The sequence below is a fragment of the Strigops habroptila genome, chromosome 2 (genome assembly GCF_004027225.2).
Source record: "Strigops habroptila isolate Jane chromosome 2, bStrHab1.2.pri, whole genome shotgun sequence".
In the NCBI taxonomy this organism is placed as follows: domain Eukaryota; kingdom Metazoa; phylum Chordata; class Aves; order Psittaciformes; family Psittacidae; genus Strigops; species Strigops habroptila.
In genome coordinates this window covers 25934985-26223342 of record NC_044278.2, presented here as the reverse complement: position 1 = coordinate 26223342, position 288358 = coordinate 25934985, and the positions used below count along the sequence as shown (strand labels likewise).

At 41.2% G+C, this 288358-nt stretch overlaps 1 protein-coding gene across 2 annotated transcripts; it reads left to right on the top strand.

Moving 5' to 3' along the window:
• Positions 1-61161: 61161 nt before the first annotated feature.
• APP (amyloid beta precursor protein) lies at positions 61162-277524 on the top strand. Of its 2 annotated transcripts, XM_030477302.1 has the most exons (17): positions 61162-61648; positions 97470-97637; positions 130333-130462; positions 166136-166248; positions 167723-167916; positions 184739-184944; positions 194818-194985; positions 209002-209135; positions 216475-216549; positions 217521-217679; positions 228102-228230; positions 230293-230392; positions 247840-248061; positions 254717-254770; positions 266015-266115; positions 269174-269320; positions 276555-277524. In XM_030477302.1, the coding sequence occupies exons 1-17, from the start codon at positions 61304-61306 to the stop codon at positions 276654-276656; spliced, it is 2547 nt and encodes an 848-aa protein (XP_030333162.1). In that variant the 5' UTR covers positions 61162-61303; the 3' UTR covers positions 276657-277524. The 2 variants fall into 2 exon arrangements, with proteins under 2 accessions (XP_030333162.1, XP_030333163.1); XM_030477303.1 differs by lacking the exon at positions 194818-194985.
• Positions 277525-288358: the final 10834 nt, after the last annotated feature.

Here is a 288358-nt window from a genome sequence, read left to right as displayed (position 1 = left end):
TACCTTATTGCAAAATCAACTGGAAATAAAAGTCAGGATTGTTTGTTTTAATATTGACAGCAACTTTCCTCAACCACACGCTGCAAACAACAGGAGTCACTGCCACCCCCCCCCATTTTTCATTGAGATAATCAGGTATCTCACAGCTTAAAAAAACTAGGCAAATATCCATCTTTCACATGGGGAAGATACAGTCATTTAAAAACCTCAACTGAGCTGAAGAAGGCAAGAGCTCCCTTCCCATTTAAACCTGAACTGAAGCTGTAAGCTCAATTTTTATGCACCAAATGGGATGGATCCTGATGGCTGCCCTGTTGCCACAAGGCACAGCACCACAGTGCCTCGCTCTCTGCGATGGTGCCATTGGCATATGCATGTGGTGGGGGCTCTGGGGCAGGGGGAGGTGGTGGAGCTGGTCTGCACTGCTGCTGCTCAGCTGTGGGGTGGGCTGGATGCACCTGCCAGCCCCTCTTCTTGGGCTGCCTCCATCCCTGGTTGCTGGCACCTCGTATCCAGCTGGGATATGCCAGCTTCTTCACAAAACCTTGCTGGAAATGTGAGTTTAATGAGACTGAAGTCAGCAGGTAGTTTGGCAAATTATCTTTTTATGTTCCTAGGTGATTTTCACATGTCAGTTCCCTCTCCCTTTCCTCTGAAAGCTGCCTGTTGAGCAACAGTATATGAGTAAAAGTCCCTTGGCCCTGGCCCTTCTGATCTGAACGCAATTCCTCCTCTCAGCAGGGTGAGCCCTTGTTTCTTTTTTTTGAGATACTTTTCATTACTATCCAAGGCACAGCACTTTTCCCTTTTGGGGGCCAATGGCACTAAGCCGTCTGGTGCAGTTGACATGTTGGAGGGAAGGGATGCCATCCAGAGGGACCTGGAGAGGCTCGAGAGGTGGGCCAGTGCAAACCTCGTGAAGTTCAACAAGGCCAAGTGCAAGGTTCTGCAACTGGGTTGGGGCAATCCCAAGCACAACTACAGGCTGGGTGGAGAAGTGGTTCAGAGCAGCGCTGGGGCTGCCTGCCTTCTCATGCCTGCCCCTGTTCTCCATGCAGCACCCCACCCTTTGAGAGAGGCCTGTCCTTCATCTCTCCCCAATACCAGCGGTCCTTCAGGACCTCCAGCTTATGTAGGATGTGTCTCAGCAACATGGACCCCTCTGGACCCCTCTGAGGATCCCTGATCTGTTCCTTGCTCTCCTCAGCAGGCTGGAGAAGAGTATTAAGTCAAGGTTGAGACATTCAAAGGCATGAAGCTGGGATAACTGCTGGGTTGCTGGTGACTTCATGAGGGGCTTGGAAAGACATGTACAGAGTGGCAGGCTCCAGCACCATGGACATTATTAGTTTTCTTGCCACCTTGGCAGAAAGCAGAGCTTTCTTTAGAGGCAGCTGGCAACAAATTCCTCCAGAGACCAGGGCCTTCACAAGCCTTGTTTCCAAAGAGGATGAAATGTGTATACATTAAGTAAAGAACCAGCTCCTAAAAGGCAGTGTTAGCCAAAGGGCAGGAGAATGGCTCAGCCTGGGTAACATCGTGTTGTGGAGCTCTCGGGGGCTGTGCTGTGGAGGGCTCTATCCTGGTCTGCACAGGACAATGGCTGAGTCCACCAAAATCAGTGGGAATATTCTCACTGCAACATGTAAAGCACGTACCTTGGTCTTTTATATATAAGAACCTGTGGTTATTACATTGCTGTCTTGATGGCAATCTTATTTTAGTGCAATTATTTGAAATGCATTATTCCTACAGCAGTAAATGCACAAAGTCCTTTCTCTTCTGTGTGCCATTTCTCATAGTTTCAGATCAAAAAGCTTTTGCAATAAGCAATTATTTGTTACTTGTACATTACATGCTGATGTGAAGCCTAATTTCTCTGCAGCGCAGAGAAGAGGTGGAATAGTTAATATCCCCTCGCTCTGAGAAAGGCTGCAGAATAATAACATGGGAAGCTGAAATAATCATTCTGCCATCAGTTGTTCTCCCCTGGGCCTGCCCACAAGAAGTCATATGGAGAACTGTTAGAGGCAGGCATCGCTGAAGATTGCCTGCTAATTTTACTCTCTGCAATATAATCTGTTTATTCAAAAGATGCAGTCTATCTTCTCTGCTGTTATTCAGAAGAATCTTAATCTGACATGATTTCTTTCATTCTCTCTCCTTAGTAATTAATATTGCTGCATGAAACCTGAGGCTTAGTCTTTATTGCGAGCAATATATTATGGAGTGATTCTTCTTTTTTCTCAAGAAAACATAATCTATACTTTATTATTAATTCTCTAAATCTGCTTTTATAATAATGATGTCTTGGGAGATGGTAGCTAAATGTCTAGATTTTTAGTTTTATTGCAAAAAAAACCTCCCTTGATTAAAATGGGAGCAGGAATAGTCTAGAAAAGTTTAGTTTATGTAATTACTTAAATACAGTCTTTGTCTGAGTTTCAAACTGCTTCCCAAAGGTAAGTATCTGTTCATAACTCTATTTATGAGCTACCCAAGGGACAGTGGCTGCAGCTCACTTTGCAGAATGGCTGGTTTTCTTTTTCTTATTTTCCTTTTCTTTCTTTTTATGCTCAAATCGAGTTTGGCCTCAGTTTTTGAAACGAGTGCCTGAAGCTCTGTGCCATTTCCTCAGAAAAATCTGACTCTAAGTGCCTCAGTTTTAATAAGCAGTACCCGGAGCTGCATATGCTTGCAGTGTTTAGAAGCGGCTGGCCAGTGCTCAGTGTTTAACCTATTTACAGAACACATTCTCTAACCACTAACCAGAGATATTCTTCTCACTGTCCTGCTTTTCTAGTTTCCGCTTTCCCAGGAGTCCTGGGTCAAAGCAGATATTGCTCCCTCATCCAGTGGCCCTTGTCATTCCCATACATCCCACACTGGCAGCAACAGTAACTGAAATATGAAATCTTGCCCCAAATGCCATTTTAGTTATGTGACAGGGGACACTCTCAAACAGTCAAAATGAAGAGCAATTGCCCAATGATGCAGTAAAATCAGTTGATGATAAATCTTTCTTTCCCGTGGTTCCTTTCTTTCTATTAATATCTCTTTCCCTCATTATTTTACCCTCATTTTCTTCTCCAAATATGTAACTGTTAATAGGATAGTTGAATGAATAGGACACTCACCTAGGAAGTACTTTGCTTTTGCTCATAACTCTGCTGCAGCTGTGATTTTCAACATCTAATCTTTGCTGTGCTTCAGTTCCCTTTCTGTAAGGTAGGGATGGCATTTCTCTGTAATACAGGGGCATTGTAACACAGAACCACTTAAAGTTGGGAAGTGGTTCAGGTATGGTTCTGGTGAGGCCCTTAAAAAACTTGAATAGATTAATGGAGTGGTGTGCCCTGTCTGCTAGCCAAAAAGCTTCTAGGAAACTGCCACTCACATCGTCTGTACTACCTGTAATAACCAGGAAAAAGGGCCAGTGGAGGGGTGTGTGTGTATTCATGAAAGACAGACAATACAGAGGTCTTTGCAAAATAGAAAAGACCTGTGTCTTTAACCATAACAGTGGATAGATCCCTGTAGAAATCTGCCTGTGGGTACAGATGAAAACAGAATGATCCTGGCAGTTTTTAAAAATTACTTTTGACAAAAAAATAATCATTAATTTCCTGGTCTTAGCTTATGGATGGTGGAAAGGGTTTTCAGAGGAAATAATGTTCCCTGTCAAAAACTGACTGACACTCTACAAGCTCCCTAAAGTTCCCTCAAAGCCCTGTCTTGCCTCAAGTCACTCCCTCAGGATGGATATTTCTCGCTCAAAGGAGTGTTAGCAGGCCAGGGTGGCCTGGGTCTAAAAAGGGTTGCCTAGGCTGCCCACATGGGGAGTAAAATGAAAGACTTGCCTGTCAGTGTTGGAAGAAAAAACTCAAGACTCCCACATTGAAAAACTGAGTTGAGCTTATAGCCCAGGAAACCCATCACCAGCAAGGCTGATTTGTGGGTCAGTTCCTTGGGTGAATTAAGTCCCTGTCCCAGTGAGCTGTACCCTGCTTCACTAGAGATCAATAGAGTCTTGTGCCTCCTCAAAAAACCCTTCTCTCCTTCTCAGCACCTCTGACCCATATAACTGCACACACAAGCAGTTGTTCTACATCTGCAGTGTGTTCTGCCTAAGCATCGTGGCAACACCAGGGACTTAATATTTCAGCCAATCCAGGAATAAATTACCATTCAGGACTATAAAAAGGTCAAAGAGGTTTAACAAAAGATGGGGCCTTTTGGGAGAATCACTTGGAGGGTAACCAGAGATATCCTTGTTTAGCTTGACCTTTAGAGTCCTACTGGCACAATTTTTTTTCCTGTTTTCTTTAGGTCTATGTCATTATTTTAATTTTCTTATTGTCCTTAATTTCCTTTTTCCTTATTTTCCTTCTGAACCAAAGCATTCTGCATAAATGATGGCAGTGAAAATAATAATAAAAATGTATTTTGTGAGACATGCATACTCGCGAGCTGGGGATTGCTCTGTAACTCTGTATTAGCACTGTAAAATGGTTTGCCACATGACTGTGTTGGCTCAAATCACCCACAGAGTCTGAGGAAACAGGCAGTGGGGAAAAAGGCCTCTAGACTCTGGTTTGGTCTCCCTTTGGACCTGCAGGAACTCATTCCTTAAAGGTCCAGAGAACAGAAACAGGGAAGAATATGAGGGCTTTGACAGATGCTAAAAATTATCTTCCCTCAAGGAAGGTGATGAGCTAAGGGATCAGACTGATGCATCACCTGATGATGAGCTTCTAAATGTAAGAGAGTGATTCATGTGGATGGTTCGTTCTCAAGTCCTTTCTCCATATATCAAAATGGGTTGATCCTGCTTTTCCAAACAATTCTTCTTGTTATACCACACCATGCAGGGATTATTTAAAGAAAGACCAGGGCATGCCTGAACTTGTGCAGGTCCATTGGATCAGCACAGTGGATATGCACCACACTCGCATCAAGAGCATGGCCAAAGTGGTAGCAAGCGTGAGGTTGCTCCAGGAGCAAATCTCAGTTTGGTGCAGACATCAGAGTGAGATAACTCTGTGGAGATGGAGTTACACCCGCAGCCATGCCACATGGGTCACTTGGCTATGCAGCTTGGCATAACTCCTACGGCATCTCACTTCCAAGATGAATGTTCTCAACAAGAACTCTGTAATTTGAGGAAGGCAGGCAGAACTGGTGTAACCAGCTGAAGTCCTAGAAAATATGAATGAACATTCATGAGAAGATGTTTTCATTGTTCAACTTGGCCAAAACCCGGCTCTGACTTTGTTGTTCTCCTTGTTGAGGAAAATGGGTTGCAGTAAGCACAGCTTTTCAGACTGCAGTTTCCTACATTTGTGTCATTCTTTGGACTTTAAATTAAATATTGAAGAGACAAAGGAGACTTGGCAGGCAGTCACACTCACAGCAGTCTAATGTCATACAGTTTCTCTGAAAGAAAAATGTTCTGAAACAGATGAGATAATGTGCTTAACTTTGAAAAAAAAAGCCACTAAGCACTCTCTGGACAAAGACTCTCAACATTTTATCATCGGTACAAGAAAATCAATACTTCTAAAACATCTGACTGTGGCAATGGCAGCTGAAGGTCCATGTTGACATTAAAGCAGATTTTTGCAGTGCAGTTTTGAGTTTTCAAGGGACACACTTTTTCTGTTTCTCTCCAACCAAATCAAGTTCAAAGAGGTGGGAGGTCAGCTTGCAGATGTCTCTAGAGCAGTGTATTCCTTTAATGCAGTGATAAATAAGTTTTTCATGTTTCCCTAGCTTTCAGTGAAAGGCCATCTTTTCTTCTTCTCCTATTACAATTTTCAAAAGAATCTCCAATAAAACTGTGCAAACAGAACTGCAATAATCATATCTGTCTTGGTAAAAATACAGTGTTGACATCTCTCTTTCCCAGAAGAAGGGATACACTCGGTGCTTTCCTAGAAGCTTTTCATTATTACATATCCATGTATCCCTGATACCCTGTTTGCCTACAACTGAAGATGAGACTGAAAGAATTAATAAATAAATACAAATTTTTAAAAAGTTTGCAACTACTTGAAATGCTCCTGCCACGAGCAGCCCCCAGATAAAACACTGCAACAGGAAAGTTCTCTCTTACAGTCTATTCCATTTAATTGGTGTAATTCTCCATACAGCCTAATCAGGGAGTGATTAACTCCAGAAGCTTAATTCTGAGTAAAATGTGACTCATAGTTGCATAAAACTTGCTTCCCTGGGATTCAACAAGTTTGTGTTCCTGCCTTTTCTCAGGAATGTTTTCACTCCAAAAAAAAAGTGTTTCATCAGATTCTGACCTGCACAACCACACACAGCCCAGCTGACATCCCCATAGCTAAATGCCTTTCCAGTAAAGATCTGCCCCATCCTGTCCATGCTAAAGGCTACCTTCCAGGTAACACTAGGGAAGAAGCCAATTTCTTCCTCCTCTTTTAGATCCTCACTAACCTGAACATCGCTTAATGACTTATTTGTATGTTTATGCTGCATGAAAGTTAAACCACTAAAAGCCCAGCTGAATAGGACATTCTTTACACTGAAGCTACTTTTTAATGCAACTTTTTAATGACTATAAGATCAATTTCTTGTTTTCGCAGCATTAATTAATACCACTGCTGCTGGAAGGGGCTATAGTTAATAATGTTCCTCCTGGGTTTTTTCTCATTATCAACCTTAACGTCTTTTGGTTTTCTTTACGTTACAGAAATTTCATGTCTGGACTCTGAAATTACATCAGGCTGAACCCTGCACTATAACTTGTCAGGAAGAACAGGTTCCTTCTTTGGGGAATCAGGGATAGCCATGGCTTTTGATCTCTCTACAGAAAGGCAGGCAAACAAGATGCTAGTTCATACTGAACAAGAGACAAAAGCCAGGTCTCAAATTTATCTCTGTGGATCCAGAGGACATGGAACTCATTAGCACAACTCAGCAGCCTTAACTCTAACTCTTCAATCTCTGTACAATGCCTCTGGTAGAGCTGATGTGCTGTGTGAACTATTTTCTCATAAACCAAATTTAAATTTGATCTTCTTATACCCTATCATTTAAACTGCTGCCTGAAGAGAAGACAGTGTTTGTGTGACATCTGTCCTGTGCAGTAAATTAAAACAAGACAAAACTCAATTCATGCAGCCAAAACGACACTCAGTATTTGTAGTACTCAGCAGTAAAGAAAACTTTATTTCCTTGTTTTCTCCCCTCTCCACTGATTCAGTAAAATCCATTTCAGAAGCTAATCATATTTAAGTAGCTTAACTTATTATAGCCATGATGGCGGGAAAGCGCACTTGAGTCTAATATCCAAATTATTCTCAGGGAGACAATCCATTGTGTCAGCTATGATCAAAGTGTCCGTTTATATTCACAATGCTACATACAAAATGATTTAGTTTCAGCATCTAATTTTTTTTTAGCCGTAAATGATTATGTGATACACAAATCATTTTGAACATAAGAGAGTGGTATCATGGTAAGTATTTCTCTGCATCTCAACTTACTTAATAAGGGATGTAAAAAATCTGAGAAACTTTGATCCAAAGTGGTTCCCTCGGCTGCTCAAGAAAGAGAGAATACAAGATATCTTTACTACATTTTCAAAGGCACATATAAAGAGGGAATACTATTAGAAGTGATCCTGCTGTTCTCTGTTCTGCCTAAAGTTGTACTCCAAACATAGGTATTTTTACATTCTTGCTTTATACTGTAATCTTTGTTTTAAATAAGCAGCCCGAGAAACGAAGAGCTTTTATGGTGAGCCGTTGCTTTGTATTGTCTCGGAGAAGGACCTGGGGGTGTTGGTCAGTGAGAAACTGAACATGAGCCAGCAGTGTGCACTTGCAGCCCAGAAAGCCAACCGTATCCTGGGCTGCATCAAAAGAAGCGTGACCAGCAGGTCGAAGGAGGTGATCCTGCCCCTCTACTCTGCTCTTGTGAGACCTCACTTGGAGTATTGCGTACAGTTCTGGTGTCCTCAACATAAAAAGGACATGGAGCTGTTGGAGCGAGTCCAGAGGAGGGCCATGAGGATGATAAGAGGGCTGGAGCACCTCCAGTATGAAGACAGGCTGAGAAAGTTGGGGCTGTTCAGCCTGGAGAAGAGAAGGCTGCGTGGTGACCTCATAGCAGCCTTCCAGTATCTGAAGGGGGCCTATAAGGATGCTGGAGAGGGACTCTTCATCAGGGACTGTAGTGGTAGTACAAGGGGTAATGGGTCCAAACTTAAACAGGGGAAGTTTAGATTAGATACAAGGAAGAAGTTCTTTACAGTGAGGGTGGTGAGGCACTGGAGTGGGTTGCCCAAAGAAGTTGTGAATGCTCCATCCCTGGCGGTGTTCAAGCCCAGGTTGGACAGAGCCTTAGGCAACATGGTTTAGTGCGAGGTGTCCCTGCCCATGGCAGGGGGGTTGGAACTAGATGATCTTAAGGTCTTTTCCAACCCTAACTATTCTATGATTCTATGATTCTATGATTCTATGAAATAAGTGGGCCTCTTTTCTGAATAAAATTTCACATTTATAGCAGAAGAATGCGTCCTCTTCAGGGGAAACTGCAGAATTGATTGATGTTTTGGAAGTAAAGAAGACAAAGTTTCTGTGAGTTCTTGGATAAAGTATTGTAAAATAACACTGGCTCTTTCTTAGCCGTTTCTTGGTTAAATAAAAAGTCGTCTGTGCTAAATACTTACAGCACTTCTTTAATCTAATAGTCAGCATTTATCCCTAAATTCCAGTCTCAGCCAGAAAAAGATCAGTCAGTACTGCTCACACATATGAAAACCTTTTGTGGGCTTAAGTTACTATCCTTGTATTCAGATCAGCAAGAGTTGAACATCCATAGGATTATTAATATTAAACTGGAAAAGCAGCTATAGAAAGACTCATGAAAAGGGTTTAAACAACCCAAGGTGTTCTTGAGATCCTAAGACTTCTAGAAAACATTGAAGAGAAAAGTGGGTCTTTCTTCAACCCAGTTGACAGATTTCATGCAAAACTTCCATCTGCTCATTTGTCATCTCTGAATAGCGGCCGTATCTGTGGTCTTTTTTAGCTGGCTGCCCTTTAGTTGTAGCCAAAGCTGAGTGTCTGAATATTGGTGCAGATTTTGGATAGCACCCAGCTGAGCCTCAGGGTGTGGAGAACCTCCTGTTTCCCCAGCATACAGCTCTCTACCGTTTGCATAACTGAATCTTCATCTTCCTCAGGAAAATCTTGCCGCTCTGTTTCCAGATGCTCCTGCAACAGCTCCCTTGTACCTGTTGTGGATGCCTGGCCCTTTTGGGGATCAGCCCTGCCAGCACCAAGGCTCAGTGCTGGAGCTTTGGATCGTCTTCACCTCCTCAGCCTCTCCTTCAACATGGTGGCCAGAGGGGCACTGAGCCCTGCACCAGCCCCAGTGAACAGTTCCTGGGTACAACAATCAGATGTAGCATGGACCAGGGAGCCCATGGCCTGCAGCCAGGCTACGTGAGGGAGCTGGGCTCAGGGTGCTCCATGGCTCCTGGCCCCAGAGCCAGCAGATAGTCATGGCTACATCTGATTTACTAGTACACCACCAACCTATGCGTATTGGCTTTGATTTCAAAAATTGCCGTAGAATTTGGGTCTGTGGCAGGTCCTTTCTCTGGAATGTTAATATATATATATATTATGTGTTGAGCAAAGAAGTATTTTTGTTTCTTTTCTGTGTTTGAAATTCTCAAAAAAATTTGAGGTTTATATACCCAGGGATGCATACTAACAAAAATAAAATTTGATATTTGGTAGCAGAGTAATTGGTTCCTGCCTTTTGTTCAGGCCACTGTCAATTTACAACCCTGCTGTTTTTAAGGGCCAATGAAACTGCCTTCATCCAGGCAGCAAGTCACCCTGATGCCATTAAAGTAAACAAGAAAACAAATAAAAGCTACGTCTGTCATGTTGCCTAAACTATATTGATGAGAAGGGAAACCAGACCATAGAAGTGATTATGTGTATCAGAAATCTGACAGCCTACTCCATCATTGTTCTCTGGCTTAAATACTTTGCTAGAGAGAGGGCAATACTGCCTATAAAAAAAAGATTGCCTGAAAAGGAAGTATACCCTGTTTTTTGAGGGTCTGGACTTTTTTTACTTAGGCTTTTTTTTCGTCCTTTCTCCCCCTCTCTTGCTTTAAGGTAGATAAATATGAAATTTACTGACTCTCATAGCAACAGCAAGTGTTGGCACATCTCTTTTAAAATATGCCTTGTCTAGGCTATCTGAGACTCTGAGCTCCTGAAGACAAATCTACCTATTAAAGAGTAGCTGTTAGATAGCTGTTATGCTAGATGAACCACCCACTAAAAACACCTTATTCTCTTCATTGCCTGCAGGTGGATCCTCAATCAAATGTGTAGTCTAAACACCTGGGGTGGGCTTCAGTTGGTTAAATATCAGTCCTCAGGTTGTTTTAGCTTCTTCAGATTCCTTGGAAGGGCAGCATAGGGCTGGCAGAGATGACCTAAGAGCAGTAGAGCCATACATGTTCTGAAGTAGCAGGTAGGTTAGGCTGAGGGTACCCAAATGGTATTGCATGTTTGTGGCTTTGTTATTGATTTATACCTAAAATGCTATGGTTAACGGAGGGGAGTATTCCCCTGGTTTACTCCTGTATGTTATTGGGGAATATGCTGTCATGAAAGAGCTGCAGCTCTGGAAATTTCAAGTGAAAGACAAGAAAAGCAATGTAAATCTCTTGGCTGTTTCAATTCAGAGAAAATCAGCTTTAAGCCCTAAGGAATTATGGTGAATTCAGGAATTGTTCTTAGCATGCCCTGTAGCTCTGGGTAACATCCATTGAGCTCTACTATTGCGACAGCAATGAAATCAGTTGGGGGTGGGGGGTATGCATGTAGCTATAAATTGTGGTCATTCTCTGGTACTACTGTAACTGCAAGAGCTCCAGACTGGTGAAGTTCTTGAGTGCCCAATTCCTGTTTCAAGAAAGCAAGAAATGTTTTTTAAATCTGACCCTTTACTAGGGCAGTGACACAAGTAACATCCTGATGATCAACACTTTCGTTCCTGGGGTTCCTCAGCCATACACACTTTGTGGTATCCGTTAAGACTTCTCATTTACACAGTGGTATAGCAAGTCAGTCATTTCATTTCAGTACAATAATTGCTTGCCAGCTTTTGTTTTCTGAGGCATAACAGAATTGTTTGCTTTAGTGACACAGAAACAAGACCTGCTTTGTGCATAAGCATGTATTTACACATAGAATCATAGAATAGTTAGGGTTGGAACGGATAGGTATGTGCATGTGAGCAAGTGTGTACCTTTGTGTATGAGTGTGTAAAAATCCTGGAAGGGGGAAGGGAAGGCACATAAATAAATTATTTCCCATCACAGCAGCACAGTAATTCCAATAGACAGGAAAATCCCCACTGAGGTGAATCACTTGCCAGCACACTTCTCAGCCTGTAAGACCCAGAAGGTAATATGAAGTCTGCTCCCTCCCCAGTATGTATGGGGAAGACATCATTCAAGGAATAGGAAAACTGAAGGGGTTTATTGTCAGTACCATTTTCTATAACTTCATTTTCATGCTTCTGTATTTCTGACATAAACAATGCTAGTGATAAGAACAAGAGCAAAAAAAATCAGAGGGAGGGATAAGTGTGGAACAAATCCAGTAGTATCTCTCAAAACATGTGGCAGGAAGATTTCTTAATACTTCAGCTGCCCAGCATTGCCCCTAAATAGCCTTAATAAAGTCACAGCTCATTTTTTGCAAGTAAATACCTACTGCGTGGCACAACTCTTGACAGCCTCTGCAGAGCATCAAATGCTATACCCTGTTGCAAACAGCTTCATGGGATGCAGCAGGGAGCTGCACCCCTAAACAGGGATGAGTCCTCAGCCATTGCCAGCTTCTGCTTTATGGATTTCTGAAGTGCTGGGTAGTTTGGTTCCTTGTCTGATAATGATATAACTTCTTAATTATACCATGAATGTGTGAGGAAACTGCTTATCTCTGAAGAGCAAGGATATTAAAATTAACACTGTCTCAGTTTTCTCTGTTACTGTGTGGGTGTCAGTTCAACAAACTAATATGGAGCAGACAACTATCAACTGAGACGTCAAAAAAGGCAGTCATTAGAGCAGCTGGGAAGGCTGCTATTGCCTTCATTGCTGAAGGAAATGTTTGCTTAGTCTGTGTCTGCAGGTAACAATGAATCTACTAAAATAAACTCTGGATTCATTTCCTGGTGCTTCATTTCTTGAATGCCTGATCTCTCCATAATAAAAGGAATTGTTGTTTGGGTTTAAAGGATGAAACATGAACAGGTCTCTGAAGTTACATATTTTTAAATATTGTATTTATTAATAGCAGCAGTGAGGGAACCCTTGCCTCTTCCATTTATTATTCTTCTGATCAGCCAGGAGCTGGTGTAAAGATTTCAAATCTGACATGTTTCAGGAAGCCAGTTATTGCATCATGACTCCTCTTTTGTGCTCTTGCTGGTACGTATTAGTCTAAGAGGAGCAACCAATTCTTAGGTTTAATCCTCAACCTTATAATTCTGGAGGCAATAGCATGTTAATTCAAGTAGAAAAGGTATTGATAATAATTTTATTCGCCTGCTCTCTGGAGGAACAGCTGCTGTTTTGTAGTGAGGTTTACCCATGAATAAGAAAAGGCAATACAAGAAAAGTTTGTATTTTGGGGCATTGCCTGGAAGGCAAAAAGGACACATTCTTGTGTCAACTGGCATTCAGCAGGATGGATTTCATTTATCCTTACTGGTTAGTGGTTTGAACTTTATTTCATGTAAGAATGAGATCTAATTATAAGATCAGTTAGGAGAAATACCAAGTATTTCATTAAAGACACCGGATGTTCTCAGTATAAATTGTTTTATAAATAGCCAAACATCTTATTGCTAAAATACCTCAAAAGTACCAGACTGTGCTTGCTACAGTGTACTTTAAGACTGTATCTTTCCTTTCATTCTTGTGAAACAGCTTTTGGTCCAGAGAGTTCTCTAAATGATTACTGGAATATATGAGTTTGCGATGTAGCTTGTATTAACAGAAGGTAAATCTTCCAGACTTCTAGAGTTTTCTGTACTGGTTGGGAAGGAGCGGCTGTTCGAGAAAATGTGTAAGCAGCCAACAGAATTCATCTTACTGCTATCAAAGTGCTGCCAGCACATGGAAGTGTAGAGGTGCAGGAGAAAGACAAGGCAGTGGCAGTGCCTGTGGAGGCACCCTGACTCACTAGAGCCCTGTTACGAGTGATGCCTGCTGCCTGCTGGAGAAGCAGCAAGAAATGTGACTTAGGTCCTGCAGAGCTTTTCCTTTGGCTGCCTCTTCTGCCTTTCTGCCAGCCCCAGCTGCCTGCTGCTCCCCAGCATGTAGGGTGTGCAGGTGATGGGCAAAATGAATCATCACTTACCTGGCTGTCTCAAACTGCTGGATGCAACCTCTGCACCTTCTGAGGTGCCTCTGCTGCTTTCTGGTTCAAGGTGGCCTTTTACTTCCGCGCAACTGTGTTGAGCATTTCACTTTCAGCCCTTGCTAATGACATTTCTTGGGTACTAAAGTGGCAGAGAAAGACTGGCTTAATTCAAATGTTTATTTCTAATCAGAAATCATCTTGAAGAGGGATGGGGTACACAGACCATTAACCACCTTTAATCATGAGGCCCAGTCCAGCCTCTTACTTTCTGTGGGGTGTCTTGAGATTTAACCCCAACTGGCAACTAAACCCCGCACAGCTGCTCACTCACTGCCTCCCCCCGCTGCCCCCAGCAGGAATAGGGAGAGAATTGAAAGGATAAAAGTGAGAAAATGTGTGAAACAAAGACAGTTCAACAGGTAAACTAAAAGCTGTGCATGCAAGCAAAGCAAAACAAGGAATTCGTTCACCACTCCCCATCAGCAGGTGCTCAGCCATCTCCAGGACAGCAGGGCTCCATCATTTGTAATGGTTACTTGGGAAGACAAATGCCATCACTCCAAATGTTTCCCCCTTCTTCTTCCCCCAGCTTTATATGCTAAGCATGATGCCATATGGTATGGAATATCCCTTGGGTCAGTTGGGAGAGGACACAGTCCCAGCTGTGTCCCCTCCCCGCTTCTTGTGCACCCCCAGTCTCCTCGCTGGTGGGGTGAGGTGAGAAGCAGAAAAGGCCTTGGCTCTGTGTAAGCACTGCTCAGCAGTAACTAAAACATCCCTGTGTTAGCAACACTGTTCCCAGCACAAATCCAAAACACAGCCCCATACTGGCTACTATGAAGAAAATTAACTCTATCCCAGCCAAAACCAACACAGTACATAAGCATAAAATACATTAATGTAGATATTTCACTTCTAACAATTGTCAATCAGAGTAGTGTGTGACTCAATGAAAAAGGCAAAGAAATTACTGCAATGCAAATAACCATTGGAGTACTTAAATAAATGGGGATAAACAGTGCTGATAATTATAGATAGATCTAAAAATATGTGTATTGTGAGTCTCGATTCTATCCTAGAATAAAACTAAGGGATTCTTCTCTATAGCTGGAGGAAAAAATCTGTTCTTTAAAAAGACATTTCCAACTTTACATCTTTGTGCTGATTAAGTGTATAGCATCACAATTTGGGGGTGGAGGGTGGGAGTGTGTGGGTTGCTGTTTTCCCAGACACTGGTTAAAGAAGTCTTGTCACATGGCTTTGTCTCTCACAGTGCATGCAAAGGATGGTTTCAAGAAGACTTTCTAAATGCAAAGCTTGTATGATGTATTCATTGAATGTACTTCCTGACATGTTGTCTTGGAACAGGAAGAGAAGCAGCCAGTGTGCTGGCTTGAGGGACTTGACTAGGAAAGGTTCTGAGCTATTATCTACAGAGAAACAGACTTTAATGAGACTTGGGCATCTACTCAAAGTATGTGCTTGGATGTTGACCTGGCACTGTGGAAGTCTTTCCTAATTTTTTTCACCTCCAACCATAAGACTTTGAATCTGAACTTGAAGTTTATCCTTCCAGTGCAAATGAAGCTTTTGAAAAAGAAAAAATATTGGATTAAGCTGAAAGGACCATTAAATATTGAAGAATACTTGGAATTGCAAGTGTCTAAGACCAACCTTTTAGTAGGACAGTCATTAAGGAAATGACACATTACATGCAAGATAAGAAATTACTCAAAATAATCTTAGAGACTGGATCTTCTAGAAGCAGATTAAAAGCAAGAGTTTAATTTAGACAGTCTGAGTCCATCTTGGAGGACAGATATATTTCTGGAGATAAAAGTCTGCCTTTGAATACTTCCAAGATCAAGTTTGGCAACATTGTGATTATATCACTTCACCTTGGTATGACTTTTCACTCAGGAATGAATGCTACAATTATTTGCTGCCAAACTTCCAGTAGCTGGTAAGGAGATGGTGAGGTTTCCTACTGTAACATCTTGATTCTGAGTTGAAGTAATTCAGCAAACAGGGCAGAAATTGAGTGTGGCATATGTGACACTCATTTTGATATACTATTGAGCTGTTACCCAGGCTTTGACTGATGCTAGATGCTGTCTTCAGGAATGATAAAAGATGGCTTGTTAATGGCTGATCTGCATTCTCTTTCATTGTGTGTACCACAGTGTTACATTAAATGTACTTCTATTTCATGTTAATCCACTTGGGATATTCTTGTTGTATGCAGAAACTTGCTTCTGTCTCTCTAGCACAAGACCTTTTCCTATTTTATTTTGGTAAACATATTTTGTGGGAGGTGATAGGAGGAGGAGATTCAGTGACTTTGATGTGTTATTTTATTTTTAACTAGAGGCAGATTAAGACTATATTGATATGGTGGTATAGCTGTGCTCTGCAGCTCACCATCAAGCCTCACTTCCCAAGAAAAATAGGGGGTTGGGGAGAGGTGAGGGAGCACTGAGGGGTTGTTCTCCTTGTCGTCATGAACACACAAAACTCTTCTCAGTGATCTATGCTGAAGTCTAACACACATGATGAACATGGGATGCAAGTGGGGTGTGCACTACAGCTCAGCAGATGCTCCTGGTCCCTCCAACTTGGATGTAGTTCCAGCTGGCAGGACTTGTAGATTGATGGGTTCAACAGGGTCCACATGCATTTAAGTGTATTTAATACTGTTTTGAGACATTCTTCTCTTAATATGCAGTACTATCTCCTCCCCACTGTTGGGTCACTGTTATATGGTGTCCCACATGGACTCTGTGTGTGATATTAAAAGGCACAAAATACAGATAATGCACTTGGATAATTTTTAGCTAGAATAACTTGTTCATAATTGTCAGTTTGACTTTATAAAGTGAATTGGTGAATCCTTGCTTCTTACCTTAGGTGGTTTTTGGCCTCTCTACAAGCTCAGAGGAATCATTACATCTGTTTATAGTATTCCTTAACTTCATACCATATAGACCATAAATGTAACTTAAAGACAGCTTTTATACTAGAGTGTATTCCTTTGGCAAGAAGCAAAATAGATTTTGTGGTAAGTTTTACGAGCACCAAGTCTCATGATAACAGGAACTGAATATAGTGTCACCCCAGACCTGGCAAGAGCAGTGTCTTATTGGAGAATACAAAGGATATAATATATATACTTTGAAGATAAAATCAGTTTTAGCTATAGAGGTTTAATTCACAGGCAGAGGAAGAAGCAGAGCTGCTGGGTTTAATCCATCTCTAAAAGATAAAATGAAGTAAACGTAAAATGGGGGTGACTAGACAACTGTAAGGAGAATAATGTGTAAGTGTTGAAATATAGTAAGTACTGGGGCAAAACAGACTGAATCTTAGGAATAAATCCAGGACACCACTGTATTTTTATGATCTTCCAGGGAATCCTAAGTCAGTCCAGCTCTTAGTGATTTTTGCCCTGCATCCAAATGAATTCCTCTGTGTGTGTCCAAGTCCTGCCAAGTGGAAATGCAGGATTGCTAGTAACAGCCTGTAAAGCTCCCCATCGCCTCCCTTTCATGGGTCACTTGAAATGTTGTGCTACATGTTTGCTGCTGTCCCCTTGGCTAATACGATGAGGAGCAGCTCTAGTGAAATAGTCATAAACAACTACAAATTGACTTTCAAGTGGCTGTCAGGCACCTAGAAACCCACAGCTTCTGTTTAATGGAAGCACAAAGCCAACTCTGCGAAACCCTAAAGGCAGCCAGAGTTACAAATGTGACTGATGTAGCTATTCCATTGAGATACAAAACCACTGTATTCAGAGCCAGGCTTGCCATCAAACTCACAGCAGAGCTCAGTGTTTCCACATTGTAATTCAGAGGATTTAATCTTTATGAAGGAATATCTGTATGATTGCAGAGAAGGGAACTTCTTACCCTTATTATAAGATGTTATAAATAGCTTCCCAGAAAAACAAATCTCTGCTACATCTGTGAAATCTAATAAATGTATTACTTTAGTCTTTTTGGCACAGTATGACTTCAGCCACTGATTAGATCTGTCCTGCATATGCATGCAAAGAGCACAGTGATAGAGATGGATGTGCTTTCTCAGTTGAAATACTATCAATTTCTCTTAATACTTTAAGCATACGGTGCAATAAGCTTTTATTTGGTTTATCTTAGTTGTTAAACCAAATATACAAAATATGTGCTGGTATCTTGCCTTATTCCTCTTTAAGAAAAAAAGGTCTCTCAGAACATTAATCTTCCCAGTGACCATGTCTACAACTTTCCTCCTGAGCTCAGCAGGAAAGTGAGATGCCTGCCGAAGGCTTTCTAGGATCCAAAACTGCATGTTTTGAAAATGTTAGCTTTACTGAGGGCTTTCTCTCATGAATTCTCATTGCAGATAAAATGATTCTTGGGGAAAGGGGAGACACTGAGGGACTGGAAAAGAATAAAATCTTAATCCAGCTTTTCTCATAACCCAGCAGTGCTCATAAAACCAAAGAGAGGAGGAAGCCTATGAAAAAACACCTCAAAGAAGTATTTGATTTCTGTATTAACCCTTCTTATTTTTTAATCTACTGGATTTTTCCCAAATACGATAATGTAAATAAAGGCTCAGAATGCTAAACAGTCTTGCACAAGCTGATGTGTTTTTACATACCACTTTACACCTAATGTGTTGCAGAGAAAACCTACTTTACAAATTCAAGGAACTGTTTTGCATTTGGCATTTCTGATTTGTCAATACCTCCTTGCTAAGGAGCAAAGACTTTTCAACCAAAAAAAAAAAATCCACTTCAGAATGAGGGTGAATATATGGCCTTTTCACTAATCTAGCTGGACTGTTTTCAAATCCTACTTTAGTTTGATCCATAGCAATTTGCTTTCATAGCCTGAGATATCAGCTATTTCTAGAAGTGATCAGGCAAGAATGTTTTCTTTGGGAAGACATTGTACTTAATGGTCTGAAAATTATTCCTTCAAATATGTACACTCAGTCTCCTAAAGAGTGTGTTAAAGGATGTAATGTAGCCATAATAGTGTTGTTCTTTCCTAGTGTTTGTCTCTCTTGGCTTAACTATTAACAAGCTGCAACAAATTAAATTCTGATCTGCATGGAATTAGGGTTGACAGTTGCTGGGTACTTTTGAGGGAGCAAAAAGTCATGCTACCCATTTTCATCTTGCATGATCTAACTCGCCAACATGCGTAGTGGAATGCCTGTTCCATGGAACCAGTGTGATTCTGTGACCAGCACATGCTTGAAGAAAATCAGTTTTAGTTTTTGAGTGTGCTTGTGAGGTGGGGATTCTTGACGGCTGTAATGAGGAAAGCTGAAGAACCAAGGGGACATTTGTGACTTAACATTCCTGGAAATCTGTACTAGTCAGCCATTAAATGGAAGATCTCCAGACTTGTAATCCTGTACCTTAAGAGAAACCTGACTGAGCTTCTGTGAGTGCCGCTTCAGGGATCTTGTGGCACTTCTGTGCAATATTTTCCTTTCTAGCCAGTTCTGTAGGATTTTCCTATTTGTGTGATGCTTGCATAGGACAGCCCTGTATTAATATATGACTATGGAGTTAGTCTGGCTTTAATGCTATCCTAGTCTATACTAATGGGTATACAAAGTGGGGTGAAACCTTGGCTGTCCAAAGAGCTACTCCATTCTAAAACTTTCATTGACTTTGCTGGAGTCAGATGTTTCACACACAAATACTCCAGTTCCTTGCCCAATATACTGTTAATCTAGCTGTAGGAGGGTATAAGGCTTCCAAAATCCGTAGGTGTTCTAAGTAGTAATAATGATTAAATAATCTCAATTTACTGTATTGTAAATAAGTATGGAATCCAGAATATTCCTTGATATGTAAATGCTCAGCCTAGTTTTACTGCCAATGAGCCAAGGAAACATTGCTCACATCTTTAATTCTGTAATTTCTCCCATGCCTAAGAAATAGTAGTCATTAGAAAATTTAACTACAAATCATGCTATAATTTTGCAAGAAAACTTTGTAGTAGCAGACCTCACCCACATTTTGAGAGACAGACCTGACTCTTGCACGAGTGAGCTGTTGGAAGATCTACCTAAATGAAATCCCAAGTAAAATGGATTATTGAGGAACGTTACTTTCTGCCAATAAGCAAAGCTGATTCAACATGTGGCCAGATAGAACAAAGAAATGAGGAGAGAATCGTGAAAGATTCGCAGAAGGAATCTTAATTTGGGCTTTGGGGTGGGGGCTGGGGAGGATAGCCTAAAGCACATGATAAAGCTGACCTAGAACAGAAGTGTTTTATAGCAGTGTGTAATCTCTACTCTGCCATATACTGTTCTTTTACTTTTAAATTTTGTCACTTGCCTTGAAAGATGAGGATGTGAACAGTGTCCCTGATGAAGTGCCATCAGGGACAGTAAGAAGAAGCTCCAGCCTTTCCCCTTATCCCGCAGAGCCTTGGCTTCCTCTGACACTGAGGTCTGCAGATTCAAGGGAATAACTTTGGTCAGTCTCCAGCTAGAACACCAGGATCCTTCACAGGTCTCACCTGCTGCTCAGATGGACCTGCTGCATGGCCTGTCAGTGTGTTCATAAAAGATTTTATGGCATTTTATGCACCATCTATTTCCTGACTAGATGTGGTTGGAGCTTCACTGGAACTCCCAAGGATGCTGCCACACTGCCAAATATAATACGAGGCCAGAAGAATGCTGATAGCTTGTCAGAAACAAGGGAAGATGGACTCTGTGAATTGCTGGAGGGAAAGTTCCTGGCTGCTGACATGTACCTTGCCAAGAGGAACTTTGTCACAGGCTTCATCTGTTGTTTCTGAGAACACTCAGGTTGTGCTTGCCCTGGGATACTGGTCTGTGACGTTGCAGGCTGTTGGTGCCTGGTCTGCCACCGCACTGCAGCAACCATGGTTAAGCCATTGCTTGAAGCTGGGAATGAAAACTCAGTGGAGCCCACGGATACAGAGAACCTGCATGATCAGCCCCTCTATACTGGCTTTGGGAACCTGTTTTTTTGATCTGCTGATAGCGCAGCTGATCTTTGACAGATATATACTGGAAATAGATGTACGATTAAGGAGACAGGATGTAGCCAGAGATGATAAAGGGCTTTATTTACTTTTCATCAGGCTTTATTTAATGAAGATTTTAATCTCTTAAAATAGATATAAAAAAAAAATGACAAAACCAGCCTACCTACAGCCTACTAATTTAAAAGTGCTATAAGGAGTAATATTACATTAAGATAACTATAAGGACTACCAGGGCTATGATCTTATTGGCATCACGGAGATGTGGTGGGACACATCCTGTGGCTGGAGTGTTGTGATGGAAGGATACAGGCTCTTTAGGAAGGACAGGCAGGGGGTGAGAAGGGGGTGTCACCCTCTGTCAATAGCTGACTGCAGCACATGGAGCTCTGCCTGAGGATGGGTGAGGAGCTGACTGTGAGCTTATGGGTCAGGATTAAAGGGAAAGCGGGGACAGGGAACATTATAGTGGAGTCTCCCACTCACTGGAAGAGGGGAAATATAACCCCCATTTTTAAAAAGGATAAAAAAGAAGACCCAGGGATCCACAGGCCAGTCAGTCTCACCTTGGTGCCTGGCAAGATCATGGAGCAGATCCTCCTGGAGATGACTCAGCCATGTGCACTTGCAGCCCAGAAAGCCACCATATGCTGGGTTGCATCAAAAGAAGTGTGACCAGCAGATCCAGGGAAGTGATTCTTCCCCTCTACTCTGGTCTCATGAGACCCCACCTGCAGTACTGCGTTCAGCTCTGGAGCCCCCAGCATAAGAAGGATGTGGACCTGCTTGAGCAAGTCCAGAAGAGGGCCACGAAGATGCTCAGAAGGCTGGAGCACCTCTCCTGTGAAGGCAGGCTGAGAGAGTTGGGCTTGTTCAGCCTGGAGAAGAGAAGGCTCTGGGGAGACCTTAGAGCAGCTTCCAGTACCCAAAGGGGCTTACAAGAAATCTGGAGAGGGACTTTTTACAAGGGCAGGTAGGGATAGAACAAGGGGGAATGACTTTAAACTGACAGAGAGGAGATTGAGAATAGATATTAGGAAGAAATTCTTCACTATGAGGGTGCTGAGGCACTGGCACAGGTTGCCCGGAGAAGTAGTGGCTGCCCCATCCCCGGCAGTGTTCAAGACCAGGCTGAATGGGGCTTTGAGCAACCTGCTTTAGTGGAAGGTGTCCCTGCCCACGGCAGGGGGTTGGAATTAGGTGATCTTTATGGTCCCTTCCAACCCAAACCATTCTGTGATTCCATGATGTTGGTTTGTTTTAGCAGTGCTTTTCCCTTGCTACCCTTCAGCTCCTGGTGCACTGCCCACTCCTCATGCTGAAATCTGGAGGAGATTTCTAGCCAAAGGTTGTGATCATATTTCCTTAAGTGCCCTTTGCTAATCAAAGGTAATTGCAAAGTCAGGAGGGTTTCACTTATAATCAGTTAAATGCTTTTGCAGTCAGTTGGTGTTCTGCAGGCTCATTCTCACAAGCTTGAAGAAAGCGCACTAAAAATGGAAATACCAGACTTTTTGCAAAGTTTGTTTGTCCTTTTTTTTTTTCCTAAAACCAATTTATCCTAATCCCAGAGCAGAAAGCCTAACTCTTATGCAGAAGAAAGGTAATTTACGTTGAACCTCTGATGCTCGGTAATCATATTGTTGATGTTTGATGATGGGCTTATGTACCAAGGCTATTTCCAAGTTAGAGCAAGAAAATTTCAAGTGATGAATTTCCTTTTCTCCCTTCAGCTAACGATTTTGTCATAGAAATGACTTCTAGTATATTTGACTGCACAAAGGAACTAGGACTCTTCCACAACTATTTTAGCTGATTTAAACTGTGTAAGAAGCTTTAATCAGAGTTTACTGAAATAAACAGAGAAATTGCAAGGTTATGATGTTTGTACATATTCTTGGCTTAACATACACAGTTTTGAGAGATTTGTTTGTGATTTCTTAATTTTTGTTGAAACCACTGCTTTAATCATTCTAACATTTAAAAAATGGTAGCACAAGGAAGAAATTGGAAGATTAGGAGTGTGTGTTTTCTTACTGCATAAAGACCTGGCATATGTTTTTAACTTTTGGAAAATAATTAGGGAAAAAAAGCAAAATCCCCTTGAAATTTGCCTTTAAAACACCAAGCTGCTGTAAGGTTTTTACTGGGATGAATGTTTCTGGGAGAGCAGAACAGTGACACTGGCCTAAGGGAATATTTGACATCAGAGGCCACCTATGAAGATACAGTACACTTGGCTTCATGATGTGAAAATCACAATTACTTCTTAAGTGAAGCTCATTAAATTGTGGCTTTCCCTTTTTTTTTTCATGAAACATCAGCATTACATATTTTTTCAAAGAAACTGCTTGCTTGAGTGAATTCAAGTGAACTATTTTTCATCTTTTAATTTTACCCAGTGCTTGCAGACCTTAGGCTCCAGGGGATTGTTATTCAGGGCTTTAAACTTGAGCTCAGGAGGTTAGCTACCATTCATCTCAAAACCCTCCCTTTGTTTCCTGACTGACCAGACAGTGCCGTTTTGTTTCTCTTGCCAGCTGCTTGAGTAGTGATTCCTGTAATCGCAATGAGGGTGCTGCCACTGTGTTTCTGTCAGGGAGAGTATCAGATGATTGGGAGTTCTTTTCAAATTGAAAATCCCTTCCTTTGGACTCCCACAGTTCTTGCTTCTGTGCAGGATGGGCTGCTTTAAGACTTCTTGATTCTGGTGCAAGCTTAACATATAAGCAGATAAAGATCTTGGTATGTGTTCATGGGTGCCTGGGAGAAACCCCCAGCTGCTTCAGGGAGCTGCTGTGGGGTTCTGGCAGAAGGCCTGGGCTGAGTGGCCCTCCACAGCCACAGTCCTCCCCTGCTGCTCGAGTCTGGCTTTTGCAAGCATAACAGGCAATTGATTCCTAACCGAACTAACCACTTTGCACTGTTCAGAGGAGGGGAATCAGGAGGAGAGAAACAGCAAAAAGTCACCTACATGCAGATTCTCAGACTTACATAATTTTTCGGGAGTGAAAGTCTACCAGGAATAGCCGGCAAACCTTTTCTCACATACCTGAACAAAAATACGCTTCAGCAGAGATAAGTGCCCAAAACTATACATGATTTTGGGATTACATCAACTAGATTAAGTGCATTTGATCATCTATTCGCACATGATGCAGTGAGGGGAAGACAGAGTATTGAGCACAGGGATTTACTCTTACAGCACAGTCATGAGTCTGTAACTCCAGAAACTCCCAGGCATGAATGTGATCCTCCACCTCAGGAACAGAGGATACCAAGTACTGAAGTCACAATAGTGTAACAAGGACTACGAAAGCACAACTTTCGGTGCCAGGTTTGTGCTCTGAAACCTAGTAACTGGTTTCTGTCTTCTCAAAACAGGCTTTTGTCCTGCAAAAATTTTGATTTAAATGGTGGAAAATAGACACTATGCTCTTCTAAAGCACAAAGCATAATATATCCTATCAGTCAGCAAGCTTTGAATATTTCTGTTTTACCACAGAAAACTGTTGTCTCAACTTCAGTTGATCTTGGTGATCTTTGCTAGTATTTCTGCAAGTTTATAGGTTTGGGAAACCATTTTGTAAGGCATGTTATACCTTAATGCTAGCAATTTTTTCTGCAAGTATATTTAAAACCGACATGGTTTTTAAGTCCTTATTGTGAAGTTGTTACCAGATTTTGTTTTGGGCTGCTTTGATAGCCCTGTGTTCTTTTAGAATGAGCACTCAATAGAATTGAAGAACAGATAAAAATAAGTATCGCACATCAAGCATTCTCATAAAATCACCCCAAACTTATTCTGCCTACTAACCAAACAAACTAAGGAGTGTCTCGATTACTTCCTCTTAATGCATTAGATTTTTGCTGTGGGCTTTGCCCATCTTATTCTACCCTCACACAGACATGGATTATTGAGATTTATTCCAACCTGTATTGATTTGCAAAGCAGAGCTATGGCCTGTCCACATCTGAGCTGCCACCCCTTGAAAAATTGCTGTATCTCATAGAATGGTAGCAGTGTTTCGCAGTCAGTGGTAAGAAATTTAAAGAGGAAGGAAACAGCCATGTGAACAACACCTTACAAACTTGTTATATATAGTTACAGCTTCCAGTTTCATTACTATTGTTAGACACTGCTGACCTTGTCTATAGTCACCAACTATTCAGCTGAGGAAGCTGGGTGTGCACAACAGCACAGCTGAGGTCAGGCTGTAGTCTTACATTGACGCAACCTCACTGATTTAACTAGATATGACTGAGAACAGCATGTGGCCAGCTAGATGACTTAGAAGATAGGCCAGGCCCATTTTTTCAGTGCATAATTGTAGACCTCTCCCTTTAGAAGCTGCTTGTAACATCAGCGTGTTATAACACAAGAGAGGGAGAAATCTCTCTCTACTCACAATTGAGCAATGTGAAATACAGAGGGGGACAGGACTTGGACACACAAAGGTTTTCTGTTCTGACCTTTAGACCACATTTGAAGGCTCTGAAAAGCTAATAGGGCATCTTGTATTGGGCCAGAAGAAGATGCATTTACCCTCACATCATGGAGGCTGTGCTGCCCCAAAGCAACTCCTGTAAAGGTTTTGTCTGAAGACATCATGTTGCCAGCTGCAGTACAGAAAGCTCAAAGGCTTCATGAGTAACTTGTCCTTTGCTGTGGGAATAAAAAGTGGAAAGCTATAAGGGAAGGGTGTTGTGGGCAGTCGTGGCACACAGGTCACCCTCCACTGCAACATGAGATAATCCCTACTTGCAAGGCAGGGCTGCCTTCTAGCATTGGTAGATTTGGTGCTTAGCTCTGGATCCTATTCTGGATAGTAAGTCCCCAAAATATGTGGATATGGACATAGATGCTGAGTTTAATCAGTGATAGATGATTTTAAAAAAGGCAATATAGCCCAATAGACTGTTAGAGATTTCTGCCCCTATAGCTGAGATAATGGAATGGCTTGTGAAAGAATATAGAGTTACTACCTGAGTATTACAGAGCAGGGAAGATGGTGTTGGGTTAGAGTAAAAACCCATCGGTGTTGAAAAGCAGATATTTTCATATATATATATAAGTGTACTGGTACAGAATGGAATATACAAAGGCTGTATGTGAAAATTTGTTTGCAGCACTGTGCTATTCATACACCTGCTTGGGTTCTCAGTTTAAGACTTGCAAGTTAAAGATGCCACAGTGATTGTAAAAGACATGCTGTTTTGTATCGTCATTTATGGTTGTGGATTTTCTTCCATCTCTAAACTGCAATTAAATGTTCCCACCATCCTGTAAATTAGCCTTTCTCTTTTTCTCTCTCACATTTGCAACTCTATGTTCATATAATCCTGTAATTATGTAACTATTTTCATTTCAGCACTGATTCAGCAATGTACTTCAGCATATGAATTATCTCTTTGAACCCAATGGGACTCCTCACATGCTTAAAATTAGGCATGGTTTAATTACTTTGCTAAATCAGCAGTTATACTGGTATACAGAAATGGGTATAAAGGGAGGTGGCTTGCATCTACTGTAAACACAGTTACTGAACTGGACATTTTACCTTCTCTAATTTTACCTTCCTACTCTAAATGTTTTCAGCTGAATCATAGCATTGGAGACACAATATGTGAGGTATTAAGATTGAATCACATCTTCTAAAACTACATTTTCTCTAGGGGCAAAGCAGTTTTAAGAGGCTTAAGCCCTCACTTGCCCTGTGTGCTCTCTTTAAGCTGACTGCCCTTTCAGGCATGCCGTTGCAACTGGTTGCAGACCAGCACCAGAGGGGGCGCTTTATTTCATGTAAAAAGTGAATTGCTGTGCTTATCAGGATTACAACATAATCTCATACTTCATAGATATATCTCAGATGGTGATAAATCACGATGTATGAGCAGCAGCTGACAGTGGAGATGGGAAGACTTGGGGCCACCCCAATCCACTACAGTACTGAAAAAGATATATGTTTTTATCTACATCCTGAATCTCTACTGTGGACTTTTATCCTAAAATTGAGTATTGTCTAGGACCTGTAACTTTAACAGTTTTAAGCAAAGCATATTCACTAAGTCTCTAACTTTACCTTAATGCCGTATGAACTAAGAAACTTGAAGCATAGCCACTTAGTTGGAATTACAGCTTTTCTATATTCAGATGAAACGGGACAACAAGAAGTACTCTTGAAGAAAGTGGGAACAGAAAAAAATAAAATGAAACATTGCAGACTGCATTTTGTAACAGAATATTAAAGTCTGTACGAAGTATCTCCAATTTTCACATTAGGAAACAGAAGCAAACAGGCTGAGTTCTTCAAGTTAAGTACAAATGAATGGTTTCTGAGGCCCAGTGTTGTGATAATTTTAAAGAATTTTTCTTATTGTCATAATGTCTCATCCTAGCATAGAAGAGCTTTCAGAGAGCAAGGGTCTTACCCTGAATCAAACAGGACTGTGAGGTTTGATATCTTTAGTACTTACAGAGTGATATTAAGACACAATCAAAATTCTCTGCAAGGGCAGACAAGGACAGAATTCTGTCCCAAAGTCAGAATTTAATCTTAACACACAAAGAGCACCAAAAAAAGTCAAATTATGCATAAAGACTATTAAAGGCTATTTTAGAGGCACAAAACCCGTATGACAGTTTAGTTTAAGTTCCTGTTTGTGGCTTAATATCCACTAATGGAGATGGACTTACTCGAAGCTGTGAATAATGAGAGGCTGCCCAGACAAACGTTTATGGAACAAGGTGGCAGTCTGCAGGGAGCCTGGATCTCAATTAAAAAGCCAGCACACAGCCCCAGAAAAAAAAAAAAAAAAAAGACGACGACAGAATAGAGGAGGGATATTTTTACTCCTTGGCTAGGAGATCTATTTGGAGATGTTCATGGAGTGAATGGGACCCCTTATTAGGAAAACAGGCTTTAAAAAAGGATCAAACAAGAGGGAATTTGATCTATTTTTTTCACAAATTAGGTTCAAAAAACCAAATCAGTCTGTGAAGAAAAGGCCTGATTATTGGTTTCTATTGAAGTTCTATTTCATGTGGGTTTTGGTGGTAATGGCCCAGTGGTGGTAGCGCTGCTGTTAGCAAAATGACTAATGCCCTGGAAGGCATTACTGGAATAATTTGCCACCTTGCAGAGCTCTGTCCATAACTTCATGAAATGTTTTTTTGCATCAAACCCTTACTTTCTGCCTGAACATATCTTCTAAACATTTAATGTTGATTTACAGATTTATTGGATAGAGAATAAATACCCTTCATCTAGCAAGATGTGCTTTTTTGCCTGAATTTCTCTAGCTTTATCTATTAGACATCATATGAGTCAGTTAAATAGGTCTTTTTATATCTCATTCCACCAAAAAGATCACTGAGGTACTATATATTGTATAAAAAAAATGCTTTACCTTCTGATGTTCTAACTGCAGTCACCTCTGACTCCAGAGCTAGGCTATTGTAGTGCAGGGCATCCAATTAAACAGCCATTCTAGAAGAAAAACATAGTAATGTTTAGCACTTCAGAATGTAATTTAACTACCTAAAAGCTATTTTATGCAACCTAAAATTAGGATTATAAACCTTCTGTTCCTATTTACCTATGCCATTTTGCATAAAATCCTCACTTTTGCAAGTGAGAGGAAGGTACACAGCTTTTTTTTTTTTTTTTTTTTTATCTTTGTTTTGTTGTCAAGCACTGAGACTGCAGTGTTCCCACAATTTGGGTACTGCCACAGTGAATTCCTAGGCGCTTGGCCTCAGTGGAGTAGTGGTATGTGCTGGCTTCTCATAAGCTGCAGTGGGAAAGCTGAGTACCACAGAAGGGATCAAAAAACTATACAGCTTGTCAGTCCATATTCTGTCTAAATGTAATCGTAAAGAAAATGAGGATAAGGGCATATCATAAATTCTGCCTCTTTAGGGCTCCGGAGTTTACCTGTGGCTCCATGTCTTCCTCCAGCTAGGATCCAAAGCCAGTATCTGTGCTTAATAGTTTTCTTTGTTTCCTTGCAAGAATAGATCAAGGATTGTGTTCTCTTCTAAAGCATCACTCAAGAAAAGTTTTTGTGTCTTCTGTTGCAAGCATTAACTGCTGAGTGTGGAAAGTCTGGTAATGTACACTGGAACATGGCAGGGGGGTATCCTCATTTTCTGTGCAATGACTATTTTGGACATGTAGGTACTCATAATATTTGCCTTCTCAGATCTTTTACAGTTCCAGCAATAGGGATAGGGATTATGGCTCCTTGTTCCTGTGCTTCGTTTTTCGTGGAATCCCTTGAGTGGGAAGGGCGCTCAGGAAGTCTCTGGCTCAAGCTCCTGCTCAAAGCAGGACAAGCTTTGGGATTAGGCCAGGTTGCTCAGGGCTTTCTGCAGTTGGGTCTTGAAAATCACCATGGGTAGAGGTTTCTTTTCTTCTCCCATGGATGACAGCCATTATCCTAGTAATAAGACCATTCTCTTGGAATAAACAGGCTGAACAGGCCCCAGCAGAATAGGAGTTTTGATGTTGTATATAATGAAGGATAGCAGCAGCATCCTTCTACCAAGGGTGCAGCCACTACTACAGTCTCTTTAACACGTGGTTGTCAGGTGCTTTCTGAGTGTCTATTGGAGTACGGGTTTCAGGAGGTGCTAGTAAGGATTGACTTTATGGTTGATTTAATGGCAGTAGTTAAAATGGAATTTAACTGTATGATTTCTTTATAAACATAGGGACACATCTTATCTAATGTACTCTTCCCTCGTCAATGGTCTTTTCCTGTTTCAGCTCCTTGATATTCTCCAAACATCCTTCAAAAATTGTACTCAAGTTATATTGTGGGCAAACTCTATCAAAATTAAAGGACAAAAGGTTCATTAATATTGATGAATAATGAATCATAGGATGTTGCCCTTAGATAAACCAGCTATAAACATTAATACAAGTGACCATTTAATGTAAACACAAGTATGATGTTCTAATTTATTTTCTGTTTCCTTCTGTTTGCTAATTCATTGATGTATTAAATTGCTCAACTGGAAAAAGGACTTTGCAAATAACAATTTCATTTGATACTTATAAATTATTAATATTAATAGTTTAGGATTTGAAGAGTGGAGGTCTGTTGGAATGATGCTACCACCTGTGCCACATGGTTTTCCCAGCTTGGCCTTATCTTCCCGTTGCTCAGGATTTGGACCAGCAGAGGTCTCCTCATAATCTCTGATTTGTGTGTACTCTATCTGTGCAGGACAAGGATGAAACAGCTCAGAAGAGCCTCCTACCTACCATGTGTCCTACAGTCTACGTGAGTAACCAGTGTACTGAAGGACGAAGGAAAACACCTCTGCCCCCATGTATGCTCTCTTGCACTAGTAATGGGTTGAGACATAATAGCTTTAAGGACTGCATACACCAGAATTTGTTTGTTCTGCTGAATTGTATGCCATGCAAGGTACAGAAATTTTATGGTTGGTGCAGCTGTTGGATTCTTACTAATATTGCTCTGGTTTCTCACTGCTTATTAAGAAATTATTCACACTTGTGATGAGCATTATACAATGATGAGTCATACAATAGCTTTTTTATGCTACATCTTTCCAACATTCATGAAGTTGTTTGGTTTTGCTATGAGAAAGGAAAGTGAGTCTGAGTAGCTGCTCAGCTCCTGCCTCTCTAACTTTTATTTTCTCATGACCTAAGTTTTCACATGTTGGGCATAGAATTATTATGATGTAACTCATGATCAGTAACTCATGATCACATTACTGAAATGATTCATTATGGATCATAAAGTTTTACATTAGGAGGGTGGTTTCTAGCTGAGTACCTTCAGTGCAGTTAGACTGCAAGCAAACACCTCTGTTTAGCTTTGATCATGGATTACACTGGAGTGGAGAAGCTGCATAACAAGAGCTTATCAAGGATCCTTTGGACAAAGGGTCTGTGAAGCATAAACAAGCAGTTTGTATCGTGACCAGCTCCCAGAATTAATCTGTTTCCTATTCATTCGATAAAAAAGGAATTAGCTTTTCTCACTCTTAAACTGTTCATTCTTTACTTTGGACAGCCAGCACTTCCCTTTCGTTAAAAAAAAAAAAAAGAAAAAAAAAAAAAGGATGCACCTAATTTTTCCTCATAATTTCTGTTAAACTGCTCCATTCATGATATGACTCAGTTGATCTTAATAAAGTTATATCAGTAATGCATTTGATCCAGTGAGTTTTAAAGTAGTAGACTCTTTTCTTTTCTCCTACATGTGTTTAATTGCTTTTCCTTACAACTTACCAGGTGGTAACATTCCTGTTTGTATTATACATGGGTATTGTCTTCATGGGCTTGAGGCTGGTTTGTTTACCACATCCTAATAAACACCATGATTACAATGGGGCCCTGATTATAACCCATAAGCAGTACATTATCTTCAATCTTCTGAGTAAGAATCTTCTTAAATTTCACAATACTGTTTAAAAAAAAAAAAAAGGTAAATGTTATTTCGCTTTGTATTTTGTCTTGTTAGTGGTCATTGTCCCTGCTCTGTGGTCAGTACAGTTTACTACAAGGAATTTACAACATGGTTAAATCTGGTTTAACCATTAGAGCCCAGAACGGCCTTAAAATCTTTTGGGAAAATACCTTCCAGGGGCCCAAATAAGCTTTTGTATTTGAATAGTCCCCATGTTGATACTCTCAGTGAAAGCTGATGAGTGCTTACAGCAGGAGCAGCTGTGTGCCAAGACGCACCAAGTATTTGTCATGTATACTATAAAAATATTGGTATTTTCCTACAGGTAGTGTGGTAAAGATTTAATATCCTCAGTTTTGTTTTTATAAAGCTTAGAAATCTACTTAAAAAGGCACAATGGAGGATTCTAGAAGAAGCTTGCAAGCAAAAGAAAAACAGCCCTGAAACTGCTCTTGTTATTTTGTTGTGGACACTTGTTCAGCATCATGTGAGATGATAAAGGGAAAAGTATGTTTCTGGGATGTTGGCACATCCTAGTTATGACTAGGAGGAACTGAAAAAATCTGCATCAAAAGAAGCAGGTCGAGGGAGGTGATCCTGCCCCTCTACTCTCCTTTTGTGAGACCCCACCTGCAGTGCTGTATTCAGCTCTGGGGCCCCAAACACAAGAGGGATATTGACCTGTTTGAGTGAGTCCGGAGGAAAGTCACAAAGATGCTTACAGGGCTGGCGCACCTCTCTTATGGAGACAGGCTGAGAAAGGTGGGATTCTTCAGCCTAGAGAAGAGAAGACTCCAGGGAAATGTTACAGTAGCCTTCCAGTACCTAAATGGGGCCTGTAAGAAATCTCGAGAGGGACTTTTTACCAGGTCCTGTAGTGACAGGTTAAGGGGGTAACGGTTTTAAACGCGAAGAGGGTGGTGAGACACTGGCACAGGTTGCCCACAGAAGCTGTGGCTGCGCCATCCCTGGCAGTGTTCAAGGCCAGGTTGGATGGGCTTTGAACAACCTGCTCTAGTGGAACGTGTCCCTGCCCATGGCAGAGGGTTGGAACTAGATGAGCTTTAAGGTCCCTTCCAACTGAAATCATTCTATGGAAAGAGTACAAGAATTAATTTCATACTGCTTACATGAGAAAGGAATGTTTCAGTCATTTATATAAATGCACTCATATATAAAATTAAGAAAATTGATACTGTTGACTTTTGTTCTTATGTGCTTTTTAATTAACCAAAGAAAAACTTCTGGAAAATTCAGTGCTTGTTAGCAGCTGCAAAAATTTACTTTCCTACTCAAAATTCTGTTTTAATGAGTTGAAACTTGCCTTTACAATATTATAGCTGCTGCTTAGCCCTTGTAGGTAACTTTCTATTTATTGCCAGCACTCCAGTTCAAAACTGCTGCCTTGTAGCACAGCCACAGGACTTTAAGTTTTCAGACTAGGTCTGCCATACATTTTCCATGAAAAATAATGGAAGATCAGTGTTTCTCATCTATTTCATAGATTTACTCAGCAAAGCATTCTAGGCATGTAATCATTTGAGATGTCTCTCAGACAAGAGATAAGTGCTGTTACATGGAAGTGTGTTGCTAATATTGATGGGCAGAAAGTAATTCCTTTGTGGTTACTGGTAGCATGATGTATACTTGGATACACACCCAAAGAGCGGAAAGCAGGGAATGATGGATTTAGAAAGATAGCTTTGATAACATCTTTGCTGTTCTGTGAAATTATTAAGGGCTACCTTGGCTTGAGTGCCTCCAAGCAGAGACGTGGGTTCTGAGGTCCTTGCTCCTGCATTTGCCCAGACTGTGGTCCCCAAGTGCTGGCTCACAGCCATTTACAGCCTCGTATCCCACCAGGATGGGTGCCAGAAAGGATGTCAGGAAAGAACAGGAAAGCCTCTCCTGAGGCTACCCCTGTGGTGACTGTGGTTCCCCCTCCAGCACAGCACAGCCCTGGGGTTGTTGGACCATGCCGCCACTGTGTGTTGAGGACCCACATCTTTATCAGTGTGACACCTCTGCTAGTGCCACACTGTGGGGTGGAGAGGAGACCCAGGCTGCCAGGGGGAAGCCTGGAGCTACTACATCTGTTTTCTGTTCAGCGCAGATGACAAACAGGAATGAGGTAGTGCAGGCAGGAGTACCCTGGAGAGGGATGTTCGGAAACATTGAAGGTGGAGCTGCCCAACAGCCCCGCAGGCAGCATTTGCCCTTCCTGTGCAGGCTGTTTCCAGAAAGACTGTGCTGAGCTCCTGGGGCAAACTCGTGTCTAAACTGGAGTCAGCAAAACTGCCGTGAACCTCGTTGAAAGTGCTCATGCCCTCCTTGGGCATGGGATTGCAGTTCTTCCCATGTGCATAAATTTGTGCTGTTTCTTTCTCCTGATGAGAGCCTCAGCTGGATAAATCAGCCCCTTTGTACTGGCTGCCGCACAGCCACCATGCTTGCTATTTTTATTTTGTTTTAGCCAGTATTGAGAACACAAACTGAGGCGTATGTTGCATTTGCTATCTCCTAGTATTTAAGCTGATCTGTAGCCATAAAATCAGGGCATTTCGTGTTTTTACTTCTGCATCTGAGCATTCCATGCTGAGTCTGACAAGGAGGCCCCTCTTGGCACACTGCTCTCCAGGAGGTGCTGAATGTTTTCCAGTAAGGAATAAATCTGGTGAAATACCTGGGTTTTGTTATCCCAAATGAGCTGTGTGTTATGGCCAAATCAGAATAGTTTGCTTGGGGCAGGAGGAGGGAGGGGTAGAAATGGAAAACTGAGGAGCTAAACTTACAAACCTGAAAGGAATAGTAGTGTTGCCTTTCCCTCCAGGGCCTTTAATTTCTCTCTGAATGCTCTAACCCTGTGCTTCTGGGTAATATAGAGTCAGGGGGACGACCCCGGCAGTCTAGGAATTCAAATGGAGTCAAGTTGCATGTTTTGAATGAGATGAAATGTACTGCGGAAGATTCTAATTCCTGTAAAGCAAAGATCTAAAGATCTTGAAATTCATCTGAACTATATGTGCATGCAGCTTTCTGCTTCTCTCACTGTCCAGTGAAAATAAACCGAGTTTTTGCACATCTCTGTTATGGACCAAATAGAAGAAATGTTGCTAGAAAGGCTTTAGATCCTCAGACACTTCCATTAAATGATTTTACAATACCAGACTCACAGTCTGCCTCTTCATGCAAATGTTTATGAAGTGCCTAACGTATATCTCAAAGGGATAGGTCCTCTATACCTGTTTGAGGAAATCTTGCTGAAAGTGTTTGCCTTCAAGCAGTATCCCGGTTGCCCTTCTGCGTGTAAGAGAATTGAGCAAGAAGATAATAGGAGAAAAAAACCCCAGAAAATTCTAGTACAAACACAGAGCTGTTGAGATCAGGATGAAAGCACCAAGAAGGCATTTTTATGCTGAATTTTGTGAGCTTTGTGCTAGAGCTTTCATATAATATAGTCCCTTTCTTGCTGATTAGGATTTATTCTGTTGTTTGTAAAATAAACTAAAAACATTTGTCAGATGTCCCATCAGTAAGGATGGGCATAAACTGTGTACACTGGGCACCACACAGATGAGAGCAAATTTGCCCCTATTCTAAAAGCATGAAGATTTGGAGAAGTCTTCAGTGTTAGCCTTCTCTGCTCCCATGAAAACAAGTCTGTGTCTTTAATTTTCAAACCACAGTTATAGAAATAAACCACCAAATTGTGGTAAAACTGAATAACTTTAGAATAATATTGACATTCAAACAAAAGCCTAAGCCAAATTTAAGAGTAAAAATTCTGCCATCCCATTTAAACACAGCATAAAATGTTCCCTTTCCCTTAAATAAATGGTTATGATCACTGAAGGAGCTATCTGTTCCTAAATGTTGTGCCTTACTACCTGTCTAACCTAAACCTGAAGCTCTGGAGAGCAGGCGGCAGCAGGAGACCAAATGTTGTGTCTGTTTCTAAATATACACATGCAAATGTGCTAGGACTGAATTGGCTGAGAATGTTGTTTCTCCATGTGGAACATTGAAGGAGAAGAGATTGCTTTTCACATGGATTTCTTTTCTCCTTTGGGATCATTGTAACAAATTGTTTTCTGTTTGGGTGGAAAAATCTATCTGCCCTTCATTCCAGTTGATTTTAATTCCCCCATCACCTGCGCCGCTAGGAAAGCAGCAGATAGAGAGGGCCAGGTGAGGAAAAGGAAACAGAGGGAAGGAAAACACTGATTTTATCCAATACTACAATTGTTTCCCTAACCCTGTGCTTGTGTGTGGATGGTTGGTTTGGAAAGCACACCATAGGGAAGATAAATCAATAAAAGCTGTTCTCACAAGTTTGGAATTAAACATTTATAAAGCACTGATAGAAAGCAGGTTTTGTGTTCGCATTTTTTTCCACTAACTGAAATAAAGTGGAAATTTTTATGAGACTTTTTTCAGTTTACAATAAAAGTTTGGGGATTTTTAATGTCTTCATGGTTCTAGATGTGACTTTTGAAATTGGCCAATGATTTTGATTGGGGAAAGATTCTGATGTGCCTTCTGGGTAACCTTTAAGGAATGATGAATTCCCATATTGTAAAGATCCAGATTTTCATTGCTGTCACAAGGCAGATAATTTGACAACTGGTCTTACTAAAGAATAGAAAAAATAATGTAGTCAATATAGGCTTGGAATGTGTTTTCCTTAACCCTATCAAATGCCAATTAAAAACTTTTAATGAATGCAGTAATCTCTCTCATCATGTAAACTGTATTAAGTCTACTCCTGATTGACTTAAATAAATATGTTCATTAACTAGAAATTTGAGGGGCTGCAGAAAAGTGTTATTTCATGAGCTGTCCTTTGAGTCAACCCATATTATTCCATTGGCAAAAAATGTTGTAAACCAGCAAGAAACGAATGCCTAAAAGCCAAAGGAATGAATGATGTTGTAATTATACTTATTAAATCTGCACAAAGGGCCAGTTCCACAACTGCCTTAGGTCTTTACTGTGGCTCACCTCTGCATGACATAAAGGGAGAGGCATAACTTTGGGCAACCTTGCCACATGTCAGAATAACTTCCCTAAACCAAAACAAATTAAGAAGTCAGGGGTGTGAGGATGACACCAACTCTCAGGGTGTGAGCTCCAAGCGGGGCAGGAGAGGATTCATACCATGCATTTGGACAGCAGTAACTCTTCTGAGGGGAATGTAAAGACCCAGCACTGAGCTTTGCTCTGGGCGCTAATGCCCCTGGTGTTACGCTGGTGCTCCATAGTGACGTGCAGGGTGGAGTTCCCTGACTTGGTCTGAGCAAGAAAGCTGTGGGAGGGGGAGAACCTCAGACCCCAGAGAGGCAGGACACCATGTTCTCCAACTTGCCCTTGCTCTCCTCTCCCAAAGCCTCGTATTTCTGTGCTGTGCTACCTAAGCTTTCTGTTTCTGTTACTCTTAGCACTTGTAGCTCTTAGCTGATCGTCTGCGTGCTGAGGGTTTCTGCAAATCAGCCAGGCGTGAGGGGGGAAGCACTGATAAGAGAAGTGGAGGAAGAAAGGTGTGCTTTAGAGATGCTGCCTACTGAATACACAAAGGAAGCATCCAGAATCAGACAAAAGGCTGTACAGCATAAATTGCTCTTGTCATCCAACGTACTACTCACTGCCTCAAGGAGGGGAGTTGCTTTTCTTTTGCTCCTGTTTTACAGAAACCATGGTATTCAGTATGCCCAACTGAACTTGGGAGAATTTGGGCTAACTTGTTTTCTCAAAAAAGTCCCTCCAATATTATTTATTGAAGTTGAAATATCACTCTTCTGGGGAGAAACAGCTGAAGAATAAGCCTCTGAAAAGGGGATATTCTAAGGCTGCCTTAGAAATGAAAAGCAATGTCTTGGGGAAAGAAATGCTTCTTGTTTTCAGGAAAGGTACTTTGAATGTATGATACGTGTATAATAGTAGAGGTACCTAGTGTAAGACCTTGGATGGCTCATCTGTTCATTTTAATGCAAAACAAGTGTAACATTTTCATTTTATTCTCTTTATCTCAGCTGAAGAACAGATCTCTTGACCTTGCTAAGTGGATACGAATATATATTTGCACAGCAGCAATGCTTTAGATTTCATTTTGACAACAGAAGTTAAAAGTCACGTCAGCATCAGGATGAAAAGCACCCTACTCAGGCTTGTTGATATAAAAAAAAAAATCACTGGATACTAAAGTAAAAGATGAGTTCTTGAGGCATCTGGTTACACATAAGAAAATAATATCCTGTGACTCAATTCCTTTGACTTTCAAATATGCACTCAGGTAAAAAGCATACCCAAATTTACTTTCATTGTCTCTGCTGCTCTTGATGTTCTGACTGTAACAGAATACTGTGTCTTTTAAATAGTGTGTCTCTCCTATTTAAAATTCAGCCCTGGATTTGGATGCATACAGGTTGAAATTCTCTTTATGATACAGAAAACAGCTGTGGTAATGGATCTATTGCATTGTCTAAGGATAAGCTGTATAGACAAGTGAGGAAAAGAAGATCAAGGGTTAAGTGATGACGTGAGCAGAAACTGAGCTCAAAATTGGAGCTGTTCTAAATTGAGAAAACAACATAGCTCCAAGGTGTTTTATGACTTGAAAAGCTATTCATTCTTTACATAACATTACCGTTAGTTACCTATGTAGGTTGTATTATAATAAAGCCGAGAGTTAACTGAACCTTACATTTTATAGGTGCACGTTTAATTAAATTGTATGTTTTATCTGTAGTAATAAAATATGAGACTCATCTGAGTTAACACACAGTTTTACAGTTTTAAGGTCTGAAACATCTCCAGCATCTCCATTCAGGGCTCTTTGGTATATGAGCCATAACATCCATCGGGGGAAAGTGCTAATCTGTGAACCTTTCCATTTACAGCTAGAAAGCTATCCTGCTCATTATGCTGATGCTGTATTAAGCAAGTAAGTAAACCAGCTTCCTGTTCTAGAATGAAGTGAACCTACAAACTCAAAGGAAAATTCTCCTAATCATCATAGAGCACTCAGCTTTGCATATGATTTAAATCTAAAAGCACCAACACAGGATAGTATAATGAAAATGTATTTTCAAGCCATGCTGAAGGACACGCAACTGTTTCCTGTTGATGCTGGAGGACAGAAGAGGACACTTTTACATAAGACCGCATTACATGAGAAAATCTTATTTAACCATCTGCACTGTGCTTGCAGTGTTTTGTTTCTAGTCTTTGTTGACAGTGAATAATCTTTCATATTTCTCCCTATTACAACAGGCTTATAAGCACTTTATTTCAGGTATAACCCAGGAAAAGGCCTGATTCAGTATGTTCTGCTATTCAGTTTTGTCTCCAGAAAATCTGAATTTGTTTGATGTGTATTTCTAGACTTTGATTTTGCAAACTGAATTTCCAAAACTTTTCCAAGGAAAACCAGTGATCTGATCTGTCACTGCTCCCTTATTGTAGCACAGTCACTTGTCATAGAATCACAGAATGGTTTGGGTTGGAAGGGACCTTAAAGCTCATCTAGTTCTAACGCCCCTGCCATGGGCAGGGACACCTTCTATGAGACCAAGTAGCTCAAAACCCCATCGAGCCTGGCCTTGAACACTGCCGGGGATGGGGCAGCCACAACTTTACTCTTTGTCCTTCACTCTTTTTGAATACTAAAAAGTCTTCAACCCAGTTCCCCCTCCAGGGGCTTTGCTAATGAGGTTGTCTCCATTTGGCAAAGCTCTGCATTCAGCTCTGCAAGCAGTCCAGTTGCATCACCGTGTTCAGAAGGAGGAGGCTAGGAAGTTGCGTGCCATCTTCCAGCACGTTGGAGGAGCCTGAGCTGGGCAGGAACCTGCCAGGCCCTGTCTACTGTTCCCGTGGCTGCAGCTCAGACACAGCGCCTGCTCCCAGCTCCAGGAAAGGTTTTAAACTAGGACATCCACTGGTAGACAGTTATATTATGTTGAGGCCTCGGCTGTCCAGGCTGCATGACAGAGAGCTGGGGTGAACCAAGTATACTGAATGTCTCAGTTTTCAGAACATGCTTGAGTCTGGCCTATTTCTGTTTGTGTATAAATGAGCCAGGACTTATGAATGGATTCAGATTGCTTTCAGTCCATCCTGGCAGATGACTGTATGTGATGCATCTCCTGAGCTCTAGCAACAGAAACTGTATGAAACTTCTAAGGTGGAATCAGACATGGTTAAAAGTCATTGACCTTCAACTTAGCCAAACCTGTGTGAATAAGGAGTGATCTGGACAAAACGGACCAAGAAACATTTTTACTGAAATTGGGTACAAAATTTCTTTGCAGTACTTCAGTGTCCATGAAAATTCAAAGATTTTCATGTCCACTTCTGTTGTTGGTCCAAGATAATTTATAGAGGTAAGTAATCTGATACCAATTTATTTCATTTTCTCTATAGGGTTTGGTGTATTTTGGGTGTTCTCTGACTGAGCTGGAAGAGAAAGAAGGAAATAACCTTTTGTTGTTTTTTTGTTGCTATCTTACAATTAATTTTCCAACTATGATTCATTTGTAGTGGATTCTCAGCACTCGCGTAGCTGCTAATTTCTCTATAAGCCAATGGAGCCAATGAAAGCATCTACAAAAAGAAATCACTACATGTACCCTGAAGATCATCCTTGATTAGTAATGGTAATCATTTGTATTCATCAGAGGGCAGAACACATCTATCGTACAGACTAACAATCTGTTTCTTTCTAAAACACTGCTAGTAGGTGTGAAAGAGATTGTTGAAGAGTCTGTGTTTTGAAAGCTTGGGCAAGCATCTCTAGCTGAAGCTGAAGCCTTAGTCCCCCAAATACAAGTTTCTGTTGTCTAACAATGTTTACAATATAGATATGCAAAAATGTGTAACACTATACCCTTGATTGTAATATACAGTGGAAATGTAGCTTTTGATAATTCTTTCTGAGGTTTTTAGCTTTGTGAATTCTTCAATAAACAACACCATAAACTGACTCTTAAACAACTACCTTTTATTAGAAACCAATGCTTTATACAATCATTCCCAAGAGAAATAGTGTTACACTAGTAACAGGAAATCACTAGTCATTTATGTGAAGGTTTGGTCTTTGACTGTAAATTCTCTTTGAGCAAAGATAGTATTCTTTCATCTCGCTGTAACAGCACCCAGCGTTTGAATTTGAGACATTGGGTGTTGCAGTAATGTATGCATAATAATGCATTCCATGCACATTTACTGGGCAGATTTGCATGTTATTCTTTTCAGTTTGCACCCCAGAAGAAGAGAGGAAGCAAAGATTATTTGAAGAAGAAATATTTTGTTGTCATGCCTGACCAGCCTTCCTGCTCTCTGTGACGAGATCACTGGCTGTGTGATGAAAGGGAGAGCAATGGGTGAGCTGGTGTTCTATACCTTGACTTTAGTGATGCCTTGACACCATTTCCTGCAGCATTCTTGCTGCCAAATTGGTGAGATCTGGGTTGAATAAGTGGACAATAAAGTGGGTGGAAATTTGGCTGGACTGCTGGGCTTGAAGGGTGGTAATCAGCAGTAAAAAGTCCAGCTGGCAGCTGATTACTAGTGGCATGCCTCAGGGGTCAACGCCACGGCCAAGACTGTTAATGGCTTTATTTACAATGTGGACAATTCAACCGAGTGTGTGCTCAACACGTCCCTTCCAGCTTAAATTATTCTATGGTTATTTTCATTTGGGGACTCACCAAATAGGTAGGGTTGAACACAAGCAGATATGAATGAATTCACACAGTGAATGTGCTCGCTCTCCTTGCTTGTAAGGAGCATTTATTTCAGAATAGTGCTTGACAAAGTGTGGATGCAATAACACACTGACTTCATCTATAGCGTAGCACAAAGGAAGTGGCATAGGACCAGGATGGAAAAATCTGTCCTGAACTGGTATGCCCCAGTTGGCTGATTGCTACTCCCGGGACTGCCTCTTCTGTGTAAAAACAATAAGTAAATAATGGTATTTTCTCTTTAATCTGTAGTGGTAAGAGCAAACAGGGTGGGTAGCCTTAGTGTTGCTTCAGATGCTGTTTTCCTGTGGTTCAGCATCACCCTCAGAGATCTGCCTACTCTTTCACTGGCCAATACATGTTTCTTTATGACCTGCCTCAAAACCTAGATCTGCCATTTTTACTCAGGACAAAAGTGGTATAAATACCACTGTTGTGGGCATTTGTATGAGAAAGAAATATTGCCCTGTAGAAGACAAGAAATTTAGTATTTGCCTGGAGAAGAAAAACTTCAATGTCCAGGAGAGAGGTAGCAGCCAGTTTGTTTTTAATGGTTTGAGGTTTGGAACTTTTTATTGGTGGGTTTTGTGGACCTCTGTACCAAAATAGTTGTATTTTATCCTTGAAGCAATATATGATTTGAGAAAACAAAACAAAACAAAAATGTCCCTTGGCATTATATCCATTGGCTAGTTATTTCTAGACACCTATTCCCACCTGCTGTTTTATAAACTACAGATTTAAAGCACTTCAAATAGACCACAAGACACTCATTTTTCTGTTCCCATCTTCTGTTTTCAGTGTGCCTGATGTACATGATATGAGTCATCCCTGTTACTTTTACACTTCCTGACTACCAGCAGTTTGGGATGAAGCTTTTTTTTTTCTCCCCTCTCAGCTGACATTTTCTTTGGGAGCAAAGGGCAGGGAAATATTTTAAAGTAAATTTAGTGTTTAAGAATGTTGCTAAAATAGCGTGGGAACTTCTTTTCTCAGTGAAATCTGAAAAGGCACAAATTTCATCCAGTTTTTGCTGGTGTTCTTCTAACCTGAAAGGAAAGCCTTAAGTAAAAAGAGGTCATTTAATTTTCCATACCATCTGGATTTCTTCACCCCACGTTTTCCTTGTCTTTGCTCTTTCAGTTTTTATTCCTGCTGTTTCTATTTTTTTTATTTCTTCTCATTTCTTCCTCCCACCTATTCTGGCTGCCTTATGTACCTTTCCCCCATCTGTATTTCATGTTCCATCTCAATTTCTCTACTTCTTTCTGATTTCAACCTTCTACTTGCTCCTAATTCTTTTCTATCTTTTTTGGGTACCAAGGTTCTAAATTATATGCCAAGAGAAGGCAAATATCTCATATTATAAAACCATATTGTCCTTAATGGCTACTGCCAAAAATAACCCCCAAAACCCACAATACTCAAATGCTCTTCTCATTCAGTTGGAATATTTTTTCCCTGAGATATTTTCCGTATTTTTGGTTACACTTTTGGATGGAGGCAAGAAAAAGTGAAAAAATATAATCTGTCATATTAAAAAATAAATGTTTCCACTAATGTAAAATGCTCCTGCCTCAAACATACAAATCTGCAGAGCCAAAACCTTGACTTGTTCATTTTTTCTTGCTCATTTTCAAGTATAGCTGCTACTGAGATGAGACTGGAACACAACGCCCATAGCAAAGAACAGACACAGTTCATCTTAAAACACTGTGAAGCTGCCATACATGTAAGTCCTTATGACAGACTGTAAGATATATATTTTATCACTCCATACTTATTCAGCCATTTTGCTTCATTTCCAAAGTCTCAGTCCACAGCAAAGATGATTATCACTTGTGTGATGTCAGAGAGAGAAGGAGCGTGTTAAGCACAAACTCTTAGCATCTATCTAAAGCAAATGATATCATGAGTAGCTTTGGCTTGCCACATCTGATAATGTCCAAGTCTTCCACAAGCTAGTTAAGTAATGCACAGTGTTATTTCAGAGCCGTTATTTCAGAGCAACACTTCTTTCTGTAAAAAACATTTGCACCATTATTTCCTTCCCCATTCCCATTTTAACATATACCCATTTTTAAAAAGAGCAAGATTGGGGGTTTCTTTTTTCAAAAAGCCATGATTTGTATTCTCAGGTTGGGAGGGTGTTTTTGAGTAATTTCTTCTTGTGGAGGCAGAAAATCAATAATCACATTCAAAAGGAATGCATATCAGAACCTGACAGAGTAAAATGTATTCCTACCATCATGCATATGCCTCCAGTAATCTCCACAATTCTACTACTGTCCCTTGTAACCTTAAAAAAACCCTCTTAATATTGGACTTCCGATGTACTTTGAAGTCAGCAATTCATTAAGTGTGCCATTCTGGTACTGAATCAACCTATAAAACATTTACATTCTTTAGAAGGATTTATCATGTACTGACAGGAACAGTGAAATAGGACCATTTTTAGAATGCCCTAAAAGATCAGTTTCCGCTTCAACACTCAACCACAGCAAAGTTTTCCGTATAGATGGTGCTTCCTCAAATAAGGACTTGCCAAATAGACAAAGATCTATGACCAGTCTGGATGAACACCATCCAACAACAACTTCCATTTGCCAGGACAGCAACTTCAGGTTTTCAGCTGGACTTTGCAATTGATGCTAAAGACTCTGCAGGATCATTTCAGTCATGCTGCTGGTGTAAATAAATCCAGTAACTTGATCAGCTATGCAACTGAAACATTTTTATCAGGAGAGAGTTCCTTTTGAAATAAAAATTTCAAAAATATTACATCTGGTTTATAAACTGCAGGAGCTTAGGGGGACTTTTACTAAAACAGTTGTATTTTTACAAGCTCTGGGAGGGGGAGAGGGATTTAATTGCCTCTCCTCCAACATAGTGTCTTACTGAGCCCAGAAGAGCTCATTGTTTCATTGCTCACAGATAGACACCTACTTGTGAACAGATGCTGTTCTTTTCAGTGGGTTTATTCAAGTGCTTGGAGTTGCGCACTTCCTTAATTGCTTTCCTGAATCGAAACTCTGAGATGACATTCTTTAGGTTGACTCAGTCATTTCCTATTTGGCTGCACTTCTCCTCACAAAAATGATTGGGTTTGCTCTCCAGTGTTTCAACAAGCAGAAATGTCTCCACAAATCTTTGGATGCCAATACCAATGGCAAAACAAAGGTACTCCATAGCACTTTAGATTTGGCATTTTCACTTTTATTGACAAACCCCCATTTTTTTCGCCAACTGCATTTGTCCTTTTTAATTTATTTTTATATGCAGAACTTTTGGCATCACAGCAAAATATGATTTACAGAGTTATATCCAACTGACTGTAAGTGGGAATATCTAGAAAGCAGGAGCACTGTTCAAAAGCACTGATTTTAAAAGATTCATTAGTTGTGAAATATATTTATGCTTCTTGGCTTGTTTCTGTTTTTCTGTTCACTTCTGTTATTTAGCTCAACGCAGCACTTGCTTTATTGTGAACTCAGTCTGCCCCAAAGGAAAAAAAAAAAAATCAGATCAGTCTAAATAATATCTCAGTAACAGTAAGAGATAATATCTTCAGTTTGTTATGCCTGCAAAAAAATGTCTGGGCCAACAGGACTGCCAAGGCTTATAAAACTCTTGCATCACTATCAATTTATTGGCATTACTCTATCATACCTTCCTTTGATGTTTACTGGCTCATGCCAGTGTTAACTTCCTTTGATTTTAACTCTCTGTGTGTGCTTAGACATCTTTTTTGTAGTGGATATTTCTGGTTTGTTACATTTATGTCTGTTTTTTTCAAAGGAAATTGATGTACAAGATTGTCTTCAAATATGGTGTTCTGAAAAAGGGAGGGTCTGCTCAGTTTGATAAGCTCTTTTCTTTTTGAATATTGAGATTAATGTGGACTTGAGCCTAAAAAGATATGCTCCAATATTTTCTTACTTGACAAATAATGTTTAAAAGTCATTACTTCAGACAGTCTTTTTTTTTTTTTCCTTAAAAGGCGTTGAATCTCCTGCTACGATGAGACCCAGCTCTTTATAGTAGGAAATGTAATCAGCCACTTTCCATTATTATATTGTATGATAGTATGACTTCATTCCTAACACAATTTACTTGAATATTTTGGCAGATGTGTGCATGACACTAGAGGAGCAGAACTTCTATTAAACCATATCCTGAAACAACAACAGATTGTGTTGTAGATCTAGCTATGCAGAAGTTTCCAGCTCTGCTCGTAACTTACTGCACATTAAAGGAGACATTAGGAAAGTACACCCTTCAAAAGACTGAAAATCGCTCCATGATATGACCAGAAATGACATGCATAGATAAACGATTTGTGATGAAGAGGTATATATAGCACTGCTACCTAGCCAACAGAGGTCAGTAAATGCATCCACTTGTGATTCCAGTGACATCAATTAGAAGAAACAAAAACTTCTTTAGTGAAAGACACCTTTTTCTTCTACTTTGATGTGCCGATATCTGCTTTCTTTAGGATAAGTGACAAAACCAAAATGTGATTTTTTTCTGCAGGCTGCAAACTGTGCAGGCACTGTGGGGTTTTAGGAATGATTTGTGTGTGCAAATGTGTTACTGGTTGGTATACGGTAATGAGGACAGGTCAGAGAAATTCTCCTAGCACTTGGAATAAAGTCTGATGAGTGTCTGAAGAATCTCAATTAGCAAATTCAGAGCAGCCTCTGAGGTCTGTGTTTCCTGCCTAAACACAGGAGTACTCACATGGCAGAACGCTGCTGAGGATGAAGCAGGATTGTCAACCACAGGCTTCAACTCCAACTCGAAGGAGCGCAGGGGTAACTTTTAAGATATGTTGGGTTGAGGGACAAGTTCTAGAACTTGACTAAATGTTCTGCGGAAAATCAGAGTGACTGAAATCTGTATAAATATTTGTATTTCATCCTTGTACTTTCTTTTGCGTCTTTTCATTGATGTTATCTGTTCTAGATCGAACATCTTTGACTAGGATAGTTTCAACTTGAATTAAGTCAACTTTAGACTGATCACAGGGCAGAAATATTATATGTGAAGCATTAGATGTAAAGCTTTCTGTACTTTGATCGTAGAGAGCAATTATTAGCACAAACCTGAAAGCATTATTCGTTCTCTACGGCATCTAAAAAAGAAAGGAAAAATAATGACAAAAGTAATTCCATTCTGCAGACCTTGATTTTTGAATGAGCTTCTCTAATATGCTGAGATAAAAAATACAAGCCAATATGCTCAAAATGTGGGATCATCAAGCTCTGAGTGCCATGGGAAGATAAGCTTATCTCGTCTTTAGTACTGTTTCCTCTTTTCTTGACTTCCTGACTTTTTTTAAAGATCTATTTAAAGAAAAGAAGAAAACCAAACCAAAACATAATACTGGAGGTGCCACCTGGGTTGGCAAATCAGTAAAGGACGTACTTAAATCTGAATTGGGTAATATAACAAAGTACAGCAATGATTTCAAACCTCTGACCAGAAAAAACTCTTAAAACATGCCAGACTTTAATGCCATTGAATAATCTTGTGTTTAAATGCATGTTTGAATAGTCACAAAGTCAGAGATTACACAGGGCAAAAACCAACCCCAAGTAAAATCAGAAAATGTCTTACCAAAATTTTAACAGGAATATGCATCCCAAATATAAAGAGAGACAATATTACTTTTCTAAGTAGATAATTGTTGATCTGCAACACATTAAAAAATAGCTGCAAAAGCAGTAGACAATAGCAATTGCTATCCTGCTTTGGGTGAAATAGAGACCCAGTTTGACCTCCCATCCCTCAAATGTCACTGAGTCGCTTTGACTTTTTCTTCCACCATCAAGATCCAATGAAAACTTAAGGATAGACTCTTAGTCTCTGGACTTCTCTCTTATTTGAAAAAGATGAACTTCAACAGGCACTTCCCACTGAAGAAAAAAACAACCAAAAAATAAGTAAAACCAACAAAAAAAAAAAACCCCAAAGCGATACTTAAATGTAAAGCTATGATTGAAAAAACTAAAGGATAAAGAAAACAAAAAGAAAAGGGGTTATTTCCTCTATTGCCTGGTGTATTTTAAGCTTAAGAATCAGAAATCATGAGGCTGTGACTGTACTTGGCTTTTGTTACTTAGGTGTTACTGAGATTTCCTGGGTCTATATCTGGCACTGACTTTGGGTCTTTGGTTTGGAGCTAACTGCTTTGCCTACTTGGAACTTGAAAGCAAGAAACACTAGTGTTGGTTGCAGAGCTTCTTCAAGCTGTCTCGCTCCCTAGACAAGAGGGAGATAAACAACCAACTCCCTTAGACACAGCTGCTTCTTACTACTTCCTGAGGGCAGTGTCACACAGGTACTCTTTCCTGCACTGCACCACTGTTCAAAACTGAGCCTTCAAGACTTCCAAGAGCCTTGCCGCAGTCACTAGGATTATTCATATGTTAAATATTGACTACAGTAAATGTTGTGATGGCTCAGTGCCAACAGCTATTTGTCACAAAGTGATATTCCTTTACCGAAAGCAACCATATTCAGCAGCAAAAGAGAAGGGCCACTTTGAGAAAATGGGAAGTAGAAATCTACCTGAACATAGAAAAGAGTGAGGTTGAGTACCTTGGCTGATAAAATAATTTCTTTTAGGGAGGGGCTGACTACCCAGGACTAACTTCTAGATGGCTGTGTTAGAGTCCTCGTCTGCCCACTGGAAGCATGAAATGCCATTAGTAAAGAGTCAGTGGTGTCTAATGAGCTCAGAAATCCTGGGGCTGTGTCACTGGGGCAATGGAGCTGTTTGACACCCATTCCTTCAATTCCTTCCATTAATGAGAGCAAAAAGTGTTAAAGTTTGACTTGTGTTTCTTGTGTTTTATTTTCTAGTGTAGTAACCTATATTTAACTTTTAAAATTAAAAGCCTGATCTTTTCAGTTCCTATTTCTACTATTCATTTAAATAAATATACAGATGGAAAGCTATTTTCAGAAGCGCTCAACGTTGGCTTCTCTTCTGTGGAAGTCAGCAATAAAACTCCTACTGATTTTTACTTGGGAGTAGAACTATGTCAACTCTGAACAGTTTTGAAAAGCACAACTTAAGCATCATTTTGACGAAGTGCTGCCCATGTATAATCCTGAAGAAATTAAGTCAAAACATTTAATTAAATATGTCACCATATTTTCAGTCCACATTTTATCCTTAACATGGGTGCCTTGTCTGCACAGGCAGAGACATACCACAGAGTAAGTCAAATACTTCCTACGGATGTTGCTGCTTAATTCAAGCTGCTGTTACGACATGTTACATAGCTCACAAAGTTTACTTGAAATGTGTTGGAAATACACCAGCCATTTGTATCCTTGCTGCTACACATAAGTCCTTTTTTCATTTTTTAATGCAGATATCTGAAGGAATTTAGGTAATTTATATTTGAGCTTGAGCAACATACCATTAACATCTGGCTAAAGACAATAGCTGATGCACTTCTGCAAGAACAGAAAAAAGCATCCTTAATCATAGTAATTCCTACTTATGCCTATATATCTATATTCATATATATGTACATGTACATGGACGTACACATTTTGGTAATTTAAGCACACTGATTTTTAGTGTGTCTTTCACGCTAGATTCAGAATGTTTCCTAAAGAATGGAGCTGTGATTCCATGATAGTTTAACCCTACGTAGGCTGAGATGACCACACAAACAAATCTCACCAAAAAAATTAAGTGTGTGTTTCAGCCAAATCAGTTCTGAATGGACTCATTACCTACATACTGGTGCTGGAGTAAGACAGAAGGTGGAAAAGCCAGGCTGAAAGCAGGGATGGGTCACCCTCACACAGGTTGGTTTAAATGGCTGTGGAATTGCACCAGAGTATCTTCAGTATTTTTTTGACATGAACTGAAGACTGTAGGATTGTTCCTTCCAAATTCTATCTGGTATCTGCTAGTTAATAAAAAGGCTTTTGTGGATCATGATGAGGCCTGGGTCAGCCTGCAAGCATGTAGTAAGTACAACAAATGTCCTGCTTTCTTAAACATTTTTCATCAGATTAAGTGATCAGTGACAATTCAGTCAGTTTTGAATGTTGCCAACGCTGCTGCAATGCTAATGTGTTGCTGTCACCAGCCCACATGATTATTGGGGGTCAGGGCCGTTTTTCTCATCTAGGCGTACAGATCTAGATCAATAACTACCTTAACAGATCTGTAGCTAAAAAACACACCAAAGTGAGTGTATCATGTTATAAATATTTATATGTGTATATGATATATATATTTAATATAATCATGTATAGAAATAATTTATGGGCATAGATATAATGTTTAAGCCGGGAGGAGGGTGAAGGAATAGTTACTTTCATAGTGTGACAGTAAGAGCTCTACTACATTTGGTGTAAAAAACATAATAAGCCAAATGGAACAAATTAACTATTGGACCCAATAATGTTTGATTTATCAGCTTAATTACCTGCAAATCTTTTTTTTTTTTTAATTTGAGACTTCAGAGGCTGAACATCAGTATTTATACCTGTTTATTATTTTCAATATATTTAGGTTTATAGCCATGGTTTAGTAGATATACTGTACAGCTATTATGATAAAAATATTTTCGCACTATGTTTTGCTAATCTGCTAGTTCTAGTAGAACTTTTCATTAATTTACTCTGCCGTAAGAATTTCTCCTTCTGTCTCTGGAAATTGAATTTGTATGAGGTTTCCTGAACGTATTATGTTCAAAATTGAGAGTAAATGACAGCTATATTTGCCACCTCAGCTGTGCTGTACAACTGCCTGCCACTTTTTAAAAAATGCAGTTTTGTTTTTTAATTGGAAAAACAATTGAGGCTCCACTTGGGGCAATGAATGTGTAAGTAAAATAGGTCAGGTGATTTATTTGAAATAACCTCAGTGATTTTAGAGTCGTTTCTCACATTTTCAAATGTGGCTTTAAATTAAATTAAGTCAACTTCGACTAAGTGCTTTTGAAAATAGAACTTAGCGAGCTTTAGCTGGATTTTAGCTTTTAGAGCTTAATCTGATTCCCTCTATGATTACATAGTGCAGTAGCTCACAATAAAGTGAACCCAGAGTTAGTTTGCAGGGAGGTCTTTTGTGTACAAAGATAGGCTTTCATAAGTAGGTGTCAGAATCTGTTCTCTCTGCTGCACTGTGTTGCTATAATGAAAAAAATAGATGGTTCTTGAAATGTCTAACATGACACTGATCCTCTTTAACTCCGTGTATTTCCATGCTAATATAAAAGCAGCCACATCACTTTCAACGCTTCACTAGTAGCTCATTAAAAAAATGCAAAGAATAATGTCAGCATCTCTGTTACAATGAATATTTTGACGTTCACACCTCTGCCGATGGGTCCCTGAACAAACACGCTGTGTGAGCTGCGCAGGTGCTGGGTGCCTAGGCCCCAGCCCAAAGGCAGGGAAGGGGCAGCCCTGCAGCCCTCCGGCCCCGCTGGCTGCTGAGGCAGAAGGCACAGCGTGTCCAACCCCTCCGCACCCAGTGTGAGCAGGTTGGGATACTGAATTAACATTATGTGTTAACAGATGATGAGAAGAGTCTTGCTTTAGGTTGCCAGTACACAAAGTCTAGTTTTATAGCCTTTTTCAATGGAACCAGTGAGCACCTCTCACAGATTCTGCTCTGGGGAAGGAAACTTCATATACTGTCCTACTCTCAGTATGTTTTTGTGTCTGGGCTGTAAGTCAAGGAAAGATACGTCCTTTTTTTTATTATTATTTGCGTGCGTGTGTATAAAGGAGTAAGGCAGATGTATGCCAAATCAACTTGCAGAAATATTTAAAAATCCTTTTACTGAGAGAAATTGCGGGGTGATTACAAAACACAGAATATGAAAGGATGGCATTACTCCTGTACACAGAACAGTCTGCAGTTCTTCATTGCAATTGCCCCCCGCCTCTTTCTTTGGCACAAAACCATCCATTACAAAGCTCCTGCACTCACTGATTTATGGGCTGGTGATCAAACTTTCATGCTTCTAATACTGTGAGTATTTTATAAAAGATGGTTGCAATTCCTAGATGGACTGAGCATGTCTGTTCCTGTGCTGTTGTGCAGCTGCTTTATTATGCTCCTGGCCTCTCATCTGTGATTTCAGTCTTACTATGAGACTCTACAGAAACTAATCTCTTGGAAGAGTTCATTTATATTTTGATGATCACCTAATCTGCATAGCTGCACTGTGCAATATGCTTTGTAATAACAGTCCATGATACCAAAGTGCTGATAGCCACGCTACAGCCAATTTTCAAGACCATGTGAGATGATACCTGCCCTTGTCCCAGAACAATATCAACTGTCTCACCAAGTAATCTGATCTGCACTTTCTCATGTGTGCATATTAGCCTAGCCAAATTATTTCGAGCACCAGCTAATATATGAGAAAATGCCTCAGTGCAAATTTCTGAGGACACTGAGTCAGCTCGCCTGGCAAATGTGAATTACAGCTGCAGGGAGGGTCCGTAACAGGACTCAGCAAAGGATGCAATATTTTGAAGCTTCCTCCTCTTCCCCCTTCGTACATTTTATTCTGCAAAATAAATTTACCTCTGGATGATAACCATAGGAGGCATTAGCAATCTCTGCAGCATGTAAAAATGTAGGAAGCCAACAATCATAGAATCATAGAATCGTAAGGGTTGGAAAGGACCTTAAGATCATCTAGTTCCAACCCCCCTGCCATGGGCAGGGACACCTTGCCCTAAACCACGTGGTTCAAGGCTCTGTCCAACCTGGCCTTGAACACCGCCAGGGATGGAGCATCCACAACCTCCCTGGGCAACCCATTCCAGTGCTTCACCACCCTCACTGTAAAGAACTTCTTCCTTATATCTAGTCTAAACTTCCCCTGTTTAAGTTTGAACCCATTGCCCCTTGTCCTACCACTACAGTCCCTAAGGAAGAGTCCCTCCCCAGCATCCTTGTAGACCCCCTTCAGATACTGGAAGGCTGCTATGAGGTCACCACGCAGCCTTCTCTTCTCCAGGCTGAACAGCCCCAACTCTCTCAGCCTGTCTTCATACTGGAGGTGCTCCAGCCCTCTTATCATCCTCGTGGCCCTCCTCTGGACTCGCTCCAACAGCTCCATGTCCTTTTTATGTTGAGGACACCAGAACTGTACACAGTACTCCAAGTGAGGTCTCACGAGAGCAGAGTAGAGGGGCAGGATCACCTCCTTCGACCTGCTGGTCACGCTTCTTTTGATGCAGCCCAGGATACGGTTGGCTTTCTGGGCTGCAAGCACACACTGCTGGCTCATGTTAAGCTTCTCGTCAACCAACACCCCCAAGTCCTTTTCTGCAGGGCTGCTCTGAATCTCTTCTCTGCCCAGCCTGTAGCAGTGCCTGGGATTGCCCCGACCCAGGTGTAGGACCTCACACTTGGCTTGGTTAAACTTCATAAGGTTGGCATCGGCCCACCTCACAAGCGTGTCAAGGTCCCTCTGGATGGCATCCCTTCCCTCCAGCGTATCAACCGAACCACACAGCTTGGTGTCGTCGGCAAACTTGCTGAGCGCGCACTCAATCCCACTGTCCATGTCGCCGACAAAGATGTTGAACAGGACCGGTCCCAACACCGATCCCTGAGGGACACCACTCGTTACAGGTTTCCAACTGGACATCGAGCCATTTACCACAACTCTTTGCGTGTGGCCATCGAGCCAGTTTTTTATCCACCAAGTGGTCCATCTATCAAATTGATGTCTCTCCAATTTAGAGACAAGGATGTCATGCGGGACAGTGTCGAACACTTTGCACAAGTCCAGGTAGATGACGTCAACTGCTCTGCCCCTGTCCATCAGTTCCGTGGCTCCATCATAGAAGGCCACCAGATTGGTCAGGCAGGATTTCCCCTTAGTGAAGCCATGTTGGCTGTCACCAACCACCTCGTTGTTTTTCATGTGCCTTAGCATGTTTTCCAGGAGAAACTGTTCCAAGATTTTGCCAGGCACAGAGGTGAGACTGACTGGTCTGTAGTTCCCCGGGTCTTCCACCTTCCCCTTCTTGAAAATGGGGGTTATATTACCCATCTTCCAGTCATTGGGAACTTCACCTGACTGCCAGGATTTTTCGAATATGATGGACAGTGGTTTAGCAACTTCATTCGCCAGCTCCTTCAGGACCCGTGGATGGATTTCATCAGGTCCCATGGACTTGTGCACGTTCAGGTTCTTAAGATGGTCTCGAACCTGATCCTCTCCTACAGTGGGCCTAAGGTCTTCATTCTCACAGTCCTTGCATTTGCTTTCCAAGACTTTCGTGGTGTGGTCAGAGCATTTGGTGGTGAAGACTGAGGCAAAGAAGTCATTAAGAACCTCAGCCTTCTCCAAATCCATGGTAGCCAGTTCTCCTGATAGCTTCTGGAGAGGGCCCACATTGTCCCTAGTCTGTCTTTTATTTGCTACGTATCTATAGAATCCTTTCCTGTTATCTTTTACATCCCTTGCCAAACTTAATTCTAGCTGGGCCTTAGCTTTCCTAACCTGGTCCCTAGCTTCTCGGGCAATGCTCCTATATTCTTCCCAGGCTGCCTGTCCTTGCTTCCACCTTCTATAAGCTTCTTTTTTCCCTCTAAGTTTCCTCAGCAGCTCCTTGTCCATCCATGGAGGTCTCCTGGCCCTCCTGCTGCACTTTCTTCTAGTCGGGATGCAACACTCTTGAGCACGTAGCAGGTGATCCTTGAATACCGACCAGCAGTCTTGGGCCCCCCTGCCCTCTAGGACTGTATCCTATGAAACCTTACTAAGGAGGTTCCTGAAGAGGCCAAAGTCTGCTCTCTTGAAGTCCATGGCAGTGAGCTTGCTGCACTCTCTTCTCACTGTCCTGAGGATCTCAAACTCAACCATCTCGTGATCACTAGAGCCAAAGCTGCCCTGGAGCGTCACATTTCCAACCAGTCCCTCCCTGTTGGTGAGCACGAGGTCAAGCATGGCACCTCTCCTCGTCGGCTCCTCTATTGCTTGAAAGAGGAAGTTGTCTTCCACACAATCGAGGAACCTCCTGGATTGCTTGTGCCGGGCCGTACCGTCCCTCCAACAGATGTCAGGATAGTTGAAGTCCCCCATGAGGACCAGGGCCTGCGAGCGTGAGGCTGCTCCTATCTGTCTGTAGAGCGCTTCATCCACAGAGTCCTCTTGATCAGGCAGCCTGTAACAGATCCCCACCGTAATGTCCCCTGTTGCTGTTTTCCCTTTGATCCTGACCCACAAACACTCTGTTACCTCATCACCCGTCCCCAGACAGAGTTCCATACTCTCTAGCCTATCACTGACATAGATAGCAACACCCCCTCCCTGTCTGCCTGGCCTGTCTTTTCTAAACAGCCTGTAACCTTCCATTCTGACACTCCAGTCATAGGAGCCATCCCACCATGTTTCTGTGATACCAATGACATCATATTCCCGTAGCCTTGCACACATCTCTAATTCCTCTTGCTTGCTCCCCATACTACGGGCGTTTGTATAGAGGCACCTTAGCCGAGCTCCAAATGCAGCCGACTCAATGGCTGGGGCAGCTGGAACATCTCTACATCGCTCCAAGCACTTATTACAGGTGCTGGCAACTGACCAGGAATGTTGGGATGGATCAATGCTCCCCTCCCCCAACACATCTAGTTTAAAGCTTTCCTGACCAGCCTGGCAAGCCTCCTACCAAAACAGCTCTTCCCCTTCTTTGTCAGACCAGCTCCACCAGCCTCCAGGAGATCTGGGCTCCCAAATGGAGCCCCATGTTCTAAATAGCCAAACCCCTGACTATGGCACCAGCATTCTAACCATTTATTAACCTGCCAAACACACGCCTAGCTTTTTTAAGGTCCTAGAAGCATTACTTTTAATTTAAAGCAAATGTTTCCTTTATTTTCAGGTCTACAACTTGGCTTGAACTGCAGATCTTGAGGAAAAAACTACCAGATTTTGGTAACAGGAATGAAGTTGTCTTTGTTCTGCACAGGCTACTCCGTGACACTCTTTCACAGTCTCCTAATAGGAATTTACAAACGGCAAGTTACAGATGCACACTTTAGCCTCTGCCTCCCACTCCTCCAACCACACATGCTGCTGCAGCATGGCACTGGGAATGCAAATGTACCGGCACTGTGGAGGGTGATGCCATTTGTCAGAGAGAAAGCACCAGTTGTTTACCGAGAGAGCATCTGGGGCTACAGCAGTGTCACCGTTGTTTATAGCTCCCATTTCCATCCCTCCAGCTGGAGCCACAGTCTTTCAGGTAATGCTTTTAGTTTCTCAAATGGCTGTATAGGGAATGAAATGGCAGAAACCTGTGGCACATACACACCCAGCTGCTGCTGGAATCATACCCATGTAACAGTTTCTTGGATTGGGTGCTTTTTGTCCACGTTTGAAGTGCAGGCTTATGGCTGCATGGACTTCCTTATCACCTGCTGAATATCGGTGGAGTTGTGTTCCAGCTGAATTTGTCATTTTGTAATGTAAAGGCCTCAGACTTCACTTCCTCTGAACAGTTTCTCTTGACTGCTTCAGGTTTCCGCAGCCTTCAGAAAACCTAGTGTGGTTTTTTTTTTCTTCAGGGATGGTTGAGGAAAGGCTAATTTATGTGGTGAGTTAAGCCTCCTGTAAGTAAGTTGAGGAATGGGGATGCTTTTGTTAAAGTTTCTTGACAAACAGATGCTCTGTATTAAGTTGGGTCCACTACTGTTCTTAAATTTATTGGTTTTAATTTCACCATTGCAAACTAGCTGACACCTTCAGCTAAATGGAGTAAAGCATTGTCTTTGGGTCTTTGAGCATCTCAACCTGCTGTGTTAGCAATTAGCAGGTATTTTAGGATCTGGGGTGCTATGCTGAAAGAATCAAAATAACAATGTATTTTCTCATTCTGTACAAATGTCTTCAGTTAACTGAACTTAGAATCGAAGATATATTTTATGTATATATATAAACGCATACACCATCTGCTAAATTTCCTGTTTCTGTTTTTTATTTCAGTTCCAAGAGAGTGTTGAAACAAAGCACCATGTCTAACCGCTTCTTTTGCCCAGCTAGCCACCTCTTTTTTGTCTTGGGGTCCATTCAACCAACCATGGAAGGCTTGTGTGGCCTGGAAAATGTGGAAACCAATTAAAAAATACTAAGACTTTTGTTTAATAACTTCACTACCATGCAGTTGGTTGATGTATCAGCCACACCCTTCTCTCATGTACAAAGTCTGTAAGGGAAATAAGGTGTGTATTAATATGCTCAATCTCATACTATGGAAGAGGAGGTAACAAGAACCCAAAAGTTCAGGGGTTCCTGGTCTTTGGGGAGGGCTGGACAGATGCCAGAGAGCAGGACAGCTCTGGGCAAAGCTGCAGAAGAACTAGATCCCATGAAGAGGAACCTGATGTGGACAAAGCTCTAGAGCTATGTCTGTGGAGAGATGCACAAAGCACCAGGGAAGCATAGGAGGGGATAAACAACCTAAGTAAATCTTTAACAGAAAAAAGAAAAAAAGAAAAGAAAGATTTAATCACTTCTGAATAGTGCTTAAAAAGCTTAGTAGTGCACTCAGATATTGAGAGAAATCAAATACATCCTGTTAGTTGCCTCTATTTTTGTGAAATATTAATGATTTGGGATATTCACACCACAAACTGCAATGCTGTTTTATCTGGGAGTACAAATCACAGTAGAACAAGCTGCTGAAAAGAGGCTGAGAGGACCATAACCAGCTCATCTGGTGGCCTTCATAACATGCAAAAAGCACATTATAACTTTCAGTTACAGGGGTGCAAATAGCTAAGTATCATTTGCATAGTTGCTCTGGAGTTCCTGCAGAGTTAGATGCTCTCAAGGGCCTGCTTTAATCTTTCAGAAATGCCGATTGTCCTCTGAGCAATGCTAAACACAACTTGCCTGAAAAGAAATTGGCCTGTTGTACTGTAGGGTGGTTTTTTTATTTGTTGGGAGAAGCATGTTAGTATTGAGTTGTTTGCATTTCAGACAGTGCGGAAAAACACCACCAGAAAGCCTGCACCTGCAATACTTTACTAGTAAATTGACCACATGAGGCATGAGGCCAAAAATATCTAGGAAGATTCAGTGCATGCAGTGGGAGAAAAAAAAGGAACATTAAATGTTTAGCCCTGATTCTGCTAGGAATATTTGCATTATGTAGTAATTGGGTAAACAACATCAGGGATACAGAATCAGATGAAGAAGCAGCCATCCTGAAGATCTCTTCTTTACCGACACCATCAGGAAGCAACGGTAGCTTCTGTCAACGGAGGGAGAAGCTGTAATAACACTGTATCTGTTTGGTAAGGAGTGATGTCGATGTATGCTCACATCCTAATCACTGGAGCAATTACTGTTGTTTGCATCTCCATTTCATTTCCTTGGCTGAGCACTCCTGGGATTCTGGACTGTGATTTCATTAGTCACTCGGCTCTACCATTTGTATTGTGTACCTGCTCCAGTAGATACCATCTACTCTTAATACTTCTGTGCTATGCAGAACAAATCATTTGCATTTGAGTAGGTCGCTATGGCTACTGCCTACCTAACTGTGTACTGCATCGGTAAAAGCCAAAAACTGAAGGTGCTTTGCAGAATTCAGACAAGGATCAACTGTTCACTATTTGAAATCATATCCACATCTATTGTCATTGCTAACAGCATGTACTTGTGTAGGGTTGACTAGGTAGAATCTCTCTCTTCCTATTTTGAATTAATCTTTATAGAGCCTCTTTCTCAGGGCTGCAGACTGACTCCAAAGGAAAAAAAATGTCTCTAGAGGACACTTGCATGACAGTCAGCAGATTAATTATACCTGCAGTGGTTCAAGGTGTAGCATAATACCTAAAGGTTTTCCATTAAAATTAATTCTGTACTATTTGAAAATACAGATTCCTGCTGGAGTTGTCTGAAATAAATCTGGCAATTTCTGCTGTAGTAGTTTTCAGAGTACAGAAAAACTTCTTAACTGGGACTACACAGAAGGTGCCACCTCAGTAGGGTCCAAGTCTTTAAGCTGCAGAGGTTCACTCAGAATCACTAACCCTAGCGCTTTGTTCTGCTCTCTCTATGAATCACAAAAGCAGAGAAAATGTGTTATCCCCAGCGAGGAAAATGGTGAGCACTGAAGCAAAGCAACTCCAGAAGGAGACAGTGAGTCAGCATCAAAGTCTGAACCAAAACCCAAGTTTGCCAACTTGGAGCCCTCTCCTCAGAGTTGAGAGCAAATGGAGAAATCTTCTCCATGAAACTACTGGCTGTAGCATTGTATCTGTCCCTAATAAAATCTGTCCCTAATAAAAAAAAATACAGCTGACAATTGGACTAATAACACTAATTTTATTGACATAAGCATCCACCATCAGAAATTCAGTGAACATTGGTAAATTGCATGTATTCTACAAAACCACTTTCACTTACTTGCAGATATCTGGCAATGCTGTCATTGTGTCCATGCCACAGGCTGCCTGTCCCCCTTCAGAACCACACATGAATTCTTCGATTACAGTTCTCTGCTGGGAGATCTGTGGAAGCATTAAGGGCAGGTTTATTGCTTAAAAGTAACTGAAGAATGTTCCAAGGGTTGTGATACTGCTTTTGTTTCCCCAAATAAACACCTTCAATGAGATATTATTTTGGGAGGGGGGCTGGAGAATATAAAAATTTCCCTCTCTCCACCAAAAGAAAGGACTCTTCAGGACAAAATATACATGTGATCCGACAACGTGCTGCTTTGGTAAGTGTGGCAACAAAACATAGGTGGAGTGAAATGCCTCTTCACTTATTTACCACTGAAATTTATTAGGTTATGAAGCAGGCTGAGGTGTTTTATTGCCTATTGTAGAGTAATACCAGCATTTGTGGATAAGGTCCACTTGCTTCATGAGTGTTCAATGAGAAAACTGTATGGCTGAACAACATTTCCATACAGGTAATATATTAAAATGGAAAGGCTGTAAAATAATATTAAACATCATTTGCACATGCACAGGCAGAGCACAGAAGTGGCCAAAAAATGAAACTTGATGTGCATGCTTGCTCATCACTTTGAAAGTTATCAGATTAAGATTGAATAACAAAGATCAGCAATTAAAGGGAAAATCACATCTGATCGAAGTTTGGGATTACATGCCGAAAGCATTTTATTAGATTCTAAAGTAATCCCCATCATGTTGTGATCCAACCTGTGCTGCTCTCATCCTCGGGAAGACCATTTCCATTGTTCACCCTGTTATGAGGTGGTAGTGGGCTTCGTTGGATGCCAGGTGGGACGGCTTCCAAGGTCTGGTAAGACTGAATTTCTATACTGAGATGACAAGTAGGAAAAGCAAGGAAAAAAGTGTATTGGCCCTTATGTAGAGATCCTGAAAAGAGAAAGTGGAAAATGCGACACAATCTCTGTTTTGTTTCCTATCAGCAAGTCATCTCCAAATTTTGTAGACCTTACAAACAGCTTTCAGAAGAGTCTTTAGTTATGACCTTTCAGTGTGGTTAACTTCATGACATCTTGGCAAATATTGTCACTGGATTTTGGATACTGTCATTGGTTTTTACTGGCTGTAAACACCTATCTTACAGATGTCTTCAGGTATCTTTTCCTTTCCCTACCTTTTCATTTGAACCTTCCCTGCTCTGCCCCAAGGTGTGCAATCCCAGTTGTCTGCCCCACTCCCAGCCACCAGGGAGAAGGGACCTCCAGCCTGCCCATTGTGAGGAAGGAATCAGGCTTGGCTCATCCACAGAAGCAGCGGTGGAAATAATGTTTGATTTTAGCACTAGGAGGAAGTGACTACAAAGACCTACCAAGCCAATTTAGAACAAAAGGGCTATATGAATTCTATTTTGGTCTTCCCTCTATCCCATCTGAAAGCCTAATTTTTCATTTTCATATCTTCCTCCCCCTCCCCCCCCGAATTTGCAGAAAGCTTCCTTCTGATTGCCTCCATTGTTTCTGGAAAGAATTGGTTTCGAATGACCTCCATCAGCTTTAGCAGGATGTTGCTTATTTGCAACCATGGCACTGCCTTTCCAATGGCTGAGTTTAGAAGCCAACCAGTTAGACACATGTGCACAGCAAATCCTTCCCTAACCCCTCAAAGCCATGTGATCATTATCCTAAGAAGCAGATAACAGTATTATATTATTACAGGTAAGCCTGCCACTTTTGCTGTTTAACTTATTTTAATTTATAGGTTGTGTTGTGTCACTGGTGTGTGTTTCTTAAAAGCACCTACCAATTGCACTTGTTGGATATATTTCAGATCTGTATGTCTGGGGGGGGAGGGAGGAGCCTCATCTGTTATCTGTCTGCCAGAGATCTCTCAAATTCAGTAAGCATGACGCAAGCAGTTCCCCAAAGTCTTCATACATCGCTGGAGTGTTTGCTTGCATGAGAAGATTGATACTGGTGTAAGGACAGCCTTCTAACTATGTAGGGCCTGGCTGTGGAGGTAAAAGGTAGTGCGCTAGGGTCTCCCACAGCATGTTGCAGCCTGCCTGCACACAGCAACTCAGGTTGCTCTCCCCTGGTATGTGAGCACCCATCTGCACCCGGATGCAGCTTTGGCCAGGAGCCTCGGTGGAGCCTCAGTTCAGTTCTGACTGCAAGAGAAGATGGGTGTGAGAGTGGCAGTGAGGACAACACAGCCCAGGCTTCTGGTCTGAGCCATATGCTGGGGAGATGCCCACCTCTTGCCCCTTACGTGGCCTGGGTGCAGGTCCCTATTACAGGGTGGGTCCATTAGCTGCCACCTTGGGAGCCTTGGTGGGAGCAGAGATGCTGCCATGGAGTCCACCAGTCAGAGGCAGAATGGGTCAGGTGGTGTCACGCTGAATTTTGGATACAATAGCAGCTGTTTCAACACGAAACTCTCCTAATACTCATTTTTAGCTCTCCTTACAGGTTTACTATACCAATTATTGAGGAGCCAAGAAAGTAGTTTGCTTTGGCCTCCTGATTACAAGCTGTCTGACAAAGCCCTACATTTTAGTTTTATTTCTTTCTCCTTCAACTGCCATAAACCTCTGCTCTGCCAATGCTCCCGTGTACCTTTGTTACTGATAGCACTCCCACAAATTTCACATTGATCTTGCAATTAGCAGTGGGCAAAGGAATACCATGAGGACCACAGCTGCCTCCCTACACTGATGAGCAGGAGGCTTAGGCTTCCGGCATACCAGGTAGAGCCCTCCTGTGCTTGCTCATCATCTCCACCTGGATAGCGACTGAAGATCCCGGGCTGGGGCGCGACCTTGCCAGAAAAGACAGAACTTGTTAAATAGCTTCTAAATCACCTAGGTGTTTGGATTTGGGGGGTTTCTGTGGACACCTTGCAACGATGGGGGTTGCATTTCTGTACACAACCCCGCAGAGGGGTGATGGCGCACGGAAGCCTCGGAGCTCCTGCGGGGGCCCTCCTGCAGCGGCGGCGGGCAGGGCGACGCGGTGGCTTTAAACGGTTACCGGTGGTGCCCAAGCGGCCAAGGAGAAGGGTTCTGCAGCTGCGAACCACCGCTACGAGGGCAACCGCTTTAAGGCTGACCTGGGAGCCGATCCGAGGCCGCATCGGGCCCGCGCCTGAAGAGACGCCTCACCGCTTAGGCGTCTCCCCGCGGTGGCAGGGCCCGGGGGCCGCGGCGCGATGGGGCCGTGGGGAAAGGTGGGGCCGCGCCCGGCCCGCCGGCGCTGCTCCGCCCGGGCGCCGCCGCTAGGGGTCTCCGCGGGGAGGGGAGGGCCGGGCCGGGCCGCACCGCCCGCTCGGGGGCGGGCCGGGCCATCAGCTGACCGGCCCCGCCGCGGCGTTCGGCTGGTGCCGCCGCAGTTCAGTCGCTCTCCCCGGCAGCGGCGCGGCCCCGCGGATTTACAGCCGGACCCTGCCGTCTCTCGCCGGCCGGCCTCCCTCCTTCCCTCCCCCCTCCCGGCCGCCGCGATGCTGCCCCACTTAGCCCTCCTTCTGCTGGCCTCCGGCGCCGCTCGGGCTCTCGAGGTAAGCGGGGCAGGGGGCGGCCCGGCGGGGACTTCCCTGCCGTCCTCCTCCGCTTCTCCGACGCTTTGTCTGCCCGCAGCCGCCCCTGCGCCGGGGGCTCGGCCGCGGCGGGGCGGGCGGGGTTCGCCGGCACCCTCAGGCAGCCGGGCGGCGGGGAGCTCCTTTCCCGGCTGCCGTCTCCGTCCCGCCGCCGAACAATGGGGCCGCTCTCGCCGAGCGGGGCGGTGAGGAGGAAGCGGGCTGGGAGCGCCGGGGGCTGGCACCACCCGCCCCCGCCACGCGTGTCCGCGGCAGGCTGCGAGCGGCCGGCTCCGTCCCTGCCGCCGGGGCCGGCTCCCTTCGCTGTCCGGCTGCCTGCCGCTTCCCCCTTAACTTCGGCCGCCGCCCGCGGAGCCGCCTGGCGCGGCGGGCGGGGGTCGGGGCATCGGCGCCAGCCGACGGGCAGGGCAGTGCGGTGGAAGGGCCGAGCGCGTCCCGCGGGGACGCCGGCTCCGCCGCGGGGTTCCTCCGCCGGGGGCTGGGAAGGGAAACTTTCCCTGCGTGCGGGCGCGCTGCGGGCGGGGGGCCCGGCGGCAGCTCCTCGCGGGGCGGGGGCCGCGGAGCCAGGCTGGGGGGGTGCTGCTGGGGTTGGGCAGGGCAGCGCCTCCCCCATGGCGCACCCGCAGGCAGGTGTGCGGGGCGGCGGTGGGGAGCTCCCCGCGGGCTGGCGCAGGGGCCCTGCCGGGGCGGCCCCGGGGCTGCGTGAGGAGGGGTCGGCGGCCGGGGCCGAGCCGTGCCGTGTCCCACTCCTTCCCTTCTCCTTTTCTTCCTCCCACCGCGGGCCGGTGCCGAGCGGCGCGGAGCCGCGAGAAGATGGCGCCTCTGCAGTGCAGCAGAGAGGCGCCGCCGTGCGCGCTGCGGCCGCCAGCAGCCCGCGCCCCTCCGCGGCCGCCCCTGCCCGCCCCGGCCTTCCGCCACCCTCCGCGGGGGCCCCTCCGTGTGGGGCTGCGGGTGGGAGGGGTCTGCAGTACCGCCTCTCCGGCCGGGGGTGCCAGCGCGCCGCGGCTCCTGCCGCGGAAGGGGGAGCCGGGAGCATCCTGGTGAGGTGCGCAAGTCCCGACCTCAAAGGGAGAGCCGACATGGGTGGTGTTGGTGCTCCCCCACACTAAAAGATGTGGGAGGGGAGAGTTATCTCCTAGTCTCTTTTGGTCCCCGGTTGCTAGACCTTGGCCTTGAGACCTCAGTTTCTGCCCTTCTCTAGTATTAAGCCCTACTTCTGCAACTAGGGGCTCGGGGGGTGTGTGGGGTGAGGTGAATGCCAACATTTAGACGGGAAGCGAAGTGTGAAGCTTGTGCTGCCTCCCGCGGAGGGGGATGCAGGCCTGCGGCTCAGGTGCCCTTCCCAGGAGGGACCCTGGTACCCGACACACAAGAGGAGATAGTTCTTCATCCTGGCTCTCCATCCCCGGTGCCAAGGCTGCCAGGCACAGGCTTTCGCTTCGATGAGTGTTCTTGCCAATGTTGAGCAGCGTTTGTCAAGCTGAGCAGTTGTAAAGATGCTCGGAGGTTTAAAGCTTCCAGTTCCAAAACTCATTTGGGTTTTATAAGCTTGATGCAACCATTTGTTGTCTGAGTGCAACAGAAGGGTTGCCTTGGGTGCACAGTTGAAGTAAAAAAAATGAGGTTTTATGATTGAGACTGTGCATCAGGATAGATCAGAGAGGGATGGGCATTTCTGTTGGGTCCCTGTCACCCTGGCCTTATAGATAAGCATGTAGGTATTGCCACTGTAAAGGTGCTCACAAGAAAGGGGCTTGGATTTTGCACCAAAACCATTCGAAGGAGAGTCTGTACTCTGAGACCTCCGCAGTGGTGTCAGCCTAGTGATAATCCAGAATATTCAGAGGCATCTTTTGCCTGGAAACATTTGCTTCAGTGGGCACTGACGTTTCTGCAGCAGCTTTTGATCTTGTTCTGTCATTCCACGTGAAACATCTGAAGCTTTGCATTTATCCTGTTTTTTTTTAAATGTTTTATAGCGGGATAAGTTTTAACATCTGGTTGTCTTGTGACCAGCATTTGTCAGTTTCGATGCTCTAAGGTTGATGTGTTGGAAAGTGTTTTTATAATAAAGTATTTCATAATAGGAATTGTGTACATACATTTACTGCACTTGAATTGTGTTCATATACTAAAGCATGAGGCTGATGTTTGAATTAGATTCTCTTCAGATCTATCTTCTGAAATGAAACATTTTTCCCTGCCATTTTAACAAATGCTTTGCGGAAAGCAGGAAAGAACCTGGACTTTGCTTTCATAGGGAATGGTATAAGGAAGAGGGAAAACGGGAACAAAACAAATTCTTTCTATATTACACGTGAAGAATTCCTTTCTAAAATTGCAGGTAGATTAATATTTATTTATGCAGCTTTAAAGGAAATACTCCTTAGTGATGCTGTGGTGATGTCGTGGTTGCTTAGCATGCTGCTTCTGCCACTCTTGTGAATCATACTTACTGGGGTTAGGAAATCCATTAGCGAAGAGCTCTCATAATTTTCAAAACTGTCGGATTTTTCAGTAGCTGTTTTTCTGTTTAGTCTCTTTCCATCAATTGCCTGATTTCAATAGATAAGTGTAACTATCCGTTTGAATTTGCATGAATGATCTTGGTTTATAAATCAAGATTTCTTCTAATCGGCACACTGAGGTTATCGGGATTTCTGCCATGCCCGTTCTGCTCACTGCTCTAGCTCCATGTTTATAAATGAGACTCTTACCAGCTGACTGAAATCAAGTTAATGCATTGATATCATACAGGCTGGCTCTCAGAAGATTAGTTGACAAAAGTTACATTGCCTGACAGTTGTTTTTTGGTTTTGTTTTGTTTTGTTTTGTTTTTTAAATGGGTAATGTAGTACTTTATAGGTTCTTATTTTTTTAAGTTTTTTTCTTTTTTAAGTGGAAGACCCCAAGTATTTCTTTCTTCGTTGTTTAGTTTTCAAGCAGAGCTTTAGAAATGACTTTGTAACGTGGGAAGGGGAACGAAGCCTTGCCTTGGCTTCCATTACAGGCTTTTGGTTTCTCTTCCCATTGATTCTGTTCCCGAATTCCCCTGGCAAAGGCTTTGCATTTGTTGGAGGGTCCCTTTTGCACTGCCTGTTTAAAATGCTGCCGTGCTGGGGTGGGTGGCTGCGTGCGTCAGTGGGGCAGGGCAGGCACTGTGCATTCTGATGCACCATCAGGACCCTCGCAGTCAGGTGAATAAATGAGATGAATAAAAAAAATGCACCTTCTCCCTTGCTCCCTCATTTGCCTTTTGTTTGATTAATAAGCAACAGACAATTTCGAGACTCGCGTTCTCTTCAAGTGTCTTTTCTGGGTGGGGGAAGGGAAGTGATCAGCTGTTGTGCTGCTTCACAAAACAGGTATGAAAACATGAGGGAGCTGACAGATTTTTATTTCCATTTCTTCCCATGAGCCATTTATGTGACAGATGCAAGTGATCTTTCTTAATCAGTTGTAATTGATCAGAGTTGCATTGTGTGGCAAACCTACAAGAAGTATAGATCATCTTTGATGGCTTTTCATGACTTCCCTTTGCATGTATTTAATAAACTGTAAAGAATAATAAACAGTTTGGTTTGTAAGTTGTATGAAGAAAAGGGATGACAATTTCTTTTAATTGGCAGTCCTTTTCCAATACAAAGCTTAGCAAAATAGCTCAAGAACATTGTAACTTCATGTAACTGCTTGATGAATTGGCAGCTGTTTTTCTGAGCAGAATAATTTATTTTTTTTAGTGACTCAGTAAAAGAATTGACACAAACTGTTGGGTGTGGAGATTTGGTTAAGAAATTACTAGATAAGATCACAGGATCCTTCAGGAGGTCTCTGGTCCAACCCCCCTGCCCAAAGCAGAGCCAGCTCTGGGATCGCACCAGGCTGCTCAGGCTGCAGTTGCGTCTTGAAAATGGAGCTCCAAGAACAGAGCCTGTGCAAGCTTGGTGGGCACCCTGCCTCATCCACATTTGATTTGGTTGGTTCACCTCTGCATTTAAACATGTCTCCAAGATGTTACTTGTTTATTTTTAACACAGTGTGTCTAGGCTTAATTTACATCCTTAATCCTGAATTCTTTGAGCAAGTGTTGTTTTGACATGTCACATCTTCCAAAAAATGTATGTAATATCTAGGAGTCAAAAAAATTGTATTTGGGTTTAATAAAAAAGTATTTGTATTTGTCAAATGTCTGTGTGTACATATACCTGTGTATGCATACACATAATGCATTAAAATCACCTGTGTATATAATGTATGAAAATGTGAATTGAAATCCTTAGTATATTTGCATATTTAATGTATGACATTAAGGTCACCATATGCGTACATCTGTGTATATACATTATATTAGTGTATAGGGTGTATTCAACCAGCAGTTACTTACGTATCTCCTCATATCCAGATAATGAAGAGATGAAGTTCTAGACTGCTCCTGATAAAAATATAATTGGATCTGTATATGGTAGTAGGTTCATTGAAGTTGTTAGGTGAGCTGTCTGGTGTGGTTTTAACGTGTAAGTCTAGAGCTGTGTGTTACTGGATTTAAATTCTGGGGATTTTAAAAAAAATCCTGTGGTGTAAGAAGATTAGAAGTAAAGCAAATTGAAAAAAAAAACAAAAAACCTGAATGACTTTCTGTAGGCTTGGTTAACTGTTAGAGCATGCTCTTACAATGAGAGTTTACAACAGTTGCTGCCAGGCTGAGGATTGCCAAGAGCAATGTTGATAACAAGCTTGAGCCTGGAATAGTTTGGAGACAAAGGACTCCTCTTAATAGAAGTCAAACTTCCACACTGACCTGCTTTTTGGTTTTGTTTATGACTGAATGAAGTCTTTTGAGGCCTTGTTCTCACAACTTGATCTAGAATCTGCCCTCCTTCCCTGACTCTCCTTTGGAAAGACCTACAGTTGACGTTTTAAAAACAAATTTTCCATCCCTTTTGGTGATACCAAACCAGCTGAGATATCAGCCAGTAATGGCTGATGTGGTTTCGAGTCCTCAGCTCTAAATAAGTCACTTTTCTGCCCTTGATTGTAGTTTGACATTGGTTCTGAAACAGATATTTGTCATCTTTTTTTGTTAATTTTCATTAAAAATAACCTTTAGAGAGCAACCTGATTATTAAATCTTGGTGTGCTTTGCTGTAGATTCCAAAAGCTCCGGAGATGCCTCCAGTATACCAAAAATAGCTTCCTTTCCTTGCGAGAATTTAGTCATATAGCAAAAGAGAAATGAAATAAATGGAGATAATAGCCTCTGTTCAGGGGGATCAATTGTAATGACAGTTAATTAGTGTGTCTATATATATATATATGAGTGTTTAGTAAAAAAATTATGCCATACCTCAAGCTCCTTGCTATGTGGAGGATATAGGATTGTTTTGACACAGCATGTTGTGAACATGTAGTTGACAATGATTCAAAGTACAAATCCAAATTTCACCTGGTGGAAATACGGGTAAGGGGCAGTACGTTCCGCAGTATGTAATTAATGCCGTTATCTTGCAGTGGCTCAGAAAACGTGCTTTCCAGATAATAAGCATGAATGCAAAGATACTAGAATAAGCGATGCTTTTTAGAAAGGGGGAAAACCTTAAACCAGCTACTGGCGATAAGGACACTGCTGTTCTACAGTTGTATGTTGCAGGCTTCTTGCTCTGCTTTGGTTAATAGAAACAGGAGAGCGATAGATACGGGTATTGCTGGTTTCTTTACTGTAGCTCCCAGTGTAACCGCTTTATAAGTGCTGTGATTTCTTTGGCTGAGAAGCAGGACTTCTGGCTTTTGTTTTCTTGATGGTCCTCCCAGCAAGTTCAGGAGAACTTGATCTTGAGGACTTAAAGGGTAAGTGTAGATTGCAGTGATTTACAAGGCTGTCCAAAAGAATCAAACCTGCTAGTGAACTGATGGCATTCCATGGACTGTGGGACAGCTGAGCTTTAAACAGAGGAGCATATGAGCCAGCATGCTTCGTGTGTTTGTTATATGGCTGCTCCTTTCAGGTGGTAGTTAAACACTCCTGTTCAGTTGGCAACCTGCCTAGCTCTGGAGGTGGCTGCTGAAAGCTGCTCTTCCTGCTTCCACCAATGGCCACCACTATGTAGCTCAGCTTTTTCAGCGCTCTTTGATCCATCTCTAGGCTGGTTTTATCTTCTGTCATCTTATGCCACGTTGAAAGAAATAAGCTGTACCTTCTTCGGTAGATGTCGTCTTCTGGCAGATGCTTCAGAGACCCAAGCTGGAAAATGGGCACAAGCAGTCTAGCTAGCCCAGCTGAAAGAGCAAGCAGCTGCTTCGAGGAAGAGCATGAACCTCTGAAACTGTGCTTGCTAAAGTCTGTGTAATAGCATTTAATTAAGGTGTTAGTCCCTTAGTCCTCCCTCTTGTAACCTGCAGCAGGGTATGAGCAGTCTTCTCACAGCTAACCCTTCTTTAGTTCCAGATTGCTGAAAGTTAGCATCAAGTCATTGCAAAAGGTGAAAATCCCTAAGGAGCTTCATTCAGGGATGGATAACTATTCAGTTCCCAGTGACCCATTTTGAGCTAATCCAAATAGGAATTCCCTATTCATCCTTTTCTGGTCTGTCTTCCCCTAGAGCTGAGCTTATCTATTCAACCACAGTAGATAACATATGACAGGAATGGGGCAAAACTGGTTGTACCTGTTAGTAAAGGCATTTAAAAATTGTTCCTTTTCAGAGCAGCTGCCAGTATGACAGTTTGTGTGATTTACGCAATTTCTGTTTGGAATTGCAATCAGTAGAACAAAGTGCATGTTTAATAGGAGTTCAAGATGGGGCCAGGGGGCAGGGTGAGCAAAACCCTGTGTTGTTTGGGAACTGTGTTAATACTGAACTTTAAGGTTTTTCAAATTATGAAAGAGGAGTTTACAGATACACAGCTCAAATTTAGGCAGTATGGTTATCTGGTGCTAATAGACTTGAAATGCACTATGTGGGGTTTTTTGCTAGTGAAGGTGAAAGTTGTCTCCTCATCCATCTCCAAAGTTAGTAGTAGTATCCAATGGACACACATAGAAAAACAAAACAAAAAAATAGAGACAGGGCAGGATTTTGGAGTTATTCCCAATCTCCTGGTTATGCTATCACATCATCTTTGTTCCTGCAGCAAACCTCCTCCTACCTAATCAGCACATTTTTAAAGTAGAGATTGCTCATTCTGAAGCTCTGACCCTTATAACATTGATTTTTTTTTTTTCTCTAAATTATGATCTCTGCAAAGGGCTGATATCCTCCTCCCCACCCCTTCTTTGTCAGATACCATAATTCAGTTTTGAGACAAACACCTAACTTGTTCTTCTTTCTATGCTTAGTTGAGTAAATTTGTTTGTAGTTTTAGCTTTGGATCTCGAATAGAGAGTACTGAGCTGATACAGTAGTTTTACTGCATTCTGTTTTCTCATTGTTTGAAAGGTAGCTTGGAAAACTACATTTGTTCCCTATGTCTTACCTGAAAACATGGGAGGAGAGATTTTTTTGGATGTATTATTACTAAAGGTTTGATTCTGTTGTAGTTAATTTTCAAAGCTCCTCATAAATGAAGTCATGACTTCTAGTTGTTTGTATTTCCTTGGAAAAAAACCCCATCTTTTTAATACACATCCCATAAAATGCCTGTATATTTGTTTACGTAAACAGTGAAAGATACAGTCTTATCTAGGGGAAGATAAACTGAGGAAAAGAAGAAAACTGTTAATGCAACAAAAAGGTAGTGGCTTTAAAATGGCATTTGTTAGTTTGGGTATTTTCCTTTTTTTTTTTTTTGGTGGTTTTGTTTATAGATGTAAATTTAAATATACTAAATGTTGATTGGTCATAGTTTAATTGTTAAGTACGGAAATAAGGAGGTTTTGTGCATGCATAGCATTGGTAAGCATCTAGACCTGTAGCATGCGTTAAGCTGTTGGGTTGTATCAAAGCTTGTTTGGTAATCTTCTGCAGCTCTGGAGTTGTAAAACCTAAAAAGTCGAAGACCAAATAAGGGACCCAGAGTACCTGTGAGTGTTTGAGGGAGTTTTAAAGACTTCTGAAGGTCCCCAAGGGGACCTGGATAGGGGCAGTCTCCTTTGCTATTGTTTAGATTCGTTTCTACTTTGGTATTGTGTTCCTTCGTTTCTCACAGCAGTGATTTAAGTTGTGGGGATTTTGTTTTCCTTTTCCTGCTAGTGTTAATGCCTGAAAAGCCAGTCGCCATGTGCAGAGTGTTCTTCATAGCCGTGACCACCTCTCTGAGCTGTTGAGGTGAAGTGTTTAACCTGCTGCTGCTCTGGTCTGTCATGCCTGTTTGAATCCAGGCTGAAGTGACATCTCTGATAAAAATTGGCACTTGCCTGCTTGAGTCACAAGCTGTTTTATTTTGGTGAAGGGCCAAGACAAAATGGGTCAGCATGAGAGGGGTAGGAGCCCATTATGGGCAGTTCCTGCTGTGTGGTCAGGGAGCGAAGGTTATGGTACCTGTGTGTGTTGGCCTTATGTAATGAGCTCCTGGCTCTCCATAGCTGACAGGCTTTGTTAAGTCCTTGCTCTGATTAAAGGGGGGCTTTCCTTTGGGCAGAAGAGCTAATGCCTTTCTGAAGGTGTTTGCAGGAAAATCCCATAAACAGCTGAGCTTGGAGAGAAAATGTAATCTCTGATGAACAGTAGGGTTAAATCAAAGCATTTTTACTTTGAAATTGCAATCTAAACTGAAAATATTATATTATTAAACATATTTCTGAAAATATGTTTAAATGAGACTTAGGATTTGTCAAACAGCTTTAGATTAATACATAGTTACAATACAAATTCTAAATTGCTAACTTCCTATTTAAATCTAACAGAACTTCTGTGGGTGATGGGCAAAAATACTGAAGGTCAAGGCCCAGCTCTGCAGATTGAGGCTGACGTACGTTGCTTGGCTTGCTGAACCATCCTCTTTGAGTGGGGCTGTGCATGCTTGAATATAAATGCATGCATAAATGTTTGTAATGTGTTTTAAGGAAATTGTATCTCTTAACTGATAAGAGGAAGAAAGCTTTAATTAAATCTGTCACTTAAAAGAAAACTTCTGAGTAACGAAAGGCTGTTATGTACTTCTTTTATAAGCAGAAAGGCGAAACGTGACTTAAACGGTGCTGTTGACTTGTGAGACTCGACAGCAGTGGGTAGGAGTCTTCTGTTGTTGCTGTAAAACCGGTGTTTGACATCAAGGCTGGTATTTCAGTGGCCATCTCATTTTAAAGAGGGCTGTTGAGGCCTGGAGCCTGTATGGAAAATGGGCTGTGGGAAGAATTAGTGTTGGGTGAAGCCAGCAGTGCCCACCCTCTGCTCTGCAGAGCTTCCCCCCCTGCCCTGGGCTCCTCCTCTGTCTGCATCTCCTGCCCCCTCGCCACGCTGTGACTGAGCAGCAGGGCTTTGCTGTGGGGCAAGTTTAGATAAACTCGGTGTGGATTTGATGATACCTTGCTGTGTGCTAGATGTGGGTTTGGGGAGCTGAGCCTGTCCTCTCCAAGAAGGGCTCAAGGGAGAGAAGGCTGGGACAGGAATTAGTGGCTCTCATGGATAGAGGTGATAATTGGGGGAGTGTTTTTAAATTCCATCTCTGGAGGTAAAACCAGATGAGAAAAACACTCTGTAATTTGTCAGAAGGAAGGCTGAGCAGCGCCTTACTTGACTTCACAAAAAGAAGATGCTGGGCAAGGAAAGGCATGCCATGTACTTCTGTCTCGAAGGCCCTCAGATAGGAAACTGAGGACCTATTTTTGACAGTATGGGCTTGGGGCAAGCTGAGAAGGGAAACACATGTTTTTGGCTCCAGATGTGAAGACCGTGCAACTAATTTTTACCAAAGAGGTAAATACAAGATGTTGGGCTTAATCATGGCGAACAAGAGAAATGTAATAGCCTGGGATGTGCAGGAGGTCAGATGAGGTGGTCTCTGTTCAACTTGTGAAATTTGTTCTCTGTTCAATTGTGGAAGTACGCACGGGGAGCTTCCAGTGCCTTTAAACACGCACCCCAAGGGGAATACAGCAGTGTCCAGTCTAACAAGATTTTGTAGACAGTAACACTGTTTGCAAGTACAGCATAAATTATTTGCTTGTTGATTTTAGGATAGGAGTTCTGGTGTTATCAAAACCTAATTATAAGCATTAAACTTGATTTAGTTATTCTATTTAAACCTGTTGTGAGCTAGCATTTTCTGTGATGAACTGCTTAGTATGGTTTGGGATTTCACAGATAAGCGCATTACTATTTGCAGAACTATTCAAGGAAACAATTGGAAAGTGTCTGTTCTTAGTGTTGTGATAAAAGGTGAGTGATAAGCTTTCTGAACCCTCTGAAAGGTTTAAGGATTTTATCAGTCCTGCTGAAACAAAAGATGTTGGAGCTGGACACCGGCAGGCTGCGCTGGTTGGGACTATTTCTCATGCTGCTGGGTAGTGCCAAGCAAGTTTGGATTATATCTGCTTATGTCTTTGCTCCATGCAGTAAAGCCCAGCTCTCCAAACCAGAAATTTTAAAAGAAACAGTTTTTAGGGAGTTGGTTTGAGTTGTAAATGGCCTTAGCAGATAAGGAATACTTTAATGCGTTTTCAAGTCTTCTCATTTTTTAAATGGCTGAGCCTGCAAAAGACAAAAACCTTTGGAGGATGATCACTAAGTAATATATCTTAAGAGCGGTAGCTCCCCGGTGTTTCTGTGACAGCTGAGGCTGATGTAAAATGCCACGTGAGCCCTCGAGGAATGCTGCATTTAAGCTGGGGTGCAAACTTTGGTTTTGTCCATTACTTACTGCTTTTTAATTACAGAGAATAATTTGGGTAAGGAATTAGGCACATCAGAAATCTACAGGTTAAATTTCAGTATAGTACCCTTGCCAAGATTGCCAGCAGCTCTCACTGGAATTAGGCTTCTGGCAAGGTATGAGGTTGTCCAAGGAGATGAAAGAAAACTGAAGTAATTGTGGGTATCTCTGCTTATCTCGCCACTCCATCAGAGTACCATTTGTTTTGTTCAGTCTGTGCTTGTCTGAAGTCTTAAGATTTGCTTTGAATTCTTGCCTTTACTTTGCCCATTCCCGAAGAGTGTATAGAGACACCTCTTAGGTTCTCCCTCCCCTTGCCCAGCGCTGCAGTTCTGGGGCTGTTCCTCTGCAGCTCTCCTGCCCATCTTGGCTGGTGGATGGGTGTTGTCAGGAGCTGTCCCTCCAGGGCTTGAGGGGCTTTTGGGTGTCTTCCACACACATGAAAATTCCTGTTCTTATTTATTGTGCCATCAATAAATGCTTTCCTAATTCATGTTAGATTTATCTTCGGGTCAGTGCTGTGTCTCGCAGGTCTTTTTTGGTGTTCAGCTGCTTTTGTCTTGCTCTAACAGTTTTAATTCTTGTTTCAGGAGAAACAGTGCAGTATAAGGTTTATCTAGGAAGAAAAAAAAATTAACAAAACCCAGCAAAAAACACCCCTAAGAAATGCCACCCCCATTTCTCACTCTAGGTATCTTACTTCAAGAACCATAATGGTGTCAGTGGCTTCCTAATTCAAAGGCTGCTTTTAATCGTGTCGGCAACCAAATTGCTGGCCTGCCTGAAGGTGATCTGCAAAGGAGGAAAACCAGGAAAATCTTATATGCTGCACTGTGGTTTGCGACTTAATGGTTTTCCTGAGTTAATGGGAAGAGGCAATAAACAACTTGAGTGTTTTTTGAGAGCTAGTGAATCTCTTACAAGAATCAAATGGAAAAGGAGGGAGAAAGCTTTACAATTAAAAATTAATCTTCAGGTGGTTCAGCACTTAATTAAAATGCCTATAGATTTTGGTAACATATACCTTGCAGATTCAATCTTCTACTGCTTTGTTTGAATTAACAGTGTATGTTGTAGGATACCAGGTTCCTTTGCTAAACCAGGTGGTACAAAAATCCAGAACTAATGGGGATTTTTTTTGAATCAAAAGTTCAGAAAAGGAAGGGACTGTATTTTTCAGCCAGCCATTCCCATGACTCCAATTACATGTTATAAAAAAGCACATAAAAATTCCTCTGGGAATTGTCTCTGCATTTTCAGCCCTATGTGGTTGAATCACTTACAGCATCTAAATTGGTACAGCGTCAAGAATGTTGAAGGTTTTGAATTGTGTGTGCCACATTCCCTTTGTTGTTCTGCTTGTGCTTTGAAAGGAGAAAATGCATCTGGGGCCAGAAGGGTGCACAGGTTTTGGGTAGCCTGCCTGCCCTGTTGGGATGTGGCTCTTCAGATCCATAAAAGATGCTTTGCTATGTGTGATTTTTACGTTTCCCTTAAAACACTGGGGAGGGCACAGCTTTCTGAAGAACTTCCTTTAAAATTACTGGTTGTGTTGGTGGAAATGTTACTTTGGAAACTTTGTTTAAATTGGAGGTTGGGTAATGGGTGGGTTTCACTAGTTGCAAGTCTGGTATTCTGGCTATACCCTCATGTCTTTCAGAGAGGGTTTATCTCTGCAGTCAGTAATGTTGAGTATCAAGAACAGAAGATGAAGAGAGTGTAGAAATGAAATAGGGGTTGAACACGTATGGAGTTAAACTGAAACTTCAAATGTCTTTTTTTAGGTGTATTTGTACAAGTCTGTGCTTCTGGTTTGTTTTAGTCTGCTTAGAAACTTACCCTCCCCTCTGTCTTTTCCTCTCAGACCTGAAATGATACTTAAAAAATCTCTTAGTTTAAAAAAAAAAAAAAAAAAATCAACCGGAGCAAACAATGATTTTTTTGGTTTCGTGGTGGTCTTTTAGGGTGCTTTTTTGTGTGTGTTTTTTGCCAGAGGGGTAGCTCCCCCTCTGACATACGTCAAAAGATACTCTTGAAACTTCCCAGACTGATTCTCCCATCTTTTGTCAGCTCACAGATATTATATTAAAATGTTTCTGGTGCCCACAATGGTAAATGTTGGTCTTTTTGGTTTTGGTCTTAGCCAGGTTTGTGTACAGTATGTGGTGTTAGTTATGTGCAATGCCTAGATTTAGTTTAAGCATGCAAGCTATATTCTCTTACAAGTAACAATAATGGGCAGGTGGCTTGTAAACCAACACTTGACAAGTTAAATGCATGAGTTTCAATACACCTTTTAAAAAAACCCCAAGAAATGGAAAGGATAGAATGGCTTTGTTTTCAAAGGCAGCACACTGGTTATGAATTTGTGTTTGCAGAACAGAATAAATAATGCAGTTCTACAGCTTGCATTGTTTTGATTAGGTGTTCAGAAATGCTTATCGTAATTGCTGGATTGTTGGTACTTGCAACAGGCAGCTGGGAATTTTTGAGAAATTGCTAACTTATGGAAAAATGAAGTTTTGTTTAAATATAGCTAAAAATGCAGTATTGATGAAAGAGAGCTTGTTGTTTGGAAGAAAAGTGCCTCATCTCAGCGAGGCTTTACTGTCCCCTCAATATTCAGTAAATGTTTAATTTTGTAGTTGGTTTCCATGCTAATGCAAGGGATGTAATGACTTGTGTGAAGAGATACGTGGTTTGGTTGCCTGAAACTGTAATACACAGCCCAGTTGTACTTGAAGGTACACATAGAGCAAATACTTTGTTAAGGCTGGTTTAGTGGACACACCCGTATCTCAGGATGGATTTCTGTCACTTCCCAGTTCATAATGATGGGAGGAGATGGGAAAGGTGCATTAATTATTGCAAGCAAAGCATGTGATTTTATCGCTAGGAAAGGTGATGCTCAGTACATGCCTGTGTTGGCTTTGGTGCTGGAAAGTTTTGCTAACTTGTGTTTGGTCTACTTGGCATGTCCACACCCTCTCTGCTGTGCCTGCCTCTGCTCCCTGTTCTCTGCCTCCCTTCTTCAACCCTCATCCCCAGAGCTGTGGTGCGAGCCACAGGTTTCTGCTTCATGCCATGGCAGAAGCACCTCTCTTCAGCCCTCTGCAGGGATGGAGTTTCTGCCATTCTGCTGTAATTTTTGGTTTGCGGTAGCGAGTGGGTGTGCTTGACTCGGGTTGTTGTTTTCCCTTGTCTGCATGCGAGCACATACAGTTCCCACACAGATAATTTTTCTGAGGTGTCAGAAGGAAACAATTTTCTCTCAATGAAAATTAGCTCTTAAAATGATGTTCTTTAGACGTGGGGGTGGGCGAGTATCTACTGATTCCCTTCTCCTGGGGAATTGATGCAGGACCAAAAAGTAGGCTCTGGCAGGTACTACAGCTCCCCTACTAGCTGCATCTTTTTGTCAGCTTTGCCCATACCTTTAGGAGTTGAGGCACTCCTGATACAGTTGAAGAATTGTTATGGCTTTGAGGGAGGCTGCCCCCCTGCGCCTACCAGTTCTGAATGAGTTTATACTGCGTGGCACTGGTGGTCAGTTTACCAGCAGGTCTGATAGGTGTCTCAACTATTTCTAATAACTTTGTAAAAGTAAGTGAAGAAAAAAGACCAGCATCCATAAGCCTAGCTATTTTGGACTAGGATGTGTATTTTGTGCACCTATGATAGAGCCTCTTGGGAGGTGGAAGCAATCATGATGAGCCTTGTTCGCCTGTTTGGCATGCGCTGCTATCGTTTGAGAAACTCCATTGAAAAGGCGTGTTAAGCCTTGAAGGGGGAAATACCACAGTGAGCATAGAGAATGGACTAGGTTTGTGTTATGGTATAGGGTGGGTTGGTGCAGCACTTTGGCTTCAAGAAACTTGGTGAGTCCGATTTTGGTGTTCCCTTTTGATTAAAGTTGGTGGCTTTATGCTATGCGTATGTTAGCATTTATATTCAAATCACAACCATGAGCAAGAAGGGGCTGATAGGTTGACTTGCTGGGCTTAAGTGCTGTGCTGCAGGGTGGCCTTGGAGCATGCTGGCTTCTTCATGGTGGAACCCGAACAGAAGATGTTCTTCAGGAACATGCCTGAAATGTGCTGGCCCCTCATGGATGCCCATGCCACATGGCTGGACAAGGAGTGGTTAGAAAGGAGATGCACTGAGGACTGGTAGAAGCACAGCCGTTCTACTCTACAGGTCCTCTCTCTGTCTAATGTAGTCTCAGTTGCAGCGGTGGTGGGAGGGACAATGTCTTCCAGCTATGGCAGCTTGTAGGGACACTCAGTTTGTCTTAAGGTCGTGTAGTCACTGAACCATAGTCAGAAATGCAACAGCACATGCTAAAAAGAAAACGTATCAAACTACTTTGGAAATTTCCTTGTGACTGGTTGTTGTAGTGCAAGAAGTTGATGCTTCTTGTGTCACCCATAAAGACACTGGGGTTTCCATGTCTGTTGGCCAGAAGTTGTGAGTACACATCACTGTCCTTCTGCTAAGGCTCCAAATGAAGGGGATGAGGGATATGGTCTTAAAATAGTGTTTGCAAACAGAAAAGTTCATCTTGCAGATAATGTGTGGGGTTTTTTTTTGGGTTTTTTTTTTTTTTGCACCTCTCCCGTTTTTATAAGGGAAAATAAATGTGCCCATTTGGGAAAGACTGGTGAAAACAATCCGTATCTCTTCCAAAGCACTTCAGTGACTCCTTCATGTAATCTACAAGCACATTCCTCTGAGGGCAGCAAGGGCACCGTCACATCCGCTGTTGCAATGCATTGGCACTGAGAAAATGTGCTGAGCCGGCGCGTGGCTGGGACCCAGGGTCCCCAGGCATCCCTTCCTAACCTCAAGGGGTTTTTTGTGTTCATCATTTAAAGAAGCAGTGCAAGAGACAGTTTCCTGCCTCCTTTGCGGTAGCTGGTGCTTTCTTTCTGGCTGTGAAGTGGATGTTTTAAGAACATTTTGATGTGGTTTGTATGTTATGTTTATATCTAGGCTAAAGCTGGCAAAACTGGATGCCCAACCTGTAGGGGGTGTGTGGTTTTGGTTGGTTTTTTTTCTAAGTGCAGGCTATTTGGAATCTCTAATAAAATTCAGAGAAATTATTGCTCACTTAAAATACAGAGGCTAGCTCAGGTTTTCTCGTTTTGTTTTTTTTGTTTGTAAATCCTTGGCAAGTCGTCTCCTGTGTTGTTACCTATTTGGTGTGAAGATGTTAGTAGCTTTAGAGATGTGAAAATAAGACAACCCTTACTAAATGGGGTGATGACCATAGGGTGGAAATAAAAAGCCTGTGGTAGGTGAAATTCAAACAGTCTGAGGTGGCACTGCAGGCTGTTTGTGCTTGTGTGTTGACGTGTATGCATACTAAAGATAACTAATGCTAATTATGGCCAGCTGTAGAGCACCTCTGAGGAGAGAGTCAAATGCACAGGGCTCATTAGTATTTCTGAATTTGTATTTGCTCACTTGAGCAGAAAATGTAAGCTTGGGGTTATCTAACACACACCCCCTTAATAAACAGTACATTAAATTCAGCCTGCTAATACTATCCTAAAGTTGACCTTTGCAGTAATAAAATCAAAGGTGAAGTGTAGCAGCTCAGATGGTACTGAGATTACTTACAGGAACTGAATGTGTACAGCATGAATGCATCTCTAGCCACTGTAACACTGATTTGCAGTGTCTTCCTCAGTTACTGTTATTGCTGGGAGAGATGTTCTGTCTTACCTGTAATTGTAAATGAATTGGGCTGACGGAGATGCTGCAAGGCTGGGCTCTGCTGTGTGTCAGGGCCTTAGAAAAGAGAGAAGATTGGAGCTGTAAGAGAATGAAGATGAACAGCTGCATGTGGCAGCTCGCATCTGAGTATTAGGCTTTTTCTTTTTCGCAGGAAGAAAGCAGTATTTTCAGAAGTCTAATAAGCCTTAATGGATGCAGTAATATTCTCACCTAAGCATTACTTTTACTCATGATTTTCAGATGTTTGCTAAAGTTGCTGTTGCAGTGTGTTAAGTTGGCAGCAGAGGGGAAATGTATGGAGGTGTCTGACAAAAGCAAATGTCAAGTTACCGTTCTTGAATGAGGATGAGATGAAAAGTCAAATGTTCTGCTTGTCTTGGAGGGAGATGTCTTAACTCTTTAATGCTGAAAGCAGGCAAGTCCCTGGCTGGATGCTTGCGGGGGCAGCAGGGTGGTATCCTGTTGTAAAGGGACACAGAGGTTAGCTTTCTTTGTTGCCTTGGGTTTTCCTTTGGTTTTCAGATTCTTAACTATTTCAAGGTTGTGTTTTCACTGTGTAAGGCATACTTGTTTGTTCTTCTGAGTTTTGTCCTCACTGCAAGTTGGTGCTAATTAGGCCATTGCTATATGTCATTTTTGCTGACAGATGGGCTTTGCACAGACTCTTGCAGTGTGTTGCTGTGCTGTGGCTGCTCAGTCTCGTGTACTGCCAGCTTGGGCACTTGCAGATGCCTCTTAATCGATTTGGTCTCGGTGTGACCAGATCAAATGGTGCTCTGCGTGATCTTGTTACATTCGTGTCCTGTAGCTTGCACTGAGTATTTTGATGCCTCCCTCACCGCAGACAAGTTTATTTTCTGCTTTTTGTAATTTGTTTGTGATAAACTGAACAGAGAATTAGAAAGTGGGATAACATTTCTGTAATTAAAAAAATCCACGTGATCCATGCATACAGTGTTTCTGTGGTAGCTCAAAAAGGGTTGTCTCAGCCCCTTCACCTGCTGGTAGCAGAAGAGGAAGCTCCCCAGCTGGGTTTGTGGCCCAGCTGATCACCATCCTGACTTTAAGAAGCTAACAGTCCCTAGGATTGTCTAACAGGTAATTCTTCAAAACAAGAAGTCAGCAGAAAATCTGCTTGGAATTGGTCTGTCTTGAGATGAGTGTTTTGGTTTATAAGTGGTTTCTGTAGCTTCAGCGGTAGCTGGTTTTGCGAGAAAGCATTGTTCTGCTCCAGGGAAGCAAGGGATGCTCTGCACCAGTGTGTTGATCTGGTTGGGCAAGGAGCATTTTGCAATTCACCTGTGATTTTTTGCGGGACACTATCCCTAGGTTACTGTTTGTTTCGTTTGTGAGAAAATAATTCCACCTTTTACTCTGTAACTTGTGTCCTTGGCAAACTGGCTGCAGGTCTGTATTCTCCAGTGGATTTAGCTAGTGTATGGGGTGGAGTTGTCATTGCTGTGTTGGTGTGTACATTATAGCAGTCTTGTTTGTGCAGAAAAAATAAAAGGTTGTCTATTTTAATTTTCCTTTTCGTCTATCTCTTCTCCCCTCATCCTTGCCCAAAGGTACAGAGATAGGTATTTTAGCATCTTTACTGATTTTTATAAGGAGTAATATTGCCTTTGATTCTTCGAGTTTTGATATTATGTAATAATAATCAAATAGCAAGTTATTTAATGATAACAAGTTTTTTGTTTGGAGTACTGTGTTCATCTCTGAAGCCCTCAATGTAAGAAGGACATGAGGAGGGCTACAAAGGTGCTCAGAGGGCTGGAACACCTCTCCTATGAAGACCAGATGAGAGAGCTGGGGTTGCTCAACCTGGAGAAGACTCCATGAAGATGTTACAGCAACCTTCCAGTACCTAAACTGGGGCCTACAAGAAAGGTGGAGAGGGACTTTTACCAGGGCATGTAGTGACAAGACAAGGGGAAATGGCTTTAAACTGAAAGAGGGTAGATTTAGATTAGATATTAAGAAGAAATTCTTTACTGTAAGGGTGGTGAGCCACTGGCACAGGTTGCCCAGAGAAGCTGTGGCTGCCCCATCCCTGGCAGTGTTCAAGGCCAGGCTGGACAGGGCTTGGAGCAACCTGGTCTAGTGGAAGATGTCCCTGCCCATGGCAGGGGGGTTGGAACTGAGCGAGCTTTAAGGTCCCTTCCAACCCAAACCATTCTGTGATTCTATCATTATTAAAAGTAACTAACTTTCTTGTATCAGGTAAGGGTGATGTGGAGGGACACTGCAGATCCAAGAAATAAATTAATATTTTTAATAATTTTTTGTGGGTGTTTTGTAGAGCTGTTTTGTGTGAGCTATGCTTTTTCTTAAAAGTTTAAAGCAAAGATTCAATTGCTGACAATTTCAAACTAGGACTGATTTCATGGCCTCAATGAATTTGTGAAAACAAGATCAGTTTAGGAAGGAAATTATTTTGGTTAATTGTATTAAGGTGAGCTTTGATAGTTGAATTAATGTAGAAACACGTGAGTATTGATGAAAATGTGATATTTCTTTCTGATCTCTCGATTGTGAAGGTTGATGTGGAAAAAAGAATAGAACATAAATGAACTATTTATGTCAGCCAACTTCATTCTAAGTTGTTCATTTATTTTGGTATTCCTTGAAGCTTGATAGACATTTATACTGATACTGTCTTTGTGTTTGCTCTGCTTCAGTCTGTTTGTCCATAAGAAATATTTTCCAAAACTGAAGGGAATATTTTAGATTGACTAATAGCAAATATTGTCTGTGATGCTGTAATCTTACATCTTCAACTTTCAAGATTCAACAGAACTCCTTGAAAGTGGAGTGGGCTAACAGGGGGGAAAAAAAGTGGGCATTCTTTCTCTTCCCCTCCTCTGACATCCCCTCCGTCATGTCTGCCTTCTCCTTACTGCATTTGCTCTCCAAGAAAGGCCTATAGTAGTTCCTTCTGAAGGGATCTGTAGGGAGTGTTTTTGTTATAGCTGATCCCGTTTTACTAATGGCACGAAAAGAAAAGTCTTGTGGTAGCAGAATCTGCTTTTCAGTAAACTGTGCTGTGCAAAGAGAGAGGAAGAACTTCTTACCTTTGCTTTGCACATGTGCTTTTTTTATTATCTAATAAAGTAGTAAAGAAATTGCATGTGCAGGTTCAGAATGAAACGTCAGCCATGTAACACTGATCCATTCCAAAAGTGAATGCTTGTGTTGATATGTGTTGCGCTGGAGACCTGGGATTGGTGAAAGTCTGAATGGCAGCTGGAACAATGCAGGTTTTGTAGCCATGTGCTGTTTTCAGCAGAATAAAGAATGAGGGGAGGAGTGCTTGAATTGTGGTCTGAAGAAGCTATTTGGTAAATAAAATTGATTTGGATTGTTTGCTTTTATAGTAGTTTGCTGTTAACTCTCCGGTCCGCTTCGCCTAAAATTTTAGCAGTAGTAATTTGCATCGTAACTTTATTTTGTCTTTCTGAACAGACTTTGCAAAAAGTTTAATATACAGATAGTACAGTAAAAATAGTTCCATATCCCCAAATCTAGATTTACAGAAGCAGGTTTTTAGGATTTTTCAACCCCTCCGGTTAAAGTTTCTGCCTTCCTCAGTGCTGTGTTTGGGTGAAGCAATGCCACCATTGGGCAAGTCACAATGGGGCGAAGACAGTGATTATTTTTAACAGGCTTGCCACCTTAATGGAGAAAGCAGAGTAATGTACTTACTGTACTGTGGAATACCGTCTGAGAGTTAATGCATTCTGCTGGTGTAGCTGCATTCCCAAGGGATGTTCCTCCTTGGAGGGTGGGGTGAGCCCTGTATGGCCGTGCGCCCTGCAGGCGCTGTGTGCTGTCTGCCACTGCACTGGCCTGTCCAAAGACCCTGACATTTGGTGCTATCTGGACTTAAAAATGGGTACTAATTTTTCTAGTAAAATACAGTGTTGTTTTGGGGGAGCGGGAAAGACATCCTTTGAGGGGATCTTACTGTAGGAACATTTGTAGGTATGTTCACAGCTCTGACCCAGATTTTCAGCATAGTTGGGGTAATACAACACAACCACAGAAAGTATGGTCTAAATTCTTGCAGGTCTTTAGTTTAGTCTCCTCTTCAGTGGCAGTGGTGGTTCAGTGGCTTTTCAATGGTTCAGAAGGTTGTTTGGATATCTCTTACTAAAGAGATATTCCCTTTCCCTCGATGCAGAAGTACTTTGCCAGTGACCTGAATGGTCCTGAACCTAGAAGAGAAACTCGGTGGTTTTCTTCCTGCCTTAAAACTGCCCCTGAAAACATCTTCATATTGCTGTTTCTGTACCTTGTTTATTCATGCAAGCCCTGGTGCAGGTGATACAGCTTTTTCATGCTTCAGATGTTGCTGTATGTGTAATCATCTGCATCTGTTGTGTGATTGTTGAAATGGATTTATAGTGTCTGTTTATTCAGGCTAGTTGCTTTTGACAGATTTTAATAAAAAGTTTTGAATCAAGAGTGGGTAGATGCATGTTTGGACAGCTTGTGTCTGAAAAATGAGAAGGTTGCCTGAGCTAGACACAGAATGTAATATCTGTATGAAGAAGGGAGTTTTTCAAGGCCTGTGAAAATAGGCCAAAAAGGTCTGGTGACACGACTGCCCTGAAACCTTGCAAACATCAGAAAAAAATGGTATAAAATCCCTTCTTGTTTGGAAAGGCTTAAGAACTGATGGCATGACATTTAAAACAAACCTTCATTTAATTTATTCTGCTATACAGTGTGGGAAGAAATGTGTGTTGTAGACTCTGAACTTCACAGGCAAACATTCTGAAGATTTACTGAGATGTTGAAAGGCATGGGTATAGAATTCAGTTCACTATGAATGTGTAAGGACACACCTGGTGAAACCAGTAACTTTTCCTATTGAAAGCTGAGAAAATGTTGTAGAAGAACTAAAATTTCATGGTAGTTTTCATTTGGAAATTGATAAGGTGAACAGATGTTTGCCAAGGTCAGGAGATGGTGAGGGGAGGAAAAATGCCTGTGTGGTAATTTACCAATACTTAATGCTCTTTAGAGCCAGGGATGAGTTCATTGCTGTAATTTACTTCTGAAATGTAGCAAATGTTGTTTTGTTTTGTTTTTGTTTTGTTTTAACTGCTATTTGACACAACTGAGTTCGCTTTTCAAAACCTTTGTGTTATATTTATGTGAATTAAAACAGTTGAGTAATGTCAATATCGAGTGATGAATTACTTTGTATGCTTTTCATGTTTGAAAATAATAGGATGTTTTGTATAAAGTATGCTTATTTTTTAAGGGAGGTAAGACTTTACAGTGCCCACAGTATGGCACTGAGCCTTCCCTCAGGAATTTGATCTGTTCAGAGGTCAGTGCATGAGACCAAGTGACTGTCTGCTTGAGGTCTGTGCTAAAGATCGCAGTGAGTGCATCTAAAGGAAGTGCATAGACTGGTTATTCTCATGGCTTGTGTGAAACACTAGTGTTCCTTGATGGTTACTGTACTGTCTCTTGGCCTCATTTTCTTAGTTTAGATTTGATGCTTATTTTCTGCCTTTATGTAACAAAATGAAAGTATATCTGAAACTAAACTTCTGATGACATTCTTGGTTACCTTGAAACAATTTCAGCTTTCCTCATGGTTGTAACAGTGCAAGTAAAAAACCAATGCTGGTGTTAATGGATGATAGTCTCTGTTACATTAGCAGAAGTAAGAACCATGACTGACTGACCCCAGAGAGCAAGGATGAGAGATAACGGTGACCATGTCAGCAAAAGGGAAAACTGCTGTTGGTTGGAATGACTTGAAGGGCTCTTAAAAATTACCCAGTTTCCAAAGTAATGTGGTTGTGGATGATTTTGCCCATACAGAGCTATACCATGAATGCCCATTGGTATTGGTATGCACGTACATCCAGGGAATGTAATACTAGGAATCGCTGTATTTTCAATAAATCCTCTGTTTCAGGTCACGCATTGTGTGGAGTACCTAATCACTGCAGATTAAAGGTGATGATGAATGCTTGGGTATAAGCCTAGGCCGGGCACAAGCAAGAGGGCCACTGTGTCCTCTCCTGAGCGTTGCCAGGGCTTCTCGATCTGAACACTATGCTGCTGTGCTGTATTAAGTTGAACCCTCCTGACATCTCAGCAAACACTGGGAAGCCATGCCTGCCTTCCTAAGCTCATGGGCAGGAAGGGGAGAGCTGCAGGAAGGCTGCTTGCCTGTAGCTCACTATTCAGCTTGTCTCTTGCTGGAAGGTGGTGGTTACCACTGGGAAGGAGAAGGGCCCGAAGCTGCAGTGCAAGTCAGACCTTTTCAGCTAGTTTGGGTTGAAAGCACTAAGCAATTCTTGGTGACTTTTCTGTATGAAGGTAGTGCTTGAGGTAGTGTCAAGGCTAACATGAAGCTGGAAAACTACCTGCTTGGACATTTGAGCTCTGTGATGCACTCCCTGCCCATGGCAGGGCAGTTGGAACTAGGTGATCTTTAAGGCCCCTTCCAACCCAAACCATTCTGTGATCTTTTTATTCTTTTCTTGCTTTCTCATTGGCATCTTCAAGGAATTCTGCCGAAGTAATTGCGGCTTATATTCTGAACTGCTGCTTCTTTCAGCAACTGAGCGGGGCTGGAGATGGGAAGGAGGGCATGAAGGGAATCTTCTGAAGGTGGGAAATAGAAAGGCAGCTGTTGGCTGCTCTAGAATATCTTAGCCTTTACGTGGAATGAGAGCAGGGTTTTAAGGTAATACGTGTTGTCAGTGGTATTTTGTGCTGTATTTTTAGTGGTACAGTTTCTTTCAACCTCTCAGCATGACAAGCAAAATGCAGTTGTAAAAGACATCAGATTTAAAGGTTTCTTGCCCTGAGATTGAGTGTGGGAAAACAAATGTGTGCAGCTTTCAGAGAGCATATTGTTCAGAAGAGGGAAAAACATCCAGAGAAGAGGCTGTGTTGCAGCTTGGGGCAACTGTTTTGTCAGTGTAGGTCATAAGCAATTTTTAATATCTGCAAATAAATCTGTGGGGAGAACTGGAGAAGAAATCATCTGTTATGTTTTACCATTCTGTAGTGTTCAGATCATGGATAGCTTGTGTACATCTAGTACTCTGGTGAAATTCCTTATGAGGCATCAGCATCCCTGCTTAGAGTCCTTAAGCATTGCAGCAAGTGAAGTAAAATAAACGTTATTTCTGCTTTCACTGCACCTTGTGACCTAGCTAGTCTTAAATAAAAGTTGACAGTCATCTTGCTTGTTTCTCTGTTAGTGCGTAGAAGTAAGGTTGCCTGTACTTCCCTTACAAGGCATCGTAAGTGTTCAATAGGGCTTTCTGTAGTAGAGCTCCAGGCTCCATAACCAAATAAAAATTTTTCTTCCTCTCTGTCAATGGAGAGTGTGTGACAGCTTTCACAATATAATTTATTGTATCTCAGTAAAACAGGGGGAGTTGGGAAAGCATAATAGTGTTTCTTCATTTGTGACGATGATTATCAGGATGATACAGCTGATGAGTTTTACAAAGCAAGATGCTGTATTAATCTTCCAGATTATTAATTTGAAAGACAAATAAAAAATCCCCACTGTTTGAAGGATTGGTGTTCAAAATATCAGTAATATAATGGCAGTGTTGAAAAACAAACATTTTTGTCTTGAAGTACATGGTTTCAACATGATTAAAAAAACTGGGTTATTTTTTTTATTCCCTTAGGAAAGGGCTAATGCTTTGGGGTTTTCATACTTAATGATCTGTGGTGATTTTAGTCAGCTTATTTGTAAGGAAACAGCACTTCATCTTTATTATGTTGTCTTATTTGGATCAATTCTCTCATATCTGATAACAATAATTAACAGTGAATAATTTCATCTGCATTATTTGATGACCTGAAAGTGCCACAGAGTTGATCTTGACCTCTTTCATACAACTGTTAAATTCAATTACTATGAATTTGAAATAGTCGGTAAGGATGTTCATGAGCCTTCAAATCAAATGTCTGTGAGCATCTCTCTACTCACTGTTGTCAAGATCGAGAGCAGCTGCTATCAGTGAGCAGACCTAGCAGAGGGCTCTTGGGGTCTTTAGCATAGCTAAAAACCCCAGAAACTCCCATTCTGAATTTTGGTGTCTAGTTCACCTCTTCAGTCAGTGACTTTCTCTATCCTTGCCTAAATGTGAAACATTTGTGTGAGCTGCTGTTAAGCATAATAACAGCATGTCCTCTCAGGGAAGAGCGAGAGCTATCTGGCACAATTCTTCTCATGTTTCAAAGTTTTGCATAACTAAGCTTGTATGAGATACCTACTGCTGTGTTACCAGAAAGTTATTATAATAACTGGAAGAAAGTCCTTGAATTTACAGGATCTAGTCCTCCCCCATGACCTAAGCAGTCTTGACAGATACTGCTGGCACTCTAGTGCTCAGTAAGATCAGAAATCTGGAACCCATGGTGGTAATACGTATTGTGGATAGGAAGGAGTGAGAACATCAGGAGGGTACTCTGCTTTCTTTTCTGTGAAATCAGAAGGGCTTTTTGTAAAGACCATCTGCAGAAGAATTCAAATGAAGGCTATGTCTTTAAATGTACATTTTTTAGACCCAAAGAACAGTTGCTCTGAGATACCCCACAGGTAGGGTTTGAAAATTTAAATGCATGAATCAGAAAAATTCATGTGCTTCTGTAGCATTGGCCTTCATGTATGGGGCAGTTGGCTCCTGTTCTGTAGTGCTTCCTGCATATTCGTTTTGGGGGGTTTTGTTTTGATTTTTTTGGGGTGTTTTTTTTTTTGTTTTTTTTTTTTTTTTTTTTGTCGTCTTGAATTGCATAATGGATTTTGGAAAGATGTAGACTTATCACAATTATCTAGTGATCTTTCCCAGTTCTTGTATCATTGGAAATTGATTTGATTTAAGTCTGACTGAATTCCTTTAAATCTTATTTTTGGGTGGTTTTGCTTAGCTCTTCAAGGTGAGGAGTTGTGTTCTATAGAAAACTCACTTGCATGGTCAAGCCAGTAACTCCTTTGGTTTATTATTCCCAATCAGATTAAGACTTCTGGCTCCTGGGTGGTGGGTTTGGGGTTTTCTAATTATTTTATTTTTTATTTAGTAATGGATGACTCAAGTATCCTGAAAACAGATCCAGGGCAGGATTTGTTTCAGCATGGCATGTCTAGTAATGCTGTATTAATTACCTTATCACTATTACTGTTGTGGGGAGGTAGAATTTCATATATTTTTGTGAAGGAAGGGTTGAAGGACTGGACCTTCGATTCAACTCAGACTGAATCAAAATCTGTCAACAATCTATTTGACTATGTCATGTGGCAACTGGTATCAGGCTTCTGTACGTGTTTGGAAAGTAATCCAGGTAATTCACTATGTTGTTTAATCCTAGTATTGGCATATTAGTTCCTTTTGGCTTGCTCATGTTGGTATTTTTGTGAGCTAAAAAAAGGTTTGTCTAATTAGAGATGCATTGGCATCTTGGGTAGGGTAAATAATACCTTAGCAAGGTTCTTAAGGATGTGCTCTTCCTTGTAGGAGTCAGCGAGTCCTCAACTTGCTAAACACTAATGGTTAAAGTCAGCAAATGCCAGAAATATCTTGTTAATTCATCTCCACATTGTTTGTGGAACGAAATTGGGAAATTGGTAATAGTAATAGTAATAATAATAATAATACTACTAGTAGTAGTAGCAAGCCATCCAGTGGGACAACTTTCAGAGAAGACTGTGACTCACAGGCTCGACGCCTGGGCAAAGAATAGTTCTGCATCAAATGAAGATGAGAGGGACCTCTGGCATACGTATGGAGTGCTGTAACAGTGCAAAATAGCTGAAACGCTTCGTGTAAAATTAGTGAGTTACATCAGACTTCTCACATGGCTCCGTTCAGGTGTTTGTAGTTCAGCCAAATGGCAGCAGAGGAGGATGCCATTCTGCATAGTTCGAAGAATAACATAAGCAACGTGGTCTGTGGAGCAGTTAATTTAGCAATGTAGGTTGTGCCTCTGTGTTGAGGGCAGATAATGATCTGTAGGCAAAATAAATAATGACAACAAAGTATCAGCCTCAGAGCTTCCTTTGAAGTTCAATTGATGAAGGGTGGAGGTCCTATTTCACAAGCAAAACTTCAGCTCTTCTGGTCGTGGTGAATTTCTGCTCGGGTAGATAAGGGTTTGTTCAGTCAGACTGTAACACAGGAAAAATCTGCTGAGCAGATGGGTTTCAGCTTATGTTCCTTCTTGGAGGAGCTTACAAAATGAACTGTATATTTCCTCCACTGCAGTAATAATTCTGCGGGTTTAGAGTAATTAGTTCAGTATTTCATTGTTGTCTTTCTGCAGTAGGAAAATGATGTAAGCCTGCAGGATTTTGCAAATCTGGAAAATCTGATATCTCTCAAGGAAGTTTTTCAGCAAAAAAATCAGGTGCCTTATATACTTTAGCTCACTGTCTAATTACTATGTTGTCAAAAATACAGGATGTTTTTTATTACTGTGTAATAAGGTAGTCACATAAGAGTCATGTTTGGAAGTGTAATTTGAGTATTGTGGTTTTCATACTGTTTAAAGTTTATTATTATTTATTTTGAAAGTTACAAGGCCAAGCATCTAAACAGAGCCATTTGAAATCATGTTGTCATCTTTTCTGGGACTGTGCTGTGAACAAAGTCTGCTGATTTATCCTTATGGCATCCCATATAGAACCTAAAAAGCATAAAAACAGTGCTGAAAAGGTAATTTAAATAACTTATTTCCTTTCTTCCTTCTTCAAAATCCTTCTAAATGAAAGATACAATTCTGTGAAAGGTACTAACGAGTTTTGTGGAATGGTGGCAAGATGTAAGTATCCTTCAAACAGAATAGCATCCTCTTTATAAACTATGGTTTTGCAGCCCAGTTTTAGCAGGAAAAGTTGACAAAATAAATAGCATAAAAAAGGAGCAAAGATTTTATACAGAAGAAATCTTTTTCTATGAGATGCTTAAGTGAATGAGGCGCTGGAAGTGTGATGAACGAGATGTGAAGCTATCTTAAAGCCAATAGCTACTTCACATGAATTACTGAAAAGAGAAGACTGCCATTCTGTTTAAAAATAAGTCAATAATTTAGATAGCACTGACATTTGAGTGATGTAGTTAATTTGAGAAACTGACATTGCTCAAATGTTAACTTGTTTATCAAATTTCTTGAACTAGGATTGTTCCTCAGTTTTTGACCTGGCAGATATAACTTAAATTTGTTTCATGGGTTGGAGTCTGGCTCTGCATATGGTCATTTTCCATTTCACATCATTCACTCTTTTGCAAGAAAAAAGGTGCTTTAGTATAAATGAAAACTAGACCTTATTTAGGACTCTTGTGTACTTGCTCTCAGCTTGTAGTCTCAATTTTACAAGAGTGAGTTTCATGGGTATAATAGGATGCCAAAAGTTATTACTGAGCTTGGAATAGTTCTGTAGTCTGTTGTGTTGCTGTGAAATATACTTACTTTTTTCTTATACTTCATATGTTTATTTGAGATAAGTGATGGTGGCTCTGAGCGTTGGAGTAGAATTCCAGTGCTGGAATTAGATGGTTTGCACTGAACGATTTCAGTGCAAAACCTTAATTCAGTTCTGTAAAACAGATTCTTGCATTTGTTTTGGGGTAATGACAGGCTTTCAGGTGATGACATTAAAAGGCAGTATCACAGCATCTCTGCGTGGCTGGGCATACCAAAAGAAATCATAACACTTGTCATATATATTGGTGTCATTAAACACTTCTTTTGTCAAAGTTGCACACTTGCTGGATTCCATTTTTTTCTTCTTTTTTCCAAGTTAGATGATAGAGGATATTTAATTCTGACAGGAATTGATGTGTTTTCTAATTTTGTGTGCATTTGGTTTTGTTTTGTTTGTGGTTTTTTGTTTATTGTTTACCCTGCTGCTATTAGTCAACACATTATATAGCCATGTAAATGAGTAAAGATTGTTCCAAAATCTTAACTGAAGAGCTTGGGAGTAAGATTGGCTTTTAAGAAAAAAAAAGAAAAAAGAAAAAAGAGATGCTGATTTTTGTAGCTGAATTTTAGTTTTTCAAAGTCTCTCGCAGGAGCATGAAAGTGTTTGCATGGTGAAGCTGGACAGGGTCTGCAGGGGCCCTAGCTGGGGAAATCCTTCCTCTCTTGGGTGTGTGCTTGCACGTGCCTATGCAGGTCTGTTCTTCGTTACAGATATGATAGCAAAATTGCTGCTGAAGTCTTAAAAATATCTCTTGTGAGCACTTGGTTGCTGGGTTGCTCGGCCCTTTGGGAGAGAAGCACTTACCTCCCATTTGCTCCATGAGATACCCCTGTAAACTCAGCACTTAGTCCTGGCGTATTTTTTGTTTGGTTTTGGTACTTGTTTCGATTTCAGGGTAGACCGATGCCTGAGCCCTGGGTTCAGGTAGCATTCTACCAGTACTTGGAACATGACCTGAGGGAAGTGTTAAAACTAAGATGTATGGAATAAATACAGCATGTGTATGGAATAAATACAGCATGTGTAAAGGGTGTGGGCGGGGACAATGGTCGTCTGCCAGAAGATAGTTTTGATAGAACTATTGCTTCCTGTGCAGCCTTGGAGACAGGCTTGCTTTTAACATATTTGTGGAGCAGGCAGTCCTTGAGCTGCTGTGGAGAAGTGGGCAGTGCGCTGTTGTGATGCCCTTTTGGCGTTGCTATTTATGAAGTATGCCAGGAGGACCACACACAGGTATTTACACTTGGCTTAAATAGGTTATAGTCAGGGCAAATAAACATCTCTGATTTTCCAGGAGCTTTTCAGTGGAGTTTTTTGTTTCTCAACCACATTTCAGGCGCCTTTTAGTTTACAGAGTGCTTGAGCTTCTTCGAAGCTGATGGCTTTTTGTAAAGGACATGTGGGTCTTCCCAGGGTTTTCTATAGTTAGGGACATGGCCATTTTTGTTAGTGTTTGCCAGAAACATTTGTCTTCAGAAGGGAGCAACTATACTGAGCTGTTTCACTGAGCAACCAGTAAAATGTTTTTTTGGCCTATTTCTGTAGGCTGTTGACAACAATAATTGCTGCTGCTGTTTGTATATTAACATTATACAAGAAAACCCTGTTTCTGAATTATTCATGTTGATTTTGACAACCTCTTGCAACACTGTTTTTCTCCAGGGAGAAGTTGAGCGATGGAAAACTTTTCTTGGTTTTGACAGACAGCCATCTTAAAGTTGTGGGGAGACAATAATTTGGTATTTCCTCCCTTTCTAATTTGGGTGTGCTTCCCCCCCCCCCCCGATTGTGTTTATAAGAAAGGGATTTTTTTTTTCCTTCATTATTTATCTACGTGAGCAGGATTTTAAATATAGTCTTTAGAGTATTTGTGTTCTGCATAGGTACCTAATAAAACTAGGAGGAGAACTAGTGTTATGGCTTAAATAGGAAGTCTGGCAGTCTGTATTCTGTTACACTCTGCTCTAAAGTTGGTGGTTAACCAGTGGGCAAGAAGCCATGGATTTGTGTCTGGTGACATGAGCCTATGTTAGCATGATATTTGGCGGCTTTGAACTGTAGACTTCTGGAATTGAGGAGTGATCTTCACTTGTAGGGTGCAGCAGACCAGACACAGTCGAGTGGAAGAAACGTGGTCTTTCCACTGGGGATAACAGGGTTATATCTAACGTTTTCCTCACTGAATGTGTGAGGCCAACCAGAGAGTCCTTTTACGATCAGTAACTTTAGTTTTAGCTCTGTTCGTCATATGCAAAAATAGCTGTGACCAGCCCCACTTCAAAGATAGAATTTCTTTTACTTTGTTAATAGCCATAGAGGAGGCAAACTGCTTTGCGTGCAAATTGGTACTGCTGCAGTTTAGTGAGAAATCTCAAATTTCAACCTGAATGTGGTATAAAAGTTTGGAGGAAGTACAGGCATGGGTTGGAAGGGTGGTGTGTTACTTAGGTATGCTTAATTCTTCACAAATTTTGAGCCCCCTTTTGATTTGTGTTGTCAGCAGAAGTTACTAAACCTTAAAATTGTAGTCACTGACTTCTCAGTTGAAGGTTTGGAACTGGTGTTAGCATTAAAAATGGCAAGCAGAGAAGGATTATTTTAATCACCTCCTAAAATAAGGAGGGCATTTGTTGTTCTCTAGTATGGAGGTTGTTATAGAATGTCCTCTCCTTGAAAGTAATTGCAAATGAAGCAATTAATACAGATTAAATACGCTTTGAAGGCTTATGAAAGTAGCTTCAGGTTAGCGTTTGCAGAATAAAACAACCTAAATCATGGTAGCCATCTTGGGGACCTCTGGGGAATGTTTTTTGATGTTTCGATGTTTAATAATAGCACATACAAGGTCTGATGCTTATTTCCATATTATGTTGTAGTCCTTAATTATAAGTTAATAGTGGAGCTGTCTGGAGTGAAGTTGTGTTACTTTGGTCCCTTGGTGGAAAACCTCTTGAGGGTAAAACCTTGTAGCCTATGTTTTCTGAGTGTAGCCTTAGTTGTGAAAAAAGCCAACAGTTGTTGTTGAAATAGGGATTATGAAAAGCTATTAGTGAATACACTAATTACTTTTGTAACTGCGGAAAGCAGTGACAGAGAGAGTGAATGGGGAGAGAGCTATGCCTTGTGTCTGAAATAATGGTGTTTGATAGGAAAAAGCCATTTGATGTTCAGATTAAATGGTAATGGGTTAAAAAAAAATCACACACTTTGATAAGGTAAAATATTCCTTTTTAAATTTTGTAATTAGATAAACTTCTTTCGGTCCTCTGTATTCTGCTACCAAAATCCTTTTTGAGTGTCTCAGAAACTGTATAAATGGCATCCAGCATGCCTTGTGGATGTGGAGTGTGTGGATGTACTAAGGACCCTTTGCACCTCTTCTCAAATAATGTGTTAAATTACCAGGGCTGAAGGTAGGAAAGCAGCTGCACCTCTGTACCTGTATGTATCTTAGCATGGGAAGGAAACAGATTCCTTACATATTAATCTCTTAATGCTTGCATGATGGGTTTTTTCTTTTTTTCCCTGTATTTAGTTTGATATTTTGATATCAAATAAGTACTTCGAATGATTCTTTTCCCTCTCAAAAGAATCAGAAAAATATCATGAAGCACCTGTTTTCAAAGATGGGCTCCAGTAATTAAACAAGGTCATTCAGGTATCTTTGCCAGGACTTACCTTCTTTTGTCCTAAACTATGTATTTGACACAATCTGTTGGGAAAACAGCTGGGTTATGTCCCCTTTTCTTTCCTTATCCAAAGCAGTTATAACCAGTAAGCAGTTATATATCTGATGGGCTTTCTCTTATGGAGTTGTCTTCTGATCCCAGTCTCCAGTGTCAATTAGATTTATTTCTTTTTTTATATCCCCGCTTATAGGATGAGTTCTTACTGTGTTTTCTCTTTGAGATTAGGCAAAATACCAGGAGTCTATATGTGAAAGGTATTTTAACTTTCATTACTGTCATAATATTTTAAGCGCTTCAGCATGTAGCTGCTCATCGGAAGGAAACATGGCAGAGGAGCACACAGGAAAGTGCACACAGCTGGAGGTGAAATGAGTCTTGCGGCTGGATGGCAGGCCCCTGCGATGCTGAAACTCTGTAAGGGAGAACTTGCTGTCAGCATTGAGCATTAGCACGGCTGTGGATCCTTTGTTTCTGAACTTGTACCCTTGCTACACTTTCAGAAGTTAAATTAAAAGATGTATAGCAACTTAATAACTTTGTTTTCTGTATTAAAAAATGTCAAGCTGGTACTTGAACATCTTGTGACATATTAGACTAGTGTATTTATACAGAGCTCTAAATAGTGTACGATCGATTGAGGTAATCTGTTTCAGAATCCTGTAGTTGCCATTTTTAAAATTCAGGTAGTTCCCATTCTAGAAATAGATATATGATCCAGATGTTGTGTAAAAGCAATGAGTAGTGTTTTATTTGAAAACTGGGTATACGGTGAAAACCAAAGCATAACTTTGGGTTTACTGTGAGACGACATGCTAATTGGTCTGTTATTTAATGATTTGCCAAGAGGCAGGGAAAAAGCACATGCTACTTCTCTGAGGTCATATGCAAAATAGACAAAAATAGTATGTGATTACAGTTTTGTTAATAAGCTTGGAGATTTTTACTTTTACAGAATACTAATAAAGCAAATAGTTGCTGTTAATGTCATTTGTGTCACATGAGTTATTCTTTGGGAGACTAATCTGCCCAAGAGCTTTAGGATTAGTCAAGGAGAGATTTGCCACTACAGGCGTTATTGTAACAAACTGGACTGTAGCTTTATGTTATTCAGCATTACTGGATAGAAGCTGCTTATCTGTGTAGATCAGTGCTCTAGATGATTTAATTGCATTGTAATGCAGATGATTTTTCTTGTCAGAAATGAATGTAAATGAATTAAACCATTGGCTGTGAAGAAAACGTGAATGATACATAAAATTCTTCACCAACTCACTTATTTTAGCTGGATATACCTTTGATGTGACCAGTGATTCATGAATTCTTGTATTTAAAGTATTATGGCAGCACGTAGGGGACACATGACCACATCTAGTTTTATCTTACTCTCCTGCCTTTTTTTGAGTTGTTAATTCGTCTTTTGAAGTGCATGTGTTTTTTAAAAAGTGCTACTTCCTTTCCCTCCATTCCCCAAAATACTGTTGTTCGGTCCCCTTTGTGATAAAACTGCTGTTGGATGTCTCTGTTAAAGTCAATAATAGTTTATTGGGTTTTACCTTATCAGTAACTTACACAGACTAGAGAGCTCTCTTGAAGTCAGTTGTTAGCTAAGTTTAATCTTTTATTTTTGGCTTTTAGTTTGGTTTAACTTGGCAGTGTTAGGTTTACAGTTGGACTCAATGATCTCAAAGGTCTTTTGCAACCTAAATGATTCTATGATCTAAATGCTTAGTTCTGTTGACAATGTCTATTTATTGCTCCAATATTTTGTTATGATTGGAAACATTTAGCTGTCCTGATCGATATAAAGAAGTGCTGTGCAGAACAGTTCATTAGTATGGCTCTGCCGGCTCAAAATATAGAAGGCTACATGTGATCATGACTTGCTCTGGTGAGTTCATTAAGCTGGGAGATGTCAGGGAATGAGATTTTAAGTAGCCAGTCATACGTTGTCATGTTGTTAAGAGCTAAACTGATAGCACTCCCAGTAAATGGTCACTTTGTTTTCTACCACCTTTAGCTGTCCTCCTAGCTTCCTTAAGTAAGAGAAAATAACCAAAAGCTCCATATTATAAAGCCACTAGGCAAGGTCTCCATAAAATTACAATTTAAGATTTTGAGTGAAAAAAATTAGTAGATCTTTTACAGTATGATTGCTGTCTGCATTATTAATTTAATAGAGATCTCAGTTGGAGGAGCTGACTGTGAGTAGATTTCACACTCAGACGTGTCACCTGTGGAATGACTCGCTTCTGTTTTTACTGAAATTTTGATAGGGTTGCGATGCATCTATAAAGAAAAAAAATCATTAATTTGGAGGATTTTTTGCAAGTATTTGATATAGATGTGTCAAGTTTGAGATGTTCTCCAGTTTCTGAAGATGTTAGAGGGAGTAAGCCTGTGATAGTTTCACTAATCAAAGCAAGCCAGACAAGGTGTCATCCCAGTTACTGGAAAATTCTCTAATTACCCGGTGGAGGGACAGTGATGATTGACTGTTAAATTGTACAGTGCTTACTCGTTCCACTGGAAAAGAGAAATTGAGATAGAAAAGGGAAATCTGTGCCAACAGAAGTGTTCCCGAGGGCAGGAAAATTAATGTTCTCTTCTCAAAAAAAACAAACCAACACCCCAAACCAGAACAAAAAACCCATGTCTTAATTGTGGCATTTTAACTAACAATGCTAAGCTAATATGTTAGAGTAGTTAGATGCTGACTCTGCAGTATTTCTTGGTGTGATATTTTTTTATTATTCATGAAGTTTTTTTGTGTTTGTTTAAATAAAGAGTGGGGAAACTAAGATAAAGGGTTTGCATACTTCATGTAAGACAGTAATTCTGTTTCTTAAGTTTTTCATTAATTTTTAAAATGTTTTTAATTTCCCCCTTGAGAAGCCTTCTAGCTAAAGATTAAAAGTTAAAAATAGATACTTAAACCTAATTGCATACTCTGATGTACCTGAAGTGCAGCGTGCTTGCCTTAGGGACATGTGGGGCAATGGAGAGCCATTGACTCCTGTCTTCAGGAACTTAAAGAGGAGATTTATCTTTGTGTTGTGTTTTCTCAGATGGTAAAACTGAAATGAGTACTTTGAGCTTATACCTTCTGATGCTGGCTACATGGGAGAGCAGAGGGCTGAAAGAAAGAGCTCTTGAGTTGTTTGCCTTAATGCTGCAGTCCCATGGTAGGGATTTAAACCAGTGTTGAGGTTTGTGGGGGAGGAGTGTTAAGGTGGTTTATAAATACGTATAATGAGGTGGGAAGCTCATAGATATTCCAGAATTGCATTGAATTGGGAAATAGTTGAGGGTGTCTTTGATGTTTGGCTCCGTACCCCAGGACATCGGGTGTTTAAAGGGGGGCGGTGCTGAGTCAGGGTGTTGCGGGCAGCGCACCCATAGGAGGTGAGGAAAAGTATTTCAGGTTGCCTGTCTTCAGCCTGGGTGTTTTAATGCTTGTTTGGGTAGAAGATAGTCTGTAATACTTGCTGTGAGCGAGACCTTTAGCAGTCTCATTTTGATACCACCCCAGCCACTGCATTTTAAGGTTCAGTCGAAACACAGCTCATATGGGAACTGCTGCTTTTAACCCACCGTCTTTATAAGGCATGGTAAAATACAGCCTGTGTGCTCAACATAGAAATGAACTAGAGAGGGTCTCGAAAAAAGATACATTGTGGGTTTTTTTAGGAAGCTCTTGGGAAAAACTTTTTTGTTAATTGTTAGTAAACTCTTCCCCTCAGTACACCAAGTGTGTTTGGAAAATAAAATTCTGTAATCATGCTTCAAGAACGATCATTGTTCTGTGTTGAACCAAGTTGATAAGGTGACAATTTTGGGCAACAGTTTGGTTACAGCTTTAAAATCTGTGTTACACTGTTGGATTCTGGGTGTCTATGAAGACTGCATTTACATTCCTCAAATCTGCCTGAATCAAACAGTTTCAGCCTTTGCTGCCATGGGTGGGTAAGCCTAGAGTTTGGTTCAGGCTTGCTTGAGCTGTTCCTGCTTTGGATGGACTGAAGTGTCAGGCGTGAAATTAAACCTTTTTTGTTGTTTCTTCTTCTTCCAGGTGCCAGCTGATGGAAACGCTGGGCTGCTGGCAGAGCCCCAGATCGCCATGTTCTGTGGGAAACTCAACATGCACATGAACGTGCAGAACGGAAAGTGGGAGTCGGACCCCTCTGGCACCAAGACCTGCATTGGGACAAAGGAAGGGATTCTCCAGTACTGCCAGGAAGTAAGTCCCATCCTCGGGAACAGCTACGGTGGTTGTTCTCCTGAAGCACCAAGCCGCAGGGGTGTGCTGGAGAGCTGAGTCTGTAGGGATCTTCCCTGTCTATTTTCCTTTTTCTCTTTCTCTCCTGCTCCATTGCCTTTTTGTCCTTTTTAAAGAGGCTGTCTCTAGAGCCTGTTAAACAGCTTTGAAAATTGGTTGCTGGGGGAATTACAGGGACTGTCGTTGGGCAGTTTTGTCCCTGTGTCTTCTGCCCTGGGGGGATAATTTTTGTATAGTGTATGCACAGTGAGCTTCTTACAAAGTATTTTGAATAAAGCTGAGGTGACAGTTTATTCTTTAAAATGCCTTTGTTCTTTCTGGGCTGGTCTTGAAAGAGTCAGCTGTAACGTGTGTTCTGTCATCCTGCCATGACACTGAAATGCACTGGGGCAGTCCAGAGTTATTGGTCTCTGCTGCACAGTGAACCATTCAGGGTTTTTTAATAGATAAAGCTTGCCCTACAGATGAAGTCACAATGACTGATTTCATATTAGAGAGCAGAAACTTCTTACCACTCAGTTATGTCCTAAGAACAGATTGTGGATCTAATTTTGTTTTGTCTCCATGCTGTGATAGTGTGATAACCTCGTACCAGTGTGTGACAATGTGAAAAGAAAATGCAGATTTCATGCCATGAAACAAAAGGGCATGGCTTGAGTTGCTTTAGTCCTTATGTCTTTCTGTACCATCTCTGCTTTTATTTTTTTTTTAAAGCAGGGGCTATTTCTTATTGCCATGGCAGTAGCTACATTGCTTCCTAAATGTCAAATCAATTCCTGTGAAAATGCCTCTTCAGAAAGCAAGATAATTCATGCTTCAGATCTCTGCTCTCTTAGCATCTTCATTCCTGTCCTTTCACCCATTGATTGTTCCTTCTGTTTCTTGCAGTGTTTTACTCAGGGTTTTCCCGGGTTTGGGCTTTATGGTCTAGAATATTCATTTTAAGGAAGATATTCTAATGGTTACTAAAATTGATTCTTCACCAATAGTTTTGTCTTTTTACTGAGTATTACTTTGTGAAATTAATAGTATTTTTGTTTACTGCTAACAAAAATAACAAATGTAACCTACTAGTAAAGTTCTGGAGGTTTCTGCAGGCCTTCTGTTGTCTGATTTATCTAAATAAAGTTGGTTTATGCATAGTGAAATTACTGAAGGTGAGGAAAGGAGTAAGAAGGTGGAAGTAGAAAAGCAGTTAATAAATGCCCATAGGGTAGTAAGTCTCTATTTAAAGTTACAGAAAGAAATACGTGAATTTACAGGAATTAAGAGTAGAAAGTTCGGGAGGTTTTAAGGCATGAATAGCCCAGTAGGTTGGCAGTTCAGTTAAAAATGCTGCTGGTAGGGAAGGGCTCCAGAATGAGGACTTGGAACTGTAAATCTCAGCTGGATGTCAGGTCATTTTGAAATTGTGGGTGGCATTTAAAAAAAAACCCAAACAAAACCCAACAAAAAAACCCTCCCACACCCAAACACACTCAAAACCCCCTCTTAAAAAAAGGGAAAGGAAAGCAAACACAATCAGAAGGTGGTACCCACATACTATTAGATGACAAAGGGAATAATAAGGAAAATATTTTTTTGACTGTTATGTGAGGAAAAATATCTATGCCATGAGAGTGTCCATGTGGTGGCACAGGCACCCAAACAGGCTGTAGAATCCCCATCCTTGGAGACTGGGAGAGCTAAACTGGGCAAGGGCCTGAGCAAACTGGTCTGGCTTAGATGTAAGCCGTAGCTGGAGCAGAGGAAGGTCTGGATGACCTCTCTAGGTCACTTTAGGCTGATTTTTTTTTTTTTTTTTTTTTTTTTTTTTTTTTTTTTTTTGCAAGTCTCAGTTTTTCTTCTGACTGGAGAAACAGAAGAGAGACCTTTGTTATGAGTGTTTTTAAGGGTAAATATTTAAACTTCATTAAATTGTTAGACTTGATTTCTGTACTTGAAAGTTCATTAGCTTAATATTAGATGATCATGTTGCAACTTCAGAGTGTCTCTTTAGCTACAGTTAAAAGCACAGCTTAGGGGGTTCTGCCCTGTTGTGGGGCAAGGTCCTGGCAGGTCTCCTCCCTAAAAATGGGGCAGGCATCTTACACATAATCATATAGATCAGCTAAAATCAGTGTGTGATTAAGCAGTATACTTTCATTAACCTGAAGTGATCAACTCTGCTGTGATGTGTTAAAACATAGGAATCTGGCTAAAAAACCCCCTTTCCTTGCTGTCCTTACCAGTATGCTTCCTGCTTCTTGGTGGGAAACTGCTGGTGTCCTTGCTCTTCTGCCCTGTCCTTCCCTCCCACACGCCTGCAACTGGCTGTAGGACACAAGGCCAGATGCCTGGGTGGTGGGCAGAGCACTGGGCTTGGAAGGTGCCTGGAGTACAGAAGGACTTAAATTTCTCCTGCAGAGATGTACCGGGAGCCTTGTATTATTTTTTTTTTTTTTTTTTGATATTGTCTTTGTTGCCTCTCCTTGTCCATTGCCAGCGTAGGTGGATTTTGAAGTCTTGATGTAGAAAGTGGCAGTTGAGGAGTATTGCAAGGGCAGAAAGGAAGGAATGGGGAATAAGCAGAACCACCTACATGTTTTAAAGGTTTATGTTGCTTGTTGTTGCTTCCCCTCTTTTTGAGTGGGAGCTCAGTGCAGCACAGGAACTGTCTGAATTTATATTTGGACTAAACATCACACAGTTTAAAGATGATAAAGCTCAGACTGTATGTGACTAATTTGAAAGGAAATGGAGATACTTGAATGCTTCCTTTTGAACTTCTTTGACCTCAGTTAAACTCTGCTACTGAAGAAGTGGTTGTGGAAGCACAGTACATCCATCTCCTCTGCCTTCAAATGTGCACATTCTCCAGAGCTCAGCCAGAGCTGGTGGCTTTTCTAGGTTTGTTTTTTTTTAATATAAGAAAATAAAGATTTCTTGGGTGGAATGAGATGCTGGTTACAGAAGTACTATTTACAAGTGGTTTCTTCTGATGTCAAACTAGCTAGCATGCCCATTACATTAATTGTACCTGTACTGAAGAGTAAAATGGCATGGGTTGCTGCAGGACTTGCATTTGACAGCTGCTTGCAGATCATGCTCATGCAACATTGCTTTAGTGTAAATGGAGTGGTTACACCTGCATGTGTGCCAAAATCATTAATGTGCTGTGGGTGTAGTAGCTGACACTTCACATCAAGCCATCAGTCAATCTAGTCCTGCTGCTAACATTGCAGTACCAGCTGTTTCGGAGGGATATTGGAAGAACCCTGCCATACACGATTACTGGATAACCAGCCCCTTGGGAAAGGTTTCTTCCTAACAGTCCCTGATGGATGGTTAGCTGGTGTCCTAAAAGAGGTAGGGACCACTGCACCTTAAGTTTGCTCTTGTTTTGTGGAAGAAGCCAGTTGCCCCCATGCATACATACTCACACACTGGAGCGGCATGTTACTTGTGAAGGAAGATGCATTTCAAGGCCCATCAGCTCCTTGTCTTGCTAAACAGTTTTCATAAAACTGATGTGGAGCTTGCCCTTTGGCAAAGCGTGTGTTTTCAGAGTCATGTGAATATGCAGAGTAGGAGGTTAATTTAGGTGTGCTCAGTTCCCTGTTTAAACAGAATGAGTGCTCACATGGAAGATACTGGTCTATGTTTCATTATATTAGCAATTTTGAACAGCTCCTGTGTTCTAAATTTTATGTCTAGTAGTTAGGATACATTATATGAGTTCCTTGAAGGACTGAAATTATTTTGCCATCTGTGCTGAACTCGGTGTCCAAAATGAATTGTAAAAACAATACTCACAGCTGGCAAAAAATTCATTTTGATAATACATGTTTTTTCTCTACTTAGTTTAATTTGGAGGTGCTCGTTTCCATTTTAAGTATGCATGGAACTGTTCTGTTTCGGGTTGATGCTTAGAATAACTTTCAGATGTAGAGTGTATGTTTGCTCTGGCAGGTGTTAGACCTGGCATCTCTGAAACCATATCATGACTGCTTGGTTTCTTTTGTCCACTTCCTTTCTAAATGTCATTGAGATCCACGAGTGTTTTTTCACTGAACGTGTATTTCTAAAAGTCCTCCCCAGAAATAAAAATAAAATTAATAATGCATGCTGTTATGCTTTTAACTGTATCTTTGTGTTATGTAGAGCAGAAAATAGTAGGGTAAATTCAGATAACAGGTAATTCATTATAACTGTTGACAGAACAGTGTTGACATTTGTAATCTCTAAGCATAATACTTTCAGAAATTACCTTCTTGTCATTTTTATCAAATACTCTGTGTTTATGCCATGGGTTTCACCAGCGACTTTGCCTAAATATGAAGCCACTTCTCAGCCAGATCCAGTACGAGCTGGAATGTGACCATAATAAGGCCTTGAAATGAATTCACGCCACAATCCGCAGCTTCAAAGCAGTCCTCAAGTCCTCTATTTTGTAGATGGGCCAAAAGGGCCATCGGACGACTTCTCTATCTTCATTTTTATTTACTTGTTTGGCTCCCTACTGCCACTGTCTCCGATAATCCTTTTGCACTTGTTGCCCTTGACATGCCCTGGGCCCACGTCAGGCAGAATCAGGCAGGACTGATGGCAGCAGTTTCCCCCCTCTGCAATCTTTGTCCTTGTTGAGAGCTTCTGAAGATTTGTTAAAGGTTTGGTGAACTGACAGGGGTGCTGATGATTTTAAAAAGAAAAAAATAGTTTGGTCTTCTGAGAAGAGAATTTGAGATGTGATGAAAATGGTCTTGCTGCTTTGATAATGGTTTCTCTCCATGTTATGTTGTCATTTTCATCCCAATATGTTGTTTTTATCTAGGCTGCATAATGTGCTGTTTCTAGTTTCTCAAACCAAATAGCCATTGTATTGAAGAAGAAAATGAATTTTAAACCTGTACCACTCTAAATTCAGCAGCCTGAAAAGCCATACATTTTGCTCTGAGGAAAACAACCCATTTAATGAAACATCATGGAAAACATACAGATTTTTGACAGCACAGATTGTCCTTAAAAACAAATGACATTTTCAAGAGAAATGTGTGTTGGTATATTCTGAGATGTGTACAGTCATGCTTCAAAGTTCAGGTGAACAGTATATTAGCACTCTTGGCATTGATTATTGAGGGCTTTTTTTTTTTGCTTAGCTTTTGGTCCACAGCACAAGTTGCATTAGTTCATTCTGTCTGCCACTGTTTAACTCTCATTTGCTTCAATGGAGGCTAACATTTTGGAAATGCAGGGTCTGCTACTTGATGGTATATTTACCCTTAATATGCTCACCATAGAACCCTCTTGAAAAAGAAGGCTGGGCTTTTTAGCCCAGACTGTAGTCTAGCATTTAAATATATTTCAAGTCAAGTGGCTAATGAAACTTGGAGCATATAACGCCTGCCTATGAATGAAATAAAAGGGGTCCCCTCGTATTTTCTCCCTACAGAGACCTTTTTTTTGTATGTCTCAACGAAATGAAAAACATCAGGATCTTAGTATGTTGCTGCTTTTATGATAAATTTTCCAACTCATTTGGAAGTAACACTTTTTTCTTGTGGAAGGAGGCTGCTTCTGCTTTGAGGCTGAGGGAGGAGAAACAGTGAAAATAGAAAAAGATTGTCTGCATAAATACATATTTAGGCAAGTGTGTGCTGCAGTGTTTAATGAAGCTGTGATGCTGCATTTTCCCCTAGATTAAATTTGAATTTCACAGATACGATGGACCAGATGAATGGCTTAACTTAATCTGTGGGTTCCACCAGCGCAGTGTTTGCGCCAGGAATGCAATTATTCCTTCTGTCCTCTAAAATACATGAATGTAAAGACTGTACGCAGGGTAGTCCTATTGCCTTTTTTGGTTCACAGTTGAACTAGCAGACAACCATATAGCATGTGATTGAGATGTCAAAAGACATCTGCTAAATTTGAGATAAAAAAGACAAGAAGGAAATGTTTTACATTATCATCAGCATGCCGTGCTTTGTGCTTGTGGCTTTGCTCCTCAAGGTTACAAAAGGGCCAGGTAACCACACTTGCACAAGTCTCTCTGCATACATAGGGAAGGGAGCGAAGCTCGACTGGTCCAATGCTTGGCCTTACTGGAGCCCAGGAAACTTCTGAGAGGGCTGTGTAGCTTTGGATGGGGTCTGTAGAGTTGTTACCTCTCCTGCACCTGTGATATTGCATGGTGGGGACAACACAGCAGCTCTTTACTGTTGTGTTTCACCATTCGTTTTTCCTTCTTACAGAGATGTCATAGTAAGTTGTCTGCTGTTTTCTTTACAGATACATTTCCCAAACGTCTTATACTGTGTAGGTCTGAGATGGACTGGTAGCAGCTGTCCTTTAGTAAATAATATTATAAGCCTAAGAGATATTAGGCATAAAGTATGATGATTACCTTAAAGAAAGAAAAATGTATTATAAATATGCAGCTGTTACGTATCAGCCCTTTTGAGGAGGAAGTGTCCATGCTGATCTGCTTCCTTTTCCTCTACCATTTTAGACCATGGTCTGGCACAAATCCATCCCACTTTTGCTAAAGGTCATCCTGGGTCCTCCCTAAATCCTGGCAGCTTCCACTGTGATGCAGTTTTTGTTCTTAGGGGGGATGTTTTCAGAGGTAGGTCAGTTTCTTGATCCAGCTTCTGTGTTAGCACTGGCTCCTGGAGAGGTATTAGCAGTAAGTAGACAAAAGATGAAGGAATCGTACTCTGGCAATATCAGACTTGTGTCCAGTTAAAGGCACTGAAACGGCAGCCCTAGCATCTGCAGCTGTACTCTGCAGACGGATGGGAGCACGTGTGACTCCTCCTAAGGAATGGTGGTCCTGAGAGCTGAGAGGCTACCTACAGGGTTTGGAGGTCTGGGTGGTTTTGAGTGCTTAAGGGGCTTTCAGCTCTTTCTGGTCTTCATGCAGAAGACCGGGAAGAGCTGAAACAAAGACACAGAAAGTCTCTGTGCAGGATTGTGTGTGTGTGAATAGAGAGTATACTTTGTGGCTTAGTGCTTTCTCGTGTGGTGGTAGTGTTAGTCGTTTCTGGGGGTTTTCTTTCTTTCTCTTTTTTTTGGGGGGAGGGAAAGAGTCGGTTTCAATTTTCTCCTTCTTCCCCCCACCCCTTTCTTTTTTCCTCTCCTCTGTTTCATCTTTGTTCATCTACTTTGAAATATATGGAAATCAGAAATACTGACTACAGATGTGTTTATTTCACTGTAACAGTGCATATGGAGCTTATTAGTGGCAGTCAGTGGGCTGATCTGTCCAGACTGGTAGCACAGAATAGGTTCATGTTCAGAAGTCTCTCTTTGCAAGTAAAAGGACATTATACGCATAGTTTCAGTTGTCAGTTCTGCAGGCAACAATAAAAAAGGAAAGAGTTTCTTGTGCTCTGTAGCTTTGAAGCTGTCAGGAAGGTGATGCTTGCTTGAATTCGTAGCAGGGCAATGCCCCTAGGTTGGATGGGAGAAATACTTCTTGATTTCTGGAACATTCATTTTTTTTTTTTCCCCAAGCAGTCTATTCACACCGCTTTCTAATTCGTGTGGCAGCATAATCATCTGGTTAGCTTTTATCCAATTAAAATTATTATGTAGTGCTGTACTGAGTGCCTGCTTTAATCTTCCAAAGACTGAATATCTCTGGCTAATAAAAAATTCCACTGATACTCTGTTTTTATAGATTTTCAGAAAATTGTCCTAGATGGTTGTGGATTAATTATAATTATGGAGAGGTTTCTGAATATCTGGGCAACTATTGATGGCTTTATCCACCTTTTTCCATTTTGTATAAATATAACGTGGGTTGGTTTTTTTGTTTTTTTTTTTTTTTTTTTTTACTAGTTTAAACAGAATTTTAGCCTTTAGTTTTATTTTTTTTTTTATTTGAGGAGGGTGAGACCTTAGGGTAAATCTTTGGTAGGGAAAGAGAAAAGAGTCCTCTTTAGCTAAGACAGGAGCTTCTACTAGAAAGATACTGTGTAGTGTTTAGAAGATGCATCACCGTACCTGTTAAAGCATCAGCTTTGTATTTTGTGGGTACTGATAACTGTTGCATATATTAACAGAAAAGAAAGAAAATTACTTGTATGGTAATGAGAATACCATGTTTAAATTTTTTCTTCTGTTAGTCTGGATATGAGAATATATGATCTGATACACATTTTTTTCTTCCTAGCTTAGTTTCTTTTTCTATAAATATCGTTGTAGGTCAGAAGAGAACTGACCCCATGGAAATGTAATGATATGAAAGATGTCAAATTCCAGCTGTTTGAAGAAACTGCACAAGGTTTCCATTAGAATATAAACCAATGCAATTTAATTTGGTTCTTGTCCTAAGACATACGTCTTTATAAGCATTTATAAAACATCTCATGTCCTCCATTCATTACTCACTTCTTCCACTTGGCCTGAGAAGGCAGCTCTGCCAGAGAGTTGTGGTCAATAAATTACTTCTTTGTAAATTCGACTTCTGAGTTGCATATGGGAAACTAATTTTTTGAGGCGGTATCAAGATCCTTTAGTATTATTTTGCTTTTCCTTGTTTCAGCCAATTACAGACTTAAAAAAAAAAAAGTTTATTTTGATGAGTATTTCTTTAAACATCTGTGAAGTGTTGCAGCTTATGTTGCTTGTCCAAGTTCCCACACAGCTTGGCATGTCGGTGCACTCCATCGAAGAGGAATAAAAAATCAGAAGGGATCATCCAAGGAATTACATTTATGCTTCTAAACAAGGAACCTAAGAGGATGTGATAAGACTGATCTTATTAAAGCTGAACTTGTAATATCTTGTAAGTTAATATATGTCTACTTTTTTAGTATTTTAGAGGAGATTGTCATAGAAACTCACATTTCAAGCTATTGCTGAGAACACATTAGTGGATATGCTAATAAGCAATTATTTGCTGAAGTTTGGAAGATGACTTTTAAGATTCTGGTGCCAATATGGATCAGAGCCTCTCCGTCGAGCAGCGGCGTGATGTGTTCCTATCATGGTTTCATTCCTTTACCCCAGGCGTTTCATACCAAGAGCACTGCTCTGGTTTGGGGTTTGGAGCAACACAGAAGACTGAGAAGTCTTCCATATTCAGCCAGGTTTGAAATTCCTCAATGTCCCCACTTCTGCAAACTTTCAGCTTCAGCATCTTGAGCTGTTGTAGCATAAGGTCTGTGGCAAGAACAGTCTTTCTTATGAGACAGGCATATTATATGAGCTAATCTTAGAGTTTCTTACCAAACTAAGAAGAGTGCTGCTACAGAGCTGTTTAGCAGAAGTGTTGAGTTTAAGCAGTACATGCTGTTGCAGAAAGAGTCAGTTTTCTTCCCCTCTTCCTCCTCATTTCTGATCTGCCAGATTTTAGCATATGTCTGATCTTGCAGTGAGGAAATTTAGGGAGCTGAACTGGCACAAAGCTAACCCCCGCAAACAAACAGAAAAAAACATGAGTTTTTCTCTCAACCTGGCTCACCAAGGGAGGTAGAAGGGGACAGCAGGACTTCTTATGGCAGCTAACCAGGGGATGGCTTTGCTGAAGTGTTTGAACAGCCTGAGAAGGAGAAGCTTTTTAGGTATTTTTGAAGGCACTGCATCTTTGTGCCTCTTGGCTTTACGTGTTTTCAGAAGAACACATCCAGTTAATACCCGAATTTCCCCAGCAAGTTTTCTCTGGCGATAGACAAAGACAACAGGAGCAATTTAAATGGGGAAAAAAAATGGATGTTATTATGTCTAAAAGACAGGTGTCAAATCAAGCCTATAATGAAGAACAGGCCACATGTTAGAGATGCAAATGTGGCTCCATGATTTAATTTTGGACAGCAGTAGGGCTATTAGTGGAGAACAAACAGATTTGAAATACCAGAATCTGTGCAGAAAAGGAGAGAAAAGAAGACAGGTGAAAATGAAGAAATGTGAACAAGGCTGTGGTATTTTTAGTCAGGATGATGACAGCAGGAAGGACAGAGGAGAATTGGTGGAAGAATGAAAGCCTGAGAGATTTGACATAACGCAGTATCCTTCTGGTGATTATCCGATCTGAAATTGAGTTTACTTGGGTCACATGCTAGACTCTTCTTTTGCAGGCCTGTCATAAGTATTTCGAGAAAAAGGATATAGACCCTCCATATCAAATGTAGAGTCGTTACTGCTGCTGGTTTTGCTGTTGTTTTCTCTTCTGCCATGGTTTTGCAGCTGGAGGTGGAGTGGGCTGCTCGCAGGAGCATCAGTCTCATGCTGCTTTCTAAGATTAGGGTTCTTTGTTGCTGTTTAGCGAACTAAATTCCTGTCTTAAGCATAATGCAGAAGTGGATTAGATATTTGCGAATTAATGGGATGTATTTATCATATTGTGTTGCCATGTCATAGAAGAGGGAGAAACTCTGGGCTGAGTTACAGGGCGTTAGAGGGTCAGTGTGGCGGTTGTCACAGGGCTGCAGCAATAGGTTGGTTCAAAACTGCTTGCACCGCACTAGGAGTTTGATACAGAGCTATGTGAAGTCTGTATAAATCCTTACGTTGACTTTGCTGCTAAAATTCATCTTTGGAGAAAGAACTTCAGTTTAGTTTAATGTCTCACTTTCATGAGTACCAAACAAATTAACGCTTATCTCTGAAGCAGTTACTCTGCTGAACAACAGAAACTGCTAAGCCACAGAGCGCAGTAATAAAGTAGATTGCATCATAACATAATCCTGAAGATAACAGCATTTAAAGCTTTGATCTGCTTTTTTTCATTTCCAAAAGTTTCAACAGAAGCATAGGTGCACTTCTGCGAGGCGAGAAGTAATCTCTCTCCCAGAATGAGCCAATGCGGTACAGACTGTTAAGGATTTTTTGTTTCTTCATCAGTTTGAAAATACTTTCCATCGAGAAGTACTTGATTGGAAAGGTCAAACTTGATTCATTTATTTTTACTTGGTCCAATTCAGTGAACTTATTTCTTGTTGGAGAAAGGGTGCCAAAGATTTAATTAATTTAACTTAATGTATTGTTTGCCAGTCTTACTCTGAAAGAAAAGTAAAAGAAGAGACATATGATAAATTACCATAGTTGCTTTTACCATTAAAGTTCTTTTTGGATTTTGAGGAATTGGCAAATTGGAGGATTGTGCAAGAACAAAAAGCCACCTGAGCTGGGATTACCCTAATGACTCCAAACATAATTGTTTGTGTAGCAGTTAATGCAAAAAAATACGTTTTTTCTGCTGAGCTACTATTCATGGTGCCAATCTGTTAAATACTGTTGTAGGAAACATTTTTGATGATGAAGAGCAAGTCAGTTTGATGACAAAGGTTGAGTTTGATAGTACTTGTCAAATGGTACTTGAAACTCCTTTCTTGTTATTCTTTTCTTGACACCTTTGTTGGGCTTTCCTATGCAGAATATGCTGCTTTTGAGGTGTTCTGAGCTTGTTCGGTTGGATGCAGCCCCAACAGTTGCGTGTTAATTAGTTGCCTCAAGCAACTGGTTAATTGGGGAATTGTTACACAGTGAACAAGAAGAAGTGATAGTAGACTCTGGTAGATTCCATCAACACCTTTTGTGAGTCAGTGTGCTCAGCATATGGTGTCCTCTTCTGGGCATTTGTAGCTTCTGTTTTCTTAGCTTCAGAATTGGAAACGTTAATCTGCATCATATTAAAACTTTCTTCTTTTTTTCTTGTTTTTTCTTTTTTTCTTTTGATTGTTTTTCTCTTTCCCCTACCAGCAGTCAGAGTAAAGTAACTGAAGGTTTTTATATACTGTCTACTCTGTGAAAGGTTTTTGTGCATCTGCCTGGTAGGAGCCTGTTAGAGGAACCTACTCTTCGTCTCTGCGAAGGGCACTAATGACAAGCATGAGAATAACTAAAAGCTCAGGCAGGAAGAGGATTGATGCTACATGTCAGTCCTGCTCTCTCCATTGACTTTTAAAATACTTGTTCAAGCAGGGTCATGCTTGCTTTCCTGATTTTTAATGTTACCATACCATTTGCCCAGCATGTCTTAAAAAGCAAGACAGGAAACCAACTTCAGTGCCAGCAGTCAGGAATGGCTGAATTTGCAGTGAGAAACATAAGTCATGTTAACACAATAGAGCATTTTCTGTGGTCATGTCTTTGTATTTCTTTGGAGATGGTGTCTCTGTGAGAATGGGATACAAGCTTCAACCGAAACGAAATCCTGTTGCAAACCTCATTGTTATCCCCTTCAAGAGCAAAGTATTCTACAAGCTTGAGGTGTACAAAGTTCAGAAAGTTGATGCTAAGCTCTTAATAATGATAGAAGTATTTACTTATTCCACCCTCATGTACTTGGAGATGGCAGAAGCTGTTTTTGTGTCATGCTTGAGGACCACCTTACTTGAGGTAGTGTGGTTCAGATTTCAAGTAACAGAGCAGTTCACCCAGGGTAGGAGTTACAGCTTGGCAAATAGCTGTGTCATGCTCTCAGTAACCTGTTAACACTGTTACTCATGTGAAGGAGACATCACTTTTTAAATTACATGTTGAAAGCCTGATTCATATAGTATGTGGACTGAGATTTGCCCTTTTGACCGTATGACAGTATCTGGCTGAGATGGTTGCCCTTTGCTTTTGTGTGCTCACACATGGTTTGAGAGAGTTGGGAGATCGGCTGGTGAGAGGCATGGTGCAGAGGGACATGTGCACAGGCATGTTCCAGCTGTGCAGTGTTTTGGATTGGAAAACAGATACAGGATTTCACTCCTTCCTACTCTATCCTGTAAAATTCAGGATCGGCATGTCTCAGGGATTCATAATCAACTTGGATTTTTTTTAAGTTTATTCTAACACTCCCTTTACCAATCTTGCCTTTGAGCACTTGGAAATTTCTGCTTGAAAATAAGGTCTTACATGCGTTGATGTGGAAGTTTAGTTGAATCTGGCTGGACTTAATGTTATGCCACAGTAGTGGTGTTCTGTAGGGATTAACGTCACTGTGGTTAATTGAGTCATTGGGAGCAATTTGAAGTGCTTCTGGTTTCTCCATTTGGCAACCATCCTAATCCTTTTGAGATTGTTCTTTTGTAGGAGAAGGAAAGAAAAAGAATAAAAAAAGCTTTTCACTTTTCTGGCTTTTTTTGAGTTGGTGGATTCAATCTTTCTGTTAGAGAAGTTGGTGTCAGGGTTCCCATTGACTTCAGTGGAGCATGCAATACAAGGCCTCAAAAAGCATTTTGCCATCTGTGTGGGAACAGACTGCAGGAGGAAGAAGGCTGGCAAGAAAATGTTTAGCTTCTTTTTCGGTGGGGGATGGAGCACTAAGACAGTTTGTTCTTTGGTCTGCATGCTTCTGAGCTGCTTCTGTTAAACGCACAGATGCCTATAGGCAGCCCAATGGCTGGGAATGTCATGTACATCTAGACTTGGTGCTTATATACCTACTTAAGAGCAGCTTCTGTCAGAACCTTTCTCATGTCGATGAGGTTCAATAGCCAGCTCTGCAGCAATGTTCATTACCTGTTAAGTGAAAAAATTACTCAAAAGCTTTGTTCCCTATTCTCTCCTCTGCTGTGGGAAGAATTTGGAGCCTGTGAGTAGTGGGTCTTGTTGCAAGTATGCAATGGTGGAGTGTGGGTCTGAGGGGCTCTGAGCCCCACCTCGTGTGTTCTTGCTGCTGGAAAATAAACCAAGCCAGGTGGGTCTCTTGTGGTACTGCAGCAATGGGGCGGGGGGGGGGGGAGGTTCTGCTGCATAGGTTTTCATTCTGAAAAAACAGTAATAAGATGCTTAAAAAGAGTGCAAACTGAGTGTTCTGCAGCTGAATTGCCTTGGGAGACACTGCATGTGTACTTCTATTTCAGACCCATGGCTAACTCAGTCTGCCACTACCAGTGTTGCTCCAATGTGTGTGTGCCGTCCGACAGATTGGAAGTCTGTTGCAGAAGAAGGATGGTAGGGCTTCGCTATATGGTAAAGCACAGATGATGATGCCCACTTCATTTCTTGCTTTGCTTCCAAACTAGCAATTACCTGTAGCTCCAGGGCACAGCTTCATCTGAAGGATCATTGGCTGAAAGCCCTTGTTCTCAAAAGGGGAGATGGTTGAGAGGTTCTCCTGTTAAATACCCACATGAACATCATTCATGGGCTCAGGATGGTGGTTTATTTCTTTATCAGCTACAGTATTTAGCAGAAAATTGGGATTAGTTTGGTTTTCAGTCGAATTTAGCAACTGGAAATGAAGGCACCAGGCAGTCCAAGCTTTGTTGCAGACATCTACAAGTGGCAGTTGTTACAGACCTCCTTCTCTTCTCCTGTTGAGTGCGATTTATAGGTAAAAGTGAATTCTAAGGGATCTGGAGAGCCATAATACTTTTAATGGTTAATGAAAAATTCTTAATATCCTATTGGACATTAACTTTCAGTAATGCTCTGTGTGTGTTACCAAAGGCATGAGCAATAGATCCTGTTCCACGTAGAGCAGAATTTGCACCATGTATGTACGAGCTGCTTCCTCAGCAGATTTTCTTCTTCGTGTCACCTGCTGAGGCTTCCATTGCTTGGTGCTTGCACTGCCCTTTACTTACCTCCCACTCCCTGCTCCCTCCCTTTTTTTCCTTTTTTTTTTCCCCAACATGGAAATGAGAAGCAAATTCCTGTGGAAATCTCAGCAATGCATTTGTAAGAGATCATTTTATCCTTTTACAAAGTTCTCCAATTGCTTTGAATGCATTTTCACAATTCTTTTCCAACTTTTTAATACAGTTTCTGGTTTTAGAAACATTTCTATGGGTTATTGGTTTGGTTTTGTTTTTCTGTTTCCCTGGCTCGAAAGAAGCTGGTTATGTGGGAGTTCACAGAAGACATCAGTTAGTGAAGGGGGGAGAAGGAGGAAAGGAGGAGGGGTCAAAAAGCTGGAAAAAAAATGGTTCTTTGAAAATATCCTTATTCAAAGTTGAATACCTGAAGCAAGTGTATGTGGTGTGGGAGTTTTCTGGTCTCCTGAAGTGTAGTGTCCAGATTTCTGAAATGTTTTCAATAGCTTGTATCTCAGTGAATTCTTAAAGGGGTGCAGGGGGCATATCTTTGTACAAACATTTGTATAAGGTTTTTTCTGCATTGCAAAACTGTTTCAGATTAATAATGCAAGTGTAAAATAAAATCCTGAATAAGTCCATGTGGATCTAATCAGGCTGAAGTACATTTGTGCAGCTTATTCAACTTTCAGACTGCAGTACTGGAATTCATTGAGTTTTGGAACATTGTTATTTTACAGACTCCTATTTGAAACAGACACATGTGAAATGTTAAAGACTAAATTAATTTCTGTCTTGGTAGTGGCTCCAAATTGTGGGTCCCTTGAGTAGATAAGGCTTCAGAAAATGCCTAAGAGACACTTTCTATAGATGAGCTTTGACTGTGAACTTCATTTAATCTGATATATAGTTAATATTGCTAATGGAAGTAAGAAATACCTGATTTATCTTCAGACATGTATTCTCCAGGTTGCTGTCCTAAGAGAGCAGTCTGCAGGCAGAATAACTATATCTGTGCGAGACAGTGGTGAGGCAGTTGACTACTCTGGACCAACTGTTCTGAGAAAGAACTTGGATACTAAATATACTGTGTTTGTATTTTATATAATGTATATTTCATGCACAAGAACAAGAATTATTGAAAAACATTGCGGCTTGGTTTAAAAGGAAAAAAATGCAATGTCATCTTAGAGCTGCTCAGATAATTACTGTAGGTAGCCTTTTTTAAAGAACCAAGACACGGAAATATAACACTGAATGCACATTCCTCTGCCATTCATAAACAAGAAATGTTACTGATCTGAATGTTTTCTGCAGATGTGCTCCCTATAGCTTCATTCCTCATGTTTTGGGGTTGGTTTTTTTTGTTTTGTTTTTTGTTTTGGTGGTTTTTTTGGGTTTTTTGTTTTTTGTTTTTTGTTTTTTTTTTTTTTTTTAAATCATTATTATTTTTAAGGTCAAGTTGTATTTTAGAACATCAGGTAGTCTGTTTCTAACTCACGGATTTCTCAAACTACTTCTGTGTTCTTTTCACTACAGGACTAAACCATGCATGGTTTCCTTGTATTCGGGATAATGGAGTACAACAGCGGTTTCAGAATATGACCTTACATTACCACTTCACGTTCTTTGTACTAGAGCCTGAAGCTGATTTCATGAAAAGGGAACTCACGACCTCGTTTGTCTCTTGGGGCATGCATACAACTGAATCTAGGCTCTTAGATTAATAAATTACCCTTTGGCTATTTCCCCAGTAAACTCAACAATGCATAAATTAATTAGATTATTAAAAATGAGTTCCCAGGCCTGTTACTTAGTGACAGTTCTTGCATGGCCCCGAAGACAGCTTTGACATAAAGTAGGTCATTTTGTAAGTGGTGGAACTTGGAAATTGTTGAATAGAGGACAATTGTTGGTTTGTGGGGTTTTTTTTTTTTTTTTTGGTTTGTGTTGTGGGTTTTTTTGTGTGTGGTTTTTTTTGTGTTTTTTTTTTTTTTGTTTTTTTTTTTCAAGTATAGTTTCATAGATTTTATGCTACTGCTTAGGTATGTTTTGTACTGTGATGTGCTTGAAAAACATACCGCCTCAGTTACAGTCACATACATTTCTGTTTGACAGACAGGTGGGTAGTTTTTTAGGTGAAGCTCATGAAACTAGTTCAGATAGGTAATTTGATGATTTAAAATGTCTATTACAGCCTATTTTTATTGATGATTTCTTTCAAAACCTGGGGAATTGCCGAGGTGAGTATCTCCAGAGAGGACGCCTTTAACACCGGAGCGGGGGGAAGCACCGCGTCCAGGAGCCTCAGTTGGGAGCGGCAAGAGCGACCGAGGGAGCCTCAAGTCCTCGACAGGACTTGCCCAGGAGCCGGCAGCTCAGCTCACGCGAGCAGCTGACTCACAGGGGGCGGCGCCAGGAGTGACGGCACCAGCCCTCAGTGGGGAAAAACCCACCCCAGGGAGCACGGCGACCAGGGCGGGCAAACAGGGCGTGGCACGTCAGTCAGGGCGTGGCGCGGCAGTTGGCGCAGGCAGGGCGAGCGGGCAGCGAGCGGGATGGTGAGCACTCGCCTCAGGAGCAGGGCCCGCTCTGGGAGCTCTGCCCCGGCGGTGGCCAGCGTAGGCACCCAGACAGAGCCGATGAGAGGGGAGGCTGTGGCACAGACCTCGGAGTGTAGAGAGTGCCTCGACTGGTCTCTTGGGGCGAGGGTGCGCAATGGACAGGGCTGCACTCGGTGCGACCTGGTGGAGGTCCTCCTGCAGCAGGTGGCTGAGCTGCGGGAGGCTGTTGGAGAGCTAAAAGATGCCAGGGAAGCTGAGAGGAAGCTGGGCTGCTTGCTCCAGGCCCAAACTGTGCAGGGGCCGCAAACGTCCAGCATTGCTCATATAGGAAAGAAGGAGGGCAGCAACCCAGGAAGCTGGGAATTAGTTACGAGAAAAACAAACAAACAAAGGAGGAAGAGGACAATTAACGACAAGGGGCTTCCTCCTAAATCTGATGTCCCCACCCAGAACCACTTCGCGGTTCTGCAGGGGGCTAATGAGAAAGCACCCACCACACCTAATGAGCACCCTGCTGATGCACCAGTAAAGAGGATCACTACTGGTGCCTCCAGGAAAAAGAGGAGGGTCATAGTAGTAGGGGACTCTACTTTGAAAGGAACAGAGGCACCTGTCTGCTGGCCTGATCCAGTCTTGAGGGAGGTGTGTTGCCTGCCGGGGGCTCGGATCAGGGATGTTGCTGAGAGGGTGCCTGCTCTAGTAAGTCCTGCTGACTATTACCCCCTTCTAGTGGTCCATGTGGGTGCTAGAGATATAGATAGCAGTAGCCTGGAGAACATTAAGAAGGACTACAGAGCCCTGGGAGAGGTGGTTAGGGGCTCTGGAGCTCAGATAGTTTTTTCATCGATTCTCCAGGGCAAAGGGGAGGACCTTAAAAAAGCTAGGCGCGTTTGGCAGGTTAATAAATGGTTGGAATGCTGGTGCCATAGTCAGGGGTTTGGCTATTTAGAACATGGGGCTCCATTTGGGAGGCCAGATCTACTGGAGGCTGCTGGAGCTGGTCTGACAAAGAAGGGGAAGAGCTGTTTTTGTAGGAGGCTTGCCAGGCTGGTCAGGAAAGCTTTAAACTAGATGTGTTGGGGGAGGGGAGCATTGATCCATCCCAACATTCCTGGTCAGTTGCCAGCAGCTGTAATAAGTGCTTGGAGCGATGTAGAGATGTTCCAGCTGCCCCAGCCATTGAGTCGGCTGCATTTGGAGCTCGGCTAAGGTGCCTCTATACAAACGCCCATAGTATGGGGAACAAGCAAGAGGAATTAGAGATGTGTGCAAGGCTACGGGAATATGATGTCACTGGTATCACAGAAACATGGTGGGATGGCTCCTATGACTGGAGTGTCAGAATGGAAGGTTACAGGCTGTTTAGAAAAGACAGGCCAGGCAGACGGGGAGGGGGTGTTGCTATCTATGTCAGTGATAGGCTAGAGAGTATGGAACTCTGTCTGGGGACGGGTGATGAGGTAACAGAGTGTTTGTGGGTCAGGATCAAAGGGAAAACAGCAACAGGGGACATTACGGTGGGGATCTGTTACAGGCCGCCTGATCAAGAGGACTCTGTGGATGAAGCGCTTTACAGACAGATAGGAGCAGCCTCACGCTCGCAGGCCCTGGTCCTCATGGGGGACTTCAACCACCCTGACATCTGTTGGAGGGATGGTACGGCCCGGCAGAAGCAATCCAGGAGGTTCCTCGATTGTGTGGAAGACAACTTCCTCTTTCAAGCAATAGAGGAGCCGACGAGGAGAGGTGCCATGCTTGACCTCGTGCTCACCAACAGGGAGGGACTGGTTGGAAATGTGACGCTCCAGGGCAGCCTTGGCTCTAGTGATCACGAGATGGTTGAGTTTGAGATCCTCAGGACGGTGAGAAGAGCATGCAGCAAGCTCACTGCCCTGGACTTCAAGAAAGCAGACTTTGGCCTCTTCAGGAACCTCCTTAGTAAGGTTTCATAGGATACAGTCCTAGAGGGCAGGGGGGCCCAAGACTGCTGGTCGGTATTCAAGGATCACCTGCTACGTGCTCAAGAGTGTTGCATCCCGACTAGAAGAAAGTGCAGCAGGAGGGCCAGGAGACCTCCATGGATGGACAAGGAGCTGCTGAGGAAACTTAGAGGGAAAAAAGAAGCTTATAGAAGGTGGAAGCGAGGACAGGTGGCCTGGGAAGAATATAGGAGCATTGCCCGGGAAGCTAGGGACCAGGTTAGGAAAGCTAAGGCCCAGCTAGAATTAAGTTTGGCAAGGGATGTAAAAGATAACAGGAAAGGATTCTATAGATACGTAGCAAATAAAAGACAGACTAGGGACAATGTGGGCCCTCTCCAGAAGCTATCAGGAGAACTGGCTACCATGGATTTGGAGAAGGCTGAGGTTCTTAATGACTTCTTTGCCTCAGTCTTCACCACCAAATGCTCTGACCACACCACGAAAGTCTTGGAAAGCAAATGCAGGGACTGTGAGAATGAAGACCTTAGGCCCACTGTAGGAGAGGATCAGGTTCGAGACCATCTTAAGAACCTGAACGTGCACAAGTCCATGGGACCTGATGAAATCCATCCACGGGTCCTGAAGGAGCTGGCGAATGAAGTTGCTAAGCCACTGTCCATCATATTTGAAAAATCCTGGCAGTCAGGTGAAGTTCCCGATGACTGGAAGAAGGGTAATATAACCCCCATTTTCAAGAAGGGGAAGGTGGAAGACCCGGGGAACTACAGACCAGTCAGTCTCACCTCTGTGCCTGGCAAAATCTTGGAACAGTTTCTCCTGGAAAACATGCTAAGGCACATGAAAAACAACGAGGTGGTTGGTGACAGCCAACATGGCTTCACTAAGGGGAAATCCTGCCTGACCAATTTGGTGGCCTTCTATGATGGAGCCACGGAACTGATGGACAGGGGCAGAGCAGTTGACGTCATCTACCTGGACTTGTGCAAAGCGTTCGACACTGTCCCGCATGACATCCTTGTCTCTAAATTGGAGAGACATCAATTTGATAGATGGACCACTCGGTGGATCAAAAACTGGCTCGATGGCCGCACGCAAAGAGTTGTGGTAAATGGCTCGATGTCCAGTTGGAAACCTGTAACGAGTGGTGTCCCTCAGGGATCGGTGTTGGGACCGGTCCTGTTCAACATCTTTGTCAGCGACATGGACAGTGGGATTGAGTGCGCGCTCAGCAAGTTTGCCGACGACACCAAGCTGTGTGGTTCGGTTGATACGCTGGAGGGAAGGGATGCCATCCAGAGGGACCTTGACACGCTTGTGAGGTGGGCCAATGCCAACCTCATGAAGTTTAACCAAGCCAAGTGTGAGGTCCTACACCTGGGTTAGGGCAATCCCAGGCACTGCTACAGGTTGGGCAGAGAAGAGATTCAGAGCAGCCCTGCAGAAAAGGACTTGGGGGTGTTGGTTGACGAGAAGCTTAACATGAGCCAGCAGTGTGCGCTTGCAGCCCAGAAAGCCAACCGTATCCTGGGCTGCATCAAAAGAAGCGTGACCAGCAGGTCAAAGGAGGTGATCCTGCCCCTCTACTCTGCTCTCGTGAGACCTCACTTGGAGTACTGTGTACAGTTCTGGTGTCCTCAACATAAAAAGGACATGGAGCTGTTGGAGCGAGTCCAGAGGAGGGCCACGAGGATGATAAGAGGGCTGGAGCACCTCCAGTATGAAGACAGGCTGAGAGAGTTGGGGCTGTTCAGCCTGGAGAAGAGAAGGCTGCGTGGTGACCTCATAGCAGCCTTCCAGTATCTGAAGGGGGTCTACAAGGATGCTGGGGAGGGACTCTTCCTTAGGGACTGTAGTGGTAGGACAAGGGGGGTAATGGGTTCAAACTTAAACAAGGGAAGTTTAGATTAGATATAAGGAAGAAGTTCTTTACAGTGAGGGTGGTGAAGCACTGGAATGGGTTGCCCAGGGAGGTTGTGGATGCTCCATCCCTGGTGGTGTTGAAGGCCAGGTTGGACAGAGCCTTGGACCACATGTTTTAGGGCAAGGTGTCCCTGCCCATGGCAGGGGGGTTGGAACTAGATGATCTTAAGGTCCTTTCCAACCCTAACTATTCTGTGATTCTATGAAATGGGAAATTTTAGCTTTCCACATGTAGTGATTTTCAAAAATCTACTAAATTGCTTAATTTCATACCTTTAGAATTGCACCCCATGTTTAGGCAGAAATTGCTGACATAAAATCTGTTTCTTTCTCTGCTGTCCCTTGAAACACTGTCATGCCTGAGATGAAATACAATGTTTCATCTTCATAATGAAAATACAATAAAAGGTCAGACTGTTGTTTGTTTGGGGGTTTTGTTGTTTTGGCTTTTTTTTAATGTTTGCTTTTTTAAAAGAATAGTCTTAGTAAGGACTGCTCCTGAAGATCTCCGGTAGCTGAGCCTTTATTGCAGTCTCTTGGGTGCTGGTACTGTGACTGGCACAGTTTTGTTTAAACACCATCCTTGTGTATTATTTGCCTTAAACAGATCACTGTGAGTTTGTATGTTGATGTCAGTGTGTATTGATGCCAGCTGCTTCCTTGTGCCTCACCTTCCTCCCACTGGCATATGCTTTTGGAGAGACAGCAGCCTGCAGGAGAATCTGGAAATCCCGACCCAAGCTCTCTAGCTGCTTACACTGTTCCACCTTCCTTGGTAGGGGGACACAGTGCTTCAGGCAACCCTTAAATCCCTAAAGAGGGAATGGGGTGGATGAAATCTTGCATCATGCCTAAAGGAGAAGATTATTTATTTAATTATCTATCTATCTATCTATTAAACTAATCCTAGTTGCCTGTTATTTTCCTCTTGGGAAAATAGCAGTCCTTGTCCTTTGTACATGATAAAAATATCCCGTTAACTTCATTAGATATTATTCCATTTCACTGCTCTGATACTTAACCCTATTCCTGCAGAAATTTAATTAAAAAATACGAACATACAAACAAAAAAAAAAAAAGGCCAAAATAGAACTCTCCAAACCCCAAACTGTTAATTGCTTCTGCCAATGCCACAGAATAACAGGCAGATGTAATCTCATCTTCTGTGTTTGTGCTAAAGTGGAGTAAAATTGTGAATGGGCTTTTGGTGGCATGACAAAGTGGAGTTTGCTGTCTCCCTGTGAGTAAAAATTTCTGTTTCAAAGAAATAGAAGTGCTCATTGTATTTGAGCTAGTAAGTGCTTAAGGTGGACAGAGAAGACATTCAGAAGAGACCACAAGTCCAACTTTGTTTACACTGAGGTTTTACAGTATGAGGAGCTGGATATCTTTCATAATTACACAAGAGAGACGTTAGAGGCCTGATGTGGTAAACAGAATTTGCCTGGCAGAGCTAAGATTTTTTGTTTGGTTTCCTTATTGCATGCAAACATACTTGTGTTGTAAAATGAAGGACTTGAAAGGTAGTGAGGAGAATGTGGTTGACCATTCAGCCTTATTTCTGCTTTCACAGGCTTCTGCCTTCCCTGTGTGCAGAGGAAAGCACTTAGAGAAAACCAGTGTGCAAGCGTTCAATTAAGTCTGTGTTAACACACAGGGCTCTGTGCATGAATTAGGTTGAGTAGGCTACCTCACATCTGGCAGATTTTCCGAATGCTTTAATTCCAAGGTAAGTGGCAGTCTTCCATGAAATTCCAGGTAAAGGCACATTAGGGATTTTTAAGAGAAGAGATTGTGTACATGTGAAGCTTTGTGTGGGTGAACCAACCCAACTGGCCACTGTACTAAAACCAGCTCATGTTTCTACCACTCTCAATACCGGAATGTCCTGGTTTCAGCTGTAAGAGTTATTTTTTCTCCTTCCTAGTAGCTGGTGCGGTGCTGTGTTTTGGCCTTAGTCTGAGAACAATGCTGATAACACACTGATGTTCTAGTTGTTACTCTGATCAAGGACTTTTCAGTCTCACGCTCTGCCAGTGAGGAGGGGCACAGGAAGCCGGGAGGAAGCAGAGACAGGACACCTGACCCAAACTAGCCAAAGGGGTATTCCATACCACAGCACGTCATGCCCAGTATATAAACTGGGGGGAGTTACCTGGAAGGCCCAGATCACTGCTCGGGTCGGGCTGGGTATTCATCAGTGGGTGGTGAGCAATTGTATTGTGCATCACTTGTGTTTATTGGTTTTTTCCTTTCTCCTTTTAGTTTTATATTCTCTCCCTTTGTTGTTTCCCTTATCATTATTATTAGTAGTTTTGTCTTATACTTTAGTTATTAAACTGTTCTTATCTCAACCCATGGGGCTTACATTCTTTTGATTCTCCTCCCCATCCCACGTGGAGGTAGGGGGAATGAAGAGAGGTGGGTGAGCAGCTGGGTGGTGCTGAGTTACTTGCTGGGCTTAAACCACGACACAGAGGCACTTGGGATACTCTACTAGGATTTTGTTCGTACCGTGCTCACGGAAAAAAGCAGCGAGTGCATGTTTGTATGACCAGGGAGTTAAACTGCAGCAACATCTTAATCTCTTTTCCCTCTCTGCCCATATCTTGTCTCCCCGTCTGTGGATAATGCCTGGAAGGTTGTTCATCTCCTCAAACACACATAGGGGGATTTTTCCTTGTATTTTCTTTATCCATAGGATAGAATCAGTAATGAAGGAAACTAGTTTGAGCGTTGAAATTATGCTGGCTTTGCATGCATTGAAGTTAAAAATGAAGATGTTTAAAAGATGCTTAGGAGAATAGGACAGAGCATTTGTAGCATGGGACTTAAAAGTTGCAGGGTGGGCAGACAGATTGGAAATAGGAACTAACAGGATGCCAGTATGAGTGCATTGAAGAGGCAAGAGTTGGGGTGAAAGGATTGGAAATAGTGGGTATTTCATGGCAGGAAACTCCTGAACAGCAGCTCTGCGTGTAATAGTGAAGCAGCTGAAATGTTGAAAGGAGGAAGGATGATTTGTCAGATGGACCCTAAGTTACAGTTTTAAGAGCAATGTGTGAAAGTCCTAGATGAGGCTGAGAGTTGACTCAGCCAGTGAGGCTGCAGACATTGAAAACTGAAGGATGTTGTTCTGTGTTAGAGATGGATACAAGGTGATGTGGCATAAGTAGTAGTATGTCATTGGAAACTTGTCATTGGGTTGAGTTAAAAGAAAAAAGATCTCTTGCTAGTTTGGAAGATGCTCAGTTTGCATCATTTATTTAGTGTAAGTAATTGGGTGTGGTTTTGCTTTTAATAATTGATTACTTCTGTTTTCTTTTAAACTGTGGGGTTAAAAGGGTTCTCTCTTCCCAAGTGGCAGCTAAAAATTAGCGCAAATACCTGAGATATGCTGATTAAGTTGCAGCAGCAGACACCTGGGACTTCTGGTACAGAGGCAGAGCTGTGCAGTCTTGGTTGCTTTGCTATTTCTCAGGTTGACCAATGACAGTGAATGTGGAAACTGCTCCAATGCAGCTCTTGCTGCATTGACTCTCCTGTCATAATTCTCTTTGAGCAAGTGAAGGAGTTTCTTGGGTTAGAGAATGACAGGAAGAGTTGAGATGCCAACTAGCCCTGTAGCTTTGCTCCTGTGTGTAGAAGTGCTTGTGTGGTTGAGAAAGCCAGGGCAAGTGGCTGAGCTTGGTCTGGCATGATGGGGCACAGCTGAAGCAGCAGAGATGTGGCAGAGAAGCGAAGGTGTTACTGCTGACCTTGGGAATGTGCTGGACTGGAGAGGCGATGGTTCCCAGGCACGGGGCTGCCACAGGCCTGCGTTAGGCGACACGGTGTAAATGCGCAAGAGGAAAAGTGGAAGAGACTAGGGTGTAGTGGTTGGGAGATGGCATGGCAATATGTGGTTCATCTCTTGTGAAACACAGCAGCTGCTGTCCTCAGATTTCAGACCTCTGGGGCTCTCCGGGGTAGTCAGTTTGACCACACATGACACAGTTTTGTGTTGGTGTGTGAGAATCTTTCTAAAGCTTGCATGGCTTCCATTCTCCACCTTGCGTGGCACTTCAGTGCCGGGGTTATGCCTGTGCCTCTTAACAGCTCTGTGTCTGAGCAAGAGGACTGCGGAGCTGATGTACCAGAGGTTACTGTGCTTTATGGTTACAGTGGCTGTTGTTTCACCTGGTTAGCCTGCAGGCCTAATCAAGAATTATGGCTAGAGCAGGTGCACAGAAAGCAAGGGTTAAAAATCATATGTGTGGCCAGCAGTTGCTAAAGAAACAGGCAAAAAATCAGGATAGCTGGTTGAAATGAAAGAGAGCATAAAGGTAATAAGCAATCCATTGCATGCGTTGTGTGCTGCATGTGTTACATGTGTGCAGTTTAGTGTTTGATTTTTCCTTATTTGTAAATAAGAGAGCTTTAGAGAGAGTCTTTCCACAAGATTTTGTGAGGCTCATGTTCTTTTTCATGGAGGTTTTTAGTTTGACTTAATTTTTAGCCTTTAAATTACATGACTTTCCAGCACTAAGTAAAAACAGCAAAACCAACCAAAAAACCCCACAAAACCCAACCAAGTGACCACCACCAACATCAAAACAAACAAAATCCCAAACCACCGCTTTTTAAAAATTCCTGCTTCCCGAGTCCCAATTCTGAGTTTAAATCTTAATAAAGATTGAAAATTACCGTATACCAAGACACTCTATGGTAATGTAGAAAAGTAGTTGTAAAAAACAGTAATAAGCTAGAATATTTTGACATGAGACATGTATAATAACTCGAACCTGCATATAGCTGTCTATTTTCCAGATACAGGACTGCAACACTGAGAATGGGACATTTCATTTAGGGTTGGCTGTGCTTGTGTCATTGCTGCTCATGTGATACCACTACTGCTGCAGCTGATCTGGGACAGCCGGGACTCTGCAGCATCGCTGCTCCTGAAGTCACAGATTGAAAAGCTTGTAGAGACACTGTGCATGGGCACACAGAAACAGTTTCTTTATTCTCTGTGTGGACATGCCAGACACTTGAAAATGAGTGCAGCGTGCCTGCTTGCTACTGCTCTTCAGTAACCTACCAATGCAAAACACTGAGAGGGAGCTGTTCTGTTTCTTTCTGTGGTTTTAACATGTAGGTTGCTTTCTGCTCTCTGACAGGAAGATCTTCCAGAATGATTTTTATTTATTTATTTAAAGATACACTCTAGAAAGGAATAGAAATAGTTTTGATCCAACTACAATTTGTTAATCTGGAACTGAAGGCTTTTTTTCATAGTTGAAGCATTATTTAGCTGTCCTTCAGATATGCTTGCTGTCAAAGGACATTTTCCAGAAGCAATATTAAGACCACGGTGTTCCTAAACACTTGTAGTTACTTTGTGCTTGCAGTAGCTGTTTGCAGACTACTTCACTGAAGAGAGAAAGAAAAATCACTTAAAGCACAGAGATAGTTACCTGTGTCACATCCGTGACTTTTGTTTACTGTTTTAAAAAGTAACTTGTCTGATAATTTCTGTGAACAGTTCTCAATGTTAAAGTAACATTGATAGTGTAAGTATAGAATATTCATAGTACAAAGTTGCATAGTCCAGTTGGAAGTAAACTTGTCCACAGACCAACTTGTTTGGTTGGGTTTTTTTCCTTTCTTGGGGGAATGTAGGGGACAAGAGTAGGCAGGGAGAGTCTAGATGCAATCAAAGTGCGTCCTAGTTTGGTTATCTTCCCCTTTCTTTAAGTAAATCAAGTCATTCAAATGATTCAAGTTATTAAAGGTGCAACTGCTAAAGCCACCCTAATTTTTGTGCAGACTATCTGCAACAGTAATTTCTTCTTCATTTATCTGTATGAATATTCCTTTCTAATGTTTCTATGGTCAGTCTTGCATTTAGTTTTTAATACAGATACTGTCTGACTGTCTGAGACAGGTTTCAGGCAGAATGACAGCTCATAAATACCTGTCAGCCCTGGGGTGCATTAGCACCAGTTCTTCAGTGGCACGTTGCAAAGAAACTGAACAACATGCTTTCGGAGAGACTGAGCAGCCTCTTCTCATTGGAAGAGTAGGAGTTGAGCATTACAATTGAATTCAGGCTGGCTTCAAAGTCTTGCCGTGCCAGGTGCTGAAGCTTAGGGTAAAAGGAAGATCTAGAAACTAAATGTGTGTTCTAATTTAAGCCAAGATATCATGAATAGGTACAGCAAACAACTGAAGGATAAAAAAAGAGAGTAGAAGGAAATTACAGTAAGAAAATATGTCCACTTTAGACTGATATGGCATTTGGTGCAGTTAAACTAAAACACATCTCTGATTTGGAACAGTCAGTCCAATGTGGGGTGCACTTTGGAGAAAAATATGAAGGTGATTAAATAAAAAATGGCTATTCATTACGTGTTAATTTTGCACCTTAATTTTAAACAATTTTTTTTTTGCCTATTGCCCAGGTTCTCTGTCGCTCCTAATTGGTGGTGAAGATGGACACCAATTCCTGACTATGCCTTACATTCTTTAAGTTAATGTTTCTTTTTCCTTTTTTTTCTTCCTTTTTTTTTTTCAATTCATGTTAAGTGTAACACTAGTATTTTACAAGGGGTGCCACGTACATGTGTGTATGTGCAAGTGTGTGGATGTGTGTGTTCCATAGTTGTGTGTTCCATACTCCCTTAGTAACTCACACCATTTGTTGTTCTGAAGCTGAATCTTGATCTCTTCCCTATGATGATTCTGCTTTTGGAATATACAGGAAAAGATCCTTAAGTTCAAGCGGAAGTAAGAATAAATCTGTATCACTAATTCAACCCATATACATTATAATAGTACTTCAAGTTTTGTATTTACTTATTTCTATTGTTATTCTAATTGTGTAATAAAAAAATGCAGAAGTAAGTTGAAATAGCTCCACTAAACTCCTAGTCATCAGCTAACCTTGTAAACCTTTCAAAAATTTATTCGAAAATATGATAAAAGAAGCAATATTCTGAATGGTCGTAGTTACTCCAGATGAGGAGGGGCATAATGAATAATATCAAGAGTTGAAATACTATGTTTTGAATGTAAATGTCTTTTAGTATCGGAGATGGCTGTGCCTCATGATTATGCTCAAGTATTACTTCAGGATTGCACCAAGATGTACAGAGTTCATTTGCTGGGCATTTGTGACTGTGTGGAGAAAAGCCTACATATATAATTGTATATCAGGGATTGACTGAAAAAAAAAGTATGTCTCAGATTTCAGTTGTGTTTAATGCTGGTGTTTGAGCCCTGGCAAAGGTTACCCTCAGAGACTGTGGAGTCTCCATCCTGGAGATACATAAAAGCTGTCTGGACACAGTCCTGGGCAACCAGCTCGAGCAGAGCAGTGGGGCCAGCTGACCTCCAGAGCTCCCTTCCAACCTCAGCCAAGTGTGGTAAATCAAGACATTCACAAATTTTAAATTTCTGCAGGTGGTTTAAACTGCAGCCAAGCTTGGCCATACTAAATGGACTGTTTGTGGAGTTGAGTACTTCCTCTGCATGGGATGTGTGATCTCGTCACTGCTCTTGGACTCCTCCTTATCCAAGTCCCCCTGAGCCACTTCTCCCACCGCTGGGCCTGATATTCTGGGGGGTCCTCCCCTCCCCATGCACCCGGGAGCGATGCCTGCCTCTTGCCTGCAGCATGCTGGTGGCTGTCATCCCCTGCCCCAGCTGGCCCTTCCTGAAATGGTCTCCCTGTTCCATGTCGGTAGCCGGCATTCCCAGAGCGTGCACCCACCTGTGCTGGCCATGCCAGAAGGCCTCCCAGCTGGTCTTCCGTCTGCAGGTGGCAGGGGTGGCTGTGGTGGTGGCTGCATGTGCGCTGCTTTGCTTTAATGTTTTCCTCTCTTGTATCTTTTTGGTTTTCCTAGATTTGTTTCAAAATAATCCCTATTGTCTGTTAGGTAACACATACTTGACTAGTTTATTGTAGCACTGTCACCACTGTATCAACACCTTTGTATGTAGACAGATTAAAATGCCCTTTCTTTCATTAAGCACATCTACATATGAGTCCTAAATCCATTTGTCATCAGACTTGGTAGCAGTAAACGCAAATGTAAACAAGATTACACTAAACTCTAAATAGCCTGAGTGCAGAGGCTTTTTAGATGTTTGTTTCTGAAGTTGGTATAATAGGGGAGGCTTAGTAATGAAAACAGAAGTAAATAAAGATCTAAATGTAACTTATGATTGCTAGTTAAAATTTTTAAATTATGTTGACCACTATTTCTTCCACTGTTTCTCTGAGAATATATTAAAAGAATTACTCTGCAGCAAGTTACAATAACGTTGAAAGTTTGGATCTCCTGTAACTTTCTAGAGCTGCTTGCTCTGACTCTCTAGAAGGAGCAGTGGCTCATTAGGGACACTAAAAATAAATACGAGGCTAATTTTTCTGTGCCACTAAGTAGGTCCCACTTCAATTCAGAGCAAATACCTTATGTAAGTCTAGTGAAGGGAACTTTCCTCAGTGCGTACACACTGCTGGCATTAACCTATTGATAATGAAATCCAAGGTCTGTTTTCTCTTGTGAAGGGTGGATGGAGCTTTGTGCGAGCTGTCAAAAGAAACCAGGAGTTTAGCAACTGACGTAGAAACAGCAGAAGAGGGTTCTTTGTGTTTCTTCACCCTTGTGTGCTTTTGACAAATCCTGTTAACTGCTTAGAGTTTGGTCCACTGTACTAACCAGAGGTTAAAATGATGGGTTGACAAATGTAAAAAATAAAATACTAATTTCCCCCCTCTCCTCCCGATTGTTTCAGTCAGGTTCTACAGTAATAGTTCACCTCGGGAAAACTACCAAGTGTGTCTTGATTCTCACAGATCAGAATCCTTTTTTCTGTCATTTTAAATTACCTGCATGTTCCTGTGGATGCATAAATTGCTTTGAGGTTTTTTCTTCTTAATTTTTTTTTTTTTTTTTTTTTTTTTAAATTCCAGTCCAAACATTGTGAAATTTTTTTAGTCATCTTCACTTAAGGCATTTACTTCCTCCGTATGTGACAAGTGCCACTTAACCCTTGAGGAATGTTAAAATGTCTCTGATGAGAACATCTCAGTGACAGTGATACATCAAGTGTGTGGTTTGTGACGGCATCCAGGATTACGTAGCTGTGGGCTGTAATTACTCAGATGTGATGTCTGCAGACATAAGAACTTGGAAGTGTGCAGCATGATAATACTAAAGGCAGTGTCCAAAGAGAAAGACCTGATTTTCTTGCATCTTGCTTGTTAGCTCTTCAGGCAGCCATGGTGCCTTGTAGTGTAATATTTACACAGTAGTTGAGGTGTGAAATTTCCCGTCATGGTGACCTCCTAATCCATTTTGGCAGTGCTGTGACAAGAGTCAGGAGCATGAGCATGTTTGGTGGAACTGAGGAGACCCAAGGGAAAAGAGAAAGAGATTGAAGAGGAAAGGGGAGCTTTCCTTGAATTTGCAACCTTGCTGTTCCAGTTCAGAGTTCAGTATTTGAAGCACTGATGGAGCAGAGGGAGCAGCAAGTTCCTCTATAACCACTTTATACGAGTACTGTAAAAATAGTGGTATAATTGTAATGTGGACAATGACCATCAGCCCTGGTCACCTGCTGATAAAAAGAACAAAGCAAAGCTGCAATCTTCTAAGTGCAGGAAACTTTCACTCTTAAGTTTTCAGTTCTACTCTGTGGGCTTTCTTGAAGTTAACTGTATCTTGTGTGCTGGGTTAATGTAGAAGGTTGCTGTCTGAAGCCTCTGCGCACACTTTAATTGTAGTGAGCTGAGTGTGCTGTTGAAGCTGGCAAAAAAACGTATGAAATGGCTTCTGTGAAGTGCTTATGCAAAGCAAGATGTATCTGATTAAAAAATGCTATTTTGTGATAGAAGGCAAGGTTGACATTCAGTCTCTTTAGCATAAAGTGCATTGTTTCATCGTGTGTGTTTCTGTAGTCATTTTCTTGGCATTGTTGTTGTGCCTGGCTTTGTTTTGTCTATTAAGCTGTTAATATAGTTCAATTTTACAATTATACTAGTGCCTTCCTGTCTCTTAATGGAAGTAAGAAGTTTGACCCAAGTATTTCAAATTATGCTTTGATTACTTTTTATTGTTACCATGCCTGTGAACCAGCCCATCTTCATTCAAAGGCTACTGATCTCAAATCTGAAAAGGCTGTGCTGTTGTTTATTAGTGTCTTTTAAAGTTTGAAATGGAGCTGCAGTTAAATAGCCTGCATCCCTTTTTTTTGCCACGATTATATTTTAAATCTTCAGTCAGGGGAGTGCTCACTGGGATGCCGTGAGCTTGAGGGAGATAGATTATTGAGACAAATCATTTTCCCTCGGGGCAGGGCTCCTGAGGTTCTCAGGGTGTTTTTCCAAGCGTTGGGTTTAGACTCCCAGAATTCACCAAATCTCAGCCCAGCTCTCTTTATCTGGGATCGTGTTCCTTTTCTGCAGGGTGTTTTTGGACCATCTCCAATTACTTATTTTTCCTCAGGCTTGTTTCTGTTTCTGCCTGTCTTTTCCATTGGTGGGTATAAGTAGACTATAGTTTTCAGTCCACCTAAATCCTCAGATCTAACATATTTGGAAATTGGTAAGGATTGCTTGAGGAAAAGCAAAGGAAAACCAGTACCTTCTGAGTTTGATGTTACGGCAGATAGATTGCCAATTCAAAAACTCAAAAGCGAGAGCCATAGGCTGTGTTAGCAACTGCTGTGGTGCAGTGAGAGCTGGGAGTGAGACAGCAGGGGCTGAGCATCCACGCTGAGTGCACTGTGCAGGCTTCGCTTTGGTTAGCTCTAGCCTCGTGTGGCATGGACTGACTACCTGCTGGGTGCACTCCAGTAGCACGTATTCCCATTAAGTTTTATCCATAAGGAATGCGTTTTGTGTGCTCTGAAATTCTTCACAGAATGAACCACAGCGTAGTGTTCAGGCAGTGTGCTCCCAATGAACCAAACTGCACATGTAGAAGGTGACTGGGAGGTGGGTCTGTGCAAAAGGTCAGTAGCTCAGACCCATTCTTGACAAAAGAGGCTTCACAATAAGCCCTTATTGACAGTAAAATTAGAAAAGGGATAAAGGGACTGAGGGACATAAAAAGCCAAATATGTGGCTTGATCGAAGTTGTGGCTTGCCAATAAATAGGTCAGCCAGTTTGCTGGTGGCATGGTTGTGGGCATAGAAGAGCATTGCAGTATTAAAAGCAGATTTTGATCTCAGCATTTTAAGAAAGTTGGGAATAGGTTTATATTGGTGATGTAAACCAAAATATGAGTAACTGATTCAACAGACTGTTAATAGTACGCAGACTGCAGTGGGATAGTATTATACTTGCTAAAATGATTGAGATAACATAAAAATATGCTATTAATTTTAGATGCATGGAGATTAGGCCCAGTGTATGGAGTTTTGCAAGGAGAGTGATAGTCTAGACATGGAAGAGAGGGTATCTTAGTCAACCATAAAACACCTGGTTAGCTGATCTCTAGCTTAAGCAAGTATAGCTGACCAAGTTACATTTTGACAGCCAGCTCTTAACCACCATAGTATTCTGAGCTGGCAGCTCAGATGATGAACAAACACACCAGTTTTCCAGGTAAGTGCACATACTCATACCCGGAAGTAAAAACATTATTTAGCAGAAGAGGGAGAAGATAGGAAAAGAGAGTATTGTGTTGTGATATCCATGTTGCAAACGTGTAACAGCATTGCATGACCCAGAGTGCATGCCTGTGATAACATTTGTCTTTTTTACACTTTTAATGCTAGGTCTACCCCGAATTACAAATCACCAATGTTGTTGAAGCCAATCAGCCCGTTACAATCCAGAACTGGTGCAAGAGGGGTTGGAAGCAGTGCAACGGTCACCCACATATTGTGGTTCCCTACAGGTGTTTGGGTGAGTGACTGAGTTTCAGTCTGTTTTATCTTGCTCTGTGTTTGTTTTTTTTGGTCTGTTCATGAAAAAATAGGGAATCTATATAAGTATCTTTTATAACTCGGTATTACCATCTTCTCTGAGGTGGGTTTTGCCCAGTTGTTCAGTCCTTTGGAACTGAATTAACCAGAGAGAAAATACACCTGCTCTTCCTGATACTGTATTCATGAGTGACTGTAAACCAGGTTTCTGCTTACTACCTGATGTTTGTCATTACCTGTCCTCTCCCCTCTTTTCCTCCAGTAAAGACATGTATGTGTGCACCTGGTTTACAGTCTTTTTGCTTATAAACCATTTACCTTTTCCATAAATAAACACCTTCCTCTCCCTACCCACCCACATTATTTTTTGAATATCTAGTAATTGGTCTCTGTTGTGGTTTAACTGCAGCCAGCAACTAAGCCCTGCACAGCCACTTGCTTACTCCCATCACAGTGGGATGGAGGAGAGAATCAGAAGGGTAAAAGTGAGAAAACTTGGGTTAAAATAAAGTGAGACAAGTGGGTTGAAATAAAGGCAGTTTAATAGGTAAACTAAAAGCTGTGCATGCGAGCGAAGCAAAAAAAAAAAGGAATTCCTTCACTACTTCCCACTGGCAGGAAGGTGCTCAACCATCTCCAGGACAGCTGGGCTCCATCACAGGTAATAGTTACTTGGGAAGACAAATGCCATCACTCCAAGCGCTTTTGCCTTCCCCCTTCTTCACTCAGCTTTATATGCTGAGCATGATGCCATGTGGTATGGGATATCCCTTTGGTCAGTTGAGGTCAGCTGTCCCGGCTGTGCCCCCTCCCAACTACTTGTGCACCCCCAGCCTACCCACTGGTGGGGTGAGAAGCAGAAAAGGCCTTGGCTCTGTATAAGCACTGCTCAGCAATAGCTAAAACATACCTGTGTTGTCAACACTGTTTCCAGCACAAATCCAAAACGCAGCCACATACCAGATACTATGGAGAATACTAGCACTCTCCTAGCTAAACCCACCTGTTTTTACTGTGAATGTCAATGGCAACCTGTTTTTACTAAAAGTAAGCAAAAACTAGATTATAAATTCCCACGTTTCTTTCTGCAACTTTATTTTTGTAGCAGTTGCTTGCTGTTGTCTCCTGTATCCTTGGTGCTTTGAATGGGTTCACCAATTTAAAAGGGAGGTTCAGTCCTTCATTTTCCCTTTGTTAAACTTCTGTTAGCATTCAGAAAACAGAATGATATTTGCTGTTTTCATTAACACGTTAGGCACAACATTTTCTCGATATTATTCCATGAGCTATTTAAATATGTTGCTGTACCACTGCCATTTAAATTGTGATGAATTGGCTGCCTAGTTTCTTGTTTAAATGCTGGAGTTCAGAGTTGGAATTTGCTCTTCTCCTAAGCCAGGAAGCTAAAATGTATGGAAAGCCATTCAGGCCAGTTATTGCATGAAATAAATAATGAAAGAAATTGAGAAAATACACAATCTTTCTCAAATTTTTTTCATTTTTGTGGAATAGGCAAAGCACATGGTATGCTCTGCCTGATGCCCAGGGAGTGAGCATGCCAACTTAACAAAGGTAGGACTGCAGAGCAACTAACAAGCATGCTACTGCTATGGTCAAAGATGCCAAAAGAGCAGGTGTGCAAAATCTGTACTTATTACCAGGGAAATTTTGTTGTTCAGTAAAGTGTCTAGATCTCCTGTTTGTGTGGGTACAAAATAGGTGTTGCTAAACTTGAGTAAATCATTGTTGATGCTACTGTAGGTAAGAATGACTCATTTATTCTGAGTAAGAAGTGTTCAAGGAGAACCCAAATTCAAGACTTGGTGGGGGGAAGGACCTGCCTCTGGTAATATGAATCCTGACTACAGGAAGGAACCTGCTGCTTTCTGTGTGTTTTCCAGACTTCTGTGTGAGGCAAGTTGGTCACTTCCACCAAAAGTTTTAATGGTAAAAGGGATATGCTCTTCTCTGCATTTGTTGCAGTGTTTTCTTTAGTTTTTCGTAGGACAGAACTGCAGTCTTACCTAGCTTCATCATGATATATTTGATCAGATTCCATGTGAGTGCAGTTGCACTAATCAGTGGTGCAGCAGAAGATCATCAGTCTAGTGGAACTATAAAAACTAATTTTTATTATTTATTGCATTGTCATCATAAGTAAAGCTCTGAATTATGGTCGGGGAACTATTACGCTCAGGACTCTCTATACTTATGTAGATTTGGCCAGTGCCCTGGAGAACTTACAATCTAATTTAAGATGAAAGACAATGTCATCACAAGAGCAAATGAATATAAATTGCCCATGAATAAATTTGATCTGGAAATTACAAGGAAGTTTCTGCAAGAGTAAGGTGCTCCAACAGTCTTCTTGTAAAAGGAATAAGAAGTCTAGTAATTTAGAAGGAAGTTCTAAATGAGAAGGGGGGATGTGGTTATCTCTGTCTCCTGCTAATACTTCTTCAGTGTTAGAAGATAAATTTTAAGAAGCTTGATCTTGCCTGTCAGCTCTGTGATAGCTGCTAGTGGGCAATTTCAGAAGTCAGGCACTAGCAGTGCCCCCTCCTCAGTAATTTTAGTGCAAGCAGCCCCCTGATGCAGGCCACCATTAAATCCATGGACTCTGGAAAGAATTAAGATGCCAGAAGGGAGTTTGGCAGTGGGCAGCTGATTGCAGGGTTGAGTCTTATAAATTTCACTTGGCTATGAGAATCACTTCCAGTATCTGGAGTCAGCTTATAGTTTTATCCATCTTGACATTTGTTTTCCACAGAGGTGAGAAACAGTGAGTGACAGAAATGTGTCTGCTTTCAGGCCAGAGCATCTTCACAGTCCATTTGCATCCCAGTCTTCAACTGAGGCTTTCTGAGACGTGTAGAAAGCATATCGCTGTAGCACTTGGCTGCTTCATGAGTATTTTTCTCTGAGACTTGTGCATGATGGTAGTTACTGCAGCTATTTGTAGCAGTATACTTTAGTAATACTGATCAGATTTATTAGATTACACAGCTTCATATTTTATTTTCTTAAGTGTGTGCAACTAAAGCATAAAAACAGTAATTTAAATAGAATCATAGAATAGTAAGGGTTGGAAAGAACCTTAAGATCATCTAGTTCCAACCCCTCTGCCATGGGCAGGGACACCTTGCACTAAACTGTGTCACCTGAGACTCCATCCAACACTGCCAGGGATGGGGCATTCACAACTTCCTTGGGCAACCCATTCCAGTGCCTCACCACCCTCACTGTAATAAGGCAGAATGAAAGCCTCTTATTTGAGTCAGCCATGGGTCTTTGCAGTGACCACATAAATACACCCCTAAAAATGTTCTAATTGAACCCAAAGAAGAAAAGTATCTGGTTTAATTTAATTTTAAGATAAGATTTGGTGCCTTTGTGCATGGCTTTGCAATGTTCTTAAAACTGCAAGCTTCTAGAAAATGTTCTGTGCAATAAATCTGATTCACTGATATATTCACTGCATGCTTCCAGGGACATGGGGGATTACTGCACAGTTTCAGCTCATTGAAGAGGGGAAACTTCTTTAGAAAGGAAAATTGTTGAGTAAATTTTGGTTACCTTTCTGAACACACTGAAGGCATTTGCCTTAAAACTACCTTTATTTTTATCTTCCTCCTTTTAGAAAATGACATCTTCCAGTGTGCGCTTGTTACGACTCAAAGCTCTGTTAGCCACCTCATGATAGAAATGGGAAGCTAGGTGGATATTATGTCTTCAGGGGAACAAAAAATCTGGGTTTTGAGGTTGGTTGGTTTGGGGTTTTTTTGGGAGGTAGGGTGTGTTCAGTAATAGGAAGAAGAAAGGGTTAAATTGTGCTATTTGAGTGAGGAGTGTGCTGTTTGACTTAGAGCCACAAATGTGTTTTGGTGCTCAGGGAACGATGATGAGCCATGAGATGTACTGGCAGAAGAGTGAAGAGCTGCAGCACTTCCTTGGCATGGTGTTGAGCGTGTGTGCTGGCATCCTCACACCTGCAGCATGCAAAAAGCAGGTGCTTTTAAGACAAGCCCTCCAAAATGGTGACAGTAAGCTTGCTGTGGGGCACGGCTGCAGGGTTTCATCAGGTAGTGCCAAGAAGCCCAGGATTTCCACTTTGTTGTGGAAACTGGCCTTGAAAAATGCCCTGGCTGCAAACCCGGCCTTGCTAATGTTGTCACTAGCTGCAGCAGGAGGGCAGGATTTCTGCCTGTGTTGGGGCAGTGTGGGCAATAGGCAGTTCTAGTTTGCTCTCTCCTCTCTTCACTTCTTGCCTGAGGAAAAGCAGCTGGTGAATTTGTGCAGTGTGGGCTTCGAAATGAGGTAATTCACTCTGTGTTCCTCGCTGGCAGTGGGAGCAGTCATCCTTCTCCCAGTGTTTTGATTCTGTGAATACCTTGAATAAATGTATGGCTATGCTTTTCTGAATAGGTGGTGTTTCATTTACTGTTGGTGAAATACACCCCAGCTTAGCTGCTCGTTGTGCACTGTAACCCTGGGGAGAGGAAAAGCTAAATTATGCAGATGTCTATGGATCGGTATGTGGGCATGGGGAACAAACAACTGTGAGGTGGGGTAAAGGGAAGTTACAAGGGCATTGCTTAACTAGGCTGTGTAAAGTGCTTGCTTGTATACTCACATGTGACTGTTTCATTATCCTGTTAATGTATGCTGCTAAGCACTGTATTCAGACAGTGTTTGAAGGATCCAGATGTATTGGAATATCATTATGTGTGTAGCCTCTGTCAATCAAAACGTGATTACTTGCAATCATTTGTTCATAAACAAGTGGATTAGGTTATATGACAAGTATATTTTGCTGTTTGGTTGTGCAGTGAAAAGCTGGCTTCTGTTTCCTGGTTTTAACAAAAACATCTTGAAAATATTTATTAACTTGTCAGGCTTTATTATTCTTAACAGCTTGTAAAGTTAACCACTTGTTGATGTCAGAATGAAGGGCGTACTCAACTTTTGATACACATTCCTGGCCAATAATACCAAAGAAAACACTGAGGTTATGCCTGGAATGAATCATTTAAATAGAGAAATAGAGATACATGTAATTGACAGTTCCTTCGGTTCATCTCATAGGTCACTTGCAATTTTAAGTGGGATTTTTTCACATAAGCGTGTGGGATGCTGTCGTCTTCTACTGTATGACATTACTTGCCTTTTTTCATTTTTACCCCCTCTCAACTCACAGTCTAGTGCACCTATTTCTGACTGCAGTGGCAAAGCTGCTCTTCTGGACGCTTTGGCTTTTCCGTGCAGTGCCTCATCAACAGAATGACATCAAATAATTGTCTCAGAATTCTCCTGTCCCTGCTAGTTTAGCTGTCTGCTTTCAGCTTGCCTCAGTCTCTGCTCAACCATGTCAGTGATGCAGACAGGCCTGACACCACACTCTTCCTAAAATAAAAAAACCACAGTTCGTTTCAGCCTACACGACTGCACCACGTCTGGTTTTCCTGACAGTGGTAGCTGACAGGAAGGAGAGGATCTCCAAAAATACTGACAACCTGAATTGCTTAGTGGGTAGGCCACAGGTAGAGAAATCCTGGGCGCAGTGAAAGGCGCAACTGTTCATTGGGATAAGCGTTCCATCTCTCTTTGCTCCCTCGCAGACAGTGTTCCTGCCTACTAGTGGTATTTTTGGTATGGTGCTGGTGGGCAGATGAGAAAGCCCTGCCTGCACAGGCTAGGCACACGTTTTTGTGAAACTGAAGCGCTGCAGGGATAATGAGGTGTCCTAACACAGTGGCTTCCTTCCACTGCTGCAAAGCCTTGGCAGGTGCTCCCTAGCCGTGTCCCTGCCCAGCTCCAAACCCATATGCTTGGCTGCAGGCCGGCAGCTCTTTGCTGTTGTGTTAACAATCAGAGATTTGTCCTGTTTCTGCATCCTCATGGCTGAGTTAATTGGGGCAAGCTTTTAGGGCCTCAGTACTTTAAGTGTGTTCTTAAATGTGCTTATGTGCAGCGGTGTAATTTAAGAGCATTCCCTGACAGGCTTCATTGACTAGAAATGGTTTTCTATTATACCTGAACTCTGTTGGCTCAAATTTTATGGTCAGCTTCTGTAATAGAGAAGGAAGTGGCTGTTAAGCATCAGTTGGGTTACTGATCATGCATACAAACAATAGTGAGTTTATCTTTTTAGTGTAATTCTAAGCAGCTGTGTTGCCTCGTGGTTTATAACTGAGTCTTTCCAACTACTTTCTTTGCAGAGCAGGATTGTATAAACTGTTAAAGTGGCCTTTTGCATGTTTAAGGGGACAAAATATCATCTGCCTGGAGGAAGAGGTGGGGAGTGGGCAGAGAAATCCTGAATGAGATCGCCCACCAGTAGCATGAAAACTTCTTCAGGCAGTCATGGATCTGTTTCTGGAGTCTTTCACCTCTTCGTCGGAGCCAAACATCATCAGTTCAGCTGTTGGTTTAGCCAAATCCTAGCTGAAGGCATGGAAACCCTGCAGTGAAGAGATACAGGAAAATTAGGATTCTGGTGGTGACCAGAATGTGCCTTTATATATGGTTAGAAGTAAATCCAGAACTTCTTATTTTTGTGTAAGCCCAGAAAAAGAAATAAATCTAAACTTGTGTATTTCTGTGCATTTTTAGGGTTTATGTTTTACTTGTTTGGTGACTGCAGTAAGGTTTTAATAAGAAAAGGATTTGTGAGACAGGTCGCAACACAAACACTTTGAGATCTTGGATGTGACAGGTCTGCTGATCTACTCCTAAAGCAATAAAAGAATTCCTTATAGGTAAACATTGAAAATGAGGAGTATATTTGTCTCTTTACAGTGGCCAAAGGAATCCGGAACAGGTGGTGTATACACTTCAGTGCTTTATATAAAATTAGTTAACCACAAAAAGTAGGGCTGAAAGAGTATTAATAAGGTTAAAAAGAGCTCAAAAATTAGGAAAGAGAGGAAGCTAAGGTTGCCTCCTAACTGTAGTTTGACTCTTCCTGTGCAAGAGGTACCAGGGAGGCTGCAGTTGCAGGGCAGCCCCATCTGCCTGCCCTGTTCAGCTGTGTGCACATGAATGGGCTATTAGGTGTTTTCTCCTGACATTCTGGGTTGGCCTCTCCTGAAACCTTAGTTACTGCTCACCTCTCAAGTCCTGCCTGAAGGCAAAAGTAATTTTCCTTTTAGAAATTTCTCTAACCTTACCCAAGGACTTTGGACACACAGGTTTAGTTTTATAAAGGTCATGAGAGTGAGAAGCGTCATCCGTAGTTTGTAGTTGAAAGGCTGGGGAGAAGCTTCAAAACCAGAAGTGTCTATTTATAGTCAGGCTCCGAACTGTAAAGTGTTTGAAACAGCATTCATGTGTATGGGCACGTACACACAGGATTCTTTATGAAGCATGTAGGTGTATTTGGTTTTGATAGATGTGTGCATTCACACACACACAACCTGTGAGTAACGCATGAAGCCACTGCATAAATTTCATAGCTTGTTCATTGTATGCATCCAGCTTTTGGAACAGACAAACCAGGAACTTTTAATCTGAGCATCTTTGTAGTGTCACAGAGCTGATTAATCTTTTTTATTTTTTTATTTTTATTTTTTATTTTTGGTGTTTCCTTCAACTTACAGTACTTAATTTTGCAATGGGAGAATTCTGCTAATTAAAGCGTGTTATTTGCTTAGCCTTTTAGGAAGGAAATACAGGGAGAAGGAGAGTAAGGAAGTATACATATTACCACATGTCATTAAATTGGTTTGCATTTGAAGCATCTTCCCACAGATTTCTATCACCTAAGTGAAAGCAGTGGTAAGATCTCATGCTAAATATGTTCTGGTCTCCGAGGAGGATTGAATGTTGCAGACAGATTTGGTAGTTTTTAACTGCAAAGGAAGAGTCAGTGATGGGAGTCACTGGATTTTTCTGAAAGGTGCTGGGGAAGGTCCTGGAAATGGATTTCACTAAGCTTGTTTGGGGGTGTGTGTGGTTTTTTGAAGTGCTGGAATAGGCATAGGAATATTGGACTTGTCAGGGAGTATGATACTGAGCAACAGGCTCTTTCAGTTTTTGTTTTTTTTAAAGGAGTCAGCAAATGGATAGTGTGTCTACTTTGATTTTACAAAACAAACTTAACAAGGTCCATTACCAGAAGCTATTAAAGAAACTAATCTACCATGGAATAGAAAACTCTTTTGTGGCTAAATAAGAAGAAAGATAAAAAAGGCGGGAATTAATGGTCTGTCCTCAAGGTGGAGAAAGGTCACAAGTAGAATCTCAAGGGATCAGTTTTTGTGCCTATAACATTTAAAGTATTTGTGATTTGGAAAAGAGGGTAAATAAGTGGCCTGTTTAATGATGACACTAAGTTACTCAAGTTAGAATTAATAGGCAAAGTATGAAGAATTTCAGATGGGATTTTGATATTGATTGACTGAAGGTGAAATGGCAGGTGAAAACTGATGTAGTAAAGGCAGTGTACATGAAAGAAACACAAAATAAATTTATCTCATCATAGTGTATATAGTGATACTGTTATTAGTCTGTAACTTCTCAAGACTGATACCTTGGGTATTAATAGCTCTGTGAAAACATAAGTTCATTGATGCCAAAAAAAATGGGTGTTAGTGATTATTAGGAAAGGAATGGGGAACAAGATGTAGAACGTAACTGCACCACTGGGTCATTTACAGACTTCCCTGTGTTTGTGGACACTGTTCTGGCCTTCCTCGTAAGAAGCATATAATAGAAACTGAAGAGTTTAAAGAGCGATGGTGAGTGCTTGAAGAAGCTACATGGCTCCTGTAGAAGAAATAACACAGTCTTTCCAGCATAGAAAGGAAGATATCTGGAGGCTCTCAAAGGGCTTTGCAAAGTCATGAGTAGATTGGAGAGGATGGATGAGTAACGGTCATTCACCACATGAGACCTCAGGTTATCAGATGAGACCAGCAGGCTTCAGGCTCCAAGCAAACAGAAGGCATTGCATAGTTGTAGATTTGTTTCGCAATGTGTATATGAGCTCCTCATCTTTCTGCCACAGTGCCTGGTGCATGCTGAGAGCCTACAAAGGTTGAAAGCCCAATAGGACATTTCTCTACAGGATGACTCATGAGGTGTTAGGAACCTTAGTCTTGTGTTTGTGGAGGAGGTGGTGGTGAAACATTGTCTTGAGGAAATACTCCTGCCTGCTCCTTGATGCTTTACACCCTTTTTTGATGTTGTGTTGAGGGTACCTGCTGTGGACCACTTGAGCTGAAAGTTGGTGGTTTTTTGAACTGAGATAGGTATTCTCATGCTTATGTGGGTTCCTTTCCTGTATCAAAGTGTGCCTCTTAGCCCTGTCCCTTCTAACCTGATGTTCTCTTTTTCTGTATCTGAGGGCTGCTGCCCTTGTCCTGCTTTTGTTGCCAAGTCTCTCTCTCACTCCAGGTTTTCCAGCCTTGCTCCCTTTTTTGGCTGACCAGGCGCTACTGTATTGTCGTTACCACTCTACTCAGGTCTCCTCACCGCAGGCACTGGTGTTTGTCTACCTCTCCTTTACTTCAGAGTAATCCTCTTCCTAGCTGGGCATCTGTCTCCTCAACACGTCCTCTTCTGCTTCCTCTCAGCATCTACTATCCAAGCCAGTCTTCCTGGCATCCCCTTCCCAGCTCTTCATCAGCTCTGCCATGCATCTCCTATCATCTCATTTCAAATGTCACTTTGATGCTACGTGAGCCAGGCAGATAGCGGGACCCTGTGATCCTTCCTGGGAGCAATGAGATCAGTCTGGTTTAGCACAAAGGCAAGGTAGGACTCTCCTGGTTTTGGCTGGGATAGAGTTAATTTGCTTCCTAGTAGCTGGTACAGTGTTGTGGTTTGGATTTATTGTGAGAATCATGTTGATAATGCGCTGGTTTAGTTGTTTCTTAGCAGTGTTTACACTAAATCAGGGACTTTTCTGCTTCTCACCCCATCCCACCAGTGAGCAGCAGGCTGGGGGCGCACAAGGAGTTGGGAGAGGACACAGCCAGGACAGCTGACCCCAACTGGCATCATGCTCAGCATACAAACAAGGGGCAAAGGTGCCTGGGGACCACTGCTTGGGAAATGGCTGGGCATCAATTGGCAGGTGATGAGCAACTGCATTTTGCATCACTTGAATATTCTAATTCTTTTATTATTATTAATAGTATTATTTTCCCTTCTGTTTCTGTCCTATTAAACCATCTTTATCTCAATGCATGAGTTTTACTTTTTTTCCTCCCAGTTCTCTTCCCATCCCACTGCAGGGGGGGTGAGGGAGCAGCTGTGTGTGGTGTTCAGCTGACTGTGAGGTAAACCATGACAAGCACTTAAGAGGAAAAAAAATACCCTCTGGGTTCTGAGCAGTATGGTGTTCATGCACACCTGCCAGTGTTTCATCAGATGTAAAGAAAAGGGTAATTGCCTCAACTTTCCTTCTGTTTTATATTTTGTTTTCAACAGATTGCAATAAGATTTACTTTATTAAAGTGTTCTCAATTATGACTGTTACAGACATAGGCTGACGGTTGTTTCTGATGTTGCTTCATTTGTGTTGAAGGAAGATCCTGTTGCTTTATTAGATGACCTAACTGCTGTGAGATATTCTACTTAAAGCTTAGCTAAACTGAGATGACTTGGTATAATATAAATGGTCATTGGTTTCCCCTTTGGTGATATCTGATGAATGGTGTAAATAGCCTTTTATTTACCTTTTTCAGTGAAAAATGCAGATCTGTGATTCTGTGTTTTCTTACAGCTACATTGAATTCTTCTTTTAAATCCTTAAAATACATTTCCCCCCCTGCACTGTTTCTATCCCATCTGTGGCATACAACATAGGATGAGTTGAAGATTTCTTCACTGTTTATTTAAAGTCCATTATCTTGTAGGCAGGATGGAAGAACGTTGTTGTCTCTTTTTAAAATGCTAGCATTTTTGTTCTTCCAGTGCATCAAACCCAATGCTACAACTGAATAAAATGGGGAAACTCAGAATAATAGTGTTTCAAGTTTTGAAATCCAAAGGAGAAAAAGCTGCAGGAGCGGGCAGAACTTTGGGGAAGGAGCCTTTTTGTTATGAGCAATGCTATTGAAACCGCAGTTCCAAAATCTTGTGGAGAGTGGATGAGGCTTGTGATATGCTTTTAAAATACACATTTCTTGACTGAGACTGCACTGTCCTCTCTCCCACATAGGCAGGAAATAGCAAGCAAGGTAGCGATGCCACTTGACCATTACTTTGTGGAGAAGCAAATGATTGAATTCTTCGGGAACTCTGGGCACAGTTCCTTGGGTTTTTTGTCTTTGAATATGTCTGTTACTGCTTCTAGAGTGCCCTTGGGTTTGGGAACAGCTGGACCACCTCTCATTGCATGGAACATAAATTGGCAATGCTTCCAGAGTATTAGCAGCCTCTCTACAAAAGCTGTTATTATGCACCTTGAGTTGTATGTTGTGTCCATGTTGTTTCTTTCGTTACTTTCAACGGTATTATTGTGCCCATGTAATTTAGAGGTAACCTTTCATTTAAGTTCCATCACTTTGAATTTAAGTTCTAAAGTGGTTTCTAAATTTGGTATCTTTTTATGTCACAATACTTTCATCGACATACCAGAATTATTTTTCGAGAAAAATGTGGGGGTTTTAAGTAGCGCAGTAAAATGGTTCTTAATTTGTTAGCCACAGCCACACAAAAAAACCCAACCCAACAGTATTATAACCAACAGTATATGTATTAGGTTTTTGTTGTCAGAGTGCTGGTACAAATTAATCTCCATATTTGTCTCTTTAATTTATACAGGCAAAACCCTGTATTTAATGGTTGAAGTGGCTTTCTGAGAGAAGTATTTTGTCCCTCATTGAAAGACTATAAACATTTGTTTATAAATATGCCCTTACATTCTCATCCTGAGTGGATAGCCTGCCATTTGGAGAAAGATTGTGTCAGAAAGCTGATCTGTAACCTTGGAAAAATGTGTGCAAAATGACTTTCAGTAAGTGTAGGAAAGAGCTTGGTTAATTTTCAGCAAAGTATTTCTCATTTAGGGCACCTTGCCCTTCAGGTAAAGAGGACTGATAAAGCTAGTACTTACGATGTGACAGTGCAGTGCCACAGCATTTATCTGCCTTCAAAGGATAAACTGTCCGTAACTGGCAAGGGAAGGCATGGCAGCATTATAGGGCTGTGCTTGAGCTGCTGGAAGTTGCTCAGGTCTAGCGCACGTTCATTCATCAGACCTCATCCCTGACAGCCTTGGGGTGAAGGAGAGGTACAGCCTCGTGTTGGACCCAGCAGTGTTCCTGGGAAATGGCAAGCTGATACTCAAGGGCTACAGGGCTGCATCCACAGAGCTGTGCAGGGATGACACCAGCCGTATTCCCGCTTGATGGATCGCTGCGCTCAGAGCGTGTCTCTAGGGAAAGAGTTACAGCACTTCGTGCTTGTGTAAACATCCGAAGTCTTAGCAAGATGAACATGCTGACATTTGAAGGTCAAACATGCTTCAGCACTTCCAGTTCCTTACCCACAAGCACGAGCATCTTTATCATGCAAGCAGAAAATCCCTTTGGGTTCCTTTCTTTCTCACATGAAACCTTATACTTGTGATCAATGGTAAAAACTATAGTGTAACAGGAGACATTTTGTGGTGAAATGTGGGGGTTTGTTTTCTTGCAATTTATGAGAGTGAAGCATCCATTTACCATCTAGGAATTCAGGTTTTGATGAATCCACATAAATAGTAGATTCTCTTTGAAAGTGGAAAAGCAAGCTATTTTTAGAATGCCTTGTCATGGGGTAAGTAGCAACAGAAATGCAAGAATTGTCTCATGGGTTGTTGCATTGGTGTTTTGTTGTTTTTTAATAAAACTGTCCCATACGCACTCAATTCTTGCTTTTGATGAGTTTGATGGGAGGATAGAGGGGGTATTGTTCGGTTTGTTTTGTGTGTGTTGGTTTTGTGGTTTGGGGCATTTTTTGGGTGGTTGTTGGTTTTTTATTTTTTTGTTTTTTTTATATAGTTTGCTTTTTTTGAAGCTCTTCAAATTTCAACACATGATTTGTCAGCAGGCCTGAAAATAGAGAGCTGATTAGACTACAGCTAGCAGCCCTCCATCCTACCCCTCTTCCAAAAGAAGTGGAACAGTAGTGTGGTTTTTTTTTTTTTAAGGAACCATTTTGACTGTGTGAAATTTTTTCTGTGCTCTAAAAACTGCATGGGGGTAAGTGGTCAAGATGGGTTGGGTGGCTCAAGGAGCCACCAACTTAGCCTCTGGAAGCCAGGAGCTGCTGCTGATGAGAAGGTACTCTGTCCCCTCCAAAGTGACCTGTTACTTCCTTCCTATCATCATGTGCCTGCCTGCCAGTCTTCTCTGGCCTGTTACTATAGGAGGTATCACATGTTTCTCTAGTTTACTCATCTCTGTTGTTAATGGAATCTAAAGGAGGAACAGCTACGGTACCCAGGGGTAGGAATGCACTGGCATTCCCTTACCAAAGCAAGCATCTGATGGGATTGTCTGGGTGTTTGGGATTTTTTAGTCCTATGCTTGCGTTTGTTTATTTCTTCTGCATGAGACGACTTGCACTGGTTTTGTTAGAATGGGACTATACTCTACGCTTCTCCGTTTATGCCTTTGTTGGGTTAAAACTGAAGAAACATGCCAGTGTCGGAGAGTTCCAAAGTGATGGAGGTGAAAAACCTGGTTCTGCAGAGTGGTTGTGCATGGCCAGTTTGGTTTTTAAAATTCCTAGTCTTGATCTGCTTATGCGTAGATCATACCAGCATACTACTTAATAATAGCCACAACCTGCTTGTTAACAAAAGTAAAGCTAATAGCTTTAATACTTCAGCAGCTTGAAGAATTGGTGCTGGGTTACTGATTACAGTATAGTCTTTCCTCATGAGTGGTATCATCTGTATTAGTGCATGTATAAGCAGTTCTGCATTTTGCTCTCACTGTGGATTTAAACTTTATTCAGACATTTTGAGTTTTCTTACTGACCTTCAGGTTGATAAATAGTACATTTTTTCAGTATGTTCAGAATCACTTGGAAATGATTAATGATCACTAAGGGAACTTAAAGGGCAGTTTGTTCCAGTTAAATATGTGAACCTGAAGCTAATACAAAGTACTTCAGTTTTACTAGAACATATGGGTATGCTTAAAAAAAAATAATATTTGCAGTCATAACCTTTCTTCTTAATCCTCTGAATTTTTGTTGTTGTTTTCCACCCAGGAATTTTTTGTGTGTACCTAAAAACTGCAGACGTGATAGGAAAGAGTTAGATCTGTACTCAAACTGATAACTTAACCTGGTCATTAAAAATAGAATCATAGAATCATAGAATCGTAAGGGCTGGAAAGAACTTTAAGATCATCTAGTTCCAACTCCCCTGCCATGGGCAGGGACACCTTGCCCTAAACCACGTGGTTCAAGGCTCTGTCCAACCTGGCCTTGAACACCGCCAGGGATGGAGCATCCACAACCTCCCTGGGCAACCCATTCCAGTGCTTCACCACCCTCACTGTAAAGAACTTCTTCCTTATATCTAGTCTAAACTTCCCCTGTTTAAGTTTGAACCCATCACCCCTTGTCCTACCACTACAGTCCCTAAGGAAGAGTCCCTCCCCAGCATCCTTGTAGACCCCCTTCAGATACTGGAAGGCTGCTATGAGGTCACCACGCAGCCTTCTCTTCTCCAGGCTGAACAGCCCAAACTCTCTCAGCCTGTCTTCATACGGGAGGTGCTCCAGCCCTCTTATCATCCTCGTGGCCCTCCTCTGGACTCGCTCCAACAGCTCCATGTCCTTTTTATGTTGAGGACACCAGAACTGTACGCAGTACTCCAAGTGAGGTCTCACGAGAGCAGAGTAGAGGGGCAGGATCACCTCCTTCGACCTGCTGGTCACGCTTCTTTTGATGCAGCCCAGGGTACGGTTGGCTTTCTGGGCTGCAAGCACACACTGCTGGCTCATGTTAAGCTTCTCGTCAACCAACACCCCCAAGTCCTTTTCTGCAGGGCTGCTCTGAATCTCTTCTCTGCCCAGCCTGTAGCAGTGCCTGGGATTGCCCCGACCCAGGTGTAGGACCTCACACTTGGCTTGGTTAAACTTCATGAGGTTGGCATCGGCCCACCTCACAAGCGTGTCAAGGTCCCTCTGGATGGCATCCCTTCCCTCCAGCATATCAACCGAACCACACAGCTTGGTGTCATCGGCAAACTTGCTGAGGGCACACTGAATCCCACTGTCCATGTCGCCGACAAAGATGTTGAACAGGACCGGTCCCAACACCGATCCCTGAGGGACACCACTCGTTACAGGTTTCCAACTGGACATCGAGCCATTTACCACAACTCTTTGCGTGCGGCCATCGAGCCAGTTTTTTATCCACCGAGTGGTCCATCTATCAAATTGATGTCTCTCCAATTTAGAGACAAGGATGTCGTGCGGGACAGTGTCGAACACTTTGCACAAGTCCAGGTAGATGACGTCAACTGCTCTGCCCCTGTCCATCAGTTCCGTTGCTCCATCATAGAAGGCCACCAAATTGGTCAGGCAGGATTTCCCCTTAGTGAAGCCATGTTGGCTGTCACCAACCACCTCGTTGTTTTTCATGTGCCTTAGCATGTTTTCCAGGAGAAACTGTTCCAAGATTTTGCCAGGCACAGAGGTGAGACTGACTGGTCTGTAGTTCCCCGGGTCTTCCACCTTCCCCTTCTTGAAAATGGGGGTTATATTACCCATCTTCCAGTCACTGGGAACTTCACCTGACTGCCAGGATTTTTCAAATATGATGGACAGTGGCTTAGCAACTTCATTCGCCAGCTCCTTCAGGACCCGTGGATGGATTTCATCAGGTCCCATGGACTTGTGCACGTTCAGGTTCTTAAGATGGTCTCGAACCTGATCCTCTCCTACAGTGGGCCTAAGGTCTTCGTTCTCACAGTCCCTGCATTTGCTTTCCAAGACTTGGGTTGTGTGGTCAGAGCATTTGGTGGTGAAGACTGAGGCAAAGAAGTCATTAAGAACCTCAGCCTTCTCCAAATCCATGGTAGCCAGCTCTCCCGATAGCTTCTGGAGAGGGCCCACATTGTCCCTAGTCTGTCTTTTATTTGCTATCTATAGAATCCTTTCCTGTTATCTTTTACATCCCTTGCCAAACTTAATTCTAGCTGGGCCTTAGCTTTCCTAACCTGTTCCCTAGCTTCTTGGGCAATGCTCCTATATTCTTCCCAGGCTGCCTGTCCTTGCTTCCACCTTCTATAAGCTTCTTTTTTCCCTCTAAGTTTCCTCAGCAGCTCCTTGTCCATCCATGGAGGTCTCCTGGCCCTCCTGCTGCACTTTCTTCTGGTCGGGATGCAACACTCTTGAGCACGTAGCAGGTGATCCTTGAATATCGACCAGCAGTCTTGGGCCCCCCTGCCCTCTAGGACTGTATCCCAGGAAACCTTACTAGGGAGGTTCCTGAAGAGGCCAAAGTCTGCTTTCTTGAAGTCCAGGGCAGTGAGCTTGCTGCATGCTCTTCTCACTGTCCTGAGGATCTCAAACTCAACCATCTCGTGATCACTAGAGCCAAGGCTGCCCTGGAGCGTCACATTTCCAACCAGTCCCTCCCTGTTGGTGAGCACGAGGTCAAGCATGGCACCTCTCCTCGTCGGCTCCTCTATTGCTTGAAAGAGGAAGTTGTCTTCCACACAATCGAGGAACCTCCTGGATTGCTTGTGCCGGGCCGTACCGTCCCTCCAACAGATGTCAGGATGGTTGAAGTCCCCCATGAGGACCAGGGCCTGCGAGCGTGAGGCTGCTCCTATCTGTCTGTAGAGCGCTTCATCCACAGAGTCCTCTTGATCAGGCGGCCTGTAACAGATCCCCACCGTAATGTCCCCTGTTGCTGTTTTCCCTTTGATCCTGACCCACAAACACTCTGTTACCTCATCACCCATCCCCAGACAGAGTTCCATACTCTCTAGCCTATCACTGACATAGATAGCAACACCCCCTCCCCGTCTGCCTGGCCTGTCTTTTCTAAACAGCCTGTAACCTTCCATTCCAACATTCCAGTCATAGGATCCATCCCACCATGTTTCTGTGATACCAGTGACATCATATTCCCGTAGCCTTGCACACATCTCTAATTCCTCTTGTTTGTTCCCCATACTACGGGCGTTTGTATAGAGGCACCTTAGCCGAGCTCCAAATGCAGCCGACTCAATGGCTGGGGCAGCTGGAACATCTCTACATCGCTCCAAGCACTTATTACAGGTGCTGGCAACTGACCAGGAATGTTGGGATGGATCAATGCTCCCCTCCCCCAACACATCTAGTTTAAAGCTTTCCTGACCAGCCTGGCAAGCCTCCTACCAAAACAGCTCTTCCCCTTCTTTGTCAGACCAGCTCCACCAGCCTCCAGCAGACCTGGCCTCCCAAATGGAGCCCCATGTTCTTAATAGCCAAACCCCTGACTATGGCACCACCATTCCAACCATTTATTAACCTGCCAAACACGCCTAGCTTTTTTAAGGTCCTCCCCTTTGTCCTGGAGAATCGATGAAAAAACTATCTGAGCTCCAGAGCCCCTAACCACCTCTCCCAGGGCTCTGTAGTCCTTCTTAATGTTCTCCAGGCTACTGCTATCTATATCTCTAGCACCCACATGGACCACTAGAAGGGGGTAATAGTCAGCAGGACTTACTAGAGCAGGCAGCCTCTCAGCAACATCCCTGATCCCAGCCCCTGGCAGGCAACACACCTCCCTCGAGACTGGGTCAGGCCAGCAGATGGGTGCCTCTGTGCCTTTCAAAGTAGAGTCCCCTACTACTATGATCCTCTGCTTTTTCCTGGAGGCACCAGTAGTGATCCTCTTTACTGGTGCATCAGCAGGGTGCTCATTAGGTGTGGTGGGTGCTTTCTCATTAGCCCCCTGCAGAACCGCGACTGGGTGGGGACATCAGATTTAGGAGGAAGCCCCTTGTCGTTAATTGTCCTCTTCCTCCTTTGTTTGTTTGTTTTTCTCGTGACTAATTCCCAGCTTCCTGGGTTGCTGCCCTCCTTCTTTCCTATATGAGCAGGGCTAGACGTTTGCAGCCCCTGCGCAGTTTGGGCCTGGAGCAAGCCGCCCAGCTTCCTCTCAGCTTCCCTGGCATCTTTTAGCTCTCCAGCAGCCTCCCGCAGCTCAGCCACCTGCTGCAGGAGGACCTCCACCAGGTCGCACCGAGTGCAGCCCTGTCCATTGTGCACCCTCGCCCCAAAAGACCAGTCGAGGCACTTTCTACACTCCGAGGTCTGCGCCGCAGCCTCCCCTCTCATCGGCTCTGTCTGGGTGCCTACGCTGGCCACCGCCGGGGCAGAGCTTCCAGAGCGGGCCCTGCTCCTGAGGCGAGTGCTCACCATCCCGCTCGCTGCCCGCCCGCCCTGCCTGCGCGAACTGCGGCGCCACATCCTGACTGACGTGCCACGCCCTGTTTGCCCGCCCTCCTGGTCGCCGCACTCCCTGGGGTGGGTTTTTCCCCACTGAGGGCTGGTGCCGTCACTCCTGGCGCCGCCCCCTGTGAGTCAGCTGCTCGCGTGAGCTGAGCTGCCGGCTCCTGGGCAAGTCCTGTCGAGGACTTGAGGCTCCCTCGGTCGCTCTTGCCGCTCCCAACTGAGGCTCCTGGACGCGGTGCTTCCCCCCGCTCCGGTGTTAAAGGCGTCCTCTCTGGAGATACTCACCTCGGCAATTCAAAAATGCCTCCTAATTGTTTAGTTTGAAATACCAGAAGACAGCAAAAACCTGTACCAGGGATAATGAATGACAGTTGTGATTATTGGAAGTTATTTACTTTCTTCATTAATATGTTTGATCTTTAACTCCCAGTGGCTTTGTCAGCACGTTCTTGATGTGCAAAATATTTAAATTACCCCATTTTTCCCTATTAGATCATTGCAACTAGGTCAGCTGTAAATTGAATCATAACAATTTGATATCAAAGTTAATTTTGGTAACACAAATTAATTTTGGCTCTGTAATAATACTGGCTTCTACTACTTTTTCCAGAAGGTACTCAGGTGAATACATCAGCAGTTTCTGCTCCTTAGGAACTCTGATCTTCCATGCTTTGGAGGAGACTGGCTTTTATTTTATTTTTCCCTGGGCTATTCTTAGTTAAGTTGGTCTTATATATGATGTGGTTTTATACCTTTTTATTACAGATTAACCTAGGACACAATTTCTGAATAGGTGGTATTTTTGCAAGTCATTCCCTTCTGCTCATGAGTGTTCCTAATCTGTTAGAAGATTATTGATTATTTACAGTCAGCTCCCTGTGACTGCAGCTGTTTGGAACCAGTCCACCCAACAGAGATTACAAACCCTTTGAGAAAAGGACTGTCTTACTATGTTTATGATACTTAACACAGAGGAGCATCCTGCGCTATGGCTGAAAAGCCTGTATTTCACCTTTCAGCACAAATGAGAAATAATCAACAGCATGCACATGAGCTTACAGCTGGAGCTGTTTCCTTTTACCTGTTTTCTTGGGTTTGTTTATTCAGTCAGTTCTAAATATGTGATAGGTAAGCTCCTTCCCTTTGCATAACGTGGACTTTTCTGTGTGTGCATAGTTTTCTTTTTGGAGAACAACCTTCAGGAATATTTTCTTCTTACAGTGAAATCCCTTATAAGCTGTGTAATCAACCTCAAATTTGGCTTCCTGCATACCAGGCAATTTTTTTACATCTGTTTTATAACCTGACTAAGCTTGAATTGAATTATATAAATTTTCTTTAGTCTGGGAAGAAATGAAGTTTTTTGGGCTGGGTTTCCATCTCATGGTACCTGCACTACCATAGGGAGGCCAATAGCCATCTATGAGAGCATGGAGCCACCCTTTTTTTCAGAGAAACAGTGACCTGGGTTGGCCTAAGCCAGTGTAAAATAACATTTACACTATGCACAATCTTTTGAAAATGCAAGCTCCTGTACTCGTCAATGGCCATTTGGCTACCCAGAGTGTTTTGTGGTAGTTGTCTTGGGTTTAATACTCATATACTGAGTTGACACTGAAGATAGAAAACATAGCATGTGTAAATCAGAGTCATTGCTGTGTTGTTGAGGAGCACTGACGTGATCAATCTTTAATGTTTCTTTTCCTGTTTCAAAGTTTGGGCGTTGGGAAGCCAGACTTCAGTCTAGTTACAGTGTGAACTTCCCCTCCACATGCCCTCTTGCTCCATTCTGTAAATCATAAACATTTTGATATGCTGCTTTATCAATTAGGCTGGGAAGCAAGGTTTTTAGATTAAAACCTGATTGACTCTTAAGCTAACTTTTTTTTTTTCTGTAGCTTACCAAGGACCTTTTTAGTACTTCGTTTGTTCTCCTTCATTAGCTAACAGTGATCCCTGAGTTAATTTGGCATATCATAAAGGAGTAATACTGAACTGTCATATACCTTTCCTTTTGTTAAACTCTCAAATGATAGGCAGCTGTAAATTTTTATTTCCATTCTCAGTTATGTAACTGCTCTCATAATTTACAAAATGTCTCCTATGTCGAGGTGTTTCAAGATTAACTTAAATTCTAGTAAAAAATGAAGGTGTAATTTCAAGTTCAACTCTAATGCCATTTTTATTATGTACGAGCAATTGGCTGTGTGAAATTACTGTTATTTGGTCTGTTACAACAGAATCAATTTATAGCAGGTATTTGTACATTATTATTATTATTATTAAGAAAAATGTGCTCTAAAATAGCATGCACTCTGCTGAGGCCAGCTAGTTTAGTTACGGGCATCTGAGAAGTGGGAGGATGCCTTTCTGAGCCTCCTGAGTGCTTTGAGGTGCCACCTCTTTCCATTTGTCCACCTCGCCTCTTCCAGTGATGTGGCTTGCAAGGTGTCTCTGAGGTTGCTCCCTGCCCAAAAATCCTCTGCTTGTCAGCTGCAAGTCTGCAGGAGAAAGTACGAATGATGTCTTCAGTGTGTTTTGGCCTGTGTGCCACACCAGGACATGTGGGCTAAGTTGCGGCCAAACGTTCTTCTTTGATGCTGATTATGAATAGATGATACCTGCTTGGGACACTGATGCCTAGAACCACCCTCCTCTCCATTCTTCTCCCTGTCCTCCTCCCTTCACATTCCCCGTTATTCTCTCAAGAGTTCTGTTTATCACATGACAACTGTGACTGGGATGTAATGTAGCACCTTTGGGGAGAACCTGCTGCAGAACTCATTGATGTTGCTTCTCATTTAGCAAAACCTTTTTAAATACTGCTTAAAGCAAAGTGCTTGTTTTGCTGATTTGGGGCATCAGCTCACTTGACCCTTTCATCTGACTTGGCAGGTTCAGTTTTCTGAATGAGAACAGCCATGCTACCAGAGGTGCTTAAGCACCTTCCCTGCTCCAGCAGATACCTGAGGAGGGCCCACCTTGAACCTCTTTTGGCAGCTATAGTCTGAAGCCTTAGTTAGACAATAGAGTCCAAGCAATATAGAGTTTTTAACTATGACAGTCTGTAGAAAAGTCTCACATGAATAATTAAATCCCATTTAGGTGAAATTTTTCTTGTTAGCTGTTTGACTTCAAAAGCGAGCAAGCAAGGAGGCACTTGCTGTCCTGTTTGGTTAGTCCTGGCCCCAGGGTGAATTGTGAGTTTATTGACAAGGTGTCTCCTCTGCTGGACTTTAAGAAGAGCACTGGGATATGGATCAGCTTCTTGGGCAGTTAGAGCAGAGCCACTTGTGGGAAGAGGCAGCACCACCAGCAGACATTGCACTGGTGCACTCTTGTGTATATTCTTCACAGCCAGTGATCTATCTGGAATGCTGCCTTACTGCTGACATCGGAGGAATTGCACAGAGTAACATAAATTTTCATTTGCTGCTTTCAAAATTTTTCCTCATAAGCAATTATGAACCTGTTCTTTAAAGCTGTCTCCTTCCTGTTCCTGGTGTCATGTGTAACTCCATCCTAATGGATTTTGGGTTCTCTTGAGCAGCGCCCATGAAACACGTTGGCCAGCTTACCGTTCTCTCTGTGTGGGAACTTGTAAAGTGTGTTTCAGCTCATACATACACATTGTCAAACATGTATATAAAAATTCATAATGTACTGACTTTAATTTCTTTAATACCATTCTTGTGTTATCTTACTTGGGACAGATGCTTTGCCGTTAAATTTTTTGCAGTGATGGTTGAGCTCGACACTTTTGACTAGGGGCAAAAATCTCAAGGGACTCAATTTTTTAAGAATAAGCTTTTATAGACCTTTCAGATGCATTATAAAAAGTTCCACCCAAGTGATTGGTCTTGATTTAGTCTATCTAATTTGGTCATCCTTGTTGTAGGCCTACAATATGATATATTTACTGTTCTTGTTGCATTTAGTGTCTTCCTTACTGCTGCTCACCTTACTCTAAAATCCATTTAGCCTTTTCTCAAGTTTTTTAATCTTTTGAAATGATACAAGATATTTGAATTTAAAAAAATCTTCATTCTGATACTGTGCATTAGACTTAGACACTAGGCAGTGTTTCTGAGCATAAAGTCTGTCCAAAGAGCAAATGTTATTTTATGGTATTGCTGTTAGTATTTTCATGCAACATCCTGTATATATTAATCCCTAAGGACAGGGTTCAATTCTCAATAGAACGTGATTTTAATCCCTACTTGCTTTCTGTCTGCAATGACTCACATGTACAAGGAAAAAAAAATAAATAAAACAGGTTGGAATTAATCACTTAATAAAATAGGACCATCTTCTACCAGCTCTTTGTAACTACTGCTGTGTTCACCGGATTTAATTCTCGCAGTGAGAACTGGAGAGGAACAGTTTTGTTATTAAGTAGTGGGGTTTGTAGGTAATAATATTTACATTAAATATTTACATAGCATTGCAATTTCACAGAAATTGTTGACTTTCACTGAATGCTAAAACTATGCTACACTGGCTTCTGGGTTATTGAGTGCTCTCGTGGGAGGGTTAGTGACAGTACAGAGCTTTTGCCTTTTCATTAATAAGAGCAGCTCAGCCCCAACATCAGTAGTAGTCATTACTTTCACATCTTATCCTTCAGATGGCACATGGAGAGTTGGCTCTTGGTGAACGGGATCCTGTACCCTTTCCTCTATCAATATGTTTAATGTTAGAAACCAGAAATTACCTGGTTTTAGGTTGTTTTGGGGGTTGTGGTTTTTTTGTTTGGTTTTTTTTTTAAGTAGTTGCTAGTGTCTGGAGTGGGTCCAAAAAAATTTGTATATTTAGTAAGGCAGGTGATTAATCTAATGTACTGTCTTCCTCATTAGGTGGCAGAGGTGGTGTGAGAAACCTGTTCTGGGACCAGGAGACTTCAGTGTGTGATAATGAGTGTGGGTCTGCCCATAAAGCTGGCTCAGCTATCACCCTTGTTTGGGATAGTTAACAGGAAAATAAACCATTCAGTTAAGCTTTCATGATCATACAGAGTATGTGAAGGTGCTTCTGAACTAGGCAAGGCACCATTTTCTTGATGGTAGTATAGTTTGCAACAGCTTCAAAAACCCAAGCAGTAGGTCACACAATGGGTGCAGAAATGATGATGTTTTGAAGGCCAGTGTGACTGAAATGAAACCAAGGATTGTTGCTACTTTGATTTGTTGCTAGCATATGGGGAGATTTAAGGTATGGATAGAATCATGGGGTCATTTATGATGGAAGTGACCTCTGGACTTTGAGACCAGTTTGCTGCTGGAGGCAGGGCTGATAGTGAATTTTAACCGGCTACTCAGGGCTTTGTCTGGTGTGATCATGAAAACCTGCAAGAAGACATTCTGCATCCTCTCTTGGCATCTTTCTCGCTATGCTTAATTATCCTTGTGATTATTCCTCCCTGAGTTTCTGTTTGGGATCTCTCCTGTTTCAAACTATGGCCACTCTCTCTTCCTGCAGTGCAGCGCTATGAAGCAGCTCGCTCTGTCTTCATGATATCTCCACAGGTATGATCAGGCAGATGCTAGCTCCCTTGAAGCCATTTCTTCTCCTGAACAAGCCTGCCCTACTCCCTCAGTCTCTCCTCATAGGCCAAGTTTTCCAGTCCCCTCAATAATCCCCTGTTGAACTCATTCCTGTTCATCAGTATCTTTCTTGTACTGGGGTGTCCTGAACTGGACACAGTATCCTAGATGCAGTCTAATGAGTGCAAAGTACAAGGGATTAATCACTTCCTTCAATCTACTATATATGCTTCTGTTTGCACAGCTCAGGACACCATTGGACATCTTTGCTGTTGGAACATGCTGTTGGCTTGTGCTCCACTGCTCTTGGCCCCAGCTGAGACTTTTCTGCAGAGTTCTTCCCCAATATGCCTGTCCCCAGCCAGTATCATTCCCAGGGCTTATTCCTTCCCAGGGGCAGGACTTGGTGTTGGTCCCTGTTGAGTTTGAGGTTCCTGTCAGCTCACTCCTCCAGCCTTTCTGAATGGCAGCTCTGCTGATAAGTGTGTTGACTGGTGATGCAATGAAGTCCTTCGCCTGCAAGTGGTAAGAATTTGAGTGGAAGTCTTGGCAAATAGAATATTCAGGGCTCAGCAGTATTATGGAAAGTGATTGCTTAGGCTGGTAATAATCAGCAAGGTATTTTTGCTAAGTTGATCTTCAGCTGCTGTTTATGGAGTTATTTATTCACTCATCAGAGCCTTTGCACAAGACGGTATTGCAGAAACAATTACCACCTGAAGTCGGTTTCACAGTGATTTCTGTTCTTTGCCAGAAGAGAGCGAGCGAGCAACAATTGAATTAAATTACTGCTGAAGTAAAAAGAATTAAATTTTCTATAAAGAAACATGCAGTATGAAGGTGCTTGGGAGGAAGGACGGACGGACAAATGACCTACCAAAAAAATAAACCAAACCTGAAATCTTACTGAAGTAAACATTCCCTTGTTTAAAATGTTTTATATTCCTTTTTGGAATCCTAGCGTTTGAAATGGCCAAACCTTCAAGGCATCTGTAGAATTTTCATTCTTTCTACCCATCTATAGGCTTATGGTCATTAGTCCCTCTCAGACATCAGTGACGAGTAGGACCTTTGCTAGCCTTACTCCTGATGCCTGATGCTTTACCCCAGTTACTAAGAATTGCCCAAGATTGCGTTGTATAATAATGCAAAGCATAGTGGGATTACTGGTCCCAGTTGTGCTGAATTGTTTCCAAGCATCTTACCTTTGTGCCATTTTACTGTTTGATAGGTGTCTGTAGCAAGTCACTAGTATGCATACATAATTTATTAATGAATTAATCCAGTTACTTGTTCCTGTATGCTGTTGCCATATCAGAGCCCATTTTCAAAGCATGTCTTGCATAATGAAGTGCATTAAGTGTCACTTCAGCCAGAAGGGAGGCACGAATTTAAAATGCTTGGAGATTTGCACTTGCAGATCTTGCTGCAAAACATGTCTGCTGCCTGCTGTGAGAGAGGGAGCAGAAACAGTAACAACCGACGTGCAGCCTGTCATGCATCTCAGCAGCAGCGGAACGTGATGTTAATAGCTGGAGTGTTAAAATTTGTGCATTTGGTAGCATTTATGAAGCATAGTCTGTTTTGAAATTCAGCCATATTATAGCTTGTGAAAACCTCAAGACAGATGGGGGAAAAAGAAGATTCACAAAAATATGATTGCTTAAGATTTGAAATGCTAAATCTTCTTTTGAGAAATACCATTAAGTTATACTTACTATTTATAGTTAAACATAAGGAAGAGCATTGAAATGGGCCCTGCAGTATCTGTCATCTTAATTTATCAAATCATGGTATGCAACTTCATTAATAATTTCTGAAAAGGTTCTTAGGAATGTTTTTATTTTTTAAAAGCCACTAGCTTTTCTTCTCTTTTGACATTTTTGGAAAGCCAGCTTCATTAAAATCTTACTGGGTACAAAGGAGAGTGAATGTTGCCTTGAATAGACCTGGGAATGGTTAATGACTTTCCTACTTCAGATAAATCATTTAGCATACAGATTGAAAACAGTTAAAACCAATGCCGCTTTTACAAAGGGAATCTTACCTTACTAAAAGATGCATTCACAAATGCGGGGAGTCTCTCCTGCTGCACCTGGTAATAGGTCCTCAGCATGAGGTGGGGGTCAGAAATCTTTTGATTTTTCTTTCCCTTTCATGTCCTATTCCTTGCACCCCACACATTGCTTTTGGTACTTGACAAAGATGTGTGCACTTCAGTGTGGAAGAAAAAGAATTCAACTGTTTTGGAGGAGGAGAAATATTTATGAAGAAAACATTTCAGGTTTTGTTTTCCACGGAAACTTTTGGGGGCATGGATAGTCAAGATACTTGCATCTTTTGCCCCCGCAGTTCCTTTCCAGACTGAGGTGGTTGGTCTTTGTGGAGCTACATTCTGCATTTGTTTCACTGCAGCTTGCTGTAAAAAGCTACACAGAGACAGGATGTTTTCCAAACAGAATGGCAGCTGGCATGTAATGGCAGGCGTATAACTGCATCTTTCCGACAGTTCTGCATAAACAGCCTGAGTGCACATACTTTCTTGTGGAGTAAAAGTGCTGTTGTCATTGAAGGTATCACTGTCCTATTTCCCTCCTGACTTTTTTTCCTCCTTACTTGGTTGTGGCCCAGGATACTTGAAATAATTTTCACTGTCCCAGGATTCTGCTTGGGGGATCTTGACCAAATCATACTAAATGTTCACAAATGGTCTAATTAAGCCTTTCACATTTCAGATTTGTTCCTTAGAGTTTTCCAGTACTGTTCTTTTTTTCAGGATTATTCCTTTCTGTGAATTTTACCAACTGTTTTCTGTAGATCAAGCAGTTTCCAATAAATTCTTGGGTTATTCTGTCCCTCCAGTTTGAGGAACCCAGTAATTCCCTCTGTTATGCTGTACATACAATCAGTCTTGTTTAACTTACCTTGGCTTCCAGCACCTTCCAGATTTTCATTGCCTGTTCTTTTTATAGCACTGCGGAAAATCTGTTTTAGCTAGCCATACTGCTGTTAGTTTAGGCTGGGACCTTGAATTCCCCCAAAATAACCCCTCTGCTCCAAAATACGTCAAAAAAACCCACCAAATTACCCTGTGGCAAGCACCCACAGGTGGCATCCTTCACTTTATAATCTTGTTTCCCACTGTAAGCAGCTAGTCTCCTGTCCCCAGTGCATTCAGCATCTCTCCAGAGCAGCTGACTATGTCCTGCTACAGATGTATCAAACAGGAATACTGTGATGACGGAGTGAAAAGTAAAAAGTCAATCTGAAAAGTCTGTTGGAGCTGTAGAGAAGAGAAGGGAAGGAAGCAATAAGCAATTAAACACAGTGCAGGAGGAGGAGAAAAGGTGTTAACTTGGGCAGTATCCTGCCTCTGTGACTGAGGCAGGATGGAGTCCAGCTATCCAGAATGACATTTCTAGACTTTATTAATGATGTTTCCTAACTCACTATTTCCAAGAAATTAGGGAGGATTGTATAACTGGGAAGGAGGGGGCTGTGTATGCGACAAATACTCTAATTTGTGACAGAAGCTTTGCAGATGTAACCAATGCACCGAGGAATAGGGAAGGAGAGCAACTCAATCCTGAGTTTTCTCAACTTCCCGAGCTAGACTTTGCAGCCTGCTTTTGGGCCTGTTTCTCAGTAAATCATGTTTGAGAGGCAACATTCTGATTTGTGGTATGGAGCAATAAAGTTTGCTAGTGAGAGTAATTGGTGCCTAGAGAAAGCAAACTGAAGGGGAAACTCTTCGGATAGCCTTTTTGGGAGACCTTTGCTGCTGATCACACTGTTAAATTCTGGGTGGGTGTTTTTTTTGCTTTGTGGGCCTTTTAGGAAGATAGGGCAGGAGGAAGAATCCCAACATGTGACATAACCCATGATGCCTGCCTTTAAGCACAGTTCTGTTACATTAGTGAACAAGAGAGGGACAGAAAAGGCATCTTACTGTACTCTCAGAAAGATTGTTTCTTGAAGATGGGAGACAAGTGGAAAGAGGAGAGAAGTAAACGAACTTAATGCTTCAATGACTCATTGAGGTGCTGCAGACCTTTGAGGAATGTTTATATGGTTTGTCTATAAAGATGCCAGAATGTGTGATGATGTGTATTTGAATCTTATTGCATGTAAACAAATGTATCTCTTATTGGCATAATGCATCAAATCTGAATGATGTTTGTGTTCTGCTTGGAAAGTAAGACAGAAAATGAAGTCAGGCAAATAAATAGCAAAGTGAGCAGAAAGTCTATTTGTGTCAGTGGTCAAAGAGCTACAGAGGAAGGAAGAAAAAGGTTTGAGAATAACCCCTTTTGATGTATGGTGCCTTATGAAAATGAAGACATGATAAACACCATGAAATATAGGTATATTTCTTGGTATATAGTTCATTATTTTCATTCAGACAAATGTATGTAAAGGACTTTAGCCCTTCAACTCCAGATTTTGTGTGAGGTATTTGGGCTTTCCAAAAATCACAGTAGAGCACATGATATATCAACAATAGCGCTCCATGTCAACGAGTTCATTGTAGTGACTTCTCTTTTACCTCGATCTTGTGTCCCAAGTATGGTCATACATTTGTGAAATGTACCGTAATTGTTGTTTTCTTGAAATTGTTCTAAGAGCATCAAGGTGCTAAGATGTAGTACAGCTAGAATTGCCAGTCAGTTTTTAATCTAATAGAAGAGCTTTGCTCATCCCAAATAGTTGACTTTTGTAAGCCTAATAAAGGGTAAATGTTGTCCATAGTGAAGGTGGTTTACTTGAGGGTTCTTGCATCAGGGTGTATTTGTCGCTATGTGTACCAAATAACAGAACAATAAACCACTTTTTAGTGGGTGTACTCTCTTTACCTTTTCAAGTTTCTTTGAAAGCAGGAATACAAGAGGTTGTTCAAGGACTACTTTGAAGCAGAAAAATACTAAAGCAATAGAAAATTGCTTTGATGCTGTGAAAATGTGTGTTGGAGAACCACTGGCCTTACTTTCAGATGCTTAAAACATAGTGGGTGGCTTTACCCAACAAATAATAAAACCCCCCAGCTATAGTTGTGGGAAATAACTTCTTGGAACTTTATGAGGATGAGAGGATTGATACAGAGAGATGTTAATGGGTTCGGTGTTGGTTTTGGCTGAGTCTCTGGAAGACGGAAGAGCTGCTGTTCCCACCTCATGCCCCAGAGGTGGCTGTGCAGGTTGTGCTGTCACTTGTGCCTCCTGCCCTTCAAACGCAGGTTTGCATTGCTGTCCATCTGCCATGCTGTGGGTCTCTTACTGAAATTCATGCTATAGATTTCATATACAGTGATGGAGTAGGGACAGTTTTCTTACAGAGCTCTCTTTTGGGGGCAGTCTTATGGGCAGGAGTGAAACCAGTTACTCATCAGAAAAATATAGATGGTCCAAGCTGCCAGGCTACAGATGTCATGTTTTGTCAGCACCAGCTTGCCTTTCTCTTGGCTGATGGATGAGGGCTAGGTAGAGGCCTCTAACTTTAGTGTTTCGGATGGGGTTGAGGGGGAGGTGGTTTTGAGCTTTTAAGGCTAGCAGGGTTTCAGTGCAAAACCAGGCTGTCTACCTCCCCGCTGGTGTCCTCATGTCCAAGCTCCTTTGAAGCATGCCCTTCACTAGTGACTGCCTGAGGGGGGTTCATCATTGTTCGATGCTGCTCTCAATGCTTGTAAGTTACTGGGGATGACATACACTAGGGTGGTATTTGATACCTGAGTGGGTACTGGTATTAATAGTAGCAGTTCTTCATAGGTGATGATATAGGTAAAAATTATCTTTTGTGGGTGCTTTTACATACTTCCTGAACACTGCTTCTTTTGAGCTTCCATTTAAAATTAAATTTGAAATTGGAGAAATTTACAAAACCTTTGTTAAGGCTGTTAAAATCCTGTAAACTAGACTGAAGATCTTTAACATAAGATCCAGCTTAACATATCTCATGCCCAAGTTCAGAGAAAGGAATGCCATGGGCCAGGACAGGTATCTGTGCCCGGGGGGTTTGGAATGGTAGCAAACCCTTATTCAAACCAGATTTTGACAGGCACAGCCTCTCCCTCTTGATCTGTAGGTAACAGTCTAAAACAGTGAAGTACACTATGACTGGTTCGGTATGTCACTAGATAATTGTCCTTAGTGAATCATTTTACTGAAAAATGAAAAACATAAAGTATCTATAGGTGCTTTGCATCTTCTCAGCTTTTCTGGACTTCTGAAGAAAAGAAAAAGCATTTTCAATAAAGTGTTGCTTCTTTTCACTGGAGGCCGGTGTGTTTGGCTTGCCCTCTGATGCAGATTGCAGCGAACTTTTAATTACCAATGTTATAAATAAAAGCAAGCATCATACGTGAAGACTTACATAAACATCACTCTTAATAAAAGTACTAAAGCTGTATGTAATAATCTATGTGTAACATAATATGTAATAACTAAATGTTGGGTACGAACAAGAGCTAGCAGAGGTTACGGGGAGCTGAGGCGTTGTGCCTGGGGAGCAGAGCAAAGCCAGGGACAGGGAAAGGTGCAGGGCTGACCTGCTCCTCGCTGTGCTGCGCTGTGCTGAGCACATGATGGCTCGGGGTAACCTGTGCAGAGTCACAGGGAAAAGACACATCTCTGAATGTTCTCACATATTATGGTGCAACTACTGGAGCCTGTACATTCATTTTAGCAAGGCCCTTGTTCTCATTGTTGACACAGAAAGTGAAGCCTCGAGTCCTAGAGCCTCAGCGTGTGCTGCCTCCCCATGCAAAATTTAGCACAGGCTTTGTTTGAAAGTACTCCTCAGAACATAATTTACACATGCTTGTTTGTAGGTTGGGATCCTAACCATCTGCAGCCATCTGCTAGCAGGTGTTTGGTTTTGTCATGGATTTTGGTTTATTTACCTTTATTGTCTAATCTTTTCTCTCTGCGCAGTGGTGGATGGATTCTCACATCCTGTCTGGTTTATGCAGTGCATGGAAAACCTGATGATCAGGACTGTCTCTCTCTCTCAGGATATAGTATTTTTATTTTTACTTACTTTTCACTGATACCATGTCTGCCATTAAACAGGTAAGTTAGTCATCTTATGAGCGTGCCCACTTGCAGAGCCTTTTTCTTCCTAGAGAAGATTTAAAAGAGTGCGTGATCAGTTGCCTTCGCTATAATCTTAAATCTTATTAGAGGTTGATTCTCAATGTAATGCTTTTCTTAGTCTTTGCTGTATTGAAAAATGAAATTTCTGAACCAGAACTTCTGGTTTTACAGCCCAAAATCTGTTGTTGCTCCAAGAGTATTTTTCAGAGAATAGGACATGCTTGACCAAAGTAAAATTATTTAATAGTAAAATGCGGCATCATAACCTTTGGCAAAACTGGCTGAAAAGTGCTACTCTGTTGTAATACACCAGGATGGGGCAATATGAAAAAGTCTGCTACAAATATAATGGAGAATTGGGCATTAGGAAAGAGATTACTGACATTAGGAAACAAAAAATTAGAATTATAAATTAAAATTAAACTGTGACTTAACTATGTTGGCACAGCTCATGTTCTACTGCTGTGCAGTAAAAAAAAAAGATGCAGGTTTGAGTTAGCAACAAGGAACTTACCAAAAGGGCGAGCAGTGGCACAGGGTGGTGTTTTTTAATGTGGTAAAGTGATCTCTGCCCAGAATTCCCCTTTGGGACTGTTTTTGCCAGACTGGTTAGAAACCTACAAGCCAGAGAGATCTGGTTTTATCCAGCCCTTCCTTGCAAGAGTGGGTAAACAGGTACTGGAAAATAAGTAGCTCTTACACTTGTGTGTTGAATCACTTGAGGGAGTTTAGTGATTTATGAGTTCACCAAAAGACAAATTGTGCCATGGTGGGTTATTATTGAAGTACCTCAGCAGAGCACATATGTACAGCTGTAATCAAAATACAAGTGATGCTGAAGAAGGCAAAAGAGTACAGGAAAAAGTGATAAATATAAGGCCAACAGAAGTAGTGCTGGTGATGGTGGTAATTTGTGGTGTGGATTTTGTACAAATTCTGTAAACCCTTCCATCTGTGGCATGGTTGTGGTTTAGCCAGTGTACTGGCAGCTAGGTGGCCAGTAGGGCAGCGGGTGTAAGGTGCTGGTAAGAACCAGGGGATAGCATGGGGCCAGGGAGGCTTTTAAGGCAGTGCTACTACCTGGGGAAATGCTCATCCAGCTTGAGGCTCACAGGCACGGTGTGAAGGATAGCCTGGTGGGGTGCAAGTTGTTATGTTGCTGTACTAGAAGAAAAAATAATATTGGAGTTGAATTATGTGCAGTGATCTCAGCACCTGACAGTGGAAATTACAACCACTGTTGGGCTGGGGTGATCCGTCAGCCAAGAAAAATGCTCAGTCATGTCTTACACTGGCAAACACAGGAACTACTACAATTTTTCCTTATTTTTAGAGCCATGCACACTGGCCCCCTCTCTTAGGAGGCACAGGATTGCTTGTTCCCCCTGTGTGTGCTGTGGGTTACTTGTTCAGAAAAAACAAAGAATCTCCAAAGTCTTAGGATTCAACAGCATTGAAAGTTAAACATGTATGGGAATGACACAGGTAGAAGCTTCTCTGCAAATCAAAAGTATTTGACGTGCTTCTTTCTGATGGATTTGTGTTTCTATTAGACTAGCCCAGGCAAAATAAATGTTGCAGTTGTCAAGTGAATTCAGTTTAGTTCATCAAACTGCCACTTGAACATTAATTTATTTAAAGCAACAACCAAAAGAGAACAAAAGTTCAAAGCTTTGCATTAACCTTTAGTAACAATTATAATGAAATGAATGAAGTTTCCAGTGCATGAACTCTTTGCATGTGTAAATAATAGGCAGAATTAAATTTTATTTATAATAAAAAATTAAACTGAAGGCAGAAGGTACCACATGCAAAGTTGCAAGTGATTGCTGCTGCCCAGATGTTCACAACCCTGAATAATTTATTACAATTCTGTATAATGAAGTAGTTAGATTAAACAACCACCCTTCTCCCCAGCTCCTTCTTTCCTTCTGAAAACCATAGGGGAGCTTGTTCCAAGGGATTACTTATTTCTCTGAAATTCGGAAAGCGTTTGCAAAATGGAGCCTCATTTGAAATGAGAATTTGGGTTACTGTAAGGATGCTGTTACCTTATTTTCAAGGAATCTGATTTTATAAAGCAGATGCATATTTTGTGTGTAAAAGTCAAATCTAACACTGTACTTTCAGTTCCATCCAAATGTCTAGTATTTCTTTAGTGTATTGATACGAGTTGGTTGATATAATCAGACATTCAAGAAAGTGGGGTTTTTTTGTTGTTTAGGTGGTTTGGGGGATTTTTTATTTTTTTTTAGTATGTGTGGTTGCTTTTGGGGGAGGGCTTGGGGGGATGTTTGTTGGGTGTTTTTGTTTATTGGTTTTGTTTTTTACATTTACTTACATACTCGTCCATACTGTTAATGACACTGCAGACCAGGCTGCATTGCCCAGAACTTTGGGCATACAGTTTTCAGTCTTATATTTGGTGGCTGTAACTCAGTGGTACATCCATATTCATTGCTTTTGCCAGAATGACATGGGGTTATTTTTGTCAGTGATGAGGTATACCATTAATTGCCTTCTAACTTTACACACACAATATTCTGATGATACTGCAGGGAGTTAAGGTGAATGGAATAGCTTCATGCAGAGGTTATCTGTTGGGTGTGTATGTATTTGGACTTGTGTGCCTGTGCGTGTCAGAAGTCAGATAAATGTCACCAGCTCGCACACATGCTTGCGTGCACAGCCTCTGAAATTGGATGTAGTTTGCTGGAGTAAGACGCACTCCAGGAGTCTGTTTTGTTTGTTTTATAGAAATGTTTGCCTTAAAGACTGAATGTTTTACATGCTTAAACAGCCAGAAAAGTGTAGCTGCAGCTCTGTGTGAAGGCTTGCATCCCAGGAGAGCGAAGTCAACATACTCTGTGAGTCTTCAGCAAAACACCTGTGTGCTTGCTTAGTGCTCAGGTACTTGACTAAATTGAAGCAGTAGCAATTGCCAGTTACTTAGGTACTGAGTGACTTTGGCTATGTGGCAGGATGGTCCCCTGCAAAGACAAGTACAGCTAAAAAAACCCTGCAAATTTATTCAAATTTCAGGGCAAGATTTGGGTGTGATACCACTGGCAGCAGACATTTTGTTAACAAAAGCTGCAGATTTTGTATTTTGGGTTACGGGAAAGTGTTTTAACCCACTACTTTTGCAAGTTTATTTTGGAACCTTTAGAAGTCATTTCTGTTAATAATCTGCAGCCATTGTGTGTCATTGGAGGATACAGGTTATAAAATCCTTTTTATCCTAGTAAACTAAATGACTGGCTTTTAAAGGCTTCAGATCAAAAGCACTGAACTATAGCAAGGAATTCCATGTGAAATACACATCTTGGTGATTACCAAAGGTATATACATATATTTGCTGGACTCGGCTTTCTTGCTGTGTATTGGGTGTTGGTTATTTTTAGAACTTTGTAAGCCTCAAGGGCCACTTTATCAGCTCTGTCTGATGGGAGATGAGCCTCTGCTGAAGCAGTAAACTCATAGTCATCTTATTTTGATTAATTAACCTGTTACTGCATCCATGCAGCCACTGGGCCACCTTGGTTCATTCATTTAACGCACCCAGGCTGCAGTTTTTTGGAGGTTACGGACAAAATGTGCTTCAGGGAGCTGATGATTTCTGCCAGCTGAGTCATGTGCTTTCACAATCCAGTGTCCGTTCAGTGTATCAATGTCTTGAAAGTACTATGTAATGTTTCCTTTAAAAAAGAAAAATCTTCAAGGGTTTTGGAGGTTATTTAATTGCAATGCCAGAATTATGCAGAATTACAGTGATTTTAGTCTAATAAATTGTGTTACTTAGCTGAATTTCTTCTTACTTGTCAGTACTAAAGCTGTGAGCATTGGGTTTTTTTTTTCATTAGTGTGTAAATTTTTGTTCTACTGCTGATGACAGCACAATCTCTGTGGTCGGTTGTGTCCTTGCTAAAAAGCCTTTTTTCCCCACTTCAATCTGTCCAGATACTCAGGTGATCCATGTATCACCTTGTTCCCTGGCTGATGAGCTCCACTTGCTCATCAGCCTTCTGGGCTAACCTGAATTTGTCTGGCTGGTGAAATAAGGTTGAAATAAAGAGGCTGCATCAACTAAAATAGCTAAGGGACTAATAGGGACTGTGTTGCTGTTCATGCTGTAATTTAGTAGAAATACTCTCGACTTGTTTAAAATAATCTGTTGGTATCCTATTTGTTTTGTGTGGGAAAACTAAATATTTCAAAACGCTTCAAGCCCTCTCCCTACCGCTGCTCAGATGCAAAATGTGATTGTCCCTACCCATCTCTGTACTCCACTTCCAGGAGCTGGATCCACCAGCTCCTGACTTCATGTTGCACCACATATGTCTTTGATGGGTCCTGCAAGTTTTACACTGGATATGTGAAAGTTAGCACATTATGCTAAAGTTTTCATCATCTAATACATCACTGAGATCAAAGACAGGAGCTACTTTGAAATGAAAGGTTTGAAGAAGGTGATAGTAGAAGCACCATTTAGAAACTGTTCCATTCTCTGCAAACAGACCCTGCCACTCATTCACGGAAGCTGCCCTGTGCCTAGCTAAAGGTTTAACAGGATGAGGTACTGGAAACAAAATTAATATTTTTGGGTTTGTTTTTCTTTCAGTGGGCGAGTTTGTGAGTGATGCCCTTCTGGTACCAGACAAGTGCAAGTTCCTTCACCAGGAAAGGATGGATGTGTGTGAAACTCACCTGCACTGGCATACTGTTGCTAAAGAGGTATATTCATCTGTCTTAATATTTCCTACCTTCCTTCTTTAGAGCTGTATCACTCTTCTGAGGATGAGTTTAAAAACTCTGATGAATGTTTGAGCAAATGGTGTTTTGTTCTGCTTTATAAGGTAGGAAGTGGGAGTCTGCTGAACACAGCCATCCACTGTTGGATATTTAACCCTGACACGTGAACACTGACCCTGTTTCATAGCACTGGATTTTTTTTTCCCTCACATCGCACTATTCTATGATTCTATGATCTACTCACACACCCACCATGTTTTCTGCCTCCTTTGGCTTCCTGTGTTGGTGCTGCTCTGGGGCTGAAGATTGATCACTAATGCGTAGGCTTTGCCTTTACCATTGTCCTCAGTATGAATATTGGTATGCCAGGTGCTTCACAGAGATCGAACAGGCTCTAAAGAATGTAATATGTGAAATTCAGTGTAAAAGGACAGGAGAGCTGATAACACATAGGACTAGCCAAATACATTTTGCAGTCAAGCACAGAGTTTTTACAACTTACCGGTGCTTTACTGAAAACAGACATAAACCTAATGTTATAATTGCTAATGCATTTCAGACATTTTTTTGTCCTTATGTAGAGAGGTTTTAGGAATAAAAACGGAGATGAGCTGCAAGAAGATTTCTGGCTGCTATTCTGTTTGGAACCTCTTAGTTTGTATGTTATCCCACCTTCTGGAGATGAAAATTGAAATGTACTCTACAGCTTTTCAAATTTTCAATTCTTGCTTGAATCATACTGTTGCTCCTCAAATGAAGTGTTGAAGGCACCAAGCTTCATGCAGGCAAATCCTAGTCCCTTTTAACTACATGAAAACTTGGAATGGCATAGCCCTGAAGAACATCATCACTGTGCACCATTGAACTATTTTCCTTTTTTCTTCTGTCCTATATCACTATATCTTTCTGTCCTACATCACTATTTCTTTAAAGTATAATTATGCATTACTGTTTTCCAAACAAGGCTAGAAGCTGTCAGACCACATACAGTGCGTTTCCAGTATAACAGGTATTTTAAATGTTAATCTATCTTGCAGTGAACTCTTCAGTAACATTAATACATCAGGATCAGTATTTATACATCAAATTAAACAATATTCTGCCTTCACGTTTGCTGTTTATGGAGCAGAGTTTGTGGGGATTTGACGCAAGAGGATATAGAGTTGTCATATATATGGGAGAGGCAAGTCTTTCTATACAGGGAAAGATTAAAGGGCAGGGAAACGGAGAGCTTACAGTGGTCATGTGGACAAAGGTAGGGAACTATCTACCATGCAGTTAGTAAATGCACACATGACTGTCCTAAATTGTCTTTCAAAATTCAGAGACCATGCAGTTCACCAGCTCCCACTTCCTAGGGCAGTACACAGCCCCTCACATTTTCTCAAGGTCTGTGATGTTTTTTCTAGCTTCCTCCATGACAATACTGTGGCTGTTTTCTTTCTATTTTCTGTAGTCCTGTAGCGAGAAGAGTATGAATCTGCATGACTATGGCATGCTGCTGCCCTGTGGAATTGACAAGTTTCGTGGTGTGGAGTTTGTTTGCTGCCCATTAGCAGAGGAAAGCGACAATCTTGATTCAGCTGATGCCGAAGATGATGATTCAGATGTCTGGTGGGGAGGTGCTGATGCAGACTATGCAGATGGAAGGTTAGAGTGACTTTCTATCCTTCGACTTGTTATTATCATCCTATTAAAATGCCAAAAATCTGCCTAAAAGACCTCGGTGTGTAAGAGTCACTGCTGCTTGTAAGTGAACTGGCAACTACAGTGGTAGAAAACATCAGTGTTCTCATTTATTTTTAACTTGCTACAGAACAGCTTATTGTTAATAAGCTTTTTGTTAATATCGTTCTTGTGCTTTTGATGCCCTCATCATTTCTTCAATGAGAAATATTGCCACGTTAATAACAAAAATGCTTAAATACATACTTTCTGACAACTAAATGATAAATGCTGTACTCTTAAGATGCTTCATTTGCCGTCCAGAGTGCTGCAGCAGATACTCAGCCAACATAACTGTTGGAGGTTTTGAAACATCTTCATTCACAATAGGCATTAGCCATGTGCCATTATTACTGTAAGAATATTTTTCTGCTGACAGTTACTTTCTAAATGTGATCTGAAAGAAAATCTGTTTTAGTATCTAGCTTCTAACAGATTCATTAATACGGTGCTGTGAAGATGGAGTATGGAGGTTTCCTTTGCAAGACAGCGGTGGATGGGAAAATACCATGCTTGTCTTTACCCTTTAACATCCCCCATGCACATAGGCTAATTTTGAGCCAAATACGGGTTATGACTGTGTTTAACTGAGTGGTCCGGTGCTGTCAAAGCCTTTTCATACTGCTCTTTCGAGCGTGTTAGACAGCACTTGTGAGAACAGAGTACACTGTTATGTCCTTGCAACTGAATTCAAACAACTCTAAGATGCTTTCTTCATAAAACTAAGATCTACATTCAAATTCTGTTTATGCTCCCTAGACTTCTATCATTTCATACTGTGCTAATGCAGTGTTTCTACTTCTTAGTTGATGATACTGCGCCTTTTACAAATAATTTACAAAATCCAGAACTTCAGGCTGATTACTAGTGGTTTCGAGGAGAAACGTGAAAATAAATGAGGACTCAATCAAGTGAATAATGTGGAAAGTTAATAGATAATCCAGATGGAAACAAGTTCAGGAACAGTGTAGAGATGAGGGACAGAGACTGAATTGCTGTAACTTGCTGCAAATAGATGGCATTAAACCAGTGAAAAATTAGAAACCGTGTCATGGTGGGCATCTAAATTTTTCCTGACAAAGCATTACTAAGTGTTGCAGCGAAGAGTTCTTTGTGGATAACGGAATAAATTTAATAAAAATAAGTATTTTCCCATTGTAATTTCCAGCTTTCTCTCATAAATCGGAGTGAATGGTCAGGACTGCTCGATGCAAGAAACTGGCGTCAAGCAACATTGCATCTTCTATCTTGACACCTTCAGGCTTTTTTCTGACTTGTACTTCCAACAGTTGTCAAAGTGCCACAATTTATAACCCTTTCAGTGGGATTTGTAAACCAGCCTTTGGATTGTTGCTGTGTCACTTCTGTATATTTCATTTAGATTTTAATTGGAACACATTCTCTTAAAATAAGAAATGAGTGCAGACCTTGTTCTAATTGAGGCAAATTTATCTATCTTATATACCTATTATCTTATCTATATATATTTATTACATATACCTATATATAAAATACATAGATAAAAAACTTTTCTTTCATATACTTGATCAAAAATTCCTGAAATATTTTAAATAAGAGTTCACAAGGGTGTATATAGAATACCTCTGTTTGTATGACAGCCCATTTCTGTCTTTTTCATATTTGTCACTGAACATTTAATTTACTACTCTAGTCCATTTTGTTTCTCATAAAGCAGTTTAGTATCTGAAGAGATGAGTTCAAGAATAATTTCATAAATTTTGTATCCTCTAGGAATAGAAGCTGTAATTGCATTTGAATCTATTTCTGAAGTTCCAAGCAAATACTGATTTTTTGGGGGTTTTTTTTTATTTTTTTATTTTTTCTCCTCCCGTAGAAGTGGAAGCAAAAGGAAAATTATAAGATCCTTTTATAGGGCACTTCAACTGCAGATGAAGAGCCAAGCAATTTGCAGTTCTTTTACACTGACTAACTCATATTTCTTGCTGCCTCTTCAGCTTCCCAACTGCATTATAACCATGCGTACTGGTGCCAGAAATACTCTTGAAATTTAGTTGTACAGAAAAAAAAAAAGAATTACTCATTTCTTATACAGCAGTGGGTGGTAGTTCAGATTTTGTGTGTGTATATTCATATATGTATGACCATATGTTTGTGTGTATGTAAATATATATATGCCTTAGTCCTAAGCTGATTGTGAGGGAGAAAGGAAGTGAGAAGTAGGGGGATACTTACCTAATGCTAAATTCCCAATATGCCCTGCACCTCTGTTTCAAGTGCTTACTGAAGTTAATGTTTTTCACCTTGCATGGGTGATCTCACATTGATGATGTTTGCTTCATCTTGAAGCCTTCAAAGAGTTTAACGTTCCTTTGTGTGTAAATACATCCTCAGCATGACACTGTGTGAAGGGAAGAGAAGGTGCTGGTAGCTCGTGCACTGGCTAATGCCAGTCCCGCTGCTCAGCAGCTCTGAAGCAAAACCCTCTGTTAGAGGAGGTTTGTGTTCTTCATGGAGCCTCTCTCTGAGCCGGGAGGGGGTATGCTTTTAGTACATCAGTTGGGCAAAACACCATCAAAGTGTTTTCCTCACTCAGCAATAGCTTCAACTTGGGTTAGATCAACTGGGTGCAAGTTGTTGGTGTCTTTCAGTTGATGGCTTTTAATGCACACAGGGAGCACTCCAAATCATGCTGTGTGTTTTGGGGAGGGGGGCACTCACTAATTCTGGGGAACACTTGTATTTGCTTTGCTGGTCATTTTTGTGGCCACTGCTGCAAGTGCTGGAAAACACTTTTATTTATGCAAAGATGTGAAAATTACAAGATACCAGCTCATCCTTAGGAGAAGGATTTCGCGCTGTTAGTCTGCCACAGGTTGTTGGTGGGAATTTCACGGCATTCCTGTTGCAGCACTTACTGGGTTGATTTTTTTTTTACCCATTTCTAATTCAATCACAATTTCTGGCTAAAATTACTTGTCAATACCATGTGAGTACTTCAGTAATTATCTTTTTTTTTTTTTTCCTGTTTTAAGATCCAGGTTGCGTTCTGTTGTACAAATAAAGCCTTTTAGATGCTTTTGTCATGCATATCTCCATGTCTTCAGTATGGAGAATTGCCAAGTGGACCAGCTAGAACATAACTCACTCCTTGCACGTAAGCAGAAACCAGTCTTCTGTAAATGACCTCAGCTGCAAAATTTCATATTCCTTGTTTCTCACATCTGGCTGTGGAGAAGGCTCCACAGCCAGACGTGATATATCTCTCACCTTGCCCATGCCCAGTACTACTCCCAGGGAGTGAAACCTCCAGGCTGGCTGCTTCATACCCCCATCTCTGTCAAACAACACTGGAAAACGTTAGGCACAAACCACCTCCCCATCAGTGGGTAGCTGCATGGTGACTGCTGCATGCATTGTTGTGTGGGCCTTCAAAGGGCTGTGGCTGCTTTAAGATGCCCAAGTCAAAGTGAAGGTGTTTGAGGTAGAGGTGCCAACCTGAAAAGCAAATGATTATATACTTGTTTCTCAAAACTCCTGTCATGACAAAGCAGAAGCCAGTAAATGTAGATGATGTATTTTGAAGTGACTTTATATCTCAAACTAATCAGATCTGAATTTCAAATATTTGCATTTATGATTCTGACTATTTAGAGGAAACTACATTGCAGCCATTCATTTTGTAAATGCTCTTTTTCAGATTGTGTTGTGTTTTTTACCCCCAACACTTCTCTCTGGAGCGCTGTGTTTTCTTTTTCATTTTGTCATAGGTATTTCCTTCTGCACAGGAGGAAGCAAAGCTCAACAGCACCTTGTGTCTGTGCCATCAGAGGGCAGGTGGAGGCAGCTTGGGCTGGGGTGGACATTCTTCCTGCGTAGTGTTTGACCACCACCTTGGTCTGGGTGTAAAAGGATGTGGCTTGACTCGTGGAGTGGCTTGTTGGCAGTACTTGGGGAAAGGAGGGAGGCTGTGTTTTGGTGATGGTATAATATACCCCTTTTTTGTTCCTGAGGTCAACAGACAGGATCTGCCCATGCTCTTGAAATTGCATCATGTCAGGCTTGTCCTGAAATAGCATTAACTGACTAAGAGGTCACGAGCACTTTTCAGCAGTGGTGTTCTTTGTTGTTATTCACACCTTTAATTAAAACTTACCTTGAAGACTGCCTGCAGGGCAGCCAGATGCAGGTGCTGGGTTCAATATAGCTGCAGAGCTCTCCCTGCATAGCTACAGCTCAGTCAAGTGACCTGCAAGCTCTGGCTGCCCTTGAGACTCGGCACAGCCTGGTGGCCCTCCTGCCTGGACCTGGGCACTTGCTGGAAGCTTTGGTGTCCTTGGTGTCCAGGGTTGAACATCTTTAGGAGTGATGGCCAAGCTGGAAATTTCCAGGTTTTGTCTACATCTGTCTCATACGTGCCTGTTCTCTCACTGTGTGAGAGACCTCCCAGGCTTTCCTTAGCACTGGGGAAACAGGCTGTGGTCATTTTCCTTCTTTTACAGCAGGAAAACTGAGGCATGATAATCCTACTGTTGAGGGTTATATCAAATAAGTCTAGTGGCTCAGGAGCAGAAAGAAGATAATGCCTTAACTTTAGCCAAGTCTCATTTTTCTAGACAATCTGAACATATTTTCAACATCTAAAATAGGAGATATAATTTCTCATTGTTGTTCCCTGAGCAGGTTAGGCCAAGTTAATTTTGTCTGTTTGGTGTGTAAAATTTATGTTGGGGCTGATGTAATGATTAGGTAGAGTTGTAAATGTTGTGTTGCAGGGAGTAGGGTATTTTATAAGGGTTTGGTTTACAGTTCCTCATAAACTTCTGCCAAGTGATTTTTTTATGGTTGGTTCATGCTTGCCATTTGGATAGTTAATACGGTAGTTTTTTTACTACTATAAATAATACAAAAGGGTGCAGTCACTTTGTGTTGATAATTAGGCATCTCTGAAGTAAAACTATAGTAAATTTGTGCTGTATAGCATGGTAATCATGTTCTCTGGTTTTGCAGCCCTGTACCAGACTGAGTTTAAGGATGAGTGCTTATCTCCTAGATGCTGAAAAAAAAGTAGTTAAACTGCTGTATGGCTTTTGACTTCATAAAGAGTTTGGTTGGTTTGTTGGGTTTTTTTTGTCAATGGTACCTGGAAAAACTTACTTTTTTCTTAATTGCCTCCTCCAACTCTAATCAAAGATATCCTGAAAGGCTTTTAACACTTGTCAGTTTTTTTCTAATAGTGAAAGCAGTGTTGTATATGTGCCTGTTATGCTGAATTATTTCCAGGTGAGACCCTATGCTTTTAATTATCAGTCTTGTTCTACTGTTTGGGGAAGCAGAGTCACAGGGGCGCAACAGAATTGCTTTGCTGAGTAATTTGTTAGAGATCCTCACTTGACATGGAGGAAGCATACGTTTCATTTCTTTCACTTTCTAGCTCTTTTTCTGTTTTTATCTGTGACTTCAGTGGTGTAAAGATGTCAACGTGTTCTACCTAGTGTTTTCGCTTCAGAAATGTCTGTAAGTTAACCTCAACCTCAAATTAGTTACAATTGAAATTCCCCAGAGTGCTGTCATTAAATCAGGCTGTCACAAGGTGTGTTTAAATTGGCCATGGTCAGTGCCCTGACCTGATAAAGCTGCACACTGAGTCCTTGTAGTGTGTCACAGTACTGCCTTGGCACAAAGTAGGCAGGCAGGTAATTGGGATGTCTGCCTGTGGCACATATTTATGAAAAATGCCTAAGTCTAAATAGCGACACATAAGTAAGTAAATTTAGTAGTGTACAAGAGTCAGTGTAAGAATTTTGAAAGCCAAATTTAATGGGATTTAGTCATTTCTGTACATGGGAAATTCTCTTTGCTTTTGTAAGTGTAGCTGTAACTAGCTACTGCTTAATTCCCTTTGGGTCCGTGTGTGCCAGAGCAGCGGGGGATTTAATGTAGGCAAGAGTCAGAGACCTGCTGATGTTTTAATTGTGAATGCGGGTAAAGCAGGTAAATGCTAAAACCGGCATGGCTGTTCTTTAGTGTTCTCTGTGCTCATGGTGTTCATCAAAAAAGACTATTCCAAACACGAAATCCTCTCATCCCATCTCTCCCCATTACATTTCCCTGTGTTCTTCTCACCCTTCTTTTTACCCTGCTTATCTCTTTATCCCCAGAAGATGTATTTGGAAATACAGCATGAAAGAAAAGTCTTTAGGGAATTGTTTGACCCAGGTATATTTTTGGCCATTGCATATTAACTAGGGAGATTAAAAGAACTAAACGAAATGCTGTAATCTTCCTTATCTATTGCTCTGATAGGTACTTTGGTCTTTTTGGTGTTTGAACTACAGCTGGAAGAAAGAAAGGCAGCTTGAGCATGGAGGGAAAAAGTGAGGAAGACTAGGAGGATGCCGGTGGTGGTGTTGATATGTATTGTCTCCTCCCATTTTAAAGACAGGTTTCTGTGTTATCCCCAGATGGGATGGACTCCCATCTTAGTGGGCAGGCTTTCAACCATATGTTTTGTGTTGGCTGTCAGGAGCTGGGTGTCCTTCCTTTAATTACACCTGCAGGGAGGTTGCATTCTGACACCTGGTGTAAACCCCTGCTGCGGCCATGTGGGTCCTGGGATGTCAGTCCCCATGTGGTGGGGAAGTTCTGCATGGCTGAAGAAGAGTTGGGCCCTGAGTGGTGTCTCAATATGGAGTGGTGGTGGTGTTGAAGAAATGAGGCAGGGGGCACATCTTTCTGAGGTTCTCACAACTTATATCCTTCAATTTCTGCTTGTTTCTTCATACTTGCATCTAGTATGTAGTGACATTGTGTTTCTTGACCATTCCCTCCTCCTTTCCTATTGTTCTTGCTGTTAATATTGTCTTGCCAGCACTGAGTCAAAAATCCAAGCCTTAATTGGAAGTCCAGCTCTGAGCCCAGACAATTCATCTGAAAAAGAGTAGAAATGGGATATCTGGAGTCCTTTCGGTGTTTTTGCTATTCTAAAGCTAAAAAAGTGTTACTGATCAAGAAAAAAAGGAAGGTGCTGAGGCTAAATTCTTCATTAGAAACATGCTCACTGGAGCAAAAAGAAAATTAAAATTTTGTCTCTGTAGAGTATTCATCTGTTTTCAAGCCATCTTGTTACTCATCTTTAACAATGAGTTCTTGTTGATGTAAGCTTTTTCATTAAATTGGAAAGTCAATTTTTAATATTTCAATGAGAAATGCTCCAGTGGGAATCTCCTAAATCATTCTTAAAAAAAAAAAAAAAAAAAATAAATCCACCCCCTGCTTCCCAGCACTTGAGCTGTTAAAGCTGTATCAGACATGAAGGTGGACAAAGAGTCTGTACTGCAGGTTCTGGCTTAGAAGCAGGAAATGAGTTGCATTTGGATGGCTAAAAAGATTGTACTTTTTCCTTGCTGTGCTGACTGAGCTGCAGTCTGTTCATAACCCCTGGAAATGTAAGGAAAATTGAACCTTGTGCCAGCAATGGTATGCTATTGCAGTGGTTCAGGGTCTGCTTGGTGGAGAGCTCAGTCATCCATGACACAGGAGCAGGAAGGGGTGCAGCCAGGGGCAGTGTTCTCATCAGCTGTCCTAATACAAATTGTTCCTAATTGGGAGTCAGTGCCCTAAAATGAACACCAGGAATTACAAACTTGATTAGCTTTTCTTGCTTTTTTCCCTCCTCTGAAGTTTGCAATCAGTATAGGTTAACACCAATTACTGGAATAGGTGAATTTTGCAGTTAGAACAGTTGTCCATCACTAAATTGGTTTGTTAGAGAAACTGAATTCTTAAGTATTTTAATGATAAAACCTAATTGCTTTTCCTTATAAGTTAGACTAAGTCATCACCAAATTGTAGGCATAATGTTACTTCTGTTGAATAACTCCAAGTATTCTGTCCTATTCACATCATTTATATAGCATTAGCATATTGTGTCTCATATTCTTACATTAATTGGGTTTGTGTCTCATGTTGGCTGTTACTTAATATTCAGATAGTTCGTGATGTATTTTTAATAACATTCTTTTACCTTTTTTAATGTGGAGGTTATTATAGAAACACCAGAGCATTAATGATTCTAGAAAGACCAAAGTGTTGGATTTCTTCTTGGACAAGTAAAGTTAGAATGGAATTGATGAAATCGCATTGCTGTGAGAGGTAATTACAGCGATGCTGAGTTGGCAAATCCAATCACCATTTAAGTATAAAGTATTAACTGAAGTGATGGATGAGGCTGTGGGTGGAGAGAATTAATGTAATTGAGGAAGTGATGAGCAGAAGATAGCCAGGCTTTCATGACCCCTGATGAAAGCAGTTTGCTAGCTGTGCAGGCTACTCATGACTCCAGTGAATGTTAAGCTGGTTTCAGGAGGTTAATGGCATCAAACTTGCACATTTAGTAGAAGGTTAACTTGTGGAGAAGGGTTCCATTTTTTTGACCTCACAAAACAGAGCCGTCAGCTGCTGTGTTTTCCTTAAGTAGTAAGCACAAATTTTATAAGCAAAAGTTTTAAGTTGTCACTTGCAATGGTTTGTGCTGACTGAAATATGGGAGAGAAAGGTCTGTGTAGTAATCAACTCAAGAAACCCTTCAGATATGTCTGCGAGATGTTCTAAGAAGTTCTTGTGACATCATGATATATACCAGCCCATTTCAAGCACTGTACTACTTACAATGCATGAAAAAAATGGGAAGTGAGAAATTTACGGCTGGGTTTTTCAACACATACTGTCACATCAGCATGACTGTGCACTGGTGGATGCATACTGAGTATCCCTCCATGAAGTTAACCAGCAGTTTTTGCTGCTGTTTTACATTTCAGTGATATTTATGTTCTGTACTAGAAATAAGAGCCCAGCATTGGGGTGGTTTGTGGAAATCTAAATTATTCCACCTTTCATGAGGCTGTGCTATTAACAGCATAGTGTAGTAAAAAAAAAAGACATATTCTGTAGTAACTAGTTTTTTCCTCTGCCTTCTAACTAAGGCTACGCACTTTGAATACGTGGAACAGCAAAACCATATAGGTTTGTTGGGTTTTTTCTTTTCCTGATAGAAAAGGTTTCTACTCTTGAATGCAAATATTTTGGCTTTGGTTACATAATAACAAGCCATTTCTTCACATGGGATCTCTGTTTTGATCACTGCTGATGAAAGAAAAGAACACTCAGTTGTGACCTAAGTGAATAAGAAAAGGTTAAAACAGTAAAATGCTGACCTGGAGAACTGGATCTATGCTTGCTTCTGCCATGAAAGCCTTCTACTAGGCCTATCGTGCTGTGGCTGCCATAAAACACTTGGAACAAAAGGTGCCTCTTTTTCTTATGGCTGCATGAGTGGACATAATCTGCTCTGTAGAAGTCCTGGCCTCCAACAGCTGCTGGCAGCTGTATTTAAAAAGTTTAAGATGGCACATTCTCTGAAAAATGTTATTCAGTGTCTGGAACACTCAGAGTTACTACATACCCGCTTCTGGTATGTCTTTTGTTTGCTTTCCCAATTGTAAAACAAAGTTGTTGTTCCAGTTTTACCCAGTCATCATTGTGTGAGCGTACCAAGATGATGAATTCCACAAACAGGGCAAGTACTTGGTTTGATACAGAGTTCACACTGTCTGCCTCAGATAAGCTGTAGGATAGCAGGTTGGACAAAGAGGCACTGAATAGTCCATTCTTAGTACAGCAGAAATTTTGTGGAAACAAACATAACAGATCCAGCTTTTTCTGCTGATTCTTGAGCAGGTTGAAATAAGGCTGCACAGGTGACCTTTACTCTGCCATCTTCCACCACATTCAGTCTTAATGCATATCTGATGTTGGTATTTTGAATTTAATATTTGTTCAGTGTCACCAGGTTCACAGGTGTGATTTTATGTACTTGCAGGTATGTTTGCTTTTCTAGTTTTTAAGTTTCTCTGTAGCAACAATAATCAAAGTGAGAAAGAACATGGGTCAAATATATTACAACTGCGTCCTTCTCTAAAAATGACATACCTCTTGCTGAGTCCTCCATCTTCCAAAGAAAACTGTCAGAGCAGTGACACCAGCAAGGGCTTTGTTTCCAAGAAAAAACTAGGTCAGTTTTGAAAAAGTATCCCTGTGTATCAGGTAACAGGTACTTTGTGTGAACACACAAGATCAAATGTTACACGCCACCTTGTACACCCCTCTTTTTAAACAGGTTAGCTGTGGAAAGAAATTTCTAACGATATAAAGTATACCTTCTTGTTTAAGTACTGGGACTAAAAATAAATGTACCTGTCAGAGGCAGTAGGACAAGGAACTCATATTTGTTTTTTATAAATGTTCTATTTAAAAGTTAGATTGAAAGATTTTTAGTGCAACTTTTCTTGTTTTCTATCAACGTTAATGAAACCAGGCATATTTTTTTGGTATTGTTTTTGTATAAAAGGTTAAATACAGTAAAAGCAGAGAGGTGGTCTGAAGCACATAATTCCGTTGTTTGCTAAGGTCTGAGAACTGAAAAGCAGCCTATGTAGCGCTTTTTAAAATAGCTTTTTTTTTTCTTTTTTTTTTTCTATTAGGAAATGTGAAAATAAACATGTTTTCAGCCTCCCCAGTGAAGGAAAACAAATAGGAAAATAATTAGAAGTGACAAAATGAATGTCTGAAAAATGGTAGGCAGTATGAATTGCTTGTCCTGACTTGCTGTGCAATGGAAGGTGCCTATGTGAGTTTTTAGAAGTTTAACTGTCTCTTAAGAGGTGTTTATGTGTGTCCAAATATCACATTATTTCTTCTTCTTGTGAGCTACCTGATTTACTAATCTAGTATAATCCAGCCCTAATGAAAACAACCAAGGCAGTTCTTAAGCAATTTGTGCTTTTGTAGTTACTTAACACACAGACCAGAAACAGCTGAGGTATCTTGTGGGTCAGACTTTTTCAGTTCTGTAGATCACTGTAATCTTCTGGACTTTGATGCCAATAAGCCATTTAAAAGATCAGTTACATAGACTGGAGGTCTGGCATAACCCTTTTCTTTCCTGGCTCTGTGCCTAATCTCACAAAACTAAGTCAACTTTGTTTTGACTTCCTTTCCTCTTTCTATGCCATGCAAAATTACTTTGTTAGTTCTTGTTTACATTACTCAGTTTCACGTAGTTAGTATACTCAACTTTGTCTTGAAGTGGGCTAGTGTGCCAAAGTTAAATAACAGAAAGTGCAGTGAGGTGGGTGCTCATGTGCCAAAGTGCACTGTTGGCTTAGGTTTTAGCTTTAAGTAGTTCCTGTGTTGATTCATATGTTTAATTAGGGAGACCATTCAGAGGAGTGTGGTGGTGGGATCAAACCAGGTTCTTTAGAAATCTCATCCTTTGGTCAGAACTTTTTCTAGCGTTCAAGGTTTGGAAAAACGTTAGGTGGAAAATAACCAGGCCTCCAATGTGCAGATTTGTTGAGGGAGAATTTGGTTCCTTGCCTGTTAGCTTTCTGATTTGCTTTTAATCAAAAGCCTGGTAATTAGGCCGTCTCAAATGCCTTAATCTTCTTGTTTGGATTCCAAGCATGTGTTCTGCTCTTGTATTTTGCTTTGTGTTTGTGTTTTCTTTTAAGGTATTGGCTTTTAAGGCATATAGAGGTTCACAGTTAGATCTGTCCATTTCCAGTCCCACAGTTAAAGAACTTTGTGCTCTGCAGCTTTACTATAAACAGGGAATAATATGTACCCGTGCTCATCATTAATCATCTTCTGGAAGCAAAGGTAGACCCAGGCTGAATACTTGGCAGTCCAGTCCCAACACAGGTTTCCTGGAGTTCATTTCGAGGTGCTGTACAGGCTGTTAAGGGGTGGGTGGTTTTGTGCCTTTGGGAACCTGAAGCACAAGAGACTGGAAACTGGGAGGATGGCACCTGTAGTAGTAAAGGTTATGGATGTATAAATTGCCATCAGTTCGGCCTCTTAGGGTGAAAGAGCTCAGGCTGCAAGTTATGTGCAGCAATTGCTTCTACAGTGTTAATTCCCATAGATGTCTAGAGCCACCGTATGTGGCTTTGCTCTCTGTAGGCAGGCAGCAGCTTGTTGCTACTGTTGATTTGGTTCCTTTCTTGGAATTAGCTTTCCCCCAGCTATTTACTCAGGCTTGGTGGTTGGTAAAAACCACAGTCCAGATGGAATCTGTTTGTGATAAAATACAGTTGCAAAGTGTAGGGAATGCTAATCTTTCCCGATATTAAAACATCTGTCTGGAGCACCTTTTTCACCCACTGATGGAGTATATGGTTTTGCTCATTACTTGGCAAAATCACAGTTTAAATACATCCAAATGGATGAGCATTTATTGCAGAAAAACGTGACCTGCTTCCCCATATCAGTAATTAGTCCATAATTATTTTTTATCCTAAACTGGAAGCTTTGCCATGTTTTTGTCTGAAGTTAATAGCTGCAGATAGAGACCTCTTCTTAAAATGTAGCTTATGCTGCAGCTCTTTGAGTTCTGAAACACCATTAGAAAGAAAACTCATTGTTCTTGTCATTTGTGTCCTGCCCCTGTGTCTGTTCCAGGTTATTGGCATACAGAAGGGAAACTTTCATTTATTAATGTTTTCTTACTTCTTGAGCAGCAAGAGGTAGCATAGTTTGCTTTTCTGCACTTTACCTCTCCTTCAGCTTTACCTTCACAAAGTAGCAGAACGATGCGTGCTTCTGAGGGAAGGAAATAAATTGGTGCCAGCTCTTACTGAAGTGATGGATTATGAAAAGGAAGTTTTTAGGTACACATTACAGATCCATAGTTTAAACATTGCTTGTAACTATGCACTTAGGTGCATATTAGCAGGAGCCATACAGTCTTACTTGTTTTAAAACCAGAAATACACCCATTGGAGTGTATGTTTCTGTTGGAGTCAATGGAATCAATGACTTCTTAAGGCTGCCTGGAACACCAGGGTGTCTGTGGCATCAGATGTAGAATCATAAAATGGTTTGGATTGAAACGGACCTTAAAGCTCATCTAGTTCCAGCTCCTGCCATGGGCAGGGACACCTTCCACTAGACCAGGTTGCTCCAAGCCCCGTCCAACCTGGCCTTGAACACTGCCAGTGATGGGGCAGCCGCAGCTTCTCTGGGCAACCTCTGCCAGCGCCCTGTGAGTCCCTGCTCATGCCAGTGGAGCTGCGGCTCCTGGCCAAGGCCTGGCGAGGGCTCGAGGCTCCCTCGGTGGCTCTCGCCGCTCAGAGCTGAGGCCCCTGAACGCGGGGTTTCCCCTTGCCTCCAGGGTTGAAGGCTCCTCTATGGAGATACCTCGGCAAAATGACTAATTGGCAGTTTCAGATGATGGTAATATGGCTTTTACTTGTCAGCCTATCACGTATTTTTTTGAGCAGCCTTTGAACAATTGTGTCACTGGCACCACTATGCTAAGGCAGAATGTCAACAATTTCTTGTGAACAAGGCACTGCAGTCTGTGGTGCTAATAAAACCCTGGCTGGGACAGTGTCAAGGGAATATATGGAAAAAGCTGTCAAGGTATTGTGGTTCCAAGAGAAACTAGACCATGTCATATTTATTTACTGAAGAAGGTAAAATGTAATAATAATATCAGGAAGTGAGCACATCTGCTACGTATATTAAATAAAACTCCAAGACTTCTAAGGAAGATATCAGTATCCACATTCATTTGGTAGTAAGTGTTTGTTTGAAGTGGTGGATTTAAACTGGTTAGCGAGGTGAAAGGTGTGCAGAAGTTAGATGTGTTGTGTGGGAAACGGCACTGTGGTGGTGCAGATTGAGTAGTGTGAACAGTACCTGGGCATTTAGCATGACAGGGAGAAACAGCCCTGCAGACTGAAGCAGGGAAGGGGTTTGCCGCCATTTGAAAAGTTGAAGCTTTACTCTGGATCTTGTAATATAAATTTATTCTCTCTTTGTTGTCCTCTATCATCCTTCTCATACACATCCTCTGTGAAGATGAGCTGGGATGGTAACAGTGGTTAAATCCAAGGAAGCAAAACCAAGCATATTTTTTCATGTTTCTTACAAGACATGGTACCTTTGCTAGCACTAAAAATATGTGAAGTCTACCCGCTGTCTTTGTTTGCAACAGAGGCACATCAAGACCTAGTATTGTTTGTACTAAACCTGCATCTTCAAGCTTGAGGCTCAAAGTCACCTGATTACAGACAAATGCTGGGAGACTCACTCCTTCCCCGTGGCCTTGGGCCCCTGAGGAGTGCTGTAAAGGGACTACTTGGCATTGTTGGTTTTCTCATGTCTGCCATAATCATGGCCTCTTGAGAAGATGTGGTCATCTTCTGTTTGCTCTGCAGAGCATGATTGCTGTGATTGACTCTTCGGAGTGCATGGCTTAGTGAGTAGCCTTGATATGTAATGTGAAACTGTTTTTGTTGTTACTGTCTGGCCTTGCTAGGATACGTCCCTGACTTGTATATTCATGCCATTTGGTTTGTTACACTATGCAGTATAGCTGAGCATGATTAAACCATCACAATAATGCTAGTCCGGTTAGTTTCTGGTATCCAAGAAGAAACTTGTTAAGAGAGCATAAAGCACTTCATCTCCCTGTCCCCTTCTCTTTGGAAGACGTTACTAGTAGAGGAAGAGACTAACTCATTTGCGTATAAATAAAGTGGACAGCTGGAAAAATCATTATTTTTAGAGAAAGCATGGAGTTCTTCTTTAGAACCTGAGTATAGCTTCACACTTCTGTACAATGAGATTCTAAAAAAACCTATTAAATAGGGAAATGACCTTCTAAAGCCCAATTTCAGGCAAGTATATAGCAAGTCTTTCACTTCCATTTAGGTATCTAAATCTAAGGCAAAACCACTTCTATTTTCGTTGTTCCTTTGTTTTTAAACTTGCAATAAAATACTACCCTTGTGATTGAGTCTTGCAGAATATGTTGCTAGCACAAAGGAGTGATCAAAATAGTAGAAAGAATATTCTAGTACATTTTTGTGCCAGCTTTTTAGAATATTTTCAGGAGCCTGATCCCATAAACTGCCGTAGTCTTCCATCACTTCTGGGGTTTTTTATGTTCTCAGATGCCTAGCTCTTCAGCAAGCAGCAAGTCATAAGGGGGATGCAGGTGGGGGCTGCCGTTTGAGTGTTTACTCCTGGTAAGTTACTGGAGAGGAAACCAGGGCCTGCTGTAATGGCAGGCGCAGCCAGCCAGTGCACACAGACAATTGTCATCTTTCATCCTGCCCCCTTCACCATGACACTCCCTAAAAAAAAGTGAAGAAAGGCAAAGGAAAAAATAAAATCTTGGCCTTGATGCTGAGAATTTCCCAGCAAAATGCTGTGGATTGACATAGCCGAGTTGATTGCTTTTGTGTAGCTAAAAACAGATGAATATTTGATGCACGCATACAAATTACTTTTGAAGTGGCTTTCCATGTGACTAATTGACTTTCCTTTGTTTGTTTCATTATGTTGTTTTTGTTGTCCTTTTTTAAGTTTTATGAGCTTGGCCAATATCTGAGAGTGATCATTCACGTGAAAGGAAGAAGAAAAATAATTGCGCTTTTTTTTAAAGCATGCTGTGTTTGTGAGAGAAATATAGAGAGCAGCTTTCTTTAACGTTGAAGAGCATATAGTCTCTGATGCTCTTGATCGAAATCTGGATGTCTTACACTCCATATGCCTAGTCTAACTGTCTGCAATTAGCCAAGACTAGAAGCCTCGAGATCAGAAGCAGCTGCTGGACTTTACAAATCCATCTCATTCTTGCAGTTGAGAGGCAATGGTGTACATATAGCATTTATTTCATACACATAAAAGGGCGAAATACTTGATAAGAAACATAAAAACTTAGTCAACTTCAGTATTCTTCCTCTCATCCAAGACCAGTTGAAGTCCTGAGGATTTTAGGTGACTGTATGAATTTGAAGCACTGTGATGGATGATAACATTTAGTCCTGTAGTTTGAGGTTTCCTTGTAGTGGTGCATGTGTTGCCATCATAATACAGGTCAGTGCCATGGCTCTTTTATGGAGGCCCTACACATCAAGTGTACAGCGGTGTTGGGAGTGCAGAGCATCTGAGCTGAGCTGCTCGTGCTGGAGATAAAACCTCAAAGATGAAAACTATCAACAGTCAGCTGAGTATCAGTTGCATCACATGTCGACTGTCTCTGTCCTGTCGTTTGTGAAAACAGACAGCTCTGTGCGCAATGCCATACTTTGCGTGTAGGAATTGCATACAGCGTGTCAGAATTGCATACAGCGTGTCCTGTACTCTTTTCTGTTCACATAACACTTTTAAGAATAGAACAAAAACTCAGCAGTCGGTGTAGACAATTTCAGGTTGTTTCAACACTTTGTAGTCCTCTGTGAAAGGCATACAAGGTAGTCCACAGCGAGCCTCTGGGTAAGATGGTTCCTGGGTGAGAGTCCTGAGGAACTCTAGTTTCCCTGTGTTTGTGAACTTGAGTGCATTTTGAGCTAATGTGAGCATCTTTCAAAATAAGTGAAAGAAGTTGGAGTGTTATTTAGCTGTCGAAATATGATGTTGCTGGTGGGGATTCTTTTCCCATCTCTGTGCAAAAGGAGGAACTCCAGTCTGGCATCTTCCTAATTTTCTCACTGCATTGCTTATGATGACTTTTGCAGGATTTTTAACATTTGTGATTTCTTACTTGTTGGGATGTTCCAGAGTCTCTGATTCTTTCTTTTTTGTTTAAAGGGGAGGAGGATGGACAAGCAGGTAACTTCTTGGCCTTGCAGAGTTTCTGAATAAAGTGTTGAAATAATTTTGTTGCTGACACATCATTGTAATTTTCTTCATTTAGTGATGATAAGGTAGTAGAAGAACAAGGAGCAGAGGAAGATGAGGAGCTAACCGTTGTGGAAGATGAAGATGCTGATGACGATGATGATGATGGTGATGAAATTGAAGAAGAGACAGAGGAAGAGTATGAGGAGGCAACTGAAAGAACTACCAGTATTGCAACAACTACCACCACAACTACAGAGTCTGTGGAAGAGGTTGTCAGAGGTAAATTCATGGGCATTTCGCTTGGGACTGGAAAACTGATCCTGCTGCTTTGCATGTTTGCCCTTTATGACAAAAAATGTTCCAAACAGCAAAATATCCTGAGTTGCAGCATTGTTATGCTTTGTCTTCTGTAATTTGCACATTGAATCCCCTCCCCTTACCGTTTTCCATTACAAATATTTTTTGGAGGTGTCTGTGAAGTGTGGCTGTTGCATATGATGTGGATGGAAGCAGAAGGGTTGTTTTTGTTCTAAAATAACATTAAATAAAATTTGACTGCCATATGTAGCAAATAGCACAGGGAAGGTATGTGTGTAGGTTATCATGTGCATGGGTTGCAGAAGGATGGGGAGTGTCAGTTCAAAGCAGGAGGCAGAAGTAGCTGGTTTGGTCTCTTACATGAACAGCAGTGATTAGTCATTTTGTGTGATTTCTATTAGATACCTGTTTCCAGTATTTCTGCATGAACTAGTAATTCTGTAAATTTACATGAATTTAGAAATAACTATGCAGAAAAGTGAACCTAACTAATGAGTTGTGTTGGGTAGGGGAGGAGGAAATAGGAATGCATTGCCAAGAAAGGAAAACATGAAGTGAGAGAGAACTCTTTATTTCTAAAATTGTTTGTCATGATATTTTGTAGTTATTAACATAACTGCATTTTAAATGTTGAACTTTACTGTAGTCCATTAACAAAATAGCAACATGTTTTTAAATGCCACATTTCTTCTATTTACATATTTGAATGAATTATCCTTATGTTTCAATTTTAATAACTACAATTTGATATGATGTAAATCTCAGTAAGATATATGCCAATTTTTCTACCAATGCTGGAGGTAATGGTAGAAAACGAGATTAAAGGCTACAGTTGAACAGAAAGGAGTTGGGATGTGCAGGAGGCAGAGGGAAAATGACAGCAATTGGGGCGGTTGTGAAAGGAGGCAGAAAACATCTGGCTTGTCTCCTTTCCTCTCCCTTTGCTTTTGCATCCCCTGCCTCTAGGGATTGTTGGGACTGAAGTGCCAGCGGGGTCCCCCGTTTTACGTATGGCAGTGTCCTTTTCTCTTGAGCCCTGGTGCCAGTATATGGCAGAACAGGTATGGAGCAGAGGACCAATGGCTACAATTAATCATGCACACCAAGGACAGCAGGGTGCCATAGGGATACTTTGGAAAAAGCAGCATTATTTCTTTTAGGTTTTTCTGTTCAGTGTCCGTGCAGATAAGCTCGCTAATCAAAAGCCCTAATGCTTTGCTAAAATCACTTGCAAATGTTTCTTTCTAAGGGTGGTAACACAGTCTTCTGTGTTTCTGTCTTATATAACTGTGTTGAGTGCTTTGCTCGGTTGTTGGAGAGCTGTTTCAGTGAGGAGGGGGCGGGAGGAGATTATGTTTAAATCTTTACACCAATTAAATATATTTCCATATGTGAGCTTTCACCACCTGGGGATAAAACACCCTGTTCTCGCTGCATGTTGAGAGAGGGGAGGAAAAAAAAAAAGTAGTACACTTGACGTTAATGGGATTTTGGATGAGTGGAAATGAGGAAGAATTAGGTAGTAAGTGTTCTTTACTGAGGTTGACATTTCAAAGAGGTTAAGATGTTTAGCCTTCAGGAAAGTAGTGTGTAATAATAGGAATGTAAAACACAAAAGAGATGAGGCGAAGTATTGAAGCCACCCTTTAAAAATCCTTTAGAAACGTATACATTTGCTAGCTGATAATGAAATGCTATGGCCCTGTTTTTCCCAAGTCTAAAATTTCCCATGTTATTTCCCACCTTGTGTGACTGAGTGAAATACATGTTGCTGCAAGTGAGGTGAGGGCAACCCGTTACCAGAACAAGTTTTCGGTGCAGTTCTGTCACAGCCCTTTGGGCTTTCTGACCTCCAGCCCTCCTGGGGAACAGGGGGTGCAGAGACTGTCCCTGAGTGAGTAATTGGTATCTGACAGAACTGCGCTATTACAAAATGCTTGCTTATTTGTAAATATAGAAGTGTCCAAATAACATAGAGCCTTGGCCCTTGCTTTTACTTCCCTTGCTGCACTTGAGAGAAAGCTTCCTAGAGGATCCCTGTCCTCCTGATGCAGCCAGCAGATCCAGCATAGGAACTTCTATGGGGAGCATTTGCCATTGTCATGCTGTTGCATGCAGAAAAGTTTGTCACAGTCAGTGCAAATGAAAGAGGCAGAGGTACCTTGTAGATGATGCACGTATTAAGAAGTGGTCTATACTATGGCGACACCTCAAAAGCTTCTTCAGATGGGTGTAAGTGTCGGAGCTTCATTCTTGTGGGACATGAGCTCTATTCAGGCTACTTTTCCCAAGCATTTCTCAGTGCAGTTCATAAAATATAGCCTAGGATGCTCTTCACAGGCACTTTACAGCCAGTTTTATATATCCTTTATGAAGCTGTAACTAACATTGTCATTAGCATTAAAGAGCTCAGATAGTGGGTTTGCCCAATTTGAGAGGAGTTGCTTTTCATATGTGAAATCAACAAAGAGCAACTGTTCTAAACCAACCCATAAATTAGAATCTAATTGTGGGCTGGTACTGAGCGCTTTCTCCCCCAGATCGGTGGAATGATTGCCATCAACCATAAATAATTGGAAAGCATAAATGTAATGTTATACTTTAAAGACACTTGAGCTATTGAAGAATCAATTTGTCAGGCAGTTTTATTTCCTTGCATATTTTAATGAATCGTGATCAAAATAGCAATAGTAGAACCACTTGCAAACTTATTTTCAGTGAAAAGGAAGTTAGTCTTGCCTAGAGAATGAGAGAGGTCATTGGCAGGAAGATAAATATAGTTTCTTCAGCTATATTTATGAGCTATAGTGTTTATCAAAAATGTGAATATACTTTCCATAGGACCGTATTTGCCAGTATTCACTTTCCTACCTTTTGTGAGAGACCATCTTTACTTTCTGGTTCATATGGAGTTTAAACTTTCAGATATGTTGCTGCTGGGCTTCAGGTGTTAAATCCAGCCAGTTGTGGGCCTGAGCTTACAGGGATCCAGACAGTGAAATTAATGTCAAACGTCCATTTTTCACCTTACAAGGAGATGTTATCACTGAATTTGTGAAATTGCGCCACTAAGAATGGCTCATTTATGAAGCCCTGCAGGAAAACTGTGGCTCTTGACTTTTGTCTCTATGTGGAACAAGGGAAGTGACTCTCTGCTGGCCAGGGTTTAAGCAAGGGAGTGGTTTGATGTCTGCTGTCACTGTCGCAGTGTCACGGGTGTTGCAGAGCTGCTCCTGAAGCATCCAAGCTCCAGGTGGTGGTTCTAGCGCATGACCAAAGCAAGCAGGAGCACTGCTCTCCCGTCATCTGCAATTGTTTGTGATTTTGTTTCTGCTCTCCTTCAGCACAGTGGGTGACAAGAAACGTCAGTCTCTCCTGGCGTACAACAAAGAAAAAGCGATTTCAGCTTAGTGCTTCCTGTCAGCATAGCAGTCAATCAGGTCTTGTTTAAAGGAGAGCAGCAGGGTCAGCACAGCAGCCTGGTAGAAAACACTTGGCAGCTTCTTTGCATACCTGTCAGCAGATGCAGGATTCAGCAGCATAAGCCTGGCCTGCCTCATGTAGCATATAGTGTTGCTCTTTAGCAGTTGGTTTTGCTTTCTCTAATTCAGCTGGGTTTCTTTAAACAGTTAAGCAAAAATTTAAGCAGTGCTACTTGATGTGACATATTAACTGTTTACAGTCTGGAGTTGCAAGCAACAGACCATATGCTGGTTTCCTAGCAAGAGAAAAGCAGCCTGATGTTTGTATGGTAGCTCTTAGCTTTATTGATCTAGCATGGGTTTTTTTGCTGAAGACTTTTAGGTCTAAAAGACTTTAAATCCATTTAGTGATAGCAACCATCTACTCTAAAGCAAGGGAGATTAACCCTGATTACTAGACCTATCAGCTGTAAATTTTGGGACAATATTAGTAACGTATGCTAGATTAATTGGCCTTTTTTCACCTCCATAGCTTTGCCCCACTTTCTTGTTTGAAAGGTTATTGTCTTTCTTTTAAATAGTAGTTCCTTGTTGTTCTTCATTCGCTTCAAGACTATACAGTATTCTGTAGTTGGAAAGTGATAGTGTTGTGTATTCCATATTATGAAGACATCGAGGTTGTTATATGGCTTGTACACACTGATGACTCTACTGTGATTTTGTTAGGAGATCTTCATTAAGAATGATAATCTACTCTAACATATGGACAAGAGCTGATACAGTTAACCTAATGGGTTTGCATTAAAATAACTGATAGCTTTTAATTAGGCGTTATAATCTAAAGCACTGCTGTTCCACCCTAATATAATACTTCAAGATATATTGCAATTGGAAAATTTTTTTTTTTTTATGATCTAGTAATCTTGTTGATGGATAGTAGTACAGTACTACTATTTTGGGTCAAGCGCAAAGTGCTGAAGTACTAAACACAGTAATAGTGGTGTTTTACATAAGGATGGAGAGTGGTCTCATTTGAACTATATCCTGCCAGAAGAGATCCTCCACGAATCTGTTTCTCTATAGAAAATACCATTTTACTATATTGAATGTATAGGTTTGCTGTGTAAAAAAGACTGGAATGCACTTTTGGGCTAATCCTCATATTCACTGTCTTGCCATGTTAGCATAATCGTGATGTTATGTAGAAATGATACCTTTTCTAAAATAAACACAAATTCATGAAATTTTATTGACCTATATTTAAAATCAGGCGGGGCTTTTTGTTTGGGTTCTGGCCATCAGAAATAACTACATGTCACCTTCATTCAAAATGTAGTTGTCTTGTGCACAAGTAAATAGAAAATGTATTTTCATGTATTTGTTCCACTTCAAAATTGTAAGACTTTGTATCCTAGCCAAGTATACAATTACATTTTTTTTTTTTTATTCCAAATGTCCCCCTCCAGTAGCTGAAGAATAAACATTAGACAGAGAAATTGAATCTTAACTGCGCAGGATGGAAATTACAATTTTAGGGTATTTAACAGTTTCAGAAGAGCTGTTCTTCAGTATTGCATTTAAAAGTCATCATTTTGCGTTTTTAACTTTCTTTGTGGGAAGTATTTTAGCAGTTGTGTAGCTTGTGCACCAACTTTATTCCTACAGTATATGCCAGCTTCACAGCTGTCTTCTCCTAATTCCAAAAACCCCTTCTGAAATTAGCTTTTGTCTTTGAATACTGAAACTAAAATTTGGCTGCCTCTTCTAACCATATATTCAGAATGAGGAAGCTTTGTTTCAGTGCAATTATCTTTAAATATTTCCTTTTGATTAATTCATTGAGGAAAACTGTATTGTGCCTTTTTGGAACATGAACAGTATAACTAAAATTAAAACAGTGCATTTACTCATGTCTCATTTTTCTCAGCTAGTTAAAAAATGGAGACTAATACAGATACATATGTATTAATATCCTCAAACTATAGCTTTCAGTTCCTGAAGACACGGAAGCCAAAATTACTCCGGTTGTAATATTATATATAATTACTGTGGCTAAATTAAAGAACTTGTAATATTTATAAGCCAGCATGATGGTATCTTTCTACTGTAGCATTAAGGTAAAGAGGTTTTTCAGAGGTATAAACTAAACATAGGACCCAACTTCCAAAACAGGTCAGACCTGGTAGTCTAGCTCCTCCTCTTTGTCATTTTTTCCTTAAATCTCTCCAAATTTAATTTAAGGTTTAAGGTTTGGGACTAATTGTGCCAGCATTTAAATGAGCTTAGTTCTCATCATCATGTAAATAAATTCAAATCCTAAAGAAAATACTGAGCAACCCTGATGTTTACAGCGATAGAAGTATGTAAATGTAGCTTTAATTCTCTCCCCTCCCCCATTAGGAGTTTAAATTTTATTTCGGGTTCCTCAGTTGAAAATGTTGATGTTCACAGAGTAAGTGTTAGTCTCACGACGGGAAAAGAGCGTGGAGCTGAGATTTTTGAAATAAAGCAATTATAATTTCACTTTGATTTAAAATTGGTTTCCTTCAAGGAACAGGAAAAAAAAAAAAACCCAAACAATTTATATGGTAATGAAAAATTCTAAAATGCCATTCAGAACCATGTTTTATATTGGCCTTTGTAAAAATTGATCAGCAAAAGTATCTAAAATGTTTGCACATAAATTCTAGTTAGGTCTACTTACAGCATTTTGGTAGATGAGTGTTTATGGAAGTACTTTGTGTATAGCCACTATAAATCAATGTCCACATACTGTAAGACCGTGTGTTTCCTAGAGTGCTGAAGACTCTGCTTTTCAAAGAAAAAAAACCACAGTCAGTGCCGATGCTTAGTGTAACTGATTAGTTTTCAGTGTATTACTTTAACTGTTAATTTAAAAGTAAATCAAAAAGCTTTGCAACAGCACTGTCATTTGGGGAACGATCTACCTGCTTGGTTAGAAACAACTCTTTTTGCATTGAGAGGCTGGGATAAGTGTAAGAAGCTTTGAATGAGGGAAGTTGGATTATACTTTGCTGATATCTCAGAAATAATACGCTATATCTAGGGTTTCAGAGAAGAAAGGTATCGGCAATTGTAATCTTTGGTTTAGGACACAGAGAAAATGAGGGAAACTTTACTGTTTAAGAAGGATGGTTTGAAAACTGTGTCTGAAAACAGAATTTAGAGTACTTATGAACCTGGGTTGTGGCAAAGGATTGTCCTCTTTAATTTTACCCAGTTTCATGGAGCCAAAGGCAAAAATGTGTCTTTGGAGGGTGGAAAGCGAGCAAGTTCCTTAAAGGAGAGCTCACTGTTAATGGTGTACTGCATGCAAATTGTTTGTGATATCAAGTAAAACTGAGTTACACAGTGGCAAAAAGTAACTCGTCTTTTAATCAGTTTTCAGCCACAAGATTAATATAGGAAGCAAAGACAGCTTTTAATTTTTTGGTGAATCATTTAGCAGTGTGTGCTGCCTGCCTGCTGCTGCTATCTGTGAAAATACTGTAGCTCATCCATCATAGGCATTAATTGCTACACTTGGTAGCAGTGGAAGGGGAAATGGTATTTGGTTTAATAGTCCAAGAAAACCTGTTGAATTCCCCATCTCTGCACTTCATTTCCCTGTCTTCTCAGATGAGGTGGTACAGCTGAGGATTAATGTGGTGGTTTTCTTCTGTAAGGACAGGTGGTGTGGACATGATGTTGAGTCATGGAAGGAGCAGCTGGCCCACCAACAGGAGCAGTGGGACCATTTCCCAGGCATGCAAGCTGGTTTAAAAATGGTACCTTCACCCTGAAGCAGGGGTGTAGGAACGCCTTTCTGGGCCCTCCACGGAGAGCAGGCAGTGGTGGATGGTGGTGACGACACTGGGAAAGGGATAACAGTAGCAAGAAGTTTCCTAGACTGGGCCAGCAACATTTCCCTCAAACAGAGCAATCAGGAAACAGTAGCCCAGAGCATTTTTCCCATCTCTTGTTTAATCTTCATTTAGGTCATAAAGTGTTTATGGCAGTAGACCATATCTCTCTGCTATGAAATAATTACCATTTAGGTCTCACCAATAGCATATGGTTGGCTGGAGGGAAGGATGTCCCTCCACTGCCCTGCACTGTCACCACCAGCCTGGTGGGAGGTGGAGGCAGGTCCCTGGCCACAACACTGGGCTGCAGTGCTTCAGGCTTGCTCCTTTTACCCTGTTGCCTGAAGCACTTGCTCAAGTGCATCTTCATGTGTATAAATTACTTCAGTTTCCAAAGAGACAATTCCTTGTTATCACAGGCATCAGTTACTTGATGGACAATTACCTTTGCTTTTGTTCATGCAAAAAATATCTCTGCTGCTCTTTCTTTGAGAGAAATACCTATAGGAAATTCCGGATTAGATCTGTGAACTGTTAACGTACTGATAACACTGAACAGTGTAAAATGTAATAAATTAGTCTTTATAGCGGAACTGGTATTTTGAGGGAAACCTAGAAGGCGCTTACAGTGTGGGTAGAGCTCAGCCCATGCTCAGTATTAGCTAAGAAAGATGGGGTTGTTGAGACCTTTGTGGTTTTTGAGATGACACTTCCTGTCAGCAAAAATTCTCTTGATTATACCTGTCTCTTTAATGTCAAGAGTCACTATTCATTTTTAATTGACATGTGGCAGCTCTTCCAAGGCTGTGCGAAGTTAGCTTTGTGTGAAGATTTGACAGTGTAATAGGACAGCAGGGCTGGATTTGATTGAAAATAAGTGAGAAGAAACACTTGTATACTAAATGTGCTGTATAGTTAATCATATGGTAGTATACAATTAATTGTAATTAATGTCATCTACAATTAAATATTCTTATTATGTTTTTTCTTAAAGAAAAAAAAAAGTACTCCTTCACCCTCTGCTATTCCTTTCCCCCTAATTACTTGGTCCAGAATTGCAGTGTTTGTAGCACATCTTTGATGGTTGCATATACGTGGATCTGTTTCTCTTAGACCAAATGCATGCTACCTGAAATTGATTCTTGACATTGTTTATAGGTATGATATGTGAATACGTTAAGCACATGTCAAATTATACTTTTATTATATATTTAAGGAAATGTAGGTATACACTGACTGCCAGTGACAATTCGACATAAAATCTATTTATAAATAGCAGTGCTTCTGGGAAGAATGAAGAGATGGATCAGGGCAGACTCTGAAAAGCATGGTTCTTTGTAGCCAACATCTGAGAGGTGATGAGCATGCAGAGGATTTTCAGTGCTAATGCACTGATATTTCTTCATACCTTTCAGCCCTTAGGGATCTGCCTTCCACAAAACTCAAACACATGCAGGGAATTTAGAAGCCTGTAGTTGAATATACCGGTTTGTCTGCCAATGCAGTGCGTGGGATGAAAGCAAATGAGGGGCGTGCTGGTGTCGAACGTTATGTAGATTTAAAACGACTTATGCAGCACCTTGAAAGATAAAACTGGTTTTGTCTGTTTGGAACATTATTGGTAAAGGGCTGTACGTTTACGTGTGTAATTGGCTGAATTCCAAATTGCAGGCAGGATTTGCTTTGTCTTCCTTTAATTTATGTGGTTTGGTTTTTCCCTCAGATTTTCACGTGTTGCAGGATATAGGCAGAGACTGTGGCAGCTCACAATGAACACAGACACAGACCATTTTAATTTTTTCCCCAGTGTATATTCACTGGGGATGAGATTTCCTCCTGTGGATGGTTTAAAGCTATGGCAGTAATTTTATATATGTGAGCCCTCGAACTATGAATTAAAAACCCTATGCAGGCAGCTTGCAAGAGGGAGTTTCTTCAGCAATGACTATATATAAATAGGTGTCTGAAGAGAATTTATTTTCCTCTATAACTCATAAATATTTGGGGTTTGTTTTTTCTTTTGTAGAAGCTAGGAAACGTTCTCAGGCTGGGCAGGGAGGGAGTATGTAGCTAAAAAACAACAAGGAAAATATGGCTGCTTCTGCTTTCAGATGTTCCCCTTCCAGACAGGTGACACCCTTCTAACACTGAGTGTGCTGCTAGGACAGGAATCTGCCTGGGGCCATAGGCAGACCCCATGTGTGTTTGTACCCCTCTGGCCTGGAAGCAGATGAAACTTCACAGTTGTACCATTGCCACCATGCTGGAGCTTGTTTCAGGGCAACACCCCTCAGTGTGTGCAGATGAAGTAGCTAAAAACATAAAAGTATAAACAAGCTAAGGTGACTTAATAGCACAAATCTGAGTCGGTTCAGAATTGTCTCTGGGGTGGTTTTCTGGGGAAGGGTTGCCCGTTCCCCGAAACACCTCCTTGGTGTATCTCCTTCCTCGCTTGCATGCGTGGACATTGAGAGGTACCTGATTAAGAAACCAAAGCAATACCATTGACGTGCTAAATGTGGTTCCTCCGGGTCTCCTGTGACTAGAGGTGTGCTCTGAGCAAGCCAAGACTGGTCCCTGCCGCGCGATGATCTCCCGCTGGTACTTTGATGTGGCCGAAGGAAAGTGCGCGCCCTTCCTTTACGGCGGCTGCGGTGGGAACCGGAACAACTTTGACTCGGAGGAGTACTGCATGGCGGTCTGTGGCAGCGTCAGTAAGTGCCCCTCCATGCCTCCCCTGCTCCTGCCATGCAGGAGCGGGCCTGGGCTCACACTAACCCCCAGCCGCGGTCTGTCCAAAGCCTCTGCTCACCAGTAGATCCTCACTAGCCTCTCGCTAACCCAGCATGGTAGTGGGTGTCTTCTTGGTGCTGTAGGTGGGGGTTTGCAAGTAGGTAGCTAAAAGCTTAACACTTCCTTAGCCAAGGCCTTTGCACTCACCTTCTCTTAATTTTCTGTCAAAGTGTACTGACGTTTTGTGTGTGTCTGTGTGGGCATGTGCAGTGCATGTGCAGGAAACAGCAGAAACGTTAGATAAGCCTCAGGTAAGTTTTAAAATAGCTCAAGTTTTTTACAGTGTATTTTCGTGTATTAACTCTGACCTTCTTTAATCAAAGCAATATAAGCTCATTAAGATAACAGAATGTTCATTTCCAGATTATTTTTGGTTTCTTCATTTCAATTTGATTGAATACTTTGTGTGTGGTTGCAACAAGAAATGGAGAAATAACATTGATTTTTTTTTTAGGTTTCCCTGATGATGCATGTGGATGTGAATCACCTCCCACTTACTTTAACACACCATATATTTTAATGATCATTTTCCCTGAAGAAAGAGGTTTGCACTGTGAATTTTGGTTTGAGAAGGATGTCTTTCTCCATCACAGAGCGTTGAAGCTGATGAATCAGATGCTGAATTTATCAGCTGGGTTTTGGTTTGGGAGCCACTGGTACCACTCCCCTGCTGTCTGCCTTCCTAGCATGTACTCTTGAGAGAGTATTGGCTGCAATTTAGATCTGACACATGAAATAGTGAGTCCGTATCTCACTGCCTTACCTGCTCACAGGGCATGGAGGAGCAGAACAGAAGCAGCATGTTGGGGCTCCTTTTAGCAAAATATTTTCCGGTCTATGCCTTGGAATGTTTGCAGTAAGTAGAAGGCATAAAAATGCAGACAAACACATGCAGAGCCCTAGTGAGGTGTACTGTGTGTGTGCTCAGCAAAGGAACCAACCACTATTTTATTGGAGCAGGAGTAGTCATCATGGAGGCAGAATTGCTGCTCTGGTGCTCCAGCTGCGTTTCATCTTGGCATCTTTTTAAAGCTGTTCATTGCAAAGCTCCATGGAGGGACATTGAGAAAAACTATCACAATGTGAGTAAGGAGGCTACCTCCTAGATAGTCATCAGATTTTGCAACAAAACAGAAGATGTAGTGAAGAGAGAAAGGACTATGCAGTAGATTGGAGTGAGGTCTATAATATGTTTGCTGAAAGAATGAAATTTTGAACCATCAAGTTCCTGTGGTAGGTGAGACATTGCCAGATGCAAAATGTGGTTTGTATCTGATTGCATGCCTATGACAGGCAAGAAAAACTGGGACTTTGTAACAAGTTAAATTAGGGCCATAGTAGAAAAAAAGAGAATTTTAAAGAAGAAGTATTTGTGCCATGAAAAATGCAAGGTATGTGGTATTCACGAGCAGTTGATATTGTAGACGTGGAAGAAGGAAAGAAAAGTAAACTGAAAATAGCTGGCTGATGCAGATTGGAAGCATAGAAAAAGCACTGCAGTGAGAGAGATGGTGAACAGTAAGCCTAGAAAATGCACTTCAGCTCTTGTACATTTAGTTTCAGGTAGCCAAGATGAGGCTGTGTTTATTCTTTACTGTTATGGCCAATAGAGAATTTGTAAAGGACAATTACCTTTTTCAGTCACACATAGGTGAGTATCATGTATAAGTGGTGATTGGATCCAGACAAGGTGATGGCCGTCAAAACTAATAATGGAAAACAGCTGAGAAACAGAACATGTTGCTGCTTTGCATCTGGAAGTAGTCTCATTTAGCAGGGGAAGAATGACAGGACTGAACGTGATTTACTTGCACAGAGGCATTTGCCTCGGTCTATGTGAGGCAAATGAACATCACCTACCTCTGATAGTACACCTCTTGTGACAGTAGCTGTTCCTTTCCCCAGAAATAGCGAAAAAAAAGGCGGGGGGGCCCTTCATCCTTACGTTTCATGTCCAACAAGGTAGGGCTAAATGAACAATTGGCCTTCTGTGCTGAGAATTTTACTTTTATGGTCAGTAAAAGAGTTTCTAAAAGCTGCATATGCTGGTTCTCCTTGGGGAAAAGTCAGCCTTTTCACATACCTGGTAGGAATTAAGAGTTATTACTGCCTTTGTCAGCGTTACTAAAACATATATTTTTCTAAAGACTGGACAGCAGCATAAATAAGGACTTGTAGATCTTGGCTCTTGCAAGTTTTGTTAAACACCCGGTTTTTACAGCATGCTTTGTCTCCTGCCCTTCAAGCTGAGCCATGAATGCATCTCTTTCTCCAAATTCTGCAGTAGGACTATATGTAGACTCAAAGATCTCCAAAGATCGTGCATCTTGCATACAGAGCTGTAGTTACCCAGCACTTCAAATCTGAGAGTTTCATTTCTGACTTTCATAGGGCTGCAGAGTTATTACACAGAGGGGAGGGTGTTGCTGACTAATAGAGCAGTCACTTCACAAAACAGACTTCATGAGAATTATATTTACACAGTAAAACTTGGAGGGGTGAGATTCCAATTTGTCACTTTGGTAATGCAGTGGTGTTGCCTTTCATATACAGGTTGTAGGTGAAGTCATAGCACTGACCGCTTGTAATAGCAAGCCAGCAGAGTTTGTTGTATTACACTTCCAATCAACCTAGTGATCTTTTTGCAGAAAATACTCTGCTGCAAGGGGTGACCTCAGCCGTGATCTTAAAAAGAATATTATGGATTGAATGAAAGTTGGAAATTAGATTGTCTTCCTTGTTCAGACCTGTCTCTTGGCAGCAGCAGTTGTTCAGCTTGTGCTGTTTGGGAGGAGAAATGATCTTGTCTTTTAAAACTGGCAATTCTCATGCAGCGTGTGGAACTAGAAATTCTGAATTTGCCATGTATCATATTGATTAGGATATTCAGATAAGCCCTGGAGATTCCTGTCTAGCTCATGGAAGTTTGTTTTGTTTCATTTTGGTTTTCCTTAGGTTCAGTTCAATAAAACAATGCCAAGAACATTACCATTTGTGTTCTTTCCGTAGTTATCTTGGTTTACTTTGGGATTCCCAATTTTTAGTCTGAGTCATTTTCTCTTTAGGGAAAATGGAGTTAGGTTGAGTACTTGAGCTGCTTGGCTTCATCTGTGCAACTGGTGGTGAGGAAAAGTAGAGCTGGTCTGTCTTTTAAAATAGATCTCTCAGAGGGCTTTCTCCTGGTTTGGGTTTGTTATTTTTTTTCCTTCAGTAGTTTCTCAAACATTTGCATCTATAGGGTACATTTTCCTAGCTACTTTAGTTATATTTTTGTTCCTGTATTTTCATGATATTTCAGTCTGTTCTGTACTTTGGTCTATACAGCTGTTATTTCTGTCCCTAAAATAACTTTGTTTACTTCTGTTTTCACCTACTGTTTCAGTATCACCATGATGTTTCTCCTTATTCTTCATCATTTTGCTGACGAGAAATGGTAATGAAAATAATTAGAAGTGCTGAATACTATATATTTTAGCACTTCAGTGGCATCTTGTCTTTGGTACTGATTGAATATTGCTGAAAGAGGTTTTTTTATCTGGCTGTAGCACAGACACCACCCTCAACCTGATCACACAGAAGAAAAGAAAAACGGTGGAGAAGAGTTTCCATCTAGGCCACCCCTGTTCTGTCACCCTTCACCCTTAACTTAATCTTTCTATTTGATCTTTGTGCCTCCCTCCCCCCATACTTTATTTACTCCATTCTTTATTCCTTTCTCTCCAGTGTTCACATTATTGTTGCTCCCTTCTGTGTTATAAAAAAAAAAGTGAGTCTTTCTTAGGCAGGAGACAAGATGGATGCTAAAAGCACGTCTTTCTTTTGTCTAGCTGTAATTTGCTTTGCAGGGAAAACTAGTTAGATTTTACATAGAGTAATACAAAGTAGTGGATAGTGGTTGGGTTTCTTTTGAATAGTTGGCAAAGGAAGAAAGGGTGGGTTGTGATTTTATTTTTCTTGTAATGCATTGAAATTGGACTGAACCAAGACCTGAGGATGTTCTGTTGTCAGAAATACTCATATACTATGAACACTGAATACTAATATCCTGATCACATTGTCAACAGAAAAGAAAAAAATCATGTTTTATTCTGCTTCCTTACTGAAGTCTCTTTGCCTTGATCTGAAAAGGTGGGTCTGTCCTGTCACTCTAAGCCTGAGACTGTCTACACTATCAATGAATTTGGCCAGTGCTGTGAGGTCTGACAAAAATTCTGTCTGTCGGGTAGGAGCTACTGCTGTCAAATTTTTTCATTCATCACCCAGCTACATGGGAATTGAAATATAATTGCCCTAGAAGTAGGAGGCTCTAAAGATCTTGTTACCGATTCCTTCAGCCTGCCAGACCACATGCTCGCTCTCTATTGATTTTTAGTAAGGATGTTCAATACTATCTACAGCTTCTATTCAATATAAGGACTCAAACTTCTAGTGTGTGACTGGCCATAATGACTCCTTTGAAATCATTAGGATCTATCAGGCAGTTAATTCGGATTTAATGACCTCAGAATGGATACATATTGACAAGAATAAACAGAAGATGATAAATTGGCGTGTCCTGGTTTCGGATGGGATAGTTAATTTTTTTTCTTGGTAGCTGGTGCGGTGCTGCGTTTTGGCTCTACTCTGAGAACAGTGCTGATAACGCACCAGTTGTTGCTAAGTAGCTCTTACCCTGATCAAGGACTTTACAGTCTCATGCTCTGCCAGGGAGGAGGGGCATGGAAAGCTGAGAGGAAGCAGAGACAGGACACCTGACCCAAACTGGCCAAAGGGTATTCCATACCACAGCACGTCATGCCCAGTGTATAAACTGGGGGGAGTTACCCGGAAGGGATCAATTGCTGCTCAAGTTGGGCTGGGTATCAGTCGGCAGGTGGTGAGCAATTGTGCATCATTTGTCTTTCTTGAGTTTTATTCCTCTCTCTCTTTTTCCTGTTACCATTCTTACTATAATTATTATATTTTACTTTACAATTATTAAATTGTTATTATCTCAACCTACAGGTTTTACCTTTGTCTGGTTCTCTTCCCCATCTCATGGGGAAAGGGAGAGGGAAGCAAGCAAGCAGCTATGTGGTACTCAGTCGCCAACTGGAATTAAACCACAGCATGCTGTTATTGAAGGAATGATTTCTGTCTTATTGTCACACTAAGAAGTAATCTGCTGTATGACTTTTTTCACTTGTCTCTTAATTGTTGCTTGTGAAACATCCTTAAAGCTATAGAAGGAGCTAAAAAAACCCAGATTTTTTTAGTAAGCCCTATTTTGAAATTACATTGATGTTCAAGTCTTAACCTGGGGACACAAGGAGCTTCAAAGCTGGGATTGTTCATTCTCTTAAATGTGCTTCATTTGTCAGCTGTTGCATAGGAGACAGCTCTCACAGCAGGTCCTGCAGCCATGACAGGGTGCATTCAGAGCAGAGTGGAATTTGTGCCACCAAGTTTTCATTTGTTCCACATCTAAAGTGGGAGTGAACTGTACTCTGGTGGCACAGTCAGTTTTTGTAAACTTAGATGTATCATTAAAATGGCATTTTATAAAATACGGGGGTTTCTCATTGCCCTGAATTCCTATGGCTATCCAAAGAGGGAACCAACAGGGTTCAGTGTTGTCTTGTTCCCTCCTTCCTTGCATAAACCCTAAAACCTAATAGTAAGCTTAGATGTTAACAGGTATTGTTTTATCCTCAATCATTTTGGAGCACTATCACAGATTTTCGAGTGAATTTAGGTAGAATAGTATTTCTTCTCTAGGCTAAATGTTGTAAACTTCTGAACTTGCTGTATCTCTTGATGATTTTTAAGTGTCAGGTACTTTATTTCACACTAAAAGCTACAATTTCATAATATAGATGGAATTTCACACCAACTTAAACATGGATTAGAATATTGTACACAAGACTTAAGACTAATAGGGGGAATCCACTCTACTGCTTTTCATACAGGCTAACTTCAGCTTCCCTTCAGATTAGTATCCATCCATCCCTGATAATTGATGAGATCGTTCTTAATGTGTTTCATGCTCTTAAGTGAGGGGGAAATTCATGACCTAGCATTTTGCAGTGTCCAGTTTAATTTCTTTTCAGTGGTAAGTCAAATGATCTGTACCTTTTAACAGCAGCAGCTTATAAGATGATACTCCCACTGTCAATAATTTGTTTTATCTGTTTGTTACTTGTTTGGGATCTTGACATCTCCCCAGTTAGCAGGAAGTGTTTTGGCAGCTAAACTTGCATGCAAACTTCCAGAGCATGTCTAACACATGAAAGACCAGCAGTGCATTCCTGTAGGCAGAATGGTAAAGTATACCAAATTTATAGCACATTTATAGAGGTAGCACATTTCAATCCTTTGTCTTACTTACTGGCTGATTGCTCATTTAATTTGTACAACTACAGAGCCAGCTTGAGGTTGAAGGTAGGAGTCTCGGAGACAGAAAGCAGGCCATGTCTAGAGCACATTCATCTGGACATCTTGTTTTTTGACAATGCACTTTGTGCTGGAAAATATTCATTGTAGCAAATAGCTACAATACTAACTTGTCACGGCACTACAGGAGATACAATTTAAAGTACAGAATTCTCGTGATAACATTTCAAACCCTAAAAATCTGCTTTCGTAAGTAGTGATATTGCAAGGAAACATTTTGCATAAGAACTATGAATTTGAATGAATTAAAACCCCCAAATTATTACAAATTCACTAAGCCAGTCACATTAGGACAACCTGTTGCTTCATCACAAAGGCTCTTTATATTCAATTGTCTTACTGTTTCCGAAAATTAGCAGTAAAGGGGCATTACCTTTCAAGACTTGACTTAAATGTGTCCCTCTCCCATCATCTCCAGCATGAATTGCCTGTATCTGCTGGGTTTAATTTTCTCCGGCATGAAAGCTCAGCTGAATTATACATTTTGATGAAGTTGAGGCCAGTTTCAAGTAGTGTAGATGAAAAACGTTTTTGCAGTTCTTCATTCACTGTGAGTGCTGGACACATCATTCAGTGCCTAGGACATGAAACAGGATGAGTTCTAATATCACCTATTTAAATTGTTAATTTCGACTACCATCTTTAGTGGAAGCAAGTGACTAATTTCTGTTTCAACAGTTTCTTCATCTATATGGATTTGCACTTACATTTCACCCTTGAACCACATATGGAGACAGTGTTGGACTGGGCTCATTTAAAAAGCAATTGGGTAATCTTTAAGGCTCAAAAGGGAAATGATGCAAATGTTTTCATATACAAGATTTAGACTACTGATAATTTCAAGCACTAGGAATTTTATTAATGTAATATATTATTGTAGATGCTTTTTGCTTGTTTTGTTGGGTCTAACCACAGTTAGGGTTTTTTTACTCTGTGGAAGTTGATGACTCTTGTTTGCAACCTTGGCAGAAGGCATGTTCAGGAAAATACTTCTGTCTGGTATTTGTTCTCATTTGATGTAACAGGTGAAGAATTTAATGGGGTTTTTCCCTCATAAATATTTAAACTTACGGTGACAAATCAAAAGAGAATGACCTTGAAGCAGTGTATTGCAAAGATGCCTGAGTGTATGCTTTGGGGACCTCCTCCCAAGCACAAAATGGATTGAAGAACTGATCTGAGCAATTAATAGCCCAGATGAGTGTCGAATGAGTATAAGCAAGGCAGAATTGCATTTGTCAGGGCTGGTGAAAAGGAAGTTGTATTCATGGAGGTGCAATGAAAACATGATTGCCAAGTCCTAGCTGTGCATGGATAGGAAATGTATCTTGAAGGTCATACACAGAAGGATTCTTATATGAGAAAATTTAACATAAACCTAGTTTAGGTGGCAAGTATCAACTTTAGTCAAGGCAGTGGATGAGGAATAATATGAGTAGGGTATGTTTTGTTGGTTGGGTTTTTTTCTCTCCAAGAAGAATCTGTGAGGGATTTCACTATAACATATCAAAGAAAGATAGGATCAGTCTTTGCAAAGTAAAGTTCAAGAAGGAATGTAACTTCTAAAATATGATTTCTCTATCTCAATACACTTAATTATATTTTCAGGCTGAGGTTGCTGCATTGACCTGTAATTATTCTTTGAATACTAATGCAAGTTATGAAACGTTACAGAAAGTATATGCAGTCTTTTATGACAAAGTAGTTTAGCCTTGATGGGTAATAAAAACAATGAGATAACTCAGCTATTAAGAAAGGAAAGAGCATCCCTCTGGAACACTGGGTTCTCTTTCATGTGTTAACTCTCTTCATGTCACCTGCGCCTGCAATCTCTTTCAATTAAACTAGTGGACATTTTTAAACAACATGCTTTCTAATCTGCTTTAGGAACATTCGTCTAATTTATCAGAATTGTGGAAGCTAAGAGACAGCTTGAAATTGAAGGTGGAGAAGTCAAGTCTCAGAACTGGTGATTCTTTCTACTACTTCAGATGTGATCCCTGAGCATACAACCACTGCTGTTACAGGAGATGTTTTTTCTTAAGTCAATATCAATGTGCATATATCTTCTTCTGACAGAAGAATATATCTGGTTTAATCTGGCCTGTTAGTCCATGTTTTGTGCTTTCAGAGTTCCTACCATTGTAGTCAGAATTCTTCAGTTTTTATGATGAAGACTTTATTTTCAAAGACTTTTCTGGGTGTCTTAAAGATAATTGTCAAAATATGAGGATAAAGCAACTGTGGAAGATAAAACCCAGCTGAGTGGCTATGTGATCAGGCTGAGTGATAAATATGTAGTTGAAATGGATGAGCCTTAATATCCATCAATAACTTAAAGAGAGTTCACATTATTGAGCATCTTTGCTGAAAATTAGAAAGTGGGCAGCTGGAGTTGGGTGGCTGACGGACAGGAGTGCTGCACTCTGATTGTTATGAGCACAGTTCACTGCTATGCAGTTAGCTTCCAGGCAGGGAGATGTGCTGATGAGCCATGAGATAAAAGATTTGGCTCCCAGAACTCCTGCCAGTCCAGGGGTGATGCTAAACCTTGGGACGCAGCAGTGCTGTCTGTTTGGCCCCCTAAATAGAAACCAGCAGCAGCAACCTGCTGCTTATAGGTAAAATACTAAAACTGGGGACCTGTCTAGTTTTTGTTCTCACGCGGTCTCCTTGGTGCTGTTGACTGTGGGAGGAACTCTGCCTTCCCATTTATTCTTCAGTTTTAGACAGGTTTCGGAAAGTAGTCTTGGTGAAAGCATGTATGAAAAGAAAATAATTAAAAGTGAAAAGGAATGGCACTTTGCCTGCTGGTCCTGCAGCTTACAGTGCTAAGAATGAGAGTAGTTGTCTCTCTAATGTAGTAGATTATATGTAGTATGTAAGTACCCTTACTGTTCTATGCCCCAGTATTGATCTCCCTTAGAAAACATACCAGTTTGGCACACTTTTTTTTCCAAGTAATTATATTAAACTTTTAAACTTCTTATGTAAAAACTCCTGGTACATCCATTTCCCTTTAAAAATTTTCACATTTAAAATTGTGGTAATTTGCTACAATCTTACATAAACCTTTCCCAGCCTTTATTTGTCTTGCATCATTCAGCCGGTAACTTCTCTGTTTTGTAATAAAAAGGTAATAGTTATTTTCATTCCCCATTGTTTAGATTCTGTTCATTGGTTTTGCCACCCTGCTGTAAGCAGAATGGCTTATTCACAAAAGAATGGGGATACCATCTTGTAAAACTAACTTATTTCATAAGGTAGCAGTGGCAATAATAGAAACCCTTCTCACTAAAGATACTCCATATGCACTTGTGATTGTCAGAAGTGCTATAATTAGCTGTGATCTTAGTCAACAACTGAAAGCTTTGATTTTAATCCTTCATTAATGAGGCAGTTGCATATGTGGAATTCAGATGCAAGGAATACATCCACTGAATACTAAACTGTAGTTGGGTAATGCTCTCACTTCAAATGGTTTCCCATCCTATATGCAACAGCCAGTCTCATTCAGAAAAAGGACATCTACGAATCCTTTCACTTCGTATGAGATTGGTGACAGACCATTGAGATCGTGGGGGTTTTTTTCACTGGAGATGCTGGTATGGATTATTTATTTTTATGCAAAATCATAAAAGAGGATCTGGGGGCATATCGTTGCATTTTTCTTCCTTTTTATTTTTTCCTTGATCTTCTGATATTTAAGAATTGTTGTTAAATAGCAAAAAATGCGTAGAGTATAATTTGGCCATGTTATCGAATGTGTGTCTCCAGGAAGGTTAGGATTTTAAAGTTTAAGAAAACAAACCCCCCAAACAAACCAACCCACAACTGTTTGGGAATTGACAGGTAAAATGAACATGAGTGTGAAGAGTATGTCATCTGATATTGCATTTTTTTCCACACCTTTTAAAACACACTTTTTTACCAGTTATCATGCAGTAGTAGAATGAGTTACCTAATAAAACAAGCAATGCATAGAAAATGAAACCTCCTTCTAAGAGCAGATGGGTTCATAAAATGAGATCAGGCTGCAGATTCTTGTCAGCAGCAAGCAGGTTGGGAGAAAACATCCATTTTACTCCTTGCTTTCCCACCTGTTCACTGGCTGGATTTTGGAAGGAGATGCTGAAGCAGGATGTTTTCAAGGATGCTTTTGGGCAAATGGGCATATATTTGCATAAGTTGTTCAAATACTTGTTCAAATTGCACCTACTACAAAAGTGGGTGGCTTATTTCTAGTCTGGATTGCCAGCCTTATTTTCTGCCTAGCTTTGGATTCCAATTATCAGGCCTTGGTTGCTTCTTTCTGATAAAGATATTGTCAGAAATCTTTTCTTAGCAGACATTTTCTAAATCAATTTAGTAGTCCACTCCCTGATGGATGAGGGTAACTGAGCTTCTTACCGTGAGGCAGGTCCCCCAAGCTTCCATGAGCCCACATGCCTGTTTCCAAGCCTTCCTTCTCTTCGGGAGCATACAGTGGAGAGCCACGTGTGGCATTACACCCGGCATTTGCACCAGGTCAGGGGTAGCAGCTTTCCCCTGCTATGCAGTATTGCATTTCATTAGCATTACTCTCTTCAGCTTGGCTTGAGAGAGCAGTTTGCAGTCAGGTATCAGTGTACTGCCTGCATCCTTTCCCATGCTCCTGGGCACAGCCTGGCTGCATCAGGCACCCAGGTCTGTGACATTTAATGCCTAGTCACTGAGTAATTTGGTTTTGCACAGCTTTCGGAGGGGCTTCAGTGCTCTGACATCCTCGGCACCAGGCACTGAAATCAGGTTTTCCAGTTCTCAGCACCCGCTACTCTCACCCATTCAGAAACGCAGCAGCAAGCATCCCAGTGGGAAGAAAGGGAACTGTCTGAAAATGTGGCTGTAAAGGCCGTGCATGTGAGACAGGGGCTTTGGAAAATCAGACCTTAAATGTACAGGTGGCTTAACTGATCTCAGTGCAAATGCTGGTGACCTTTTTTCCAGTTCAATAAATTAAAGGTTAAATTTGCATAATTTATTGGACAGTTATTTAGAGCGTCACTTCTTTCCACTCACATTTGTACAGACTTAAGTTTAAAAAAAAATAGACTGTAAAAGGTGGTGAAGGACAGCAAATGCACTAGACCTGTCCACCATTCCACCTTCCCATGATTAACCCTGCTGTGTCCTTCAGAAGCAGCAAAAGGAAGGTGTAGGTAGAGAGGAATGCTCCTCACACTGAGCTGTTTAAACTGCGGAACTCATTGCCACACCATATTGTGAATGTTCAATGACATGCAAGTTTCAGGGAGGGGTGAGGGGATTGGGGGATAAAATTAAGAGTCATGGAAGGAAAATGCCAGCAAGGTTAGTTAAACATTGCGAAAGAGTATTCACTGCTCTTGCCTGGGAGTGTTTGGTGAACCCGTGTCAGGAAACAGGAGCTTGTAGGGGATGGCCTTTGGTAGGTTTGACACTCTTAAATTTCTTCCTCCTTTGAAATAAATTCTCATGTTCTAAATAGAATTAAAATGGACTACACTCAACTTTAGCTTCAGGAAATATAAAGATTCATTTGGTGCTTCAGAGATTAAAGGGCAAACATATATAGAAATGCTTTTGAGCATTACAGAAATGTTTTCACTCAGTCCAAAATCTGGGTGATTTGGTTTTGGTATTTGCTTTCACTGCATGATTTGCTTTCACCTTTCTGGCAGGCAGCACTGCACCCCAGCACAAACCACATTATAATTGTAGATGGGATATTATCATTTAAAAAGAAAGAAAATTTTTATGCTTTTAACAATATCAGAGACTTTAAATTGTCTGAAGCTGTAAGAGTAACCACTGAAAATATGGAGAGTTGCATTCCATTATTGTAATTTTTGTGACTTGTCAGGAAGCTTACTTGTCAAGTTTACAATATACAAGCTTGTCATTAAATATTTATGAAACAAATCTAAAAATGGTGGGAGGAGTGAAAATTTGCACTGCCTATGACTTCTGAATTGGATTTTTTTGGTTGCTGGTAGTTTTTTGTTTATTTTGAGATAAACAAGGCCTTTCCTTTGATCCAGTAACTTCCAAAAATCCATTGTGCAATTTATACCAACAGTAGACAAAACCATTCATGCCTATTGCAGAGAACATGTAGAAATACCTCAAATGCAGCCGAATCCAAAGACTTTCTGTTCATTTTGGGGCTATATTGTTTTGCTTTTGGGTTGTTACTTCTAAAGTAATATTGGAGGAAAAGTTTGGATTTTGGGTTAAGTTTTTCTTAAAATTTCAGGATGTATTTCATTGGGACTAACGTGTTGTACTTCTAACCTGACTTTTTAATTTCTTTTTAAATAATTTAACATAGGTGTGTTTATATTTCAACTTGTTTTAAGGAAAGTAGTCATAAATAAATACTGGTTGTTATTACCCATTCTGACCTTCAGATTAAAGTTTGCTTTTGGTGAAGACATTGAGAAGTGTTTGAGGTGTGGGAGAGTCCTGGGTTTTTCCCTACATGTGTATTAGTCTATCTGCTAAAATGTATTACCTCTGTAAGTAAAGTTAACCATAGTACATGAAGTAAAATGTATTTAAAAACAAAAATCCTGCACAGCTATGTGTACAGTCTTTGTTTGTCAGAATTTTTAAACTAACTTAGCAATTATTGAAGAAAATGTGACCAGGGATATGAAACTAATTATATAATAAAATATTTAGGAACAGTCTAGTTCGCATGACATAGCTGATCATCATTGGAGAGTTTTTTAAATTGCTGTTATGGCCGTAGCACAGGAATGTTACTCCAGTTAATGCAGGGGTTGTTGGATGTCGCTGTGTAGTGAGGGAACTGTTGCTCGCTTTGCTTGAATTACCCTAAGCACAAATCTTTCCACTAATAGGGCAATAGGTATTGCCTAATTATCTGACAGGAATGGCTGGCAGTTAGTGCAAGGTTGCTGATTATTTCCAGTATCCATGAGGGGTTTTCTTAATCAAATTTGTTACAAATAAAGATCTGTGAGACGAAACTGTCACTAAGGGAAGGATTTGAGACATTTCATTAGGATACTGTGGGGTCCATAGGTGCTTTAAAGATATTTTCATTGCACTGTGTGTGTGTTACAGTTTATCTTTTAAAAATAAACTAACATACAATGCATGTAACTTTGCAAAGGGCATTTTGCTGGCTTATGTACTAGTCATTGCCAGTCTTTTTTTTCCTTGGAATTCTGACTTTGGCTGCAATTTCTAACCTGTTCTTTGTAGAGTTTCTCCTGGTTTATAAAAAAGGGAGGGGGGAAATCCTTGTATATTCATATATATATTTGCTGTGTGTAACATATCCACCTAAACCACATTCTTATATCTTCCTCTGAGGTTAAAGGAATGGATTTATTCCGATGGAGATTAGAACAGATGTTTCATGCTTGGTCCAAGTGAAATTTTACCTGTACTAAAGTAGAAATTCTGCTTTTCTTCTCCCCTCCCTTCCCTCTCCCTGCCTCAAAATTTCACCTCAGTCCCTACTACAGCTGCTAGCACTCCTGATGCTGTCGACAAATACTTGGAGACACCTGGAGATGAGAATGAACATGCCCATTTCCAGAAAGCCAAGGAGAGACTCGAAGCTAAGCACCGTGAAAGGATGTCTCAGGTAAGGGGAGATTTCTTCCTAAATGTGAGAGTTTTGTCTGTTGAGTCATAAGATGCTCAGGATCCTTTATCTTCTTACTTCCTAAGGCTTCAGCCAGCTGCCCTGCCTATTTGCAGTGCTGTAAATACACCATTTACTGCTTTTCTGACCCTTACCTAACAATTCAGCTGGCTGGGACACACGTTTGTGGTTGGGTGGCAGCTGTGATCATAAATCACTACAGTTACTCGTGCTGGTAAAAAGGGGAAAAAAGTCTGTTAAAAATTGCTCTTATCTTTGTGGAAGAGTGTTTCGTTTGTGAGATTATTCTTGTTTCTAAGTGAAGCACTTGACCGTTTTATTAGTCATCTTTGCTGCAGCTCAGGGAGATTGCTTGTTACTAGGTTCATTCTCTGCATGTACGCATACGTGGTGAGGCCCTGGGGTAACTTGAGATTGCATATGTTCATCTAATGGTCTTGAGCTTCAAGGTAACATGAAATGCATCTAAAGCCAGAGAAAAGAGGAAAAAATAGTTCTTTTGAACTGAACTAAAATCCAGCTGAATCAACCCTTTTCTTTCATTTAAACAAAAAGATTTGTGTAGCCTGAAACCGTACAGTTTTTAATCCTATTGAACACCAAGAGATGAGCTATCCAGTCTCTGAGAAATAATAGCAATGCTAATAAAAAATTTTCACAGTTCTGCTCTAATAACAACAAAGAAAAAATGAAAGAGGTTTAAAGGAAAGCCTGTGGTGCATACTTTTTTAGGATGGAAAAACCACCAGAATGAATGTAGTACAATTCAGATGCACTGCATATATCTGTGTATGTATTTTACTATAGTTTTTCATTGTAACTTTGTTCACCTGTTGCATTTTCAGTGTTTGTGACACTTTAACCTTTAGCTCTGTGCTAAAGTGTTTGAGTAAGCCTGAAATGAAGCTCTTAATATAAGAGCTCTCTTAATATAATATACTCTATTGGCATCGTAGCTATGCCTGGCCCTTTTCTAATAAATAGGGCAGGGCATCTTACCTGAAGCAGCCATATGGTCAGTGCAAATCACATGCCAAGAATATGACACTTAAAGGAAGATAGGTGCTTCTCATCTGCCTCCACTTGGGAAGTGTTGTAGCACAAGAAAGCTGTCTCCTTAAATAGAGAAAATAGAATCATAGAATAGTTTGGGTTGGAAGGGACCTTAAAGATCATCTGGTTCCAACCCCCTGCCATGGACAGGGATACCTTCCACTAGACCAGGTTGCTCAAAGCCACGTTCAACCTGGCCTTGAGCACTGCCAGGGATGGGACAGCCACAGCTTCTCTGGGCAACCTGTGCCAGGGCCTCACCACCCTCATGGTAAAGAACTTCTTCCTAATAACTAATCTAAATCTCCCCTCTATCAGTTTAAAGTCATTTCCCCTTGTCCTGTCACCTTTGCTTTCTTGTAGGCCCCCTTTAGGTCCTGGAAAGCTGCTGGAAGGTCTCCCCTGAGCCTTCTCTTCTCCAGGCTGAACAAGCCCAACTCTCTCAGCCTTAAAGTGCTATCATTTCCTTTCCTCTGGACAATTTAAGAACTTCATTAAAACAACCAGTGGCCAAGGTGCGAGTGTTGCCGAGTGTGGGTGCATGCAGCACCCAGCTCGGAGCCGGCCTGAAGCCACGGGGTGAATCAGGAAGGAGGTGAGCATGGTGAGCCATGGCTTGCGAGGTAGCTGCTCCCTCGGGGAGCATCTCATCCCAGTCCTCTTCGTAACAAGCTTCTGGGTGCCTGTAGTTTGAGAAGAACAGGCTGGGAATCAGGAGGATAAAAAAGGCAGGCATCCTGCCTGGCACAGGGGAGGCTAGGCATGCAGAGGGTTGGCATGTAATGCAGTCAATACCCCATTATTGCCTCCCCTTGAAATAGTCCTTTTTATCAAAGACACTGTAGGGGTGGGTGGCTTAAAAGCAAAGGACAAGTCAGTGCGAAAGGCAGGTTTCCCTGTAACAGCCCTCAGTTTCTCACCACGGTTTCAGGTTTGTCTCCAAAATCCCAGTATGTAAAGGTCCAGGTGAGTAATTAAGGGCAGTATTTGGGTGAACCATGTATTTTCTGTTTTCTACAAAGATGATGGCTTGTGAAAAATAACTAATAAAATGCACAGGCACAGAGAAATTATCATGCAGAGAGACCATACAATGTCAGTGCCTGAAACTAAAAGAATAAACTGGGAAAAGCACTGAGCCATAGCCTCAGAAAGCTTGTGGGTAAACGTGCTGCACATTTTACCATGCACAGAAATGAAGGCTGTGGTTCAAGGGTTTGACTGAAGATCACATTGGTGCTGCCTGTGCTCTGCCCTCGTTAGCACGTTCCCAGCCATCCTTTCTGTCAGTGCTAATGAGCGTACAGCCGCGGGGTGAGGCAGGTCAGCTCCCTCTTCTCACTGCAGTGCCGCTCTTCCAAAAAAACAAGTAAAATAACCAACTGTGGCCAGTTCAGCAAGCTGAATCAGACCTGGGAAGCAGCAGCATGATAGCGACATCAAGAAGGAAAGATCTTTGATCTTTAATTTGCTTACGCTGCTTATGAAATCACAGCTTAAAGTACCTATGTCCTGAAATACGCAGGACCCCTGCAGAGCTCTATAGAAGAGAGTTAGCTTAAGTTTTTAAAAATTAGGTTTCCCTTCCATAAGTAATGTTTTGAACAGTACCAAACTGTCCTCTCCTGGTTAACATTTCAAATGCTCAAAAAATATAAGATCTTATGGAGAAGTAGAAAAGCCAACTAGTTTACATTCAGTGTTTCTTCACATGAACTGGTATCTCTGTGTCCTGTATCACTGATGTCCTTTTCTAGCAATTTATTTAAAAATTACTTTTTACACAAAAATAGGTATGTTCTTAATATATATTTAAGTAAAAATTAATTTGAAGCTGTTCCTTGCTATGTTAAAAACAGAGAACAGTGCTGAATAAATTAAATCAGTAAGTTTTGCTGTCTTTCTCAAAAAAAAAAGCTCATATGTGAGAGTCAGTAGCTAAGTCCTCCAGCTGCACTCAATATTTGTTTTATTTTATTTTTAGCTCAAAGGCCAGTTCTTTCAATGCTGAGAAATGGGGGCTTATAAAGCAGCAGAAATGCCCATTTTTCATCTATTAAAAAGAGAGGAAATTATCAGTGGTTTTAGGAGAATTATCAAGTCATTCTTTAATCTTGATAAATGTCATAATCTGAAATAAATTGGTTTGTTCACGAAATACAGGTATTTCTTTAATAAAGCAGCTAGTTTTGAAACAGTATTTGATTCAGTGCACACTTTACTTTGCAACAGCCAATTAATAAAAAAAATCAGATGTATTCTAGTTCACATATAAAATGTAATCACCTAGGGAATAGGGAAGTTTATCATTGAAAAAATAAATTGAAATTAAATATTTTAATCTAAACATGTCACTGGGACAAATGCAGATATTCTGTATATCCTCTTCCTGAGATTTCCCTTTGTTTACAATGAAATTCAGACAACTTGTATTTCTTTTTCTCCTGCATAAAGATACTCACACAGGCAGGGGCTTCTGTGCCCTTTTTATACAATGACCTGATGCTCCTGTGGTTCAGTCTGGTTTGATCCCTCCTGCTCTTAAGTGCCCATCCCGTTAGACTACAGGCCACGAAAGTTTTTCTGCCTTTATAACTACACTGCACCTAGAGCAACAAGGCTCATAACCTTTTCTAGGCAGGACTGTAAAGAGAATTACACTAGCATACAATTTTAAGCTTTCCCCAGGAATTATTAATGCAACTCCAAATAACAGCAAAGCTACATTCCCATGCAAACAAGATAGCCATCCAGCGATGCATATGTAACCTTTAAATGTTTGCTGTTCTCTGACGTGTACCAGGGAGAGATTATGCTAACTGATTGCAGGATGCTCTGGTTCTTGTTTCCTGTTTTGGTATGATTCCCCTTTTCCTCCTTCTAGTTTGTTAACTCCTGTACAGCTCCCTCACTTAAATAGTTGCTGCTAAATAGCCTGGTGGAACCAGATATTGAACTTTGCTCAAAGGGACAATATTGTTTATCCATTTCTCTCCTCAAACATCTTGTGACTTCCTTGTGTCTTAAATTTACTCATCCTCTGGCTGTTTACAATATTTTAGGAATCATAGCAAGTACAGTACTTATTATAGGAATTTAATGATACCTTGTCTCCTAGAATAGCCTTGCTTCTTGGAAGTTCATTTCCAAAGCAAGCATCTGAAAATACTACAATTTCCAACCAGCCTCAGCCGGGCTGGTGTTACGTTCAAGACTTTTTTTGGATCATCGCATGAGACTACTTCCAACATTCCAGAGAGGTCTTCAGCTGATTTTTAGTGTTGGTGGCACCATACAATCACAGAATAGTTTGAGTTGGAAGAGACCTTAAAGATCACCTAGTTCCAACCTCCCTGCCAGGAGCAGGGACACCTTTCAGGTTGTGCAGTGCCCCATCCAACCTGGTCTTGAACACTGCCAGGGATGGGACAGACACAGCTTCTAACACCTAACCTAAATCTACCCTCTGTCAGTTTAAAGCCATTCCCCCTTGTCCTGTCACTTCATGCCCTTGTAAAAAGTCCCTCTAAAGGTTTCCTCTAGGCCCCCTTTAAGTACTGGAAGGTTGCTGTAAGGTCTTCGTGGAGCCTTCTGCTTTACAGGCTCAACAAGCCCAATTCTCTCAGCCTGTTTCATAGCAGAGGTGCTCCACCCATCTCATCATCTTTGTGGCCCTCCTCTGGACTCATTCAAGCAGGTCCACATTCTTCTTATGTCAGGGGCTCCAGAGCTGAACACAGTACTCCAGGTGGGGTCTCACAAGGGCAGAGTAGAGGGGGAGAATCACTTTCCTGGACCTGCTGGTCATGCTCCTTTTGATGCAGCCCAGGATATGGTTGGCTTTTTGGGCTGCAAGCACGTTGTTGTCTCGTATTCTGTTTTTCTTCCACCAGTACCCTTAGGACCTTCTCCTCAGGGCTGCTCTCAATCCAGTCATTGCCCAGCTTGTATTTGTGCCTGGGATTGCCCCGACCCGGGTTCAGGACCTTGCACTTGGCGTTGTTGAACTTGATGAGGTTTGTACAGGCCCACATCTCAAGTCTGTCTAGGTCCCTCTGGACAATATCCCTTCCCTCTAGAGTATCAACCACATCACTTAGATTGGTGTCATCCACAGGGTATATGCAGTCCCACTGTCCATGTCCCTGACAAATGTGTTAAATAATACTGGTCCTTGTATTCCCCAGATCCCACCATCTCTATTACTGTTTGTGGGAGGGCTCTTTCCTTCCTTAAACCTTTCAGGTTAGTAGGAATACCCCTCTCAGTTACAGTCAGGGCTCTTTGGAGAGGTTTAATGATGTTATTACCAGAAAAAAGGGGCAAGACTTAAGTGTAGAACAGAAGCTCTTGACAAATGTAAGCATCTTATTGGCATGATTTTGAGCTTCTAACTTCAGGCAAGCTCCTCTGCTGGTCTGATTGCTGTAACCCAAGTGTCTGTCATAAGTTCTTCTCTTGCAGATACGCTTCTGTGGGAGTAAATTCTGCTGTTTTCAATATAATGAGATTTGTGTACTTAGCATCTCTCTTAATGATGAATGACATTTTCCATGCTTCCTTTTTCCCTCTTGCTGTCCCCTACAGCCCAATTTCAAAAGGATGTCTGCCTGGCAGTAAGTCTTGTGTTCTGAATAAGTTTGACTTTGAAATGGCTTGCTTCTTAAATCTCAACCAGAAGTTGTCATTTTCCCTGCACAAATCCGCCAAGCCTTGAAGAGCCATAAATCTGTATGGCTTGATAGGTCTGTGCTGTCAATGAAGGAGAATAGGTTTATAAGTGCGTAGAGGCCAAGTTCAGCCTCTTTCTGCACATGCGTATCTGGGAATATTTTTTTACCCTTCTTGCTCTTTGTATTCCTAGAGTGCTATGGCATATTTCTTAGTCACTCAGAATTCTCTAAAGCAATGACCTTCAGTGAGGGCAGAAGTTTTCTCTGAGTGGTAGCATGGCTACCCATAGATAGATGTAGTGAAGCTGTATCTTCAGTTGCTTAGCTTACACACAGAGATGCTTTCAACTATTGAAGTCTTCTCAGTTGCAAAAATCAGGACTCAAAGAACAACAGTCTTTACACTGAATACTGTTTCTGCAAACAGCCATGTTGTTCTGTATTTTTCACAAGCCATTCACTCTGGTTGCACCAGAGCTGAACTCTGAAGCCCATAATTTATGTCCCTCCCAACTAGCTGTGTAGACTGTCAGTTTATCATCCTGCCTTCCATGCCTTAAAAGGCTTAGAGAAATAAAATGGGCAGAGACACCTGATCTAGCCAAAGGTCTCCTTATCACATTACCCACAGTAATGCAGACTCTGAGCTTTTCCAAAATTCCCTTTAGAAAGTATGTATTTGACTATTTCTAGTAAATAGTATGAAACTGTGGGTATGTGACAAAGGAAGGAAAATGCACATTTTGAGTTATTGCTTCTATATTTGTTCTGTAGTCTCCTGACATTGTGCTAATCCTGCAAATAAACAGGTCGCTTGTGTGCGTTGCATTTGGTGAGAGCCATTGTTCCTGCATAAAATGTGTTATCTGAGAAGATTGCTGTTTAGGTGTGAAATGAGTAAAGTCCCTAAGAAAGACCAGAGAAGGTCATGGACATCAAGTTAAGAATAACTTGTTCCCTGACTATTGAAATACTGCCCTATGTTACCAGAGGATGTGGGCTCTCGCATTGCTGAAAGGAATGGTACTGAAAGTTCTCCTACATCATTTTTCTGTCAGCATTGTACCCGAGATATAAATATATTCAGTTCCTGAAATGTTGGACAACTATTTCTGGGCAGACTAGCACAAGTTGCATGTAATTCTTGATCTGTCCTACTCAAAGGCCAGCACGGTAGTCCAAATAAATCTAAACATTTTTGTGGTACCAAAACCATGTCTGTTAGAACGAGTTGATATGCACTCATTTTGACCAAGGACATACAATGGATGGATGCAGTTGCCTTTCAGTCTGAAATGAAAAGGGGTTGGTGTATTCATCAATAGTTACCTCCATTTCTCTCGCTTGAGGAGTGGTTGCTTCATGATGGAGTTGTGAGAGCTCAGCACGATGTTCAGACACAGAAGTACCATCTTCGTTTAGTTTAATAACAGGATCATACCTTTGTTTAATGTTGTAACCACTTTCTGTAGAGATAAAAGGAGGAGAGGTATATAAAAAGATGACTGTTGGAGCTGCTGTGCTTGGCTGTTGCTAAGCCCTGAGACAAGAGAGGAAAATGGGAAAGTCACGCTTCTTGTTTTGTTCGTTAGGTCATGAGAGAGTGGGAAGAGGCAGAACGCCAAGCAAAGAACTTGCCAAAGGCTGACAAGAAAGCTGTTATCCAGGTAAAGGGAAATGCAACCACAACCTTACCAGCTGGGGCCACGGTTAAAATACAGGTGCTGCCTATTTCTAGGGGGATTTAATGTTATTCTCTGCTCTTGCTGTTGCTATTTTTGCATCCAGCTGTTAGTGGCTGCTAGGTGCCTTTCACTTTGCAGCCAGTCCCTGGAACAGCAGTGCAAGGCATAGCTTAACTGCACAAGGGGTAAATTTCACTTGAATTCAGATTTGCTTTCAGCAAGAACTGAAAAGTCAGTTCCCATGGGCCCCTTTCAGAATTTAGTCCATAACAAACTAGTATAAGCTGCAGGACCTAATCTTAAAGCAGAGATAGAAAATGTAATTTAAGAAAGGAATCACCATCAGTTTTATCTGAAAGAAACCCTCAGCCAAGAACTACTTTATCCAAAATTATGCTATAAATCAAAAATTCTGACAAGCCAGATACTCCTTGAATCTCACGGTGTCTGTGTCAGGTATTACTCAGTACTGCTAGAATGATTTCAATGCAAAACTATAAAAAAGTAGCGTTCAGAACCAGATTGCTTCACACATTAGATCCCACAGTTTTGCTCTCTGTGCATTTTACCCAGTCAGTCTTTTCCTTTATTTAAATAAGTTTCTGCTCAGTTTTGCTTCCTGGTAGCCAGACTTCACCCTCCTCTAAGCACAGTTCTCTAGCGCTGAACCACTGTCTTGGGGGTGGTAAGCAAATGAAGGATTCACTGGTGGTTGTGCTGAACATGTGTGGATTATTTCATTAGAGTAATAAAATATGGCTGGATGTTCAGAAATAGAGGGCATTAGCAGTTCCCACTGAAATCAGCAAAATGTGCATTCAGTGGAGCGTTCCTGGGAGCCAAGCTAGGCTGACAAGGGGAAAGATTTTGGTGATTTGCAGATGGAGGTGTTCATGTCCGCTGGTCTCTCCTGATGCCTTTGCTGTTCCTGTTGTGATGGATGTTTTTTTCAGCATTTCCAGGAGAAAGTGGAATCACTGGAACAAGAAGCAGCAAACGAAAGACAGCAGCTGGTGGAGACTCATATGGCACGGGTGGAAGCCATGCTGAATGACCGTCGCCGCATTGCACTGGAGAACTATATCACAGCTCTGCAGACTGTCCCACCCAGGGTAAGTGCAGTACCACAGGCTGTGTCAGCTGTGTCAAAATCACTGTAGTCATCCTGGGGAAAAATAAGGTGTGCCCAAGTACAGTCCAGCTGTGGAGTAGTGAGTATGTGTTCCCCATGCAAGAGCTACTACAGCAGTCAGCTAGTTTGAAAGTTAAAAGTTCAGACTGTGTGCATAAATGTAGGCACAAGCCCACACCCGCCTACATGCATATAGATACATACATACATAAATATACTGAAGCAGATAACATGGAAGTGATTTGGTTGTCAGAAATTGTAGCTGTTCACAGATCCTGCAGAAGGATGATGAAGCATCCCTCCATGGGAGGATACTTCATGATGTCAAGATGGAGCTTAAGTGTGAGGGTGGTTGTGATTTTGTTTTGTTTGTTGAACTGTTAAAATCTGTGATGAAGGATCTTGTGAGGATTGTTGGATGGCATGAAGATAGCACACTAGCAATTCAGGATTATCTGTGGTGGATACGATGTTGGCTATTGCTGTGTTAAGTTGAGAATGTGGATTGAATACAATTTTCAGCGTCTCCATATCTGTAATATTTGTATTCAATACCAGAATAACTGATCTGTGACCTCCAGAAGAGAATCTGCACAAACGCTGTGGGAAGACAAGTCAAATGTTTTATATACCTCTTGCCTCTTGAATACTTCCTAGATGGAAAAAATATTATGTTACTAAAAGGCTTTGGGTCAGCAGTGTAAGATGTAGCCACTAGATCCTGAATCTGGTCTCATAGGGGGTTACTTCAATATGGCTAACCTGGTAAAATTACATGTTTTAAGTGAATTTCCTTCTGCAGAGAAATCTGCATATTCAGTGAGCATGGAAAAGTGATCATCACCTTGGTTCTTTGTCACCATTAAACTCTTTCCTCCACCCTATGGTGCAAAACTCTCTTGGTTTTACTGTGTGTGCCAAATAAAAGAAAAATCTTTTACTTGAGCATAAGTGTCATGGGAAGACTTCAGAGTAGTTGTGTTAAAGTGTTAATCTGTATTTTGCAGCACAGTAATTTGTGGAAAATGAAGCTAGTCGGTTAAGTTGTTACAGGAGGATGTTTGCTCTGAGTGCAAGATGGATATTGTAAACTCTGGCTGTGGGGAGGGTAGTGAAGGGCTTGGACTCACTAGCAGACAGATTAGTGAGTTACAGGCTGGGGTGCAGCTTCCTTTAGGAAACTGGAGCCTGCAGCTCAGAACCGAGAGTGAAATGAGGTGAGTGCATAGACTGACTGCAGGTCGTGTTTCCTCTCTTGCAGCGTGGTTTTGGGTAGTTCAGCTGAGGTAGGATTTCACGTTTGGCTTTAGCCATCAGCTGTTGCTGTGACGTTGAGCCTCATGCAGATGTAATCCTGCCTGGAAAGTATCCTCAACACAACAAAGTTGTGTGTGGGTCAGGCTGACAGCTTGGTTCTGCAGGTATCTGAGGTTGAAGGTGAAGATGGGGACCACGCATAACAGCAGAAGCATGGTGGTAACATCAGGTGGTGGTGCTACCAAACAGAGACTCATCTCAAGACTAATGGGGGTGAAAACTTTAAATAATAATGTCTTTAAACAGTTCTATTGCCAGTCTTGTTGATGGTACTGTCCTTGCCTCAGCATTTTTTGGTTGTGTGTTCTGTAGTTACTGACAGTGCAGGCATGTGCCTCTGAGCTGCTGGTTAGATGTGTGCCAAAGCACAGGAAAAAAACTGACCTTGAATTTAGCAGGAGGATTTGTCTGGATTTCTTGTAGGGCACAGGGTGAAACCTGAACAGTGATTGATGATAGCTGAACAGCCTAATGAATGAATCCAGTCTACTGACTGCTTTGCAGGATATGGAGCCAGAAATGTGAATATGCTGTGAATCCAAACTTTGGCTGCCTAGCCAAAGAGAAAATGGGCAGTAATTGAAAATTCAACTCTGATATTCCAGATATTTTTCTTTCTGGCAGTTCCCTAGTAAACTAAAAGTACATCTGATGCAACTCTGTTGGTTTTGAAAGAGTAAGTCACAACTTACTGGTGACTTCTTAAGTAATCTTACAAAAGGGAGGTTTTTCTGGAGTTCCCCCCAAATAGTTTTGTGAGCCTGCTTCAAATTACATGTTTTGCTATTAGTATGTTTACTACAAAATTAGATTCTGAACATTTAAAGCCTTGGAGCCTCTTTCTCAGACGTCGTAAGGATAGGATTTGGTTTAAATTGAAAAAATAAGTTAGACTTTTTTACTGAAGTGCATGTCTTCTGCACACAGCTGGTGAGTGTATCTGTATACACCCTAAGTCTGGTGTGTATAGATGTGTGTGTGCAAAAAGTATTTTCCATATGCTGTTTAATCTCTTGGACATATTGCCTTGTACTTGAATTTGAATATTTCCCAAGATTTTTTTGGACTTCTGGCAGACCACTTGAAGCAGCATGATTTCATTTAGCTCTTGGATGTCTACTAATCCGTGACCAGTCTTTGCCTGCAGATCAGTTACCTTAGGAGTACAGTGAGCCTGGCACTCCTGGTGTCGTCAGATTGATCATGGATGTGACGCACGGTTTTCTGTGAGTGGTGACATCTTGATCTGCTGGGAACGCTGTTTTCTGCATGTGTACAGATTATGTGGTGCTTCTGTTCCAAGGGTAGGCTCTTCAGGGGAGCTGGAGAGAAACTTCCTCTGCCTCGGAAAGTCCTGATCTATGGACAGGGAGGCTGTCTGTGTGAGAAGTAGTATCATCATTTACTTGCTCCTTTGGAGGAGGCTTTCCTTGTAGGATAGCAAGGTACAGAACTAGGAGAACCTTTCCTCTGAGCCAGTAGGGTAGTCATTATGTTCTTGTACACACCTAGAAAACCAGCTGTTTTCAGTGCCATCCTACCTGAAACTACCAAGTCTGGGAATCCTTTAGGAATACTTTATGTATCAGACCAAAAACTTTTACTGCAGGTTTTTGTCAGGTGTTAAGCAGATGACTGCCCAAGGCCAGTGTCAGAGGCATGCCCCAGAGTACCACTCTGGGCAGCCAGAGAGGCAAGGAGTGTGCAGAGACAAAATTCCATAGCTTCAAAGTCTACTGGAAAATAAATTTGAGCACAACCAAATATTCGTACTGTTGTTCTGTTCTCAGAGCACTCTCATGCAGGCTGCCCAGAAAACTCACATTTGATCCTCGTCCCTGGTTCCTGATGCAGCTTAGCTGTGCTGCTACACTGTGTTGCCTTTGAAAATGGGGTGCAGCTGTTCAGTATCCAGTGTCAAAATACTGTGTCGTTTCATCCTGCTTGATGGTCTTACTACAGAAAAGGAGGATTAGTGGCAGCTGGAACCAATATGCCTCTAGTTTTAAAAACAGTTGGAAATTTTCCCCTTCATTTTGCAAGTTAAATAGAGGAATTCAGATCCATCATTCTCTGTGAGCGGATTGATTCTATAATTTGCTTCTATTCCCCCTTTCACGTGCGTGTCAAATTTTGCTGGATTTACGTCTCCCTGTTTAATCTTTGTTGGTAAGAGAGGCACATTCTCTGTGGGAAGCCAGTGGCAGAGGGCAAAGAGAAGCAGAAAAGAAATCCAGCTCCTAGCGGTGAAATAAAGGGTTTCAGAGCAAGGGAACATACAGGAAAACTCTGAAAGGTAATTAATTAACCTACTTTGCACATAGATCACAGAGAGCATATATCATTAAAATCACTTTAAAAGCCTCTCTTCTAATTTGACATTATTTTACTGAAATACCTAAACTACATTTCAGTAATTTACATTACCAAAATGTAATCTATTGCTGAACAGAGCAGGATGGTTAAGGTCAACCCTAGCATGTGCATCAAATTTGGATTTTTTTGTTGCTGGCTTTTTTTCCTGTTGTTGCTGTCTTCAGAATTCACTCTGGTACCTTTTGTGCTATGAGAGCAGTGTTTGTTCATACGAAGACAGCACAGTGGAGGCTGAAACTAGTCCGGTTTGGCTATTTGGCCATGAAAGAGGAATCTGCAGAGGGGCCTTTAGTGCCTCTGTGCTTGGGAAACTCAAAGCCTTTCCTGAATCCAACGAGGTTGCTGTGGAAATATGCAGTTGGGGGCAGGCCAAAGAGTTGCTGCTGATCTAGTGATAAAAATCCTCCTGTGCAGTAGGAAAGAGCGGTCCAGCTCTAATACTCCACCCTTTAGCTCTGCTCCTCCAAACCCATAAACTTACAGCTGTGGAATTTCTCACATACACTTAATTTTGTAGGTTTTTGTGAAATAGCATGGATTTCAGTTCTGCTTTTAAACCAAGTCAGACTTCAAGAAATGTGGTCACTTAACTACATTTTCCAGCAGCTTCTGAGGCTTTTATGTGAATAAAATCAGAGTGCCATGTTTTTTACTCGTCTGTGGGCCTGAGCAGATGGTATGATCATACACCTAGGCTTGCCAGTAGATTTTTGTACAAGTGAATTGAAGACAGAAGAGGTGATTCCAAATCTGTATGAAATTCTACAAAACCATGGCAGGTTCTAAAATGCAAAAATTCTAAAATTGTATCTAAAATGCAAAGTTTTAAAAGAATGAGCAGGAACAAAATTTGTGTGTAATTTGTCAAAGTTGAGTAAGTTCAAATCCTGAAAAGCAAACAATGAGATTGAATCAAATACTGATGTAATTTTATTCTGCCCCAAGAAAAGTCCTTGGGAAAGTAGGCAAAGGGAAGTTTTGAGTACCACTCTAGCCATGTATTTGTCTTGTGTGGGGTAACGTTTTCTTACAAATTAGCAAAAATTATGGGAGGCATCTTTAACTCCACATGACAGATAGCTGGATGGGGGGTTTGGTTTTGTCTCACCCATGAGTAAAAGTCTTGTATTCATCCTAGTTAGCCTTTCTTGAATGTTCCTAAAATGAACTACTACTCCTGTGTCAACCATGACCTGCAAGTTAATAACACAGCAGATAAAAATATATACCTAATATGGTATACAAGGTATTCCTAATAAGTGAATGAAAAGAAGCAATTGTTGCACATTTCAAGAGCAGCAGTCATAAAGGGCTAGTGGTTGATTTTTTTCTAAAGGCAAGATTAAATAGCACAATACAGCATTGTGAAACTTTCCTCTCTGATTTAGAGAGAATTTTGAGTAAAATGACAAACCAGCTCAGAATTTCCCATGGAAGTTCCCTGGCACAGAGCCAGGAAGTTGTATTTTAAATATACAGAAGTGCTTTAATATGATTTTTGTGTTGTTTCTCTGAAGTAAGTATTTTGGATTTCCATGAGGAGAGTGTAAGTTAGATTTGTAACAATCCAAACTACATTTGATGTTTCCATTTTCCAAGCCCAATGAAATTGCACTTTCATCACTCCCTTAATCTGAAACAGTAGACTAGGATCAATGCAGGGTTCAGGGAGGGGGGATGACAGACATGCTATATGCATGCATATGTATTCAGATTTATATTTATGTATATATATAATACTTGATTGAATCTGGTTTTGGGACATTTTAGGTCTCATATATGATTCCTTTATGGGGGTGACCTTATCTTGATGTTGATGCCACCCAAAATAAAGGCACTGGATTACAAGAGTCAGTTGGGCTGGAACTCACCACCAAGTAGCCAAGAGCCATCAGTGCTTTCTGCTTTGTTTGCGCTTGTGCCTTGTACAGCTGGAAACATGTTAGGAAGCTTTCTGGACTGCCTCGTTAAGCTTTCAAACCAGGGGGTTTCAGTCCTTAACTCTACCCTGGTGCATATATTTGTGTGTGTGTGTATGTGTGTGTATATATACATATATATAAAATTTAGTTAGTTGATTACAGAGAAGAATGTCTTCCAAACAAGAGACAAGGCATACTCTCTACAGAATTAGGTAGAAAATTAGCTTTTTAATGCTGCATTGTCAGCATAGGTAGTCTACATAGACCACATGTGTAGTCTGTGAACCTGTCTACTTTGTACCAAATATATTGCATACATGTTAGTCCCAACATGCTCCTGAAAATTATAATAAATAATACTTTGAGAACATTCTCTAGTATAAACAGGATTTTAAATTAACAACTAAAATACCCACAGACACAAGTACATCTGTTGGCTTGTCACAGCAGCTTATAAAAGGGCTATGATTGATCTGTGTTTAGTTTTAGATTAAAAAAAAACCTAGGTGTTTGAATCTGCTGAGAAGGGGGAGTTTTGGAATGAGTTTTATGGAAGCAAACAGCGTAAGAGCGTGTGATTGGAATAGTCGGAAGCAGCATGTAATGGTAGCATTCACACAGCTTCACCCTGTGTTGCCCACTGCACACCTTATTAGATGGGTCAGGCAAGGTAGCTAAAAACATGGGCGTAACAGGAGTTGTGTTGGGAGTATCCTGTCTGGTTTCAGAGGGAGACTGAAAAAAAGCCAACAAAACAAGTACAGACAGCTGAAAATAGTGGAATTATTTCATGAGGCTTAGGTAGCCCCTGGTGGCTGATACAAGTTAGTTATTCTGTGACGTGTTTTTCAGTAAGGTGACTACAGACATGAACACACCGAGTTTTCTCTGGCAAAACATGCAGCAGAATTTCAAGTACAAAACCCAGGATTTTGTAATGGAGTTTGGAGATTGGTACATGATTTATGAAGAGCAAGAGGTACCAAGCTGGCCCTGGGATGTGTCAGCCATTTGTTCTTCTGCCGTAGACAGTGTCAGAGCTGAGACCTTGGGAACTTAATTTAGCTGATAATAGCATCACTTTCAGTTATAATTTAATATGAAGGTTCCTGCCTAGGATTGAAGTAATAGATGGTTGTGGATGTAATAGCTTCAGATACAGGGTCTGACTGCATCTCAGCCTGTGGAGCCTTTCCTCACCTTTGTGCCTGACCGTTCACTGTGGCTTCTCTGATCTACCATCACAAGAGTTTGTATCACTGCTCACTGTACTAGATTTAGGGGTGAATCCTGCTTAAAAGTATTCTGCAAAAACTGCCTGCATGGGTGGCATTTTTGAGCAGAACCAGTTCATTCAGTAATGACATTTAAAAGAAAATGTGTATGAAATAAAATACAGAGGTGGGACTTGAGGTACTTCTGTTGATGCAGAAATCTGTTAAAACTGTGCAAGTAGTAGCTCTGCAGTTCTAGGCATTGAGGAGAAAAAGGTCAATTAATTTACTTTTTTGTCTGCTTAAGTTGCATTCAGTGTAGACCTTGGTCCTTGTTTGGTCCACTGCACTCAGGTATGCAAAGCCCAATGGAGAGCTCTTGCTAGCCATCACGAGCTCTGGCAATTTCACCTTCAGCCACAGCCCTGAAGCCATACGGCAGTAGCATGGCAAAGTGATTGGTAAGGTTGGAGGTGTGACCTGATCCAGTGTGAGCAGGACTTCCAGCAAGGAAGGAGAGCTAGGTTAGTGTATGTCAAGTGTTCAGGGGTTATCACCACCTTTCTGAGTTTTTTTGATTAGTGTAGAAATTACCTTATAATACAATAAGGATTATATTTTGTAGTATAATATAGTATATAATGTACTACATATGAAGTATAATAATATTACCTTAACGGTGGAGGCAGGGCATGTTTCCTAAAGGTCACAATAAAGAAATTTTTGGCAATAACAAGTCTATATGCTAAGACTTACAATCCGTTTCAGCTTCCATTTCAGGGGAGCCTGATTACATCTGTACCTTAGGTCTTGATGTTATATTCATGGAATGCTGTTGTTTCCATAGATGCCTGCATCCACCGTAGGAACTTGGCATGTAGTGCAGTGCCTTGCTGATCGGGAAAGCCTTGTGCATCTGTGCAAGGTGACTGAATGCTTCACAAGGACTTCTTAGCTTTGAATCACTTGTTGTTAATGTCACAAGCTTTCAGGCAATGTGAGATCGCTAGACCACTACTTACCATCAGGGTTAAAACATGCATATGGCTAGTTTTAAAAACAAAACACTGAAACTCTCTAGGCTTCTATACCTACATATAGGGAGTTTTTAGTGTTTGATTGAGGGTTTTTTGCTTGAGAAAAACCAGTCTCTATCTCTGTAAGGAAACATCTTGCATTTAATATTCTTTCTGCATTGTTCTAAATTTGAATTACGGTCTTCTACTGCCATGACAGGGAGATCTTTTGGGCAGACATGCTAGAGGCATGCACATCCATTTCTTTATAGCAGAAATGGATGTCTTGTGTTAGAAAAGGCACTGAAGGTAGGTTGCAAATTTACCCAAGTGACTACTACTTTTAGTGGTATTTGACAGGTGTTTTCAAGATTATTATCCTATTAACATGTCTACTTAATGTAAATCCTATTAACATGTGACTCAATGTAAAAGTTTCATTGACATATTGCAGTGAATACAAACACGCTAAAGCAAAACAAAACCCATGCCCTTCTGGTGTTAGACACTACACTTGAAATATCTCATGAAGAAATAGAAATGGATCCATTTCTCTCTAGTCAGTCCTAACCTGCTATCTTGATGTATTTGGGGGCAAGGAAAGCTGAATTGTCAGGAAAGGGAACAACATTTGCTGTCTTCAAAATTTTATCATTGTTGTTAAAACTTTCTGGTCTTCTAGCTTTTATTCCTGTGAAGATTTGTGGCTAGCATTTTAGTTTGTTTGGCCATTACCCAGTGTTTTGAGGACTACTTAGCTTCCAACATTTGTCCACAGTTTCTTGCAACTTCATCCCAGGATGCTTGTCTTTGGGGGCTTGGGGTTATGTTCCTTGTGAATGAGTTTTCAGTCATAGAGTCACTAAGTTTAATCCTCTGGCAGGGAATAGCTTCACATCTCTCTATTTCTGTCTGACAAATCTTCTTCGCTGAAGCGATTCTTAAATCTTTGAGCTCTGAAGTTTAGTATTCATCTCTTGAGTAAATGTTAAATTAGTTTAGGCTCTATATTTGTCCATAAGTTTTCTTAAAACTTCAACTTCGCCCACGGTTCTTCCTGCTTCAGAAAGCTGTGCACGGAGCCTCTGATGCTTGTCACTTCCCCACCCTCTTCCCTGTATCCCTGCTAGTGCCCAGACCAGCTGTTCACCACTTCTGCTCGTTCTTGAATCTGCTGCACAGTAAGGTCACCTTTCCCTTTCTTCTCACCTGCCTCAGCTTCATGCTTTTCACTGCTCCAGGTAGGATGCACAAAGACAACAGCACAAGCCAGGGGGGAAGAATGTCCAGAATCCATCATAAACACTGAGTTAAAAATAAATGTCTTAGCTGGATGCTAGAGAACACTTCCCTGTTTTGGCACTGTATTATTGTACAGAGTAGGAAAGTAAGGAGAAATACGCATTTCTTAGTCTTCACTGCTCTATTATCATTCTTTGTATATTTTCAAGTTCCTTTCAGCTACAGACCTTTCCTGTGTTTGTGTTCAATTATATGTCTTACAGCATATTTTTAATAGGTTTTACTAGAAAAATCACCTGCAATATGTACATAGACTAAGATTTTTGCAAAATCTGGCACACAAACTGAGTATGTTCAGAAGAACCAAGTAGGTGCCCCTTTTTTCTTGCGGCTTTTCAGTCAGTTGTGTAGTTTGTACCTCAGCTCAATGGTTCCTTTCCTCTTTCTTTTCTCTCTGGTGTCATAGCAACAGTGACAGGACAGGAGTGTCTTCAATTCGTTTGGGGGGGGTTGGGTTTTGGTTTTGTTTGGTTGGTTTTATGGTTTGTTTTTAAGTTTTGCAGTCAAGTCTGATGATTATCCCTTGGCTTAGATAGTGCTTTTCACATGGTCTTCTGTGCAGCTGTTGAGCAGGTTACTTTCTGTACTTGAATCTTTATGAGTGCGTTCAGTTTACTGTTGATAAAATTTACCAGTTGTGATCTCTTTTTGTTGCCAAAGTTTAACTGTAGTTGATAGATGTTGATACTGATTGAGTATTCAGCATAGTAGAGCATATGTGGTGAATCTTTGAAATGCTTCTGGGAAGTGTCCAGATTTTGGGGTATCTTCTGGGAGGGATTTGCCTGGTGGTGGTGAAGGTTGAAAAACTGAGAGCTTGCATTGTGAGGGCTTCTAGGGTTGGGAGAGAGGAGAAATAAAGTCTAATGGAGAGAACGGAAGCAAAGCCCAAAAGAAATAGATCTTGGGTGTCCATTAACCACCATGCTAAGATGGCACTTGCTGTCCTGTTGGGCCAATAGTATAGCAGTCACACAAGAAGATGCAAGAGCCAAACTTCTCCTTATGGTTGGGGAGGAAATCTGAACGATCTCCCCACGGACCTTACCTACTTACCTACAACTACTACAATGGTGCATTCTGCTGAATGGGTTGAGTGAGTGAATGTTCCTTATGGTAGTCAGACCTGCATTCAGAAGGTAACTGCAGGTGCCACTGGCCAAGTGGTTTTGGTTTGGGATACATCTGTAATACAAGGAACTAAACCGTGTTGCTTTAAACTGATTTTTTTTTTCCCCTTATCTTTTCCCTGTAGCCTCGTCATGTATTCAACATGCTGAAGAAGTATGTGCGTGCTGAGCAGAAAGACAGACAGCATACTCTGAAACACTTTGAACACGTCCGCATGGTAGACCCAAAGAAAGCTGCCCAAATCAGATCTCAGGTAATCCCCACTGAGGGTTAATGGGGTTGTATTTCTTCATAACCATTGTGAAGTTTCTGTCAACCTATTTAACAAAAACAAAACAAACAAACCTGACTCCATTCTGTGGAGAGCTTTACATGCAGTAATAATCTGCTTTCTGGCAGAAGATTAGGGCAAAGTGATGTAGGAGTAGGGTGGGTATAATTGGTCTTCTGAGAAGAACTGAAAAACAGCTTTTCTGTCTATCCAGGCAGTGAGTCAGTTGTGAGCATTTCCTGAGGAGCCCTCCAGAGCATTAGTGCCCAGAGCCTTTATTATTGCTCCGGGAAATGTCAGTAATAGATTTAGTGACCACACATGGTTATGCTTCCCTCAGCTGAAGTGGCAGAACAGAAGAGGTGTAGCCATCTGACTGCAACCAACCTTTCTGTAGTCATTGCAGAGGTACTTGTAGTGTCTATAAATGTGATTACTACAGCGCGCTGGTGTTTAATGTGTTCTTTTAAAATAGACACTGTAGTTCATGGCATTTTAACTACTGAATGTTACTGCAGTCCTCAATGTGCATGTTTTGGAATAGCTTTTATGTTGCCTTCATAAATCATGGAGGATGAAAAAGTAGAAGAAAAAAAGAAAACGATTGATGTAGGTGGATTTCAAAACAGCGATTAAAATTGTAGGCACAATGGATAATCTGAAGAAAAAAGTGCAGTCTGCTGAGTCTGCTGCTATTCCCTCTGCAGGATGCAGTGGGAAGCGCTGATCTAGCCACAGTTCTTGAACTGACTGGTATCGCCAAAAGCCAAATGTAAACCATATGCCTTCCTGAATGGCGCAATTTGCATGTTAGACTTCTCAAACATCTATTCCAGCCAGACTTGTACATTGAGATCATGCTGTCTTGAAACTTCTGGAGTTAGAAATGCACTCTTCTAACTCTTCTGCAGTGATGGTTGTCTTTTCCTTGTCTCAAAAGTTAAAGCATGTCCTTTTGCGTCTATCATGACTTTTTAGTTTCTATAGCTCTAGACTACTTTATAACAAAATACAGTGAAATTTTGCTGACTACAGATTGTGTGGCAGCACAGGTGAAGACTAGAAGCTGATATTTAAATACAAGAAGTGCAGTGTATTGCTTAATATGTTGTTATAGGAATGAGTCTTTGTTTCCTGAATTGGTCAGAAGGTTGGGGAAATTTAGACTGAAGGATCTCTTTGTGAAAATTGTTTTCAGGGGAAAATGGAAAACAAAATGTTTTGTTCAAAAGCATAAATACTGTATTTGGATTTGAAGAAATCATACCATCATTTCATTAAAATTGCTGTCTGCAGCCCATTTTCCTTTTTAGGCCTAATTGCCTTGTCAGTCTTCTAAGATGCACCTCAATTTCCCTTTCTACTGAAGAGAGGTGATACTTGTGGAGGGTACCCTGGGGGAGCATATATCATGGGATGTTATGACTCAACCCATAGCAGTGTGCGGGAACCTGAGGCAGTAGGGTTGTAATCATGAGACAATGCAGTAATGCTGGGTAGAAATATTTTTGTTTTGAGCTGAAAAAGCTTGCAAATGTTTTTTACCAAGAAAATTGAAGGTTTTTTGAGAGCCATTTCTTTCTGCAATATTAGGATAAAGGGAGGAAAAACCCAAACAGCTGATGAAACATTTTGATGCGGCAATCATTGCACCTCACTTGGTTTTCATGTTGTGTGAAAACTTACAGGTATAGGCAAATGTAAATGTTGTTGAAAGGTAAATGAGGTTGTGGATTTCTGCCACAATAGCTGCTTGTGTAGATGCTCTGCCTCACAGCAACTGTAGACCCCTATTTTAAATAACTGCATTCCCATGGGATTTCAGATAGTTGCTATGGAAGAGCATCTAGAGCACTATTTTTGTAGCAGCTATAGGAGAGAGGTGTATTTTGCAATGGATTTGACAGTTTCAGTGCATAGAACGTACTGAACTCTTATACCTTACACAAGTGAAAACTGTCTTGTTCTCTATAACCTATACAATATGTAATAATGTCAAATTAACAGTAGTATTCCCCTCCTTAAAATACTTTTATTTCCATAGGTCATGACACATCTACGTGTGATATATGAACGCATGAACCAGTCTCTCTCCTTCCTCTACAATGTGCCTGCTGTGGCAGAGGAGATCCAGGATGAAGTCGGTATGCAAACTATTTATGTAGAAAAAGGGAAATATTTCTGTGATGAGAAATTACCACCAAAAGCTACAATACAGCATAGAATCATAGAATACTTCTTACTTCTCATATTAATACATTGTCCCAGCTGAAAAATAGGACAATAAACTTGGCAATGTTCTTAAATTATAAAGTAAATTATAATGAATACTTGGAAGACATACCCTGTATAACCCATGCAGTCACATAATATTGTTGTAAATGTCTTCCCTGAAATATGTTAATTTACATTTGAAGCCTCTATGCTAAAGGGACACAGCTTTTGACAGTGAGATTTAGCAAATCCTGGGTTTGGATATTTAATTTACATGGCAAGTATTTACATTATCTGATGCAGACATTTTGGAAATCCCTCAACGAAAAAAATCAATTGCAGACCCAAGCATCTGAGAAAAGTGTAGATATCAACTGGAAATTGCTAAGTGCAAATTAGCAGTATCTTACTGGTCGACCATTTAGTTGTTGGTGAAATGGTTATCTCCTCGCCTCCCATTTTTAGCAGCACACAGGCTAGGCTGTGGACTAGTCAGGTAGCAACAGTCCCATAGTTGCATCTTCCTTCAGTGCTGTCACAGCAGATTAACTGTGCAGGAGAATGGTCTTTCCTACCACTCACAGCTCCTGGCTGTGACATTGCTGCAACAGAGGTACCTTTGTCACAGTACTCAGACTTTGCCGTGTGCTGCTGTTGCAGCAAGGCAACTTCACTTAGCCTGTATTAATTTCAGATATAGCCATAGCTCTGGACATCATGTTGCTAATGTGCTTCTGCAAAAAATAATACATGGCTGAATGCAAAGACCGGAAATGGGATGGTCATTGTTTTTGAAACAGGTTTTTTTTACAAGATGTAATACTCCGCCAAATGGCAGTTAATGGATTAGTTTCACATATAAACAGCTTCGGCTGACTAAATAAATTATTGATTTCTTTAAAACACAAGGGAAGGAGGCAGGCGTGCCGTTGCAGTAAGGATTAGGGTGCATTGAAGATGCGGGGTGGGGATGCAGAGGGAGTAGTGGTGGATTCATTTGCACGAAACACAGGTTAGGAAGGAGATGGGCCTTTACTTGAGAGGGCTGGGGATGAGATCAGGAAGTTGGGGAAGGGGTTTGGAGGAAACAAAAAGCTGAATTAGTAATTAATCTTCATGTGTTTCTATGCTCCACAATTAGAAGGCACAATCAACAGTCTCAGTCTGTAGTTGTACAGAAAAAACACCTTATTGATCATTTGAAAACGTATCATTTCTGTAGTGAAGGAGATGCTGATACTGTTAGGTCTTGGAGATGTCAGTTTGCTATCATTCCCTTGGGTTTTTGTTTGAAGTTTGAATTTCATCTGGTCTTAGTAATGTTAATGTTTGTTGATGAGGATGTTCTTCTAAATTTTCTTCTCCCTCCTAAATACTGAAATGGAATGGGAATTTCAGAGGCTTTGAAGTGACATGGGAAGAAAAGTCTGCTACCTGCTAAGCAGTTCAGAAAAATCTGACTCCAAATCTCAAATGTAATACTAATTTTTAGGGGAGAAAAAGAGCCTAAAATTAGTGGGATATTGTTTCCTAATAGGATGACAGAAAGTAAGATATCTCAAAGAAAAAGTCTATCACAGTCTCTTGAGTACTTTTTCTCTACTTTAAGGTTGTTTATTTGTGGAGGGTTTTTTATGGTTTTTTGTATATTAGAATTTTGTATATTAGAATTCTTCAAAGCATTGCAAGGTTTAAACCAATACTGGAAGCAGGAAAAATTAAAGAAAGCACTATCGGATCTGGGCTGTGCTAGATAAAACAGTTTTCAGTAATGAGAGGAAAGCCTGTTTTCTTTCAGTATCAACGTTCTTGATGGTAACATTGGCTGTATACTTGGGTTTACACACTGGTTTTAATGAAAGTTTGTTGAAGTCATTCCCGTCTGTTAAAGGAGACAGTATCTTTCTCACTTTGAGCACTGATCAGTCTGTTTCAAATTCTGGTCTGAAATTGTTGAATTTTTTTAGCTTCTGTACTCTTCCTAAACCCATGGAAAAACCAGTCTCTTACAGCTGCAGAATCTGTGGAGAAGTAAAATACTATTAAAATTGTACTTTGTAGCATTCCCAAGAAATACTACAACTTTCATTAAAACCCCTTTTGTTAGAACCATTGACTTAGGAAGTCTGAGTAAATGAAGAAGCTGAAAAATTACCTAGGTAAGAACATCTCACACACGCAGTGTCTGAATTATAAATTACATATAAGGAAGCATCTCTTAGGCTGGGATGAAAGTTAGACGGCTAATGGTTTAGTTCAGGTTTTTTATTCATTATACTTTTGGTTTCTAGTTCCATGCTTTACTGCAGAGTTCTTCAGCAACAGTTTTCACCTGGAGGAATTAATAATTTTTGGTTTAGAAGACACAGCTCTGGCATAATTTTTCCCTTAATTGAACAAATAGTTCTGTGAACAGCAAAATAAATGACATCTAGTTTCCTGTGAATTTGTACTGTGGGTTTAATCCTCTTATATCTAATAAGATGCTAGGTTTTTTACTACATTTTCTTATTGCTAGAAATATTATGCCCTGTTTTGCACAGTTTCTCCATTATTAGCTGTTGAAAATTTTGAATCTCAGGTCTTGGGATTTAGTTATTTTTTTAGAAACTAAACTAGAAATACATTTCCCTTATGTCTTCCTGACAGTCCCCTTCCAAAGGTTCATCGCTGAGAAATAGGTGGTGTTTTGTCATTGGAAGATACATGTGCCTGAAGATAAGATGCACACTTGTAATTTCTGTCTGCTGGTTTTGAAGCCTGGCTATTTTCAGAACTCCCATAGAGATGGCAGGAAGTTAGGATAGAATTTGAAAGAGTTGTAGTCCTTATTTGCAGCTCATCTGGAGTCCTTATCACCAGCTGATGTCCATTTGCTTAAACAGAAGATAGTCTTGGGTTTAGTATATAGATACAGAGGAAGACCCACAGCACTCCAAAGGGTAGAAAGCAGGACTTGCATGAAGAGAGGATTTTTTGCAAAGCATTTGACCGATGTGTGATGTACAAATGCCCCATTAGTGTAGCAGGCACGTATTGTAGCAGCAAATTCCAAGTATGTAAGGAAGAAGAATGCTGGCTGTCTATTGTTCATGCTAGGACAGGGGAAGAAGGATCAGTGTATTGAGTCACAGAAAGAGGTCATTCTGACTCTGACTATTATGACAAGCCTTGGAAGGCATAAGCAGGTCATTTGTGTAGGAGATAATTTGCCATTCTGGCTCCAGATGTTTTTTTGATGGGTAGTGATGCAAATGTGCTACAGGCCAGGTCACTCTTCAGCAACTAATATAGTTCTTGGTTTGAAGTGGTGTTTCTCATGGGCAGGAGTATGTCCCATAGATAGGAGAATGGCACAAAAAATCTGAGAAGAGATATTTATTTGCACACTGCAAGTAGGCAGATTATTTGGTTACCTAGGTATTTGTACTCACCTTTTCTCTTTGATAATTCTCATATACTATTTAATATGTACAGTAGCTGAGAGAGAGCAATGCAGGCTTTAAGAGAAATAAGTTCCTTTGAGCACATCCTGCTTTAAATCCTTATTTGCTTAGACTGCTTATCCATGTATGTAAAAGGCAATTCATTGTTGGGAGTGACGCAGCTTCTGAATCACATGCAACGTCAGAGCTTTGTGCATCAGTCACATGGGCAGTCAGTGAGCTGAATTTTTAATTCTGTCTGTTGCTCTGTTTCCAAATTGAAGTCCCCAGCTCCATGTTTTCTAGCCCACCACTGAAATATTCAGCACTGTCTACTGCAGCAGTCTCCTAACTAAGCTCTGAAACATTCAGTGATTAGCAATAAGTAAGAGAATATGATTTCATCCATCCCTTGACAAATAAAATCAAGCTGTTGTTATTTTACTATTCTGTTCCACTCTGCCTATCCCGTTCTTTGCAGCATGATCTGCATGCCACACTCACATTATATAGCTGGGAGAAAGGCCAAACACAAGCAGACCCCAGATCACTACTTGCATTCAAATGCATATGGTGTGCTATGGGTCATGTGCTATTTCAAGTATTTGTGTGCTCCAGCTTAGCATGACGAAGTTTGAGCAAGAGAGATTTGCCTCTTGACATTTGGTTCACAACTTACTGCAAAGCTGCTTTTTTTTTTTAAGTATTCGGAAAAAGCTGTAAATATAGGGTAGGCTGCAGACTGAAGATGTCCAAAGACTTGCTTTCTTTTAACCTTTCCTTTTGAACCATTAGGTCCCTATACCTGCCAGTCTGCATCTGTGGAGGGCAAAGTTAGCGCTACCTTAACTGGTTCTGGCCCTTCAGCATTTATAAGCCTAATTGTTGATTTCTTATTTCTAGCTGCTAATTTTGACCTGTAGTCAGTCCACGGCCTTGCTGCGTTTGTTGCCATGAGTTGAATTAGGATGCTGTTCTCCATTCATTCGGTAGTATCCTTCTTAAGAAGTTTTGAGGGTATTAGCTGCTTGCCGCAGGCTGACAGTCCAAAGTGACAACCATTGTGGTTTGAGGATTTATGTTCAAAAACCAAAATACACCCTTGGGGGCTTTGCAAAAACAAATTCTCTGTCCTGTTTGGCGCCATTTCTTTTGTGATTGTTTTCTTCTTCCTCTCCCTTGAAATGTTACGTTTTGAGTATGTAGTTAGTAATGTCTTTCAGACTGTAATGGGACTTCTCAGTGTCTTGTTTTTCTCTAACTCTTCCTCATACTTTTTGTCTTAAGATTTAGCTGAAGGGAAGAGGTCTACCTTCAAAAATGTTTACGATCATGAAGTGATGCTTAGGATTTCTGCACCTTTATTTGAAGTTGGGTTGCCATATTGAGGTGTCAGACTAATACATACATGTGTTGAGATAGATTAAACATGTCAGTAGCTTGTTACAAGGCTGTTGTAAGGTTACCAAGGGTTTTAGAATGGCATCAACAGAACGGTATAGTTCATATCAAGTAAGAACAGTAATTATGACTCAATTTGAGTACATTATACTATAAAATTCTTGAAATTGCTTTTTGGTCATGGACATGGCTGTTCTAGTCTGCTTCATGGGAAGCAGTTCTAGTCTTCCTCTTAGACTAGAGGTGACAGTACTGGTAGCAGTTGTTTAATGCAATTAATGTTATGTATCAGAGTGGTTGTAATGCCTTAATTTTTATTTTTTTTTTTTTTTCCTGGTGAAGGAAAACAGAGGTGTTGAAGCATGGGTAAATGGATAAGGACTCTAGGATCTATCTGTAGTGGGAGAGACCAAGTTCAGTGAACTGGCATAAAGATGAGGAATGGTCATCAGTGGTGCTCATCCTCAGGACAATTGGGTTTTGCATCAGTTGACAAACCTGCTTTATCTAGTCAATGTAAATCCTCCTGGGTCTGTCTGCAGTAGCATTTTGGCTTACATGGGAGTACAGTTTGGTAACAGATGTCTTTGTTGTCCCTATTTACTGTGTTCCACTTCACAGCTTGTTAGTCTAAGCATAGGCTCTGACTGTTCTTGAGAACAGGCACTGGGGAGGTCCACTTGATTGCTAAATAAAGGCACTTCCTAGCAATAGATGGAGGTGCAGAGAAGCACACTGAGGACTGGAAAACTAGATACTTTTCTTTCTGAAGAAAAGCAGTTCCTCTCTGGTTTTCGTTATCCGTACCTTCCAGTTAGTATTTCCTTTTATAAAGGAGTCAAATGGAGTTGAACTTTTTGCCCAGGGTAAGATAAACAGCCACAATTCCAGTGGGCAGTAGTTGTAAAAATCTCTACCTGAGAAAGTTTGGACAATTCCTATTAAGTTTTCTGGAGGTCAATAGAATTGTTTCTAAATTGCCGCAGGCACTAGGCTAGTACTTGAGAGGGAGCGTCTTCAATTTTGGACGCAAGGGAATGTCATCTTTGCCAAACCATAAGCATTGAATTTCTACCTTTGTTTCTTTAAAAACAGCACATTTTTCCATGGCAGAAATTCTGCCATTTACATTTGATGAGTATATATACACCATACAGAAATACCTCAGTAAACTTTAAACAGATTTTCTGGAAGTAGCACAATTATTTGCAGGTCTTACCCTAAGGTGCTGTAAAACCTACATTCTTGTTTTCAAGAGACTTTTTGGTGTGTCTCTGTTGTATCATACAGGCTTCCCATTCCTCTCATTCCTCTCTGCCCTTTTTGCCCGTAAGGATAACAATGCAACTGGAACAAGCAGTCAAAAGCAGCCTTCAGAGCAAGTGTATTTGCACAGGTACCCTGGAGTGACTTCCAGCACTATGCCTGTTCTTTCTCCCCACAGTTAAACAGGTGATTTGTTAGAACTTTACTAAAAAATATATTGCAGGGTCAGTGGTTAAAAATAGGCAAGGGGTTCTCCCACAAAAGCAAATGAATTCTGCGTTAAGCTTCACACAGCAGCATTTAGATAGATGGATTTTGTATGCTTAAATACTGACATGTCATGGGCCAGGTGGACTACCTGGTAAGCAATTAAGACCTCCTCCACCAAGGACTTTTTTTTTTTAAAGTATTTGGCTTGTTTATATATATATGTGCACACGCTTCAGCCTTTTTTTCAGTTGTTTTTTTTTTTTAATCATCACAAGGTTATGGTCTTTACTAAGCCACCAGTTTAACCACTTTGTTACATCTATAAAATATTTATATGATGATTTAAACACCATAAATAACTCAATAAGATACTATTGAACTATTCGTTGGAGCAAGATGATGTATTCTGTTCACATGGGGAACCAGCTCTTGTCACAGAATCAGAGAATAACTGAGGTTGGAAGGGACTTGAGGGTGGTGAAATACTGGCACAGGTTGCCCAGAGAGGTGATAGATGCACCATCCCTGGAGACACTCAAGGCCAGGCTGGATGTGGTTCTGGGCAACCTGATCTAGTAGACGATGTCCTTGCTCATTGCAGGGGGGTTGGACTAGATGGCCTTTGAAGAGCCCTTCCAACCCAAACTATTCTATGATTCTGTGACTTCTGGAAGTCATCTGGTGCAAGCCCCCTGCTCAGGCAGGGCCACCCAGAGCCAGTTGCCATTGTTCAGTCACGTTCACAGTAAAAGAGTGTTTCCTGATGTTCAGAGGGAACCTCCTGTGTTTCAGTTCCTGCACGTTGCCTTTGGTCTTGCCACTGGGCGCGCTTCAGGTGTTTATACGCATAAGATCCCTCTGAGCCTTCTCTTTTCCCAGTGGAACAGTCCCAGTTCTCCCAGCCTTTCCTCTTAGGAGAGACGATCCAGTCCCTCTGTGGACTCTCTCCAACATGTCCTTGTCTCTCTTTTACTGAGGAACCCAGAACTGGACACAGCAGTCCAGGTATGGCCTCACCAGCACTGAGCAGAGGGGGAAGAATCCCCTCCCTCCACCCGCTGGCAGTGCTTTGGGTACCATTAGCCTTCTTTGCAGCAAGGGCACGTTAATGGGTTTTGTTCAACTTGGTGTCCACCAGGACCCCCAGGTTCTTTTCTGTAGAGCTGCTTTCCAGCTGGTCAGCCCCCAGCATATATTGGTGCATGGGGTGGTTGTTCTCCAGGTGCAGGAGCAGGACTTAGCACTTCTTGTTGAACTGACTGTCCTCCCTTAGTGTGCTATATTTTAATAGGCAAAGGTAGTTGCCAGCTGGAATGACAGTTCCATGTTGCTTTGAAAATTCTGCACAGCATTCAGGATCTTGGAAGATTGAAAACTCCACTAGTAAAATACGTCCTTTGCTGCAGCTTAGGGGAGAAGGAAAAAAAACTCTGGAAATAGATACAACATTTTCCTCTTCTAAGCATCTCTTATTTTCTGTCCAGATTATTTAACTGTCATAGAAAAATAGGCAGAAAATAGTACATGATTAAAATAGATATAAATGTACTTCATTGACGTTGATGTTCTCAAATGCTTTCATTAGTAGCATTCTATATCCTCCCCATCTTTTGTAGCTAAATGGTCTATTGTGTCTTGTCACGGGCACTAATGTTCTTCAGAAAAGATATGAATCCTGAGTTTTGTGTGCACAAGCCCTCTTTTAATCTCATCAATATTGTGAACATGACTTCAGTCAGTAAAAGAGACAGCTTCCTCCAATCTTACAGATATTGTGAAAAGGATAAATGGCTTCACATGACTTTGGATTGGGGTGGCTTTTCATCAGGGAAAGATATGGGACATCTTGTTCTCCATCCACTTTTTGGAAATGTCATCAGAATAAAAAGGTCTTATGACTTTTTCCTCTGGTTTGAAAAACACTGTTCTGTTTCACTTGCACCTGTAAGAAAATCTCATGATCCAAGTGTTAGACAAAACCCAGGAACTTCTGGTAATAATTATGGACTTGTAAATTATGAACAAAGTTGTTTTGTTTTTAATTTCTGGACATCTGCTATTTCAATGCCTATTTAAATCTTTCATTCTAAATAATTGATCCTTTAGCAGGGGAGGTTTAAAAGTGTTGCCTTGATTTTCTTCAGGAGCTTATACCTAGAACACTGTCCTGCATTGGTAGATCCTTGAAGACTATTCTGTATCCTTTCCATTACTCTAGTGTGAAGTACCTTTTCACAGACACTTCTCTTTAAATAGCAAGTTATCTTACTATTTATTTAGTTATATAGCAAGTTATCTTGCTATTTAAGGTACCCCAGGAAGTTTATGACCAAAAGACCACTCTGAGCTCACAGTGGCAGCAGGTTGAAGAGTATTATTTCCACTGGTAAAGGGGCTACAGTTGTATGAAAAAGTAGAATATATAGGAGTGTGTGTATTATTTTAAATCAGTATACTGGATATGTTTCATTTTTTGAAAGCATTGTAGGTCAGGATTACCTCATAGTTAGATTTGTTCATAAACATTATTTGAGCTGGTTTCCTGCTCTATTGTGTCTTTGGTGTAAGTGTAAAGAAAAGCCGGAGCACTCATAAAGTCTGGTTTTACTGTTTTATGAAGGGGGATGGCTTCTCTCAGCCTTTCTCATTTGTATTTCCTGATAATTGCTTCTACCATTATGTTTTAAGGAACTGATAAATTAGTTCATCATGTGCCAAATTTGAGATGTCCTTTTATTGGATGGATAACAAAAGTCTGAAAACATCTTGGAGTTGTCTAGCTTGCGTATATGATCTGAGAACAGGTTAGCTCAGACTTTCTGAATGCATAGCTTCCATTCAGATGGGGAGGCACTGGCTTAGTGAAACATTGCCCACTTACATAAATGTCATTACACTTAGTTATTGAAAATTTTCTTGGTGCACTGAATATATGTGTAACATAATTCATAAATATGTCATCTTCTTGTCATCTTAAATCAGGTTAATGATGTCAGTGTCCACTAGTACTGAAGCAGCCCAAAATCATGGGAACACAGTCTCTCCTACAGCAGCTTCCACTTACTGTTGAATGATGGATTTTTTTTTTCCCAATTACTTGGTTTGGAAACACAGTTGTGTCATTCTGTGTGAGTCATTCAGAGATCAGATTTCTAATAGAGAGTGTTAGATTGTGAAAGAATCTAAGTAATCATCTTAATTCTTACATGCCAGCAAATTGTAAGTGTCCAGTGAGAACCAGTTAGACTGTCTGCACAAGCTGTATATTATAGCTTTATATATTATACATTACAGAGCTAATGTGTCAGTCGTCATTCCCACAGCAGTTTCTGGAATTGTTATTTCAGGGAATTCAAACACTGAAGTCTGAAATGCATCACTATGGGCAAGTATCCTGAGGGGGAGCACTTAATATGCCAACGATGTACTAAGTTTTATTTTACTCAAGCATCACTTTCTCTTCAGAAGAGCAGAGTGAAAATTCACAGGTGCTTATTATGACATATTCTTGCTAGGCAAGCTCTTACTATTGGGATAAAAAGGGAAAAGAGTTACTGAGTATATGTGACCTTACAGAACAGCTGGATTGATGGACGTGTTGCAGTAATCTCCTAACAACTAGTTCCCATGCATGTGGGGTTACAAATGAAGCAATCTTGCACCAGCACAGCTTTTTCCTGCTGTGTGGTTCTCGTATGCCCTATTTAATTGAAAAATGCATTTTCCTGAATAGTGCTGCCTAGCTGGGATTCCAGTCCTTTCACTGTTCTGTTTCCTTCTATTAGATCATGCATATGAAAGCAGCATAAAAGCCATCAGAACAGGCCATATCCCACTTAATGGATATATTTGATAAATGAAATAAATTCATCTCTTTAGAATACTCTGACAACCCAGGATACATTTGGCCTATCAAGTGCTAAAACTGCACTTAATAAATAGGCACAATATATTTTATCTGGAGCAGATGCTGCACAATTCAGTTTTGGTAAATTCTGATTTAAACTATTATAAGTGACTTAAATTGAAAATGCTCTCTGGGTTGCTCAGGTGAAACAAATTAATGTTCAGATTTGTATATTAGTATGGATTATTTAGTGGTTCACAAGCTGCCTCCAAGTTCAGTACACATCAAAAACTGCTGTGGGGTTTGTACTCTGACCTTCAGAAATTTTTGTAGGAAATGATGGGTAATGGACTTTTTTCAGGGGTTAGAAAGTGGTAGAGTTTTAGGTTCTACTGCAGTTTTGAGTTTTACTGTGTATTATAAGGTTGGCAAATAAATCTGATGTTTTTAATCGGTAAGTAAGTCTCATAAGTAATTTATAAGTAAGTTAAGTAAATTATTTTCAGAAAATAAGGCAATAAAATTCCATAGCAGTTTCATATAAATGCTTTTTTGTAGGGCAGTTTCACTTACAAGCCCTGTAACCTACTTGTTTAGGATGGAAATGTACTTGGCTTTTTCTAATTCACACAAGACTGAGGGGGAATAATGAATGCTGATTCATCTGGCAGAAATGTCGGTGATGATGGGGGGATGGGGGGAGGGCTGTTTATTTCCTTTAATTTAGACTTTTCAGCCTATTTTAAAGCACTTAATTATATGTTAATTTGGAATTAAATGCGGAGTTAAATTTAAACCTTGGGAGTTCATTACAGTGCCTTATGTGGATCAGAATGATGACATATGATGCATGTTCTTGATTATGGTATAGAGTTTCAATTCAGTTATTCCCCAAGCATTTTTTAATATTTCCTTGTCTATCTTGATGGTAGGTTGCCATCATCTTACCTGGAGAGGAGCTTTACACATGCTAGCACTGAAAGATCCCAATGTTGAAAATACTGGGCTAAATGTACAAAAAACTATTTAATTCAGAATTTTTACCCAAAAGAGTGCCATAACTAAAATCCATAAGAAGTAGGATTTTTCTGCATTTTAATCCAGAGCTTTTGAGGCTGTGAGTGGTGAATTATTTTTCTGATACAATATTATTAATTTAACCAAATTGAATAAGGATGAGGTCAGGGGAAGGGAAGGAGACCACAGAAGTGGACCGAAAGGCTTGAAGTTGTGAAAGGGAAGAACAGGGTCTTTAATTTGCACAAGTTTCTGGTTTTGGATTTAACTTTATCCCTCAAACTTCCTTTAATACTCTCTGCTTTGAACTGAGGGGGAAATGCAGTCATTAATCAGAAGACTGGCCATTAAATATATTTAAAAATTATAAATGTGCACATCTGTAGCCATATATTGATATTTAATTTTAGTTAATAACTAATTTATGTAGCTGTCAGGTAGCTGAGGGTCTGTAATAATTTTAATATTCTTTCACTGAAGGTAAAGAGTGTCACAGCTGCCTTCGTACAAAATTAGACAAAATATCAAGACCTTGAGTTTCATGAAACAAGCTGTAAAAATGAGAGAGGATGACTGTGGTTCTTCCTTGATGAAGTGGTGTGGAAATACTCATGAACCTTTGCTCAAAGCTCTCTGCAATTGCATAGCCATCTACAAAACTAAATTTGCATTAAAGTCCATCCCTAATGAGAAAGACACCTCGGTCATATTGAAATTAATTATTACATGGTAAAAAATCTTTTCCTGAATTGGATATAAGCTTTGAACACTGTTTGCTACCAGATATCACAGTCTGTCTGCAAAAGGACACTTGCTCTGTGTAGAAGTTAAACATCCTTGGGGTTTTTTGTAATTTCAGACAAATAGTCTGCAAGGCAAATCTAACTGAAACATTACTACATGTACCTGCTTATAGAGGAGAATCAATTTGGTTTGTTGTTATAATGTGATTTGGGAAACTTTGAAATGCACATATGCTGGAGGCAGAGAAGCAGCAAAAAATGGGAAAGAAATGAAAGTGATAAAGTTGTGATCTTTTTAAAAATGTTAGTAGCATGTTCTTTTTAGTATGGCTCTAAATATGGCAGCTATTCTTAAGTTCAGAGGTGTATTTCTCTGAAGTTTGGTTCTTAGGCAGCTAAGAGGGTATCGTCTAATAAAGGCTATATTGTCTAATAAAGGCTATGGGATGGTTATTCTCTTACTAACTTTAGGGAATTTTTTTTTTTTAGGTGAGCTGCTTCATAATACCTTAAATGTTCATTTTCTGAGAAGTTAAAAAAGGAAAAGTCTTTTCACTTTACTGAAGATTTTGAGGCACATAAGAAATTTCTGAAATCTGAAAAAATACTGCAGCTACTTACTCTTGCCCTAATGGTGAAGTCTCTAAAGGACAGAAAATAAGAACTGTGAAGTACTGTTTTCCATGGTTCTTGCTCTTTCAGTCTCAGTTTAACCCAGAGAGACATACTGCACTGCCGAAGTTTTCAGATAAGACAACCTGTGGCATAATTTCACAGGCTAACCAGGAGAAGAAAGCTTAAATCTGATGGGGTGGTCACATTTCTCTGTCATTATGGATCTGAGCATTGGAGGTTAGGCTTGTTTCCAGTATTTCACAGTAATTATCTAGCATACCGCTCTTCTGTCATCATCATCAAAGCGTGCAGGCAGCAAAGCCACTCTCACACCTTCCAGTAGGCAGGTCACTTTCAATAAAGTTATCATGAGAGTTACTCTCTAAATTGTATTTGACTTGTACTATACAAATGAATTAGTTCAACACTGAATGCTACATAATTGTGTTTTGCAGCTTGATAATGTTATAAATATGACACCCAGTAATATGTAACATTATGAACTTATAATGCTTGATTGAGCAAAACATCTTAAAATAACAATATGGTTGAAACTCAGTGGAGCTTAACTCTTTGTGGTAAGGCACAGACTTCAGTGTGATTAAATTTAAGCACATGCTTGAAATTTCCTCTAACTTGGGCAGAGGCTGGAGGAAATACCCATGGTATTTTCTGCTATATTCTCTCCTTTGACCTCAGAGGAGGAACTCCAGCTTAATGCAGAAAGTTACATACATGAAACCCACAGGATATACAAGTGACTTAAGTACCTTTCTGACTTTGCAGAATTTGCATTCATCGCAGGTACAGAAAGTCCTTTGAACCTTACGTGTTACTTCTCTAAAACCCTTACTTGTACTACTAATACTTCGTATTTTGGAGTTCACTACATAAACTGTATTTACAACACATCTCCGTAGAAATGACTTGTGGGGAAATGAAAGTGCTTTCCAAATATGAAATGCATCTGTTCATTTGCATCAAGTTTGTGGAAGTGCTGCTGCATAACTGGTTTACAAGTGTGCTGTCAGATTATGTAAGGACTCTAACATAAATGCAGATGTACAGGTAAATAGTGTGTTGGGTTTGTTTTAAAGTGTTCACCAAGGCTAAGCCTTTAAGGAGGTCTTGTTTTAATATTTACCAGTTTGGGGGAGTTTTGATTCATACAGCTGGTAAGATGCAGGTGTTCAAGTTTAGTTAAAACCTGACTGCATTACATCAGTGCAACTCTTTTAGGCACGTGCTCGTGTTGGAGATTATGAGCTGTGACATGTTGAATTAGCCCATAAGGTAGACATACAACTGAAAGCTGCATCCAAACATGTTACCTCTCATCACATGCACTGTAATGAATGATTGAGTAAATGTTCTTGGCAAATCCTAATTGAGACATACAGCATTTGCATGATTTAAACTGTCTTCAAACTGGTATAAGATAATATGTGCACACATGCAAATGAAGCCATTGCTATGATTCAAGCACTTGGTAATTTCTGATGTTAAGAATAGTGAGGTTGCTGACACTTAAATTTTGTCATTTTGAAAGCACATGTTCAGAAGCAACCATAACTTTGGGAAGAACACATGTTCAGTTTCGACTGAATGGTCACTGATAAGATGATGAATATGAGGCAGTAAGACTCTGCGTTTGTACCAATTTATGTGAGCTGGTTCCCAAACCTGTCTTTGTTGAGTCAATATATATTCTGTCATGTAGATATTGTTTTACAAAGGAAGTTTGGTGTTGGGTCAAAGCTATGTCATGTAATTTGATAGTGTCTTGATTAGAGGTGTTTGGAGTGCACTTTATTTAATCTGGTTAAGATCTTAGATTGCTTTATAGAACTTCCAAAATTACAATTGCCAATTTTAAAGCTGCTTTTCAAGTACATTCAAGAGTCTTGCACATAGTAGTTATTGCAGAGCTTTTCATCTAATAAACAGGCTCCTTGAAAAGAAAACACAAATAAATAATTACTTCTGGAAATTAAAAAAATTAACTATGAACTAAATAAAAATGATGGTTTAAAAGACAATTAATGGATTGCTGATGTTCCAGAGCAGCAAGTGGAGCTGTTCTACATGAAATTTCTGTCATTATAGCTATGCCAGTTAAGGGCTGAGGTAAGTATGCCCCAGAGTCCAACACTGGAAACAGTGTTGTATGCCAATAAAAAGTAGATAAAGTTATAAAACAGTGTGGGTTTTGCCACTCGAAGACTCCCATCACCTCTGTTGGGATTCGTCATGGTACGTTTGCTCTTTGCAAAGCTTTGAGAGTAAAAGTGTGGTCTAGGGCCATTGTGGACGACTGGCTTGTAACAGTCCAGCGTCCACCAAAAGATTTTGTAATAAATTTTCTTTTTCCTCTGCTCCTTCTTTGCTCTTTGTGAGATAAGAGAATAGTCTTGAATGGAGCTTGTAGTGGTACTGCCCTTTTATCCAGTTCCCCACGCATATTTCACTTCAGTTTTTCTAGATGCTGTTGTTGAGTAGTGATGACCCATAGGGAAATGCCTGCAGTGAGCCCAAGAATGAGGTTTGAGGTCCCAAAGGTTTTTCCCAACGTCATGGTTGCTTTTGAGCACACACTCTCAGAGGTACATAAAGTTTCAATATCCTTCTTATTCTTCTCCATGGCAGGACTTAACAGGATGCTACAAGGAGATAATAAGTTGAGCAACAAAAAGTTTATTGTAGGAAGACTGTCATGGAGTTTTTGCCTGTTGATTTGATGGGAGGTGAAATTTTGAAGAGCAGCCTAGAATCTCTGTTTTCAGCACCTAACAATGAAGATACTCGCCACACAAAGAAAACTCCTGAAACAGTCTTGAATGCACGTTCTAGCCTCCAGCTGTGTCTGTACCTCTGCTTGTTTAGGAAATTGTCTTTTGCAGGGTGGGAGAATTCAGTTGGCAACTGTGAAAAGGGGAGGGAATACTGTATAGCTGGGTAACAGCCAGGCCCTATGTCTTTCCATTAGTGTAATTGATGATTGAAATAGCTATCAATACTCTGAACAAAATCAACACTGAAAAATTGATCTTGGACTTTGCCAGCTAGTGTCGATAACTGGACACCCTAGGGCAAACTTTCTTAGCAGCAGTTCAGAGATTGAAACAATTGTTTGCAAATGATTTACTCAGTGCAGACACAGCTGCCTCAGTCTGACGGACTCCAGCATGGATTCTAAGCCAGGCGCTTCCAATTTCTCGCTCTTGTTCAGTGTCTGATTCATCACATCAGATGGGCTCGTTCATTTTGGCCATTGTTTCCCTGCTTGTAAAATGGATGCGATCGTAATCTGCTACTTGTAATATCTGTCCACCTCACTGGAGCTATTGTGTGGGTCAGTTAATGTCTGTGCTCTGTGCCACAGCTGAATGGGAAACAATGGAGCCTGCAAGTGCTGGTGATGACGTGCTCCCAGTCGGGCAGCATTGAGAGAGAGACTTTGTGTATGCATCCCTCCCAGCCTCCTGGGACTTGGCTATAATCACAGTGTCATGATGGGAGTTGGGTGCCCCTCTCTGTCAGGCTGGCAGGCCCAGCCATGTCTGTACCATAGCGTTCGAAGGATTTTACTGAGGGGTCTAAAAGCTCTGGTGTGTCTAGAAATTTAGATGCTCTTTCTCACTGGTGATACTGGGAAATAAGTGAACCTTTACGGAGTGATATAAAGGGTTTAGCAGTAGAGTGGTGATTCCTGTCCCTGAATTGCTACAGAGTTCAGATGGGGTGTGAAGTGGTGATGGTTAGGGGACCCTTAACCAAGTGAAGAGAAGCCAGTCTTAATAAAAGTTCTTGTATCATCAGCTGTCATGTGTGTGCTTATGTGTGCAAGCACTTAAACTCTAGTGATATAACCTTTACAGTCTTTAATTCTAAACTATTTAGCTCTCTAACATCTGCTTACTAATTACATTGCTGCATTAGTAGCAGTTATTTATCTTCATTGTGATTGCTCGCTTACTTGAACATGCCGTTGTGCACCAAGTTCCCTCAAAGTACTTCCGAATAGTGTGGTGTTCCTACAGAAAAACTGGCAGTCAAGAGGGAGATGGAGAGTAGATGAACTTTGATATGAGAAGGGAGTTGGGATAATGGAGCACACACAGCCTCCAAGCTTATTTTTAACACTGGGTTGGACAACCTGTCCTATACACCTGATGGAGCTGAAAAGTGCTTTGATCTTGTCTTGTTCCAAATTAAAAAACACACAACCTAAATAGTCCTGGTTTAGGTCCTGGTTTCTCGTGAAATAATTTGCCTACAGATGTCTATTACTACTAAAGATTTTTATCAAAGAACTACTTCAGTATTTTGGCAAAGTTATATATGTTAAAAGTAAATGATTCTTTAGATTCAGTATGTTGTTTTAAGACAAATTTAATATAGTAACTTTTACAGTGATTTAGGATTTAAGAGTTTTGATAGCGACCATTTAAGAGGAAGGGGAAATAACAAAGACATGCCTTCCTGTGGGCTTTTGCTGACTTAAAAGCAACATGTTGAGTTGAAGGGAATTGATTTGTGCTTCCTTTAAAAGTGGTGGGGAAGAGTCCAGGGACTTGTAAAGCACAGACCTGTGATCTGTTATGTGGTGGAAATGGCAGTGGGAAACAGTATTGAACAATTCTGGTTCATGTTGCAAAAAAATGCCTTGCTTAGCTGCAGTGCTTATCACATAGTTTTGACTATTGTAAGCTTTTATGGTTTTTGTTTTTTTTTTTTTATCATAAGAAAACAAAATCTTGTAACAGTGAGTTAATTACTTCAATAGCATCAGAAATACGTCTTCAGAAATGTAGGCTCTTTCAGATAATTTCTGTGTTGAAATTCCCTTGCAGATGAATTACTTCAGAAAGAGCAAAACTATTCTGATGATGTTTTGGCCAATATGATCAGCGAACCCAGAATCAGCTATGGAAATGATGCTCTCATGCCTTCATTGACGGAAACTAAGACTACAGTTGAACTTCTGCCAGTGGATGGAGAGTTCAGCCTAGATGACCTTCAGCCATGGCATCCATTTGGTGTTGATTCTGTTCCAGCCAATACTGAAAATGAAGGTATGTACAGTAAGTGGAGAAACCACAGAATATTCTGAGTTGAGCTTTGTGGTTTCTCTTCACATTGTTCCCTGAAAATTGACGTCTTTCTGATGTAAGCAGGATAGAGTTCCTCAAATGTAAGTTTAGAACTTGTCTGCTGTGTCCCTTTGATGGAAGAGAAAATCCTGACTAAAATTTGGAATTTAGACACGCAATAGCTTTCAGTGTTGAGCTTACTTTGCTTGAAAAACAAATCAAAATAAATTACAACAAATTATGAGTGACAGTCTTAAAAAATACATGGCAGTTAGCTAAGGGAGCTCAGTAAGTTGTTAGATTTGTACCATGATGAAATCAGTGTTTTAGTTAAGGAAGAGCTTTTTGTTTGCTGGTACAATAATGATTACAGATCCTGCACAATCTAGCGTGAGCATTTATTTTATTTCCACACACGCACTGGTTGTCTGGAATGTACTGCAGAAATATTCCTGCATACTCAGCAATGCAACTAGCGAGTGAAAACTTTTTTCCTGAGTATTTCATGTTGCTCATGGACTAATTTATTGAAGTGGCTACATACTACTTTAATAATTTATGTATAATCTGAAACTGGTAGTTTACTTAGGTGCCAGAGCCAATTAATCAGAAACCCGAGGGACTTTGATCATGTCATTCAAGTTTCTCCCATTGTGTTTGTTTTCCTTTATCAGTTCAACTCCACTATCATTAATGCTAAGTTAATCACGTTAGTGAAAGTTTGTTACTGCAAAGCAGCAGATTCACAGAGGCTGGAACTACAGAAGTCTTTTTTCAGGCAAATTTGTAATTTGTAGCTGAACAGACATTAACCTCCCTCAGAAATCTCTTGAAACCACTGGCTTAGGCTATACCTGCTCAGAATGAGTTTTGAGACCAGCCTTAGTTGGCAGTTGGTCTCATTCCAGCACAACATGTGAGTGTTGGCAACTGAGTGCTTGGGAGATGAAACATGGGACATAGACATCAATTTGCCAGGTCTGAAGTTGGTGCCAGGTGAAATCAGTGGAGTGAGAACCAGTTCTGTCATCAAAGGGGGTTGTCCCCAGGAGTCAGAGGAAGCCCAAGACGAAGTGAAAGAAATATCTGATCAAAGGTCAGCAAATCAATGAAGCAAAATTTGAGGGGAGGAGGAGAGGCTGGTTAGGAGTGCGGCTAAAATCAGACTGCAAGGGGGTCAACACTACAGGTAGGAATCAAGTAAAAGAGCAGAGGGAGAGCTGGAGCAAGCTAAACGGACTGGCCAGCAGCAAGAAACAGAAGGCAGGAGATGATGGCAAGGACTCCAGGTGTGTCTGGAGGGCACTTGCAGCCAAGTGATGTGCTGAGTGTCTGAGAGCAGCTGGCTGGATTGCATCAGGTGCTGGCGAGTAGTACAAATGGCTCACCAGGCTGGCCGGTGGTGTCTGTCCTGCAGTTTTCCAGTACAGCTCTGGCTGCAGTTTTTCCCATAGCTGAGGTATACAGGGCATCAATTTCTATACCCACTGACTGCTTTTGTGAAACTTTGTGAGGATTAATTACTTTTGAAGTCTGTCCTCCCACCTTTCAAAATGTACTGATTTCAGTCACCAAGTTCAGAAGTTACTAGGTAGACAGGCACACCCAGACATACCCATAGTTTAATCATACAAGCCTTTTTTTCTCTTCAGAAACCTGGCAAAGCCCAGAATTTAATAATGAAAGGTACATACTTTAGTGTGACACTGAATTCCCAGAAGCAAGTATGTTAAGTATGGTTCTTTTAAAATGTATGACAGCAAATAAGAAACAAAAACTCTCCTGCCTTCAATAAGATACTCTTTAATTATGAATCCTATTTTAATGCACTGCATGGTTTGTTGCAGCACTTCTTAATGTTTACTGTGGGAACATCTTTTAACTTTTATACCTTTAAGTTGTTGGGGTTTGCGGGTTTTTTGATATCAGGATTGTATTTGTCATGAAATTACTGCAGCAAACAATTCTGTTGGGCCAACCATTAGTAGCGTTGAAGTCTGCAGAGAAATTATTTGATGACTTAAACCTCTTCAAGTCCTCCTTGTTTTCCCATTGCCTTTCTCTGTCAACTACCAAAACCACAATGTTGTTCATGTGCTCATGCCTACAATACCTTTTTTCTCTCTTTAGATACCCTCTCTACACCCTTGCCCATAGTTTCAAAGGGAAATTTCACAGCCTTATCTTTTTCCTTTGTCTTTATCTCCCACCTCTTTGTTCCAGAAACCCAGGACTAAGTGTGCATTTGTCCTCACTTCCCATGCCTGTTTTCATCTGTGGCCATGGTCTAATTGCTGGCTTTGTCTAAATTGCTTCCAAAAACATGTGTCTGTCCTGTTATAATATTTGGAAGTAGCAAAAAGGAAATAACAATTGACACAATTTTCTCCTTTTTTTTTCCTTTTCCTCTCCACTGAAGGTCTTTTTGTATAGTCTGTTTTTCACACAATAAGTTCTCCTTATGCAGTGAGTTGTTAGTATTTTATGCAGTACTGAGCAAGTCATTCCTGTTTCTTAACAAATAACAGTTGATCAAAAAAGGTGTAAGCTCAAAAATAATGTGCTAGAGAAACCTCAAATACTGTAGAGTGTCTACTGTTGCAGTATTAGTGATGATCTCTTGCTGCTGGGAGATGCTGAGTATGCCATTGAAGGTAAGAGAACCGAGCATCTCAGCTCCCATTGACTTGGGTGAGGGCACAGGGTACTCAGCATGTTCCACGCAGGCAACCTGGTATCTGGAGAATCCACTGAGCGGTTGGTCCAGCAGATAGAGCAGAGACTACCAGAGGAGTTTCAAATGGCAAACAAGTTACCAGTTCATTTGTTCATACTGTTTTGGTCTAGTTTGAAAGCTGAAGTCAACCTTTTTTAAAACTCTGCTGAACACAAATCCAGAGTGCTAATAGCCTGGCATATGCAGGTGGGTTTCTGGATAGAACAAGAGTCTCAACTTCCTCACTGCAAAGAGCTGCTGCACTGTATAAGCAATAGTTCTTCAGTCCTGAGCAGGCACACCAGGTAAATCATTTACCTCACTGCAAATTTGCATTACTGTCAAAACAAATTTCTAATGGGACCATTGAAATGTGAGAGGCAACTAAACAAATCCTGGAGCTGACAGGGTTAGGACCTGGGATCCCACCCCCTCAGTCACAGTGATAGGACTTGTTTTTAAGGAACCATTCAGGGAATGCTTAAACCAAAATGTGGAAGGAAATGCAGCCATTTAAGCCTTAGTTTCAAAGTATCCAGTATTCTGCATACAAGTGATGAGGTTAAAGTGCTACAAAAAATACCTTATATTTGTCATTAGTTCCCGTGCCTGTTTTCTGCCATGGCCATGATCTAATCCCAGGTTTCAGCCCGAACTATTAATAATGTGTTGGATTGGTATGTTGCCATATAATCTCATGGCTTCATAACTGCATTTGAAATTTTCACAATCTAAACTGCATGTTTAGGTAGAAGGATGGGGTTTATGCAGTTCACTAAAGTTGTTTTTTCTGATGAATGAGTGAAAAATAGCCTAAAACCAAAAAGACCTTGAAAGTAAGTGTAGGGTAGCTCAGTATTTTCTGAAAGAATTTCCTTCCTTGTTGTTTCCCTGAGGTAGTTACGCTGTAAATGTCCACAGAGATGAATCCAAAGCACCACGTAATACACTTCACAACTTGCATGGCTGAACGTAGGTATAGCGTATTGCGATACAAATTAGGCTAACAAAAAATGCTGTATGAGGACACCGCAGAAGGCACCACCAAATGGTCGGGAAATTGTTTTAACAATGAAAAACATGCTTTCAGCAGTAGGGGCAAAACCCCAATAGCTGTGAAGCTCTGACAAGGCCCTTGGGCATTTTGCCAGTGGATAACTGGGTTTAGTGTTTTACCCTTTGTATTTTACCAGTTATAGTTAGCTTTAGTGATTAAATATCTGCAGTGAGATTTTTTGTGAATGTACTGTGTTAACCTTATGACTTGGCCAGTTACTGCCTTCAGCACGCTTCTTGGTGAGTGAGCATCACATACCTCTCCTCACCTGCTGGTTTGTACTAAATTTGAGCTTTTTGATTCACCTTTATTTTACTTTTGAAAAGAGAAGCAACAATGTTCTCTCTTGCTCTTGAGATGTGTTAGCATTAAATACATGGTGGATTGTAGAACCTGTATGGAACCTGCATAGTCAGTGTAAGCAGATATCTACCAATTGTGAGGCTATTTGGAAAATTTTCAGTCTTAATTCTGTGTATTTCTGTGCACATGGAAGTGTGTTGAAGAGAAATATGATTCTGGAGCACCAGAAAGAATGCAGTTTTCATAATAATACAGAGCACATCTTACAGTTTGGATTATTGATGAAAGCTGTAGTAGGTTTAAACTTCTCCCCTCTACATCAAGTGTTGTGAGGTAGTGTGGTCCAGCGGGGCAGGCAGTGAGGAAACCCACAGACAACTTTCAGAGTTAACTGCCCATCAGTACTGGGGCAAGAGCAAGCAGGTTTTAAAATGCAGCTGTAATTCAAAAGGTGGCAGCTCTCCAGAAACCAGCGTTTGTTTGTGTCGTGCTGCTTGGGGCACACTGTACTTGGGTGCCTAGAATCACGATCCGCTTTGGAAGACCTTTGGCTCTGATCTTTTGCCTTCAGTTTTTGCCCTGCAGCTGGTTTGTGACCTCAAGCAGGTTGATACACTTTTTTGGTCAGTTATGAAATGTGCCAGTGATGTTTGCCTCTTCCTCTGTAAAGTGCTTCCAAAACTATAGATGGCAAGAAGAATTATTATTAATACTTTCACTAGACTCCACAAATACTGCATTATCCTGAGGTCAGGCCCGTGCTACTGTACAACAGAAACTTCTTCCATCCTTTTCTGCCTTCACCTTCTCCCCTTTTTATTGCTACCCACAACCTGCTGTCTCAGTTCTCCATAGATCATGTAGGGTTACAGAGCGAGAGGAAAATAAGACCCCCTAGCCTTCTAGGGAGGAGGCATTGGACAGAGTGGCAGAGGAGGATTCTGCAGGAGCAGTTTGGGTAATGTTGGACCTTGGTTATTTCTTCCATTCAGTCCTTTCCACTGAAGATTTACTGCTGACCTACCTGAAGGTTGGTGCTGACAATATTGGAAAACCTAGCAGAAGACTGAAATAGGAAAGTACTCAAAATTGTAGTTTTTAGTTAAGGATGGAAATTGATTTTGGTACAGCAGTATGTAAGGAAAGCAATTACATGGTCTGCTAGCGCCACTCTGAACTGCTGTGAAGAAAAGTGGTTTGATGACTTGTCTCTGCAGCACGAGACCAGCAAGCCCTATGAAAATTTTGCCCTTCTGGAAACAGAAGCAAGTCAGATACGTGGATGCACTTTTGGTCTGCAGCTACTATAAAGCTGACTTACTGGTTTTTTCCCAGAGGCAGGAGCTATTGCAATCATCTCCTGTGTACAAAGGACGTGGGTGCCACATAGGCATAGTAGGTTATTTGTCAAACCCATAGGAACACTAAGCAAGTGACACAGACTTCCTGAGAAGATGGGCAGTCCCATTACTTAAATCGGCAGTATCATCAGGTTTGTGTGATTTTTCTGATGCCAAATGCGGTGAGCAGTTCTTAGTGATTGAAATTGTGGTTTTGTCAGGTTTCCTGTGTTACTGTGGTTCACTTACTGCTGATTAGAAGGTTCATACTTGAATCCAGGAATTCAAATGAATGAGAATACCTTACTCTAAAAATTCTGAATTCTAAGGTACAACATAGTATTTTATTTCTGAATTTAATTTCTTTCTGGCACCCACGTTTGGGTAGATAAAGAAGGCAACAGTATTGGAGCAAAAGAGAGAAACAACAAAAAAGGGGGGAAAATCTGAATGTTTTAATTAACTTCGCCAGTATGTTTGGACTTTGCTGAGGTAGTAGGTAACGATTCAAACAGCTCTTAAGTTTTGCAAATCCTGTTTTTCTATTAACGCCAATGGGTTCCACCAGCCTTAGGTTTCAGCTGATAAAACCTTTACTACAGTAATACAAGAGTTTTGTAAAACTATGTATGGCACACAATTGGGAAGAAAATGGTGTTTTCCCTTTGCTTCCCTTTAAAAAATTGGAAGACAAATATGCTGTCTACAAACCTGAGCACATTGGGATGAAGTATTGATTGTATTTTCAAAATGCACTTTACTTTTTTCGGACCTGATAGTGCTATAAAGAATGCCTGTTGAAAGGAAACAGGAGTTGGGATTCAGTGGGTTTGTAAGTCAGCATTGATCAAGAGTAGCTGCAAGAAATCATCGTGTGCATTCTTGCTGCCAGATCTGATCATCAACTGGAAAAAGTTTGCACATAATGAATACAGTTTCCCTCTGCAGACAGAAATTTTTTGATCTTGATGTTTTTTCACTTTAAGCAGTAACCAGAAAATGATGTAAAATTGATGCATCAGCTGTGAATCTATCCTTTCGAAGTCATGTCCATCCCTTCCTTTTATTTCCAGGATTAACTGAAGCTGTTGCTTCAGTAACTTTGTTTATGCAGTAAGTGTCTCCTGCACTGTCCCAGCAGAAGAGCAGTTGACTTTATCATTTTGGGGGATTTTGTTTATTTTTTGTTTGCTTTTTTGTTTCTTTTCTGCACATGCCCAGTTGAGCCAGTTGATGCCCGCCCAGCTGCAGACAGAGGACTCACCACACGACCAGGTATATAACTTGCATGGCTTTTACCTAACCTGTGTTTTCCCCGCATGCATGTGGTCTGCTTGAGCTGAAATGATTACCTTTGCTTTGGTATAACCCTCTCTTGAAATGTAATGCTGTGCCATGAACCAGGGAAGCGTCCCCCCACAAGCCCCTGTCAGCCCGTGTGAGTGCTGTCTGTGCCAGGCATGTTCCAGATGTGTACTTGCAGAGGGAGTGGGACCCAGAGACCCAGAACTGATACTCGTATCAAGTTGTCATCCCTTCTAGCAATAATGCTTTGGCAGGTGCAGGAGGTGGTAGACACGGCACCCCCTAGTGCAAAGAGTACTTTTAATTTGGGAATGTGTGATAGAAATATTGAATCCTCTATGTAGAGTGTACAGTTTCTTGAGATTGGGGCTAAGAATTCATTCATACATTCATGCAGGGGACATCAATGTTTTTTACTGTGATATTTTTCTTGGCTAACACCAGGTATCTAAAAATTGATACATACATGCTCCCTCTGGATTCCCTAAGGACACCTCTGTACAGCTATTCATTCCATTCTAGGATGGAGAGGGCTGATTATTAGCCCTCTGTCATACCTGTGTCTTCCAATTGATTTCAGAGTAATAACAGATGACTAGCTTGGTGAGTCAGGCTGCAAACATTTGGAGAAAGTAAATGGGACAAATCCAATTTTCAAAGTAAAAGATTGCTCTTCATACTAACTTCTTTTGCTTTTTAGGTGGATTTCCTCTTGCATTTGTTTAGGATTATCTTGAAATGGCAGATTCTATTGAGAGCCAACAGCCTTTCATTTCAGAAGAACTCTCCAACACATAATGAGATGAGATCAGTATATTTTAGGGTCAGAATTATTTTAGTGTCACATCATCATTATGTTTCTTCCTTCAGATCAAACTGATCAGTCTGTCTTCTTTTTATCTTCATCTTTTCCTCCACAAATGTCCACTAGATAGTGTATGGGCAGCACCCTCCTACTGTGTTTATACCTTTCTGATAATTCACCCATATCAAGGCTTGCCAGGTAATGTGCTCCTAGCACTGTTTTAGGAGTCTGACATATTTTCTTGTGTTCAGAGTTGTAATTCATTCCATGAAGAGAGCCTGGAAACAGGTACAGAGTTAGCTGTCCAACGGTGCCAAAAGTCATGGGATCAGGGAACATCTCTGCCTTCTGGATTAGATTTCTTCCCCAAGAGCAGTAGAAATTTCATCGCAAATGAAAATTAGTGTGTTTAATCCGAATTTTGTAATGTTAGTTCAATCTAGGAATTTTCTTCTAATATTGAAGTTTGAGACTGTTAACTATTTTAATTTTCAACCTTGAAAAATCTCCTGTTATGAGGCCCTTATTTATTGCTAAAGATTATTCCTTCCTCCCTTCTATTCCCTCACGCATACACACATGTGACAGAAACCTTTGGTGTCCCTTCTTTAGAGAATGGATTCTCTCACACTGCCACACTCTAGTTTCAGAGTGAAATGATGTGTTCTAGTCTGCCGTATCAGAGCATTTTCTTGTTTGGGTGATATATAATAATAATAAAAGTATGGCTAGCATAGGTCATGAGTGATCTTTCTGAATGTGTATGCTACATATGGAGAGGTAAAAAATAGCAACATATGACCATTATGGCTTGAAATTTCCAGCAGGTACAGTAACTTTTGCACTATGAAAACCACGTGGGTTAATTCCTCAGTTCTCTGCTCAAGTGCAGAAGCAGCACTGTCCAGGGGCCTGTGCTGCCTTCATCACTTTTAGCACAGATTTTAAGTGCTGCGAAGGCCCATGCTCTGCTTTTGGCACAGAGTGAACCCCTCCAGCCTGGCAAGGATGTGTGCCACATTCCTCTGCAGAGAGATGATGCTTGCTTCCTTGGAGAGACTGAAATCTCTCACTGCTGTGCCTGCATTCTGAATTTCACAGCATAAAGTGTATTACATGGGCTTGTGAAATAGGGATTTTGCCTTTTTACAATAGTGCTAAATGTATCGTAACAGTAAGCAAAACATACTCTCTTCACTGTTGGTAGATCTTAAGTTCCTTATGCCTTTAACACCATGTCCAGACTTCTGCAAATTTGTCCTTACTGATATAAATTTTGGTGATAAATGTCCACCTGATTTTTCATCATCCTTTAAAAACAATTTATCTGTGATAAAACTTAACTGGAAAGAATGATGCCAGTCTGAGTAGCTTCATAAACTAGGAATAGAGAAAAGCAAATGGATCGTAGAATGGTTTCGGTTGGAAGGGACCTTAAAGATCATCTAGTTCCAACTTCTTACATGCGTACTAGCAGGAGCTGTACAGTCTGACATGCTTTAAAACCAGAAATACACCCATTGGCATGGTCAGTATGTTTCTGTTGGAGTCAACGGAATCAATGACTTCTTAAGGCCGCCTGGAACTCCAGGGTGTCTGTGGCATCAGATGTAGAATCATAAAATGGTTTGGGTTGGAAGGGGCCTTAAAGCTCATCTGGTCCCAACCCCTTGCCACGGGCAGGGACACCTTCCACTAGACCAGGTTGCTCCAAGCCCTGTCCAACCTGGCCTTGAACATTGCCAGGGATGGGGCAGCCGCAGCTTCTCTGGGCAACCTGTGCCAGTGTCTCACCACCATCATAGTGAAGAGTTTCTTACTGATAGCTAATCTACGTCTACTTCCTTTCAGTTTAAAGCCATTCCCCTTTGTCTCGTTGTTACCTGCCCTTGTAAAAAGTCCCTCTCCAGGTTTCTTTTAGGCCCCATTTAGGTACTGGAAGCTGCTCTAAGGTCTCCCTGGAGCCTTCTCTTCTCCAGGCTGCACAAGCCCAACTCTCTCAGCCTGTCTTCATAGGAGGGGTGCTCTGGCCCACTGAGCATCTTCATGGCCTCCTCTGGACCAGCACAGGTCCGTGTCCCTCCTGTGCTGGGGGCCCCAGAGCTGAATGCAGTACTGCAGGTGGGGTCTCAGTTAAACTGTGAAATACAAAAGGGTTTCTGACAGTTTAAAACTGTGTGCTTTAAATTTGTTTTGTTTGCTAATTATAGGTAAAATTTCTGTCTTACAGGTTAAAAAGGGAGAAGAGAAACTGGGGTTTTGTAGTCACTGTATCTGTTTTTATGGTTTGAGGCTAAAAAAAAAAAAGAAAAATAAGGATATTATTCTACAATGAAAAAGCATTAACAAGGGACCTGGAGGCAGATTAATACATGCAGCTGCTTGTAACTTTTTGTTTTAATTGCCCAGGTTCTTGTTGTTTTCCTGAAAGGTTTGCCCTTTTCGGAGTCCTCGCTTTCCAGTTTGTGCTTCTAATTGTTTTGCTCAAGTGAACAAGCTGGTGACCTGCTTCTTTAGGGTGAAAAAACAGGTGTTATGTCAACTTGCAACAGTCCAAGCCTGGAAATAAGGACAAGTGAATATTCTGTAGGTGTTCCGAACCGTTGAAGAAAATCAGCTCTGACAGGACTATGATAAACATAGAAACATGCACCTTTTTCTCTTTTCCATTTTTTTTTTACCACTTTTCACCCATACAGCATTCTTACAATGATTAGTACATTTTTCTTAATAGATCAAAATCTTTCAGATGACCTTTGTGCATATCCCAGGAGAAAGAGAATTTGGTCACAGTGCAGAAATGAAGAGCAAATACTTGGTTGTCAGTAGTGTTTGTGATAACTAGAATCTTGTTAGTTCACCGTGATTCACCTCCAAAAAATAAAGTCTATGAGTAAAATCAGGAAAAGTGAAGAGTTGTCCAATCCATAGAGCAAAAAAGCTTGTGAGTAAGGGCCAAGTTTACAGGATTTACCAAAATCTAAGCCAGTTGTTGCAACCTCTACCTCTGTTGCACTCCACCTTGGCTGTCAGCAGTTGAAGATTGAATTTGAATCTGATCTACATCAGTCGCAGGAGGAGAGTAATGTCAGGGGGACCCCCCGTTTCCTAGTATAGATAAAACATCTGTATGATTCACACTACTATTTGAAAAGGAGTCTAGTGCTTCAGCACACTGTCCTTCTACTTTTTAATACACAAATGGGGAAAAAAAATAATAATTATGCTTAAATCCCTTTCTTGTTGTTTCTTTCCTGAAAACGACAAAGGGAAGGAAAATTAGATCTAGACGTACTAAGGAGTCACCACTGAGCTGGTTTTTAATATAGCACAAATTAAGAGCTGTATGATGTTTCTTGCGCTTTATAAACTGCTTTGTACAGGAAGACATTGGAAGGCTTCAGTCCAGCCTGAGAATTTCCACAGGAAGAGCTTCAAATAGAAAGAATACCTCTTTTCTCGATAGCCTCACTGTAACAGCGTTTTCAATAGTGTTTCCTCCTCACTTGTGCCCCAGAGGTTGCTTTTTCAGGATGAACATTTTCTTGCAGCTGAATTCTGGGTCTGTTAGTAACTTTTTCTCTTTGTGTGTGTATACAGAGAGACATATACACACAGAAAGATACATATGAAAACATCTTTAGATACTCACAAGCAAGATCCTTTTTACTCATGTTAGTTCCGCAGGTCTGATCTGTGGAAACTGAGTGAAGATTAGAGAACCTGCATCAGAATGGATGCTGCTTAGTATCAGCAAATTTTCTGAAATTCAAGGTGATAAAGAAAACAACCAGTGCTCTGTTCAGGGTTGATCATATTATCATTTGCTGCACAGTTGCAACTGTAATTATACCACTAACAGCTGTAATGATGTCATTCACAGGATGTCCATTATTCACAATGCAAGGATTTTGTTATATTAACTGGTACTTTCTTCCATATAATATGGGGGGGGGGGGGGGGGACGACACATTCTGCCAACTCTGACAGTTGATTGTTTTTGCAATCAGTCAATAATTTTGAGGAGACATTGCACATAAAGCTGCTTCTGTGTCTCTGGCCCTTCCACCAATAAATCATGACATATGCATCTTTATTACATTATATAGAAAGCTGGGGGGGTGGTATACATGGTTGCAGAGGCTCTAAGACTGATAGCTGTTCTGCAGAACCATTAGCACATCTGCTACAATCCGTATGAGGTGAGGGCATAGAGCAGTTTAGTGAATTATTTATGATTTTCTTGACAGAAATGGCCAGGGTTTTTTTCCTGTCTTGGCGATATTAGTTCAATACAGTTGTCTTAAATCAACTGTCTGCAGCTACGAAATAAAAATCATTAATGGATTTTTTCCATTAGATCATTTTGTTTTATAAATCAGATAGTTATTAACTGTGAATGTGATTATATGTGCATATGCACAGCATCCGCATTGACATACCAGAAAGATTACCAAATTTTACTTATTTGGATTATTCATTTTTACACACATTTAAAATAATCTCTGGTATTCTTAGAAAGGGTATCTCATATTAAGTTCCAGTGAGATTCTTTTTTGCACTTATTTTCTGTTTTCTCCAATTTGAGAGCTCTGTAGTCATCCACAAAGTTAAAGCGAACCACCATTTCACTGTCTTCTAAGAAAAGACCAGAAAGTTTTAGTTCCATGCAGTTTTATAAGTACTTAGTCCTCAAGGATGAGTTGTCCTTGCAAAACTGAGTATATAATCTTCATTCTTCTTCTTTCATTTCAAAATGAAATGACCTGTACAAAGTCATAGAGCCATATGGAAGTAGTAGTTGGAAGAACATGCAGGTATCTAGCCAGGTAATTGTTCAAACACTGCATTGCTTTCCATCTGCCCTTTTATCGTAGATGAAGCTTTACCCAGATAAAGCTGTTTACTACACTTGTAACAGGCCTCGATTCAACAAATCTTTTCTTGTTCTTGCCATTACACAAAGACAGTTCATGGACATGGAGTTAAATGTTTTCCTGAATGCAGTAATTTCATCTGTTGCTTAAACGTGCTACCTTTCATTTTCTCTACGTAGAGACCCAGGTCTGGTAGTTTCAGCTGCGCTTCACTTTAATTTTTAGGAGGTTTAATTTTTAACTCTGAAAGTAACTGGAAAACCACAGGCACAGCTAAATACTGTTTCAAATCCTTGCAAAACAAAATCACAAAATCTTGCTAGGCTGTTACTTAGCTGGTAGTGTTAACAAGTAGTGTAGTAGATAATGTACACCTAATTGCATACTTGCTAGAATTCATTCTATACTCTTATTCTTCTTGAAGCCTGAATTTATGTTACACAAACACAAAAGCTTTCTGTGTAAGAATAAGGCGTTCCCTAAAGTAGCTACTTTTTTTATTTTATGTGAGTAGGTTTTAACTCAGTATGTCTTTTTTTCTTCCATTTATTTTTCCTTTAAGGGCAAGGAACAGAAAGGTTTTCATGTGCTGCTCTCTTTGATGTTTGGTGATGTGTGTGTGTGTGCGCACATGTACATGTGTACACATGTATGTATAAAAGCATTAATTAACCTTGCTAATTGAGAGCAATAGACTTAAATGCCGTCATAGCTTATTTTGCTGGATTTTACTAGGTGCTTTTAAGCCTGTGTTTTTGATGGCTAAATAGTTTTGTCAGTTTTTCTGAGGAGTTGCAAGTTAATATATTTGCCAGCTGAATTATAGCATTTTTAAATTGATGTAATTAGAAACACAACTCCCTAGAGATTGTATGTAATTCAGAAGGAAAAGCACTAATAATTATCATTATTTGTGAGTCTGTTCCTCTCGCTTTTCTTGTTTTACATTGGCTTTTGCGTTTGGGTACTTTAGACTTGCTAGTGAAAAAACATTATTTTGTGTCAGAATTAAAGTTCTTATCATATCATTAACTTTTCTTTGTATGCTTGTCTTCAGCACAAGAGTAGAGTGGTATAGATAGGTACTAGCTGTTTGTATCTTAACCTGATTCACACACCTCTGATGAGTTTTCTTTCTTCAGTAACTACCTTTAGAAAATAAATCTTTGATTTTACCATGTAGGTCTAAATATGTAGTCGCCAGGACAAGAAAGTGAATTAATTGAAAATAAGGAGAAGCCTGTTAAATAGAAAGTCTAAATTCTATAAAGTAACATGGTGGAAAGGCATTTGCAGCCCCCGACATATATTTTTGTCTTATATCAGGTACTTAATAGATTCCAGTACAGTCCTGCTTCTCTTACTATGTAATCACTTATTTTCAGGAGACCGCCAGTTTGCCCTAGTTGTACTTCTAAAAGTTGTTTTCTTCAACTCTAAGGGAGATAGGAGGAAGGAAAAAATCTCTGTCAGGTTTGTTAGTGCAATGGAAGATTTTTCTGTTTCTGACCTTTTGCCTCTGCTAGCTGCCAGAACTAAGTTTTAAGTAGTCATTAACGTCCTAATAGCAGGTGCTACTTTGTGTTCAGATCTCCTTGTGGTTTTATGGATTGGTAAGGCCAAGTAGGCCACCAGACCTTGGTCACCTGGCCCAAAGCAAAATATTTCTGCCTAATATCAAGGCAAAAGGTTGTTTAACCTGCTGCACGCTGGAAGTACAGCTCCCATACTACTATTTAATGGGAATGGGAGGAAGAGAGGACACCCAGCCCTCAGAGTTGTGGCTTTAGGAAAACCTGAGCCTGCATTTTTCCAGCAGCTGAGACTACTGATGAATTTATCATCTTCTATCACTCATTCATTGGTGTGATGGCTCCTGGCCTGTTCTGCGCCCCTGAAATGGTGCTGTAACTCCTGCCTGTGGCTCTGCTTAACTGAAGCTAACAAAGACACAGGGTCTGAGATATCGTAGCTTGCTTTCAGTAAAAGTGGTCAAACCCCAAGAGCAGAAGTACCCAAGTCCATTATCTTGCTTCTAGCAGTGGTGCATACAGGATACTTACAGACTTCATGTCTGCCTTACAGTCCTGGCACATCCATTGAGCTTTTTGCAGGCAGCATTTGGTAGGTTCCAGGACTGGAAGTTGTATTGTCACTGTTGTTTTTAGTAACTCTGGATGGAGCATTCTTCTTTGCTTTGTGTTCCTTTGTATTTTCAACATCCTCATGGTTTGTGCCAATGAGTTCCACAGTCCAATTTTGCATTATGCCAAATTATATATACACACACACTTTCATTATTTTTTAATCTGCTGTGTCATAGCCATGTTAATGTCCTGTACTTTCTCAGAAGAAATAACGAGTGACCGTTTGTGTAGACTTTCTCCTTGTCATTCACAGTCATGTAGGCCTCTCTAATGTTACCCCTTGGTTGGTCTGTTCCAGTGTGAAGACTCATGATTTGTCTAGTCCTTCTTGTATAGAAACCATTCCATACCAGTGATCGTCTCTGTCTCCCTGCATCGTATCTTTTCTAGTTCTGCCATCGATTGATGTGAGGTGGCCAGAATGGATGGCCAGGTTTAAAATGAGGATGCATCATTTATTCAGCACTGTAACGATGTTTTGTTTTCTGTGTTCCCTCATAATTACTCCTATCTTTCTCTTTGCCTTTTTTGACTGCTACTGAGCCAACTGCCCACAGAGAGTTACCCACAGTGACTGCAAGGTCTCTGTCCTGGGTGGAACAGAGATAATTTAGAGCCTATTGTTGTGTATGTATAGTTAGGGCTGTGTGTCCCTGCGAGCACCACTTTACATTATGTCAACATGAATATCATTTCCCTTTTATTGTTCACTCAGAATTTGTAATATCCTTCTGTGGTTCTTTGCAGCTGGTTTTACTTTGACTCTCCTCTGTTTTTCTTTTCTTTTTTGTCAATAAATTTTGTCACATCGCTATTCACTCCCTTATCCAGATCACTTTACAAACAGCACAGCACAGATCCTTGTGGGACCCTGCTGGTAACCTTCCTCCGTTGTGAAAAATGGCTGTATATTTACACTTCATTTCCTGCCTTTTAATCAGTTAAGGAAAGTCATGTAGGACTTTCCCTCTTAATCCTTGTCATCCAAGCCGAATCACTGTTTCCCATGTGCTTCCTAACTCTTCCAGTGACCTCTAGGAAGTTTGGGAGACAGGACTCAACAAAAAAGAACTTGATTGTTTGCCAATTTATGTTGTATTTGTATGGATATGTTTTAATCAATATTTATAGCTTCAGTGAATTTGCCAGTTGTAGCAGGAGAGTTGTGCAATTCCCCAGGCCCTTGCCTTGGGGAAATTCCCATGTGGTGCTTTTGCCAGCATGTCTAAGGGACAGCAAGTGTGGCTGTGCACAATGGCAAGCAGTTCGGAGCCAGCCACCTCATCAACCACTACAGCTCTGGGCAGTGAACCAAGTCCTGGGAAAGCCCTTTACCCCAGCTATTTAATCGATGCAGAGCACTCCTATTCCACTCTTGGGTTTTTCCCCATCCCCTTTAATCCTAAAAACAAAAAGGGTTTTGAAGAGGCATGTAGCCAGATACACGTTTTCGTTTTTTTCACTTCCCACTGATGCAGGTGTAGAGGCTATTTTGAAATGATGTGCAGAGGAGAGTAAATTTTATTCCTATTTTAATCTGGAAAACTAACCATAGCTGCTTCAAGGATAGAATGTTAAACCTATTTTCAGGTACCACCTGGGCTTTATTTTCTTCACCTCCATTTCCTCCTGGATTTCATTGGCAGAACATGATGGTTTGTAGTCAAACTGCAACTCTTCAAGTACTTTACGGTTCTTTCATTTAGAAATGCTCTCATGTATAAATGTCAAAGTATACTTTTGTCAGTACAGTAATGTGGCATCAAAAATCAGATGCTTAATAAAGAGATTTGAGATCTTTAAGTGCTTTATTCCTTAAAAAAAAAACCCAAAACGGGCAGACACTCACAAGGTAGAATTTATGGGGCAGTCAGACTGCTCAAGAAAATAACTGTAAATACTTTACTGCATGAAGATGATTCTTGTTCTCTCCTTTGCATGGTTTATTGTGAAAAGAAAGATCAGAACCTTTGAATTCAATTGTCTGTACAGTCCAGAGAAGTTCTTGGAAAGGTCTGTTCTTGCTGAGTCATAATACAAAAATAAATCAGCATGTAATGAAAAAGAAATTGCGCATTCAAAGGCAATAAAAGGGCAATAATTCTTGCATTGAGTGCTACTTCAGACTGTGGAGCTCATTGGCACATGGAAGTATTCAGGAATTTATTGAGAGTCCAGAGACACAGTGGAGCACAAGAGCACTCAGTAATGTTGAGAATTTTAAAAAGAGGCTCTTCTTCTGCATCAGAGCTTAAGGTCAGCCCAAAATACTAAGAAGGAAGGCTTGGAGAGAGGAGGTGGGGTGCTAAAATGCTAAAATAAATATAGACGAGGAATTAGAACCAGTTTGTTCTTATTATATTAGATAGGGTGAGGAAATAACTTCTCATAAACACCATGCTTCTGCAGTGTTTGTACCTCCAAGAAATACAAATGTCTATCAGTTGGTACTGAGCAGGAAAATAACTAGCTACGTGAATACCCATATGTTCTTTATAAGCCAGAGCCAGCTTTTCAGGACAAAACATTCATTCAGGACACACATATAGGATGTACTGCTTAGCTGTTTTAAGTCTGGCTCATTCTCCTCAGGCTATTTTCTGGGAGAAAATCCTGGTCTTCTTTCCAGTTAGACAACTGTGGCATCTCCCCTTTACACCAGTAATGGAAGAATAGACTGCAAAACTATCTACAATTAAAATGGCTGCAAGCTTTGCTTACTTGCTTTACAGTGTGCTTCTAATCAAGGACAGTGACCATGCCTCAGACAAAAGTCAAGACTAGAATCATATTAATTCTGAACAGTCTGAAATAAAAAAACCAAATAAGAACTGTGTAAACTTAACAAACATTTTAATAATTCTTTTTTATGCATGTTTGTGTAAAAGGCACAGACCCACAGGAAGCAAGAAAATAGCGTATCTGGGGTTTCCACCTTACACTGTGGCTGCGTGGTTTTTTTCCTCACATCAGCCTGAGTTTAGGGAGGAGGAAGATTTCAGCCTAAATACCGAATTTTCTTGACACTGCTAAAGAGGCTGTCAGAGCAGATCTCTCTGCATCCTGTGAGCCAATTCAGGAGACCTGTTGGTCCTTCACAGCTTAGTTCTTGCAGTGTTTCATGCTGAAAGACTTTGATGCTTATACCAACGTAGCTGCAGTGGATTAATGAACATTTAACAGAGGAGAAATTTTACCAGCTCATTCTGTGTCACCTCAGTGGGATTGAAACATCCAATGTACCTCACTTTCCTCCCAGTTCCCTCTCACACTGCACCACACCTCCTCTGCGTGAGTGATTGCCATCTGCTCTTGTAACAGTGGAGATAAGCAAAACGTAATTGAGTCAATGACTTTAATGAATTATCATTGCGGTGCAATGCAGGTTCTGGGTTGACCAATGTTAAAACAGAAGAGATCTCGGAAGTGAAGATGGATGCGGAGTTCAGGCATGACTCAGGATATGAAGTTCATCATCAAAAGCTGGTGAGTGAATAAACGGTGCTTTCCACGCATCCATTTTGAGTTGCCAAATCAGTCTTGAACTAGTGGTTCAGTTATGGCCATGTTTCCCCTGAGAGATGTGGATGCTGAAAGATTTCATGTGAACAGATGATGATTTTTCTGGTTCTCTCTTAAATGAGAGTAAACCTGGAATAGTGTCAGCAGAGAGGATGGAAAGCCATTAAGTCTCAAGGGAGAGGAAATTCTGACAGTGCCTGCGTTGCACTGTCGTGTGACTGTATGTGGTCATATGGGCAATACTTGTCCCACTGTCCATCCGTCATGGTCTCATAACTAAAGAGAAGGTATACAGAGGGAGGAGAATGGTAAGTAAGTTTAAAAAAGAACAGAAAAAAAGTTTTATGGAGACCCGCAGCATGATGCAGCAAGAAAGAGAGTGACACTGTTTCAGGAATAGATTCCTTTTCTGTCAAAACAGATGGTGGTGGTGCATGAAGGAGGCTGAACTCCATGGAGCATAACTTTTCACAAGATTGCCTGCTTGGGATAAGAAGAGGTTCTCTGTTGGCCTTAATTATACTTGGATTTATCTGTGTGTTTTGTTCCTTAAGGTATATTAAATTACTAACAGGTGAAGGGCAGGTAGGAGCAAAATGTTGTTGCCCATTTGAACTGTGCTTCTTATGAGCACAGAAGTAGCAACCGAAAGCAATGTAAGTAAGAACAAGCATTTTCTAAAAGCTTTTTTCAATCCCTTACTAAGTAATGAAGAACACATATAGCAGTGTTGACTATAAACCTTTTCTGCTTCCTCTTTTTCAAAGGTATATTACATGATGAGATTTCAGTTCCATGACTTTCATTATCCAGATATTAAACTTGAAAGCTTTTTTTCTTAATATATTCTTAAAGCTAAGTAGTGCTGAAAATTAAAATTAACATGGGATTCAAATTTGCATTTGAACTAGGCAATCACTGTGTGAAAAGATATTCTGCCATCTCTTTGATGCTGAGAACTGAGAATTCCCAGTTTGACGAGCTAATCCAAAATGCATTAGCACTAATTTGGGAAATTCTGACATGCTTAGCTCAGGTGGGTTAAACATCCTGACGGAGTAAACCCATGTAGTTTATCGAAGGGAAGGCACTTGCAGGAATGTGTTTCAGACACAGACTTATTGATCCTGTGTCATATGCACTTCCCAGCAGCAACCTTTAATGTTTAAGTGGTTTGATACCATCCTGAGCAGTTTGGTGCTGGAAACAACCCTTAACCATGGTGGCTGATGGGAAATGAGTTGTAATCCGTGCATTTGGGTAATCTGTGCCATGCTTAAAATAGGATCTTTCCAACTTTTTAAAGCATTTTATGCCATACTTCTTACTCGTAGGTACAACTGTTACTTAAATATTGGCAAACTGTCCTCTAGGTTGTCTTTTCAGTTGAGACTGAGCAGGGAGACCAGTATTCCTGAGAAAGTACTGCGTGATGCCTTACACAGTATTGCTTGTCTACCACATGCCATATCCTGGCTGATGCCCTTCTCCATTAGCTTTAATTCAAAAGCGTTAAGCAGAAAATACTTTTTCATCTGTGTTTTCCTTCTCTGTGCCCTGGTAGGATTTACTGAAACAATCTCCTGAGGATATACCTTTGAATTCAGCTGCAGATTGTATTTTACACGTGAACTTCTGAATCGAGCTGAAATTGCAGTTATTTTCTCCTTTATGGATGTTCATGTTTTAGCTGTACATTCAGTTGATATTCATGGCTCAGAGTGCTTAAGGCCTTCCTCTGTTACACATGTATATTAGCTGGGGCATTTCAACAGTGCTCCTAAATAGTATGGTAACAGAATTTCAGTCCTGGGCAGGTAAAATTGTCAAAAGAAATTATTACTTCACTTCAGCTTATGCCAACACTGTCCATTGTGTGTATGTTCTAATGAAATCTTAACCTTGTTCAAACACATTTTTTGCTTATGACTAGGAACAATATAAATATTTATACTGCATGCTTTAATACCTCTCTGAGGAAGATTGTGTTTCTTAAAGAGTGCAAATGTTATACAGCTCATTATAATTCTCAGCTGGTTTCCTGCTTCCCTCTGCATTTTTGTTAAATAGTTGTCAAAGTATTTAGTCTTTCAGAGTGAGGTAGTCTTACAATTCTGTAAATGTAATCCTTTTTGCTCATTTTGGTTAAAAATAATAATAATAAAAGGCTGCTATTGACAAGCAGACAAAAGGTTTGTAAAATATGCATAGATGTGAAGTAATCTAGCATATTCGTTGAATACAAAACAGGTCAGTGAAAACAGTCACCACTTTTCATACCTGCTCCTGTTGCTAAAAGCCAGTCTTACTGAATGCATGGTAAAGCATCTTGCTGTCCTTGTTTTGCCTTATCAGTATATATAATTCAGGTGACCTCTGTTTTTCACACAACTATTACCGCATCTAGGTCTCACATGAGTATTGTTATCACCCATCTCCCTTTACCCTGCAAAATCTTGAAGCATTCTTTGATGATCACTTAAATCAGCATGGTTGAACTCTGTCTCTTTGGTGTAAGGATCTTCTCCCAGCTGCAACCACGTGCAAGTTTCGCTGTTGTCCTGCAGGTCTTCACTACTCTTTTATCAAAGAAATGCATCATGGTCCAAACAAGCCACACAGATGTAGATTTGTGAGCACTTTAATGATTAACATTCTAAAAGTAAAAAACGTGCGTGCTCCCTGGTTACTCCTTTACACACTCATCAGCCATTTTGCAATTATATTGACTTGCTTACCCAAGAAAAAAATCAGCTATTATCTAAGACCTGTGTGAAGAAGAAACACGGAGATGAGTCTTCCCCTTAGCCACAGCACTGCTACGCCAAAGGCAATCCAGATTTCCCAAATTGCTCTTCTCCAGCTGTGAGGGTGTTGTATAGCGATCCAGTTTTGAATGATTAGGATGACATGCAGTAGTGTTTAATTATTGATACTTCAGTAAGCTTTATATTGCTGGACAGGTTAACCAGATATTCAGTGAGCTTTTTATTGGCCACCTTCCTCTGTTTTTCTTTTCTAGGTATTCTTTGCTGAAGATGTGGGTTCAAATAAAGGTGCCATCATTGGACTTATGGTGGGAGGTGTTGTCATAGCAACAGTCATTGTCATTACTTTGGTGATGCTGAAGAAGAAGCAGTACACATCTATTCATCATGGGGTTGTGGAGGTAAGAAAAGACTACCAAGCACAACTGGTGTCACATGTACAACACAGTCAACACACTGCTCTATAAATGTATTTACAAATGAAGAAACCATGGTTTTGGCAAGCCTCGTGTTCAGAGTTGGAGTAGTTGCATCTAGCAGAGTGGAATCAAATTGCCGTATTTAGTAAATGCAGGCGCAATATAAACCATGTTAAGTTGGGTGTAAAACCACAAAAATCTCTTCTGGAATTATCCCAGACCAATCACCACATAATGTGAAGGTTCTTTTTAGAGGAAATGTAACAGTGGGCAATGAGAAGATACTGCACAAGAGGAAAAAGCTGGGTTTGGGAATTGTTGGGAACTGTTGTTGGGAATTCACACACACAGAATTCTTTATTTATCTTGCAAATAAACATTTGAGGCAGCTGTTCTGTGGATTGTGCTGTACATGACAAGGATTTTACCTATACAGATACGTTATTACTTTTTGTTCTATAAACGAGATTTCCGTTTGCTGCTAACAGCTTTTGATTTATGGCTAATCTGAAGCTCATAGATTTGAGAAACAAATAATACATAGATTCCTGTATGAGATTTTCAAGATGAAAACCCTTGTGTCTTCCAAATCTACCAAGTAGATTTTTGGTCAGTTTACAGCAGGTTAAAATGCTTCATCTGTTGCTTGGATTTAAGGTAAGATCTCAGTAGGCAGAAAAACTTAATTATGAGAACTGGAAGGGAGTTCATGTAACTTTTTTTTTCTCTTGCATATTGATACATAGTTTACTGTGTGAGTGTCTGGTTTGTGGATAGTATTTGTATTAGCAAGTACTAGAGACACATGTTTTTCCTTGTTATGTTGGTTTCGCCTTGAGTCAAATGAACCTAGCTTTGGTCTTGCTGGAGACATACATGCTTCCTGATGCATGTATTCCATTGTCTGGGGCAGTGAAGGGTCTTAAAAATCTTTGAGTAAGCCTTTCACAGTGCTTGTGCATCCCTGCGTCCATGCTGTGGTTACCCATGTGGTTTGAAAGCTTCCAGAGAGACATGGTCAGAAGAGCACCAACTGTTTGGGGTGAGATTTGAGCAGACAGCAAGCTGTGCAGAATACTGGACCAAGAGGCAGGAAATAGCAAACAAGAATCTCGGCTTTAACTTTCCATATGAAAGCTTCCAGCCCATTTTGTAGAAAATTGAAACAGATTTTAATTTTAAACCACCAAGTTGATAGCTGCTGCCAACAGTTGCGCATCAGACCGTCCTTTGGCTGAATTTAGCGACAACAGAATAGGCCAGGAGGCTTGCTGGGCCAAAGACCTGAATCAGATATTGAATGTAGACATTCCATTACTGCAGTAACACCTTAAAACTTCAGATGAGCTTCACCTGATAGAACAACATGGCAAAGATAATCCTGGATTCCCACAGACTTTCTTCAGTGACAGTGAATTTGGAAATGTTGGACTAGAAATAACACGCACAAGCTGAACAAATAATTCATGTCAAAATGACATTATCACTTAAGGAATAAAAAACAATTTTCAGATAAAACCATAAAGCCATAGCATGCAGATGTACCAATAATATTAGTCAGTTTACAGAACCACACTGTAGATGGTGTTGCCTTGTAGATTTGCTGCATTGTGTCTGGCACTGGCAGGCAGGATTCCTCATTCTGCCAGACTTGCTCTGTGGTCTTGGCAGACTGCATAACCTCACTGTCTGAGCTTCTCGCCTGCAAGAAAGGCATAACATCTGTTTTTTCCCTAGGTTGGTGAAAATTTTGTAGCACTTATTTGGGGGGAGGGAATCCACCGAAAGATCCATATACAATCAAGGTTTAATCATAAAATGTTTTCAAAATTAAGCTATTCCATTCTAAAGAGGATTAATCTATTTAGCAGCAGCATACCTTTGATGTGCTACGCACAAAAAGCGTGAAGAGCAAAAATCACTTGATGTAAAAATAACTGTACATGAGATCTAGGTTGGCTGAGTATATTTTAACAAATCTTGCAACCTGTTTGTTGCATGTCAGAACTTACTGTGAGAATTTAACTCTGTGATAATGGATGCAAGATTACAAAACAGGTCCTATTCCACCTGTGTGCTTATCTTCCAAAAACTCAATTCTGTAATACTGCTTCTCATTTCATTATGATTTCTTAAACAATAGATGTTATTAAAAATCCTGTTAGCCATTTTTGAAGCTCTGAGGAGGAATATGCTTGTCCTATTTAGAAAAAGTGTCATAATGATTTTCTCCCATGTCTGAGAATAAAAATGTTTCAAAATGTTGCAGCTTCCTCAGGAAAAAGACTTCCACAGTCGAGTAAATAACTGACTGAGGAATTGAACATTACTTACTATATGTGCACATGGGAGCTGTCTGCAGGAGCATACTTCCTCCATGAAAGCAGGTGGTTCTCCCCTCTCATGTGCTATGGACAAAGGCTGACTGTCTCAACTTGTCCCTCTTTGAGGATCTTCTCTTTGAAGCTCATTTGCTACGGAGGCAGCACCTCCAGCAGGAGCATGTGGGGAGAGGTGACAATGGGAGGGCTCACAGCAGTAGCAGAGATGACATTAAAATTGTTGTAGTACTCTCCAAAGCCCATCTCTCAAGGGTCTGATCTGCAGGTGTATATTAGGCAACATCCATTTACCATTGTTGTGTTCAGTGAATCTCTGAGGGCTGCCAGCATCTCCTGTCTGATTTTTTGATCTGCCCCATGTGTGTAGAGGCAGCATGTGAATTTTTCTGCAGTATTGCTATCTTCCTGACTCCACGTGAGGATTTTCTGTGTGAAAGATCCGGGGCCTGGTGGAACAGAAGGGGATAGATGGGCAAACAGTCTCAAAAGATGTTATCTACCTGACCAAGCTGTTTTCTCAAGAGGCATCATGTTGTAGAAGAGAAGTGTCAGGGCTGCTTCTCAGCAGCCCCGGAGTACCCACACCTCTTATATGCTGCATTCAACTTCTGCCACCTCCGTAATGGGTGCAAAAAGCTTCTTAAAGTGATAAAGGGCTTTAGGGATTTACTGACAAGGAGGTAATCGGGTTCAAGGCATGTCGTTTGGCAGAGCAATAGCTAGGACAGAGGTTGTAAGGAACATGAGGAAGAGTTTGGCAGAGTTGAAATGGGTAAAAGCGAGTAGAAAAGACGACATTGAGGATGAGCGATAGTGCACATAGGTTGGCAGTGAGATGGATTACCGTGCAGCAGACAGCTACAGGAAGGAAAGGGAGTACCAGCACTAGTCATTTTGAAGGCTAAAGGGGAAATTTAAAAAAAAAAAAATAGACTGCAAGTAGGAACCTCAGTAAATCCCTTTCATCTGTAAATGCCGTATTTCAGAGGTTATTGGACTTCCACTATAACCTGGTTTTATCTCAAAGTGAGACTCTTTAATATGGAATATTGTGCAAGGGTGTTAAAAATTCAGTCTGATTTTACTGTGCTTACTTACATTTTTTCCTAATCTCTTTCTCCTCCCTGATTTTCTTCCAAGTTTCTCTAGTTTCTCGTCAATTTTTTAGCCTCTTCTGCCTTGCACTTTCTTTGATTCTCTTTTATTTATGTTGTTGTCTTACCCCATTTCTTTCCCACAAGGAGGTTATGCTGTGTGCTTATCACATCTTCTAGTCCTTGAATAAGAAGTGCTGAGTGGGAGGCTTAAGCTAAACTGGGTGACAGAGTTCAATACAGTGTTGTTTGGAGCTTAAATATCAAGTATAGCACAGGATCTGGCATACCCCTCCTCTGCATCCCAGCCTAGTGGGGGAGCCTCCCAGAAAGGAAGATGCTCCCCGGCATGTATTGATACACAGAGTTCCCTGATTCTTCAACCCCAGAGCTTCGTATTGTGCTTTAATTTCATGTTGGAAGAGAATCTGTCAGTGGGTTTATTTGTGAATTCTTGATTTGGAGAAGCACCAGGTACTTCAGTAGCCTGGTATTGTGCACAAGAACCAGGACTGAATTGATGCTACAGCAGCCCCTTCAAGAATGAAAGGAAGGGTGGCTTTTCCTGTGCACTTGCTTTGTATTCTTATTTTCTGTAAGTGCTGAAAAGGCTACACGGATGTTTGCTTTTTTCCCTGCTTTGTTCTTCACTTCCCTTTGCAGCCATGTTAGTGACAACTCCTGCAGCAGCAGATGGCATACAGCAATGTTGTCACAACGGAAATAGTTAACACTGTTAAATTTGCATGATCCTCAGGGCAGGGATTAGGCCTTTTATGTGTTTGTACAAAACCTAAATGGAATGGATTTGTTAGGCCCTACTGCTGTTACACTGATGACATGCATTGAAAACAAGTGCTCTGCCAGACAGCAGGATCATCTCTCACTACCTCTCACCCTGCCCCACCACTGCCTTCTCTGCTGGGCATAGGTGAGGCTTGAGTAGCAGGCATGGACGAGTCTTTAAAATGCGAGTGCACAGCTTTATACTGGCTGCTGAGCACCTTGTTTTACAGAAATGTCTTGGGGATTTGGGTGTAGAGGTTGAAGAGGAGATGGGCTGTGAAATTCTCTGGGGTTCCCTTGTCCTTGATGGATCACAATGATTGTTGACAGCCAAGCTGAGCACTCACCACCCACATGGGCTGGCCAGGGGGAGATTGCATCCTCCAGGAAAAAAAGTTTCTTTTGTCACTTCTGGAGAGGGAGGGGGCAGGGAAAGAAAAACAGGCTCCCTTCTGCCCCCCCATAAATGTCTAAAAAAGGGAAATCTGGAAAGAGCAGCTTAAAGCAAGAGTGACCTCTCTCTATACACAGGATCTCACTGCCGAAGAACATGTCACAGAAGGTGAAGAAATAGATGGATTTGAGATTTGTTGCATAAGAGAATTACTGCACGCAAATGCAACTTAGGAAAAATAAAGGGAGGGTGAGGGGGAAAGACAGCCTTTAATGGCAGTATTTTAACAACAAAAAAGGTCAAGTTATATTGCAGAATCAGAAACACAGGCAGCACAGTGTCAGCTCAGGCCAGTGATCCTTTCTGCCTGCCATCCTGCTCCCTGCCGGCAGGAGTCAGGGGCTTGCTGGAAGGCTCAGGGCTCCCAGCTACAGAGAGTTTCACAGCAAAAGCAGTATGTGGCCTTTAAAGTTGGGCATTTCACAGAAATGTGTGTTTATTGTGTAACAAAGAGATTTGATGGAAGATACAGTGTTGATTGAAAATGCAGTTTGAGAGCTGAAATATGGATGAGGAGATTGGGATGGGACACAGATAGGAAAATCAGATTTGGGGTTAGCAGTTCATCTGAGAAGCCCAATTCATGTGCCACACAGAACCATTTCTTCTCTTCAGAAACAGACAAAAGACCATCAGGAGAGAAGATGGCTCTGAGAGGAGCCACTTCCTGGTGGTACTGTGAGAACGGTGCTACTGTGGTATAACCCACCTCAGTAAAAGAATGACTGCAGAAACAAGCTGAACAGCCTGCGTTTGTCCCAAGTATGGAAGAACATAACCTTAATCTTTCTCCAGGGATTCACGAAACAATTTACCGAGGGTCATAGTCTGTCCTCACTAAGCTGAGTTACTTCCAGTATTGTAGAGTAGATTTTAAATGAGTATCAGATATAAGTACTTCTCCTTTGCTTTTTTATTAAAAGGTTGGAGTTAGACTGCTGTATAAGGCTTCTTGAGAGAATACACTTTCCATTATCTAAAAGGCTATTTTTATGCTAAAAGTAAATGGATGTTTTTCCTAAAGGTCACTATTTACAGGAATCCAAAGGAAAATGTGCATACCTAGAGTTTTAGGCACTTTCCTGATTTTAAACTTCAACAAGGTAAAATTGGCTTTTTATCTTCTCTCTTAAGAGCTGTCAGACACTAGAGGTACCAGATAGCAAGTGAAATAGCTGACAAGCAGGCTTTCTTAGCTCTGTTTTCGTAGGTGGTTAGCAAGATAGCCAGGGTATGGTAGGTTTTGAATACACAACAGCTACTGAGCTCGCACAGCAGAGGTAAAATACCTCATTAACATTTAGAGACTGTTCTTGCCCACTGTAATTTGATGGAGTTTTATATTACTGTAATGTTCAGTGAAGGAAGAAAATGATTTGTGGAGCCGCCGCAGGTATTCAGTGGAGAAGTCTTGACTGAGCTGTCCTTATGCCTGTCTTCCAACTAATCAAGAAAGGTCAATTTTTGTAAAGTAGAAATACTTAAACCAGTGCAGACACATCAAGCTTTTTGTCACTAAGCTGAACCAAACTCGATCTTGGAGCCAGAGAAATTCTGTTTCCATGAGTGCAATGGGGTCTTTTGCTCACCTTGTGCCTGGCTCCTTTTGTCATTTCATTGTGACCCACATTTTATTTTCTCCCAGTAATTTTTTTTTTGGTCTTGAGATCACAGCACCTGCAACAAATCTGAGAGCACAATATAGACAGAAGGCAGCCTCATGCCACTTCCTTCAGCTTCTTAGTGAGCTTTTTCGTTTCTTTTGATGTGCAGTTGATCCCAAGTATAGATACCAGTATATCCTAGGGGAAAAAACCTAATAATGCAGGACTAGCAGGGAGATGCAAAATATATCTCCTTTTTCTGTCTGTGGAGTTGCATGCTTCCTGAGCCAGACAACAGAAACCAAAGCTAGCACTGTTGAGTTGGTCAGCTGGTTTTGAAGTCCTGCAGCAAAAAAAGGAGTTGCAGAATTGTTCATTTAGCCTTAGCTTCTCCTGCATATTACTCTGTCCAAAAAGTAAACCGCGACTGTCCAAGCTGGAAGGATCATCTCTTGGTTTTCAAAGCTGTTTGCTGGTTTCTCATTTCTTGCTGGGTGCAGGGCTTTCTATTGATTTTGTTCATGATGCTGCTCACAGTCCTGTGTAACTTGGAGTGAAGAGCTTTCAGAGACAGTTGTCCCTTCAAAATGAGAGACTCCAGATCCTAGGTTTACTACTTAGTTTAGTGGAGAAGTATCCCTGTCACTTCCCAGCCACCTTCATTTTAGACTTTTATTTAGACTTTCTTAGGAGATTTGGACTGAGCTGGCTCAGGACTCAACTTACTTTCCCCCCTTGGTTAAAATAATTCGAGGGCAGGGGAACAGGGCAGGGAAGAACCTGTCAAACAAACTCTGTCTTGCATTTCATAGAATGCTTTCTGCCTGAATGTACAGGGGAGGGTACAAAGTACGTTGGATGGCTGTAAAGTGGGGAAATGTGGGGTATGCTGTGAATGAAGCAAGAATCTGACACTGGTGGTTTCTCTCACAACAGGTGGATGCTGCAGTGACACCAGAGGAGCGCCACCTTTCCAAGATGCAGCAAAATGGCTATGAAAATCCCACCTACAAGTTCTTTGAACAGATGCAGAACTAGGACACCACAGCAGCCTCATGAGTTGGACAGCAGAATGATTGCTTCACTGCCCATCGGTGTTCAGTTATAGAATAATGTGGAAAGAAAGAAAAACACTCTGTTTTATTATTTACTCATTCTCGCCTTTTGACAGCTGTGCTGTAACACAAGTAGATGCCTGAACTTGAATTAATAAAATCAGTAATGTATTTTCTCTCTCTTTCTCTTTACATTTCAGTCTTTACACTACATTATTAATGAATGTTTTTTGTGTACTGTAAAGAGGTTAGCTGTATTTAACTAGTGCATGGATAGATTCTCTTTCCCAATTATTTATCATGTAGCTCCTTAGCCAGTTGTATATTATTATTGTGATTTGTGACAAAATTAAGTCCTAATTGAAATATGCTTTAAGAATTGATGGGGGATGCTTTCTGTGTCTGTGGGGGTTTAGCTGCTTCTCTTTGCTGAGCATTTTTTTCTGATCACTATGCATTTTAAAGTAAAACAACATTTTTTAAAAAGTATTCCAGATGAGTTATTGAAATTCTTTTCCTCTGCAGCTGCATTTTATTGTACAGATTGTTGCCTCTGCTGTATTAGTGACGTAGAAATCATGGGAATACACATTCGTTTCTTTGTGCCTGTTTTATGTGCACACTTTAGGCATTGAAAGGTAAACTTTATTTTCTTTTCCATGTATCTTTTTGATCTTAAAAAAAAATATTAAAAAGAATCCCTGTTAATTGTGAGCACTTCTGGGGGGGGGAAAGTGCCTGCTGGTCGAAAATTAACAGGGATCCTCTGCAGGATGATTGTACAGAACCATTGCTTATGAATTGATAGCTTTCTACACTGTGTTACATAAATAAATTAAGAAAAAAACGTTTGGGCAAGAGTTTTCTTTGGAGGCAGAAAATGATTTCTGAAAGCCACTTAAACAGAAAACATGTTCACACTGAGAGGGTTGGGAAGGGGTTTTCCTACGAGGATTGCGGCACTCACAGTCAGACCAGAGCAGAAGGAAGGTGGCAGCAAGATGGGGTGGGGAGTGAGAGGCGCTGACTTCAGCACACCTGCCCCTCTAAGATGTTGTCTCTCTTTTTTTTCTTTTCCTCTCTTTCAGTTTGTATAATAGTCTTTTAATGTAAATAAATACATTCCTGGAGGAGCCCTGTTGTAGTGGTGTGTTTCTGTGCTGACCAGCCACCCTTGCTCATGCAGGAGTGTGGTGTGAATGACTAACCTGCCTCCCCAGCCATCCCCAGCAGCAACTTGCCAGCAAGTTCTCACCCCACCACTGCTCTGCCTCTGCCAGCTTCCTGGCAAGGTAATGCCCTGCAATGTGCCTCATCGGTGAACACATGGAGGAGCCTCCCAGGCTGCAAGACCATCCAGCCCAGTACTGTGCCGTGACAGTGACAGCAGGGCCCAAGGAGGGTAAAACAGCACTGCCAGTAATTTGTCTCAAAAGCTGCAGGAAGAGGGCAAAGCCAATGGTGAGCTGTGGTGCATAAACCCCAGCCCAGCGCCTTCTGCTCATGGCTGGTTGGAAGCATGGCTGAGAGCTTTCCTTCAGTGCCTGGCCCTCTGGGAGAGGGACAGCATAGCAACCTGCGCCACAGGGCTGATCTGCTGAGAGAGGCGATACTACAGTGCGTGAGTGGACCTGTTGATCTTCAAGGTGGCCTCTACCCCGCAGGTTGAGTTTGGAGATCAGCTAACAGAGCTACAGGCTGGGTCGTGGAGCAAAACTGGAGATGCGTGTTGCATGAGAAAGCAAGCTAATTACTCTTTCTCTACAGCAAATGGGCTTGATAAAGCAGGACTAAGAGAGTTAGGAGTAGAATAAAGATAGCAATATCTATCCAGGGAAAGGCTCTCGTTAACTCAGTTTGTCTGCAAGCTGTGGCAGCCTGTTCTCCAGAATCGCCTGCAGCTTTTGTCTCCACAAGAAGATGAGGTGTGGCAGCTGCAGGGCTGCACAGCTCAAGTAAGCAGGTGAGTCTCAGCTAAGAGAAAATTACAGTTTCCAGCCCTGCTGCACTTATTCATCCTTCCTCATCCATGTCCTTCCACAAAACTTTGCTGGCCTGCGACACAGCTGTGCTGGCTGGCTGAGCAGGAGGTATGGTCATTCAGCGAGGGGGCAGCCAGGGCAGGTAGCTTCACAAGCCACCTGCGAGGATGTAGGATGATGAAGAGGCACCTGCTACTCTGAACCAGTAGCAGGAAAAACTCCAGAGCTTCCTGTCGCCTGCCACCTGTCGCCAACCAGGTGCCAGCCTTCTGCTCTCCCATCCCCGTTGCATCAAGGGAGCCAGTGCAAGGGATCAGAGTCCTGTGTCCCCAGAGAATTTACCATCTCTGGTTTTAAAGCTGGACTGTTTGGGCCAGAATAATGGGTGATGGTGAGCAGAGGTCCCAAATTGCTCCAGAGCAACCAAACTTTTTTTTTAATTTACAAATATTTAGGGTTAGGCCTGTGTCTGTCTGTGTAGGTCTTGTTATATAGGTCACGCATACCCCTAGAAAAGAATACATAAGAGACCCTTCTGTGTGCACATCCAGTATCGTATTAAAATCCCACTTTGCGGGAAAGACAGGACATAATTCAATTCAGTGCAGTCTCATTAAAGGAGCTTTATGAAAACTCTTTCTAGGAGAGCTGGACTAATCCATAAGATACAGAGGGCCACTGCCCTTTAGAGCAAATCTCATTTATAATACCATAATCTCCTGCAATCCCAGTTATAGAAAATGCTACTGCATTGAACAAAAATTCCTAGACAGTCAAGCTTCCTGGTGCGGGGTTATTTGCCCAGTGAGACAGTGGTGCTGCTCTTGCTACTCATGGATGACCTGTTAATTAATCACTCAGTTTTATGTGCTGATTAAGTAATCCATTGTTATGATTCCCTCCACACAGGCACATTCCTGACAGAGAGGCAATAAATGCACCCCATGACATGCACATAAAGCACAGGGGGGGGAACAAAGTTCCTGAAACTTCAAGAGGAACACTCTCTTGGCTGCTGCAGCCCCCAAAAGCTGCATAGCAGTTTATCACAGTTCCCAGGTAACAGCAGCAGCTTCCTCTAGCCATGCAAGCTCCCTATTGTGGAAAGATTGTATTAGGAGTGAATAAAAACAGTTTGACAGGTTCATAAAGTAGAAAAGCTGACAGAGGGTGGTCACTAAGCACCTCACTTCCAGGTGTGGGATTGATTGGATATCACCCACTTCAGCAATAAACCAAGCAGTGCGGTTGTGTACAGCTATGGGCTGGAAACAAAATTCCCCTCTCCAGCCCCAAGGAAATTACTCAGGGTGAGGAATAAATAAAATAAAAGCAGCCCTGGCTGTTGAGTCGATACATTTAATGGGAAGAGTTTCCAGCCGGAGTCATTTCGGCAGAATGGGGTTAGGGAGTGCTTACACTGGAGATCCATCAGCAGAGGTGGTGAGAGTGACGCCGCAAAGGGAGAGCAGTGCCGGGCGGGGATGAGGACCAGCCCCAACCTCCTCAGCCACTCACACACCTGCTGGCTTTTGAAGATGCTGGTGGTCCCACTCTTGGTTGATGTACACGGGCCCACTCAGATTAATGAGTGCTAGATCCAAGGTGAAGCTTCAGATGTTATCAGGCACGTACCAGAGGAGCCACACCAAAAAACACTCTAACCCTAAAATACGTGCCATGCTCTGCATTCAGCACCTGGCTTTTGCTTCTCCAGCTACGGGGTAATCTAGGAGAAGCAAACCAAGGCCTGGTGTCGCCCTTGCAGAGAACAGATCACGGTGGCTCGATTTTCCATTAGGTCTGCCACGATCCTCATATAGCTCCGAAATCTCCATCCTCATTATATCTGCACTTACCAAAGCAATTTTAGGGCCATCGCTGTCTGGTCAAAGGACTCATTTTTTTATTTTTTAAACTAATGGATTTTGTGGGTGGTGGGTAAGCTGCTGTTAGAATGTCTCCAGGCAGCAAGATTGAAAACACCCTAATGACATATGAGAACAGGTTACAAATAATGCTGTGTGCAGCATCCTGGTTGCATTCCTTTGCAATTTTTCCACCACTTGAAAATGAAGGTCTTGATATGGTCAGGCCAGGATGGCTCCTCTCTCTCGCTGCTTCCCAGTAATTCGCTCTTCCACCTTCTTCCTAGAAGAAGCAAGCACTAAATCTTCCCTACAACTTCCTACATTCCTGGGAAATTTATTTGTCTGACTATATAGAAAGATCTTTAAGTGTTCCGAACATAAGTAAGTATTGTGATTTATATAGAAGTAATAAATTATTCTGGCTTTAATGGGATTCTTAGTTAAAGTTGAATTTGGAGACTGCATTAGAGAATGAGTCTCCCCAACGAGAGTTTCCTGTGCTTGTAACCCTGTTTCTCTAAGGTAGCTCAATGGATAAAAGCATCCACCCCTGTTTCAGGGAGGATATCACCTGGATCAAAAGGCAAACATTACTCTATTTAAATGCTGCTAATAAATAAATAACAAAAATAGAGAGAAAACTATCTGGCACAGGGCAGACACCCCTCAGCAGGGCCTGACCAGCACCTGCAGGAAGCAGATCCTTGAAACAGCTGCAGCGCTGCTGCTGATCCAAAACAGGACGTGGTAATTATGGCTATTTTGAGTCCCTGATCACCACACTGGGTCCATCTAACTGTGCCTAAGCTATAGCTCTGGGGGCATTTCAAGTGTGGGATCTTTTTCCATTTAATTGGGTTGAGACAAAATCCTATTTTACCCCATGTGCTGCTCCTCTAAAAAGGTGTTATGGAAAGAGCCCTGTACCCCTCCAGCCACTGCCAGAGATGGGAGCAAACCCAAGCTATGGCCAGCAGCAGTCCCTGCCAGACTGGCAGGAAAGAGCTGAGCTCCAGCAACGTAATCTGATGTCTAGAACCCCTTGGAAACAAATGAACAATGGTCTAGTGGAAGGTGTCCCTGCCCATGGCAGGAAGGTTGGAACCAGATGATCTTTAAGGTCCCTTCCAACCCAAACCATTCTATGCAGTAGTGAGGGCTAGAATCCTACTTCATGCCATACACGTGTGGTGCCCTGTGACCACCTGGATGGACTCTGCTTATTGGCACTGTGAGGGCTGGATGTGGGAAGCTGAACCACAGCCATGTTTAGCATGTGGGGAGTTATCACAGAGACCCTTATCTGCTGCCAGTGCTCTCTGACACAGCGCTACAAAAGATGATCGTCACCTGCTTTGCAGGTATGACCATTAGAAACCCCTTATGAGCAGCAGAATAAAGTGTCCCCAGAACTGACATAAACAATGAGCAACAGAAGGCTCAAGTGCAATTATCCCAGTCTTTTTTAAAATATCATTTGTGCCCATTACTTACTTGGAGAGCAATTGTGATACAGTTTGTCTTTTGGTTTTTTTCTGGCATAGAAGACCTGCATTGCCAAGGCACTTGGCTGTTTGTGGCAATAGGGTTTCTAGAAAATCTGCTATGAAAGTCTATGGGCTGCCAAAATTCATCAACCAAAAGAGTTTAGCAGTCAATAGCCTGTGTTTTATAAAGCCTAAATTTTACATGGTTGACATAAAAAGGGTATATAAAAAGTAGATATGGAGAATAAAACTCTCTATTCAATGCCCCAGGATAGGTGTTATCCTTAAAAGAACCCATAAATGAAGGGGAAGTCAGGAGGAGCAAGCTGATTTCAGGCAGCAAGTAAGAGCTGCTTTCTCTGAAGGAGGGCTGGCCAAGCTCCCCTTTGCTGCTTGCCAAGGGCAGCCCTAAAGGCCTGGTCCAGAGAGGGTGTCAGGCTGTCCTCTCTCAAATCCGCTGGTGCTGGCGCACGCTAAAGGTTCACGTGCCCACAGAGAGTGGAACAACCTGGAGCCAAGAAAAGATTTTCTCCATGATCCCAATCCCACTTTATGATCTGTGGTTCATCCAGAAAACAACCAACACCCCCACCCTGACCCTCTTCAGTGCATAATCAGTGCACTAAGCAGGGACCAGAGGACACTTTCTAAAGGGTGTAGGACCTACCAGTGGAGGCTCAAAACAGAGGAAGTCTGATTTGCAATGGCATAGCATTGGCATGACCAAGGCTCTCCTAGGCCCACCCAGAGGGTAACAGAAAGAATAAGGACTAGCAGAAGCACACAAATATACAGTGTCAGAGCAAAGGTCCACCTAAGCCCAGCATCCTGCTTCCCATGGTGACCAAAAACAGAAGGCAGGGGAATGATGTAAGAGATTCCTAGATATCCACTGTGTTCTTCCCCATACATCTCACTGTGTCAGGACTCCTTGAAAGGTGCTAGTGACAGAGTGTATGGTAACTGGTGCAAACATTGGAGAACATTTAGCATCCACAATGCCTGGTCCAGATAGGCACGTCTGGAACATGGCAGTGCAAAGTGAGGCTTTGATGTTATGTGAGCGTATTGGCTCTCTTTATAATACAAATATCACAGCGGAGTGTGTCTAGCCATAACAACTGCTACTGCCTTGGCTTATATTGGCATTTTAATGCAGAATCATATTTGTGATATAGAATCATTAGAATAAAACCCAGCACTTTTAGTCAAGCGACATGTCTGAGAATAAACTCGCTTTAAATTGGCTGAACATACACCAGTCCCACCAAGCGACTGAATCATCATTCTGAGCATGACTGTGATCAAAAAATACAGTGCTTAAACATAATGGTTAAATAACACAATGCAAATCAGAATAATAATTTTGCGGTTTCCTCAGAACTCCCACCTTCTCTAGCCTTCTGGCAATATTAGGGAATTGGGATTTGGTATGATTCTAGTTCAAGTTGCTACTGAGCTCACGGTTAAGCTAAACAATATAAATGCAGATTGAAGGCGGTTTCAGCTTTCAAATCTGAACTCCAGATAGAAAAGTAGTCTCAGTACTGTGGCAGGTGGGTAAGTAGCATTTTGGACTTCTTTCTGAAATGCCATGTTAAAACACTATGCACAATTAGAAATCTATTAGATGGCTGACTATAGAACAGCCTATGTATACTTGAACCTCAATCACTGGTCGAGGCTCAAGACACTTGAATTCAGAGAGCTTCCATGCCTCACTCATTCATATTTTCCTCATATTTTTTAATATAAAATAAAAAAGGGGCAAAAATCTTAACTGTATTTTATGAGCAGAAGAATAAACCTTGAACAGTTTCTGAAAGGAAGAGACATTCAAACCTACTTTCCGGGGAGGATTTATTGCGCTACTTCAATAGGAAGCAGAGACAGAGCTCTGAAGCCTGAAGGATACAGAATAAATACCCACATCCTCAGTTTTTCTTGCTGGTTTGCTGTAGAGGGCTTTCCAATCAATATCCTGACTGTAAAGCCTCATCTAAGGTTGGGAATCAAACCCCAACAACATGTACATCAGTCTTCTATTTTTCTGCCTAAGATCATGAGCCCTGGCATATGGCTTTCATAGCCATATGTGAGAGCTGTAACAAGTTTAGTTGAAAGAAGGAGTGTTCTGCAGCATTAGCAGTCCTATGCATTCAAAACACGTGCTTGAGCAATGCAAGATCCTGAGTCTTGAATATATTATGCATTCTTATCTGCCTCCTGATTTCAAGGCCTTGAAGGCATACTCACATCTCACTTCTAAGCGCTTGGCTGCATTCACATGGACCACAGCCTGCTTGTGATGCTGTGGTCAAAGCACAAGGTGAGATTCTTCTGGAATCAGTCCAGTCCTCATCAGTCCAAATTAAAACCCTAATGCTGCTGAGACTGAAACAGAGCAAAAGATTATATTTCCCTTTTGTGATTATAAAATTGCCCTTAAAAAAAAGGGGGGCATGCTTGTGAAAGCAAGCAATTTTGTGTCAGGAAATCTTACCAAGTTAGCATACCTAAAATAAATACCTGTTCAAAATGCAGTGCCTGTATGCAAGGCAAGACACCAAGAGGCAGGGTTTTAGGCTCAGAAGTCAGCCTGAAGATTCACTTTTTCAACAGTAAACTCTCTTTCTTAGCCCAATAGTATATGGAAATACAAACTCAGCTAATTAATAACTAATCAAACAATTTCTCTTGCTGGCTGAGAAGAAAAACAGAAAATGCTATTTTGAAATAATTGGGAGCCCTTTGAGGTCTGCAGTTCTGTAGCTTTATAAAATACACAAGACCCTATTTAACATAGACTTTTATATTTAAAAGTTCAAATTTAAATACACAACTCAGGAAATGTTCTAAAGTCAAAGGCCTCTATCACATAGTCAACTACACCAAGCATACACATATGTAGATGCATCTCTGTGAACCTATAATTATAATGAACATTAAATATACACACAGTGTAGGCAAGCCAGTACTAGCCAAATGGCATTTTAAATGGCTCCATATGCTTTTGACTAAACTACTTTGTAAGAGTACACAATAAATTTCTTAACATTTTGCTACTGCATAATGTTTCCCTCAGTTTTATAGTGCTGCAAACTATTACACAACTCAAGAACAAACTCCGGCTCCATTAACACAAAACCATGGATTTGTTTATAAATTTGCTCAGGTTATTTTCCTCCATCCTGGCTGCAGACTGCATAAACTGTAAACTCTTCAAAAGTGTCTTTTTTTAATCTGCTTTGATGGCACTTAGCTGAAGGAAACTCTGGTCCAAAATCGATGTTTCTTCAATAATAAATAATTAGACCTCAATAAGCACTGTTAGCATCTTCTTCTCTGTAACCAAAAGTCTTAATTAGTTTTAAAGCAGGCAAGGTATTGTCTCTGTAAACAAGTAACATACATCATTTTGTATTGCTTCCAGCTTGAGAATGTTCAGCTCAGGACTTCATGAAAGTGGGGAGTGTCTCGATCTTGATATTGCAAAATAAATACAAGTTCTTCCAGGGCTGAGTTAGGCAGAGCTGTTCAGGCAACTGGAAAGGAGAGCAGGGGAACCATGAAATATAAAAGCTGTGCTGCAGGAAATGAGTGCTGAGACACATAGAAAACTTCATGCTGCTGCTGCTTTTGATGAAGAGAAAGCTGGTGTGACATCTGGCTCAGCCTACCTTAGCAGTTAATTCAGTGCAATAAGTGCAGATCTGCTGATCAAAGCATTTGGTCCTGAGGCATCTCACGTCCCCATTATGACCTAAATTCAAGGTGTTTATTTCAGAGTATCTATAATCCTGCCTTCAGGGCTAACCAATTCGACTGCATGTACAGTCTGGCACTTTCAGGAGCCAAGTGACCCCACCAAACCCTGTCTTCCTCAATTGCCATTCTTTCTAGAAAGTACCACAGTCTTTTCATCTGTCTTCTGTCAATGTGTCACTGCCCACATCAGTTTGTACACACATCACCTCCCTTGTAAGGCTTAATGCCAGAAAATCTCTATTTCTGTCTTTCCTGGCGCTGCTCCTGAGTGGCACCACAAAGCCGGCTTCCCCATCCACCTCCCAGGTCGTGTTTGGACAGTGTATCTGCAAGGTTCTCTGGGCTGAGGGCTGAGGGTGGGAGCCTAGACCTGAGGCAGTACTGGGAGGACACCTGAAGCCTGTTGTCCTGAGCTGTTTTTTCCCAAAGGATGAGGATGGCAGGATTTCCTCCTGAGTGGCCACCATGCTTGAGTATGACCAGGGCCTTAGGGACAACATGGGGCCACATCACCCTTGAGCAGCCTGGCAAACATCTAGCTTCTTGGTATGAGTGGCCACAGCCAAAGCCATCAGCTATGAGCGGAATCCAGTGCTCCATCTCACTTTTTGGGAGCTTATCCCTGGGATCAGAAGTAGAGCTACTGCCCTGGGGCATCTCACCATGCAAGTCCTGCCAGTCAACCATTACCCAGTTTGGGGTGCGCAAGACTGCCAGGGTAAGGTGGTGCTCAGGGTTTGTGAGACAATCGTCCAGGCTCACTTCCTTTGAGCAATGCAAGTGGGAGAGGCTGCCAAAACAACACAACCCTCCTGGCCTTTGCTCCCCATGAGAGCCAGCATTGTGGGACCTGCTGGCTGTTTTCACCCTTCCGTCCCAAGCTTAGCTCAAGGGATGCTCTGACTGCACTGACCACCAAGCCTGCCTACTTGCATATGGGCCTTCATGGACCCTCACAGTACAGATATGGACATCTCTGCAGAAGGACTCATGTCACATATAACATCTGCTTCCAGCCTTGGATTCAATAGCTTTGCTGTTATTTTTCTTCTCAAGCCCTCACCATATGCATGGTGGAAGCTGAATGGCTGCTCCTTGCCAGAAGGAGAGCCCTGTGAGACTGATAGGGTACCAGTCCTCCCATGGCATCCAGCACACAGAGGCAATAGCTGTTATTGTTGAGATCCATGAACGCACTGATCACCAGGAATGGATTTCATGGCAGGGAGGGGGACTGTGTTTAATCACTGGTGCTTTTGTCACTGTAGTTACTGTAATGTCAGTACAAAGAGACTCCCAATGTTTGTCTCTGTCATCATTCTCCACTGCCCTTCCTCAGAGGAGGTTTATTCTTGCCTTCCTACACCCTCCTCTAAGATTAGGCTATTCCTCAATCTCGCTTCTGAGTAACGTTCAATCTACAAGCACGAGGCAAGCAGAGTTACTTGGATTACACCTTCCCTGACCCTCCGTGATTTGGGCCCTTACATCTCCATCAGGCACTGGTGCACTTTTGAAACAGACCTTGCAGGTTCATGTCCTCTGAAAGGGATATATATTACATGCACCAAAACCCCTCTGAGAAACAGACGACATGTCCATGGGGGAAATAGAGGCTCTCCAGGGGGTTGTTGCAAACCTGCACACAATGGTTCCTAACCAAACCACTAGAGTCAACACAATGCTTCTTTTTCAGGTGTGAGACAGAGTCAGTCTTTCCTGTCTTCCTCTCCCTTTCTACCCTTCCTTCCCACTCAGTAAGAAATGTTAGCGCTACCCTCAAAATGCCAAGTGATTTTTCAGTTATTCCTGTCTTGAATCTGGAACAAGCTAAAAGTAGTTGAACCTAAGTCAGCTCAGCAGGAACAGAGATTTGCTTTTGCCTGACAATAACAGATATTTTTTCCCTTTGGACTTGCCTGACTTTGCTCATGATAACTACTTTCCCTCTGTAACAAGCGTACATGGCCAACCTTTGAATTCACCAGACACATTGCCAAACAGCAAAAGCTGCATTAGATCTTCTTACTGCTATCTGCTACTGTTACTACTACCCAGTCATGAGTCCAGGCTATGCAGTCTGTCAATGCTTTTATGCTTTTACACTATGCATTGAAGTCAGTGGAGTCAAGCAAATTAGTCATCTCAATCCAGAATTTATACATTTGCTCACAGGAATTGCACGCTAAACTAGATCACCATTGACTGAGAGAGGAGACAGCCAGCATGGTAGGATGTGGGGGGCTGTAGTTGTTACAGACATGTCTCATGGCAGTACAAATGATAAAAATCCCAGTCAGGGAACTATAACCTTGGCCTGAATGGGAGAAAATCGTCTCTCTCTGTTCTCTGGGTTCCTCCTGCTTCCTTTTATCCATATGAAGTGTAGGAATCTGCTTCTGTGTGGCCCTTCCATTGACCATGACGGGTCTTAGGGACTCACCCTGTAACTGTTACTTATAGCTATATGATAGAGATTTAAAATGAGGCAAGATGAAGTGGAGTAATTAAGAATGCTAACTGAAGGGGTCACTAGCTCTACAACAAGGGCTCTGGTTCAAAATTGAGAGCAAGAGT

Excerpts from the sequence above, each read along its gene's own strand:
- APP (XM_030477302.1), top strand. The coding sequence starts at position 61,304 with ATGGGGCCGTGGGGAAAGGTGGGGCCGCGCCCGGCCCGCCGGCGCTGC. Across the intron at positions 184,945-194,817 it reads TGTGGAAGAGGTTGTCAGAG|AGGTGTGCTCTGAGCAAGCC; the intron begins GTAAATTCATGG and ends TCCTGTGACTAG. Across the intron at positions 269,321-276,554 it reads TTCATCATGGGGTTGTGGAG|GTGGATGCTGCAGTGACACC; the intron begins GTAAGAAAAGAC and ends CTCTCACAACAG.